The sequence below is a fragment of the Tympanuchus pallidicinctus genome, unplaced genomic scaffold, assembly GCF_026119805.1.
Source record: "Tympanuchus pallidicinctus isolate F22 unplaced genomic scaffold, pur_lepc_1.0 scaffold16, whole genome shotgun sequence".
NCBI classification, from domain to species: domain Eukaryota; kingdom Metazoa; phylum Chordata; class Aves; order Galliformes; family Phasianidae; genus Tympanuchus; species Tympanuchus pallidicinctus.
The window spans coordinates 11,101,253-11,389,610 of record NW_026294679.1 but is presented as its reverse complement, the minus strand read 5'-3'; the positions used below and the strand labels follow the sequence as shown (position 1 = coordinate 11,389,610).

At 40.2% G+C, this 288,358-nt stretch overlaps 8 protein-coding genes across 30 annotated transcripts in view; 4 read left to right on the top strand and 4 right to left on the bottom strand.

Moving 5' to 3' along the window:
• The window catches only part of STN1 (STN1 subunit of CST complex), a 45,541-nt gene extending 14,704 nt beyond the window's left edge, over nucleotides 1-30,837 (bottom strand). The window contains exons 1-7 of one of the 5 annotated variants that reach the window (XM_052677934.1): nucleotides 30,658-30,837; nucleotides 16,385-16,523; nucleotides 11,853-11,948; nucleotides 7,389-7,460; nucleotides 5,729-5,890; nucleotides 4,493-4,604; nucleotides 3,818-3,977 (exon numbers count right to left, since the gene is read on the bottom strand). In XM_052677934.1, the coding sequence (XP_052533894.1) occupies nucleotides 3,818-3,977; nucleotides 4,493-4,604; nucleotides 5,729-5,890; nucleotides 7,389-7,460; nucleotides 11,853-11,948; nucleotides 16,385-16,517 (735 nt within the window). In that variant the 5' untranslated portion in view covers nucleotides 16,518-16,523; nucleotides 30,658-30,837. Of the gene's footprint in view, nucleotides 1-3,817; nucleotides 3,978-4,492; nucleotides 4,605-5,728; nucleotides 5,891-7,388; nucleotides 7,461-11,852; nucleotides 11,949-13,924; nucleotides 14,208-16,384; nucleotides 16,524-27,917; nucleotides 28,025-30,291; nucleotides 30,473-30,567 lie in introns of those variants that run through there. The other 4 variants (XM_052677935.1, XM_052677933.1, XM_052677936.1 and 1 more) reach the window with 4 other exon arrangements.
• A 543-nt stretch (nucleotides 30,838-31,380) lies between these two features.
• On the top strand, nucleotides 31,381-77,549 carry SLK (STE20 like kinase). Of its 4 annotated transcripts, none has more exons than XM_052677930.1 (19): nucleotides 31,381-31,612; nucleotides 50,717-50,881; nucleotides 53,164-53,212; nucleotides 53,960-54,109; nucleotides 55,863-55,935; nucleotides 56,147-56,341; nucleotides 57,027-57,108; nucleotides 58,132-58,260; nucleotides 60,182-61,591; nucleotides 62,935-63,065; nucleotides 63,303-63,426; nucleotides 63,636-63,815; nucleotides 65,451-65,543; nucleotides 68,999-69,128; nucleotides 69,310-69,434; nucleotides 70,362-70,550; nucleotides 70,906-71,031; nucleotides 72,590-72,703; nucleotides 73,256-77,549. In XM_052677930.1, exons 1-19 carry the CDS (start codon nucleotides 31,463-31,465, stop codon nucleotides 73,400-73,402), a joined length of 3,762 nt encoding a protein of 1,253 aa, XP_052533890.1. In that variant the 5' UTR covers nucleotides 31,381-31,462; the 3' UTR covers nucleotides 73,403-77,549. The 4 variants fall into 4 exon arrangements, with proteins under 4 accessions (XP_052533890.1, XP_052533889.1, XP_052533891.1 ...); XM_052677929.1 differs by having other exon boundaries at nucleotides 31,382-31,612; nucleotides 60,179-61,591; XM_052677932.1 differs by lacking the exon at nucleotides 31,381-31,612 and adding an exon at nucleotides 31,847-31,866 and having other exon boundaries at nucleotides 60,179-61,591.
• Nucleotides 73,543-123,784, bottom strand: COL17A1 (collagen type XVII alpha 1 chain). The gene is given in 59 exon segments (XM_052677927.1): nucleotides 73,543-79,011; nucleotides 79,013-79,111; nucleotides 79,311-79,340; nucleotides 79,342-79,382; nucleotides 79,605-79,667; nucleotides 80,236-80,376; nucleotides 80,558-80,980; nucleotides 81,817-81,969; nucleotides 82,328-82,441; nucleotides 82,959-83,048; nucleotides 84,059-84,187; nucleotides 84,877-84,960; nucleotides 85,517-85,654; nucleotides 85,957-86,070; nucleotides 86,680-86,727; nucleotides 87,068-87,124; nucleotides 87,238-87,279; nucleotides 87,362-87,388; nucleotides 87,892-87,951; nucleotides 88,099-88,155; nucleotides 88,933-88,974; nucleotides 89,095-89,148; nucleotides 90,331-90,411; nucleotides 91,115-91,150; nucleotides 92,023-92,103; nucleotides 92,327-92,362; nucleotides 92,911-92,946; nucleotides 93,579-93,605; nucleotides 93,971-94,042; nucleotides 94,399-94,434; nucleotides 94,765-94,827; nucleotides 95,221-95,256; nucleotides 95,445-95,480; nucleotides 95,863-95,916; nucleotides 96,044-96,079; nucleotides 96,731-96,784; nucleotides 97,268-97,372; nucleotides 97,547-97,609; nucleotides 98,085-98,111; nucleotides 98,597-98,623; nucleotides 99,043-99,081; nucleotides 99,683-99,898; nucleotides 100,475-100,624; nucleotides 101,215-101,259; nucleotides 101,393-101,479; nucleotides 101,963-102,127; nucleotides 103,167-103,232; nucleotides 103,599-103,664; nucleotides 104,690-104,761; nucleotides 105,495-105,650; nucleotides 106,601-106,744; nucleotides 107,134-107,181; nucleotides 108,795-108,830; nucleotides 109,731-109,778; nucleotides 110,138-110,269; nucleotides 112,230-112,328; nucleotides 113,010-113,054; nucleotides 113,827-113,892; nucleotides 123,643-123,784. Coding segments are annotated over 59 exon segments (4,776 nt in total). The 5' UTR covers nucleotides 123,770-123,784; the 3' UTR covers nucleotides 73,543-78,954.
• A 13,951-nt stretch (nucleotides 123,785-137,735) lies between these two features.
• Nucleotides 137,736-142,038, top strand: SFR1 (SWI5 dependent homologous recombination repair protein 1). Of its 5 annotated transcripts, none has more exons than XM_052677944.1 (4): nucleotides 137,736-138,289; nucleotides 139,459-139,574; nucleotides 140,410-140,790; nucleotides 141,010-142,038. In XM_052677944.1, exons 2-4 carry the CDS (start codon nucleotides 139,479-139,481, stop codon nucleotides 141,199-141,201), a joined length of 669 nt encoding a protein of 222 aa, XP_052533904.1. In that variant the 5' UTR covers nucleotides 137,736-138,289; nucleotides 139,459-139,478; the 3' UTR covers nucleotides 141,202-142,038. The 5 variants fall into 5 exon arrangements, with proteins under 5 accessions (XP_052533904.1, XP_052533905.1, XP_052533906.1 ...); XM_052677945.1 differs by lacking the exon at nucleotides 137,736-138,289 and adding an exon at nucleotides 138,320-138,528; XM_052677946.1 differs by lacking the exon at nucleotides 137,736-138,289 and adding an exon at nucleotides 138,539-138,650.
• A 266-nt stretch (nucleotides 142,039-142,304) lies between these two features.
• On the bottom strand, nucleotides 142,305-188,113 carry CFAP43 (cilia and flagella associated protein 43). 5 transcript variants are annotated; one of them, XM_052677926.1, is made up of 39 exons: nucleotides 187,991-188,113; nucleotides 184,553-184,806; nucleotides 183,650-183,746; nucleotides 180,833-181,000; nucleotides 179,272-179,422; nucleotides 175,196-175,346; nucleotides 173,311-173,373; nucleotides 172,179-172,258; nucleotides 171,380-171,511; nucleotides 170,743-170,859; nucleotides 169,583-169,663; nucleotides 168,754-168,902; nucleotides 167,610-167,713; nucleotides 166,584-166,724; nucleotides 164,439-164,608; nucleotides 163,973-164,125; nucleotides 163,423-163,553; nucleotides 162,769-162,934; nucleotides 162,104-162,214; nucleotides 160,584-160,661; nucleotides 159,818-159,943; nucleotides 159,285-159,389; nucleotides 158,471-158,587; nucleotides 157,353-157,559; nucleotides 155,214-155,420; nucleotides 154,437-154,526; nucleotides 153,614-153,691; nucleotides 152,719-152,844; nucleotides 151,626-151,745; nucleotides 151,440-151,547; nucleotides 149,856-149,942; nucleotides 149,486-149,574; nucleotides 148,899-149,106; nucleotides 148,140-148,252; nucleotides 147,187-147,343; nucleotides 146,121-146,285; nucleotides 145,576-145,656; nucleotides 143,930-144,083; nucleotides 142,305-143,334 (listed from the first exon to the last, which is right to left on the bottom strand). In XM_052677926.1, the coding sequence occupies exons 4-39, from the start codon at nucleotides 180,922-180,924 to the stop codon at nucleotides 143,177-143,179; spliced, it is 4,566 nt and encodes a 1,521-aa protein (XP_052533886.1). In that variant the 5' UTR covers nucleotides 180,925-181,000; nucleotides 183,650-183,746; nucleotides 184,553-184,806; nucleotides 187,991-188,113; the 3' UTR covers nucleotides 142,305-143,176. The 5 variants fall into 5 exon arrangements, with proteins under 5 accessions (XP_052533886.1, XP_052533882.1, XP_052533883.1 ...); XM_052677922.1 differs by lacking the exon at nucleotides 187,991-188,113 and adding an exon at nucleotides 186,581-186,702; XM_052677923.1 differs by lacking the exon at nucleotides 187,991-188,113 and adding an exon at nucleotides 186,581-186,702 and having other exon boundaries at nucleotides 147,277-147,343.
• A 241-nt stretch (nucleotides 188,114-188,354) lies between these two features.
• On the top strand, nucleotides 188,355-195,648 carry GSTO1 (glutathione S-transferase omega 1). Of its 2 annotated transcripts, XM_052677941.1 has the most exons (6): nucleotides 188,355-188,462; nucleotides 188,540-188,648; nucleotides 189,594-189,816; nucleotides 191,052-191,144; nucleotides 193,152-193,258; nucleotides 195,154-195,648. In XM_052677941.1, the coding sequence occupies exons 1-6, from the start codon at nucleotides 188,429-188,431 to the stop codon at nucleotides 195,305-195,307; spliced, it is 720 nt and encodes a 239-aa protein (XP_052533901.1). In that variant the 5' UTR covers nucleotides 188,355-188,428; the 3' UTR covers nucleotides 195,308-195,648. The 2 variants fall into 2 exon arrangements, with proteins under 2 accessions (XP_052533901.1, XP_052533900.1); XM_052677940.1 differs by lacking the exons at nucleotides 188,355-188,462; nucleotides 188,540-188,648 and adding an exon at nucleotides 189,468-189,502.
• A 6,694-nt stretch (nucleotides 195,649-202,342) lies between these two features.
• Nucleotides 202,343-224,133, bottom strand: ITPRIP (inositol 1,4,5-trisphosphate receptor interacting protein). Of its 7 annotated transcripts, none has more exons than XM_052677919.1 (4): nucleotides 223,424-224,109; nucleotides 219,046-219,152; nucleotides 210,744-210,858; nucleotides 202,343-207,283 (listed from the first exon to the last, which is right to left on the bottom strand). In XM_052677919.1, the coding sequence occupies exon 4, from the start codon at nucleotides 207,268-207,270 to the stop codon at nucleotides 205,621-205,623; it is 1,650 nt and encodes a 549-aa protein (XP_052533879.1). In that variant the 5' UTR covers nucleotides 207,271-207,283; nucleotides 210,744-210,858; nucleotides 219,046-219,152; nucleotides 223,424-224,109; the 3' UTR covers nucleotides 202,343-205,620. The 7 variants fall into 7 exon arrangements, 6 of the variants coding, with proteins under 6 accessions (XP_052533879.1, XP_052533881.1, XP_052533876.1 ...); XM_052677921.1 differs by having other exon boundaries at nucleotides 210,744-210,855; nucleotides 219,131-219,152; nucleotides 223,424-223,586; XM_052677916.1 differs by lacking the exon at nucleotides 210,744-210,858 and having other exon boundaries at nucleotides 223,424-224,107.
• A 283-nt stretch (nucleotides 224,134-224,416) lies between these two features.
• CFAP58 (cilia and flagella associated protein 58) lies at nucleotides 224,417-287,275 on the top strand. Its single transcript, XM_052677403.1, has 20 exons — nucleotides 224,417-224,420; nucleotides 225,057-225,153; nucleotides 225,433-225,478; nucleotides 231,379-231,660; nucleotides 236,871-237,019; nucleotides 238,065-238,221; nucleotides 240,237-240,431; nucleotides 243,194-243,331; nucleotides 244,954-245,113; nucleotides 246,728-246,810; nucleotides 247,926-248,117; nucleotides 252,166-252,327; nucleotides 255,106-255,252; nucleotides 258,470-258,610; nucleotides 258,962-259,185; nucleotides 261,198-261,309; nucleotides 263,267-263,371; nucleotides 279,368-279,487; nucleotides 280,963-281,096; nucleotides 285,363-287,275. Exons 1-20 carry the CDS (start codon nucleotides 224,417-224,419, stop codon nucleotides 285,481-285,483), a joined length of 2,769 nt encoding a protein of 922 aa, XP_052533363.1. The 3' UTR covers nucleotides 285,484-287,275.
• The last annotated feature ends 1,083 nt before the right edge of the window (nucleotides 287,276-288,358 follow it).

Sequence of the window (288,358 nt, the reverse complement as noted above, 5' to 3'; positions counted from 1 at the left end):
TTCCTTCTGAGTCACAGCTTGTTAACTATCGCTTTACTTTTATGAAGCTTTTCATCCAAGAAATTCAAAGCATTTTCAGGTATTAAGTAGTTTAACTGCTGATCCAAAGCAATAGCAAGATTTGAATCTGGATTTTGAATTACCCCCTCGCAGTGTTCACACATCATCTTTCAAAACATCTCCCCTCTGGCAAACCTTAAGTTTCAGAGAGCACAGTTCCAGGTTCCCTGAAGTGCTGACAGCAGCTGTTCTCCCCTGCTCTCCCAAATCAGATTCTTTCTAAAAATGAAGCTGCACATCCAAAAGCAGGAGCACCCTAAAATCATTCATCACTTTTGTAAAGCTCACCTTCTTCCCTTTCTCCCCCAGCTATTGAATGATGGTTTTACCATCCAGAGCTTCCCTCTCAGGGCCAGCCAGGAAACATTCAGCAAAGCCAACAGAACACATCTCCAGAATTAAACTGGTATTTCAACTCACATATTCTAGCTGGTGGCCTTGCTTAGTTTAGTGGACTGGTGCTGTGCAACCAATTATTCTCTTTATAGCAAAGTAAACTTCCTGCACAATCAATAATTGGTCAAAGAATGACGTGGTACAGGAATTGGGTTGAATGCTGAAAGTATATAATTGGCTCTTTATGAATCACAACACACCCTGATTGTGTTAAAGTTTCCTGGTATAACCACACTACTGTGATACTACTAATAGAAACTGTGCTTTGCAATGTCTCTCTAAGCCTAAGTTTAGACAGGTGACAATTTTAGTGACAGTGATGATAGTGATTCTGGATGTGTCAGTACTGAAGTCCTATCATAAATAAGCTTTGCTGTGTTTAAAGTAGCAGTGAAGCTTCCTCCAGAAGAAGGAAGACAAGCGCTGACATCAAGAATGTATAAACCAAGGCACTGTGTTATACCTACAGTATAGTATGCATAGCCATAGTAAGCATAAATAAATGCAGTAAAACTCCTTGCTTCAACTACCTGTCATTGCTGACCTTGAGATAACGTTCAAACCAAAGGAAGTATAAAGAGCAAAGTTTGGAAAACACAACCAAGTTGAAGCTAGTGACATGCATGAAGTGGAATGAGAATACTAAAACAGCTCATAACATAGCTTATGCATGGAAGAAATAAGAAAGAAAGGTTAATCAAGACCGGCTGGCTGCAAATTGAATCTATTCTCATTCAGAAACTGCACATATCAAGCTCACGTGAACAGATTTACTTTTTTTTTCTGAAAAGAACAAAAAATTAGTTGCCTAAGTCCAGCAAGGGAAGGCTAACACTTAGAAATAGAAGGGTACTGGTTATGCGAAATAAAGCTTTACTATTTTCAAATTAGTAACAGATTTCTTAATTTGTAATAATTTTTAAAAACATCAAGCTACTAGTTCTTACTTATCCTCTGTAACTATAAAATTAAGTAACCTCGTATGTGTTTGAGCAGAGGACGTGATTAGAGTTCAGCTATATGCATCTGCTAGAGAGAAATTTATTCTGAAGCGCCAGCTGGGGAGCCATTAGGACTGAAACTCAGTATTGTGAGACACACAACTCTGTGGGACGTGGACAGTAATCCTGAAAAGGACAAGAGAGGTGTGAGAGGTGCTGCGTGCATCGTTATCCCAGCTACCTCCTCCCATCCTCATGCCCTGTTCCACTCTACTGCCAGTGATTCCATTGCAGCTCAACGCCTCCCTGAAAGAAATTTTCCATGAGAAAATTTATGTACTTGCACAATGTTTATCACAATGGGATGGTAAAAAAAAAAATAATGATGAAAGTGCACTAACATCTCCTAGGATCACACAGAAAGGATGAGAGAAGCAGAGTTTAAATCACAACTGTGCTATAACCTAGAAACAGGAGAAAATTACAAGGCTAATTATCAAAGTACCCCATCCTTTCAAAGCCAGTAGAAGTACAAGAAGCAAACAAGTGTGTACTTTGCTCTGTAGCTTGAGGCTTACAGTTTGGCCCACTCATCTACCTTGTGCCTTGACAAAATGGCATAACAACTTCATTCTACACTAGCAGTACCCTTTCTCCACTTGGTTTAAGAGAGATGCAAAACTGAAGATTATAGAGGGAAGGAAGGGAAGGAAGAAGGATAGAAATCAGATTTCCCTCTTATTTTTGTGAATCAAACTCGGTACTTGACCCTTTACCAATTGAGGGAAGTAACACTTTCAAGAGACTGAGCAAAGGAACAACAAAATACATTTCAAGAGCATTACTAGGAGCACCCTTCAGGCATTCAGGTCACTTGACAACTGAATGTTGTTTCTTATGCAAAGAGATATAAGCCTCTTTGCAAGGAATTAATACCAAAGGGCAATGGAGAGAACTGCAGTTTCTAAATAAGCATCTGTGTGCCCAAATTCCTGGGACATACACTCACGCTTTTGCATCAGGGTCAGGAGCAACAGCTATTAATTATTATGACAGTTCCTCATGACTATTAGCAATGCTGATGCTGGAGGAGGAGGGTTGTGCCTTTATGTTTGCTCTGCACCTTCCTACTTACAATGGCTCTGCAAGTTATTCATCTTAATCTCTCTATAAATTCTAGAACTTCAGAGATGGACATCTTCAGCATCAGTTACAATGAGCACTACTTCCTTTTCTGCAAAGGGTTTGGGAACTCTTTAATATTGTTCCAGCTGGTTTAGAAAAATACCCTGTCTCATTCTGGACATTTTAGTAACAAATTTTTCCTGTCACAAATCATACAAATTCCTGTCCTTGTTTATATATCCATAACTGCTTTAAAGCAAACAACAAAAAATGCCCTTAACAAAAATTAAAGAAGCAGTTATCAAGAAGCAGTTATCAGAAACAGTTCATTGAGGCAAACAAGAACAGAGATTGTTTTCATTATTGTTTAGCCTCATCTGCAATGGACTGGCCTTCGTTGTTTATTTTTAAGAATTAAACAAACATTATCTATTAACATAACATAGCACTTTTATCTTTAACATGTATGTCAAAATCAGGCTCTGAAAATGACTGCCGTGGATCCATTTCTCTACAGAAAACCAGAAAGTAAACAAGTGAGTCACAGTACTCTGGTTTAAATGTAGAAGTTGCCATTGGTAACAAGGTTAAATTCATGACTGTTACTTTTGCAGAAGTTCGTCACTCCAGTAGAGAGCCTGGCTTGCAATTTATCCAAATAGCAAAAACAATATTAAGCCATTTCACAAAATGTTTTCTTTTCCTATCATTTTATAGTTCATCACGACCATAGTATCTCACTGGAAAGCTTCTTAACAATTTGGTTACTTGCAATTGCATGTAAACAGATTTCATTTAAATCCCACCTTCTGATCCTTTCAGTCATGGCATTCCACAAGGCCATACGCATTTAACAGGGAGCATTTTTCATTCACTCATTATAATCCACTTTTGAAAGCAACATCTATATTAATACATTGCACTTCCAATGAGAAATAAAACAAAGAATTTGTCCTCCCTTTTCCTGGTGGGGACATCTGCTCCAAAGAGCCCAAGTGCCTTTTCCAATAGTGACATTATTCACCGATTGAGGTAAGTTAGACTGTAAGGTTACTCAGCTCATGTACCAGATCACCCTTAACAATAGAACTGTAGCTTTCTTCACTCCAGTTTTAAACATCCCAAGTGACAAGGCTTCTCAAACCCCAGAAATAACCCCAGAAAGCTAAATCAGGAATGGGCATTTGTAATTTTCAAATCCACTGAAGGCATTAGTTTCTTAGCTGGTTGCTTAGACTTTCAAAAATGAAACTGTTTTCCCCAACAAAGAACTAAAAACAGTTACTTTCACTCACCTGACAGCTGGGACTAGATTTAGGCCCATCAGCTAGGGATACCAGAGAATGAATTGTTTCCAACTCCTGCTGGTAAAAGGTCTGAATTTTGTTTTCCAGTAGGAAATCTCTTACTTTCTCATGCAGCGTTTGGATTAAGAAATCCAAACCTTCTGGTCCACTACAAAAATACAGAGAACAGATTTAAATAAATAAATAAATAAAAATCAAGAAATACATTACAGTTTTTAATAACAAATGTGTAAGTGTAGCCAGATAGACTGGTTTTAAAAGATCAGAAGGTATTTTAGTGTCCTTAGACAGTAAGAGAGTTTGAATCTAAACTCCTAAGTAAGGCAGACCATTTTAAAATGCACTGAACACCTCGGTTCAGATTCCCTTGCTCCAGATCCCCTTTCTGTCAGAGATACAAAAGGTCTGTCTATGCACAGTATTTTAACATCTCACTAATAATCAGTTGGGTGCTTTTTAATTCTTTTCTCAGCTCATGGACAAGTATCTTATCTGTAAGGATTGTTAACTGTTCAGGAGAAAAGAAGGCTGCCACTGTATGCTTGTGCAGAGTACAAATCACAGTGGGACCCTGTTCTATTTTCCTCCAGTTATCACATTAACAAATAAGCAACAACAGAATCTCACACTTTGCCTTTAAACCAGTCTGGTTACCACATTTACCTCTGTCCTGCCCCTGGGCTTTGGAAAGGTTTATCATAAACTTCTCTATACAGGCAGGGGAGCTCCAACATTCTTGAAATCTGAACATCACACACAGGATCATCCACCTTATCTGAAGCAGGAAAAAGAACAGCTGTATTGGCTTTGAACAAGCATACCTCAGGCAGCACAACAAGGTTTCACACGTTAGTATTAAATTGACAGATTTTGTTTGTTGCTGTTGTTATAAAAACAAAACCAAACCACAAAGGTCACTCCCACTTTTATAGTCTAAAAGGAGGTAAATGATCTGTCGTGGTGCAATGCAAACTGTTCTTTTGCCTGATAACTGAGAATTGGGGATCTTACCTGAAATACATGAAGTAAGCACATAGTAAGGAACTTTATTTGTGCTGCTGATGTTAAAGCAATTTAAAGGCTACGTGAATTTTGTGGATCTCCTTCAACAACACAATGGTTTTTATCACCAGCCCTTCAATAGTTTATTCATAAAACTTCTGTTTGGAAAGGAGGGCTTTCAGATTTTTGCAAGAGCTGAAAAAACTGATTTTTTTTTTTCTTCCTTCTTAATCTGCACTACACAAGCTCTTTAAAAGACAGGCTTCCTCAATTACACAATAGCACAGACACTAAGGAGAAAAGGTGTTATGCAACTGGAAGATCCTAGGATATAAATAATCGACTGTTGCCCAAAGAGCTTTGAGATACAGGTCAGCACCCACAGATCTCTGACTGAGTGACTCAAAAGGGGGAGTAATTTTCAGGCATTCTGTGGAGTCAGAAAGTTTAGGAAAATGGGCTTTAATATAAAAATGTGACAATAAACTGTTGTCTGTCCTTGGAATGGATGATGTGGACTGTAAACAACAACTGTTTCTTCAAAGCAGTTAACATTCTTGGTTAAGTGTGTCACAGAAGTTCATACTTTTCTTTCCAATGAGTTCTGGCTGTTCTATTTCAATATAAAGAAAACTGAAGAGCACTCACAGATATCCAGTATCTTGTATATTCTTGTATACATTCTATTCATCTTTCATAAACCTTTGAGGACTCCCTCTTGTATAGGTAGTCTTCTAGTCCCACACATTAAGCAGTGTGTATTTTAGTTTTAGCAATGTAAGGTTAGAAAAAAGGCACACAAATGCAAAAGTCATTTTTCTAAAGAGATGCTGGAAAACAAAGTGGAAATCATTCAATAAACTACACAGAGCTTGGGCACAGATCCCTGGCACTCACAAAAACACGAAGACTGAATTTCTCTTTGCTGCCTGAAGGTCCGGACGTAACCTCTGACCCTGATGACATCCCCAATCTGCAGCCTGGTTTTCTGGCTCACCATTTCCTGGAATTTCTTCATCTGTTCAAGCACTTTAAGACTGCTGGGGGTGCTTGGGCACTCTGTAAGGAGTGATGGAAAAGCAAATCAGGCATGGAGGCCAAATGTAACATTGCTGTAGTCATATTGCTAGAAAAGGGAAAGGTCCCAGGCTTCATTTGTGCTGGGTAGCAAAACTTAAGGATGATAAAGTTAGCTTATAATATTACATTTATTTTAGCAGTACACCTGGGGAAGGTATAAAAGGGAAGAGATGTCACAGGTTGAAAAACTGAAATATGAATTGGAAATCGCCAAAATTGATTTTGTCATACTAAGGAGGAGAGGACAAATAAAGGAAAGAAAAAGGTCAGCTGAACGTTTATATAAAAGAAGCATGAATCATCTGAGGTGAGGCCAAACCATTCATGTGATGTGATGCAATACAGTGAGATGAATGCAACTTGACAGAACTTTTTTATGTAACACACCTTTGCAGGACAGCAATTTCTTCATTATTTAAAACCTGAATAATGACCTAACAACCTCTGATCATCATTACCGACTTTGAAGAAAACTTCCTGTGCCTCTTGGGAGCTATTTTCTTCACCTAACACAAATTAATTTTCATTAATAAAATAATAGTCAGTCAGTGCTATTGTACATGTAAAATAATAGCATACAAGGCTGAAACAAGAATTCGGAGTCTTCACTGTGTGTCAACCACTACTTCATGCAATTTCTTCCTTATTTAGGAAGAAATTGAGGAATTCATGTTCCTCACAAAAAAAACTAATTTGTGAGTCCCCATTTCTTTTTTTGGAAAACATCAAGTGTTAGTATGAATTACCTGTGTGTATAAAAGTGCTTGTTCCACTGATATCAACACTTTCAAACTCCTACATCAAGCTTTCCCTGCCTTTTCTATGCACGTATGGTACTGGAAGATTACACTAATGGCATTTATTTCAGTTTCACTAGCTTCAATCTATTACTGGAGCTTTCAGGAATGTCCAATGTAGAAGTTACCCCATATTTTGATATACAAGAAGGTAAAGTCAGACATTACTGAGTTCTTCTGTCACTGAATACAAAACCAGATTCACTTAAAATGCACAATTTTTGCTCGTTTAGAACTGTTGAAATCACAAGATGTGTGCTCCCCCTGCATTTAAATCTACTTTTGAGTTCATCAAGCTAGCATACACATAAACAGAAGGAAAATATGAATGCAAACAAAAAAATAAGAGGAATTCTGAAACTACTGTGCCACAAGGGTGAGAAATGAAGATCAAGTTGGTGGTCAATTGACTGGTTTTATAAAGTGTAAGAAGAGGATTCTCTGAAAAATTTCAGAGCATGGAATTGAAATACATTATGCTAATAAGGAAAAGGCTTGATAAGTCATAATGCAGTGTTTTTATTGGCACCATGACTGGCAACAACACAAAAGGTAATACGAAGCTCCTAAGATGGCCTAGGCTGTGGGATATGGTTGTTCTGCAAGTGAGATCATTTACTAAATTATTTAAGTTGCAAACAAAAAGTACACTCACAAAGAGGAATTACTTAATAAGTTACCTGATAAAGATCTTTCTGCTACCATGGGATTTTTCCAGCAGATACAATTTATAACCCCAGTACTATCATCCACTGTAAAAAAAAAAAATTGCAAGAATTACAGGGAATATGAAAGTAGGTAGTGATGTTCCAAGAAATGAAAATATGTAGATACTCTCAGCAGTCATCTCCCTGCATATCTCATTCTAACCAGGCTGTAAAGGAAAGTGGGGGCTCATCTCCTGCTTTTGGCTTTGAAATAGTCTCCAAACTTACTTGCAGAATACTTCAGTGCTAGACAACATGCCTACATGCACGGCAAGCAAAACAACAGCTAGCTCCTCACGAAATAAAACTAAAAAAAAATATCAAATACTGACAAATGATGACGATTCACTACATATATTGGATACTAGAGGTTTCTAACTTAATTGATAAAGTCAGAAGGTAAATCGGTGCTGAAAGTTGAAGCTAAACAAATTACAATTAGAAATGAAACACAATGCACAGAAATATTAATACCGAAACAAGAGAAGAGCATGTCGGGGCTGGTGGGGAGTGAGGAGGGAGGTAGAATAACAAAATAGATTAAGAGAGTCCTATCTCCAGCTACACTGTTTTTTACACTAATATTGCAAACAAAGTCTGCTGGCCTTCCCCATTTAAGAGATTAGAACAGCAGCCGCCACATCCAGACAGGACAGAGGACTTGCCTATGGTTGTGCCCTAGGCCAAGGATTCCTAATTTAAGGTACCACTTAGTGGCATGCAAGCCACTTCCGTATTAAAAAGCTTAACACCTACCCTCTCCTGAGCATGTCAGCTATCTGGCTTTTCCTGTCTTACTAGTATCTAGGCAAAATAAGTCCTGTGATTCCTGCCCTAGGCACTGTATTATTCAAGACACCAAAAAAGGAAACAAACAAACAAAAAAACAAAATAAACTATAAAGATATCAGAAGAACCAATTGTTCTATAGATCAAGAGACTTCATATGGGCAGCTTGCCCAGCAAACATCCTCTAAGTAAGAAGGTACCAAGTGTCTGTCAAACCATGGCAAGGATCACATTTCCAGTCCAGCTAAAACTCCAAGCACATTGCTCCCTGAACATAACTGCCTCCAACACTGACCTTCATAAATACGACCTCTTCATAAATAAGAATCCACAATTTTCTGCTGCTCCTCAAACCAGCTCTACAAAACCAGACACTATATATAGATAAAAAGCAACAACAAAGAAACCCCCTCTAACCAGTTACTACAAAAGCATCAGTGGTGTTTACCAGGAAGGTACTGATTGGTACTTGCAGTCGCTTCCTCTGGGAATCGTAGCATCAAAGCAAAATGCCTTTGCATTGTCTCATATGTTTTGAAACAATCTCCCTATTTGAGGGTCTGATCTCAAATCATTGCCTTGTCTTCCTGTTTCCCAGTAGGTATGCTGAACTACTCTGGCACAGACACATTCTTAATAGCAAACGGCATTTATAAGATGCAGGCAATCCCAAATTCCATCACTAGACGTATGGTTGTTTCATTGCTATCCTCCTCCTGAGCTCCCGTGCCTGCAGCTATTTCAATAGATTTAGTTCAGCACTAGTGTAGACAATGATCTAATTAATAGGGTTTCCTCTCTTTGGTACAGATGAAATGCAACTATTTTAGTTGGAGGAAGAGCCATCATGCACCATATAAAGCTACTGATGCAAGCCAACACTGACAATAAGAAACAGGGAAGACAACATTTCACAATTATTTTGCTACACAATGTAGATGTTTCCTTACAGAGCAAAATACATGCTTCCTAAGAAGAGCTTGGAAGCCAAACAAACAAGGCTGAAGGATTAGGAAGCCAGATGATTCCTCATCAATGTGACTGTTAGAAATCATAGAGAGACCAACCTATAGCTGACCACAAAGCTGAACCTGGGTTGCAGAGCCAGGCCCTGAAATAAAGCTCCCAAATAAACCTTTGCGCGAAAACAACTCCTGAACCACAGGTGAGTGAAAACTATTGCAATTGTATTCTAATCAGACAGGAGAACGTTAATCTATTTTAAATGCACGCAGGGCATCTACAGGCTTGTGAAAACTTCCTGGGCTCCCCTGCCATCCTTTCTCATCTCCTTGCATTTAATTTTATTTATTTATTAACTCTAGCATTGACTGTCTCACCATCTTGACTCCTATGTTAACTGCTTGAGAAGCAGTCTACTCAAAGTCACCTGGTAAATTAGTAACTGTGTTGGTTTCTTTGTAAGAAGAGTTTGTTTTATGTAGGGCCTATGTGAGTCCACTGAGGCTCCAGTGAGATGTCTGTTTGTAAGGCAAGTGTTCAGCCTTTCAGTATAGTCCTGGAGAATAAGAAAAGCCACATCTGATGTTGTTTGGTTCTCTTAAAAAGGAAAGAAAAGATCAAAAAAGTGCATTGGCTAAAAATATGAGCTTGCTGAAAGCTAGGCTTTAATTAGATATCCTTTTCCTAATCATAATAAGAGCAATTAAACAAATCAATGTCAAAATGTATGTGCTGTTTTACATGGCATTTAGAATTATTATTAGCCAGGAAAGAGTTCATTCACTCTCTTCTAATAATTACTTTGCTATCAGTATGGATTTGGGCTGTATGGATTTGCAGCACAGAGAGAACCTAAGACTCTTAAAATAAAAGGTATGTATTCTGAAGTAGACAGATAGGAAATGAGTGGGAGAGATGGTGGCAGTGACACAAAGACATTTCAGTTCTATCACAGAAAAACTACAAAGGGGCAATTGCTTTGTAAGTCACTCTTAAGCAGATGGAAAGTGAGCAAATGCTGAACAGCGCTCCAATTGATGCAACACCTGCTCTGTGACTCACTAACCAGAGTCTGTTGAACTGAGAGATGCAAGAAGTTACAAGTAGGAAACTGTCTAAGAAGTTACAATTCTATGCTGCTGGAACCAGCCTGCCTGAAAGAGAGGGCCAGCTGGGTAGAGGCACCCTGGCAGGTAGCCTGAGAATTCAAACCAGGAACTGCTGGAACAAAGAGCAGAGTTAGATGTGAAAGAACAGCAGGAAGGCAGGCCGAGAGCTGTATACTTAAAGGTTGGCTGATCTAACACTAAGTTCTTTTTGTTTCTGGTTTCTTTTTATTTCTACTCCTCCATTTTCTGTTCCAATCAAACATTTCCAACAAGCGTTACGTAACACTGAGGCTAGCATGGGAAAGAATTGTCCATTAAATTGCTTTTACCTAGGTCATTGTGATTCTATTTTCCTCTGTTCTTATGAAATGCTGTCTCCATTTGTATTCTAGTGCAATAACAGAATAACTGCTGACGTTCAACTAGTTTCAACACTTCATTACATCATCAGTCTCATCATTTCTTAACTTAGGCGCTTGTTTAGTCTGTTCTACTTCAAGTGACTGAGCAACTTGTGCTTTAAAATACATAAACTTGTTATTTGGTGTAATGGCAGGGTAGTAACACAGAAATTAGATGGGAAGACAGGAGATACCCTATTTAATAAACTTGCAGGGACATTTACGTAGAGCAGACTCAACTCTAAGCAGCTACACTGTTTGGGGTATGCTTCATGCACTGGCAGCCAGTGCTACTCTGCAGTGCTGTGGTGCAGCTGCAGGTGTTATGGAAGCTGGGACCTGGCTCTAAGCTGTCAATTCTATCTTCTCAACACCACTGTCAGAGGGGGAATTACTGCTGCCTCCATCTTAAAAATGGAAGAACTGAGTACAAAGTGTCACTCCATAACTTAGTTCCATCAGTTGAAATTCCTTGACAGCAGACACTGGACACAGGTTCTTCAAATGCCTGCAGAGTAATGATCTATGCCTTTGGCTCCCCTTCCTACTGTGAGATGACCCTTTCCCTACCCCCAGTACTTCAGTTTGCTTTTTCAGCACACAACCAGATGGCTCCAAGTTAATGAAATAGGCTGAATGCAACAGGGAAAAGCAAGAGGGAGGAGTCGACTGTGCTGGTGGTGGCAAGGTCTGGTGGGTACTACGATGGTTGGGTTGGATTTGCTAAGACACTTTGGCAGCTAATTATAATCAAGCTCAACAGACACTAAAACCTGGCTCCAACACACAATAAAACATATAAAGTCAAGAAGGAGTTTCTGAAGCTCAAAAAAGGAAGAAGTAACTTCTTAGAGAAATCATTAAAACCATTTACATGTGACTAAAGAAAGAGCACATATGCAAAAGAAGAACAGTAGGGAAGAGTGGCAAGGTAATAACAAAAATTAAATTGTTCCAGATGACCCCAAATCAGTTACTCGGCTTCAGCCATTTATTTTCTCTATTTTAAAAGAGAAACAGTAGCTTGCTAAAGTATTCTGAGCTGGGCATATACTTCATGTAATAAAGTAGATTTGTTTCAAGAATAATCAAATAAGGCAACTTTTAATTTCAGTAACAGTAACTAAGACTAGAGGGCTGATAAATGCAAAAACAAAGATGGAAATTCTTCTTACCTCCATAACTGTGAAAGGCTTCTCGCTCTTTAGTCTGAACCACCATCCCAACAACATCCACCTGTCTCACTGGATGTCCATTATAGAAGAATATACCTAGACAAAGAACACCCCCGGTAAGTAAGTACTTTTTCTTCACCATCCTGCCCTATGTAGGTTTGACTGACAAATGTGACTTCCTTGCACGCTTAATGTGCCTTAAAGTTAATTAATGTCTGCTTATGTGAAAAACCCCCTCGATTAGCAAGTACTGGAACACAAGGAGGAAGCATCAGCTCTATATAGGATACAAAAACTGTGCTATTGTAATCTCAGAACTCTATCAGCCTTTTGCTTTCTTCTACATTTGGATCTGCAGAACTGCTTACTGTGGGCTTAAGGTTTTTTGTTCGTTTTTGTTGTGTTTTTTTGTTTGTTTGTTTTTACAACTTCAAGTCTTAAGGATAAATAAGTGAATACAATGGAAGCACTTTGAGCTTCTCACAGCGCAGCTGTTCCTGATTAAGGCATTGCCTCCAAAAGGAAAACTAACACAATTCTGTCTTTTATTTCCAGAAGAACAGGAGCCATGGCGTAGGGTAGGGCATGGAGGTGGGTGGGTGGTTAACAACCCTCTCACACTGCAGAGCACACACTGGGCAGTCATCATGGATGGTATCCTGAGTTTCAGTTTCTGAAATAACATGTTCTAAAAACATCCCTTCAGAGCTATTTTTGCACATCTATAAAGGTGACTTGGATAGGAATAATACAAAATGAAGTTCAGGAAATGGCGAGGAATCAGAGCCCAGGGGACTTCCACAGCACTGAGGTTGCCACGTGGTTTAATTTCTTTCAAGAGCATGACCAACCTTTTTAACAAACCTTGATGTGAACATACACTGAAGCTTCACGGTCCACTAGCAGGAGAATAACTGGGCAATAAGCTCTGGTTAAATCCTGGTCTAATTTTCAGTCCACGTGTTTTCTTCAGTTTTGGAATACTGTTGTTTTACTGAAGTATGAGGCTATTTGGGACATTCAATAACTGCCTTCTAAAAACTACGTAACTCAAGGGTCTCAAAAAGGAACATTTGTCTCAAAGCGCTGTGGCAAATCTTATAAAGGGAAAGAGAAACATTGCAACAAGGGAGTCACAAAAACATTCTGTATTAAAAAAAAAAATAATCAAACGTGAAATCCCAAAATAACTTGTCCTACATAGGCAGAAGCCTTAAGTGGGCCTGGAATTAGTTTTTCCTCACACACAAAACAGAAACAGCAGTTTCAGAAAAAGCCAAAGGTGATCAGCCAAGCAAGTCACGAACAGGAGTTTTGCTGACTCAAGTCCACTGCAATATTTCAGGGATGCATCCACTGCAGTCATCTTAAAACCACGCAGTCACCGGTCAGATGCGGTATAAAGAATGTTTAGCAGGTTTGTCCAGTTTTCTCATTCCATTTATCAGGACACAAATAAACACTGTTAGAGAAACTCTCAATGAAGGTGCACCCAGTGTACATAAACGTTCATTAAATCTTACAAAACATGCATGTGAGAAGGTCTGGGTCACTTTCAGGGCAAATCTATGAGGCAGAGACACCAATCTCTTCATGTGCAAACAAGCAACATGTTATTATATTCATTTCACAGTTAGTAAGCTGAGTTTTGGCAAATGACAGTGACCAGATAGAACTGGTTCTCTATATCCTCATAAGCTTACACAGAACTCCACCCTTACTCTCTGAGAAACTACCTGAATTCATACAAAAGATGACATTATAAGTACATTATCAATCAGAAGCTGCTGAAGTTGATGACTTGAAGGTGTAAAGAGGGCACTTTTCTTGCCCCAGATTATCTGTTTAAATTATGTTCACATCAGTAACAATAAAAGCACTCTACACATCTGAAGCCCTGTGTAGGTGCATTCAATCAAGTAACCCAGTAAATAACATGCACATTAACATGCTGTTATCACAACAGGAAACCACAGCTGCACTTTATGGGGACTATGGAGAAGGCAAGTTCTGGTCCTGTTGTTACCATCACCAAGTAATGAGGTGTTTGCCATTGCTTTAATTTTTATTACCTCCTTTTGTGTTATTTGCAGCTTCCCTTGCTTGTTGATAAGCTGTCACAATGCTGTACTGCATGATAGCTCTGCACACATTTCCGTGGTGTGATTATGTGTTACAACTGAGTTTGACACCCACTCTCCTTTCATGGCCTCTAAGTCAACACAACTGCTGTGTTTTTCTGGGTGGTTTTCCAGCCTCTTGTCACCATTTCTAGCAGGAGAGTAATTGGACAGGTTTACTGCTTTCCTCTGTGTTCTTTTAAGGGATTAGTCATTGTTGCATCAAATCCTAATGCTTAAAAATGGAAAGAAAAAACTTATTAGGTCATTCAGTTCATTTCCTCAGAGCAACTGCAAAATTGTTCCATACAGTAAATTCCTGGCAATTTGTACAGTCAGGATATAAACAATCCCAGTGAATGGGATCCCACCTTTTTCCTGGGAGGCTGCTCTATAATTTAGGAAAAGCACTCTTGGAATAAATGCTAACATTTAGCCTGCCTGTCTTTCTATTCTTCCTAGGTACAACTGTTTTGCACTCATCCATTCTTAATTATCCTTACTTAATGACTGATTCATTGCTAATCAGCTCCAGCTGGTCTTCAAACCCATTAAATTCAGGGAACATTGGCAGCAAACACCTACCTTCCTCCTTCCTCAAAAAATACTTTTTTTTTTTTAATTTAGAAGTTTCCATTGAGCCGATGGGTGAGATATACTACAAGATGTCTTTTGTGGTACATACACAGCAACAGGACACTGAACAAGATTAAAACTGTGAGATTTCATTTTATACTTTAAGGCTTGGTTAGAAAATGACACAGGATTGCAAACAAGCTTAGTTGTGCAGAATGCCAGATGCACAGGAAGTGAAGAAAGCTCACATGCACCAATTTTAAAGACTGATATCTTGATATGAGAGATACCACTTCCTTAGGGCAATCTTAAAAAAAACAAAACAAAAACACAAATAGTTATGAGGCAGAAGACAACTCACTCAACTAAAAGAAAGGGAAGGGAAGTGAGAAGGAAAAAGCCTGAACTATGTAGAGGTGAACAAAAGAGCACACAGAATAGTGCCTTCAAAGGCCAGTCACGTTCCTTTGAAGCATGTTTATTGATGTGCACAGATTTAATTCTTCTGAGTATGTTTGCATGTGTGCATGCATGAACTGTTTTGTATTTCATTCAATAACAATTAAAATGTCTCTGATTAAAGGAACAGCCTTTATCAGATGCACCTGCTATACCAGTACTACAATGAGACTGCAGAGTTTTTGGAAGCCTTGAGGTACTGCTTGTTTGAGTACAAATACCAACACTAGACTGAAGACCCAATCCTGAAAAGGCTTTAAGAAAAAAACAGTTTGTGAAGTCCCAGTGAACATAAGAGTGGTTGTAAAAAGAAGAAGAAAACCACCTGTCCTTCATTTCTACATGAGTAGTACTGTTGTTATCCTTGCTGGTAAAGAAAAATAAAAGAGAATCACAAAACCTACAGGATGGAACTTATTCAAAGAACCATACAAATGTACTTTTTCCCCAGTGGAGAAAAAATGAACAAAAAAAAACAGCCCCAGCAAACCAAATGAAAAACACACACTGCTTAGGGTTTCCTGCTTTTCATCATCAATTCTAAGTTTCTTGGGATTCCTCCCCAGCTTTTTCTGCACCTCGACACATTCCAGTTTGAAGTAACAAACACTTTCACAGAAGAGATCACACTGCAGTCTGTTTAGATTCTTTATAGTGAAAAGAGAAACTGAAGATAGGACCTACAGTGCTCCACAAAATGTACACACACAGGTGATATTGGCTGAAGATCAGCAGAACCAGACTGTACAGCACATAACTGCCAGTAATGGTTAGAAAACAAAAGGCATGGTACAAGACTCAGCCCAGGTGCCAGAACTTCCAAGCAAATCTTTCAAATACCTGAAGGATGTTGTAGCTTTCATAACTAGAAATTAAGCAAACAAAACCTATATTTATTTTTTACAGTATGTTAATATGCCATCAACTAATTGATATTATGTCATAATAAAGAGGCTTAAAATCCTCCTCAAGTATTGTGGACAGAGTGGCAAGGTAAAAAATGTATGGCCAGAAAGGACCAGCATTTTTAGAACTATCAGAACATAACAAGCACTACCACAGTGGAAGTACACTACCTTAATGTAAGCCAGCTTATGTATGTATACACACACACACACACAAATGCATGTATATATATACATACACACACAAGAAGAAAAGCTTACAGAACTAACTTTTTTTTTCCCCACTTGTATTTCTTCAAGGTAAACAATCTATTCTTAGAACTACTAAAGGTACAACTGTCATGTAGTTTTAGAGTACTGAAAAATAACTGTACTGATGTCCATGAAGCATTCTAAAATCCTTCGATGAAAAGCAAAACATAAATCAAATACAATTCTTTGTGTCTCATAATCTGCACAAATAAGTACGTACCTGGAACTTGCTTGGATTCTCTCATTTCTTTTATATCTTTAATATAGAGTCTTGCAAAAGCAGAAAATACAGGATCTAACCCCCAGAGCAGGGAAGGTATCTCTTCTTCATGCTTCTTGGACTCAGGCTGCATTAAAACCTGTGAATGCAAGAAAAAAAATGTAGTTATCGTCTACACAGGTGAAGAGAAGCTGTTCTACATTTTAAATGAATGACAAATTGGCTTGTGATCTTACAAACTGCAATACAACTGAGCTGATGAGGAGTCATAGCAACTTATTAATACAACATCACCTTTGCTTCACCACATAGAAGACATAAAATAGCACTTCTGACTGTTCACTGAAATATTAAGACTCAACTTCAACAGCATTCTACCTACTACTTCAAATGAAAGAGGATTTCCTTATCTATGGACAGAGAGAGATAAATATAATACTACTTTAAAAGTGAGACTGTGGGATATCAATTAGTTATTTCCTCTGTACTCCCATTTCCTCCCACCATTCCCTTCCCAGTCCATGACATTCTCCTCACTGTTCATCCTGCACTTTACTGGGGGAAGGAAGGAAGGCTTACTTTTCATACCCCCAACCCCCACAAAAAAGGCAACAAGCTCTTCTGTATTTTGAGCATGCAGTTTCCAATAACTCTGTAACGGTTACTTTCCTCTTACCTCTTCAGTTTCCCCTGTCTAATGCCTGCTATCTTTTGTCAGTACTGGACTCATTCTCAGCTTGCTGCAGTTGGTTTCAGGAAAACAAAAAAACAAACAAACAAACAAAAAACCACACACAGAAAACAAGCTCTCAACCTTGAAGGTTTGTCCAGAACATCCTGTAGAGGTTTTGAGGCTGAATATACTCTTCATTACTTTCTCCCATTTTAACTAAATTGTTCCTGTAAACCTTTACAAGTTACCACCAAATGGATATCAGTTGCTTACAGGTGTGGTCCAAAGGTGGCAAGCAAACTGATTTTGAGCAGCATGTCAGGCTGAAAGCCTTACTCTTCAAAGAGCGTAAAAAAGCTCCTTTCTGTGTGCTGTGCAGAGTACAGAGATCACTGACAAGATGCTTATACATAGAGAGACAACATGACGTGAATATCATGATAGCGTCTTGCATTATTGGGAGACAACAGCTTGGATTCCACTTTGTTTCTGTTTTCACACTTAAACCTTAATCTGGGCCTGAAAATCAGTGTAGCACAACATGCTAGAGCATTGCTGACATATACTCTATCTATTCTCACTCTCCTTTTCTTGCTTGAATCTCCCCAGGAAACACATTTTTCTTCCTGCTGAATTGCAGTCATTCATCAGAAGAAATTTCTAAACTAAGCTATTGACTGCATGATCTTATTAAAGCAAGGCTGTTGTGGCTCCATATGGAAGTTCTCCAGTTTCTTTCTAAATAATCTATAGAAAATTTAGACTATAAACTTTTCCAAGCAACCATATAGTTTGAACCTCTATTTTTCTTGGCACATGCATTTCTATAACACATTTAGTCTTTGCAGTCCATCTCTTTTTCCTTATGACCTCATGTACACTGATGCCTGCCACGTCCCTATAGCCAGCATATAGTATAGAAATAAAAAACCCAAAAGATTAGTCCAACAAACGTTCATGGCTTGCACAAAGACATCACACACTGAGCAATAAACACATACCAGAATTAACGTGTGATACATCGGAATAAAGAGAAGCACTGCTGTTCAGTGTCCCGCTCCCGAACAGGAAATATTGCAGTAAAGTTTTGTCCTTTTTGGTGCTACAGTTGTCCAGCTACTCACTTTGAGTGGCACTTCACTCAGACATGTATCCCATGGGTACAAACACAGTTCTCGTTGTCAATCATGATCTTTTATACAAAGCAGCATTCCTTTCTGCAGCAGAAGCTCTCTCTCCATTTCAGAAACCACTGGGAATTGAACCAGAAATCCTGCAGCTTCCCCGTAGCTCACACACCTCACGACAGCTCTTCCCCTGAGAAGCTCACACCCTTCGTGTACAGCACCACTCTGCCTGCTTCGAGATGCTTCATACATCTTAAGTTCTATCTACACACCTGTGGGTTCCTGGAAGAAAAGTAAGACCCTTCTCTAGCGCTACGAAAGCACAACTTCTTGTTTCTTCATTTGTTTTCAAGGCCATAAAACAAATCCACCAAAGTCCCACGGTAAGACATTCCATCCATTTGAGGCTGGGAGAGTGAAACTCACTCCAGCCACTCTGTGGCTGACAAGCACGTGAGCAGCACCCACAGAGCAGCCCTGCCTTGCCCTTCCTTGGTTCTGGCAGTCTCCCCAATCTCTGCCATACCCCAAAGCCAAGCCCACTCACTTCCTTCCCTCCCCAGCAGTCCACTTGTAACCATGTTTGAATCTGTTACAAACCAAAGCTTTGTGGCCTGGTGGGAGGCAAAGACCTTTGCTATTTCCTGTGCTCCTTGCCTCTATACACTCACCACAAATCCCTTCTCCTAGGGTAAAAGTCTTATAATTCTGTACAGGGCACTTAAACCCAGCCCACGGCATTAGCAGCAGTTCTTTTCTCCTGCAACAAAGACACATCAACCAACTCCATCCAATGCATCTATTTTTCTGTTTGGTTATAAACTTGCTACAAGCACATTTACAGCATTAGTAAATACAACAGTTGAAGAGCTGATAAAAATGCTTCAAACCAACTTCTACTTTGCCACAGAATGGTATATTCCCGTAACTTGTTCTTGAACTGGCACAGGAAGCCTCTCCATCCCAGGGGTTAATTAATTAGTGACTCATCCTGGCAAAAGTGAGACTTGCCATTATGTCAGGAGTGCTTGCAACTCCGCACCGTACTGTTGGTGATACGCTGTCACCAAGGGAGATAACAGTGACTTTGTACAACGGAGATCCAAGGGCTGAATGGCCGGCATTGTGGCTACGTGCAGCTCACAATAAACAATCCCAAACAGATAGAAGATGCACAAGTGTTTAAGGATGAAAATGACTTTTGCTAAAGCATTGTGACAATGTTTATGGATACAAACAATGCAGAGTCGTAGAAAGCATCATCTTATTCTATGTTTCATTTTAAATGCCATGTAAAATGGCTTTACAACTGTAGTGGTACAGGGAATTCAGTGCTGCCAGCAGTGCAAAAGGCAAGAGAGGCATCAAGTCCATAAACTTAGGAGAGCAAAATATCCCTTTTGCCACTGTAAAACATCTGTGAAGAACGGCAATAAAAGCACAGTAAAAGAAAAAAAGAAGTTGGAATTAAATTTTACTATCTGAAATACTCCTCTGGGAAAAAGTTCCGTTTCAAAGGCAAAAACAAAGTTGATACAGCACTTACCTAAGTACAAACAAACAAAAATGGTCTGAATTTGATACTACTTTAGGCAGTACTCTATCCAAATAAAGGCATTTCCTTGACTTCCTTCTATCAATGTTAGCTTTCCTGACCGTAGCAAGAACTTAAACAAGACCGTAATCCTCAGACTCCTGGTGCACTTAGCAAGGTATTATTTCAAAAGGAGGAGAGGAACCAAGGAAAGCTGGTGGTCTTCCATCAGCTGCCACCACCTAAAACCAAGCCATTTTCTACATTCCCTCCCACATGGTCCAACCAGGAGGATGGCCTGGGCTTGCTAGAATAGCTCCTAATCAAACTACCTAAACTATTTGTTCAACAGAACCAGTACAGGCCAATATGTCTTGGCTCCTAATCATGTGTTCACCATGTATCTTTTTCAGAAATGGATAACAGATTAAGAATTGGTCTTCTTCCAAGCCCAGTGAAACAGGAACCATGAGAGAAGTGTCTATTCTAATTCACCTTACAGAGTCTTTTCTCCAGATGCACTAAGAACCCAAGCTCTTGCAGGAAATTTCTTTAATCAGAAATGAGCTGTTTGGAGTCATCAAGCCATAGAAGCACCCTGCCAGTAGTTACCTGCAACCACGCTGCAACTACAACTGAGCTCAAAGACTTCCTCAAGCTGACTGAATCAGAAGCAGAGGATATCACCTATCCATGGAGGCAGTTTAAGCAGCCTAGCAGGCATCTGCTCTTCTCCAAAGCCTGCAGCCACAATACTGGCACCAATCATGGGAAGCAGCGCTTGAACTGCTCTAGTTAACAACCCAGTGCATTAAAGTAGCTTAAAGTCCCCCTTGGTCTACATGACTAGAGCAGGCCACAAACTGGCTGAGGGGGAATTGCTTCATGGTCAGCCATGCCTGCCACAGAGAAAGCAAATTGTGGAACGTGGGACAGCTGGGTTTTGTAACCACCCTCAGTCATCTGAATTGAACTCATCTGTGCTTGACTCAACACCCTATAGGACAAAAGAGTATTATTCAATTCTTCATGAGCAGCAGAGGCACTTCCAGTACAAGGCAGTTAAAAATGGTTTTCATTATCCAAAGCCACATACAACATTTTTAATTAAAAACAAGCAAAGAAAACCAACATTGTATTATACAACTAGATTCAAGTAAGCTTGAAAGTAAAATCTTTCATTACAGATTATATCAAATAAAAACTCCAAAACTGAAGCTCCCCCACAGACTTCTAAAACAAAACAAAACCATAATTAAAGAACATTTTCAATACCGTTAATAAAAACAACGCACTGCCACCAAAATAAATCACTCATAGAAAGCAGGCTGAGCACTTCCAGTCTCCCCTAACAAACTACCTTCTGCCGCTCACAGACAGCTGTAATCTCACCACAAACACAGTAGTAGTGGCCGCTACTGATAGTCTTCACTTGCTATTTGTATGTTAAAGCTATGAGATAATCATGCTGAAGTACCCTCTTCACCTAATTCTCTAACCTGTCTGGATGAGGACAAGAGGAAGTCTATGAAGGCGATTAATTCTCTCTGAAAGCTGTTAATCTCCCATGGTGCTGCTAGAATGAGCTGAGCTGCTGAAAAGACATTCTTTCACTGGGAAAGATGGTTCTCAGCTGTTGGTAAAGTAAAAACAAGCAAAAACAAAAACACCACACATTTTTTTTAGTATAAATACTAAGTTTGATGGCTGAAAATAAAGCAGTATAGAAGCTTTGATAGAAAAGGATTCCCAAAAGTCTCTCCGGCAAGTGAACATTTATTTTGACAGCCACATGTAATCTGACATAAAGGGATATTCAAGTCAGCTAACAAAGCCAAGCAAATAAGGCATCATTCACCCCATTTGAAGGCAACAGGTAGCTTTCCTACGCTGCAACAGCAGCAATAAAGCAGATTCAGTGCTGCTTCTTGAAGGACCATTTTTTAATTTCAGGAATTTGAGCAGAAATGGCAGGCATTGGTTGCCAGCTGCCTTCCTAAAGCAGTTCACTCCGTGCAAGGCTGCCTCAAGCTGGAGAGAAGTTTTCCTGACCATGTTTTACTCCTTCATATCAGTTTATGTATCCGGTGTAAATTAAAAGATCCTCTGCGTTAGGATCAGAATTGATGCGAATATTCTTCACGCAGAACATTCTGTTACAACCAATGACTTCAACATCATTACCCTGGGGTTTGGTTGAGTTGCACACGTGTTAAAATGTTTTCCAAACATTCTCAGTACCTAACAAAGCAGCAGGCTATGGCAGATCTATTTAAAGTTCTGAAAGCAGTTTTAATTCTTCTGTACTGTACAAACGAACATTTAACTATATCAGAACAACATGAGGCTGTGCTCGAATCCTGGTCTCCAAATAACACAGCTATTGGTACTCACAAAAGAAATTTAGCCAGAAGAATGCTGAAGTCTCAGATACAAACAGGGCCATCGTGCAACCTGTGACCATAACTACATGAGGAGATTCACTCCTTTGGAGCTCTTTTGGAAGACTGAGGTCTGCTACTCTGCTTACAAGGAATAATAAAACTAGTTGGAAGGTGTCTTCTATTTCTAAACTGGCTACAGTATTTTTGTTTGTATCTTTTTCTTATCTTGTATGGAATTTTTCTCTTCCCAATTACACCTTGTAATGCTTCCTGCGTTTTCTCTCGTACTGCGGGAAGTTCAGACTATTAACCCATGTAAGAACCAACTTTTTGTTACACTTATTTTAATGCTTATTTTAATGCAAGTTACTTGTTCTCTCAGCTATCATCTAGCAAAAGTAACAAAAAGGCGGTTTTCTACCTCAAAGATGCTGCAATTCCCAGCCCTATAGCCTCTGAATTTCTTTCAGAACTTCCACATCTGAAATCAAGGACAGGATTTCCTACTCAGGACTGGACTGCTCTGACCTACAAAACCAAAAGCTTTTCTAGTAAAGAAATCTATTTGATTTCCTCTTGTTCTTCGGATGCTCAAACTAGAAAGAGATATAGTTCGAAATGCCAAAGGTGAATAATTATTGATAACTTAAGAGCAAATTACTCTGCACGATCTCTTACACTGTGTTCAATGAACTCTGAATGATGTGAAGAGTGCTTTCTTCCCCGCTGAGAAAACCTGGCTCACCATCCTTTAGCTTCAGCTGCTGAATTCTATTAGGGCTATTAAAAATCCAGACATTTTGTCCTCTATCAAATTTTGGGTTATAAGTTTCTGTAATTCTCAGATGATGCTCCGAAATAACAAACATTGTATAAACGTTCCCACTGAGTGCTTTCTAAATGCCATCCCTGAGTTGACACAGAACATCAGCCCTGTGCAGAACAAACCCAGAACTGCACAGTTCTGCAAGAGGACTGCAACCTTAATAGCTTTCCTCTCTATAGAGCAAAGAAGTCTGAACAACTTTCTGGTAATAATTTTTGTCCACCTTTAATAAAATCTCTCTCTGAACCCAGTAGAAAAGTAACAAACAGAAAACCAACACAATTTGAAAGAAAACACCTCACTGCCACAGCTACCCAGCAATCGAGTTATTACTATTTCTGACCTCTTGGCATGTGGAAAAACACAACCAAAACATCCTCTTATAAACAGATTAAAGCATTTCCTTAATTGCATTTCAATAGATGCCACTCATGCTTCTGAAAGCCAGTCACTCCTGTACACAGCATCCAAAACATTATATTACAGCTCAGCCAGAGGCCACAGAAATTATTTTTCCTGTTGTTAATTTTATGGGTCTCCGCTACAAGAAATTCAGTTCAAACTCATGTAATGGGATTGTATGGTTTAATCCATAGATATGGTGTGGTGTATCCTAAAACACAGTTCTGTAGATGGGAGATTAAAGATCCATTCTGACATATTAAAAAAGAAAAAAGAAAAAAGGTTCTGGGGACTTGAAATAAAAAAATGCATCACATCACAACACAACACTGTTTTCTCCTCACCAGGTCCCAGTGTCCAAAGTTTGTGTATGCTACTGTGAAACATACAATAGCTGCTATTTGCCTTAACAATCCACACATTGCAGTAACAGCATATGCAGCTGTAGTATTGAGCAGAATTGCTACAAAAAGCCAATTTATATTCCGCAACTTACACCATTTTTTTTTTTTTTGCTTCAAAAAAGATCAGAATTGCACAAATGTCCGCAGAAATCCAGCTTAAGGTCCAGAACCTTGTACAAGCAGAAACTGCTTTAAACATGACTGCAACACAAAAATGACATCATTTATCAGTGAAAAGCTAGACTGTTTGCTCAGTAAACTCATTTCAAAGTCAAGCTTTGCATCAGTGAACAGCTGATCTCACTGCAGCACTGAGGCCTGAACAGCAGGCTTCACACCAAAGCTCACTCCTCGATGAGTCTCACAACCCAGCATTACCCACCATCAGCATCCAACCAGTAGCAAAATATGTACCTTGGACAAAACATCTCATTAGCAAGAGAAGTAGCTTAGATAAAGTGTCATGAGAGTGTATTAACCTTTCCCTGTGTAGAAGCACACTATCAAGGCCTATTAGTACACAAACTCCCTTGGTTCCTCCTCAAGCCTTGGCCAGGCTGGAGGCAGAATCCAAAGGGAGAATGAAAGCAGATTTTCCCACCTAATTATCACTTAAATTGGCTTATTCAACAATATGAAAGCTGCACCCTCTTGCAGTGAAGTTGGAGGCCTCACCGTTGAGCAGATGCACTGCACAGGACCTCCCAATGGCTCAGGAAGGTTCTCCAAACGCACGCTGCAAACAGGGCTGCCCAGTGACTGCGAAAGTGTGAGGGCAGAAGGTGATGCATCTTTCTTAATCACTATCACTGCCCTCCTTTAGCAATGGTTAGCTGCACTGCTTTGCTCTGTATTATTCTTGCTGTATTGTTTCACTTACTATTTCATCGCCTTAAACTTCAGTGAAGATAAACACACTTCAAGTTGATGTTTGTGACCTTTGTGCTGACCCTGTCCACTGGCAAAATGATCTGACATGCAAATACTTCTCTTTGTTGATAACAGACATGTTTGTGATATTACCACACGGCAAGGTCTCCCCAGGATACCACTAACCACTCAGTGCCTTCCAGTCCTTTATTTGTGTCAGACTGTCAGATTTTGCAAAACGCTCCCTCCTTTCAGTGAGGTGTATTTTTAATAATATATGAAGAAGGCATAATAAGCATCCTGCCTGTGCTACTGTGTAACCAGAACTGGATTTGCTGCCATAATATCAATTAAAAAATTACAATAACTCCTATTACAGAACAACTCGTTCCATGCTAAGATTCCAGAGGTGATCAGGATCATGAGAGAACACAATGTCCGCTCGGGAAAACGATTCCTGGGAAACAAGAGGACAAAATTCAGGATTTGCAGAAAGAAAAGCAGCAATACGTGTGGATTTTTTGTTCAGACATTTTCGTGCCAGTATTGACTGAGATGCAAAGCTATCTTTATCCCTTAATAAATTTCTAATCCTAGTCGCTATGTGAACCAATGCAAATTCGAAAGCCACAAGCAAAAAGAACAAATCAGCTCGTGACTGCCATGCAAGAGGCAAGGGGCTCATTAAGTCTGGAGGAAGGCAAACACGGAAGCATTTGTAATGCATGCTTTCATGTGACTTAACCAAAGCTTCTAACAGCCATCAGACCAACGGGGCTCTGCAAGTTTTAAATACTTTGCCTTGCATTCACATACAGTTTTGATCAAATAGTTCCTCCTTTAAAAAAAAAATTATCTCAAGTGATTAAAACGCTTGAAAGACACCAATATAGCCAAGAGTGTAGTATTTTAACTGCATATGTTTATCTCAAAATCAATACTTGAGATGGACTCATCTGTGTAGTTCTGTGAGGTCATTAAAGTCACCGACACATGGAGTGAACAAATTTACAATAAGAACTGTACTTTAAAAAAAGTATTTACCCGCAATGCAGAATATTTTAATACAGAATTACAACTAATTAGTTAATCAGAATACTATCCAGAGATTTACATTTTGGGAATTCTCAAGTTAAACGTAAAGTGGAAACCATCTGCCAGTCTCATCTTTATCATGAAAGAAGACCTGAAATTTTAACTGCAGCAGTCAATCAATCAATAGAGACTCAGCTACATATGTTGACATTTTCCATTAAAACTAAGGCGTAATTCTGCTAAGTGGAAAAGCCCAACTTACCCCTCACATTATGTGTGTGAGCTTGGCTGTCCTTCAGGGCATTCATCTCAAAGTTGTGTTTGTAGCAGAGCAGCTGGCAGCAAGAAGGCAAACTTCCTTTTTGTACCCTAAACTTCAGGTGGCATCTTAAAGAATGAATATATTTGACCCTCTGTTCTTCCCCATTGACCATCAATTTTTCTCAGATCAAAACTGAATTAAACGAATCTGAAACCTGACATTTGAACGCACAACTTCCTCACTGCAAGTAATACCAATATGTTGAAACTCTCAAATGCTGTATGTGTCTCTATGGCAATTCTCAGATTGCCCATGGAAGTGCCCTACTGCCTATCTTCTGTGGAAGTGCATCAAAAGCAGGAGCACTGTAGGGAATCATCTCCAGGTTACTGACAAGAGGCCTGAGGAGCCACTGCAGCTAATGAGGTATAAGCAAACGGCTAAAAAATTCTTCTCTACTTCTGGTAACAAGCATCTATTGTTCATATTTGTGCTACACATCACCAAATGACTGCTATTACTCATGTCAGAAAAGGCCATAAAGTGCTGAACACAGAACTGAATCTCAGGCTTTTCTGTTCAAGAGGACTTGTTTCCACATGTTCCATGCAGAACAGACACACATCTCCCTAAGCTACAGATCTACCAGCAGTACATTAAATAGAAGGGCTGAAGAACATTACGTATGACACAAAGTCTCCCCTCTCAATGCTTCCAACAAACAGGCAAGATGACTTAATGCTTCTTGAAAGAAAATGCATCAGCCTTTTGGCCACCTTCTTATTTCAAAAAGGAATAAAAGAGTCTTTAGTAAACTGCACGTAAACACGAGTTACTAACTAATGATACTCCTAATGACAGTTCCTCTGTACTTGACCATCACTAACTAGAATATTAAGACACAGGAATCAGGTGCAGTACGAAAGGTGAATGATTGATGAAATGGGAGAAAAGATCAGGTATGGACGAGTCACCAGAACACTTCCATAAGCTAAATGTTGTCATACAGTTAATAAAACTATTGTGGTACAAGATGAAGCATCAAAACTTCATTCCATGCAATCCCCAACTCCAAGGGACAGGCAGCAGATTCAGCAGGAAGCAAAGCAAACTTTGGGAACGACTTCAGAGACGCTGGACAGATGAGATCTTGGCAAAAAATCAAAAATACAAGAAAGGAAGTTAGAAAGAAATGTCAAGCATTAAATAGAAAGATCTAGAAGTTAACACCATAGAGCTTACAATTGAAATGAGTACCTTACACAAGAGACATCACTAATACCAAGAACAAAAGAGAGCAGAAGATACAGTCTACAGAAGAACGCCAGCATGCAATTGGAAAGTATCAACAAAAAGGGCACATACATCAAGTAAATAAAACAGAGGAGACAGCAGCGGGTGCCAAGGGTGGCAGACAGAGCAGAACATACAAAACAAGAAGCACGTCTGGGATTAAGCCACAAACAAATCACCTGTGACCTCTGAGCAGTTCAGTCAACTCAAACATCAGAAGGAAGGTCGGAGGAGATAAGTGAAAGTGTGGGTGGACAAAAACTCAAGGCAGTACAAAAATACACCACTAAATATTTTGAAAGAACTGAGAACAGGAGGCAGGACTGCAGTTAAAGGGCAACTTATACTGTGAAGAACACATTTCTAATTAGATTTCTGAAACAAGCACGTATTTCCAATGAAGAGAAAAGGAATAAAAGTAGTTCACACAAAATAGAGGCAGAACCTAAGGGGGGGTTTACAAACAGCAGCAAGCATAAGCAATTAAGTTAAGAGGAAAGGATGGTGACACTTAGCAGCAGAAAGTAGGTAGGAGACTTCTAAATCTTAAGAAGGATTGGAGTAAGGAGTTACAGCTATTTTTAAGCCCACTGGTTTGAAGCACAGCTAACACAGTTATTCAACATCAGCACACTCTGATTTTAAGGAAGCACTGAATTTCCAAAACGCACTGTTTTCAATTCCTGCAGGAGAAATTTTAATGTACTTATAATTCACTTTTACCTTTTTATCCCTGCCATCTGGAAACAGTTATGGCTGTTAAAACCTTCCGCTACCAGGAGAGAAGAGGAGGGAAAACAAAACAGAAAAAAACAAGCAGGTTTCATACAGCCTCCTCCATACCAGGAAGTCAATGCAAATTGGGAATGATTTGCTACCAGCTCTTAACCTTCACCTGAGAGCTTATTTTAGGATTGAGTGGCAAGCTGTAGCTGTAGAACACAAGAGTGAGGGGGAAACAGAAAACTGCAGCTCATTCCCGTTTGCAGTTACAATGTTTAAACCTCAAATTACTTAGCAAAAAAAAAAAAAAAAAAAAAAGTAAAAAGCAAAACTTTATCACCAGATTAATTGTTCATTTGTTGTGTCAGCCTCTCACCTTATATTTTCAATATTATACCAGCTAAAAGCTTGTGGTATGGAGCCCATCTTTAGGAAAGTCTAAAACATCACATCTAACATTAATTGTTAGGACAATCCTGCCCTTGTTCTGAACCCATTTGACACACGTGTTAAAAGCAAACTGATACATAATAGAGGTGCTGTATGTGAACTTCGTGCAGTACAAAAAAAGCACATTGCCAACAGAGCTGAGATAGAACACAGCCCTAACATCCCAGCAACCTCACTGCCAGGACTCTCAAAGAGCAAACTCAATTATGCTCATTCACATATAGCTCCAGAGCTTTTTTTAGTTTGGCATCCACGTCCTGTTACTGTTACAAACTCCGACATCATGCGCACATGCACCTTCTGCTGCCCCGAGACACTCCTGGAGCTAAAGAAAAGCTGATCCTGCCTCAATACCAGGATTTCATAATATGGCTGTCAGACTCCCTTTTTCACCTGTCCTCATCAATTACTTTAAGTAACTAGATGCACTAGATTCACCCCTAAGCATTTTTTATCCAAGAGCAATTTAAAATAAAAAAAGTGTGTGTTATTAAACTTATTATTTTAACATCCAAATCAAAGCTATCATCCCACCTGAATGAGTACCAAGAAAATAGTTATCAGAGGGAGGAAAAGGAAATTGCATTTTAAAAACAGAGATTCCACAAGCTAAATTGGCTCTGGCAACATTGAAAAAATCTTATCAGTTACTTCCTCCTCCCTTACTGTAGTCAAACTATTTGCATGAAACTTCTAAATGAAGTTCATATGGGCAGCAAGCCAGCCAAATCATTAAGGTGAGAAGAAAACAGCTCATCTGCGTGCAGTTGGTTCTTGGCATTAGCTTTACACGTGTGGACAGCTTGTTCTTGAGCACCATGGAATGACTTGGGTTGGAAGGGACCTCAAGAATCTTCAAGTTCCAACCCCTGCCACAAGCAGGGCTGCCAGCTGCTAGATCAAGTTGCTGGGGCCCCATCCAACCTGGCCTCACAACACGCATCCCAACTGCCAACATCAAGGAACCACAGAGCTCAATACCATGTTTTAATAACGCTGATAGCTACACCAAATCAGGACTGCTATCAAGTTAACAAGGGCATTTGACACAAAGCTGTCACTTCATGGCCATCTTGCTCCGTGGAGGGGACAGTGCACAGCACTGCACCTTCCCGTGCATCACAGATACTATCAGCACCAACCAACCACCAATTGTTCACAATGCAGCGCATTCTTAAAAAGCTTCTACTCCAGCATCATTCAGACACCAAAACCATTGCAAGACATGACCAAAAGTTCAATACTGGGCCTCTGTTATGCTCTTACTTCCTTCTGAGAAACCTTCCTTTCTTTCTTTGTTAGTTTAGCACAAGTACCTGTACAATTCCCTTTCTGAAATCCCATTCTCGGCCAGCCCAGCAGCTTCTAGTCCATAAAGTCATGCTTCTTTCAGTGAGGCTGCCTACGCTTCCACAGTCCTCATAACTGTATCTCAGTGCTCTATCATTGTTACCCGTAGACTACCTTCTTGAGATAGCAAACTATTATCATGCTAATAAAATGGTCTGAGGAATGAGAAGCACCGGAGGCCTGATCTTTAGAAGCTTTTAATGCGCTGTTTAAATTAACGGTAACCAGAGGCACTCAGGTTGAGGTGAGGTTAAGGTGTTCAGTGATTCTCACACACTGTATGTCTCATCGCTGGGTCTCTTAAGTCTCAAATCATTGCCTTGACTGCAAAATCAACTCGCTACATCTTGCCATAACCTAAGCCTTGCCTCCAAGATATCTGCTAAACCTCACAGAACAGCAAACGTACATAAAAACACGACACCCTACAATGACCGAATGCTGCAGCAAACGAGTAGCACGTGGAGAGTCAACACAAGCGTCTCCCAAGGTCGCCTTTCTCCATTCGGAATTAGACGAAGCTCAGGTGCCCGGCAGGCCTCTGCAGAGCACTAAGCGGGCGATGAGGGCTCACCGCGCCCCCTAAGAAGCTGCCCGCGCCGACAGGAAGGCTTGTGCCCTGCAAGCAGCCGTCCTTCATGCAGGAAACGCAACCCGTGGGACCGGGAACCTTCCGCGCAGGAGGGAGCCAACAAAAACTAACGGGGTGCTGGGAAAAAGACCCGGCCCCATCCCACCAGCCCCTCCCTTAAGGGCTCTTCGGCAAACAAACAGCTCTCGTTCGTTGCCCAGCTTTGAGTACAGGGCTGGTCACCGAGATACAAATAAGGAAGGAAAGAAGGAGAAGAACCTCCTTAAGCGCTCGACTCCTGGACCCTGGGAAGCGCGAGGAAAGCAGAGGGCGGGCCCTTCCTCCATCTTAGGCGCAGACACAACTTACCCGCCGGACGCCTCGGCGCGCTGCTATTGGCGCGCTGCTACTGGCGCGCTCCGCCACCGCCTCGTCACGTGGATGGACGAACCCGCCTCCTCACCCCGCTGTTGCCGGCGCGCAGCTGTTGGGGGTGGCGGCGGCGGCGGCGGCAGTGGAATGGCGTTTGCGCATGCGCTGGAGGAGTCGTGGCGGGGCGGGTGGGGCGAGGCGATTCTGGGAGCGCGGGAAGCGGGCGGGAGAATGGGGTGCGCACGCGCCGGCGGCGGGAGGAGGGGGAGGCGCCGGGACCCGCACTGCCCCGCCCCGCAGGAAACGGCGCCGCCCGGGCAGCGCTACGCGAGAGGGCGGGGAGGGGCGGCCGGGGCTGGAGGGATAGCGAGGTGAGCGGAGCGCCGGCCGCTTCCGCGCCGTCACTCCGGGACACCGCGGGCCTGTCGCTCCGGCCAGACAGTGGGCCGGCGGCGGGTCAGTCCTTCTCCTGTCCTTCTCGTCCTCTTCATCCCGCGGGGCGGCGGCGATCGCTCGGCCCGTCTTCTCACGCTCCGTGTCAAGCGCGCAGCCCGGCACTTGTTGCCGACGCGATGGGCGCCGGGAGCCCGGCCGTTGCCGCTCGGTAGGCGCTGAGCGAGGCCCTCCCCCGGCGCCCCGGCTCGGATCGGCTCATCCCATCCCTCGGAGCGGCCGCGAGGGCGGCGCCCAAGGCGCCGGGCGGCCCCGGCTGCGAGCGGCCCGGCCGGGAGAGGCGCGCAGAGGGACCCCGGCTGCCGCCCCCCATCGCCGCCTGCAGGCCGGCCCCGCGGCGGGAGGGAAGATGTCTTTCTTCAACTTTCGGAAGATCTTCAAGCTGGGCGGCGAGAAAAAAAAGAAGCAGTACGAGCACGTCAAGAGAGACCTGAACCCGGAGGAGTTCTGGGAGATCATAGGAGAGCTGGGCGACGGGGCTTTCGGCAAAGTGTTCAAGGTAAGGGCGCCTGGGAGCTGAGCGGCGGCTGGCGATGAGATGCGCTGAGCTCCCGCAGGTGCGCGCCGCGCCCGGCCCGGGTGCGAGTGACGGGACGGAGCTTCCGCAGCGTCCGGGGACTAAAGATAGAAAAGGCCCCGTGAGCTCATCGGCCGCTGCACCCCGCCCTCCTCGAGTCGAGCGCTTCGCCCGTGTTTTGGTCCCGCGTGCTGATGGCTTCCGTTCTGCTCGGCTGAAGGGCTCCCGAGTGTGAAGTTGGTGGTGGTTTTTTTTTTTGTTTCGTACGTTTCTGTACGAGAGGAAGGCTGTGGATGTAAAAGTGGCTTGTGCCCCCGTGCATTGCTTATAGGGCCGAGCTCATGTTGCTCTTAATGGGCCTTCTCCTATCTTGTTCCTTATGGAACAGAGTTAAAAGGTCGTGTTACCCCGGTGTCCTTATGTGGCTGAATTCCTGTATTTCCTTACAGCTTTTTTCCTTTGTTTCATCATTAAAGGGGTATTTCCAAGGTTTGTCATGTGGGATTTCTCAAACTAGGCAGTGTGAAATGAAAATAGATTCAATGCTGTAGGTCTGGTGAGACCAAAGCTTTCAGACCAAACCTTCAGCTTAATTATTTTTTCTGAATGAGATTGCTGCTCCACATTGGGTTTAGAGATAGCATGGAATGAGTGTCATGGAGGGCGAGCCTGAGAGAGCCAGGGAGCTGACAGAGATTGAGACCCCAGAGCAGGTTCTCGAGACTGGACAAGCTGGCATGACCATACAGTACTTGCAGTGTTTCTGAAGGCTAATTTGGTCAAGAAACGTTTATTTTTAGAGTACTGTGCTTGAGAGCCCATGAAGTCGGTACAGAGCTTGCACTCAGAAAACTTGTGCTATTTTTTGTATGTCTATTTTAAGTTTTATTGTATCCTGGTGCTACCTATTTGTGATTTTGAGCAGAAGTGTGTTGGCACTGAGAATTCTGAATGCTGGGTGTTTTTTTTTCCCCCCGCCAGGAGTTTCTGTCTGTATTGCATATTAAGAGTATCTAGTTTATTTTGATGGCTGTGTAAGGCATAGTCTGGGTGTCAGCGTGGAAGATCAAAGATTTCTTTACTAAAAGGACTGCGAAATAAGACTGAAGCTGCTACATCACAAAGCTCAGTGACTTTAAAAGAATAACGTTGTCTCTAAGAGCATTTGCAGAGTGCTCGAGTTTTTCTTGAAACTTCACATGGAGTTTTGATTCCCTTTCTGTCCCTATTATGTTCTGTGCCATAGAGACGACTGGGGGAGCTTTAGAGAAGCAGCACTGAGTGTGTTCTCCCCCACCTCCATGTGCGTTTCCTCTCCTCTCCCCACCCCTTGTCTCTGGGTGTTTGTAGGCCTGTCAGTCTGGGTACCCAGCTGTGGGTGAAGGTGTCTGAGCAAGAGAAAGTTTTTGCCTTCCAGTGTGCTTTGTGCACCACGGAACTTTCAAGTTGGGGACTTATATCTGGCTGTGAAATGGCACAGTGTGAAGTGGTCATCTTGTATTTTTTGAAATTAAACCCTCTTTTAAAAACTGTGATAGTAAGAATTAACTCATGCGATTACATAGCTAAACTTGGTGAATGCAGCACGTGTGAGTGCTGACATTGGTATTGAATGCTCCCACAAAATGTTCCCCTTCAGAAAAAGAGTCCTCCTGCATTCGTTTTGCTTCCATCCAGTTTGAGGACAAAGGATTGCAGGCAGGCACTAACTGTACTTGTTTTCCTGCATCTGAGCATGCTTGGCGAGGGACTGTTTCGAAAGCAAGGGTGTGTTACAGTGTTCTTTCTTGGATATACGCCTCTGTTGAGAAACTGCTCTCATAACCTGTTTGATACCTTTTCAAATTTTGGAGTCAAAACTGTTACCCAGAGCAGAGCTGTTCATTTGGAAAGACTTTGTGCTTAAATAAAGCAAAAAAGATAATACTAATGCCAGCTGCACCTGACAAAAGTAAATCCCTTCGTGTATTATAAAGACTGGAAGCATTCCCTGAAACGTGCTTCATGAACGTGCCTCAGTAGCTTAATCATCTCCATTTCCCATTCCTGTAAGTGGTTAATGGGGTACGAATGACTTCTGCCAAAAAAACAGTAGGTGCACTTTTAGCTGCAGCCTGGTTAGGGGAGGTGGTTCAGGAGGCTGCTCTGGAGTCACCAGCCAAACAGTGACTGGGTGTCGGAAGAGATTTCTGCACACTGCCACCTCTCTCTTTCCTTCAGGAGTAAAATCAGGTTTAGTTGTTTGGCAGTGTTCTTTTTCTGGTTATTCCCAAACTGGAAAATGAATGGGAACCAGTTGGTCTGTTTGTATGGAGAGGTGTGCTGTGTTCCTTGTTGTAACTCTGTAAATGGGACCCGCAAAGGTGAAAATATCTTTGTAATTAAGATCATAGGAGTCACTGTGTGATTATCCTTGCCCTCAGTGTTTTAGACACACACAATAAAATACACTGTCAGATAGATGAGGCTCTGTATGCGTAAGTTCTCAGTAAGCCATAGGTTGCATGGCTTGTTTTTTTTCCTGGAAAAGTATTTGGTTTAGTTGTGAAGCTGGCTGGGATGGAAGCATCAAATATTTAAATAAAAGCTCAATACCAACTTTTAAGCTGCCCTGACACACTCGTGAAGCTGCCTGATCGTTTTGTTGACATTAGACACGCTGTGCCTTGTGAGATGGGGTTGTATGCACAAGCCTTAAAGGGCACTGAAGGCTTGTGATTTGTTTCCTTCTTCCCAATCAAATAGGAGACTCATGCTGACTTTTGTAATAGCTAAATTACAAGAAGAGCTTATTTCTTCTCAAGCTGTTCTCATTTTCTGAGGCTTGCTTAGCTCTTGCAACTCATGCATTTGTGTTCACCAACTTCTGAACGATGTTTAGAAGTACTGTTACTTACTCCAAAGCCTTTCAACTCTTGTTGCATGCCCCTCTTGTGATTGGAGGGGCTGCCTCACTGCAGACTGCCAATAGCAGAGGCTCACTGCAGTGCAGCACGCAGCATCTGGCCCTTCTCAGCATCTTCAGAGGTTTTCAGACTGTTTTCTTTTTTGGTCTTGGCTAATGAATAATGGGGTATTTTTTTGTCCTTTGTTTTCTGCACTCTTCCAGTTTTTCATTATGAGGTGATGGCCCTTATAAGGAGAATGTTGAGGTTACTTATTATGGACTTTGTCCTTTTTTTTTAAGTGCAGGTTGTGAATTATTTAGAATTCTTGACTGGAGTTTTGGGGTTCTGAGAGCCACTGGATAAGCAGAGATTTCAGTTTGTATTGGGAGTTGCATATCTATCAAACAGCTCATTTTATTTTAAAGATTAGAAAATCTTATTTGATAAAGCTTGGGGAGGGAAGGGCAGTTTTAGGCTTCTAATGTTCAAATTAATGGTAACCACTTGCTGTGGAAATGAGTTACATTATTATACCATGTTACATTACTGTGCTTTATATTGATATATGTATCAAATGCCAGTTGGGTGTGCATAGCAAAGATTGCTTTAAGGTAAATCGGTGTAAGTAACTGTTGAACGGCAGTCGTTCCAAGGAGCCACATGAAGTCTCAGTGGTTTCAAGCTGCTCTCTCCCAGGACAGAAGTTCATGTTCTGATGGTGCAAGAGCAGCCCTTCAAAATGCCCAACGTGCTCTGCAGCTTGCTGAAGCTCCTGGCTGAGAATCTTTATTGTACAGTCGCACATAACTAATTGGAGATATCTTCCTGAGTTAACATTCCAAGAAAAATAAAATGCTTGGACTGTATTTCAGTGAAATCTGCCAGCAGGTTTATTTTGGTGCTACGAGTGCTGTGCACCCCAGTGTAAGAGCACTTGCGTTGCAGAGAGACATCGGTTGCGTTGAGTTGGTGTGAGCTCTGAGCCCTTCTCTGAAGATACTCCTCCAAGAAATCTGTGGTCTTTTGGCTGTCGTTGCGATAATTATGGGTACCATCTGTATAAATATACTGATTTCAGGTCTTCTGGGGGAACACAGTAGCAGAATATACAACGGTACACAGTATAAGATACAAAGTACCCTATGTGTTTATAGGGAAAATACATGGTATGCATACACACTTGCACAGGCATTCTTGGGTTTTTATGACAAGGCTCTTCTTAGTTGCCTGATCTTGAATTGCATTCACATTCATTGTTTTGAGTTGGAATATTCTGCCCATTTAGTCTCACGTTTATTATTATGAATGTTGGATGCTGGGAGCATCGTGTGTGCTGGATTCTTATAGGAATTTGGGAAGTCAGATATCTGTATTTCATCTGAAGTACCAAGGCAGATCCTCCAGCTCTCAGCTGTTACCAGCACTTGGTTAAGAGCCACCTCCGCTTCCTCTTTAGGCTGCAGCTGAAATGTTTGGAAGCTGGTAGCTGCAATCAGGATGAACAGCGTGACCAAATGAGTTACCTTCTGAAAATGACAGCTACCTTAAGTATTCCTATATACTGTACCTACAGAACCAGCCAATACAAACTCAGCTCTGGCTAATGAAAGAGAACTTTTGATAATTCTGTTTCCTTTAAATGAAATAAACTAACGATGTAGGATCATTTAAGTTAAGCTTTTGTTTCTGCATTTAAAACAGTCTTGCTTTAATTGAATCAAATGACTTCTGTGGGAGCTTGCTTTTGCCTGTCTTCTGCAGCACCCGGAAACATACAGTTTTTGAACACTGATTTAATAAATCTGGACCGATTTAACTGCCTCCTTTAAGCAGCCTTATCTCCTTTTAATGCTTAAAAAATGAGCTGATGAGTGCTGGCTGCTTACAAGTACTTTGTGTCTACATCATAACTTAATTTCTAATATTCAAAAATATCAAAATTACTCTGGCCTGCAAACAAAATGAGGGCAGAGCAAGGAGAAGTTGTATTTTCTAATCTCAATGACCTTACAGGCATGTTTATCTAAATCACTGCTGCAGTTGGATATTGCTGCTTGAAGTTATCTCTAGGATAGCAGTGTAGTGTGCTGTTTACTCGGGTGCATATTTCTAACACCTGTGACTTCATAAGAGCAGATTTTACTGCTTACCTGATATGTGAGATGAAGCACTGCGCTTTTCTTCGCCTGCTCTGACCTTTTGGTTTACCTGATGCCGTTAGCACCTCTGGAAGGCGATTGCTTAGAATGTTAGAGCTGTTGGAACTCAGGAGCATTCTCATGTTAAAGATGCAATTCCACATGGAAGGGCATTGCTTGAGTTTGTCTGAAATTCTGCGTGTTTGGAGTTAATACCGATTCTGAGGCTTTGTGTGTGACTGCAGTAGGGCTAAAAGTGGAAAGAGTAAGCAGGTGGAAATGTCCTACATTAAGTTCTTTTACACAAGAATGAATCAGTTGTGAACTTCCACCCATCTTGATTAAAGTTGTTTGCTGTACCTCTGTTCCAATCTATTTTCATTCATGGCAGGCACTGTGAGTTGAGCCCTGATTAAACTGGAGCAGTAAAATAGTTCAGTTGTCCTCCAGAGATCTGAATTAATAATGTTCCCTTAAATGCCAGGTTGCTTTGTTTCTCCATAGAGGCATCAGTAGATGGAGGAGAGAAAGGAAGAGAGCTGCTGTATCTCAAAAGAGTAATGCATGCAGTGATAGAGTTCGATTTTTAAATATGTAGTCCATGTAAAAAAGAGCTGAAGCTTTACTTAAAGTTAGCAGAGATCGGTCACAGCCATGAGAGCAACCTGGGCGGTTTGGGACTGCTGTGTGTGCTGTGGGTGGGAGGCAGAGCCGGGGCTGTCCGCAGCAGGTGAGTGGCTGCAGCGCTGCTCTGAGGTAACCTTCCTTGCCTGCTGCTCCGCTGCCTGTCTGCACTTTCACGCCATTGCACTTTGAGCCTGTTGGAGATAGCAGATAAGGAAAAGCTACCGGCTAAATGCTGGGCAGTGCACTGTGGAAAAGCTTTGCAGGTCTCTGTGAATGCACTGTCACTATCGCTGAGCTTTCTGAGGAAATGGGGAGTGTAAGAGTTATCTGTGGGCTGTAAGCCGGTGTTGTTGTTTGCAGTAGGTATTGGCATGTAAATATTCCGGAGAAGTAAGAAAGAAGCATCCCGCATGTGAAGCACCTCACTTTTTGGACGTCTTGCAGTAACTTGGCTTGGAACCTGCGTCCCAATACTTAACTTATGAGTAATGTGTCGTCTGCCCGTTGTAGTTAAAGCTGCAGGCAGGTTTGTGGAGGAGCAATGTAAATCACTCATGGTCACTGCTTAGTCATGCACTCATCTTTTCCGAGGTGTGAGCACAGCTCTATAAACTGTATAAAATTCCAACTAAATAGGAAATCCTTATTTTTTTTCTAATTTAAACTATGTTTATAGAAGTTGATATATTTTCCATGTCATCTGATGCTTTGTATTTCTTAGCTGGCTATCGGTATGCTTGTTTTATTGCCTGGCCATAAGACAGTCTTTGGATTTCAGGCTTAAGCTAAAGGTGATAGCCTCATGTTTTCAAATAGATTGCAGAAGGAAGCTGCATCTTTAAGCTTGGGGGAAGAATTTTTCATGTCTTCATGTCTAAGTTGTGTGAAAAACCTGTGATTCTGTTTGTTTATCAGTTCTTAGAACAAATTGGTTTAACCTTCTCAGTTCAGTCTTGGGCAGGGAAATGTCCTGCACTCATACAGCCCTGTGAGCACCCATGGGTGCCACTGCTGCAGAGCAGGAAGAGCTCATGACTTTCTTCTGGTGCTCACCCAGATTCTGAATTTGACCACCCCATAAAAAGTGCTTAAGGAATAATGCTCTATGTTGGTGTTTGGGATTCCCACATTTCCTAGTTTGGGTTTACTACTGCTGAGAGGCAAACAGACAAAAAAATCCCACAAATTTAAATGATTTGAAAAGCATCCTAGAAGTAATATTTGTACATGTCAGTCTGAAATCTTGAAATAGTGAGAATCACAGAATTGTAGGGGTTGGAAGGGGACCTCCAGAGATCATCGAGTCCAACCCCCCTGCCAAAGCAGGTTCCCTACAGCAGGTGACACAAGTAGGCATCCAGGCAGGTCTTGAACATCTCCAGAGAAGGAGACTCCACAACCTCCCTGGGCAGCCTGAGATTGAGAAATGCTCCTTGTATGCAGCCAAACTGTAGAAGATGAGAAGATCTGTGAGGTGTCAAAATTGGTTCTCTCAAAAGTTCTCTTGCAGTTCTGTTGATTTCTGACCTTGGCTGTGACAGTTCCCCCCCAGTACATGCAGGAAATGATAGGAAGCAGAAGGAACCTCTGTTTTTCTGCTCTTCTGCCCCCACAGTCTTCCAAAATTGTGAGTCTGGAGAATGGATGGTCCAGAAAGTTGTCTGAGTAGCAATGCAGAAATGCAGCAACTTCTAAACACACAAAGTCATCAATGGATTTATTTTTCTCCACATCTTTGGTATCTCTGGGTTGAAGTCTTTTTGTACTCTGTAACAGCATTTCTGTTTTAGGATAAACCAAAGGAACCAGAATAAACACAAGTCTTTGATGGGTTGTCTTTCTGCTCCATCTTTTAGTGTGGTCTGAAGCGGAAGCAGAAGAGCTTTTACAGTCCACATTAGTATTCAAGTTGCAGGATGGTGCCCACTGAGTGTGAATTATGAGCGTGCTTGCAGGCTGTATGTATGGCTTAACAACTCCCACATCTGGGTACAGACTCTTGCTTTGCTCTATAATGTAGATGCTCACCATACATCTGAGCCACATGCGTGGTACCAATACAACATTTGCTTTGCTCTTCTGCATGATGGGTAACAGCTTTGGAGCTGTTTACCAGTTTATGCTAATTACTACCAATATTGAATGCAGCTGTGAGTGGTCCTTGTGTATTTCATACACTGTGACCCACGTTTTGAGAATCCGGTAAGATTATAGACATCGCTCTCCTTTAATGACAGCTGTGTTGCTGTAGAAGAGGCAGCATGTAATTAAATCCTCTGGTTTGTGATCTTGAATGCATTGAGACCTCAGTGACTGAAATGTAATTTGTGAAATTTTTTTTTGGTCTTTGTTTCTTTGTGCTCCCCCAAAAACCTTTAATTATATTCAGATTATAAACTCAGTTGCCAAAGCCATAGTTTCACCTCTCCTGACTATAGTTTTACTTCACAGTAACTGCCAAATTACTCACTTTCAAGGCTTGTGCTGTCTTTGCATTGATACTGGTCAGATTGTTTTAGTTCTCAATGCTTAGCGATGGAAAAGCCAGGAAATCTGCAATTAGACCACAAACCTGGCTGGATTAACCAGGGAAGAAGAAAGGACGAAGAAGATTGCAGCATTTGTCTCCAAACCACTACAAAAGTAGGGATTTTTATCTGCCTCTGTCTAATTAACTTCTAATGGCTTTATAATGTGATTACAGCTTGGAATGCTTAAAATAAACTTTGAACTGCCAAATACATTTCAGATCTCTTATATGGAAACGCACTTTTTTTTCCCCCCACTCAGAAATGGAAAAGTGTCTCTTTGTAGATTTAGACGCAGCACTTGAAGATTACGTTTGAATGCTGACAGGCACAGAGTTGACTGTAGGTGATGCTGAACAAAATTTGGTGGGCTGCCCTCAGCTGCTCCTCAGTGGCATCGATACTTCAGCAGCAGCTCAGGGCTTTAGAGCAAAGGTGACTTTTTCAGTCACACTTGAAGTTTTCTGTTGAATATGCACTACACTTTTTAATTCTGTTTAATGCTTGGGTAAACTACTGTGTTTGGTTTTAGGAGGGCACTTTTTTTTTTTTTTTTACAGCACTTTTAGATGTCCGTAAATGCAAGCTGTAGTATGAGTCACAATACTGCTTCAATTTCACCCTTTTGGATGAAGACTGCATTGCAATATTCTGTGGGATTGCATACTTTTGTATGGAGAGGGTAATGTGAAACAGCTGAGCATGAATGGTCAGGAGACAGACACAGGCTTTTTTCCCTTTATATCCCTGTGTTTGTATTTCTGAGCCACTTTTTGTTTGCTGTAATTACCCACAGCCTAGAGAAATAAATTGCTCAAGAATAGCTCTGTGCTGGAGCCAAGCCAAAGAAGCATTAAAAGCTTTAAAGAAGCATTTCTACCTGAAGCATTCCATTACAACACTTAATTTTTACTGACTTTTTGTGGGCAAGAAAATGAAAAAGTAGAATTGTGCCATGATAGGTAAATCAATTTCTTGATTAGCATCTAGAATTTGCTAAATCTCTGCTTAGTGCAGATAACTCGAGTGACTTTTCCCTTCTGTAGGGCGTCCTGAATTACTCTTGTTGTTTCACAAAGTCTTTGTATGTGCAACTGATGGAGACCAGGCAAAATAAAGGGAAGGCTCTGTTCTTTATAAAGGTGGTGTTCTGGAGTTGTCTCAATGCAGTAATTTAAAATGAGGGGGTGAACTGAGGCTGGAATTGGAACGGCGCACTCTGCTATGGTTTGGGGGAACCATTACCCTGCAACTGAAGCTGTGCATCAGAATGGTTTTACTGGGGGTGGCAGCAGTAGTGACTTGCCTGTGCCAGAATCATTCCTGAATCCTTTTAGCTTAGTAATGCACTGCAGGAGAGTTGTCCCTTTACTTTTTTGATATTCCTATTGAACCACACCTTATACGTGGGATTTGCTTGTATAAGGAGGATTTTAAGAAGCTGAGCCTTGTCCCTAGCAATAGTTGGTCATAACCATGATTCAGAAGACTGTTTTGAGGGAAGCTGCGCTGGAATTTATCCTTTCTCTTGTAGGCAGTGGTCCTCTGAACACAGACCATTTCTGTTGCAAATCCAAGGCTTTCCTCCAGCAATTGTCTAGATTTCACTGTATAGAAGATGACTTTTCACTTGCATTTCAAAGCACTACTTTAGCAGAGAGTTAATACTTGGTGACCAAGAGGTAAGACCTCTTCAGTAAGAATTAACATATTGTACTAAGTTCTCATCTTCTGTTCATATGCTGCCTTTCTCATTTTGTAAAGCTTGGTCATGTTCCAATGCCACCTTTAGCTTTTTTGTGTGAGCTGAAGAGGCCCAACCTTTTTAGTGTGTATTCTGAGACCAACTACTTGATCCTTTAGGAGTTTCCATTGTCATTTTCTCTTCCTTCTCTCTTTATCTTAGTTGCTTGACTTCCTTGACACCAGAGTTGTTGCAGTTCAGCACTCAGGAGCAGTGTGCTGCTGCCAATGCTGGGCGCTCATGGGTCAGAGCCAGCGGGCTGCACTGCTGCAAATACTGGGCCTCAGATCATCTCTGGGAAGTGTGGCCAGATCCCTAAAGCAAATGCATTATTGCAGAAACACAGATGAATGGCTACTCTAGAGTTCAGCCTAAATTGGGTTTTGTTTGTGCAGCCCTTCCGAATAGTTTTTACCACTAGTGAAAATGCACAGAGCTTAGAAGTGACCCAAAAGAAGGAAGCGGTCTGCTATTTTTCACTTCTTTTGAGTGGGAAGTCTGGAGACTTAAACAAGAATGTTTTGTATGGATAAGGAGAGCTGGGTTACCTGAAAATGCCTCCTTTGGTGTAGCAAGAGCTTTAAGTCAGTCTTGAATAGCAAAGATAGATGTGCTGCTTAGCTTAATGACACTAAGAGTTGTGCACTTAGCACATCAGGCTTAAAATAAAAACCAAAAATACCCTGAAAATTAACAACAAAACCTGGTATTTAGAAGTATTAAAATGAGCTGGTGCACAGGTATGGCTGGTCCTCTGTTTCAGTGACATGAGTTTTTGATCTTTGACAGTGGTATTAATTCTTAAGTTTTGTTGCCCTGAGCAGGCCAGCACAATATAAAGAAAATTGAGTTTGTTCTTAATCTGCATTGTGCTGTGAATAGAGCTTATTTCTGTGAGTGTTAATACAGGTCAAACAATAGAGATGTTAAATAATTCAAGGTGCTGCAGTGGATCAAGAGAAAATTGGGGAGCATAACTTGAAGCACTTGAGGGATCCTGGCACTTAGGGAGTGGATGTTGAATAGCTGATGACATGAAAACTTCTTAAACTGTCATATTTAGCTCTCTTTAAGTTTCTTTTGAATCTCTGAAAGGCATTAAAACTGTATGGAACTGCAGTAACAAGTGTAACAGCCAAGAAAACACTTTATCAGAGATGCTTTCCAGTAGCTTTATCGTAAGTACAGAAGTGACTCCTGAAGTTTCTGGTTCTCCGCTGTGACTGCTTCCCATAGCAGTGTATGGTAGCACAACTCACCACAGGCAGTTCTGGCACTGCGTTCCTCTTCTCGCCTCCTGTTTGGGGCAGTTCAGTGCATGCTGACGCTGTGACGGTCTGGGTCAAGGGACTAAGTCCATCCCAAAGCTGATTTCACATGGAGGCCATTCCTGTCTTCTGGCTTGGCTCCCCAAACCTGCTCGGGGCAGCCAGACAAGGGACAGCATTAATGCAAGGGAAAGAGGACAGGACAGTGGAGGTGTTGGCTCAAAAGTTGGGACGTCAGAAGCAGTGTGCCTCGCTACTGCGCTGAGTATGGATCAAGTTAAGTGCAGAAGCCAATATGCTGCTTTTGTAGCACTCAAATAGCCAATTTGCAGGGAGTACCAAATGTTTGTTTGGATGGCTTGTCCTCATCTCTTGAGCTGTGACACTTGGAGCACAAAGAGCTACAGCTGGAACAGCACTAAATCTGAATGAGAGAGAATTCCTGCACTGACTGTCAGAATGCTTCCTGCTGCTTTCAAGAGGTGGAATGTAGTTTAAGGATCACTGACACAAAAAAGAACTACTGGCAGCTCACAGGCTGTGGAAGGTCTGAATAGCACACATCATCATGCTGCATTTTGTAGTTAAACAAAATCTGAAGATAACCTGTTCCTATTACAAAGCTACAGAAGAGCTGAATGATGCTATTTCAATAATTCTTCTGTTGTTTTGTCTTTGCAGTTGACTTCTCTTAATTTATTTTAAAGATATGAACATAAGTAGCAATGACTTGGCTAGAATTTTAAATTTCCTGTTCTTTATAACACACGTTAATATCCAAAGAGAATTGTGGATTTGTCTCTAACGATTTTACTTGAACAAGGCTGATGATTTACAGCTTTTTTTTAATGACAGCTATCAAAGGATGCTGTCACTTCCTTTTCCCTTCAGAAACAGGGGAAACTTCATTGTTACAAACCCCAAAGTGCAGGGAGCAGCTGAAAATATGGTTTGAGAGTTTTGCAACAGCTGTTGCCAGTATTAGTGTGGTATTGATGCAGGCTTGTTTCCTTTCTTGCTCTGGTCATCAAGTGACTTTTTGTACATGTGAGCTCTTCAACTGCTTCTATAGCCTGTATTTTTTTCTTCATATATGAAGTACACTTTCTGTATTGTTCACTTTAGGAAGACAGTGGGAGAGGAGGCGATGGTGCTTCATCTTGGTTGGTTCCATCTCACCTGTGGCAGTTGAGCTGTGCTCCCTGCACTCCGGAATGTGGCTGACACTGCAGTATCAAACTATAAAGTGCCCTTTCCCAAACTGTGCCCCTGTTCCTGAACTGTAAATATTAACTGCAGTTCAGTAATTCTGTTATATTCCATCATCTTATCCAACAAATACAATTTCAGCACAGATCCTCAAGTGTTTTCTTTCTGCAATCTGAAATATAGTGCATTCAATCGTATTCTTTACTTTGACAGCAAATGTTTTTGACTTAATGACAGTGTACCACATTTTGCTTCTGTGACTGTAGTTTCCCTAGTAACCTGTCAGAAGGCCTTTGTTGAAGTGTTCTTAAAGTCCAAAGAAATTGTCATTTGTTCTTTATTTGTGATTTTGTTGACTGGTTCCTTCCTAGCTAGAAAAGAACCCATTTTCTATGCTGGAGTCAGATACATTTTTCTGCTTCGGGACATAAACGGCTGCACTGGGTTGGAAGACATTTCTCATCATGCCACCTCCGGTCTGGGCAGAGGAGATCCCCATTTCCATCTGTAACCCAACCCAAAGCAACAGGGTAAGGAGGAGCTGAGGCCTGACCCAGCTGCTCTATTTAAATTAATGAATTCTGGGTTAATATGTGCACCTCAGCGGGTGTAGGAAGCACAGGCGAACAGAGCGACAGTGCCACATGAAGCCAGCGCGCAATTGTTGGCCGAGAGCTACAGCGTTACCTCTCACAGCTCCAGCTGTCTGCCTGGGAAAGTAACAACGTCTCTGGGAGCCGTAATTCTCACGGAAAGTAACCCAATCTCCAGCCACCTGCCGCTTGTGCTCGGCTGAGGCCAGAAGCGAGAATGTAAGGTGGGGACTCGCAGGTAAAAGGCGTCAGATTTCTGAAGGCTTGTGTTCACACAAACCATAAAATTGTCAGGAGTGAATGACGGATGTCACCCATCAGCCTGGTAGTGTGGGATTGGTCTGAGGAAAGGCCATCAAACCACAGCTGAAGACAGCTTCAACTCTGACTTGCTGGCTAATGTCTTAAGGCATTTCTAACGAACAGCTAACAATTGTGGTTTGATGAAAAATTGTTTAACGAGACTATTGGAACCTTTATTAATTTGTCATCTGTAATAAAGATACGCTTATTGCTAAAGATTTAATTTTAAGCTACAGTGACTCAAATGAACTTGTAAATGAATCACTTAAATGTGATGCTTTTCCCAATGCAAGGATGTCTGTAGCCCAAGGTGAGGATATGCGGGGCTGTGCTTTCTGGGAAGCTGCAGCTCAGTTTGGGGCTGCCACGGGCTGTTGCTGGCTAAGCTGCAGGAAAACCACTGCTGGCAACTGCTGGTGGGCTGTGCAGGAGGAAGGGCCTGGCAGAGCTCAGAGCTGCAGGGAGAGCTGTTGGTTTGTCACACCTCCCCCTCTCTATTACTGGAGTTGATTGTAATGCAGCATTGTGTATTTGAATGCTGCATTTGGAAATGGTTCCTACGGTTATTGTAACTGAGTTAACGGAAAACAGCAGTCCTTTGCATTTATGCCTCTGACACCACTTAATATTTTAGTTCCAAATGTTTTCTCAGTCTTACTGGCTGGATTCCTGCAAGGATGTGAGCTGTCATGCAGCAACAGAAGGAGTCAAAAAGAAAAGTATATTATAAAGTAGCATGCTGTCTTTTGACTTGTCTCAACAATGTTTAGGAATTTTTTTTCTGTTTCGTTTTCTTACATGGGTGTGATTAAATAAAAGGAGTGCTTCTATAATCAGATATCGCTGCCACTGTGAAGCTGTCTGTAAAGAACCATTTCTGCTATTTTGCACCTCTTTCTCAGTTCAGCCCTGGTTGTCTCACAGATACACTTAGAAACATCCATCTGCTTTCAGGGAAATGACACGTGGACCAGGATCAACTCTGCTTAGCTCGTATGTGAAATGCCACAGAGTTAATGAAAATACATAGGGGAAACCATGAGGTTAAACATAAAAATTATATCGCATACCACGCACAGAAATAACTTCTGGAATCCTCAGAAACCAACAGTGGGGGAAGCAGAAGAACCACAATAAATACGAAGTACAAGGATAATGTTAAAATAATAAGTTGTCATGGAAACAGCTCCAAAAACAGTGTAGCCACAAAGGCAGCACCACCCCACAGAGCCATGAGGACGCACTGAGTGCTGGGCACGGCGCTGTTAGCAGTACCTGCTGCAAGGAGGGACATCTATCTGTGCTGCTATTGCAGTACGTTTCCCCTGGCATTAAGCATTTAGGTAAGTAAATGGTGTAGTAGGTAGCAGGCAGTGTCATTTCTCTCACTGGCCACAGTTCAAGGGCACATCACCTTCCTTGGTGGATGCTGCCCTTCGTTAGCTGCTCAGCAGCTCTGGAAGCATCACCTCAGTGTGTTGGAGCAGGTACAGCTGTGCTTGGCTGCCCTTGAGTTCCTCGGTGCAAACGTGTCTGTTGAAACTACGGACCTTGGATTTTCATTTTATTTCTTTGTGTGAGATACTCAAATGTTGTTCAGTGAAACAGATGCAAAATAATGTCACTTCTTTGCATTGTCTCATCTTCCTTCATTTTCAGAAGCTGCCATCTCTTCCCTCGGTGTAACTTCTGATTTATTGTAAAAGCAGTGGTTTAATATTGTAGAGCTAGCTAGGTTTGCTATTAAATTTGAATTGATGCTTTTAATTGTGTATCTCAAAATTTGCTGTTAGAATTAAGCCTTCCTTTTATTTGATGAATGCATTTTAGAGAAAAATCAACTTTCGTTAACCAAGAATGCCTTTTCATGTTTAAAAGATATTGAACAATTAATGCTGATCAGTAACGCTGGTTTTTAATTTCAAAAAGCACAGAGCATTTTTAGCTAAGATGTAGGGAACTTACACAAAAGAGCCCAGAGTAGTTTCTCCAGTAGGCCCAGCTGCTGCATACACATTTCTTTGATCAGACTGTTATAATCTGCAATCATGGCAGCTGTTTCTCCTTGATTGGTGTGGTCAGGGAAGACTGAGATCCGCTGCCTTCTGCCAGCTGTAACGATCAGCTCCTGCTTTGTCTCACTGGGATGGTTTTCAGTTCTGATTGCTCAGATCAGACACCATCAGGACGCACGCAGGGAGCTGGGTGTTATGCAGAAGTGTAGCATTTTACACTGAAACCACTTTCTGCAGGATAGGGATGTGTGTTTTCCACTTCCTGGCAAGTCTGAGGTGCTGTGAGTGTGACCGTAGTTTTGTTGCAAAGAATGAGTCAGAGAGGAAGAACTTCTCATCTGGTTGGTCTCGCTGCTTGCAACACATTCCGTGTGCTTATGTAACATCTCAGAGGAGATCAGGCTTAGGGAAGAAAAGTGACCAATAATGTTTTATCTCTCATCTCAGCAGTGACTCCAGCTGACCGGGCAGCAGGTAAAGGACGTGCTTCTCTCAGCTGTAAACAGAGGTTTAATGTTGAGGTGCCTACGTGCTGCATCACAGGCAGGAGGCTGTGCTGTTGGGTAGGCAGCATTTGCTGGTGGTAGGAAACTGAAACCGGTCCTCACAACCAGGGCCAAAACTTCATGGGGGTCACACAAAGATGAAAGATGGTTATCTCTGAGCTGTAATCCTGTTAGTGTGCAACAGGGGCTCTGCTCTCCCTGTTGTCCGTGGCTGGGAATATGTAACTGCTTGGCCGGGTGCCCGGACAGTAAACCCATCTCTTAATGTTTTGCTATCAGTGTCTTCACAAAGCTTCTGGATCTGGAACTTGTTTGGATATGTGACACTGTACAAAAATCCAGGAGGAGGAAGGAGGGGTCACCAGCTTCGTGCACTCATGGATGCCAGTTCACGAGAAGTGGTTGTTCCTTTCTCTGGTACTGATAGGTTTCCAACTGCTTCCAGTGTTACTGTACAGTAGATGTCATTTCCATTTTAGAGCAAGGGATGTAGGTACAGAGAAGCGATTTGCAAGTTCTGATTTACAAAGTAGTATTTATTCTGTGCAACCCTGCTGTCTTTCTCAAAACAGAGTTTGGAGAAGAAAGAGATTTTTGTGTTCTCTGCCAGCAAGGCTGCCCCTTGCATTGTAATGGTGTCACATACAGTTTGCTATTCCCCTGTGCATACTGTCTCTCTGTAAGCTAACATTTGCTGCAATAGCATTAAATATTTAATCCAAATAGAGGCTTGGGTGGAAGGATTACAATATTTATATGTTGCCATACATAACAGTCAATATTGTCATGATGTGTCAGTCAGATTTTGAAGGACTGTTCTTTCAGTTCAGCTTTCAACCATGTCTATGTATCATTTGAGAGAAAATTTTCTTAGTGCAAAGACAGACAGTCTCTGTCTCCCTTCCTTCCCTGTTTCCACGAGGCAGGACCAAACCATAGTCATAAAAGACAGCAGTTCAGATGTCTCAGCATAGGACTGAGGCTTAAATCCACTGTTATGGAAGTGGAGTCAAAAGAACTTATTTTGAATGTGCACAACCTCTGGGAAGCGTTAATGATTCTTTGATTTAAAATGTGAATGTGCCCAAATGCAAATCAAGTAAATGCAAATCAAGGTTGCAGCTCCACTAACAGTTTCGCTCCTTCTCTGACCTTTGGGGACTGTTGTGTGACAGAAGAAAAGCTTCAGCCAAAGCCTAGAAGAAACCAACGTGCCCCACAAGGCTCTGAGTGCCCTTTGTTCCTCTTTGTCTCATGGGCTGTTACCCCAGGAAATGCAATGCTAAACGAGGCCGCTAGAATAGAGGCTTTCTCTTGTTTCCCTAATGAGTTTTAGAGGAAAATCTTTCATTGAGAGAACACCTTTCCATGTTTTTTAGAGATGTTTGAACAATTAATACTGCTCACTCACGCAGGTTTGGATTTATTTCTCAGTCCAAATGCACAATGTTTCTTTCAGACTTCTTACAGCCATTCACAAGAACTGATGCTTACTGTAGAGTGGTGTGTGCATTGTATGATGGAAACTGATAACATCCTACTCAAAATGAGCCTTTAAAATCACCAGACATTGAGATGTTCTTTCTTTTCAGGTGTAACTTGATGTACGCTTGAAATGTTTTGTCTGCCCTCAGAAATTCGGTAGAAATACGCTGATCTTAAAGCTCATTTCTTTTTAGGAGGAAAAAAAGGCCTGGATCTAGGCATACAATTACTTCTGTTACGACTGGAAGTCAGATTGAGAGCATACGTTGGTTTTGATTATAATCAAGATGCTCATAAAGATAATCCTCCAGTCTCTATCATCGCTTCTGTTTTTTAATGAGATGTTTTAATAGAGCTACAAGGAGGAAATAGAAATTTCATTCAAAGCAGATTTCTGTCGACTTCAAGCAAAAGGATCTGGGGGAAATCAAAGTAGTGCAGAAATCTGACCAGGGAAAAAAAGGCAGCATGTGCTACAAATGCAGGCAGCCCCGTAGAGTAGAAGTGTGTATCGTAATGTGTTGGTGCTTCTTCCTTTCCATCAGAGGTGAAATAGAATCTAGAAGCAGCACTATCTCTTAGTGTGGAAGTGGAAACGTTGTTCCATTTTAACAAACACCATTGTGGTACAGTTCATGTGCAACTTTGTGTGAAAATGAATGGTATGGTCTTCTCGTGTTTTTGTGACGTATCTTCCTAATAAATTACACAGTCCTGCAGAGTGCATTGCCATATTTAGTTCCAAAAAATAAGTCTATAATTGAGATTTTACTGTTTTAGAAGGCACTTTCATTACTTGTTTTCTGGGCACATGAACCCACCGGGTCTAACTGTTGTGATGTGAGACATCTGTAAAGCTTCTGGGTTTCATTTGTAATGGAGCTTTGAGATGGAAGGTTGGTCTTTCATTCCTGCTATAAAGCAGACTTGTTTTTCCCCTTCATATTAGTAGACTGCGTGTAGGAAAAGTTCTGAGTAGTGTAAGGGGAGTCCTAGCAGATTCATCTTGTCATTGTTTTTGCTGTTATGGCTGTTTTATGGAAAACTTTCATAAACATCTGGTTTAGATCTTCTGTTTTGTTCTGTTGGGAGAACTCTTCATGGTAGAAGTGTGCCAATCTTCTTTAAAGGAATTCCAAGTTATTCCTTCAAAGAACTTGCAAGAGGATCATTAAGTGTGTAACTGTGTGCCTGTGTGACACACATCTACGTGGTGCTCATTGTGAAGCAGTCAGTGAGGTGTCCCAGCAAACTGATAACTGCTCAGCATCATTTTAACACAGGAGCTTGAACACAGCCCCTGGCTTGAGAAGAGCATAACCTCCTTGTGTTCTGGTAGAAGATGGTTTTTGTGTGCCTTTACAGACAGCTGTGCTGCCATAATGTGGGCAGTGTCAGAAGGGGAGGTGGAGCTGCCTGATACTCCTTGCCAACCACTGGCAAATGGTTATTTGAGGAGTAATGCAGAACTTCATCCAAGGCATACAAACAGCAATGGCCCTCAGCTACTGACTGCTTTGTGGCTTCAAGAATGCAGCTGGAACTGAGTATTGCCATGTGTCTGTCTTACATTGAGTCTCAACCTTGACAGAAATTTTTCTGCTGGCGTTTATCTAGTCTGTACAGTAAAGCTATTCTCCTTTGTGGAAAAGGCAAACTAAAGGTAGAAACACAGCACAGACTTATCAAGAGGGATGAGTTTTGTTTTGGTTTGTTTTTTTGCCAGTGACAACTGTCTGCTGAAATCCATATCTGAATATTTGTTGTGACTTTTTTTAACAGGCTCAGAACAAAGAAACAAAAGTGCTGGCTGCTGCAAAGGTGATTGATACAAAATCGGAAGAAGAACTTGAAGATTACATGGTAGAGATTGATATTTTGGCATCCTGTGACCATCCTAACATTGTTAAGCTCCTAGATGCTTTCTACTATGAAAACAATCTGTGGGTAGGTATTTTTCTTCTCTAAATACTTGCATTTGTTTCAAAAGAACATTGACATTATGCATTCTCCTGATTTTCTTGAAATGCTACTTATCAATCACATTTCTTCTGGCTGTCCCTATTCAGATAACTGTACAGTTTCAAAACTAATTCATAAATTGTAAGTATGACTTTTAGGAAACTGTCACTGTAAAATGACCCACCCTGAGGTAGCAATTTGAATCCAGAACTCAGAAATGAGCAGCTCGTTTTGATGTATGGGGAGAGTTCTTGGTGCTCATTTGTTACAGCAGGATTCAAACGTTAATTACATTTGCACAGTTCAGATTGAGACTCAGAATTTGCAGCTGTGAAATAAATAATAGGCTGAAAAGGTCAGCTTGGGAAGTAAGTATTTTAGATACACATAAGTGGTTTTGTTGGTGCTTCCAGCAAGGAGAGTTCACCATGACTTCAGCAGTTATTATTTGACTGATATTTGCAGATGCAGTGCAGTGGGTGTACGTGTGACTGCACCTCAGTTTTGTGCTGTGTCCTCTGCACGGACTCACTTGAGCTATTAAAATAATTTTATTCTTCTGAGTGGTTCGATGCAATATTTTAAGTGCTTTGGGGATTATACTAAGAATACATGTCTCCTTAAAAGGAGTTTGTAATCCAGAAAGATACCCTGAAAGAAATGTGAGACTCCACGGAAATTTTCTTTTAATTATGCTTTTCTTTTACGCATGCAAACAACTGAATTGTAATACCACGTTTCCTGATAATTCTGATTAACTCTGTGAAGAGTTTGTGTAACCCAAATGTAGAGTAGAATGACACTGTATAATACATGGAATAGAATAATTGGAATTATGAACAAATTTCAGTGCAGACAGGTGAGCATGAATGCAACTGTGCTTAGAAGCAGAATGGGAAACTGAGTTAAAATAGGTTTGCTGGCAGATTAAAGTTAGAAGGGAAATGAACAGCTGTAAAATGCAATGATACATCTGTAATCACAAAGAAGATAGAGAGCTGTGAAAGTGAGAGAGAAGGCTCGGACTGGTTTGCTCACCGCTCTGATGTGGTTCATAAATGGAACTTAATGGAGGGGGAAAAGAGAAAATGAAAGAGATTCGAACATGAAGAGTGTGGTTTTGCATTCCAGCTTTAGAAATACCATTTCTGTACCAAAGGGACCTTTGTCAGATTGTCAGATGAAACTTAAAATTGTACAGAGAATTTTTCATGTAGCGTTTCCTACGCTTCAGTTACTTGGCAGTAGGTATTCAGAAGCATCAAGTGAGAGAATGGTTTGAAGAATTCAGAGAGTTACATTGCATAGTGCATATGTTAGTATCATATTAATTACAACAGTAATTTCAAGTAAGACGTCACATGAGTGGTAAAAGAGTGTTATTGTGCAAGCTGTAATCTGAAGTTTCTTACTCTCTGAGCAGTTATGCTCTGACTCTAAAAAAGACTTCCCAGTGGTTCGTTAGATTTCTGACCAAAATGCTCTTCAGCTGTCAGACTGAAAACTACAGTTCAATGTTCAGAGTTCAAATTAAGGAAGAAAAACGCAATGAAGATTGGAGTGGCACTCTTGGTTGACCTCTTCTCATGTCCCTGCTCTCCTCATTCACTCTGTCTGCCCTTTTTCTCCTTTGTTCTTTCATGTTCTACATGTTAGCAGAGTTTGTGCCCCCAAGCAGTGACAGTGCAGTTGATTTCTGTTTCACACATAAGCTTAGAACTGAAGATTGAGTTGCTGTGGTATTGTTAGATTCTGGGATAAAAGCACTGATGTGTTATAGAGAATAATGAAAATGGAGGAAAATTGAAATTATTCATTTTCCATCATTTTAAAGATTATTTGTCCAGGTTTTCATCTCACCTGAAGCAAATTAACACGGGGATAACATCTGCTGAAAAATCATGTAGCTCTTCTACTTGGACCATTCGATGGGAGATTATGGAAGTGCAGTACAATAACTGAGAAATGAGTTTGCAGAGATTATGTAAATCGCGTTACTACTAGGACCTTAATAGTTTTTATTGTGGAATTTTAACTTTGGATTAACATTCTGAGGATCTCCAAGCGTCTTTCAAATAATTTACTTCAGCTTCGCAGCCCTACTGTTAGCTTGTTAATAGTACCAATACCTTGTAGTGGTTAGTGCACAGATTTTCAAGGTCAAATAGTCTGAAGCTGTAGTCTCCCAGTAATGCTCCCTTAATCAACGCTTCAGCTCAGCAGAACGACTTAATTTGTAATTGATGTATTCTTTTGTTTATATACAGATCCTGATCGAATTTTGTGCAGGTGGAGCAGTAGATGCAGTAATGTTGGGTAAATAAGTTGTTTCAAATATTTAATTTCATAACATCTTTAAAATGATAATATTGAAATATGTTTAAGCACAGATTGTTGACAAATGTATATGTAATGGGTGTGGTACACGTGTTGAATGTTGGGGTCCTTACAAGTGTATTTACAACAGCATCTGTGGATGAATTCTGTGGTTAGATTAATTTTCTCTCATTTTTAAAGTGTTTGCTTATTTCTCAAAACCCACTTTAATGTCTCGATCCTTGAAGTGAATGTGATGAGCTGTTTGCATATCCTCATGGAGCTCTCCTTTTGTTTTAACATGATCTACACTGATCCTTTTTCAGGATCCCCTTCTCCAGCCATCCTCCAATTTACTTGGTGATAAGTTTTTATTGCGCATCAATCTTAGTTAAGTTCTGTGTGCTCACTCCTCCAATTAGTGCATGCTGATACCAGTGAGGGATCTGTTTAACGTTTACGTGTATTACAGAACAGGCACCCAATCTCTGTACTCTGGTTTTTTCACAGTTCAGATAGGTAGGTGTACAGATGTACAGAGTTCATCAGGAGGAGGGGCTGATGAAGAGATGAAATTTATCTTTCACTGGAATAATTGGGAATGTTGCTGTTACACCAAACGGAGCGATATGGTGTTCAGCATCTGTCAGACTGATTCATTTTTTTGGACATATACGGTGGTTGCTATAAACAAATAACATAAAAATGCAAAAATTGTGTGTTTATTTCTGCCTCCTTCTTTTTCAGAGCTTGAAAGGCCGTTAACAGAGCCGCAGATCAAAGTGGTGTGCAGGCAGACACTGGAAGCGTTGAACTACTTGCATGAAAATAAGATCATCCACAGAGATCTAAAAGCTGGCAATATTCTTTTCACATTGGATGGAGACATTAAACTAGGTAAGAATGTTACATATAAAGCTTTCCTAGAGCGTGGCATGCTTAATTATATGTTAATTTACCTTATTGTGGTAACTTCTTTTTTATAGTTTTTAGTTTTAAAAATGAACATTCTTTGCAATGACTGAAAAGGGGTACCTGGAACTCTTTTCTGTTCTTTTTATTTATACCAAGAGAATAAATTTAACTATCTCAGTTTTTCCAGTAGAAAAAAGATAGGAGTTGTCTGGATCTGTTAGGTTCAGGGCTCCTTACAGCCGATGGATATAAGCTTTTAAGATGACAGCTAATTAAGAACCTGCCTGGCTAGATTATTGGTTCATGTAGCTGTGTTTCTGCATGGATTTCCTTGCAAAGGTTATTTTTTGTATCTATAGTATTAAATGATTTCCTTGCATAAGGTTGTTATTTGTAGCTCTAATATTTAGCACATGCCTTTCTCTTCATCTACAAATGTTGCTGATCCTTTTGCTTTATCTCGGAAGCCTGAAGATTTTAGTCATGGACTCATTCTCATGGGGCAGGTTTTTAAATATAATAGAATCACCCCCTTAATTTCTATGTATTGCTGTATAAGACAAAAATCATAGTAAGCCTCGTGGTGAGGGAGATGTGAATTTCTGTTCGTTTTAATTATAAGCTGGCTCTCCCTCATATGGACTGTAACTATTTTAAGCTTTTGTCAAACTTGGCTGTAACACAGCGCTGTGCAGGCTGTCAAGATACTACTTCACAGTTCAGACCAGAGTTTTCCCCATGTATATATTTAGTGATGGATTCAGGCTTGCTGATTAAGATTTATATAAAACATTTTAACCGTTTTTCAAATCTAATTTACCTTCCTTTTCTGAAGCACAGCATCCCTTGAAAAAGCATTTTAGCCCCTGTAAGTTTTCTGTACTTCTTGTTTCAGGTACAGGCAGAAGTGGATAATTCCTTGCTTTATAAATACTGGAATGGGAAATGACTTTTTCTGTTGTATGTGTGCTTTATTATTTCAGCATCTGTAGTCCCCTCAGTAGTTCAGGTTTTGCATTTGAACAAATAGATCTCTTAATCCTTTTTTTTTTTCCCTCATAGAGCAAAATTAGGCTTCTCAAGTGTTGAGCCATCGAGTCAGTTGGTACCGATTAAAGACAGCAGCATATGGCTATTCTGTTCCTTTCCTATAATCTGTGTATTTTCATTAAGGAAAGTCACATCTATAATAAGCCTAATGTTTATATTTAAATGTCATCTCTTTGTTTTCTTTTTTTTTTTTTTAATAAAAGACACAGTGGTTTAAAGACATGGCAAAGAGGAAAAAGCAAAACATAAAACCTCACTTCTGGAGAATTTAAATAACAAAATCAAACATTGAATGATTATTGGAATTAATAAGAGAGTTAATAAGCTGTATCTGAGCAACACAGCCTTCCTACACTAAAGTCATTTTCTAATTAAAATAATTTAACCTGCTTATTCTTGTTGCAGATACCTGCCTCTGTCCTGCCACACACAGCTCAATGTTGGCAGTACTTTTTTTTAGCAACAGAGAGTAAGATTTACTCAGTATCTTTTACTGGAAATACTATGAAACCCGAATGCCTGGGTAGGCAGTTGTCAAAATGCAAATACTTCTATTTCACTTTGAATTTTCAGTGCAGCAGAACGCCTGCTTTGGAACACAAAGCATCTGAAAAACAGCTGTAAAATTTAAAACTATCATGTATCTCCACCTCCAAGTTAATAGTACTTTCTCATTCATTTTAAGCGGATTTCGGAGTATCAGCTAAAAACACCAGAACCATCCAAAGGAGAGATTCCTTCATCGGTACGCCGTATTGGTAAGCGTGCTGTTCTGCTGAATGTTAGCACCAATATCCTAACGTTGCCTTTGTTGTTAATGCTGTAATGCTGTAAGCTCGAGAGAGCGTAAATGTATTAAGAGCAGAATCTGCTTCTTAGAAATGCTGCAATGCATTCAGGTTGTTTAGAGCCTTTTCCATAAGATCAGAGTGCATTTTCTAATCTGGTGCTTCGTTCCTCTGTTTGCAGGATGGCTCCAGAAGTAGTCATGTGTGAGACATCTAAGGACAGGCCTTACGATTACAAGGCTGACATTTGGTCTCTTGGCATCACTTTAATTGAAATGGCTCAAATAGAGCCACCTCACCATGAATTGAATCCAATGCGAGTGCTCCTGAAAATAGCAAAATCTGATCCACCTACATTAGCACAGCCTTCTAAATGGTTTGTATTTCATTTCCCACCCTCATTTGTAGAATATGACTGTAAGGCAATGTGTGACTTCACTTCTGTTCAGAGGCACAGCACTGCTGAACTTTATGGTGCTGGTTTTATGCATAAAGCCATTTTCTATATATACTCTGTGTATTTCATTTGTTTATAATCTGATACAGCGGGGACTATGGTGACTTTGTTGTAGTTCTATACAGAAGATTTAATACTGAACTATTACAGAACTTGAGGACTTGCCAGTTTTGCATTAAAATATATGAAAAACAGCCTTTTACAAATGCAGTTCAGGACCATCTCAAATTGGGAAACAAGAGAGTTAAATATTTTTTTACCGAGAAGACATAAAAAAAAGCTGTTATCTACTTGATCACTGTGATATCCTTGTGAGATTCAGTTAATGGTATAGCAGATGGGTTGTATTGTAAATTCAGAGCCAAAAGTAAACTCTTCTATAAATAGAAGAACGTATTAAAGATGACATGAGCCACATTGGTCTTTCCATCCATATACTGTCTTTCTTTCTCTAAATCAATAGAAGGACCTGAAGTTGTAGTGTAGATGCACATGAAAGCCAAAAAAACATTTTGCTGTGCACTGATCTCATTATCTGATTCTGAATCACTGATTTCTTTAGTCAAGACTAAAGAAAAGACTCTGCTGGTTTGTTTTGTTGTAGGTCATCAGATTTTAAAGACTTTCTGAAGAAATGTTTGGAAAAGAATGTAGATTCGAGGTGGAGTGCAACCCAACTCCTACAGGTATGAGGAGTTGATTCTTCAGAACTGCTGTTTGAAGACAAACATTTCATATTCTTTTAAAAGCAGAGTAACTATTTCAATATATTCGGGTGTTTGAGATGTTTGTATACTATGATTTCAATGCTGTTGGAAGATCTTTTTCAGTAAAACCTGATGAAATAATACAAAGTGCAGATCAAATTCTCTGTTTACGTGTTTTGATGAGTTGTAATTAATTATTTTGCATAAGTATTTAATTAATTAATTATTTTGCATAAGTATTTAAATTGTACTCTGATGCTTGTAATGGGTGGAGCTGATACTTACGTAAGTAGTCATTTGCTGACAGGTGCTGTAAGAGCTTTAGTGCTCGGCTGCCTCCTGTAATGCTGTCACTGCAGAATAGCCAAACAGAAGTAGATGTGAGCAGGTGCATTTGATTCTGTTTAACGTCAGCACACATTTAGCTTATCTGGAACACATCTGACATGTTGAATAGGCTTAAGCAGAAGGGCCAATCAGAGAAAGAAGATTAAGGTGGAAGGAGTAGGAGAAGAGCGGGTATCTGCTTTCCCTTAAAGAAAAATGCAGAATTCTGTGTTCCTGTTAGGGAAAAACACTACAAAGAAAAAAGGCTTTTTTTTCTGAAAAGAATATTTCTGGATAAAACTTCCCAGGGAATAGTTTTACTGTGGAACTGAAAAGAAATGAAAACCATTTCCAGGAAAAATAACCTTTTAAAAAATCTGTCTACTTTTATTCTTTGGACTATGAAAAAGGTTAGTAGAAATGAATAATGTGTGTTTTGAGCATTTCTGTTAGACTTGTTACAGTCTATTTGATTACAAATGTTCTGAATATAAAACTTCAGCAGAAAGAAATAAAGCAGTTATGATTAATGTTAAAATTGTGAGTTTAAAGTTTGAGAGAATCAGTAATGTTTCTCTGAAGCTGCTGTTTCTTTTAAGATGTGTTTTTCAAATTGTGTGCAGTGAGGTTAGCACTTAATGATGGGCTTTCTTTTTTTATTATTATTTCCACAAGCATCCATTTGTTACCGTTACTTCCAATAAACCAATAAGAGAATTGATTGCAGAAGCTAAGGCAGAAGTTACGGAAGAAGTGGAAGATGGTAAAGATGAGGATGAAGAAGAGGAAACAGACAATTCTCTGGTCAGTTTGAAATTTAGTTGTTTAAATATGCAAATAGTTTCAACCACCAATTTTCTATGGAGTTCTCAATTTTCTGATGTTCTATCTAACTTTCACTTCAAGTCATCTAAGCATTACAGCATAAAAATAAGATAACCTTATTACAGAACAGTGCTTTCAAAATTACTGTGCTCTTAAGCTCTTTAAGAACTAATAATGAAGTCTGCTGCCTTCACGTATTTTTACATGTATATGCAGTGTAGAATGTTTATGTATAAAATGTTTAAGTGTGCATGACTAGATGAATAAAAAACATGTTTGTATATTTCATGTGATGCTTAAACCAAGAAGGAAAGTGTGCCAGTGTTACACAGCAAGTGTGACTGTCAAAAAAAAAAAGAATCCAAAGTCAAGGACACAGATTTTACCTGAAGGAGATTGTATCTGAGTGTATTTTTAAAGATGCTGAAGAGTCCTACAGCAGATTCAGTTTGTCGGAGCGCGAAGCCCCGCCGCTCGGTTCTGTGGTGGCAGGCTGCAGTGTCACGTGGTGCCTCTCTGGTATCACTGATGCAAGCCCTGTCAGACAGTGACCAGTACTGCTGGTGGCTGCCGTTACCAGCACAAGAAGTACACCTCCATTCTCTCCTCATACCTCACTGAACCCCTTGTGTTCCTGCCCTCCATACCACTTTCCACCCCAAGCAAACCTCCAGAAGTGTGTTCTCACCAGCTCTCTCCAGGACTTATTCTCAGTCCCCTGGAGCATCACCCACCACTTCCATCAGCTGATTAGCAGTTAAGCTATTCATCTCCATGGAGTTGGGGGTGAAGGTCACCCTGCAACTCAAATCAGTTGCACAGCAGCTTAAGCAATTGTGCCTCGGTGCTGTGAACTACTTGAGAGTGGTTCCTGTCCCAGCCTAGCGAGCTGTGAAATAGATACATTTACTGTACTGCATTTCTTTTAAAAACTGCTTGGAGAATACTAAGCTTCTAGAATGGCACAAACAGAAGGGTCTGTTACATGCACTTTTACATTAAAAAGTTGTTTTCTTCCTGCTTAGGGAAGCTGTCAGGTGTAGGACGTGTGTGATCATAGCCATGCTTGGTACAATAGCTAGCCTGCTGTATTCCTGCTGGCAAATCAAAAGCCTGATCTGCAAATTACAGGGTTGTAGCAGTCAGTACAGCCAGAGGTACCATAATCACTTTGAACAGTGGAAGAGCAATTATGGTTCAAATGATTCTTCATTGGTATATTCTTTTTTACATCTGCATGTAATCTGATAATCATTCAGATTTCAGCAACAGCAATTTCTACAGTTATGTAACTGTTTCTATTCCAGTGCAGTAACGCTACTTACTCAGCTGTGCTGGAAGTTTTCACCATTTTAATGGAGCTTTACTGTGATTTGAAAGACAAAAAGTGTTTTATCAAAGAACAAAAAGAGAGACGACGTATTTGGTGAAGAGGTCCTTAGTATTGAATTTTATCAGTTCTACACTAATTAAAACTGTGTTAGTCCTTCCTACCAAACTGACACAAAGACGTGTTTTTCAAATCTGGATGTAGGTGGGACTACCAGGGAAAATAAAGTAATAAAATAAGGAGCAATGGGATTGCATAAAGACTCCTGAGGATTCTGTGAAGTCTGCTGCCTGGCAGTAGACTGACTGTGATCCCTTTTCTTCAATCACAGCACATTTTATTAAATTCTGAGGCATGGGAGAGCATTTTTGGGAAATGTTCTGTTCAGAGCCCAGCTACAGTTCAGGCACTTGTCCTCTGGTAACACCTTATGAAGTGCTCTCAAACTGTAGCACTCATGTAATGTTTTCTGAGAACATAACGTATTCATCTCTTTGGATATTCTTCAGTAGAACTGTGCTGTAAATTTGAAGGTGATCAAATATTTTTCTTCCTTTAATTTTTCAGCAGTTACCTGCAGACAAGCGTGCATCTTCTGACCTTAGTATTGCCAGCTCTGAAGAGGATAAGCTCTCACAGAATGCCTCTGTTCTGGAATCACTTTCTGAGAAAACAGAAAGTAATGCAAGTGAGGAGAAAAGCAACGCTGTATTTCCAGATGGTAAAACAATTGAAGATGACTCTCAGGACATTAAAATTAGGAAAACAGGTGAAAGCATACCTGATGTTGGTGGTGGTGATATCAAAGTGCAGAATGGTTCTGTGCCAACTGGTGAAGTTGAGGAAGGCAAAACATTGCCAGCTGAAAAGAATACAGAAAGTCTGGAAGAAACAGCTGAAGATACAGAACCTCAGAAAGAAAGGAAAGAACTTAATGCAGTAACAATAGCAGAAGCAAAGGATGAACACGACTTAAAAACGGAGAAAGAAAATGACATAGGAAATGAACAAAGAGAGGAAAATGAACTGAAAGTAGTTCCTAGAGTTGATGACAGTGTAGAAACTGGAGAAACCGTTTCTGAGGAAACTGGTGAAAAAGAAGAGGAAATCAGAATAGAGAGCGAAAACGAAAAGGTCACTGCAGAAAATATCATAGAGGAAAAGGAAGATGAAGACGAAGCTCAGAAAGAGGCAATAACAGACATCACTACAGACTCTGTACCTAGTGCTGAGGATAAAGTGTCAGATGAAGAAAAGGAACTCATAAAGCATGGAATTGAAAACGTTAAGGAGATAGGTGGTATTGCTGAAACACAGATCAGCGGCGGGGATAAAATACCTGAGACGTCGGATAAGCCAGTGGAAAGTCAGGCTAAGCAGGTCCTTGAGATCATCAGCTCTGAGGAAACTCTATCAGAAAGCCAAGACAAAGAGATCGAAGTGGAGAAAAAGCTGGCAGAAAGTGAAAATGAGAATATCTGTAAAGTAAGTAGCATGGAGGACATGGAGAGCAAAGACTCTGGAGAAGATGAGGTAGGCCAGAAGGCAATACAGGACAAGCCTGAGGATATTTCTCATAAAATGGTGGATGAACAGACTGAGATGGACCAGAATCCAGAAGAGCACGGAGCTGAGAATATCCAGGAAAACAATATCCGAATGGACAAAGAGCAACCAGAAGTTCCTTCCGATAAAATAATGGAGAATAAGCTTCAAGACACTACCAGCAAACAGGCTGATGACTCTGAACTCACTCCAGTTCCCAGTATTAGTATCAGCACTGAAGAAAATAACGAGAAGGTCAAAATAGATAACCAGGACAGTACTGAAACGTTACAGCAGCTAGAGTCTGAGAACCTGAAGGAAAATGATGCAGATTCAGGCACGGGTTCTACTGCTGATAACAGCAGCATTGATTTGAACTTGTCAATTTCTAGTTTCCTCAGTAAAAACAAGGAGACAGGATCAATATCTTTACAGGTAAGTATAAGCAATAACATTTTTAATATAAAATCCTATGTGAATCCTATATGAATGCAATACTAAAACCATCTCCAAGTTTGACATTTGTAACTGAGAAAACAGACTGGAAAAACTTCCATTGCTGTGTAGAATATAGAAATGTGTGTGAATGGGGATGATCTGCATTATGCATTCAGTGCATGTCTGGGTTTTGTGCAGCCAAGCTTGTAGCTACAGAACTGCTAATTATCTTCTTAATTTGTTTCATGGTTGTATTCTAATAAATTAAAGTACAGGTAACAAAGTTTAACTATTAAACATGAAGATTTGTGCACAGTTGTAGTTTAGAGCTAATATTCAAGAATACTGTTTTGGTGCCTTACCCTCCTCAGAATCCCTGCTTTACCAGGACAAATCTCTTTCAGTGTCTGAATCTCATGCTGAATTCCTGTCACTTCCATCTTATGTTTCTGTTTAGATTTAAAAGATCTAAGGCAGGACCATCTCGAGTTTGTGAATGCCAGACACCACTCTTTTGTACTGTATTGCAGCAGTAATGCTGGGATGAATGAGTTTATTTGGATAAAGCACATGTCAGAATATGAACTTGACTTATATCTTTATACTGATCTGATTATAGCCATACTAAGATAGTAACTGTGTAATCAGAAGTTTGAAATAAAACAAGAACAAACAAAGGACAACTTGAAATAGCTGTGCTATCACGACTTGAATGCATTTGCCTTAACACAATGGAGGCAAAGTTTCAGCTGGGGTCTATTTTGTCTCATAATGAAACAACAGCAGCTCTGACAAGTGGGAATTACCCCCATCCTGTCAGCAAGGTCCTCATCACATAAGTACTGGCTGCTGTCATGTAAGAATTAAAATCAAAACCAACCAAAATAACAGCGTGTTGCCAGTTGCATTTATTTCCAAAGCACAGGTGAGCAGATGAGTTAAACATCACTGGGTTTCAGTGTTGTTTTTCCCAATTAGATTCCTTTACTGCTGACTGGGGAAAATTACAGGCAAAAGGAGGCAGTAATTGTGACTCTTCAGCTCTTGAAAATCAAACCGAGTCTGTTTCGGTCAGGGCTTATCAGTTGTTTTTTCCTCTGAATGGCAATTTGGATGACCAATAATCTGGTTTCCTTTGAGTAAAGAAAGTTTCATTTCATGACAATTTCTCAAGTTTCAGTAAGTAAATCAGGTACTTGATAAGCAAGATGCCCTGATTGCTCTGCAGTGTGCCTCCATACAAACACTGAAGTGATTTAATATTAAGAGAACTGAAAAAAAAAAAAAAAAGAGTGAACATGGCTTGAATACAGACCAGTTTCCCTATGTGCTTTATTCAGGAAACCAGGAGACAGAAGAAAACTTTAAAGAAAACTCGGAAGTTTGTCGTTGATGGAGTGGAAGTGAGCGTAACAACATCAAAAATAGTTACTGAAAACGACTCCAAAAGTGAAGAAATGAGATTTCTGCGGTAAGCTTTTCCAAAAGTAAATTTTGCAAGAGATTACAGTGTCTTGAACGTAACAGGTGGTTTTTTTCATATTTGGGGACTAAATTGTTTTTTTTTCCGCCCATAGAAATAAATGCAAACTGTTTCTCAATGAGAGGATTCCAAACTAGCTTTACTGGATCTAAGTTGTCAGTGCTTTTTCTTCTGTAATTTTCTTTTGTTTTCCCATCAATATGAACTAGTTCTTTTTATTTTTAGGCGTCAGGAGCTGAGAGAGCTGAGGCTTCTTCAGAAAGAGGAGCAGAGAGCCCAACAGCAGCTCAGCAACAAGCTCCTGCAACAGCGGGAACAGATGTACAGGCGTTTTGAACAGGAAATGACAGTGAGTATTTGAATTTTGGTGCCCTTACATCGCGTCATGTTGACAGTGGGCAGAGTGCTAGTAGTGACAATACAGGCGTTTCCTTCTATGATGGCTATAGTTCAGTTGTCATTCTTGCTAATAACAGACGTGGTTTTGCATTATGGGATGCTTAGCTTGTATGCTAGAACAGAGTGCCTGCCAGCTGTGCTTTTTTGTTGTCTTAACAGAATAAGAAGCGGCAGTACGACCAAGAAATAGAGAATCTGGAGAAGCAGCAGAAGCAGACAATCGAGCGCTTGGAGCAGGAGCACACAAATCGGCTACGGGATGAAGCGAAGCGCATCAAAGCAGAGCAGGAGAAAGAGCTGTCCAAATTCCAGAACATGCTGAAGAACAAGAAGAAGGAGGTAAGAGGCGAGGATGGTTGTACAGAAAACCAAGAGTACGGCCACAGCCAATGGTTGAGGTTAGGTCTCCCAAGACCCTGTGCGCTGTTATCTGAAGTGTCAGTTATGCTGGTTTTGTTCTTTAACTCCACAAAGAGAGCTAAGACGAAAAAACCTGATGGCCTAAAATCTTCTCCAGTTAATTTCGTGTGTGTTGTAGAGCTAAGGCAAAGTGAGTAACGTTTGACACTGACACCTTATGCTGTTAATTTATTTGCATTCGAATAAGAGGAGTGGTGTACCTCTGTGTATTTAGCATCGTAGAAGTTGCTTTATTTCATTCTCAGATCAGTTTTGTTGTTTGTTTGTATATAAATGTCTCCAGTGTTTGCTCTTAGACTTCCAGAGATTTCTTTAAAAAAAAAAAAAAAAAAAGAAAACCTGTACTGCCCATGCTTTTGCATAGCATGATCCTGTAGTACAAAAGTGTATAGAAAAAAAAATGTGTTCAGTGTGAACTGTATGCTTGTTAATAACCATTTTCTTCTTTTTGCGGAACCTCTTGCATTTTTGAGTCTCTTTCTGTTTACTGGTGATTGGGTCCTCCATGGGAAAGCGGGAAGAACGTTATATATTGCTCTGAGCTGAAAGCAATTCTTTCATGGAAACAGGAATAGCATGTGGTGATTTGGACTCTGTTTTCTGATGATGCTTCCAGTATTAAACAAACAGACATTTGTTTCTGGCTGGAGGGCTTTGTATTTACAGCTTAAGAGGGCGAACTAGAGTTTGAAGGAAAATGCAGCTGGTGCTCTAAGCTACCCATGCTATATTGAGGTGTGTGCAGTATTCGTTTCTTGAATTCTTACAATTAAAAAAAAAAAAAAAAGAGCAAAAACAAACAAAACCCAAAACTAAACGACCATCAGCAAAGATTCATGTGCATATTAGCCTGATTAACCAGGTTATATTTCTTCTATTCCTGTCTAATTTGCCTCAAACTGACACAAAACGCTTCATTCCAGCATGTGTACTGAAAACTTTCTTCAAAACAATTGTCATTGGTGTTTTTTGCTTTTAAATTCTTCTGAACATTTACAACCACTTAATACTTTTTCTGTGGTCATTATTCAGACTTGCCCTGCATAGATGTTGTTTATGGTTGTGACGCTGAACAAGAGCATCTTATAAATTCATGTTCTGGATAGTGTCAGAAATGGCTGTCTTTTCTGAGGACTTACTTCAGCTTCCAACAATTTTTCACAGTTTTACTGTGAAGTAAACGTACTCTGTAGTCCCTTTTACAGTAGTGCTTCAAGAAAATACCGCTTTTGCAAGTGGTGGTTTTCTCAACTACTGCCTATTCTAGCCGCTGCATGAAAAAGCAAGCAACTGCCATTTCTGAGAGCACTGGACAGCATGTGCATGCAAAAAGCAGCTGGTATACACCTCCTTCCTGCACTGGCATACCTAAAGCATGCATTGCTCCATCTCTTTTCGCTAAGCTCTTTTCACTAATCTGACATCCCTGCCACTGAAGTATTGCACGCTTTCCGGTATACCTGTAGTGCTTGACCTGCGCCTCCTATGTTCACAATAATGCTTGCTGTGGAGAAATGGTTCTTTTCGCCATCTGCATGCTTATATACACTGTAGGTTTTTTGTGAAGTGGAGAAAGCACCAAAAGAGCTGAGAAAAGAGCTCCTGAAACGCAAGAAAGAGGAGCTTGCACAAAGCCAGCATGCTCAGGTAACAGCGGCAGCTTCAAGCTACTAAAATACAAAAGGCAGCAGTATTTGCACCGCCCCATAATTTCACTTGTTGTTGTTGAGTGAATATGAAACTTAACTCAGACTAACTCTGTGTATGCTCTTTCTTCAAATACTTCTGTGTATGCTCTTTCTTCAAATACTTCCCTATCACTTCCCATATAGTGTGTAGAAATGCAGGAGCAGTGACTTCCAGGTTTGTGCTGTTAAGCGTAACATTATGTATGGTGTGCCAAAAAACTGTGTTTTACTATGACAGGGTCCATTGCAGTGCTTTTATGTGCTGTGAGAACCCCCACAGGTCCATCAAATTATAAAAGTTTGAGTCAGAAGTTATTTTTTGAGTAATATAATCACAGAGGTGGAAAATACCTAGGATCTGTAAGCATCATTCCTAGCAGCACAATAGATTATCACAGATCACAGAATGGTTGGGCTGGAGGGCATCCTAAGGGCTGTTCAGTTCCACCCCCTGCCATGAGCTGGGTGCCCCCTCCAGATCAGGGCCCAGGGCCCCATCCAACCCAGCTTTGGGCAGCTCCAGTGATGGGGCACCCAGAGCTCTGGGCAGCAGTGCCAGCACCTCACCTCCATGTGGGGAAGAGTATTTGATCTAAATCTCCCTTTCTTTTTTTTTGTCCTATCACTACATGCCCTTGTGTAAAGTCCCCTTCATCTAAAAGATTAGGTCAAATGAATTTATATAATGCCTAAACACAGGTGAGTGGGAACTAGAAGACATCATAGCTTCATGCCTTCAAACCTACTGCCTTTACGTGAGCTGTCTGGAAAGGGGCTTCAGAACATTTTTGTGGTGGCCACAGCCTGTACAAGGACAAATTTGCCCACAGCGGAGCAGTTTTGGATCAAGTAACTTAGATTAAATGTTCATGTGAGTGACTTGGCAGAAAATAACAGCAACGTTGTTTGATTGCATGTCCTGTTCAGGAGGGGATTTCCCGGCATAGAATTTGATTGAGTTGCAGCGCTCTCCATGCTGAGGATTTGTGTCCTGATGTTGTTAAGGAAACAATTCAGGAACTGAATGTTTGCAGCGTTTGTGATGACTTTGTTTCCTTTGCTGGCTTCAGTTTGTTGAAGAAAGTTTTAAAGGTGGAAGATCCTTACTTGGAATGGCGCAGTAGTAGAAAAAGTGCAAATGTTCCATTTAAATATCCAAAAATTCTCTGTGTTTACTTTGTTCCACTAGCCTTGAGGTTTAAATGCATATTATTGACACACAGCACAGACTCATTTCTTCTTTTTTTTTTTAAGACCAGCACCATATTTCATTGTATTCTGACATAGGAAGTACATTGTGTCCCACAGGGCGTTGCTCAGGTTATGATTCAGTCTTTTCAGTTGTCTTCATGTACGCTTTTCAACGCACAAATGCAGGACGTAAGTCCCAAAATACAAACCAAGAAGTTTTATTTCCCTAATGTTCCAGATGTTTTCTCTTCTCTTTCTGCTCATATGTGCTGATCAGTTTCACTGCTGCCTCCAAACAAGTTAGCACAAATGTGTATAACTGCACTATAAATAATAAAAGGACAGCATTGCTGACTCTGGGCAGAGCGCTGAAGTTTCTCACAAAGGTGATACAGCAATGTTCTCAGGTGTTTATTTGTTCAGCACATGTGAGAAACACTTGTGTGACTTGAATGCTGTGTGTGCAGTGAAATTTTGGATTGTAAAGATTCTGGTTTAAGATACTGGGCAAAACCAAGTGGTGATTTTAAAGAGGCAGACAGCCTTTTGCACCATCCAGCATGTTCCTGAGTAAGGTCTATGATCTTTGTTGCATGACTGCTTTCTGAGATTGCCAGGTTTACCTCAGTGCTAACAATTAGCAAGGATTTTTTTGTGTGTTTTGGGGTTTTTTTATGTGTTCTAAGTGGACATGGAAGCAATGATATTGAAATGATTGACAGTAAATCCCCAGCATAACTTTTTTGACTGTGACTACACTAGACCAGCTGTCCCTCTGCACTTTCCAGATAAAAAAAAAATTACTAGGAGATCAAACATAGTATTAATTCTGTGCCTGCTTGCTCAAAATCAACTTTTAGTTTTCTTCTTTTCCAACTAGAAAGGGAAACACAACAGTATTTTTCCATCAGTTCATACATTTGATTAGGAATGCCTGATGTCATTCACAAACCTGGCCTCCCAGTCTGTTTTGTACCCTCAGTTCTGCTCCTTTCTGAACTTGCAGCAGCTTATTCCACCTCTGGTTTTCAGTTGTCTGTGTAAGCTTAACTCTGCTGCCCACTGGGAGACACAAAGGACACAAAGGATTTGTCCATTTCTCGGTAACGTTGCGTGAAAATGAAGACCAAGATTCTCCTGGTCATAATATAAAGTATTTTTAATTAACATGTAGTTCTGCATGTTGCTGATGGCTCTTAGCAAGGCTCACTAAAAAGAGAACAGATCACTCACTCAGGAGGCCCTTGCAGTGATCACCAGCAATATTTTCAGCCTCACTCCATCTCCCATCCAGCTGGCCATTTCAGCTTAGTTGTGTGTAACAGCAAATGCCTCAGCTGCCTGTTTTGGCTTAGAAAGACACTGCCATCTTGGGTTTTTTTAACCTTTATGTCCTGGTAGAAACATCTGCATTAATTTTTTGAAGTGTGTGTTTTGTGCATGCCTGTGTGCTGGCAGATGTGGTCTGAGGTTGGGTTTTCTTGATAGTTGCAAAGAAGAAATTCAGTGGTATGTACTTGCAGTGTGGAGGGGGATGCTTACTATTCTCTGTTCTTCATGACGTGATGCAGTGCCCGAGGTACCTTGGAGAATGGGAAGGTGCAGGAGATACACAGACTGCATCACACAGATGGCAAATAATTTGTGAGCAGCCAGGCATGCTGAGCTCAGCAGTGCTGCAGAGTGCAATTCCCACAAAAGTCATTAGGTGTCTTCTTTGCAGTGTCACAGGACCCCAAACCTCAGTCAGTATCTTTGCATTCATGAAGTGATAAACCACTTGAGATGGAGACACAGTTCTGAAACTAACACAGAAATAACTTGGCTTTACCTAATAATCCAAAGCAAAAAAAATAATCATAAATGCTTCTGTTTTCTTACATCCACAAATCCATAACCGTTGATGCAACTGAGATCAACTATATATTCAGCATGCTTGTCTTTGCTACCTTTAAACTGCAGCTTTTTTAGAGAGACATGGAATGAATTGTAGGTTATTGGGTAGTCTGTTGTCCTTGGTCTTATTTCTGAAAGTATTATTAAATATTAAGCATTCTCTTGCCTACTCTGTGTGTAGAAAATTCAACAGACAATTCTGTAGCTGAGGCATGTTAGCTGAAATCTCTGTAGCTGAACTTGTTTTTGTGTATAGCTCTTTCTGGGAATTTCATTCAAATGCCATGTGGCTGGAAGTACAATATTTAATTCATTGCTCTTCACCAGGAGCAGGAGTTTGTACAGAAGCAGCAACAAGAACTGGATGCATCTCTGAAGAAAATTATTCAGCAGCAAAAGACAGAACTAGCCACTATTGAGCGAGATTGCCTCAACAGCAAACAGCAGCTGATGAGAGGTCAGTCTTTCCTTAAAGACAGTTATTTGTGCTGCATTTCAATAAAATGACGATATGGAATAATCTGCTTATAGAATAGCACTGCTCTTAAGGTGTGATTGTAGGCCACTTGTAAACATACACTTGCAGGTGGGAGAGAAAGGATTGTGTTGTACTTTCTAAACCTGCCTTCGCTCTGCAGCTCGCGAAGCTGCCATCTGGGAGCTGGAGGAGCGACATCTACAAGAGAAACACCAGCTCCTCAAACAGCAACTCAAGGATCAGTACTTCATGCAGAGGCATCAGCTGCTTAAGAGGCATGAAAAGGTCAGTATTGACTTTGACACTTTCTTTTGTGTATAATTATCTCCTTTTTTTTGTTTTTTTTAAATCATTCTCTGTGGTAGCTGCTTGCTCAGGCAGTACCCAGTGGGTATTTCCATGCTGCATAGATTCTGTACTTCTGTTGGAATAAGATAAACCTTGATCTTGCTTCACTAACTGCAGTATGTTGAAGTATGAGTCCTATTTTTTACCTTTTGATTCCTTTAAAAAAGAAATTCACAAAATAAGAACAAAACCACCACCATCCTTTTGCTATTCAAAATAACAAATAGTGCTTGTGCATAAAAATTAATAGGGTTTTGGCTTGTGGTTAAATAAATCTAGTCATTAGTAAATCATCTTGGAATTCACTGAGCAGACTGAGAAACTGAGCTTTGGGCCAAGAAATCTGTCTCAGCTAAATCCTGTAAAAGCTCAGAAGGCAACACATTTACTGCAAGGCATTTAACTTTTTTTTAATAGAATATACTAAATAAAGCAATGCAGTTCTTGTAAATCTAAACCCAGTATGGAGAAAGATGATAGGATTCCTTGGTCACTGGATCAGAATTGGCCTCCACTGCAAACTGACCTCTATATATTTGGGCATTTGTATTTTCATCCCCATAATGGCTGCTGCTTTCATTGCAGTAGTGGAAGTTCAGTTGTACTGAAGCTTCTTCTCTTGAATAGCACAGACACTTTAAAAATATAATTCAGGAGTTGAGCAACCATGTGTAAAGTGTATCTGCCTGTCTTCGAACATGAAAGAATTCAAATGGGATGAGCATGATCCAGAGCTCTCTGGAATTAAAGGAAGACCTCATCCTCCCCTTTGATATCATTTCTCAGACAACATGGGCATTGATGAGAAGAGGTGCTCTAATGTCAGAGGTATTCTGCATCATTTCCATGTGGTTAATGTTTCAGGAAACAGAACAAATGCAGAGATACAACCAGCGCCTTATTGAAGAGCTAAAGAACAAGCAAACTCAGGAAAGAGCCAGACTGCCTAAGATCCAGCGAAGTGAAGCAAAGACTCGAATGGCAATGTTTAAGAAAAGTTTAAGAATTAATTCATTAGCCTCTCCAGATCAAGATCGTGAAAAAATTAAGCAGGTAATTAACAAAGATGATCTTAATGGTGTAAATGCTTGATGTGAAACAAACACAAATGTGATCATGGGACAGAACGCACTCTGCAAGTCTGCAGGTGGTACAGGACCAGGTTGATGTATGGATGTCTGCTGCCACTCAGAAGGACCAGTCGAGCTGGAGAAGGGGGCAGACACGATCATCATGAAGTTCAACCAAGTCCTCCACCTCAGGGCCATTAAAAATATGTAAATATCTTAGAATCGTTCAGTTCAGTAATACTGTATGCCATACGTGTTCGTCCTGTCACGTACAGTTGTTCTGTTCAGATAAATTGTTGTTTCCAGGAGCATAATCTAAATTGTTTTTTCAATTGTAGTTTGCGATCCAAGAAGAAAAGAGACAGAAAAATGAGAGACTGGCGCAGCATCAGAAACACGAAAATCAAATGCGGGACCTTCAGTTGCAGTGTGAAGCAAACATCAGAGAACTGCATCAGCTACAGGTTAAAAATAGATGATAGTAGATAGACATCCAGTGGGAAGATTCTGCTTTGCCTGGGTCTGTTACTAACCTGAAACATTTTTTCCTGCATTTTTCCTCACGTGAATTCTTTCAGTTTTGCTTTCAAAGGCCTGCAGTGTACTGTCGAACCATACTCAGAAGCTTGCATTAGTAAGAAATCATTTTATGCCCAAGAAGATCATGAGCTGTAAGCAAATGATCACTCTCAGAGTATTTTCCAAGTTCCTAGTGCTGTTCTGTGTAGGCAGCATCTCCTTTTAACCTGCTCTTGCTCAAATGTCAATAATCACAACAGCAGTAGGCAGCACCAGGCACTGCCCACAAGACTTTCAAAGTAATACATGGAATTAGATGGTCTTTACAAAGTGCAGGCTGCCATTCATGCTTGAGCTTGTGGAAGGTATTTAGAAGGAATGCTGTCCTTACAGCAAGGAATTTGATGTCAGTTTTGGTATGTTTTTTGTAGAATACTGTATACTAAGGCTAAGGCCTTATTTTCCATGAAATCTGCTTTTTCCCTGCTTTAAGGACTCGAGGCAGTTTTGAAGTATTCATTGATCACCTGCTGATAACCTTTGCATAGAGAAATCTTTCAGTGGCCAAGGAAGCTAGATTTACTGATCGCTTTTCTTGCCTCCTGCGAATGTAGCCCCTGGCTGTGTTAGTAATACACCTCAGTAAAACCCCAAATACTGTGGGAACCCAGTATGAGAATCTGCTCAAGTAAAATTGAGAAGATTAGGGCTGCTCTGAGCCTCCAACCAAGAGAAGTTGGCCCTTAGCTGCACTCAGGAGTAGCCAAGTGCTTTTCATTTGTTTTTTTTTTTTGTTTGCTTGTTTATTTCGTACTCTGCTTCAGACCCAGTTGGGCCTGCAGCTACAGAAACAAGAAGGTTTTAGGGGCTGCAATTACCAGCTGCTCTTAATACAAAGATTTGATGCAGCCAAATACTTAACTATTAACTTGCCATGCTTCAAAGCTTTCTCTGTAAGTTAAGCAAATGCATGTACAACTTAAAGAATGTGAAGCTGGTGTGTGATTTAATTACCTTTCTTGTTACAGGGCTGTTTCAGTGCAAGCACATCTCTCTCTCTAGACCCTATCTGTTAGGCTCAGCTCTGTAGCACTGACAGTTGAAATTCTCAGCTCCTTTGCTGCAAATCCTGCTTCCTTTCTAATGTCATCAATTTTCATAAATTATAGACACTTTCTTTAGGAAGCAAAGCAGAAATGCTGTGTGACCTCAGATAGCTCTATTAGGCTGTAAACTCAGTGCTGACTAACGCTGTCAGCTGCTCCCTTAGTGGCAGTCAACAGTGTGGATTTACAGATATTTCTTATCTCAATTGGTTCTGATGGAAAGATCAGCTTTTGATAATGTAACCTCGTACCATACTTCTATCTTGTAATTATGTACGTCAGTGTTTACACAGAATAAGCTAATTAAAAAGAATTAGGACAACATATGTCACTGTACCAACACTGAGTTGTCTAATCTGAATTAGTTTTATAAGGATTATCTTTGTCTTGTTTTAAGAATGAAAAATGCCATCTACTGGTTGAACACGAGACTCAGAAGCTCAAAGAACTAGATGAAGAGCACAGCCAAGAACTGAAGGAATGGAGAGAGAAATTGAGACCGAGGAAAAAGGTAAATTGGAGCAGTCATGAGTCAGAAAAGAAGGAAGTGTGTTAAATCATGCAAATGCAGACCTTACAAGAAATAACGCAGAGGAAAACCAAGCTACTGTACAAAACTGCCACAGTTCACTGTGTAATGAAAGAAGTTGAAATACGTGCAGTAAAGAAGGCGTGCGTGTTATCAGGCTCTTACTGTGTTCCTTTTGCAGGGCATGAGTATATATTTCCATATAAAACAGCTGAAGCAAATCTGGTTTAGGAATTTCAGCAGCCATTAGGATATTACAGCACCTGACAGCTCAGTAACAAAGAGAGTGGTTGTGGTAGTTGATTTTTTTTTATTTCAAGCTGGAAAGCACCAGAGTTTCACACAACTTAAAGAATAACCAACAGGCAGATGGTGCTGGTTCTTGTGTTGCTGGGACTCGGTAGTTTTGCAGGCTGATAATTGTAGGTGACTTTTTGCAGTGGTGTGTGCAGTTACATCGCATCAGACTGGCAGCAGGGTAACAGCCTTGTTGTGTTTTCTTTTATTCCTCTGACAATCTGATTTTGTTCTTAGACGCTGGAAGAAGAATTTGCCAGAAAACTGCAGGAACAGGAAGTTTTCTTTAAAATGACTGGAGAATCTGAATGCCTTAACCCTTCCACACAAAGCCGCATTTCCAAATTCTACCCAATCCCCAGCCTTCACTCCACTGGGTCGTAACTCTGGGAACTGCTGCAGGTTTTTCATATTTGGAATTCTTCGTTTCTTCCTCCTTGTCAGCTATCGTGCTCTATCTGCAGTGTGCATTCGAGGACCTGGCACTTTTTGTTTTCAGTGGAGACAATCGGTGTCATGATCACTTTTATTTTTATTTTTTTTACTTCTTTGAATGGAGGAAAGGAGGAAAGGAGTTGCTGCGTAACGGTAATGTGACGTCCTTCACATGTTTCAAGAATACGTGTGGTTTTTTTTAATCTCGGTCTCAAAGTTTAAGTTATCTATGGTTTTGACTTTAAGAAAGTGAGTCTAGAACAAGAATTGTAATATTTCTTATCACAAAAAAACGTTCATGTGAATTTTTAAACGGTGTAATATTAGTTCTGCTACTGTGTTTTTAAGCCTCATTTCTACACAAGAGAATTCCATAACTGAAACTGCCCTGAGGGGCTTAAAATGTTACAGTCTTGAGCAGTGTTCTCAGAGCAAGGACTGAAGCAGATTACTCAGAGCATGCCAATAACCAAAAAAAATGAACCCTTGTGCTCACACGATTGGTAACAGTAAAAGCCTTTGCAACTTTTTTAGAAGAGAAACCTCTGGCATAAATTCAACTGAGCTGATCTCCATTGCGCGTTTTGTCCATTAGTTCCATACTGAAATGGGGTGCTAGTTTAATAAAGACAGTGCCTGAAACACTTTGGTATGCTGATCCTGGTGACAGGGTGGTGTTTTGTCATTTGAAAACAAAACAAACACTCCATTGCATTGCTGTTACTGTACAAAACAGAAGATTTCTTGCTGCTACTGCCATTTTTGTTGTAAATCCTCACCCTAAAATATTTTGCACTAAAATATGTAAAGGTGAAAGAAATGCTAACTTTAAAATACCTGGTTTATTAATTTCCTTATTTCCAACCTATTACAGGTGGTTATTTCTACAAATGGAAAACCTGTAGAATGTATTTTTTAGAAAGCAATGTGCAAAATGCACGTGGTCTCTCTAACTGTACCTGCAAAGGGTAGAGCCATCTTTCTGTTCTCACCAAAGCCTGTTTGTTTGAACTCCATCAGAGCATGGAGGTGGGTGGTCATTTTTACAGGTAACCATGGCAGAGTCTTGATTACAAGTGTTAGAGTTGGTTGTTTTGTTGTTGTTGCTTTAGTCATTTTATTTTATAGAAAGATTTAAGTTAAATATATAGACAAAATTCTTAATGAAGCTGTTTTTTTTTTTTCTTTTGCATTGCCACGTATTAACATAGATGGTTTTTATTTTTCAAGTTTATAGAAGTACAATAAGTTATTTACCTGACTGATCTGCAGTGAAAAAAGTCTGAAATGTTTCTGACATAGCTGGTGGGGAAATAAAAGCGCGTTAGGTCACTTTTCCTGCAGTCCTTTTGGTGGCAGTCATATCGACAGTACTGTAAGCTGTACTTTGGTATGCCGTGTGAAATTGTAAAATAGTATTTCCTTTGTTATTTGAGGCCTAACTTCCTATTCTCTTTGGGCATCAACTGTAACATTTGTTTTGCTAGCTCGCATTAAATGTGAGGCTGGTGAACGTGATATGGTGTTCATTTCATGGGAACAGCACTGATGCATGTGAATGAACTCTTAAGTTAACATAGGATTTGAATCAGATGCAGTAGAAAACTTGGATGCTGAAATCTTTGGATGCTGAAGCTATACTTTCTCAATGAAGACACTTAACAGTTACAGCACAGTATCAACAGTTGGAAAATGCATGTTTTAATTTAAAATCTGTAACTTTTTGATAGCGTAATTACTTTACTAGCTAGCCCTAATTTCTGGCATTATATAAAAGTGTATTGTGTACTGTTGTAAATTCACATACCATATCTCTAGAGCGTTATCTATTGCAAAATACACTGTTCTTTAAGTTGTTTCTTCTGTAGGGTGAAATACGTCTCTGGCCTTCACTTTCTAAGCTCCGCTGTCATAAATTGACTTACTAAAATCAGCAGGTAATCTTCATCTCTGTATTTCAGAATTAGTTTGCAGTTTTGTATGCAGTAGGCTCAGTGACTTATCTGGGGAGTAGACGTGGCAAGTACATCTCCCATTCTGGGTTCTCTCTGCCTTTATCATCATTAAATTCTCAGAGAAAAGTTAATCTTCTTCCATTGGTGGCAGTCTCAGTGATAACTTGTTAACGGTGTAGCCAGTTACCTCTGTCTAAATCTTTAATTCGAAGATCCTTTTCACACAAGCTCCTGCAATCTGATCTCAAGTGTAAATTGTCCAAACAAATAACAGTTCTGTGTTGGAGGGAGGGACTGACTGTAGTGATTGCTAGGATTTGATGTCTGGTGTGAAAATACGTTTGTTCTGGGATAACAGGAGCTAACGTAGGTACTTGCACGCTTAGATTGATAAAGTTGTTGTTGCCAGTATTGTGCAGTGTAAAAGGGGAGGTGTATGCTATTATGTCGATGTCAGAAGATCCAGTTCAAGTGAGTTTTGTCTCACATAGGCCTGGCAGAGCTCTTCTGACATATAAAATCCAATCTCTCTACTATCATGTCACATAATCCCTTTAATGACACACTTTTGCTTCACCCACACTTCCACGTCAGACCCGTTCTCTCAGACTGCCCCTCTGCTGCCATCTGTCACATGGCAATAAACTGTAAAGGAATAATGGTGGGAAGATTTAACTTCTACTGCCATCCCACCAACGTCCACCTCTGACATCATGAAGCAACATAACATAATAAAATAGGAGGCATTACTCTGAGAGCAGCTCTTGTACATCACAGCTGGGAAAATGAAGAATGGCAATAAATAAAGTGACGCAGTACAGTGGAGTGCAGTGATTGCCCTCTTGCATTTACAATTGATTAAAAAAAAAATTGGCCATCTTCTTGGCAAGCTCGTGGCCTCTGATAGATCCAGACTTCCCAATTTTTCTTCTTCATCGTTACATTAGCTTTCTTGGGATGAGACCTTGTAAATACAGGAGTCGGTGGCTATGCCCCAAAATCAAGTCATGTTTCTGAGAGTACTGGCCAAACTCTGACAGCTTTGGGCCCTAGGAGCCTGTTCCAGTGCCTGATGACCCTCTGGTGAGGAAGCATTCCCTGGGACTCTTCCCAACACAGAGTTGTGCAGTTTCCTCATTTACTGGAGTTCAGCTGTTTGTGGCATCCTCTAATTCTCTGCCAATGCAGTCCTTAGCATTTGCAATCCTGTCATTTTACTTCATCATCTGTATTTCTGGATCTCAGAAAAACTTCCTTGTGTTGATGTGCCCACACATGTTCCTGTTCCCTGACTTCTAATAGCAGCTTCATATCAGATTCAGAATGATGCCTGGGGAGAATTAACCTTGATTCCCAGACAAGCTGAGGATGCCCTGGCATATTTCTAGTCTTACAAAAGATGAGAACAGGTAAAAGGAAGGAAAAAGAAACTTCATAGCATTTGTCCAGCTAGGAAGGGGACATTGTTTGCAGACCTTTTAGTTCTCTGTCCCCTTCCTCTCACCTCAGTCCTTATCCTTTCTGCAACTTTCTGTAACTACTGCAGTACGGAAAGGGCAGCTGGGCCTCTGGAGAAAGGAGAAGAGCTCTTAAGTAAAATGTGCTTGAAACCACCCATTTCCACTGTGCTGAAAGCAGAAGGGAGGGACTGAGTCCTAAGATGCTCTCATTTCGCAAAATCTCTTCCAGTTTCCATGCTGGGTAGAGCCTCGTTCTTATGGATTATCAGCTTGGCTGAGAATGGTGGAAAGAATAGAAAGAAACCAGAACAAGAGAGCTGCTGCTCTGTCACACCCTCAGTCTCTAAGAAAAACAAGCAGAGTGCTGTTGAGTAATAAAACCTCAAAAGCCAGGGCATCTCCAAGCTCGTGTTGTCCCAGAAGTTTGTTGAATGTTTTGTGTTAACAAACCAAGTCATTTTGCCTTACAGGAAGCAACCAAAAATCATGAGCCAGATGAAAAATTGGCAACGGATCTCTGTATGTTTAGCTCATGGAAATGAACTTGCAGTAGCAGCCATACAACAGTTTTGGTTGGTTTTTTTTGTTGTTCTTGTTTTTAAAATTAACTTGATTTCATGGCTTTCTGTAGAATATTGTAATAATTCTGCTGTAAATACAATAAAAATCACAGTTTGCTGAGAGGGTCTCTGTTTTCTTTTCAGAAAACTCATATGAACTTAAGTGATCTGTGAGTGAGCAGAACAATTTGTAATTTTTATCAAGTGAGGATAAAAAAAATACTTTAACCTTGCGTGGTTGCATGGGCCCTGGCTCTCCCTCTGCCCACTGTGGGAGCAGAGATTGAACACAAACCTCATTTTGCCTGACAGCCTGGCTTGCACCTCACAGCATGTTGAGTAGCTCTGGCATTGCTTGAGGAGCACAACTGCTGCACTTCAACATGACTTTGAGGTTTTTTTTGTGGTTGTTTTTAAGATAGATTTGAAAGGAAATGTCTCAGCAGAGTCAGGTGAAGAGAATGATTCACCCAGAAGGATACAAGTTTAATGAGCCAACACTGCAAGCTGCTGTATACTCTGAAAACCAACCAGGTTTGTATAGAACCTTGTTCCAAACTCTCCTGAAGACTGGAAACCAGAGATCCCGAGACACAATGCACTGGCTGCTTGGTCACGTACTGGTGATGAGAACGAAGGAAAACTGCCACCATTGGCCACTCAAACCCCACAGCATGTCTGCCCACAATCACAGTGACTCTGGTACAGGCTATGCTGTAATACCGACAGGCAAACTTGGAGTACAAAACACACTTTAATTGGGATGTTTACATTAACAAGTTTTTCCTAATGTTCCAAAAATAGAATGCAAAAATGTTTTTTAAAAGTCAACAAATGACATTGAAGAAAAGTGCTTCAGATCTGTCCCTGTGCATGTCACAGCAGGCCGTGCTGCACAGCACAAGAGGCCCATGCTCCCTGCAGAGCATTTGCATGTGCTGTGCCCTGCGTGCTGCCACAACCTGCTCTGTAACAGGATTTGGACAAAGGATTCAGGCTGGGGAGCGAGGTTAATATATCCTGAGTGCCAGAGCACTGAAACATTGAGGTGGAAGGGAACCACATTCCAAAATGGGTCGCAGGTGGGATGACAATAAGTGCTGACCCCAGAGATCTGAAAGCACTCCCAGTCCCAGCCAGGACCCTGCTCAGTGCCATCACCACCTGATGCAGCAGCCCCTGCCCCACAACAGCCCGCACAGTGCTGTGCTCATGAGGCTCAGTCCTGGCACTTCCTGCAGGGCTTTTGGTCTGACTTTTACCACTTGTTTGGTATGGGGAGGCCTTTTTTTTTTTCCTGGATATGTGGCTTGTTGTTTAAGACAAGTTTTTATGTAGCTCAAAATAATACAAGACTGGACTGAGAGGGGTAGGAAGCCCTTGTCAGCACAAAACCACAAACCTGGATAGGCTCAGGGGCCATACATTTGCAACAGGAGGAAACATCCACACTAGAGCAACACTGGACATATGTAAAAGAGCCATTCAGATCTCAGCAGAAACACTGAACTATCAAGTCTAAGTACTTAGCTGACTGGCAAGGACATTTTAGCAGTAAGACAGCGAAGATCCACACGAAATCTCTTGAGCTGCTAGGGGTGGAGCCCAGTGCAGAACTGACTTTGCTCTTCCCTTAAACCCCAACACTTCTTCTTTTCCTTCTGCCACCATACACTTGTTCACCTGGGGACAAGGAGAAAGTCAGAAGGAGGACTATTTGAAGAATTCATGTAGAGAAAAAACAAGACAAAAAACACTACTCCATAAAACAACCAAGAAAACCAATCCAAGCTGTGTCAGCATTTCCCACCAGATGGGCTGGTGTCCAGAGAACACTCCAAGCCCTGACCCAGCTCTCCCCAGGGATGGCAGATGTCCGTACCTTTCTCGCCTTTCTCTCCTTTTGGTCCCCTGTGCCCATGGCGTCCTGGTGGGCCCATCGGCCCCGGGTCACCTGAAGGAATGACAAAAACAAGTTGTCCACAAGTGTGATTGGGATGGGTCAGAGTAAGGAAGAACAAATTAGGCTGCTCGTAAAGACCGCCTTCACTACATGGAGGCTCTGACCTTAAGAGCAGCCTGGTTCCAACCACCCCTTTGGTCCCAGTGCTGCTTCCTGGGCAGCAAGAAGTTACTGGCATCATAGGCTTGAGAGGGAAAGGATGGCAAGCCTTACCTTTGGGGCCGGGATAACCCCGCTCTCCTTTCTCACCAGGTGGTCCCCGGACAGTACCGTGTGCTGGAGAGGAAAACAGAGCATGAGTGAGTAGGATAAACCACCTGAAAGACTGTGTGTTCACTTAGAGAAGCAGTGAGTCACACTGGAAGGACATTGCTCTGGGTTAAATGGGATTAGACAGGAGCAATTTTTTCAAATATTTTCATTCCCAGTAGACCTGGTGCAGGTTGGGATCTCCATCTCACCAGTGCTGCTCTGCCACCCAGCCCAAGCATCCTGCCTGTCACCTGTGCTGGAGCAGGTCCCTGCTTAGAGGAAACTTTGAGAGCCATGAGAAAGCTCTCTTTTTCTGCTGTACGTGCACCAGTCCAACCAGCCTAAAATGAGCCCAGGGGTTGCAAGCTCAGGCCATAAGGGTGAATTTTCTACATGTAGTGGGAAAACTTGATGTCCTTCCTAATGATGAGACGACACATCCCCAGCAAAGGAGGAAGAGGGATCTGCCTCTAACTTTGAATCTTGACTGAACTTCTGCAGCATGCAGAAGTGAAAGGATCATTGGCTCCACAAGAGGCTGGAGAGACCTCACATGCATGAGCTAGAAACATCAGGTCAACATGTCACTTACTTCTGAAGAAGTCCATGAGGTCCTCAGTGACATTGCCATAGGCTGCAAAGACTCTGCTTATTCCAGGAGGTCCAGGAGGTCCTGGCGGGCCTGGGGGCCCCTGTCCAGTGTAAGACATGAAGTCCTGGAGGATACCTTGGCCTGAAGAAATAAAGACATCATTTGAAAGGAGCTGTTTCTGGATGGTAGGGCAAGAGAGTGTAAGGGAAAACTACAGGGAGCAGGAAGAGTAAGGAAAATGAACAGGTAACAGCATGCGTAAGGAGCTGGGAGTTGTGTGCCAAAACAGGAAGGCTCAGGAAAAAAAAAGCATCACACTCACTTTGTAGGTTCTCTGACACACGTCGAGCCAGCTCACTGTAATCCAAGGATCCAGTAAAGGAGTTGCTATAAGATCTGCCTGGACCCGCTGATCTCCTGTGTGACTCCTCAGCTGTCAGCAGCCCATCAAACGACCCATCGCTGCCCAGGGACGCACCATAGGAGCCATCGTTGCCCATGGAGGCACTGTATGATGACCTGCTGCTGCTCATGGAGCTGCTGTAAGAGCTGCCTGTGCCAAGTGATCCTCCATGGGATCCCTCGGCGCCCATGGATCCTCCATGCGACCGTTCAGAAGCCAGTGAATCATGATACAGTGAAGACATAGACCCAGCCACCAAACCACTATCTCCTTTGGGTCCTGGTGGTCCCCGTGGCCCAGGGGGCCCAGGAGGCCCTGAGATGTAGCTTCGAACTTCATCACCTGCAAAAACACAAGAGACAATGAGAGGACATCAGGGACACTGGGGTACCAGAGCCCCCAGGCTCCACAGATGTCACGTGGCCACAATCTGAATGAAGACGAGGGTGAAATTCTCCTGACAATCACTGCAATAACCCTCATCCACTGCCATGCATCAGGCAACAGGCACATATATCAACCTGAATCTCTGCAGATGGGAAAATTAAAGCCTGACATCCTCCTCTGCCCCCATCTCTCCCACATTATTGGGTGCCTCACCGCAGAAACCTGTGCAATGATTGCAGAGGGGTGCACTCCTCTCAGGCCAAGCACAGCACCCCTGCTGAACAGCATTCTGTGACCAGTCTCCCAAAAATAGCCCACTCTCTTGCTGTTCAGAGGCTCCCCTGGATGACTTGCCAACACGAGAGCCCAGACCAATGCTGCTCACAACTGGCTTACCGTTGCCCTCCAAATTTCACATCATCCTTTGCTCTGTAGGAAGATGTTCACCAAAGAGAACACTTTTCCAATAGCAAAGGTCTGCAGATGACCTCACTAACGACTCATTGCTCAGTACAGGTCACTTTTAACTGCACAGTGCTTGTTCCTTTAGGCTCACAACATGCACTTTGGTCTTGCAGTTGGACTGAAAGGAAATCTGCCTACAGAGTGAACTGCGGTCTCTCTACAGCCTGTAAGGTGAGTACTGGGATAAGCAATAAGCCTGTAGGAATGAAGTGTTGCTCCATCACTTCTTCAGGAGAGGCTGTCTCAGCTGCAGTAGAGCCAGCAGCCCACACAAGACAAAGCATGGCTGTGGACATGTGCAGAGGGGGTGGACAGCATTTCCTTACTCTTCAGGTACTGGATCAGCTCACTCCTGAATTCATCACTGTGGGTGATGTCAGCGTAGGACAGGAGGCCAGTTCCTGAGAAGCCTGGTGGTCCCGGAGGGCCAGGAGGGCCAGGTGGGCCCTGCATGCCAGAGATAGAAGAGTATCCAACACCTTGAGAGATAAAGAGAAAAGAATGATTTTGACATTGAGAGAACAAGGACATTGCATGGTGTAGTGGTTTCAAGCACAACCAGAAAGGGATGGGGGGGAAAGGCCTCTTTCACCAGGGAGAAGGACAATGTCATGATATGGAATACAGATAAAACCAGGACACGTGGCTAGGAATCTTAAAAACGTAAAGGCTCCAACCCCAACTTCCAGCCCTTTCCAGCTGATGTTGATGAGATTTTTAGTGACCTTGTTCCCAGTGAGCAGTCACAGGCCCTAGTAAGCTAAATCTCAGGCCCAGTCCCTCCAGCACCTCCAATCAAAATCTCCCTGCCAGCTGTGAGAAAAGCAGGTGCTTTACTTTGTAGGTAAGCAGAGATGTCCTCCAGAGAGGTGCCAGATGATCCAGGGATCCCTGGGGGTCCTGGGGGCCCTGCAGGCCCAGGGGGTCCGACAAGACCACTGAATTCAGAGTCTGCAAGACACAAGGAAAGAGAAGATGTTATCAAAACCACTGCAATCCTGATGAACTTTCCTGACAATATAGATAATGCCAACTAAAACCAAGCACGAGATGCTTTTTTCTCCCCAGTTCCTGGCACACCTCACTTCCTTGAATTGAGATGTCATACATGGAAGTCAGAAGACCCCAAAGAGTGTCAAAATCCAAATTTAAGCCCACTTTCAAATACGGAACTGCTTTTAAAAAGTGACATAAAAAGCTGTTGTATGCTACCACTCTCCACAAGATCTCAGGATCTGTCTGCAGCCACTCACTGTTTCTACAGGTCCTAGCAGAGCACAGTGCTGCTCCTAAGGCAGAGGTGATCACTGGGGACACATAGAGGGTTATCTGTGGTGACAGCCCAAGGGGGAAGTTCTGCACTTAGCAATGAGTCATTTGCAGATAAGGGATGGTGGCAGTAAAAAGCCCGTAAAAAGATCCTGTAGGTGTGTAGGAACCTGTATCAGGGATCAAGAAGTTGGCTTACTTCTCAGGTATGCTGTCAGTTCACTGTAAGATATGCCTGGTGAACCTGGAGGCCCAGGCGGTCCAGGGAGTCCAATGCTCATACCAGAACCTGCAAAATCAAACATATCCAACAGCATCACGTTATCACAACAGGCTGTGTTGTAGTGTGGACAGACAGGCTGAGGGCCCGCTTGCAGGAGAGCCTTCTGCACCAGCCATCTGTGCTAAGAAGCAGAGCTTAAGCCATTTTCTTGTTGGGAGTTAAGGTTTGCCCTTAATCCAAATACAAAGGTATGTACAGACTGGCAGGTATCAGGCTTCTTCCTCTATTCTTAGCAAGAGCTCAGCATGCTTCGTGAACCTCCAACATTAAGCCTGCCAGGACATGCAGCTCATCTGTGGAGCCAGACATATGTGCTGCTTTCCCTGTGCCTGCCTATCTGCAAGTGGCTTTGTTGCAAAATTCTGCATCTTTGGGATTTGATTTAATGAAATGTCACTGGTGATAAAATGCAGTTTTTCTGCTTGAGCTGTTGGGGTGCTGCTGTTAAACAGCCTTTTCCTTCTTTCAGAGTCAAAAAGCCAATGCCTATCATCTTTGGAGCAGCTCACTGATGGAATCTGGTCTCCTAGGGTGGTTCAGAGAGACTGAGCGTGGTCCAGGCTGCTTCTTCAAGCAGGCAGTTGCCCTATCAGAATTTGACATTTTAGCACTCTTATAAAGGATGCTCCAGATTCCTTTCTGCCCAGTGGTTCTTAAATGCCATATTCATCCCTTTACAGTCGAGAAAATGAAGCACAGAGGTGGAATCTGTTTCACTTTGAAGTTAACTTCTCAGAGTTAAAAAGGGATTGACAGGACTTCTAAGTTGGCTAAGGTGAGGTGACATCTCTATGATCAGTTTTTAGCAAAGCAAAACTCACTTCTTGTGTCTGTGCATAATATCTTAGATGCAGGACATCTTCATTCTTTTAGAAGTCTATCACAGCCCCTGTGAGGAGGTCTCTGTACTTAGAGATTCGCTCAACCAACATGAGAAGATCTTTCACTAACTGTACGATTTTTTTTGTCAGCTTCCAAAGGAACAGAGAGAAAAACACACTAATAAAGACAATTACTTGTCAAGTAGCTAATAAACCGTCTGGTCAACTCATCATAATCCAGTGACAGAGACATTCCATCTACTCCTGGTCCAGGAGGTCCTGGTGGGCCCCGAGGTCCAACTAGATACTGACGAATTTCCTCTCCTGCAAATAAAAGAGATACTTTAAGAATATCCAGCTGCTTAAAAAAAAAAAGTCAAGTGTGAGGAGTTCCCAGCCTGTGAGCTGAGACCCAGCACACTAGAGAAATCACCAGATTCTATACATGCAAAGCTCCCTTAACCTTGCACCTCCCTTTCTGAGTGTCATTTGCCCTCCGTATGGTATAAGCCCACAACTGCAACGCGTGTAGGAAAGAAGATAGAGCTGGGTATGCTGCCCATCTTAAAAACAAAGACATAGTAAGGCTTTGGGGTGGGCAAAAAGAGATGGGGAACCTTAAGGGACTGGGTGAGTGGGAAAATGAAACCCCAGGCTTTAGTGGGAGACTGGGGAAAACCACTGGGAATTCCTTTAGAGGAGGGATGTAGACAGATGCCACCTAGAGAGTCAAGGAGAGTAGGAAACTGCGGTCATAGCAGTGGGTACAAAAAGCAAACCAAGTGAACAAGTATAACTTTTGGAAAGCATGCAAACTCAACAGTATAAGACACGTAAATTTGTCTCCAGAGGACTTGGAAGGAGACATTGCAGTTCACTGTGCAGCACCTATGGCAGGCCTTTGCCCTCCAAGGCAGCTGCTGGTAATCACAATGGGAGCCGGGAGACAAGAAGGAAAGGCAACTTTGGGATGCTTTACCCACATCTCCACATTTCTCTTCACAGTCACTTACTCTGCAGCAGGTTCAAAAGTTCTTGGTACAAAACAGATGTAGTTGATACTGAACTGGCAAATGACTGATAATGATCTGAAGAGCCTGGGAGAATGAAAAGGTTTTATGTTAGGCAAGATCAAGAGAAGACAGAGGGTGAAGAGGGGTAGAGGAGGAACAGAGGAAAGCTGAATTAATCCAGTTTAGCTAGTAAAATGGGTTTCCCATGCAGGACAACACAAATCAGTTGCAGTTTCACATAGCATGGTCATTTCCACAGCAGTGTGGTTTCTGCTCCAAGATTCTAAGCTGCTTCCAAAAGCACTGGGAATTTCATCTACTTTAGGAGGGCTCTGGGAAGATAAGATAGCCCTAAAAATCTGACACAACATATAAAATCAAATACAGACACTTGTGCTTGGGACATGGGGGCATTAAAGATTCTAACAGCTAACATTTAATATGAGACTACTTAAACAGCAACTATTAGTTAATCTAAAGGTTCAGAGGTCGCTTCAGCTGTGTGAAGTCCTAGGCCAAGATGTGCAAAAGACAGGCCCGAGGAGCTGCACCTTAAAGAGTGTTGTCTGCCCTCATGTCCTTAGCAGAGAGTGTGACCTGATACTCACAGAGCTTACCAGCACAGGAAAATGATCCTTACTTGTCATATAGCTCATAACACGGGTAGCCAGCTCTGCAAAATCAAAACTCTTCCCATCTGCAGTGGTGAGGATTCCAGGTGGGCCTGGAGGGCCTGGAGGACCTTGGGCACCAGTCAAATAATGCCTTATGTTATCACCTAGGAAGGAAGCCCAAGATACACCCATGTCACTAGGTGAAAATAATGGCCAGATACACAACCACTAAATTCCCTTTTTTGTTTTATTTTGGGGAGGGGAAGGGGTTGGGGGTGAAAATCAGGGCCAATGAAAGAAAGTTCTGCAGAGGCTACAGTAGGCAACGGCACTCAGTGTTATTCAACAAAAATAAAGCCAGAGCAGTAGGGCTGCTGCTTCTAACAGGAGAGTGACAAGGGGCTCAGGGAACAAAAGGAAGACAGGCGTGCATCAGCTGACCTGTGCAAATCCTGGTTATACTCACTTTTCAGGTAATCAGCGACATAATGCTGAATCTCTTGAGAGGAACTTCCACCTGGGCCAGGAGGACCTGGTGGCCCAGGAGGCCCCGGGGGTCCCTGGATTTGTCTGGATCCACCTACAGAAAATATTGCAAGGAAAGTTTTTGGCATGTCTGCATTAGACCAAGAAACGCTAATGGATGCTTGCAGCGAACCCTTCCCTCTTCTGGGAAGAGTTTTGGGAATGAACTATAGAGTCCTTCTATCTCCAAACATAGTTTAAACATGGACTATTAAGCAGTCTAACATTTTCATTTCATTTGGTATGTTATCATTCAGCCTACCCAACTTTGCAGGGTTGAGCCCAGAAACCTCCCTGGCTTCAGACAGATAGATAATGCACTCATTTTGTGCACTAAATGCAATGCTCTGCAGAAACATGCATAGAGATCCAAAAAGCACTCAAACTCTTTAGGTTAACCCCACTACTCCTAATCCCATCTGGCTCGTGGAAAACCAGCTTAAGGACCTCTTATTGGTCTCCACAGCAAGGTGTAAAGTGGGCCCTGCATGACTCCTGTCACCACAGCGTAGAGACACCTCACGTTCTTTAAGGTTTTGTACATAAATCCAATCAGCATTAAACTGACATCCACATTTTCATAAAACTCAAAGGAATTTTTTGTAAATCTCCACCAGCAATGCCAGCATTTCCTGATAGTATCAGAGCAATAATAGCCTCTCACCTCGAGATGTTCCTGGGATGCCAGGAGCGCCTGGGACACCTGCATCACCTGGATACCAGAGTGAGAGAGACAGACAATTATTTGTGCATCCTCTAGACCTGGTTTGTAAAACAGCTAAGCTATGGTGTCACCAGACAGGCAACCACCTAGTCCTTGCAATGACTAAATTGGATGAACAGCTTGTTTGGGAAAAGCAGAAGAGGCCACAGCAGCCACCCAGGGCCATGTTCTTGAAGAAACTCATTTGCCATGCTTCTGTTGTGCCTGAAAAGGCAAGGGTGGGAATAGCTCTAATTCTCTAGAGACTAGGTTGCTCCATCCTTCAGTTTTAACCAGACACGGCTGTGTGAAGCCACTAACACAGAAAGAAGGTAGATTTTAACTTCACCTTTAGGTCCTGGTGGGCCTGGTGGGCCTGGAGGTCCCTGCATGGTGACTGTACCACCTGTCAATTGCAAAGGAGAGTCAGAAATTCAAAGGTATAAACCTTGTGGATTTTGCCCCTGGCTTCAGCTTACGGACAATACATTCAAATGAGGAAAAAGGGTACAGACTGACCATGGGAAGAGAATCCTGGAAGGCCAGGTTCACCTGGTTCACCTGCATGGGACACAGAAAAAGAAGAGGTGTCATATACAAAATTACACTGCACCTCAATAACAAGCCCTGGAAGCCTCCTTACCTGTGAATCCTCGTGGACCTCGTTCACCTGTGAACATGGAAGCAGAGGCGCATTGTTAGCTTTTTTTTGGCTTTGATTTCCTACAATATCTCAGCCCACACTGCAGAATACTCTCATGGCCTTCAATTTACAAGGCAGAGTGGGTAAAGGGAGTAAATCCCACCTCTTCCTGCCAGGCGAGAGCTGAGCTAAGTTCAACAGGGACACCTCCTTACACTGACTTACCAACCCCATGTTGTATTTAAAAAAAGATTGTTCCCCACTGATTCCCTCTTTAATGGCAAATCTGACATGACACAAAGTTGGGATCTGAAGAGAACAATTGCCTTGAAACCAGCAATATAGGCTAACAAATTTCTTTGAAAATGACTTTTTTTTTTTTTAATGGAAGCAGACAGGAGTCCTACTTAGTGATCATTCTTATAGCCACAGAAAGGCAGGAGAGTTTCTGCCTCCAAGAGCTTCCTTCCTTCTTTTCAGTCTGTGTTGCTGTCACCCACCCAGTATCTTGGAAAGGCAGTGGGACTCACCTTGGTCTCCCTTCGGGCCTGGTGGACCTGGTGGACCGGGTGGGCCAGAGACAAATGTTTCTGTAAGTAAAACAAACATTTCTTTATGACAGCCAACAAGACATGATACAAGTTTCCTTTGGCTCCATCTTTATATAACCAAGGACAGACCAAAACAAACAGGACATTCTCAGGGCACAAGGGAGTGAATGAATCTGAAGGGCCTACCTGAGGTGGACACTGAAGATCCTGGTCTCCCTGGTGGGCCTGAAGGTCCTGGCAATCCTATGCAAGAGAGACACAAATAGATTTCAGGAAGAAAAAACTTCAGTAACATGAGTAAATATATCAGAACTGCTCCACCTCCAGCCATGGACATAACTCAAATATTTCCAGGTACAGGATAGTATCATTGTTTTTTCCATGCATACCTATCCATCCTTGCTATTTTTTTTTCCATTATCATCTGCTATCACCAAATGTAGGACAGAGAAATGTGTTTCTTTGTGGTGCAGTATGTCTATCCCAGATGGCTTCTGTTTCACTGATAGGGAAAGTTCATAGCCTCGCCCTTTGCTACTGACTAGAGAGCAATGAATGGGGTTATGCTCCTATCTCATGCCTTCCTGCAGTATTCTCTTCTGGCTTTGTAAGGTAAAATTACCATTTTGCTACAGGAAGTGGTGTAAGGATGTGTTCCTCGTGATCAGTGCTGCTACATCTGTCTGCAGATGGAAGTTAAGGCCATACAAGAATTAAATACAAAATTATTTTGTTGTATTCTATGGGGATACGAGCACACTGAGCATCTTCCCTTTATGATTCACAAGTGTGTCTAGCAAATCGTGTCCAAAGCAAATCTCATCCCTTGGGCAGCATCTTACTGCTGTGAAACTGCATTATAAGAACCCATCACTGTGGGAGATTCCACTTCCAGTATAGTCAGTCCTAACAATTTCCAACGTGTCCAAGATCATTACATGACATTCTGCAAAGCACAGGACAGAGGCACTGAAAAAACCACCCACTTTCCAGGGTTGTTTCAGAGAAACAAGCTCTTACCAGGGGGACCACGAGGCCCAGGAAGTCCCTGCACAGATTCACCTGACAATGAAATAAACATGATTGTTATAGGGTATTTACAGAGCCAAATGCACAGCCCAGAAGTGTGCTGAGGTGGTGGTGTGTCCCTGCTTACGTACTGATCTCCACTATATTACATACCTGGTGGTCCAGGGGGACCTGGTGGTCCTGCTCGCCCTTGTATATCTCCCAACACTGTGCAAGTGAAACACAAAAAAAGGAAAAATTGTTGCTGTGAAGCTAATGCTGTTAAGGAGACAGTTGTTGTGTTGCTGATAGAAGTTCTTACAGTCAACAGTGGACTCAGGTAGGACCTGGATGACCTAAGCCAAAGTTGAGGCAGAGATGGGAAAGGAGGGATGTCTGGTTACCAACTTGGGGTTTGGGACAGAAAGCAAAATACAGCACTGAGCAGTCTGGAAGCATATTGAAAAAAACGGGAGGTAATCTCTCTAAAGAGCAACAGGTGCTGGGGGAGTGAGCAAAAAACTCAGACTCAGAGGGTAGAGAAAGAAAGAAAGACCTTTCAAGGAGAGGAGAAAGGAGACTATGGCACAGCTATAATTTAACAAGTATCTGCACCATGTTGTCTTTATTGGAAATGGATCTTTGCCTTTTAGTGGAGGCACAAACTTAAAGCTCAGTGATGCAGAGGTCCAAAACTGCATGAGGGATGGGGTGGTATGGAAGCACAGTCTGGGATTTATATGACCTCATTCAGGTGCACAAAGATGTCATTTGGCAAGTACCATCTATGGCTTTATGCCCTTCTTTGCCCTGCCTCTTTTGCACACTTACAGAGGTCCTAGACCCTAGGAATACTGATGTGCATCACATATCTAGAACTGCACAGAGCAAGCTGGCACTTTGCTCATGACACTGCTAAATCATTCTATTCTGCTCTACTAATTACCATACTGATACAGCATTTGTTCTCCTGTGAATTCACCCTCTAACTTGCTGAGATATTCTTATTTCCTTCCTTCCCTGTTCTTCAGATTAACACGCTCTTTTAAACTGGTTCTCCACTTGCAGATGGCTCCACGTTCATCCAACACAGGGAACTGCCCTATGCAAACACGGTGACCAAAAGGCTAAACTGAGGCCCCACTGATTTTCTATTTGTGTCCTGGGCCTGGAACCACCTAGTTAGTTTTGAAAGTACTTTAGGATGCACAGATGAGAAGCAGGGCAGAAGAAGAGGTATCTGTCCCACCATGGTAGCATTCCACCACCAAACACATGCACACACACTTGTCCTACAGCATGCTGAGGGGAATGAGGCAGATGCACCTCCTGTTAGCTGTAAGCAGGCCCCAAGGTCTCCAGCACCTGTCCAAAAAAAGGAGTAGAAAGTAGAATGCCAGGCTTACTTACTCTGAGATGCCAGTGACGAGACTTCTGTCCTGATAGTTTCTATCACAGCTTCACCTGCGGATCCCTTCTCACCCCGTGGACCTTTTACAGGAGAAGAGGAGAAAGCAAATTAGTTAACAGAGGCTGACACTTTGTATCCACTCCTCCTCCCCCTGACAGTGGGTTCAAACTTTGCTTGTGTGAACTGGGAGCCTGAATTCAGTCCCCGAATATGAGGGACACTGGACTCAAATGCGGAAATGACAATTTGCTCTAACAGGATCATAGAAAAATAGCTAAGAGCTCTTAGGAAAGTCAGCTCTGCCCAGGCCTTTCCAAACAGATGTCTACCTAATTGACAGTGATTTCAATGACATTATTATTTGCAATTTCGCTCTAGTTTGTTCTCGCACTTCTCAAAACAACAGGAAGCATCCAGCCAAGCTATATCCCCTACTACAGGAACGTAGCTGCAGCTGAGAAGTACAATAGAAATGCCAGCTTCCAGAAAAAAATAACAAGAGGAAAAAATAAACCAAACATTTTCAGCTTTCACATCACATTGGTTTTCTTACTATTCCTCCCTTCCTCTAGAAATGGAGAAAGAGAAAAAAAAAAAAAGGAAGAATGGAAATTCTTCAAAAGATTAATTAAGCCCAATAATGCAGGAAAATGAACTGAAAGGAAGAAATCCGCAAACAAAAGGGAGTGAGATTTTGCCAAGGGCTTAGAGACTAGAAACAAAAGAAAACTGGTGAATTCCATTTCCAAAAGGAGCAGAATCAGGGCTGACAGAGAACAGTACCTTGTTGTCCAGGGAGACCAGCTGGCCCAATAGGACCTGGTTTAAAAAAAAAAAAAAAAAGATTGTATGAGGTTTTCCTGGCTGTATCTTCTAGTAGCAGAAGAGAATCAATAGGTCTTTTATAAGAACAGAAAATATAATGAATTTGTTTGCTCAATTAATAGAATTGCTATGGGGATATGAATTCATCAGTGTCTCATCTTGTATGACTTGAAGCTCTGGTAAAGAGGCTGATTACCCATCCTCTGGCCATTGATGTGCTCAGTGCCCCTTGGACTGGGGAAATTACCAGAATAGCACTGACCACAAAAGAAATGCAGCAGATTGACCCCTCCTCTTGCACTGTCTGCTGCAAAGTCTTGATCTACCAAACCAGCTCCAGGATTAGCTCCAACTATACAGCTGGGAGAGGCACGCAATGCTATGAAAATCAAAGCCCAGTGGGATTTCTGTTGTCTTGAGATCAAAGGTAAGACTGGAAAACACATACTGACTTCAATTCTAATGCAAGGAAAGAAATCAGACGTAAGTTTGTTTTCCTGAGAAGCAATAAAGTTTGCATTGAGTTGCTGAATTTGACCTCTCTCTAGCTGGTACTCATCAGATCAAGAAAAAACAACAGGGTTGCCAGTTTTTTCATCTTTCAGCCCTCCCTTCGTCCTACTGCCTTGTAACTGTAACTCATTTCTCCCCTGGGGCCACTGCCTCCCTAACTCTGCCTGAGATATTGGGCTTTCTGCAGGGAAGGGTGAGAACCATGAATATCTAGACTGCTTGAGCAATCTTGCCTCCCACACAGGGTAGCACGAAAGAGACAACCAACATTACTTACTAAATTAAAAACTGGATACACAGCAATGCAAGGTGCCTGCAAGAAAAAAAACTCTGCAGAGGAGCAGCTTCCTTACCTGGAACACCAGGAGGTCCAGTGGGGCCCATGGGTCCTGGAGGACCTGGTGGGCCTGGCAGAGCAATAGTTGATGAACCCTCTGAAACACAAACACAGACACTTGTACACATACAAATACACATGCTGCAAACAAATCTGTTCTCAAGGAATGATTTGACAATCTGTTGCATACGTATTCTCCCAACACTGAGAGCTGCCAGTACAGGTCTGGCGCACAGTCAAGATTAATTTGGAGGGGATAATAAAAAAAACAGAAAATTGTCCACAAGTGGAAGAGTTTGAACTCTCACAGCGATACTTACCAGCACTTATGACTTTGCCTGGAGATCCAGGTTCTCCTAAGAAAAGAAAGTGATAAATATGAACTCAATTTCTGGGAAAGATCTATCACTAGCTCAATTATATTGCCTTATCTCTCTTATTAAACATGTGATTTCTATTCTCTTTGCCCTTGATCTCTCATCTAAGAAATCGTATTATTAGAAGGTCATGGAGGAAGCAAAAGAGCCTGCTTAATCTAGAGATCATTCAGATTCTCTCTGATCTTTCCAAGCACCATATCTGCCAGAATTGACAACAGGCCTAGAGTTATCAGAGGCAGGTGCACAACTTCCGTTGCAGTTACCAGACATCATACCCATACATCCAGGGTAGAATGGATTTTGCTAAGGTTTTCTCTTCCAGAGCTATGCTGAGTGCTTCAGCAGACATCCTGCATGTCATGTTTGGTCAGGGAGGTTCTGCTATTGCTTGTTCCACAAACCTTCCTTTCCTAAAGCCACTAGATGCCACTGTTGATTCAGAGACTGGTCAACAGAATAGATAATCCTCTTTAAAATTAAGAGCATAGAAAGAAAACAAATATTAAGGAAGAAACAAAACTCACCTTTAGCCCCTGGTCTGCCTGGGTTGCCTGGAAGTCCTAAAATTAGGAAGAAGAACAATTTAAAATAATTAGTAGAAACGTTGTTTGGTTGGTTTTATTCATATACAAAAGTGAGCTTCACTAATAGATTTATAGAAGGCATTTCCTACTGCAAAACCTGGCTTTCAGCATTTATAAGCAGGTTGTGCCTACTTCACAAGGTGGAGGAATTCATGGTGGACTGAGCCAAGAGTGTCCTTGGGCAGAAGTAGGGGCTTCCCATCTTTCACTGCTCCCTAGGTTTGCCTGTAACTTCTCACAGATACTGCTCCCTTTTCAGAGGCTCCTGGATAAATTCCCTGGTGATTTGGCCTTCTCCACACTATTCTGTCTGTGGAACATCACATCCTTTTTTCCATCTCTACTACAACCCTCCCTCTCCCCTCTGTTTCTGCTGCTAATTACAAAGACTTTTCAGTGATACACAAGAAACTAAACATGTGCTCCAAGGCTCTGCATTCCTCAGAACTTATGCAAAATCTATCTCAAAATCAAGGGAGATGCAGAAACATGGGATATTACTTTGGAAGCCCCGAGCTGTAGAGAGGGAAAATTAGAACTTTTTTGTTTTGAGTCCATACCAAAAGTGCATCACTGACAAAAAACTGGGACATGATGAGAAAACCTACCTGGTGGTCCCTGGGGTCCTGTGAGACCTAGGTGGGAAAAAAGGCAAAAAAAATCAAAGATTTTAAAACAATTTTTCAAACAAACTTTGGGCAGGAGGAAGAAAAGGCAAGATTACATTTGCTTAAAATCACAGCACACTAGTGCTGCAAGTCAGCTTAGCACCTGGTATATAAACTGAATGTTGGCTTCTAGCAGCTGAAACTCTTGTTTGCAGTGTGCACAATCCTGAGATCACAAATGGTCTGGGATTCCCTTTGTATTTTATTTTCATTGCTTTCTTACACTACAGAGGTCCTCTGCCAGCATTAACTTCAAAATAAGACCAGAAATCTTTGACAGAGGTGGATTCCTGACCAAGAAAACATTGTTTTTGTTCTCTGTGTGCTTTTACCTGGCTCTCCTGCATCTCCAGAAGGACCTGGAGGGCCTCGGGCTCCTGGCATTCCCATGAGACCTGGTTCACCTAGGAATATAATCATGTTAGTGAGCTGTAATTTGCTGATTTATAATCATCCAATTCATTCACCCTGCCACATTCTATCTATTGTATCCTCATGGCCAAGTGGATGGTTTCAGCATCATGTACTTGGAGATGAACAGAAAAGAGTCGTGGAGTGAGAATAATTCTATCAGATTTACAGCCAGCTCCATTATATGTTATATTTCCATGCTTACAAGGTTGACTTCATACAGTTTTTCCGAGATGTCGAGACATATCCCACAGCATAAATCTACTGCCATCTTCTTCCACTCCTTTTACAAACTAGCCACCAGCCACATCAGAAGTATTTGCTCTTCTACCGCAGAGGAATCTCTTACCTTTTTCACCTGGCTGTCCATCACGGCCAGCTTGTCCTGTACAAAGAAAACAGATTGTTAGGGACTGGTGTAATAGTACCACAGTTGCCTGTCCTCCTACTATGCAGAGTACAGCCTTAAACACAATAAATCTCCTTGCATTTGAATGAAACCTTAGCTGTAGTTACTGAAGATCCTGAAAAAGTTCACTTGAAAGTGTAAGGACAACTTTTTGAGCACACCAATGAATTTTAGCTATTTAGAGAGAAGATTGGTGATCACTATCAAGGATTCCACTCCCAAGCTCTTCCCTCGTTTGGACTCATAAAAACAGATGCTTAGTAGAAATTACAGTGGCCAAAAACCCAACTGTTTTCTGTTACGCACCTGCAGGTCCTTTAGCTCCTGGCTCTCCTGGAGGACCAGGTATGCCTCTTGAGCCTTGTTCACCTGTAATTAGATGACATAAAAATGAATCAAATCTTGGTGAAGATATAATCTATGACTGTCAGTAATACTTGGTGTTTTGCAATTGAAAAAAGCACTGATAGGATGTTCAAAGTTTATGACTCATGACTTTCTCTGGGCATTAGAAATGCTCAAGGGAAGTGAATGCACAGCACATGAGGGATTTCCACCCACCAAAAATAAGATTGCTATCAAGGATACGATCTATTTGATGAGAACTTGGGTACAAAAATAAAACTCCTATAACCAGTAACATCTTTATAATTTTTCAGAAAGCTAACTAGCATTTTCTGGACTATATATATATTTTTTAAAATTAAAACAAAGCACACATGTATTTTACAAGCTGATACTTCAAGAATACAATCTACTGACCTGTCATTCCACGAGCTCCTTTCTCACCCTGATCACCTGCAGTACAAAAAGGAAGAATTCTGTGAGATTGCTTCATTGTGAAATGTTTCCATCAGAGAACAAGTCTGCTCTCTGACCAGAGCACAAAATAAGTCGACAAAGAAGAATACAGCTAACTTCTATGAACAATATCCATATCTGAAGGAACCTAAGTAAGAGTCAAAAGATTTAATTGATTGATATACCTTTGGGTCCTGGGGATCCAGTAGCTCCTTTCTCACCTGCAAGATACATGGATAGGTAGCAACAAGTCAGAAGGGAAAGGAATTTCAAGTACCAAGGAAATTCACAGGGAAATACAGGAACTCCGTATCCGAGAAACTCAAACTGCAACTTCCTTTCCTTCATTATAGCTCCATCCATCATTACAGCACCCAGACCTCATTCAATTCTCATTCAGATTTTTCTATTACCTGTCTCTTCTGTTTCTCAATATTTGCTTGTAATCATGAAGTCTGATACTCTTCCCCTTTCCCTCCCCTTACATTTTTCTCTTCCTCTTACATCTCAGTGTTCCATGCTCATGTCAAGTCTGTTGCTCAGAGTACCGGAGAAGAACATCAGCTAGTACCACTGTCACAGCACAGAGGAAGGGAAGTTTACCTTTAGCACCTGGGAGACCTGCTTCTCCTCTAAATCCTTGAAGGCCAGGAGGACCTGAAGAAAAATGAGGTGAGGGAGTTAATTCATCCCACTCAACACTATGGAACACAAACTGTGAGAAGCTATTGCTCCTTTTCACTCTACTCTGCAAGATGCCATAGCAAATAAAGGCAGCACTCACCTGGAGGTCCTTGAGGGCCTGGAGAACCCATTGGACCTATGAATAAGGAACATGAATTTTCTTTCAGTAACACCACAATCAGAAAATGAACAAACCTCTTCAGGTTTGCTCAACAGCATTCACAATCAAGTAGGTGTTTAGAAGATCAGAATGTCCCTAGACCCTAGAATTGGCATTCTGGCCTCTTGAAAATCAGGATATTGAATCTATAAGCTTAATTCTTATAACACATACGAAGTGTTTTTCCTTAAAGTAAGGAAAAGAGATTAAAACCTTCTATCTTTGCTGGGATGTTGGGGTCTATGCTTCAGGTACGATTAATTCTTTTGATCCCAGTGACATGGACTGTAAAGCTGTAATGTCATTAACAGCCCATTAGGGATATGGAATTTATTATTTCTAAAAACAGAATAAAACCTGCTGGAAACATAACACATCTTAGAGATGGATGTTTCGGGAAACCTCTCTGCTGACCCCCCACCCTCCCTAAAAATCTCCAGGAGTTTACTGCTCTAAACATTGTGTGCATTTACAAAAGTAAATTTTAGTTAAAATGAGGACTATTGAGCCACTTTTCTGATTACTGCAGTGCAACACAAATGAAGTAAGAATTTTAGAGTGTCCATTTTTTCCTCACAGAACACCTGGTCAATCTGTTAGGCTCTCTCTGTCTATCTTGATATTTACCTTTAAGGCCAGCAGACCCTGGGGGACCAGGTGGCCCAGGAGGACCTGCAGCACCTGCAGAATAAGAACATAAATAGATCCCATAGAACACAACTGTGATATCACTTTTCCATCCCCCTATCTTCCACTATTCTCTGTTCTGGTAAGAGTCACGAATAATCTTCAGGATAATCTGCTGGTCAGTCAAAAACACACCGTATGTAAACATGCACTGTACAAGAAAAAAATTCCATCTCACTGGACTTCAGGATGAGCAAGATACATTTCCAAGCTTTGGGAAGATGATGACTTTGATACTAAGTGGTTCTCAGACTTGACTGTGAAATGCAATAAAACAAAGAAGAGCCTTATTTGTCTTTTGCAAGCTTGACACAAAAACCCTTTAGGATAGATTTGTCCATTCTGGGAAACATCTAAAAATGAACATTAGATTTGAATAATCAAAATCAAATTCATGAAGTAACTGAAAACTCAAGACTCAACTCCACCTTTTGTCTATCTCTGTTTTATCAAAAAAATTGGAAACCTAGTTCCTACCTCTATCTCCTTTTTCTCCAAATCCAGGTGGTCCAGGCTCTCCTCGAGGCCCTGGTAGCCCTTCTCGACCTCTTTGTCCCATGGGACCTTCCATGCCAGGATCACCTATAGAAAACAAAAGCCTTGTTAGAATAGTTGTCTTTACAGTTGGCAGTGGGCAAGCAAGATCCATGCTTACTTCCATGGTGAAAGGCAATGATCACAGCAAGCTGATGTCTGTAATTCCCAAGTCAACTATAAATCTGCTGTGAGAGACTCAGTATTGATAGATATGCTTACCCATGCTGCCCTTCTGTCCTTTTGGTCCTTCTGGTCCTTGGTGCCCCGCTGGACCAGGAATGCCTGGAAAGAAAAACACAAAAAAATGTTCACAATCTTTATCTGTGTATTGTGAATTAATAACCTGCAAATCAGTGTAACAACCTGAACCCCTAAGGGACTCAGCAGCTAGTGAAGGATATACTACTTGCAATGTGGGCACTCGAACAGGGATCTCTTTAGAAGAACACAATACATATTAGAGCACAAGAACACTGTGCCAAGTATTCACATAGATGTGGAACTCTTTCAAAGGTAGCCTGGGATCTTCACACTCACAAATTAGACATGTTCAACCATACGGAAGTCAGGCTGAGGCTTTGCTTATAACCAAATATCTGTAGTTCAGCATCAACGTATTAATCAAGGGACTAAATATACTAAGTACTGACTCTTCAGAAAATCATGCTGAGCTAGATTTCTAGTGCAAAACTTGTTATTGTCAATGGTAATGTCACTAAGAGCTCATCCCTCAAAGGGGACTTGTACTATTGCTCACCTGGGACACCGGGAAGCCCTCGATCCCCTACAGGAAGAAAGAAATAGAAAGCCAGTTAGGAAAAGGTTTTCACTGTTTCTCACATTGATTAATCCTCACCCCCACGTAAAAAGGAATTTATGTTCTTGTTGTGTTTAGAGGTTCTGCCTTCCCAGCAATGCCAGACTTCATCTTTCATATTTATGCAATAGATTAAATTATTCACATTGCATGAAATCCTCTCAAGCACTCTGTGATTAAGCCAGGTATGGTTTCATTTCAGGGATGACTGTCAACCAGGTAAAGGAAGTTCCAAGATTCAAAGTGACAATTGATCTCTCTCCTGCTGTGACCTCTAAAACTGCCTTTGCCAGGAAAAATGAAGATAATCACAAGAATATCTGAAACATCAGATGCATCAGTTTCCCTGTCTAACTTCAGAAGTAACAAACATTCATATAGGCTATACACATATTCCAGGCCCTACGGCAGGCTGCCACAGAACCTGAGACAGCAAGAAACTCCAGACTCACCTTTGGGACCTTGCAATCCCATGTCACCTGAGAAAAAGGGAAAATAAAATAAAATCAGGAGAAATCCTGGAATTATTTCTCATTCTGTTGTTGTTTTTCTAGTTGTTCTCTAGCCTTCAATAAAACACGAACAAGTTTTGGATGAACAAGGGCACTTCACAACGGCACAATGCAGGACCAGGCCCATCACGGTAGTGACATATAGGATCCAGCCTTTCAACATTCTATAATGCATTGTGGGATTGGATTTTCTCTATTAATTCTCCATGAAACAGGTCCCCCCACAGTTTAAATGGCAAACCAGCTTCATGTTCTGTAAGTATAAACTAGCATCAATTTTCTCACTGCCAACTTTCCCTAGCCCTAGTGGCAACATCCATTCCAAACTTGAACATTGCCATAACCAAGGAATAGGACAAAGGAAGAGAAAGACTGTAAGGCTGTACCTTTCATACCAGGTTCTCCTCTCTCCCCTCGGAAGTAGCCTGCAACAGGAAGCGAAGGTGTTGTTAGACTGCATTACACAAGAAAATAGCTAATTGCTTTGCATACAAAGATCCCTCTAACTGGATTTTGAGGCTGCAGACAGCACAGGCTGGAAAACACAATGGGAGTTTCCTTGAGAAGTTTGCTCTTTGCCAGCCCTTGAACTGCTTGGAGTTACATAAAACTTCTGAAGCTGGAAAAGCGTAGACTCCTCACTTCTTAGCCTGCTTCTATCAAAACAAAAGTAAATAATATTTCCCTTACAACTAAAAGTAGCACAATAAGATTTGGATTCAATTTTATGTGCAGTTCTTTCAAAATGGAAAACTCACTTGCTTCAGCAAACAACACATTCTGGTGCAGGATGGCATGCCCACAGTTTCCTTTTTCCTCATCCTGCTAGCTTTGATGGATGCAGCACTAGTGTCACTGGCAGCATCCTGTGTCCCAGCAAAACTGTGAGGACAGGTGAGGGCTCTGCTTTTGAGAGATTGCATTGCACTCCAGAGGTCATTGTCTTTAGGCCCTCAGAAAATAAAACCCCTTTGTTTCCCTTTCAATAATCTGGTCTACAGCATCACAGGTATTTACTCTGCTCACCTCGTTCTATTTCCTTATTCAGTCTGCTCTTCACCATCAACCAAACTGATTCTTCATTTTCAAAAGGGAAGGTTGAAGACGGTGCCGCACCATGAAGAAAATCCACTTTAGAAACGTCTTTTTCTAAATACGGATTCCCTTGGTTAACTGTCAGGAAGCTGTGATTTATTTTTTCCAGGTTGTCCACACGAGATCTCAGCTTTCTCACTTCTTCCGCTGGAAGGTTAAAGTAAAACAGTGAAAATGTTGATGCAGGCATGTGACTGGAATACTAATTTCTAACAGCGGTGACAAGGCATCGCTGTGACAGCTATGGACAATGAATTTAGCAGGATTATTTTTGCAGCTCTTATTTTAGCAGGGAAATCTGGAGTTTCAGTGACAGCTTTGGAATATGTTAGTCTCCGAAGAGAAGACATCTCAGGAGTTTCCCTACCCTCCTCTCCCCAGAACTATATAATCTCTTATAGAAGGTTTATATTCCTTATTCATTCTTTCTGTCCATTTGTAATATTTTGGTGGTGGTCACAATTCTGAGTACTGAATGTGCTCCTCTGGTAGCGAGTTACAATTCACTTGGCTTCTTTCTGCCCCATAGAAAGTTTTGTTCCTCCATGTAAAACTCGATCCTGCCAGCAGAAGGAAGACCCTATGTCTGTATCTTACCCTTCTCTCACCTTAGCAGCAATCGTTCTCATAGACAGGGATACATAGAGGTGGGATTCTGTTCAGTCTCAAATTTAAATACACAGACGCCAGTGATCCAGGCCAGTTTTAGTAGTCATTTCTTACCCAGAGCAATGAGTCCAAAGAGCAATCCAAGGAGAAGCAACCATGCCAGAAGCAAACCCAGAAGCCATTTCCACCAGCTACAGCAGGAACCACAGGGACACCAGGAAGGTGCTGATCCAATTGCACCGCCTGCATCACCATTTCGTATTTCTGGAAGAGGCAATTAAATGGTAAATAGCTCCTTAATTTCAGAGTCAAGAATATCTTGAGAATAAGGACTACAAGGTCAGATCCATCATACAAATGGAGAAAAAGCTTTACATTTCACTCTGTGAACACTGAGTGTTACTCTAATCCCTGTGGAAGCTGTAGACAGCTTCCCAATGGGAATCCCAACAGGGTACAACAGTCAGCACTTTTTAAAATAACTGCTGCACAAACACAACTGCTCTGGGGTCATTCTGTTGTACAGTTCTAAGCTGTAAGTAACAGCAAAAGCCAGAATGGTTTGATCCTTCTCCTCCCCACAAATCTATCCTGATAGTAGGATGCACTCTGCTGTCAGCTAGCTGATTTCCTCCAGCAGCTAAGAAGTGCCACAACTACCCAATCATCCACAATAAAATCACAGGTAACACTTTCTGTGGCATGTGCTTTGCTCATTACAGATGGAGTAGCCTTTTAAACATGACCTTCCTTTGACGTTGTCATGCAGAGATCATTCAACACGCTCGATAACAGCTTTTTGTACGCTGTGCTTTGATGCTCCCTCCAGTGACAGTATGAATAGCACCACTTACCTGCATATGTTGCTTTGTCCCTTGTTGGCGCTGATTTCAATCCTCCTGTAATAATAAAAGAAGATTTAACAGTCTTTCCATACAACACCGAACTTGGAGCATGGGTTTGTAGATAGAAGGTGTCAACGGAGGCAGAAAGAGGTAGTTCTCATGTATTGCCACAAGCAAAGACCCGTACCATTTGTATCTGATTTCAGGCCAGTATCTGCCACGTAAGAAGAAAGCCCCTGCTTTTCCTTCTTCAAGGTGTCTTCTGCAAAGGATCCTGAATTGGAATGAAATGTAACTGAAAACATTACAATTGGAGTACAACCAGGCCAACTCTTTTCTCAGAGTCTAAAAGCATGGTAGCGTGGTTCTTATTAGGTAGCAAGAACAGCTCTCTGTCAGTTTAAGCCAGCTGCTGATCTATCAGTTGCTTTTGAAGTTCTTGAACTCCCAAGCTTTAAGAAATGTCCCAAGGCACACCCTGGAGCTTCAAAGGCAAAATATGTTAGACATAGATGCTGCTGATGTGGTTAAAGGCAAAATGCCTGCCATAGATTCATGGGTGGCATACAGGCATAGTGTCCTGAACTCTCAACTCCACAGACAGAGAAGACCCCTACACTAGCACAGTTCATCCGGCTGCATCAAAGTTTGTCTCCAAAATGTCCCTTGCAGAGATGTGATTCATATTCCCCCTCTCCATTTTTCTGCTCTCAGCAGACCTGTATGTGTGTCACACATCCCAAGGAAGAGAAATTACCTCCATTAAGCCCAGTGGAAGATGCACTAAAGACTTTGCCACTATCCTTGGTCATGACTAAGAGCTCCATCTCCTTCTTTGCTGGGGCATTCTCTTTCTCCAGCAGCAGGAACTTGCAGTCTTTGCGCAGAAAGTCGTCTCCCTGGGAGCTCAAAACAGTTCCACCTGAAATATTGGTGAAATATTGGAAATACTGGAACAGAGGAGGAGATGGGTGCATATAAACATGTAACTACAAGCCACAACACTTTTGTTCATCAAAACAGGGAGTCCCATTATGACTGGGTTTGCCACTTCTATAAGGAGCCAGCAAGATACACATCAGTCACTTGAAGATAAGAAGAGCTGTGTGTCTCATTAAACTTTAGAGACGTGTATTTCAATAGCATGGGAACAACTTCTACAGGATATGAAGAGCATTCAACGTTCGTAATGAAAGAACTCGCTCAGTGACCTCCTCTCTTTTGAAACACATCTATTAGAGAATCATAGAAATTCAGTCTTGAGAGATATCCAAAGGTCACAAGAGCCATCACATCTCAAGCTAAAGAGTGCCTTAAAAGAGACACTGTGAAGCACAAAGCACTTCATATACTTGAGAGCCAGGCACGGTTATGAAGCTTTGAACTGCAGCTTGCAGAAGTTGAGCTCAATATAAATAAAGCTAAAAATATTAATGTGGCCACGTTTCTGCCATTACGCAGAAAAGATGAATCCCAGCCATTCAGAGACCACAGGCCAGTAGAAAGACCTCAGTTTATCTCATAAAATAGAACAATCAAACAACAAAAAGCCAACAATCTGATCATGCATAAGTCAGTTACTTAATTTTCAAGTGGTTAAGGCTGATGTACCTGAAAAATAACATTTAGGTGTAACCTTGGAAATATTTTGGTTTCAAATGAAACACAGTATCACATGTCATCTTCTATCCAGTTACTTATCTGTTGAACGGAAATAGCTACAATAAAATTCTCCAAGTTACCATAAAGTGGGAGAGATCTGAATCAGGCCAGCTGATTTCTCATCCTGGCTCATTTACCTTCTTTTCTGAAAGGCTCTAGTAAGGGAGCTTGATATCGACAAGTCATGCTCCTGAAGAGCCACATGTTAGTACCACTCAGATGGATGAATCTCTAATTCACTTTTATCATGAAATGCTTGTACAAAGCTATGTCTAAGCAACTGTGAATGATACACTCACCTGCTGAGGCAGACACACCAGTACTATTCATGGTGTTTGTCTGAGAAGTGTTCTTCATCCCATATGCTGCAATGAAGAAGTTCCAGAATGAAAAAGATGAAGGATAGCAAAGTACCTATGCATACCAGTCTTGGGCTATACACCATTCATGAATCTTTTCTCAAACAGGACACTTAGTAAAATTCAAATGAGCAAGGGCTTTCCCAGCAAGCAAGTTTATAGTGCTTACACAGGCACTGGAAGCCACTCCTGTTATGTGCAAAACAGAAGAAATGTTCCTCAAAATCTCCTCACACCACATTGCTCCACACCAGAAGATGGCAATAAAGGAACCTCTGTCAATACGAACATTATAGTCACCACAGAAAAGGTGGGAGAATGTAGTACACATCAGGGACTCCCTTATTTGCTTATGCTTAAAAGGTTTCTGACCTGCAGAGGCTGCAGTGGCATTCAGGGCTGAAGAGCTTGGTGACAGATTGTTTTGAACTCCGAACACTGCAAAGAAAAAAATCAATGCAATGGGAGTTAGAGAAGTCCTGCAGTGCAAGTGGTGTTCTGACTGAAAACAAAATAAAACCAGTGATAATAATGATGACCTCAGAGAATCCTGTTGGTTAGAAATCACCCTTAGGGTTTCTAAGGAATTTTGTCAGCTAGTAGATGCATCACAATTCTAAGCATTCCTGTTCAAAACCTTACAAAGCATTTTTCCTTAGATCACCTTGCTATATAAGTTATTATTGGCCCAGGACTATTAACAGTGACAATTTTAAAACATCAACTCAGGTTAGATTGGAAACCCACTTTCATGGCTGCATGGACGTTTCTGGAAGTATGGGACTTGGGAAAACAAGTACATTTGGGAAACCAGTTTGATGTGACTGGAGGAAGTTTAACGAGACAACTGCACACACTGCGCGTCAAAGTATCATCCAGAGAGAAGTAAACACTTGAAGGTGGTACCTTCAGTGTCAGAATCACTGTGGCAATATCTGATGTAGTTTACAGACTGCTTTCATACACCCTGGTCTCTAGAGGCTCAATCAGAGAACCTGCATGATGGCACAACACTGAGTAGGAAAAATGTGTGACTGTGTAAGGAAGAGAGGTGCTCTTGTGGTATGGAACAGCATCAACCAAAAGTCATTAGTGAAACAAAGGGTAATTATAGGGAAAACTGACAGCAGTAGACCTTTATGGATTAGGACACATGAGTTTAACTCTCAGAGGGTTATCCTGAGTTGTCCTGGGAAGAAACAGGCTGCTTCAATAGACAAATTACTAATCTTGGAAAATACCCGATTTTCCTCGCTACCTAAATAAAAGTAGTTAGGACCTAATGTCAGCTACACAAGCTATACAGCATACACCCAGAATAAATCCTCTGTAACCAGAGAATAACTGTGGTGTAAAGACAAGCTGTTGACATTCAGAGGAAAGAGGAGAAACAGAGTAATATGGGCAATATTTCAATGCATGTGTCTGGCAGGACTGTGAAGTGAAGAAGAGAAAAATCTGACCTGTTGAGGATGTGCTCAGGCCTGTGTTCAGAGTATGACTGCTGGGAGCCAGGTTATTTGGAACACCAAAAACTGTAAAAAGAGGAAGTGAAATGTTATCACTTCTACAACCCACAGAAATTAGTCAGCAAGATTGTAAAATAATTATAAATATATATATTAATATATATAATAAATATAAATATTAATTGCACAGAGGAAAAATACTGAAAACTGTGACCTGAAGCCACTCTCTTTACTGAACTCACAAAGTTGAGAAGAACCTATATCAGAAAATTGCAATCATGAGATAATATGAGAAAGCAAAGCTTTTGCTAGTATGGCATTATTAACTTTCTTGTGCTTTTTTTTTTTAATACTCTAACAGCATTCCTGGCATTTGGAAGTTGGTTTTGCAAGTTATAATCATTGCCAACACTGATTGATTAGATCTTTAACGTTAGAGGATGGCATGGTTAGGACTAGTTTTTCTTTCAATTAACCAAGACAATTCAAAATTCACTAGTCTAAAACTAGTCTTGACAGACAGTCTGGTCTCATTTAAGTAAATAATAAAGTTACAACAATTGAAACAAATCAGGCAGCCAGGACAGCCTATCCTCACAACAAAGGACTCCTAAGTACAAACATCTTAGAAGCAAAATCAAAGAATTACAGAAAAGCAGAGAAAACCCAAGCATATCTTCTGCCACTTCAGTTCTTCCCTCATTTTAATTCTTCTAACTGTGCAGATAAGAGCACTGCTATTGACCCAATTTCAGTGTGGAGTTTTGTGCTTACAGACTTGGCAGTCCAGGGAACATACCTGATCCTGTAGAGTGAGACATAGCATTGACCAAAGAAGAGCTCTGGCCCATGCTGTTGTGGTATCCTCCAAGGGAAGATCCAGCAGGCAGAGTTGAGGACCATGTGTATGGTGGGAGGGCTGTATTTAGTATAGTTGTATCATATGTCCCTGACACTGTAAAAAAATAAAACAAAATAAACAATAAACAAACAGTAGGGACTAGGCTTATGACTTAGTATACAGGTAAACTATAGGTTTACATGGCAGAGAACTTAATTTGCCTTCAATTTCAATTACTTTTGTTGAGTCCATGCAACAACTCCAGGTTAATGTAGTATAACCAATCTCAAATGCCAGCTGATTACAGCCCACTTGAATTAAAAAGAATGGAATAAAGACTGACATGATAGCCTGACTATTCACAAAATACTTTGAGAAGACTTCACTGTTTACGGATGCTATGATACTACAATAAAACATTTAATGTGCTTCGGTCCATAATTCTGTTAACCCTGGACCAGGACACCTAGAAATTTTGCTTCCCACACATGTGGCTCTGGTTCAAAATCCCCAGTTTTAGACAAAATTTTAGCCATCAGAAGGTAAAAAGGCATTGCTCGTTCCTAGATTCTGGTGGAGAATAGCAGAGTGAATACGAACATCGCTGCCTCAAGCGCCACAGGGAGGCTTATAATTAATGAAAGCCAGTTACAGTATTCTAAATAGTATTTATAATACCATCAAGTTTTACTGATCTCTGAACCTGCCGTATGGCCAATAAATTGAACACTGATCCAAATTTTGTCTTCACTGCTATCTTCATTTTGCTCAGCAATAAGAAATCATACTGCTCTAAGACATTTATGCAGAGCTCTTGTCTCTGCCAGCAGCGCTTCTGAATTAAACCTGGCGTCAGCAGGATGTCTTAATTTTATAGAAGTACACAGTTCACCACCCAAAGATGGCCCTGGACAATCCTCCGACACTTTACTCCTTTTTCTGTATCTGGGACAGAGACCATGCATTCTTACTCTGGTGTTCTTAACAGCTGAGAATTTTTACGGTAAAACGAATTTTAATGGATAGTTAGCAATGCTGGAGTCTTCCAGACCTCTGCCACGTACCTGACTGAGAGCTCTCAGTAACCATTTTTGTCTCCACCACAGCTTTTTTTGGTATTGGGAGGGTACTTGACGATGACCGAGTCGGGCTGCAGCTGGCTGATCGACTTCCTTTCAGTAAACGTTTGACATCATCCAACTCCGTCCCTGGCATGAAAAACAAGCACCCAGATTTATCCAAAAGCCCTTGTTTCACTGAACTGTAATCCTGCCCTGGGGATAAACCATTCAGTGGAATTTACTCAGGAACATCTCAGAAGCTGTATTTTTCAGGAGTGCCATTGACATAACAAAACTTCACAAGCTGCATTTCAGGAATTGAGCACAACTCTATCCTTGCAACCACCTAACCCACAGCATGCTTCTTTGTTCGATACAGGGAGATAAATGGAAGTTCTTACAGTGGGAATAAAGAATGACATGCTGCTATCTGTCATCATGAAGACTGGATTCACAAGACACCGTAGACATATCTAGAGCACCAACACACTCTACATTATACCTGATTCCCCCAGAGTATAAGCTGTGGCACTTACATCTGCCAGAGGGAGATGCGCTCTGCAGCCGGACTCGTATTTCACTCTCTGTGAAGAGAAAAAAGCAGATCATGAATATGGAGTGCAACATATTTATGCCCTGAGCTGAGAATGAATCTTTATGCTGAAGTGAATTCCTCCCTTCCTGCTGTCTGTGTTGCCTTGCTGCTCGATCTAAGCAGCGCTCATGGCATATACTAATTTCTTGCAAATTGGCCTGGGTGATTTTTGTTCTAGATTTTAATGTTTTTCATCCAGAGAGCTGCATTTTATTCCTTGCATGCTTCTGTTGAAGTCAATAGCACTGTCAGTGCCAATCAAATGAAAGACCTAATTCCTCAGTCCTCAATCAAGTCCTAAATAATCAGTCCTCATTCCCACTCATCACAATTACTATTACTGGTCTATTGGATAAAAACCTAAAAAGTCAAAAGAAACTTCAAGATTTCAAGGCTAACAAAAGTTCCCTAACACTTATTGGGTAAAATTCATACCACATCTCTATAACGGGCTGCAGGATTTAGGCTCTTGCAACCTGCTGCCTTCTGTTTCGGCTCCTTGAACGTAACCCCCTACTTTACCAGTTACACTGAAATAAAACTGTCAGGTCGCACTCAGACATTTATTAATCCAACAATCTTTCCAGGTACTCCAGTTTATTACTTACTGGCTTTTACTGTTCAGCACAAGAGACTACAGAGTTAATCCGATTTGTTGGGAAAAGCCTTTAAGCTTACTACCTATGAGCAAGGACATGTGACTCATGCTCCTTGAGATGAAATCTGACAGTTCATACACTCTAAAGGAAACACTGGCTTCGGCATTCAGGTAGAGAAGCTGATTGATAGATTGAGACAATTTCCTGAAGTAACATGAGAAGCTGAAGCTGATTCTCTGGTATCTGTTTTATTACATAAGGCTAGCTCTGCTGGGAGGTATGTACTGTGCCAGAGGAGACTGTGAAGACCTGAGGTAGAATAATTGGTAACTGTGACATTCTCCAGGAGGAGAGTGCAAGAGCTGACTTTGATTTATATCCACTGCCAAAATTAACTTGGATAAAATGACATAGTTTTCTCCTCAAGCAACGGGAAACAGATATTAAACTCTTAGTAATGTAATCCTGCTTTCCCCAATGCTGTTAATAAATTACTAGAAGAGCTAAATGGTTTAAACAACACAGTTTCACAGTGAGCTCATAAGCAGACTGCAGCAAGTCCATAATTTCTTCAGCCTCTCGTTACCACCAGCATAAGATCATTTCAGGGAACGTCCGTATGGTTTCTAATATAAATCTTGGGGAAAAATGTGCATGTGATTGTTGTAAAAACACCAGAGCGGGGGTCACAGAGAATGGCTGGACTGAGTTTGTGGTAGCAAACAGTTAAGATGGAAAACTACTTTCTACACCCCCAGAGTTCCAGGTCCCCAAACAGATCCTCCTTTCTGGCACAGTACTACCATTACGACTTTCACTGGAGTCCTTGCACTGAGCTTGTTTAATCAACTGTTCACACCTGCAGTGGTGTAAATCCAGGCACCTCATCAGAGTCTAGACTCAAAGCACTTTGATTCCAGATAAGGAGTAGGTCCGTCTGACACACCTTGAGTCACATTGGGAAAAAACAAAGACAACTTCTAAAAGAAGAAAAACCACTTACCTCGACTTTGGCTTCGCCCTCGTGTGGAGGCAGATGCTGTGAATATAAGAGGAATAAAAGCAATATTAGGTTTTACTGCCTTTGACACATGGATATTTGGATCTTCGAATCTTCCTCTGAATGCAGAAACTCAGGCAGCAAACTTCTTTACTAGAGGCACAGCTGGGGGGCATTGAAATCCCAGTTTTTGCCAGGACTTCTTTAGACCATGAGGTATCTCAAAGAGTGTGTAGCACCTTAGTATTTCTGGACCAACTGCTGTTTCTGTTTGCACACATAAATGTTATTCAGAGATAATGATCTTTTATTTCAGTAATCCAGTATGAAGATAATAGGCCTGTTTATACCATCAACCAAGGTCAGACACTATGAAACCCTGCCTATTCCCTAAGCCAGAAAGACAGCGACATCATATTGTTCTCCACCTGCACTGGATATAAGAAGCATCCCAGAGTATGGACAGAGCAAAAACTCCTACCTGCTGACAATATACAGTATAAATACAACACTTGATAGCCAGTTCATCTTTTCATTTACACCATATGAACATGTTGAAGTCTAGAAAAGAATAAGTGGTTGAGTATATCCAGCAATGGTTCAAAATCTTAAGGGACTGCACTTTCTTGCTGGGGTCTATTCCCCCAAGTATGAGACAGCAGATGTTGTCAAGTGTCTTATGCTCTCCTGCTCATGCTCTGTACCATTTTGAGATCATTTAAAGAGTAGCTGAAGGTAGTAGATGTATTATATTATGTGGCCCGTTGGAATCTGTACTAGCTTGAGACTCTGCTGTCAGCTGCATTAACAGTAACTTCTCTGAAGTCACAGAGTTGCACTGGCTGTCCAACATAGAGGTAACATGTAGAAAGCCTCTGTAGTCACCAATTCACATGACCTTGCCATAAAGTTCAGAGAGACAGTTCTGTAAGAACATACCAAACTCTTTTCTGGGGAACTCTGGAGAAGAGTTAGCACTGGAGCTCCCTGCAAGTAATAGAAATGGGTCATTAATACTTTATAGAAGATCATCAAGAGTTTCCAAGTATGCTTCTGGTACCTGTTTAATTCCACTGAGTAACAAACATTTCCATTCAAAAAGAGCTATTCAGGATTACATGAATTAGTTGCAAATGTCAACAAATAAACTCCTCTTAGAAATGAGTGTTAATAAAAATAAGACTCAATCATTAAAATGCCTCCCTGCTGGCTTATTGCCCAGCAAAACCACTACAGATGGGATTCTTGTGCTATTTAAGACAATTCTGAATTAATGTGCTGGAAGTCCCAAGCGACGTCGGGCTGCACAACATTGTGCCTCTTTTCTATGGCATATTCTGCAATACCTTCATATGTTGCATGGCGGTTGACATGGGTTTTTCTTTCAAATGTTGAGCCAGGTGATTTGGTGAGAGTTGAGCTAGGAGACTGTGTTTGCCTGTAGCCAGACGACGATGAGTTCAATCTACCACTTCCACCTATCGGCAAAACAAAACACCCTCAGCAAATTGAAGATATGACCTGGATGTACACCCTGTATATCCCAAGTACTTCATGTTTGTGTCTTCTGAGCTGGACAGATCTGCATTAGTATCTCAGAACTAGAGATGGGAAAAAAAATAAAAGACAACCACATTTGGATGTAACGCTGACTGTCCTCAGCATTCCCTGCAAAGAGGAATTTATCTTTGTGGTTTAAAAATGACTTGTCAGTAATTTCAATAACAGCGGGTTTTGGCTATTATTAAATGGATAAATGAGACATTTGTGCTGAGCAGGAAGACACCTGGCTTTAAATTGGCCTGGATTTTGACATTTGGATACAGATCCACCCGTAAACTCCAGTGTTATATGACAGTTTAAACAAGATGTAGTACTGCAGGATGTCATTCACGAGGCAAAGGAAAGAGATGAGCAAGCTTCCTTCCAAAGCAACTAGCCACAGTCTCACTTAGTCATGCCTTAGTCAATCAATTTCCAGGAGATGTGATTGAGCCATGAGTCAAGCTCAAGGTTGTTTGGAGATTATTAGTAGCTGTTCTGTTTAGACAGGGGAAAGTTTCCTTTCCTAGCTGATATCACTGCTGTGTGAAAAGAACTGGGCAGCCATAAAGAATGCGTGGTTTGTGGAAGGATGAGACTCTTGATTGGACTCTTCTATGAAATCTAACATGGGAGTATGATCAGAGTGGCAGTACAAGGGTAGCTCTGTGATGAGGGCAATATATGCACGCTGATCAGTGGGATCGGACCGATCAGACTGGTTATTGTTTAACTATCACTGTAAAAAGAGAACACCCTTGTGTTCTCAAAGTGTTTTCTAACTCATTTTCTCTTCTAGAGGGATCTATTTTGATTTGCAACTTGTCCACTTAATTGAGCAAAAAAACTGTGGTGACAAGCGGACCTCTGTTGGAGACATTCTGCCAGCAGAATGGGAAAAACAGCCAAGTGCTCTGCAAAACTTAAAGAAGTTCAGATTCTTTTCTCTTCCTCCACGCACTGAAAATAACTAACAAGGAGGATGCAATCCCAGAGTCATTTAAGTTAGAGCTCTGAGGGATAGGCACAGTTCTCAGTTAAACTGGTGCCAGTCTAGACAATTAGGTTGATATCTGCACCAGAGTTACATCATATTTGTCCAGAGGGGAAGTGACTCCACACTCTGGCCTCTAATTGAAGGAGATGAGCATATGTCAGGTCTAGAGGGTAGGCCTACTTCTTCCTTTGAGCTTCCATTCTGCACTTTCCTCTCTTTGACTTGCCAGCTCTTCTGGAGAACGGAGAATGTTCCCTGTAAGAATTGTTATCCAGTCTGTCCCGCTGTGAGAGAGGTGCACCAGAAAGCTGGGTAGAAAGTTTATTCTTCAAAAACCTTCACTATGACAATCTAACAGCTCAGCAGAGAATGTTGCTAGAGAGGAATTGTCTTTGTGGAATAGATAGGAAGTACTGATTCAGCACATCCAGAAAACACGTAGACCATTCAAAGTGCTAAAGTCACGGATACCCTGACAAGAAGATAGATTCTATGAAATTGTTTTATTCTACTCTACTATCATATTGTATTCTAACATCAGCAAAATCAACAAACATTAAATGAAGCCATCTTCTGAACAAAAATGCTCAGAAAGACTGTGATTTGGAAAACTTGAATAAAGAAAATTTTGATTTCCAAATGACTCAAGGGCAGTGGAAAAGAGTTTTTCAAAGGTTACTGAAAACTACCCTGAAATCCAGCTTTCCTTGCAAAAAAAGAGACCTTTGCCATTCACTCACCCATGCTCACTCACCCAGCTTTAAGGAAGGAATACTTTTGCTTTGAGTATTTGCCTTCTCTACTTTAAGAAACCCCATTTTTCTCAATCCTGCCCAGACTCTCTCCTCAGTCCATTAATGATGCCTTTGCTTTTTGTTACTGATATTTTCATTCCTTACTTGAAGTCACATAGCCACTGCTATGGGTGTAAGACCTCTTTTCAACTCCACTTCCTCCAGTGTGGGATGATGTCTTGAGTCCACTACTGCTCCCTCCTTCTGGAATAGATGAGCACAAAATGAGATTCTGTCACAATTAAAGATGAGAAGAACAAAAATACTACAAGACGAGGCAGAAGGTACCCAAAACCATTGTTACACTCAGTTCCAAGGACAGCTTAATGTCTGAAAAGGCATCAGAACTGCAGAGAAGTATCTCAGCAGAGCAGATACAGACTCAGCAGGTTTGTAGTCAAGTTTTGATTTGAGCATGGGCTGGAAGATGCTCCTGTTAACTCTCATCATAAATGAGATAGTGCAATGCCTTTTCAACCCTACTGCAGAATAGACAAATGTTCCCTGTTTGTTACACAGACATAGAAATAACCTGTGACATCTGATACTAAGCAAAGGGATTATTTGCGTTTGTAAGCTGGATAAGATGGAGGCCAGAGACTCATCACTTTTGATCTCAAGACAGAGTCTGTGGTAGTGACTGTATCTGGGTGCCACTCTTGAAGAGCCAGGTCTACCAGTCTTAGTGCACTCTGCGCTTTGTTACTGCTCCTTCTCTCTACCAAAAAGTATTTTGGGAGAAGTATTTCTCAAAATAGCTTAAGTGTTAGTATTTCTGCACTGACACCTGCCAGACCCAGGGACTTACAAAAGTAATGAAGCCGAATAACACAGAGGGACAGCAGTCACAAAGCAAAAGTAATGCAGTAGATCACAGTTACTTACTGGGTGGTAAAGATGTCAGTCTTGTAGTTACTGTCTCTGTAATAACTGAGGAAAGAAAAGTTACAATTCAGAAGTTATTGCATGTTCATCCAGTCAGACAAGATCAGTGTTCCACTTCATTCCATGGAAGAACATGAATTATTCAAATAAGATTAACTCATTTAAGGAGAAGTCCCTTGAGACTATATTGCCTGGGCACTGAAAGCTGTGTGTTTTCAGACTACTGTCATGCTACAGTAACTAAATGTATCACTGCCATGAAAGACATGAAAGTGATATTATTTCAGGGCACTACTTAACCACAGCGATTGCTGGAAAAGTAAAGCCCAGGTCAGACTCCTTACTAGCTTTCTACAGAACCTGCTTTAGCAGGGCGTAGCACTAGCCAGTCTCCCTTCCAGAGGTCCCTTCCAACCACTACAATTCTGTGATTCCTACTAGCTAATTCCCACAATGTCAGCAGAATCCTGTTTTACCCTATTATTACACAAAGACAAGAAAGATATATAATAAACAGTTTGAAGACTGTGCATGGCATTTGTTTCAGAAGCAGAATTAAAATGTCTGCACTACTGGCTAAAGATGTTATCACAGGCCAATAAATTCTGGTTAAACAATCAGGTCATCGTATAAGTCTAAATGCCTGTTTTTGCCCTGTTCTATTCCTTCTTTTGATTTGGGTTAAAATATCAAGGACAGATGCAGAATTTAGTCCTGGACCCCTAGTCAGTCCCTCACAGAAGTGCCAACATGGTTGCTGTATTTTTGGAGTGTGATCCAGTCTTGTAACATGAAAATAAAAAAATGTTCTCCTTACGTCTCTCTGTAACTTCTGATCCATCTTGCCTCGTTTTCTTTGTTAAAGAATCCATATCATTTCCACCTGCATGGAAGCCATAAAGACAGTGCTCAGAGCTTTGCGAAGAAAAAAAGATGACAACAAATTCCTGTAAGTCCCATCATTTTTCTCTCTTAGCAGAGGAACTGCCTGAAATTCAGTTACAGCAGAGTTTGAAATATCTTTCTAGAACCACCTGAGTACTACTAACAGAACAGCAACAAGTCCCTGCAAAACTGGAAGCTAGACAATGCATAAAGGCTGAAATAGCAGGAAGGGTTGTGAAGCCAGCAGGGGAGCTAAGGGCAATCAAATTCAACCAGAACTGGACAAGTTTAGACCTGGATTTACATGCAGACTTTGCGGCACTACACCACGGTCTTTAGCTGGATCTCTATAAAATTTTAACAAAACCATAGGATTCAAACATTAGTCCTACACACCTGTTCTGTACAGAAATCAACAACATTGGATTAGAAATGCAGACAAGTTCACGAGTTCTGCCTCTGTTACCTACACACGCTGTGCCAGTGCTACAAGAAAAGCAGAAATATCACAGCACTTTGACAGTGCTACAGGCCATTCTCAAGATACGTTGATGCTAAAACCACAGAACTGACTTGAGTGAAGCAAAAAACAAAACAAAACAAAGCCACCCACCACAAAAGATACCTTTAAACCACCTGTTTTCAGCAGCAAGGGACTTAAGGTAGGAAGTGCTTTATCTTGCTTTACGAACCCATGTATGCAGCTGTAGAACCTGAGCTAATTCAGCCAGCTCAGGTCAGTCTACACAGTATTGAAATCACTGCTGTAAATGCCATCTATACTCATCATGGCTTGGATGCCTCTCAAGTCATAATTATGTCTCTAGCAGAGGTATGACTGGCTGCCAAAGCAGAAACATCACAATGACTGTGGAAAAGAAACAACAGAAGCTCAAGAGAAAATACTCCTATCAGAAGGAAATATACAGTTGCTCACCCCTATTCTAAGACAACATTTCATTTTGCATAGTTGCAAACGCTTCAGAGATTTTAATTTGTGCAGAAGGTGATAACAAGTAAAAGTTCTCCACTGCATTTGATGACTCCTTCAAACTGAAAACTCCACTGTACAGAAAATGACACTAAGTGTAGTTTTCACAGGCTGAGTCCAAAACATTTTGGGCAAAAGTCCTTTCAAGTTTCCAAAGTCCAGCTTGAGGAAGAACATAAAACTGTGCCCTCCAATTCAGCTACCACTCAGGTTTGGTCCTCATGACTCCACTTACCCTTCTGCACCTCTGTGTGTTTGTATAGCTCACACATAGGTAATGACACAAGGCAGGAAGCAACAGAGAATCTGGAGGAATATCTAAGTTCAGATTCAGATCTGCCTTTGAACAGCACCCAATGTTCCCAGAGTTGGAGAGGAAGAAGCTGAATGTAGAAGGTATGCCATGAGGCAAGCCACTGTAGTTCATGCCTCCCACCATAGACTCAGCTGAACTTTACACAGAACTCAACAGGGCTCACAGCCCTCAACCTCAACACCTCAGCCCCGCAGCGCAGCTAAGCAGCCTGGCACACGGTGGCCACATGCAAGTCCTTACACAACACTGGCAGCAGGACACTACCCAACCCTTACAGCATTTGCCTACACTGGGGATTTCCAAGGGATTCTCCAGAGAGCTGATTCCAAGTCATATACAAGGCTAGAGTTACACGTGTCATGGGAGCTCCTCCTTAAGCAGGATTCCAGTCTCCTGCACTGGAACGCCTCCTGGTCACACACTCCAAGAAAAGGCAGTATCCGCTACTTTTCCTTGTTACATCAACAGTGGAAGCATATCTGAAGCTCATTCTCTAAAAGCACATGCTGAAAGTTGCTGTCTAGATCTCAGCAATTCTGGCTTTGCCAACATCTAGAGAAGGAACACAGCTTTACATTCAGAAACTGCTTCTCTACCACTCTGTAGCCCCAGAATTTCCCTTTTGCTATTGGGAAGCTGTGCTGGTTATGGATGCTGTACCATAGGCCAGTACCAGCACTGAGTGAACACATCTGCATCTTCCTCCCCTTGAGAGAGAGGAATATCTTGCTCTGATACCAATCAGAAAAAAAAAAATAAGGAGAAGAGATTAAACAACATCTTTGAATCCACACATCCCACAGCTCAGCCCAGCCCTGGCACACAGCGCATTTTGATCTTGCATGTGTTTTTGCCACGTGAATGCAAAAGCCAGCCCAGGTTCTAGAGGGCTGACTAAGCTTCATTTCCATTATCTGCCAGGACTGACTCACTTCACCAGCTCCTCCTACCTGGATTCACAAAGGTGTAGCTGTAGGCTATGTCTGAGGTAAAGGAATAGCACTGTTGAATCAGAGAAGTCACCAGCAGTTATTTCAGAGCGATAAACAGGAGCTCATGAACTGGGATCACCCACAAATAGTGGAGGTGTCTAAGGCAGGGTGACCCTAAAGCTGATTTAATGTAAACTGGGGCTGAGGTGTGTTAGTGGCCCTCATAAAAACAGAGAACTTGCACAAGGAACCAGGAGAGCTCTTGCAAGACCAGAGCTGTGCAGGCTGCTTCCTCTCTGCAGCACCGACAAGCAGGATGATGAGAGCAGCCCAGCTTTACAAAGCATGTTTAATCTCTGCTTTCATATTAGACCAGCGCTGCAGTCTGAGATGAAGCACTCCAACTTCTTTTATTGTTTTATAAGCTACGTATTACTTGTGTGCAATGGCAATAAAATGTATCACAAGCATTTTTCAAAGGGGAAGGGGAAAAGCTATTTTATAGCCATGAAGACTATCATATAAAAACAGGAGTAGGTGCATTTCAGATCCTTTTATTCCTCCGCAATGTCCCTCCAGTTCTCACGTCCGAATGCTGTTACGTTCTCACAACACAAACTTTCAGCTCTCTCCTCCCTCCACTAACATGGCTTATGCTGTGAGATACTCCTTCAGGATAAAGAGGCACCTGCAGCTGCTAGGATGCATTATACTTAATGTCAGAAGAACCCTTTGAACATAAATAATGTGAAACAGTAGAAGACTCCAATCAACGTCATTGATAGCGTTAAAAACAAATGCTGAAATTTGTTGCTGAAAAACTGTGCTGAAATTTATAGGATTGGTTAAAAAATGCCCCCTTATCTTTCTTTCACATCACCATCTAGGAACTTGACCTTCTCATTCTGCTTCAAAAGCTATTCCTTTCACTTCCAGTTACTCAACCAAAAGCAACAGTCAGGAAGGATTTTTCTTTTTTAAAGAAGCTTCCAAAATGGCTCATTCAGCAGGTTCCCTCAAACGATGCTAATACCAAGAAAGCAGGCTATGTGCAAAGCTTGGATATGCTGTAGGACAACTCACAGCCTCAAAGCCATGCACCAAATCATCCAGTCGGTCAGTCCAAAGGCTGGAAAAGAAGACAGATCTTTTACCTTTTTTCATTGTGTTCAAATTGCAAAACCAGCTACAAAGTGGGGAAAAAAAAAAAAAACAGGTCTCTTCTAACTTACTGCGACAAAGCTTCAAAAACACTTTACAAGGCCTCCTAACCTTCTGTGACAAAAGGTGGCCCAAAGTCCATAATAAATGGCTCATAAATAAATACAGCTGTATGACACAAAGCAAAGCCTGTCCACAGCAAAACTGACAGACTCAGAAGCACCTCCTGGCTCTTTCAGGACTTATTCCTTCATCTTACATTCTGAAGCCACCATTTGAAGCTTCAGTTTGCAAACATTACTTCTCCATCACATTTCAGATCCTCTCAGTTTCAAAAATAGCCAATAGATGTTTCACACTTCACCATGCTGCTGCCCTTACAGAATGGAGAACATTCAGTTAACTTTATTTGCATGGTAGTTTCACAGAATGTATTAAAAATGCACACTGAACTCAACTTCACATTTTTTTTATCTACCAGCAGATAAATCCCTTTAGCTCGATAATCAGATTTAAGAGCTACGTTCACGGATAAATACAAAATGCAAACAGACCCAGCTCTACCACGATCTTAATTTTACATTGTATTCCCCCTTAGCAGTAACATAACACCTCCGCTATTTCGCCTTTTATTCTGTTTTGTTTCATTTTTCAGTAATGTAACTTACCTTGTATGCTTTGGTTACTGAACTGAAAATCTGATTTTCTCCTCAACCGTTTCCCGTTTCCTATACAATCTGCCACCTATACTATCATGTCCCTCCAAAGGTGTGTGAAATCTGAACGATCGTCCAAAAATGTTCAGCTCTTCTTAATTTAACCTGTTTTACTCTCACCCTTCTTGCGCTTTTCTATTCCCCTGCTCTTAAACAAGTCCTGACAAAGGCGTGTCGTGGTTTCCTGCCTCACCCTACCCTTCCAATTATCTGACACTCACTGGAAAAAAAAAGTCTGCCTCCAGGAGTCAAACTTCACCGAAAGCATGAACGCTCCTACTTATTTGCTCAGGTAGATTAACTATGTAGATCCCAGAAGGGCAAAGCTAGGAAGGCTTAAGTCAGGGAAAATGAACTATTATCACCGTGCTTTCTGAGACAGATCTGAGTATTTAACACATGAATTACACCTGTTTTGGCATTTTCTCACAGAAGGTTATGCAGCACCTGCTGATATTGCTGCAAAGCTGATGGTGAGATAATCACATTTTGCCGCTTGCATACAATGGATTAAATTCCCAGCTAGCAAAAATAGGCTGAAAACCATTGGAATCAGTACCCTGAACTGGCTTGCAGACCCCACAGATATTTACTCTCTGCTCAAGAGGCAGCATTATCATTAAATATCATAACCACACACACAAAACTGAGTAAGCAATGTCGTATCTTCTGTATCTACCACTTGCAAGAGGGCAAGCAGAGGGGTCGTTAAAGAAACGCGTGCTGATATGAGCCTAGCGTTCTCTGGAGACTTCTTGAGTCAAAGGCAGAAGTTTTGCAACCATTCCTTGATGGAACTTTTTCCATTAATTTGTCCAATTAGTTTTGGAATCTGTACAACAATTTAGCATACCCAGTGTCTTGCAGCAAGCATTTTCACAGTTTAGCTATGCCTTGCAGGAAGAATTTTCCTCCTCCTCCTGAACAAAATAGTGTCGTTTGGTATTTTGTTATAAAAATCAGAATCTGCCATAGCTTCACTTCCTCTACAGACTTTGTAGGACTTGTACCATGAGTGGAAGAGAACTTAGGCTCACAGAATTACTAAGACTGGAAAGGACCTCCAAAGATCACCTAGTCCAACCGTCAACATGTCACCACCATGCCCACTAAGCTACGAAAATCTCCAGAAGAGGTGACTATCACTTTCCTATTCCAAAACCTCACCACTCTTTCTGAGAAGACATTCTTCCTCATAGGCAACCTGAACCTCCCCTGGTTAACTTAAGGCAATTGCCTCTCATCATAGAACTTTTGGCACAGTTGGTATACAGCATTACACAAAGGGTTGGCCCTTCTTTGTTGATGGAGACCAAAATTTCATCAGAATTCATCAATGCATCTCTTAAATTCCATAACTTGTTTTCATATTTATCTTTAGTCAGATGTATGCTTATAAAGCAAAATTTCCTCTTTGCATGGAAGAAATATCCATGACTCTGCCTTCTAAACACTAATCAAAGGATATTTAGATGTCTAAACAAGATGCATGTGGTAATTAAGTCATTAAGAGGAGTAGAGCTCAGTCTAAGACCTTACCAAACTGCTCATGGCTCATGACTTGACATGAAATATAAAAATAGCTTTAGCTTTATGACCTTCATTGCTTCTTAAAATGGTGCATTACTGTCCCTCTTATTACCAACTTCACTTTTAACCCTTTGGTTGTCATCTCATTTAGATCTGCTCCCAGCACAACACACAGCTGTGTGCCTCAAACATACCTTGGCTGCTCACAGTGACAGCTCAAGGAAAGGACTGAATACACTGGGCTATGCTATGTTTTTAACACCCACCAGTATGAGATGGACTCACTGGAACAGCAAATAGACCTTAGTGGAGGAAAAGACGGGACCTCAAATTTTCCACGTAATGCCCTCAGGACTGGAGGAATTCTCTTTTTCCTTTACCTTTGTCCTAAAGTTCACTACTTCTGTTCATACATGTATAAAGAGAATGTAGCAATTTTGGGTAAATAAGCAACTCACAGTATTTTAATTCCTGAAACGTGATTGGTGACTAAGATACTGGTATAAGGCTTCTTGGCGACAAAGCATTAATGGTGCTGCTCTTTATGAGTTATTTTGCCAACTTCCTTGTAGAAAGAAGAAGGAGGAGGAGGAGGAGGAGGCATGACATACAGGTGTCTTAAAAGGAAAGTAGAAATAAACCATACCTTGAGAATACTGACACTGCATTTAGAAGTGAAAGTGCAACAAAATATGAAGTTGAGGAGGATGCTGGTAAAATCTGCCTGAAGAAACACAGTGATTTGTACTCTCACATTCTTAATGGGCAAGTATCAACATCAAGGACATAATTCAGAGAGGTAACGAGCTGCCTCAGCTTATGCTGGGTCAGTGATTGTCTCAGGTATTTGGAACCACTGAAAGCCAAGTGCTTATCTACCTGGCTCACTGCAATGAACTGCAGCTGAGCTCTCTTCAGGCCAAGCAGTCAACTGTCACTTCTGCAGTAGCAGTGGCAGTTTGTGGAGTGGTGGTCAGAGCTGTGGAGGCAAGGTGAGATTCTCCTGGAAGTGGCAATCACCATTCTGCTGTTTCCACATCCATCCTGCTTTAGATTGTAGATGGTGGATTCTGCAGATGTGGAGTCACACTGCTGGGTGCACCTGGGAATGTTCTCCCACAGACAGAATTTGCTGCTGTCCCTGTTCCCAGCACTACAAGTCCCACAGACTTAAGTTGTTCTATCAGTGCTTTGAGCCTGCAACTAGAAAGATCAAATCACAGACAGCACCACATTCTCTGGTGCTTTTTTTTTACCCTTTAGGAGCTTGCATGCTCCTGGGAGGTGCTGGAAAAGTCTGACCTGAAATCCAACGTGAAGTTCTCACACTTACAGAGATTCCCTTGGACAGTGAGTAGCAGAAACATTTAGTTTTCCAGATACTTCCGGTGCAAGGACAGTGCAGAGATGACATCCAAGGATCCACCCTTTGGGCAAAATTGCTTCTATAGCAAAATGAAGCTAATTGTTAAGGACATCAGCAGTAAAAAGCCTTGTGAGCTAATTCGGAGAGGACTGCTTAATTATAAAGCCCTTGCTTAGAACTGGTTTAAGAACCTATGAAGATGCCCTCAAAGCCTGCAGCAGCTGATGCTGGCATGAAAAAGGCTGAGGATCATAGAACCATAGAGTGACCTGGGTTGGTAGGGACCTGAAAGATCCTTAAGTTCTATGGGTAGCCATGGGCAGGGTAGGAAGGTAAGGGAGATCACACCGTGCATTTGCTGCACTTGGAAGTACGCTGTGCTATGGCAAAATCTGAATCACTTTTCCCTCTGCAAGTCAAGTCCAAAGATAAAGAACCTAGAAATTAAACCTTGTCACAGCCATACTCTAGCACCTTAAAGTATGTTTATGGTTTAGAAACAACCAATTGATAACTATTCGGTATCTAACTTCAGAGAGATCTGCTTAGCACAGGATAAATTGCTGACAATTAACACATAAATTACACTGCTAGTGAATCAGCCATTTATCTGGTTAGAATACTGCAGGCCAACAGAAAGATGGCAAACACAGGGAAGAAGATACAACACCTATTTACAGGTAGCAACTGCAGTTCCCCATGTGCCCTGGTTTTTGCATGCTAGGGCCAAGCAGCAACAGAACCAATGAGAGCACCCTGAGTCACTCCTTTACTCAACATCCCAAGCCCACAGTTTGCACATCACTTGAAAAACTCATCATGAGCAACCTCAGGCATGAATAACAGCCTTGTGGGGATCTGATCATTTCTTCTGAGGTGCTGAGAGATGAGTAATGTCAAGATGCAAAGAACACATCACTAACACAATCTCACAGGTCTCAAGAGAGTTCAGTGATAGAGAGAAGTCTTGGTTGTTTGTACTTATTAATATAAAAGCTATAGATCTAAGGACTGTCTTTCCTTTCTCCTTCTGATTTATACAGCACTCCACACAACAGGAAGCTTGTTACAGCTTCTAAGGTCTATTACAAAGCACCTAATAAATAATAATAATTATAATAAAACTACGTATGCATATGGATCATTAAAAAACACTGATCTTAACAGTATAGGATAAACTGAACTGTACTGATCCAGAGGAAGGACCAGGCTATTCTGGTGGGGGGCAGAGAACAGGAGGAGATAGTTGAAGACTTGGTCTTGTTGCTCTCACTATCACTATGCAGATGGGAGCAGTGCTTGGCAGCTGTAGGCAGCTGTCTGCCTCTGCCCAGAGACAGGCCTGTACACACAGACAGCGGGGCTGTGGTTCTGTCTTGGTGCTCTGAATACAACTGCCTAATAGTTACCTGCAAGCAGCACAGACTTACCGCTGGGAACGGACATGGGCATTGGCTTGTGCATCTGGGACTGCTCCTTACAATAGAAGTTCTGGTGAGAGACAGATCCAAACAAAATACACCCGTGATCTCATAAAGTCTGCCTGTCCTCTCGGCAGCCTTTTAAGTGCATTGATGCTTGGGCACATTTTACATCTTGGTACAGGTCAGGCTGCACAGCAGGAGCAGGCTGTCAGGACCAGCCACATCAGATCACCTCAGATGCCATCAAAGCTGGGATGTTAACCAACATGTCTGCAACATGATAAGCTGTTATCTCTGCCTCTCATTCTGTGTTCTCCCTCACCTGAGGCCACTAGGGAGCTCCCACAGCTGACCAGCAAACCACAGCATCTGCCAGGGAACACAGCCCTGAAGCAGATGGACCTGATCACACTGCTCTTCTGAGAGTTTTAACTACAGAACTTTCATTCACAAGACTCCTCTCCTTGGTGATGGAGTAATGAATAATCTCTTCCACTTTGTCTTCTGGATAAGAGTTGCCTCCAACACATTCTGTACAACAGCACAGCTATGAGCTTAACAGAGTCTCTTTCTTGATGCTGCTAGTTACTTGCAATCAGGCCACTGCCCAAAGTGCTCGGTCAATGAGAAAGGAAGCCAGTCACCAAGTATTTTATTTAAGAGAGCGCACAGTCTGATCATTCCCTCTCCTTTAACTTTTAAAAAGCTACCTACTTGCAAGTTCATCTGTGAACTCTTTCTCAATTTTAGGACTAGTCCAAAAATATGCACCAGAAAATGCATAATTTGCTGTCTTTGTATACCAAATGTTTCAGGCAGCCAAGCAGCAAAGGGCAAAACCAATTCCAAATGACCCAGCTGTGTTTTATGCCAATGTGGCATAAAATGGACAAAAGACAAAGCAAACTATTTACAAATAACTGGCAGCATGCAAAAAAACTTTCTGGCAGCCCCAAAAAAACAAGGTTGATTTGTGAATTGCACCCCAGCTGTACCTATGATCAAAATTCTAAGCAATTAGTATTTCAAACAAACAACTCAAATAGTCCTACCAGCTGCCACTTGGAAGCCTGCAATTTTTCAGCATTATTGCGAAAAGCAACACAGGAAGAACATTCAATGCAAAGTACATACAGGACAAAAGCAAAGCTTCGGACAGTTATCTTACAGATCTGACTCAGAAAATACTCAATGCTATTGAGAAAGAATGATTTCTGTCTGCCATCTTGACAGAAGATTTAAAATCCCCTTTGGCTAAAAAATCCTGGCAGAAAATGTCTGCCAGGCTCAACAACAGCTTGCAGCAACTCACCTCCTACCTCAGGAGCAAGATTCTCATTAGCAGGGTTGGAAACACATGGGAAGGTGATTGGAAGGCTTGCTGGAAGCAATTTCTTTTTTTCTTCTTTTCTCCAGCCCTTCACACTTCTGCTCTTCATGTCTTTTTCCCCCAGCAAGTTTCAAAAGGTCGCTTTTGATCAGTGATTATTTCACAGACCAGAAAGGATTTTTAGAAGGCCCTGGGAAAAGAATACTCATGTTCTAACATTCAGATGAGTTTGTACACAATCCAATTTGAATATATTTAGTCACAGGCAACAAAATTAAACGCTAGGACATACACAAGGTTGTGCACATAGCTCATATCCAGACCAAGAGGACTGGACACGCACTGCGGATAACTGCAGACTCAGTAGGGAAGTAAGCACCGGCACTGATTGTTGCTAGATTAAGTTGCTTCTTGTACTTACATAACTGAGATTTAAAAGAAATAAGTCATATTTCTGAGTTTCTGTTTGTCCTGTTTGAACTCTGGAAACCAAATCACACAGTAGATAATGTCTAGCACTATTTAAACTGCATAAGGTGACTGTGTTGAGCACTACTACAGTGTCACTTCCTAAGTGCATTTTTCCTACTATCAGAAACAAGGGAAGTTAATTGTTATCATAAGCACAAAGGTTGGCGAAGTCTGGGGAGGATGATGAAAAATAACAACCTGCAAAAATCACATGAATTCTAACTGTATTGCATGCTGAGTTTGTAGATGTGCTCCTGCTTGTGCATTCATGGCAGTAGGTTTGCTAATTAATACTAACATCTAATATTGAAAGGCTAAGAGTGTCCCCTTAGTTTAAATCTATCAAATTGCAATCATGGCATTATATATATATTTTTATGAAGAAACTAGAAAATCCCAGTGGTGAATACATAGACTTGGAATATGCAAGAACTGGCACAAGTCCTCTCTCTGATACACCTGTAATGGTGATTTAAAACTGTGATTTTCACATTGTTCTCTCTGATCCTCTGAGCAGATAGTCTGCCCTGGGCTGAAAAGGCTTTCAGAAAATGTTTCCTTCAAAACAGCAAGATTTCTAGATGTGTCAAGCTTATGAAGCCATGTTTCTGATTGAAATAAAAAAGCGTTTTTGTAAAAACGTTATAAAATATGTGCTTTGTGTACCCTGAGAACTTCTGATCGTTCCTCTGAGGCCCACGCATGATGAGGACTGAGGCTACTCAGCAAATTTACTGACTCACATTTGAATGAAAGATCAGAACTACAAGATTTCTGTCCCAGAAGTCATCTCTGTTATACAGCAACACGCTCCTTCCTCTTCCTTACTAGCAAGGTGCTACCTGTGATTAGGCTCTCAAGCATTTCAGGGTGGTGCTCACTTTTCACTGCCAAACTAAACAGAATGAAAAGTCCTTGATGGGCCACTGAGGTGCTCCCTGTAAGGGAACATATTGTATTGTGAGCCCCATTTATTGCTAGTAATTAGAAAAGATTTTCTGGACTGCTTCAAAACCATAAAATCAATTAGCTTCCAAACACATGGTTATCTGAGTACTGGGAAAGAGTTTTGAATCAGGAAGAGACCACTTTCCGTTAACATAAAGCTGAAATATGCTTGTTTCTGTTGCATTTGTTTTGATCTGGTTTAGCACCACACACTGTGGAGCAACTCTACACCTTTATTTGGTACAAAAGATAATATCATAGCACATGCAATAACTGCCTGGGGCAAGCAGTCACGTGAAACTGATTTAATTCCAATTTCTGCTTCTATTTATTTGTTGCACTGGTCCCCAGTAAAGGTTTGAATCCTTCATCCTGGCTTCTATCTTTCTGCACCTGCTTTTCCTGGGGCACAAAGCCTCACCTGCCATGTACAGGCTTGCAAAGCCTTAATTTAAATGGCACTCCTTTATTAGAAAATACATTCCAGAGGCATAAAATATTATTATCCAATACACATGGATAGAAGACTGCTGATCTGCAGGACTGGAAGCACAAGACAGGACATGAGACTTCTGGTAGTATCAGTCTCCAGAATACACCACACATGGCAGCTGGAAGCACATGTTTTCTGTACTGAAGTTGGAGACCCTTCTCTTTCACACCATAAAAAACTATGAACTAAAGAGAAATGCATTACTCTCATGCAGAGCCAGTAGTACTTCTTCAGAGTCACCTTCTCCTTGGAAACACTGTTACAGAAATTATGCCTCTGCAACTCTTTTCTTTTATCCCAAGAACTGCTAAGTAACCTCTAGGACGCCTCAAAAGAGAGGTGGTCAAAAGGAAAGGGAGGTGGCTGCTGCCTTCTGCTCTGCCCTTGTGAGGCTCCAACTGGAGCACTGCATCCAAATCTGAGGCCTCCAGTACAGGAAGGATGCAGAGCTGTTGGAGTGAAACCAGAGGAGGCCACGAAGGTGATTAAAGGGCTGGAGCACTTCTCCTATGAAGAAAGATTGAGAGTTGGGCTTATTTAGCTTGGAGAAGAGAAGGTTCCAAGGAGCCCTCACTGTGGCCTTCCAGTACTTGAAGGGAGCTTACAAGCAGAAGGGGAACTGACTTTTTACACAGTCTAACAGCAGTAGGACAAGGGGAAATGGCTTTAAACTAAAAGAAGGGAGAGATTTAGGTTAGACACTAGGAAGAAAATTTTTATTCAAATGAGTGGTGAGGCACAGGCTGCCCAGAGAAGTTGTAGGTGCCCAACTCCAGAGGCACAAGTCCAGACTGGCCAGCTTGATTTGACTGACTGGCAGCCCTGCCCATGCCAGGGAGGCTGGATATAGATGGTCTTTAAGGTCCCCTCCATCCTACATCATAGAATGGCTTAGTCTGCAGTGCATTGTTTCTACTCCTTGATTTAACACCTAAAATTTTTAACTTTTTACAAGTTTAAATTACAAGTGCAATGATTTTTAGTTTTCTGCCTATTTTTTTTAAGCTCTTCTGAAAAGACAGTAACCTTCATAAGGCAATGCACCAACAGATCTATGAAGTTGTGCACAACACCTTTGATACAATTTTATTCCTGTTAGAAGTAACATGTCAGACATTACACAGAAAGACTATAGTAAAAGCAACATTTTCAAAATGTTTTTTGTAGGCTACTATGCACACTTTTTTTCTTACTCAAATAAAAAAGCAAGCTCATGGTGGAGTTTGTAACAGTTTCTACATCACTTGTGCACCAGTACAGTATCTCTCTTCTCCTTATTAAGGCTTCAATTCATACAACAACCTCCAGTATTAAGGTATTTCAAAATCATCTGCTATTTTCTTCAGAAATGGAACAGGGTGGATGGACTGAATGACTGCATAAAATATATGACTCTTTCAATAAAACCATACAGAGCAAACAAAGTCAACAAGTCCTAAGCTTTCGTCAACATCAAGAGCTAAAAACACCATCACAGGACTTTATAAGCAGTCCTTGACTCCCTAAGAACACCTCAGGAACAGGCACTAAAGGCGTCACACCGTTGAGCTTCCGTTTGCGGCTGAGTCAGTCTGCTAGCAGACTCTGAACAGAGGATGATACACGTTACAGGTGACTCTGCACAGAACATACTTTTCTTCTGACGTTTAATATGAATTGATTGCTTATAAGAAGTCTCACTTCTATCAGCTTTGCAGAAAGCACATTAGTCTTTCTTCAGCCTTGTAATTGCAAGCATCTAGACAGAGGAAACTGTCTGGATGTGCTGTTTGTTCTGTCGTTGGTTGTCCCTGTCACAGTACTGGCCTTTGCTCTGATCGTGAGAAAGCTGGCACAGCTGAAACTGTGATCCAGCTTCCTGCCACACAGGGCATTTTCTCTAAGATCTATAATACAAGGTCTATCTTTCTCAATTTCTATTGTTATTTAAGGATTTTTACAGTTTTAGCATAAGCATTATATATTTTACCTTTTATATTTTCACGTATGTTTGATTTTTATGCTTAAATTAAAATATACAGAAATTATTTTTATTTTTTATCATTATGTCTCTTTCACAGTGCTTTTCGTTTGCATCTTGCTATGTAGCCACAGCGTTTGTGGATTTCCTGTCATTTTTGTATGCCAGCACTTCAACATTTTTGATTTCACATCTGTATCTTACAGCTGGCACAGAGCTCCTGACCATACAAACAGTCCTGTAGAGATGGAACTACAGAGCAGACCCACAGTATTCAGCAGTCGCAACAGAGACTCATCATTACTCTTAAGAAGCCACGTGGGAAAAAAACAGAGATTAGGGTTTAAATGAGCCAGTCTCCACTTTTTTTATTGTTGTTGTTTTTCGTCTTGCCTCTGAGTTAATTAGGAACAGAAGTAAAAGCTGGAAACCATGGCTGAGGCTGCAGAATAGTTGGAGTCACACCATTTATCAATAGCAAGGAGAACAAATATTTGAACAGCACTGCTGAAGTTGAAATTCACAGCTAGCAGTTCAACAACAAGAGTTTTTCAATCAGTTTTAGGATTCTCACTGCTCTTTAATATAGAGCATCTTTCAGTTTGTAACTTTCTTCTTACGTGGGTTCAAAACAGGATTTGGCATCAATCATAGCAATTTTCTTTCTGCTTCCATTCCCCCATGTCTCCAAGCCTCCCACCTTACCTTAGAGATCATGCTACTGCAAGCAAATCTCTAGCCAGACACACCTTCCCCATACAATACAAAGCGATACACTAATTCCAACCAAGGTCTGTTCAGTGAAGGATAAACAGAAAGAAAGAAAATCTGTGACCCAGCAGAGAGCAGAGCAGATGCTAGTCTGTGGTATTTCCACCTGAACTAGTCCTGCTTCAAAGGAGCACAACGGGACATCCATCCACGCTTATTGGTGCAGCAGTACCAACAAGTGATACCATCTGCAGAAATCAGGCAGCTCTGTCACAAATGCTGGTCTCGCAGTTCATGCAGAGTTAGAATTCAGATATCTGAACTGCTGCATTGCCCACAACTCATCTAACTAATCTGTAACTCGTTTCTACAATCAAAATGACAATGTCAAGATGGCAACTGTATGGCAGCTCTCCAATACACCAGATTTAATTGGGATACTTTTATTTTCTGCAGGACTTCTATGTCTTCTGGAGGCAAGAACACACCTTTATTTTTAGCTGCTGACTTCATGCAGTTCTCATGATGGTTACATAGAAAAGAAGATTCTACGTTTTCTGAGCTCATACTGCCTTGCACAGTGGGGCTTTGCCTGGAATAGCTCAGTGTTATTGTAAAAGATGCTACAATTTCAGTTACAACAAATAAATCAGTGAGGATATAAACAAAGAATATACAGAGAAGATAACAAGCAGTAGCTCACTTTACCACAAGAGCTTCTTAATGTAATCTGGCTGCTAGGCTCAGCACAGCTAATCTTTTGCTTCTTGACCTCCCCAGTTATGGCCATACAGGGATTCTATCACTCACACAACGTTGCCTTCAAGAGGATCTCATTTTACAAACCAGATTTCCTCCAGTGCTAAGAATCCTTAAAATCATAAGGAAAAGGAGAAATGGCAGCATGATGATCAGTATACTGCACTGTTCAGCTGGCATGGGAAAACCTTGGAGTAAAAGAAAGCTTTTATTTTCTGTTGTTTTATTTTCTGTGTTGCTTGTCCCAGGACTTGAACTTCAGGCTACCAGACAATTTTGGAAATAGTTCTAAAACATCTGCAAGTGAACACCCAAAATTTAGAGCCAAGATACTTAAGTAGCCTTTACTTCCAGTTGGTGGCAGATTTTCTGACTTAGCTCTGAGTTTTCTGGCTATGCCCATCTCTATTTCCGCATCTCTGATCAAAAAGTCCCTTTTCTTACCCAAAGTACAGAACTACTGCCTTTTCCAAAAGCTGAGGCTTTTGTGCATAAGCAAGATGACTAGCTGGAAACTTAGCTATCATTCAGACTCTTTCTTTCAAAATGATTCATGAGACCTGTGATAGCATGCAGTCTTTCCTCAGCAAAATCAAGGCACCTTGGGCTCATCTTTACTCTGTACTTTATGAATTTCAGATATACCTGCTGGGGTGGATCTTTGCGGGTATATTTAGTGTTCCAACAGGGCTGCCAGATATGTGTTATGGTAGATACCTTGCTTACCCTGCATCTGCAAAGGAAATGCTCTTTGACTCCTACTTTATTAACTTCCATGATTCAAGTTGTCAGCTCAAGGCTTTGTAATCTCTAAAAACGTTTTCGGTTTCCAGCACAAAGAGTTCAGAACAAAATAACAATCTTTGTTAGGTCATCATGGGTCAAATGCAGTGGTGACAAGACACGAAGAATCCTCACAAACAATTAAGTGTGTGTATGTCAGGAGTTTCCTCCACTGGGTTCATCAAATCGAGGTTCTCTTGCAAAAACAACCTACTGACAAGAAGCTCAGCGAGAACTCCATTCCACTGCTCCCCCTTCTGACAGAATAGCATTTACCTAAGCCAGTCTGCATACATTTGGTCTGAGGTATATGTGTATACAACATTGTACAACCATAGAAAAATAAGAGTAAAAAAGCCTTCAAGCAGGTATTTAGTCCATCTTCCTGCCCCATGACAGATTTTTCATTAAAAGATTTCAAAAACATACAGAGGTTTCAGAGCCTCCAAGGCAACCCAGTCTGCATCTCACTATGGTGACTGATACAGAACGTCTGGGGAGTTTCAAATCAAGTATCTCTTGCTTCAGCTGAGGATCACTTTCCCTCTTCCATTCACAGTGTAACTTAGCAACTTTTTTTTTTTTTTTTTGCATCTACCTTTTATGTATTGGAATAACACAGTCATAGAGGCCAGCAGGGGTCTGAACAGCTGACTGTGCTTTTCCTGCCCCAGCAACTTTCCCCACATCACTGTGAATGAACTAATCACTAGCCTTCACGGGGACTGCCCACATGCTTAAAGTAAAATGCATATTTAAATATCTTGCTGAACTGGGGACTTCATTCCCAGCATGCCCAAGGCTGTTTAACACACGCTGGTCTAGTTTAATTGCACGACGCTTCAGTTAATTGCTGTTTTGACAATAACAATCTGGCAGTTTGGCAGATGTCTTTAAACTTGTAACTGCAGGTAAAAACTACCACATCTTGCTGGTAAATGACAACCAGTGCCAAACTGGTGAAGCTCATATACCTGACCAACAGATAGTGCTTAACTTTTAGTTTCATTAGCTAATTACTTAAGCAGCGCAGGCATGAAAACTGCATTGGAAACTGATTTTCTTAATATTTCCAGAGCAAATGATTTTGTCAACCAACAGATGTATCCAATACCTAATGCTTACTGAGATACTGATACATACGCATATCCCCAGACTCGTGAATAGGTTTTGATACCCCTCAATCTCAGAAGAAAAAATGTGGGAGACAGAACATCTGCAACAGCCGATGCACGCCAGAAATATGCAAACAAAACAAAGAAATCAACAAGCCAATACATGCACATAAAATATTAAAATGAAGCATAGAAAAACAGAGATCAAGTGAGAATAAATGCAATGGAAACAGAGACTGAGCAAATGCCAGAGTCAAGAGCAGTCAGCTCACATGGGGAGGTCAGTGAACTACAGGTGGGATTGGAGTTTAAAGGGACTGCCAGGATGACACACTCCTACTCTTCTTTTCTTTACAGTAGCTATTTTCAGCACCAGTGGAATCCCTCTGCTTTCCCTAAAACAAATGCACTGTGCCCAGACAGCTGAACAAACTAGTGAAAAAAGACAACAAGACTTAGGAGCAAAGAATTGTACAGTGTAATATGAGGATGTACGGCTCCCAACTTACAAACAGCTTAATCATAAACAAGCAGATGATCAAATACAAGAAATTGTTGGTTGTGCATTTGTCTGTGTGCAAACTAATTCCTGAATATTTCTGTACCAAGCATTCAAGGAACTTCCAGGAAATAAAGAGTACTTTTAAAGACTTAGAAATAATACCCTATGAATGTCCCTTGAATGCACTATTTAATGTTTTACCCAGGACCTGCAGTTTTAAAACATAGGTGGAAAAAAAAAAACCAGCAATAAACATTGAATCAATTTCAGTGAAATCAGCAATACCAAAATGAAATGGGTTCATGTGTTTTTGGTGTTTCAAAAAAGTGCAGCAATAAGAGCAGCAAAAGAGCTTATCACAGTGACTTCAGAGTGTGCGTATGGCGCTCAGCATCATAGCTGTGATACAGTTTCTGCACATACTTTTACCTAAGTAAACCTGAATATTCTTCTGTAAGATACAGAAAACCAACAATTAGAGCCAGGCACACAAGCTGGTAACACAAAGCAAAAAAGAATTTCTCCTTCCAGTTTTTAGAGAAAAGCTTAAGACAGGGAAGTGCTGGACCAGAGCTACCTCCACAGCTTTCACACTTCATTTTAGAAAGGGAGAATCTTGCTTACAGGTAAAAAAATAAATAAATAAATCTGAAATAAAGTTTATTGTTGACACTGTCACAAAACAAAACAAACTACATGGCACAGACAACAATACTCTTGATTACGCTTCATACCCACGTTTCACACATGACCAAGTGGGTGCACCTACACATGCATTGCTGATCTTAGAAAAATGAAGGATCCCACAGAGGAGTCTTCTACCCAGACATCAGTGGGGACAGGTGAAGGTTAGTCATGCCCAGTCCCACATGCTCAAGAGGCAGGGCACACGTTAGGTAACGCTCCACGATGATCTATCTGTGATCTATCTGTTGATCTCACAGCTGCAGAGTCTTTCAAGAGAAAACCTGTCAATGCATTCCCATGTGATGAGCTACCACCGAGTATTTAGCAGTGATGAAATACCATATTCAGGCATATGTTATCCAACACAATGTTTGTCATTAACTCAGTGAAAAATGCACTAAGCTTGAAAGCATTAAAACCAAAGTAACTCTCCTTTCAGCTGTAAATGGAGATTTCCAGTTGCAGGAGTGGCATGACTGCCATCAGAGAGGCTGACAAAGAGAGCTTCTTCCATGACTGCTGACACATGTGACAGATGTTACTGATGCCAGGACTTCAAAGCTGTGTGGTCCACTGACAGGAAAATGCCCCAGATAAAGTGTGGATAGCAATTTCTAATCTGGCTCACCAAATAATTTTCTTTCTTAGTATCATTTCAGTTCTCCTGGACAAATGATCTCCACACAGACATGCAGAGGGGACTGGTTGCACTCTTCCACATTACACTGATACAATCAGCAGCACTTGAAGTATCTCAACACCACATGAAACAGTGCTGTTAGCTGACCCCACCTGACACACTTCTGCTAACTTCCACGAGGACAACAAACAGCCTTGCAAAAACCCACTTCTGCAGACATTCAACATGAGGCCAGTTCTGCTCCACTTCACAGAATCACGGGTCGGATGGGACCTTTAAAGGTCAGCTAGCCCAACTCCCCTGCAATGAACAGGGACACCTACAGCTACATTTCAGGTCAGGAGGAGGTTTCACCATGGCCTCAAGTGTCACAAAGACTAAATCCAACCCGTTCATATAGTATGAAATTAGTACAATGTCTATAAATCTCTAGTAAAGCTCCTTCCATATACCTACATGGAGAAAGGAGTTCAACATAGAGTTATTTCAGACATAAACACAAAAAGGAAATTGGCACTGAAATTACTTTGTAAATAACCAGAACAAAATCATTACAGTTAGCTCACAAACACTGAAATAAACAGTTTGAGAAGAACCAATAGCTGACACAGACCATGTATTTTACTCAAGAAACTTAGGACAGCCAAAAAGTCTCAGCACACGTATTTCATGCTGAACAGAATGGGACAGAAACATTCTTGTTGCTTCCTCACAGCTGAGCATTTTGAAGGAATGACTGACAAACAAGTATTTATTTAGTTCTCGCTGTCTGTAAGTACCTTAAAGCTTTTGACTTTTAAGAATTTGCTTCAATCTTTATATTAAAAAGTGTGTTTCCTACGTTTTCACAATTGCTGATGCTTTTCCTAATCTGGCTGTGCTCAGAAAGGATTTTGTTTGCACAAATAATAAACAGCCATACCCCATCAATTACATCAATAATAATACTTCAATTATTAAGTAAGTTATTAACAGGAAAACAAAACAAAACAAAAACCCTTTCAACCAGTTCTCCCACAAGTATTTTGGATTCTGAGCCTGTCTGCAGTATAAGCATAGTTATGTATTTGACAGCACTGCCACTCTGAAACCTCAGCTAATTAAATGGCACTTTACTGTCACCAGTATCCAAAGATGCAAAATTCTCTGTATGCCTCATTCATATTTCATCCTTAAGAAAACACCTCTAAGTTTTTACTTCATAAGGGTTTCTGTAGCCTCAGGTAAGTGAGTTATTTTGTTTCTTAGTAACATGGAGGAAGTGTATTTTCAGATCCTGCATGCTGACACAGCAGTCTGGGAGGGAATGAGGTGTGGCTCAGTATTATGGATATTTTTCTAAAACAAACCACAGCGAGGTTTGGTGAAGTGGTAACAGACAAGAATCACTGATGTCTACCTTCAGAGCCACAGTGAGACCCCAGGAGTTCAGGAAGAATGTAAGGTGTGCATCTCCATGTGTTCTTACCTGCTTGCTGCAGCATTTGATTGGCATACCAGCACAGCACCCACTGGGTAGTGCATGTTACCTGTAGTCCTGCAGTCTATGGGTAACAGCCCTCAAATTATCTCCATCTACACTTGCAATCAAGCCACGTCCGAACTTTTAGTTTCACCAGTCAGTAGCACAGGTAAATGTTATCAGGTTACAGCGTGAAATGAACTTATGTACAAGGATGTCAGAAAAAGAAGCAACTCTTCAATCTCCACTACAACCCACGTCATGCAAATACACTCAGTGTAACACTGCACGCAACGCAGTAGGTAAAGAGAAAGACATTACCAGTTTCTGAACTTTGGCTTTACTATGCCTCAGCCAAGCTCCTAATGACCCTGCTCAACTGAGCGATGCCCGTCTCTCTCAGAGAAGATTGTGTTCTGCCAAACACCAAGGAGTCTACTTTTCCACAGTAACAGCTTCTGTTACTTGAAGACATGGAACATTAAGACACCAAGACCAAGCCAGATTTCACCCACAATTTCTCCAAGAACTTCTCTCCAATCTCATTCTAAAAGTTGAAACAGACTTTCTACACCAGGATGTAAGCAAGCCCAATTTAACAACTACCTTGAGCAAGCATTACAGGGCAGAGAGCTGCATGTTCCTTTAGAAAAACAACCTCTAATACCTTTAACACAAAAATATGATTAGAGCACCGCACACAACAAAAAGCTGTACCAGGTACTAGTCTGGGCATAGGTTTAGATTCAAAAGGCTTAAATTTTCTTAAAATAATGACCATTCAGTTCTCCACCAAAGACAAGTAGACTGAAGGTCTGTTTATTGTTTCCTTTCACTGCCTGCTAGTCTCATAAAGACTTCAAACACTATAATTTTTGGCAGGACTGCGTCAGAGAAAATCCCACATACGAAATGAAAATAAAAGACGTTCTTATGTTGTTCCCTTTTATTAGCTCTGTGCCTCACCCACTTGGTTATTCTCGCATGCAGCAGCAAGAACTGGAAGACCAACTCAATTGGCACTTATATTATTATCATTTGTACTGGCAAATTGCAGTACCTCTCAGCTACAATAAATTAATTCAGTTTTTCCTTTCAAGACAGGTACCTTGAAAATTGAAGGAAAAAATAAGGGGTTGTCCAAGCAAGCCCCAAATTGCACAGCAGAAAAGGCAGCACGATTCTGCTCTTGCTTTAGCTTTATGCTGATAACATAGTGATAGATAACTAGTGACTTCAGTGTAACTACTGGACATTTACAGCATTACAAGTGCAGAATCTATATCTCAAGGTCAAATTCTATTGCAGTCTGAACTGGTTTTACTCCGGGAATCTAGCAGCCATTCCTTTAAAATATTTAAACAGCTATAAACAAGTCAGAACATTTTTGAGGAGTGAATTGCAGCCAGTAAAAACACAGCCCAAGGCCTATGCTGAAGTGGGTGGGAACTGAAAAATTTCTGCAGCAGTTAGTGGTTGGATGCACAAAAACACTCCACCCTGCTGCCTTAGGCAAGAGAAAACATGTAGACAGTGCAGAATACTTCATGCGTCAGGATATATCATTTGGCTTTAAGCAAGATCAATAGATTTCAAAAAAATAAGAAAAGGGAACAATGTATAAGTGCCTCAAGACTTAGTATGTTGGCTAACATCTCCGTTACTCATTGGCAATGCTTAGAGAGAAGCAGCACAACTGTTGCGCCCAACAAGCTGTTCAATGGAAGTTCTGGCACTCTAAAAACATTTCTGGTGCTCTGGAAGAGAAGAATCTGTAAAGGTCAACCCAGAGCCAGTATCCTTCACTGTTTCTCTCCACTTGGATGTGCTACAATAGATAATGCCACAGGAGCCCATAACATGTTCTTGTCATGTTAGCACTGATGTTTAAGCACTACTGCTCCTCTAGAAATGTAACGTTAATGAAAGAGACCTTAAAAAGAGAGCACTTGTATAGCTGAGTTGTCTGCCATTCAACTGGTGTAAACTGAAAAAATCCAATCAATAAAGCCTCATCACTGGAAAAACAAATAAAACCAAGTAGTAAGCTTTCAGGGATGTCTTTCATGGAAACAAGTTTCTCTGCTTTCCTCTGAAGGTATGCTCAGCAAACACATCTCAATAACTATATTACCCAGTGCTCAATTTCCTATAATTTTTTTCTTTAATTTTGCATAACTCAAACTATTTTGACCACATAATGAATAAAAAGTAATCAAACAACAGCTATTATAATGCTTAACTGTATGCACATATTGGTGAGCTTAACTGAACTGTTGCAAAATGCTCTACAGCGTGCCATAGACGTGCTGGTATGGTAACACATAGATAATTTCTTTTTCCTTTTTGAGAGGAAGATGTTGGTCTGACTTCTGTTTGCCGTTGTTAAGATGTGGATAACACAGTATCAAATACTACTGCATTTCTGCAATAAAAGTTCTGGACAGAGACTGAGATGATTCCAGCTCCCAGCGCAGTCCCAGGCCTCCTGCCCAATGCCTCAACCAGTCACGTGCTTTTGCAAGACTGCTCACGCATGTAAGCACAAAGTAAATCCATATAAAAACTTGGTGCACACAGCTGAACACTTAACACTAATCTCAAGCAGAACCTCCTCCTAGAGCCATTACCTATCAGTAAACACTGATAATAGTTTCCTTTACTCTCCTCTCTGCATTACGTTAAATACATGAACCTTACATGTGGAGCCATCCTTCAATATTTACAGTTTCAAGCTCACTGGAATCCTTACCTGGGGTGGGGCACATGGGCGTTGCTCTAATAAGGCAGCAATGATAATACACGAGATGACTTTTTCATGCGTTATGTTCTTGTAAAATCTTACTGGAATCTCAGCTGGCAAACGATCTAAAATCTTAAGCTTTCTGTTGTTCTTGTGCAACTCAACTGCTAGCGTGTCTGTGCAACAGAGCATGAGTAATTTAAAACGGGACCATCCCTGAGACAGAAGGAAACATGTTGTGAAGTTGGAGACATGTTGTCTCAAAGCTCCAGTGCATTTGAAATTCAACTGAGTTGATCCATTTGTAGGAGTTCCATGAGCAATTTCACCACTTCACTTGAAAAGTCCACTTTTTTTTTTTTTTAACACACTTTAAAATATATGACATGCGTTTAGCTGTAATAAACTATCAAAAGCACCAGGCCACACCAAGGTTTAAAAACACCTCACAACTGCCTCAAGCAACAGGGGAGATACTATGTTGTGTTTTTGCTGCACAGTTACAACTGATCATATGGTTTAATCACATAACCTAACTTCAAACATTTGGTAAATACATATTTACTAATATTCCACATGGCTAAACATTTGTTTCACACAGTCCAATAATCTAATGGTATTCCGATCTCCCAGACCAACTCACAAAAGGGTTGTGAATGCTTTGATACCTTTACTGTTAATGTTCTGAGAGAAAAAGGCTCTACTGTCGCTATAAAATTCTATTTGAAATAAGCAAGCATGCCTAGGGTCAAACTAATGTTTCCTATACTGAGCTTACTCACCTCAGTGCTATCTTGTCTCCACATAGATGGAAGCCCAGCATCCTCCTCTATGGCTGTACAGAGCAATCAGGCAACAAATTGCTGCCATTCTGCTACAGAAATAAAGAGCACGACCTACAAGCTCTGTGCAGGTATGCCTGCTCCATGTGCTCAGCTGTGACCAATGCAGCAAGAGGGCCTGATACAAGTGGGAGCAATCACCACTATGGTCATTTTTGATCGTTTCCTCAGTCCTGGCACAGCTGTGCTGAATAAATAAATCCTATACAGATCAGTATTGTGAAACGTGAAAGTCTGCTGGGAAGCGTGCAGCTTTTCCCCTTCTATGAGGAGACAGCATCTGATGCAGAAGGTGCTTTGTGGAAAGCAGAGCCGCGGCTCCCTTGGCAGTGCTGAAATCCCAGTCAGACTTCAGCCTACCACTGCGCCGTGGAGTGCGCCATGTTGAGACCCCTCTCCCTGAGGCAGGAGTACGTGTAGCAAGATGGCGGCCAGCCTCGATCAAGGCCTCGGCCAGAAGGCAGCGTGTCCATGCTGGCCTAGCAGACGCAGCAAGCTAGCCCAGCTGCAGCGGTAAGCGCGTATAGGATCTACGTAGATATCCTGCACTGGGTATTCCACAACTCCGGCCCCGCCCAGCACCTCCACGGCGGATGCGGGCCTCCATCCGCCCGCCCGATCACAACCTTAACGCGCCCTCCCGCACCACGCACACCAGCCTCACTCCGCCTTTCCCCGCTCGCAGCCCCGCGCGCCCCGCCCACTGCCCGGAAGCGGGAAATTGAAGCGCAGCCGGCGGGTCGCTCGGCTCGGTGAGGAGCTGCGTGCATTGTTTTGCTTGGCGTGGGGCGCAGCGACGGGTGGTTCCTGCGGGTTCCTCTTCTCTTCGGGCTGCTGAACCCCGGCCTTCCTCCTCCCTCGGTTTCTCTAGAGGGTGGAGGGCCCCTCGGGGGGAGCTGCCGAACGCGGTTCCGCCGCGTAAGCGGGCGGGCAGGCAGCGCCAGGGGCCGGCCCGGCGTGCCAAGCGTAGCTCTGAGGAGTGCGGTTGCTTGCAGGATTTTAAAGGGAATTCCGTTTTGAGGTTCCTAGTTACAGTTTTTAGGTGAGCTGAGGCTGCGGCTGCAGCTCGGTCGTTAGCAGGTGGCTCACGAGCGCTGTGCGAAGTCACGCTGAAATCAATGTACTGTTGGCTCGTGCTGAGAGGTGTGCCGCTTCCATTCAGGAGCATACGGGGAATGTGGACTTGGACTCTACACTTCCAGCTGTGTGGCAGCATCCCCAGAAGGATCAAACGAGGCAGTGGGTTATTTCATGAGTACCCTGTTACTATTTTTAATGGAAAAGGTTGATCACACAGATGGACTACAAAAATCTTGTGGCTCCCAGCAATCCTTTATCGCTGCTCGGGCTGCCCTTCAATGAATGGACTGGTTCTGAACAACCTGGCTTTGTAAAGGTTGTGCCTTTGAGTCAGACACGCAGCAGGGATTGCTGAGGTTAAGAAAATACAGTTTATTTGGAGTAAGGGTTTTTGATGAGTTTGATGTTGTAGGATCTGACCTTTGATTTACAGGCAAACTAAGTCCAAGTGGTTCATAAGTTCTCTTGCTCCTCTGTAACAGTTCGTAACCATTAGAAAATAAACCCTAGTATTTCTTACCAGAGCTTTTTACTCATTTCTGCAGCCATATGGCTCGCTATAATCAGGTGAGAACAGCAGCACCCAATTTGTTTTTCAACAGGAACTGCTATCTGCCTTGAGATGGAGGAAGCAGCGTGTGATAAATTGACGTCTTTGTGCCATACACCAAAGGATTCTGGGACAGCAGCTCCACAGAGGACTACTTCAGGAAAACAGGTATAGAAACTTAAAGGTCCTACTTTTCTTGGTTCCCATATATGTAAAGTGACCTCCTGTGACTTCTACTTGCATTTGAAAATAGTACTCTCTGCTTTGGTGTTTCTCCTCCCACGCACTATAGTGAAGCACTCAGACTTGCCATAGTGCATATCAGTGTAAACTGGAACTATGCCTAAACTGAGCCTAAATTGCAAATGTCCCTTAACTAATCCTTTCCTGTGCTTTAGGATTTTTCCATGGATAAAAACGTTAGAAATTATAAATACATTTGTTAAGTTGTTTTTAAGGGACTTAAAGGCATGAACAAGTCAAAATTATGTATATAGTTTTGACTTGTTCATGCCTTTAAGTCCCTTAAAAACAAACACTTAAAAACAAGTTAACAGATACTCTTAAGTAGTATATAGATGTTTTATACTAGTGCTAATAGAGGAAGTGTGTGTGTGGTAGGATGCAATGTTAAGAAAAAAATAAAATCCTTATCTCCATTAAACAAGAGGAGAAGTGGAACTAGCTGGAAATAGCCAAGTTGAAATATGCCATGTGTCTTTGCACAAAGACTAAGTGCATTAATGAGGGTTTACTTTAAGGATTATACACACGCACGTATATAAATAAACAAGGCAATACAGATATATATTTTTAGTAAATTGCTGCTGTGTGCAAACACACCTGAAAGGAAGAGGTTAACTTTTACGTTTGCAAAAGACGGTGACAATTCAGAAGTCTGTCTTATGGTTGTCTTTACTAATCACATGTTCTGTATGGATAAAAAGTTCTTTGAAATTTGATTGGAGATGAGTGTTTTTTTCTTGTTCTTCATTTTCTTTAGCCAATGAGTGCAACTCTAAGGGAACGATTAAGGAAAACGAGACGTTCATTTAATGCTAATTTTACAGTGGCAAAGCGGCTCAAGGTAGATACTGAAGAAAAAGACTGTGCAGATGTTGACAGTGGGTGTCTGCCAAAGACAGGCATGGATTGTTCCACATTACAAGATGGTTCTGAATGCCTGGAAAGAAACTGCACTGTAAATACTTATTTCAAAAGTCCGTTAAAGGAAAACAATCTCTGCAAATCAGCAGAGAATGTGGTAAGGGTTGATGTTAGTCAGCAGCAGTCCCTAGAAGAAAAAGTAAGGCTGATGAAACAAGTGAAAGATAAGGAAGAGCTACTTCGAAGGCTCAAACTGGTCAAGATGTACCGATCTAAGGTAAGGATGACCTCTAGAAAGCCCTTCTAAATCACTCTTTGAAGTGAAATTGAATGGTGTTGTTTCTTATTGATTTAAGCCACATTTAATTGTAATTGTGTAGTGTTTGTATATTAGGTCAGTTTAAGCCATTTAATAAAAATAGATTTGCAGGGTACTAAAATCATTTTTCATTTGCAGAAATGTTGCTGATTATTTTTTTCTTAATCCCAATTCTAGAACAACCTGTCTGAACTGCAGGCTTTGATAGTAAAATGGAGAAGCAGTACCCAGCTGATGCTGTATGAGCTGCAGTCTGCCTTTTCTGCAGATGGCAAGAAAGTGAGTCTCAGTCAGCTGATAGATACTTTTGGATTGGAAGACCACTTACTGCACTACAGCAGAACAGAAGAAGATTTTGTGGACACGTAACCTACTGGTGCAAAGCTTTCAATTACATGCATCAGCAAAAAAGACTGAATGGACTGATAAAATCCATTGTCTGATCAACACTTCTTAGTTTGTTTTGGTGAGAGTTTCTCATGAGAGCTTGTGAAACTGCATACTGAAACATGGTAGGCTGTAAAAACCATTACTTTATAGTGAAAACTGAATTTATGCAGACTTTTGGAAAACTGGCTAGAGAGCTTGGTTAGTGATTATTTTAAATAAAATGAAATCAAGTAATACTTTAATCAAACAGCTGTCTGCCTTGTACCTGTTACTCTTCATGGTTTTAAGACAGAATGCAAGTTCAAATCAACTGTCACTTCTGTTGGTGTTTAGATGGGGAGAAGGGTTCAGTTCTTTGCTCATAGATACATCCTCATCTTCCAAACTTATTCCTGCTGCCAGTTAATGACATCATTTTGCAAGTCAGGTAAAGATAATTTTTGTGTTAATATTCTGGAACTGCAATTAGCAATAATTAAAGCTATTAAGAACATCTAAGGGAAGTATCTCATAATGGCACTGACCCTCATCCAGACAGTTGTTTTTAGAGGAACTCTGACAGCTTTTGGTAACAGAAAAAAAAACATGTAACTGCCATCTGTCTACTGTACTGGCTCATTTGAGAGCTGAGGCATTCTCTCTCCAAGATTCTTCAATTACAGCATCATTTACCTTTCTGCAGTAACACTAAAGAAAACTCCAGCATTTCATTCCTTCTCCAATAAACACTGTCTTCTCAAAATGTTTTACTCTTATTATTTCAACTTGAAATTCCTTATTTTCTCACTTCTATGTATGTATTGTGGTGACTTGTCTGCTTTTCACAGAATCACAGAATTGTAGGGGTTGGAAGGGACCTCCAGAGATCAAGTCCAACCCCCTTTTGTTTTCCTTCTTTTATCCACTGTAACAGTATATAGATCTGTACTTGATCTACCATGCTTCCTGCTGTAAATATTTTTAACTACACCCCCATTCCTTATTTGCTGTAGTTTAACTGCTTTCTTTATATGTGGCAATTACTCATTAATAAGGAAGTAATTTTGTCCATACCCCAAGGGAAGTGGAAAGAAAAACACAGATGAAATAGTCTGTTTTAATGTTGTTAGGGCTCATTAAATTGAAGTTTGTAGCCACAGTTTACTTTGAGGAATACCGAGTGGCATTGCCCACTGGGAATTAATGAAGAACAACATTTATTACTGATCACATTTTAGGTACTAATAATTCATTTCTTCTGCCTCTTTAACTTACTGAAACAAGATGATGGGACTTCCTTTTGGGGGCAGTTCTTTTTCCTAAGACCTTTAGCGAGTTTGGAATTCTGTTGTTTCTAAGGAAGTTTCAGCAAGAAGCAAAAAAGCACGCAGGAAGAATGGAGACGTATTTAGAATCCTTTAAAATCCTCTGAGGCGATTAAGCAGAAGTGTTTGTAATGCAGTCACAACAGAAGTACATTTCATTACAGGTATAGGATTTTGCTGAATCAAGATATCAAAGCTATTAATACTGTCACAGAGGAATAATTTTAGATTTTATGGGAATTTATTAAAGGTAGAGAAAAACTGACACGAAGCATGGAAAAGGGAAGCAAGTGGCAGATGCAGATTTACTGCTTTCTTGCAGTACTTCACACTATCCTACAACTGCATTCTAAGGAAATAGGTGTATTCCTATCATTCCTACAAGATAATCTTTCAGTTATTTTCTGTAATAAGCTATATGGTTTATATAATCAAAAGAGCAGAAATGCATCACAAAAGAAAAAAAATGTAGGTAAGACAAGGTACAAAATGTATGAAACAAACATGTATCCTTCAAAGTGCTGTTATTTGAGAAGAAACAGAAGAACAGGAGATGGTACCAGAAAAAAATATTTGCTGAAAGACAAGTGCAGAGACAAAAGGTAGATTTCCAAATTCATATTCTTGTATATCTACCAGGATTGGGATTTTTAAAGAATAGGGAACGTTTTCGATCTTAATCTTTCAGCTTCTGCTTGAAGAATTCCAAGGTGTTTTTCCTGTTCCTCTATGAGACCTCGCAGATGTTTCTGCTTCAAAATCTCCTGGTAACGCCGCTTTGCATTCCTTTCAGAAATATGCTGCATGTCTGCATAAAACAATATATGAGTCAGCCTAGACTTAAAGTGGATGCATAGTCTACAAATGTACTGGACTTGCTCAAGGGTCATTCCAATTTCTGTATAAAAGCAGCACACATTTTTCAAAAAGGCTCGCAGTTGGGTTTAATGGTCTTTATAGTAGTGAATAAAGCAAAAAAAGTTTAAAAGGCACTGGCTGCACTTCCTTTATTTTTTAACAAATACCCAATGCTGTGAAATTAATCATTTGACATTTGGAAGAACTATATAGCTTTCCTAATAAGGGATATCCTTCTTAGTTCCTCTGTTCATTTAAGTATGTGAAAAGAAGTGTGTTGGACAGTCTTACAAATAAAGGTCTGTTGTATAATGAAGATATTAATGGCTGTAATATTTTGACTTTACAACAGTATCCATCTGCAGGAATGTTCTTACGTAAACAATGTTAAGATTGTCGTGGTAGAAGTAGTACTGCTAATTATGCATGTGAAATAGTAAATAAACATTTCTTGCCCTTTAGGATGCTGACGGAGAACAGGACTGTAATGTTGGAGATACTTTCTGAATGTTCTTTGTGACTTAAAGTGCATTACTGCAACTCACCAGCTGCATGATAGATATGCCTCCTTTCTGAAACAGACACGAGCATTTCCTTCAGCTCAAGGCTCAGCTCATAGTTTGCTTGCTCTTTTAAACTGATGCACTTCTCCAACTCTTTAATTCTCTTCTGATGTTTTTTCATATTCTTCTTGTGCAGCTGTGCATTTCCAAATGAATAAAACAAATACATGAGATTATATGAAAGCTGTTCAAACTTTGGATGAAAGCCTATAGTCTTCAACACTGCATATTAGCTCTGTTTATTTCCATGTATTTGGATCTGACCAGTAGCACATTCTAGCTTTACTTTCACACTATTTCAGTATGCTTTAGAGTGTTTAAATAGAAGTAGCAGACAAGAAAAATGCATGGGTCAAGAAGAAAGATTAACTACAGAACAGGCAAAGCAGGAAAAGGAAGTCAATGAAACCAGTGCATTGAAAGTTCTCTTTGGCTGCCAGATGCTACAGGAGGTAGGGCTGCTGTGCTGAAGACATCTGAAGGGCTGCAAAGAGATAAAGTCAATACTGAAGATTGAAGAGGAACTTAGAGAAAATGGCAGCTGATGTCATTTACAGTAAGCTGCAGAAAATCCAGTGGAATCCCTTAAAAACAAGAATAGCCATAAAATGTTAAAATAGGTAAGGAACTAATTGTGTCTCTGTTATTTTGAATATAGGAAGGCAGTGATACTACGAACAGACTTGCTGCTAGAGAGAAACATTAAGCAGTGAAGATTTGAAACAAGACTTCATTAGAGAATAGAATAGTGACTTTTATGGACAGTGATTTGTAAGAAGTGTTAAGAAGGTCTGCATTCAAATTTTCAAGAAGGAAGACATTTAATTCTAGGAACAAAGTAGATTCATGCCCAACTGCTTCCAAAGACTTCAGAGTTTTTTAGCTGGCTACTGGCTACAGTGCTGCTATGATGGCTCGGGGCAAGTTGAAACTATTGAAAGACAGATAAATAAACAACATAGCTATTGCACACTGGTTGCTCCAAAAGTAATGGAAATTCAACAGATGCAGAGAGCATAACAGCACTATTTGATAAATTCTCAGCTACAATGCACTTTAACAAATTCACCTCCATTAGCTGTGCGTTTTTACCAGTGATGAACAAGAGTCTGCATGCCATGCTCATATGAGGTGACCCACTGTTGTTGCTGCCACCACTGAAACACACCACCCACCACTTCACTGTGCTCACATCCACTATTTGGACTCCATCAACATTCAGCAAGCATCAATGACTGTCAGTGGGTGCCATTCTTCTGCACATGAAAGAATTCAATGACATACCTTTGCTTCCCTGTCAGATGCCAATCTGTCAGACTGCCCCTCTGCTGCCATCTGTCCCATGGCAACAACACATAGCAAAATATTGGTAGGAAGGTTCAGCCTCTACAGCCATTCCACCAACATCCACCTCTGACATCATGGACTAACAATAACATAGGAAGCACTGTTTTCATGTCTTCATCAGCCCTCATATATTCATCTGTGTGTACTGTTGTGGTTACACTTCAACAGTCCTTGAGCTAGCTGAAGAGTTTAGTATGGCTACATCAGTTACCATTATTCTTTAAAAGCATTTTTCCTAGCGCCGAACAGTTAGGATATATCTGTGAAAGGAGGTGGTTCACCTTATCCATGACACAAAGAGTCTGCTCCATCACTGCGATGCGGTGGGCAATGTGGCTATCATAGTCCAGCATGGTTAGGAACTGAGAATTAAAAACAAGTAAATCAGCTTGTCAAGCCTGTTTGTTAAATTGTGAAATTAAAAAAAAAAAAAAAAAAAAAAACCTCAGTGTACTTTTCTGCAGTAAAATACCTTACTTGTCATCATAAATGGACATTTTAAAGACAGGTTTTGATGCTGCAGGAATACTATACCATACAGCTGTTAAAAAGCATGATTTCTATGATTTAATGCAAACAAAGACTGAACAAATTGTGTTTTTTTGTTGTTTGTTTGTTTGTTTTTAAAGCAACAGCAAAACACCAAACTATACTTTTATTTATAAGGTTATCTAAGCACAGAGGGCAGTCAAAAATAGGCAGTAGACAGATTTCTGTAGATTCAACATTCATCCTTTCAGGGTACCAACCCACCAAATTAATAGATAAAAGCTTTGTGCAACAAAATTCACTGTGGTCAAAATGTAACTTAGAGAAAATAACTCACTAGCTGGCGATCTTTGGTAATAGGTAATGTTGCAATATCCCGAGCTTTCTGATTCAGATCTTCTATTTGCATTCTCATTTTCTTGTGCTCCCATTCCAGCTGAAATATCCCCTTAGAGAATTCTTTGCATTCCACCATGCTAGCAATTTTTTTTTCTACTTGATCCTGAAAATAGAGATTATTTTTAGTTAACACATTTCATGGGTTATGAAATAATTAGTTGCAACAAGGGCAAGGTGCCAAAGTTACTAGATTAAGTAAGGAAAATACGCCATAGAATACACTAATTCCAGATGCTCTAGATGGCTATCTTTGGAATTTTATTCCCTTTTGTGTCCCACATCACAGCCTTGGATCACAGAAGGAAAATTACAACAAAAATTACAAATAACATCACACTCCATCTTATATTTTACAAGAACATTATAGCTTTTCACCTCTGCAAAATACACACTTAATGTACTCTGTAGTTATTACTGAATTATTTGTGCAGGAGCATGAAAAATAAAAACTTATAGTAGAATGCCTAATAAAAACATAAGCAAGTATGAAAAACTGTGAAAGTGATACTTACACTTGAAACCTTATATTAAAAGTTGTATTATTATTTTTTTAAATCTTACTGTAACCTAAGGTTCAACATGACTGTATGTTTGCCTTGAGGGAATTTTAGGGCTTGTGCCTGTAATATTAATATTTTCTATTTACAGCATGTAAGTGATGGTAGGTCTAAAAACTGTTTCATTTATCTAAATTCTATTGATCAAACATAAAGAAAGCAGTCCATGTTGCAATCTATATATAATAATAAAAGACATTACAAAATTCTCACTATCTTGTAGTTTACAGTTGACCTTATTGCTTTGAAACTAGATATTACTGATCTGAATGTGTACGTTTGGTGGCCCTGCTAGGCAGGGGGGTTGGAACTACATGATCCTTGAGGTCCCTTCCAACCCAGGTGATTCTGTGATTCTGTGTGATTCTGTGATTACAGAAAAAAAACCCAATCTCTGAAAGACAATATTTTATTTAAGAAACTTAAGCTTCCTCTCTCATAAATTACCATGATGTTGCAATTCAGTTCTTCAATAACACTCTTTTTAATGAAAATGGCATCAGCGTAATCTGGGATCTCAGTACTTTCAAATTCTACCTGTCCTTGTTTTAGCAAAAACTGGAAAGTCAAATTCAGTTGAAATTTTATCTTCTCCTCCTGCAGCCTAAAATAGCAGAAAACAAAAGCAATGCTTAGTGATTGCAACTTGAATATCTAAATCCTCCCATGATTTTCAAAATGTTTGGGTGATAAATGCTGTGCTCAAGTGGGGCTTACTCTTCTTCCACACCTTGTCTTTTATTCACTCCCCAAATTACTTCAGAGTTGGCAACTTATTTCCATATATAAAGTTGTCCACATCTAGATTCAGGTTAACACACTCTAGCAGATGTTCTGAGAGAAAATGCCCTACCTGACCAATAATCTTAATAATGATTGCCAAGGAAATGAAGGAGACTTCCTGATAGCACCTCTTTTTTTTTTTTTTCAGTGCAATTTTCCTGAGGTTTGCTCCTGAATGACAACAAATATGAAAAATGTTGTATATACAAAAAATGAAAATCATTTCAGTGAAACCAGGTGTCATGTGACTGAGCAGCAAACTGCAAACAGGAGTGATCACTGTGGTTTCTCTGGGCCTACACGAGGAAAAATTAACTAGACCAACTAGCTCAACTATGGCCTTAAAAGCCTCTTGGTAATCACTATTATGATGTATGATACAGCTTTTGGGGTAGTGAGTTTGCACTGAAGACCACACTGCCATCATTACTGACATCATTATTTAAAATGCTAAGGTAAGATCGGCTTCAGCCTCCTCACACATGCTGCAATCCTACCATACCTCTCAAATATCTTAGCTGACTTCTAGATAAAAGAACACAGCTGTGTAATTCTGCATGTGACTGTGATGCTGGAATATCAAAATGTAGCTGAATATAGAAAAGAAACAAAATTACCAAGTGAGTTCTTGGAAAATTTTTTCTATTTTTGAGCTCATCTTCTCATTGTCATCTATTCTTCTTTGGAGAAAGACCTCAATTTCTGCCAGAATTAGGGCCATCCATTTCACCTGAACAAGCGACATGTAACATTCTAAAATTTCTCCACTTCATACATTTGTCAGGATAAGCAAGAAGAGAAAAGATCTGAAGAAGACACACGCATGTATAAATATGCTGGCTCAGAGTCCTACGTTCTGATCAGAAAATAATTTATTCTGTCTCATCAGATCTGTCTCTGGAGATAAGAGATTGCCACTTCTATGCTTTTAAGCTAAACAAATAGTCCACTAGAGCTTTGCAGAAAGTCTCCAATAAGAATTGCTCCTGATGCTTTAGCAGTGGTTATGCATTGGTGCAGATATGGCGTGCTAACAGAAGAGAAAGGCTCTAAAAGATTATGAAAATGAAATCCCTTAATAGTTTTTTTTAATATGAAGATAGAAATGTTTTAAAATGAAATCATACCAAGGTCACAAATATCCCTATCAAATGCTCTCATGTTAATATGGTAATGTTTGCTCTGAAGAACTAGAGCTGGTTTATTTTGTTGACACTTCTGTTATTCTGAATAGAAAGTGGCCAGACATAACCAACCCAATTAGATGTAGTTTATTTATGCGGCCTATTCATTTCACCACCAGCCTAGCATTATTTTTGAACTATTTTCAGTATGTACTTTGAAAAATATAGTGGCAAAATAAAGCATTTACATACCAGCTGCTCACTCTTGAATTTATTTCGTCTAGCTAGACAAAAACTTTCCCATATAGATGGGTCTAAGCCATTAGGCATGTGCTCAGGATTATCCAGTTCATCCATGGCTTTCATTAAACGGGTGAGTTCATCTTTGTAATCTTCAGCTGACATTGAAGAACTTCTAGAACAGGTTGCAGTGTCCAGAGAGATTTCTGTTGTTACAGTCCTAGTGTACATACACAGTACATACAGTATTTACTTTTATTCTTACGTGAAAGAATACAACATACAACTATGAATATTTCATACTCTTAATTTCTTGCAAAGAAAAAAAAGGTAAAACTACATCTTACACAAAATAAGAATGTATATGAGAACTGATGATTACTTAGATTGCATTTTATATGTATTTTGTGGTGTAAACCAGGAAATATACGTACTCAAAATAACAATTGTTAGTATGATAGGAAATCAACTATTGCTAACCATCTAATAAAAAGAAGGCAATCTACTGATTACCACAATAATTGCTTATTATTTCAGTAATCCAAATCTTATTTTTGAAATATTAGTATTTGAACTATTTTAATCAGGGTTATTCCTACCTTGGGCGACATTTGTAAAGTTCCAAAAGTTCATCAAGAAGATTAGCAGGAACATCAGCAAAATTCTTCCTAAAACCATATTCCAGATTCTAGGAGGAAAACAGAAAGCTTCCTGGTCATCACAATGTGATTTTTTAAAAAGCAGCAACTTGTTCCTATCTTAGTTTACTTCGTAAATGACTGAAATTAAGTACTGATGGAAAATATATGCATATAAAACTTTCATAAGTGGTCCAGATTTCCTCTGGAAAAGCATGCTTAGAAAACTGGACTCATACCACACTTAAAATACAGTATGTTCTTCTCATTACCAAGATACAGCAATAACTATTTTACTCCTGAATCTGCCTGTGCTTATCTGGAGCCTTACCTTATCTTCAGCTACTGCATTATCATATTGCCCTGTGTAAAAATCAATTTTCTTTCTTGTAGTCTCCACTGTTCTTGCCATCTTGACCTGTAGGAAAACCAGAGAATTTCAAGAATGAAACTCAGCCAGCAGAAGTACTGATAAAACTGACACCTTCTCAATTCTAGAGAAAGCTTTATGAGCCATTTTTAAGAGCCATATAATGCCTCCTTCAGAAAGTTATTTGTGGATACAGGTTGAAGGTGAACAGATACGAAATTCAAATATTCCACAAATAAGAAAATTGTGTATTTCAAGTCTTCTTTTTATATTTTGAATATAAAGACTACTGATGATATTCCTTATTTCTTAGATATACAGATATTTCCTTTAGATCCTTAGATGTATAGATATTTCCTTTTCCTTTCATGTAATCCCAGCTAAGATTGGTCAAAAATTCTTAAACACTGTTCAGTGGAAGATTTTGATTCTGGAATGCAATTGCCCTGTATGAATGCCCTGTTTGAAAGCTCAATTGTTTAATCAAGGCTGTTTAAGTGTTTGTACTTTGCTTTGTTGCATTTGACAGTTCGCAGAAATGAAAAGACATGGCAATGGCAATATTTAGAAAGACTTTAAAGGTAAGATGTATTTCGAAAAATGTAACTTGGTATACCCTTTGCTTCACATAATTTTAAAACTAGTTCATCCTATTCAGTGGCAGGGGGCTGGATGTCTACTTTGGAGCCAGTCCCTGTAGCTGACATAAAAACAGCTGCCTGCAGCTGCAATCAAAGAGATCTGTACAGAATGAGTTAGAGGTTTGACACGGGGAGGCAGTGTGGTCTCAGGAACACCTCCACAAAGTGGGCAAATGGGATAACATTGTCTCATGGGACAGAAGCAAACTGCAGACTACTGCTTAGATCCCATGAGTCAGATGGGTTTGGCAAGAAATAGAAATCACAAGTGTCAGACAAAAGCAGTACTGTGGGCAGCAAACGCTTGTAGTATTGAAATCCAAATCTACTACTTGTGCTCCCCAGTCTTTTTGTTGACTGGTATATGGTTTGGCAAGGACTGGCAAACTCTTCAGGAGATGAAATTCACTGACAAGTCTAAAACCACTTTATACACTGCCTGTGTTCTGCTTCAACAGTCAGATACCCATGCTACCTCTGCTTATGCTTTGAACTGGCAAATACGAGTCACATGGCCCTGGACTACATTAGCCAAGCCAGCAAGAAGTGTGACTCCTCTAAGCATTCTTTGTGTGCATTTTTCTAATGTAAATGGCATCGTTACTGGTCCTGTCAGCTTGATACTGGATACTAAAAACTACTGTGTATAACAAACAAATAGCAGCATGCCATTTTCAATGTATGCAGCTTTACTAAAGAACGCCAGATGAACAAAGATAGCTATCTACTCAAAACCATACATGTTCATAATCCATGTCTTATGCCCATCTTAAGAAAGTGTCAACTGCTCTGAAAATTGTCAGAAAATCATTCATAGCAAAATTGTGATTTGGAAAGAACAGTTTTCAGAAGAAATTGTACAGCAATTACATGTATTTCCTAAGCATTCCAAATGATAACTTACTTTCTCTTTCTGCTTCTTTACCAGGAAATGACAAAGTCCAGCTTTTCTACTGTCCAACTCCTCATCCAACATTAAAGAATAAATGAGATTGACAATTTTGAGTTCTTCCTGTGAAAAGATGGTAATAAAAATTAACGTTTCTGCTGCACAGAGATATAGATGAAAAACTAATGTTCTCCGCCATACCTGATAGATGACCTTCTCTAAGTTCACTTTCTTTTCAAAAAGTTTGCACACATTCTTATCAAAGTTTTGTGTTGTTTCCTGGATGGAAGCTTCAAGTTCCTCCCATTCATTTTTCAGTGCCTGGGGAAGAGAAGGACAGAAGAACAACAAATGTTTCATCTGTAAGAACAAACTCTGATACAGTATGCTGAGGGACGCTGGAGAATGCATAGTATAGAACAGCACCTCTCCAATATAAAGGTTTTCTTTTCTTCTCATAAGATTTTAAAGCCCTGAAGTGCTCCAGAGCCATCCAATATCACTAATGCATAAACAGTAAACAGAATAGCCCTGAAATTAACCGAATCAGAGTATTGAAATATGTATTTTTTTAATTTACCTTCAAAGTATGGCCATTTTTAAAAACTGTTTTCATTTTTTTAAAGAGTTAAAAAGATATTTTCCCTCCCTTTCACTGCAGCTGAGGTGTGTAAGTTAATTATTTTTTTAAAATCAAAATACAAATTTGTATTTCTCTTAATGACTCTAAACAGCTATTTTTTAGCTAAAAATGCTAGATTCTGTATTTTATCTTATTTAAACAACAGCTACATTCTGGAAAGTAGTATTTTGATGACTGTGGTAAAATTTATTTAAATCTGTCCTAACAATAATGAGAGCTGTCCAAGGGAATGAAGCTATTAATTTCCATCTTGAAAGGAAAGTACTGCCAGGCTACATAGGGTGTTCTTGTTTTTTGTTTTTGTTTGTTTGCTTTGTGAAATACCACTTCAAAGGTGAAATGACATTATTTGTGTATGGCATCACCAACTCCAGGAATGCAACATGAAAAAAAAGCATTTTAGGAATACTGGTATATTTGGAAATGAAAAGTATCTTTTGTCAACTATCATTAGTCCTGGTACATACAAGTTGTTATGAGTACAGACTGCCTTTTTACTGTTTAAGTTATAACTTCATACATCACATGATCTTTGTTATTCACTTGTTCTTCATTTGTTCTATTTATTAGTACCATTTTAGAAATAGATCCTGACAAAAATCAGAAATGTTGCTCATTAACAAAACCACTCCTTCTCTCATTTTAATTTACCCTTCTATACTTTTCTTTTTCTTCATTCAGCTCTTTAACTTTTTCCTCGTATTTTCTGAATATTTTCTTTTCTTGATCATTCCATTCATCTTCAGGCTTGGATATAAAATAAGGTGGAGGAATATCCTGAAAGCATTAAAGAAAAATATGCTTCAGAAGCAGTATTAAGTCTCCATCAGCACACTAGGAAAGAATACACATCAATTTTAACCAAAGGTAGTATTGGTAGCTATGCTTCAAACCGTAAGTAACATGAATGTTCCATTTCTCTGGTCTGTTGCTTTTTGTGCATATATATGATTGAGTTCTTTACCAGTTACTTACAGGGATTTTCTAGTGGATCTTGTACAGTACAAGTATGGCATGCTCAAATATACTATTTGTCAGTACAAGATGTATGTTTTCTGTACACATTCCCAATTCCAACTGCACCTCTAAGAACAGTCCTAATTTTGTGAAAGAGATCAATCCTAGGAACACAGCACGAGTTCACCCTTTATGTTTTCTGTGACACTCTTTCACAATCTTTCCTTCCTTTACAGATCTAATAACTTTCCTTGCTGAGTTAAATGGAATGTGGTAAGACTGCAGTCATGGATAATAGCCCATGGATAATAGTCCCCCTCAAAAAACAGTTGTTACAGTGACAATACTAGATTACATTTTTACAATGTTCCACTGTGATAGAACAGGTGTTTTTGACCAAATGCATGCAGCAGTCATGCATACTTGAGGCTACTATACGACCTCTTCTGGAATTTATCTAGGCATAACACAATTCTACAATTCTCTGAACTTCTTTTATTACTCAGAGTGGAAATACTTGCTGGTTGAAATTCACATTTACTCAGAAATTGACAAGCTGTCCAAATGATGTGGCAGAAACACAGCTCACAATTTTCAAGATATCTTCCTGCGTGACTTCTAGAACTCCACCCATCATGTCATTGAGAGCACGCTGTCTTTCACTGTCCTGGGAAAAATGAAAAATATGTATATTTAAAGAATGCACAGTAAGTGTATTAGCTACAAGTTCTGGGAATTATAATAGTGCAGTTCACCTCTAGAACATAAATAGGATTTGAATCTGTCACTATTAATGCTCTTTGCAGGTGTGTATGAAATACACTAAAAGTGTCAGAATTTCTCCTGGTGATAATATCCCAAATAACTAAAACTGCAATTTTGGCAGCTTTAGAAATAGTACATATGCATAGACTACTCCTGCCCAGTTGGCAGGCAAGGATGAAGGAAGCTGTAGTGCCACCATCTTACTGTCCATCCTTTAGGGGGCTGAAACCATCTTAGGCTTTTCACAGATGTATTTTAAAGCCAGAGGAAAGCATTATGATCATATAGCAAACTCTGAAGAAAAGTCAGAATCTCAACCATGCCATACTAAGCCCAGAGCTCTTGACTAAACAGCAGCATACGTTTAGAGATGTTTCTAGTCCCACGTCTCCCAATATGGTGCTTTGCATTGCTACTAAGCAAATTTTTAATAACTGAAAGCATAACACCAAATCTTTTCTTCACCCAGCCGGTCTGTGTAACCTGAGAGTAAATGAAAATAAGCAGAAAAGGCCTATTTCATTATTACTTAGCATTTTTACATTTGTACATCCTGTACTACATTGGTGGTGTATTCCAGTACAGTATTAAATAAGACAAATGAGTAACAGTGGCCTGCTCAGTACAACGGATGCTACTTTAAGTACCAGAGAAGCAAGGTGTCTTTCCATTTCAAGTCTGGTCAGCATTTCTGCTTTCTCTCTCTCTTGTGGAGTCAAGTATTTTTCAGCTTTAATCTGAAAGTAGGAAATCATGTCTTTGTCAGAGTTCCAAACATTTTCTTTGAACATTATCATACGTGGACAAAAACATTTGGAAAAACAGTGTAATAATTTTTAATATTCACATTTTTAAGTCCTGCTCTATGATAATATACATCAAGAACAAAACTGTTCTCTAGAACAGCTCCAAAAGCTATGAAATAGCTATGAAAAGCATATTTTAGCTCCAAAAATGCTAAAATACGAACTACATCATTTTAGCTAATGTTAGTCATGTTTTGAGCAATTATATATTCACATATAATCAGTTTTATGTAGAAGTACAACACTAACTGTGCTGAAGTGCCCAGAAGCTGAGCTCAGAGACTGAAGAAAAATCAGGGAAACTCTCACCTATACTTATATATTGCTGCCAGACTGGTTCAAATCTTTTAACCAAGAACGAGGATAAATTCTACCATCACTTATGACTGATTAAAAGCTTAATTCCGTATTTTGTTCACTTCATAGTGACTTATTAGGGGCTTTCTACTTTAAAATTTAGGAAAGGGAAGGCAGGGGAACGAAAGAAGAAGAGCCAGATGGGTGATTTTAAGTACACAGACACAATCTGTTTTAATGCTTTTCAGTACAAACAATGGCTAGAAACAAAAAGAATCAGATAACGTGTAGGTGAATGTGAAAGTTTTATTTTTCAGATACCTCTGAATCCTGAACAGTAAACACCTGGTCTGGTTTCTCATCACATGTAAGACTTGGCTCCCACACTTCCACTTGGAGGTCAAGTTGTCTCAAGATTTCTCGGATCCTTATGTTTCTTTCTTTAATTCGTGCTATCTCCTGCTCCTTTTGTTGAGCAACTATGTCAAATTCCTTATTAAAAGCAGTTTTCACTTTGTATATGATGTCCTGGAGAAAAAAAAAAAAAAAAAAAAAAAAAGAACAGCAATGCTGCACAGGTCCTATTCTTCCATAAATACTACTTTGGAATCATAGGTGTCTGTATTTGCATGTGTGACAGGGAAGCTTGTTAATTCTTCCTTGTTATAAGGGCAGAGTTGCAGAGTTCAAGCTTTGTTAAGTGGGCAAATTACTATTTCTTTTTTTTTTTTCCTAGAAATTTTTATTCCTTCTCTACTATGTATTTGCCATTTAACAAAGATTCTGAAAGAAACAGTGTTGCCAAAACAAAATAAAAAAAAAATTAGGCTGCCTTCTTGCCATTTTTTGCAGTCTTTGTCTGAAGGAAGGTGCTTCAAAGTAAAAAATTACACAATTCTAAAGACTGTAAAACACAGGTGAAGGAGCAGAATTAAGTATACACTTTTCTGATTTTTAAGGATTGTAGCTTGTAATTTTGATATGTGTTAATGTGATTTTCTGCATGACATCTTTAAGTAAGTGATTTTTTAAGCATACATCCTTAATAGACAAATCCTTCCTTTACCCTAAGCAATTGAACTCAGCAAAGAAAAGTACAATATAAAGAAGGAAAATTGCGTGTCTCTCCTGCTGCATCAATTTACTAAACTGAAACAAAAAGAATTTCAGTCCTATCATCAAGCTTTATATTTTGAGTTGCTTAGATGTCTACAATTTCTATTACAATAAATGTGTGTTCAGGATTATTTAATTGACTGCTAATACAGTAATGAGTTAGGATGTAATAAGGAAGGATGGCAGATAAGGTACAATGTTGAGAGGAGAAAAAAGGTTCTGCTCAATACCTAGCCAGCCATCTGTCATTCACAAAGCTCACTGAAGTGCTTCTACAATTAGAGATAAAATATGCATCCTGAAAGCCACACAGTAAAATCACCTTGTTAAATCCCAGCTTATATTCAAAAGATAAGTGTTCCACGTGTTTCTCCCTCAACTACTTCAAACATCAGTATATCTACCAGATTTCATATATTATAATGCATAATCACTAACGTCTGCTCGCATTAGCAGCCTCAAAGAACTCTAAGGAGGCAGGGCTTAATGCTAGTTTAACCATTTCTACCTTTGTAAATTATCATCACTAGAAAACAATTTTTTATCATGTTTATCACTAAAGGCACTGGGGCTAGGGTACAAGTAGTAGGAGAATCTCATGTTATGAATAATAAATAACAAACATTAAATTCTCCTAATGAAGGCATGGTAAGTTTGAAAAGAAATGTTTTAAGTATTCACCCCATCATCTTTAGATCAGCAGCACGTAATAAGTGAAGAGGACAAGTTTTAAGAGAGCACGCTGAGATGTGCAAGCTAGCTTCATCTATACAAACTCTTAACCTAGTGAACAACTACAAAGACCCTCAAATTGGATTACCAGTTTTGTACAAACATTTTTCTTCCAGACTTAAGCTGGCAAGTCCACACTAAGCTAAGTTGACACAATAGACGGAATGGATGTCAGAGGCTTGAAAGTGGGCCCATGGAAGCCAAGTGCAAGATGTTGCACTTGGGTTGAGACAATCCCAGATTTTACTCAGAGGATGGTAAAGCACAGAAAGAAGTTGCCCAGATAAGCTGGATGCCACATCCCTACAAGCATTCAAGGCAGATCATACAGAGCCCTGAGCACTGTGATATAGCAGGTGGCAACTCTGCCTATGTCAAAGGTATTGGAAATACATGGGTCTTAGTTTCCATTCCATCCTAAGCCATTCTATGGAATCTATGAAATGATGAGCTTCTACTACATTATGAGCAATTACCAGCTTTCATGATCAGAGTTCTATGCAACACTCCATTGTGCAGTATAATTACGCCCAGAATCTAACAGTGGCTGTGACCTCTATGTGGACCAACAGATATTACAGTGTCACTGCAGTAACACAAATTTATAGTCACCTTCAGTAATACTATCTGATTGACTTTCTGCTCCCTGGAGTGCAAGTCCAATTGGTGGTAAAGTATAGATGTGTCTGCACCATACTGAGAACTCAGACTTCCATCCAGGCAGCAAGATGCAGTATCACCAGCCATGACTTCTCCTGTATTCTCTTCTTCTTCAAAAAATACAGCCTCAGATTTAGTCTCAAGAACTTTTTTCTGAACCTGAATATTACAAAAATAAAACTGTTTTATTTTGCACACAATTCTGTGGTAGTTGCATAAAAATGTTCTAGAGGTCATATTCAGCAATTAAACTTTGCCCAGAAATCAAAATAAGTCATAATGATCATATCTAGAATACTTGGTCCCAGTTGTGGGGTTCTGCAGCACAAAGGCGTATTGGAGCAAATTCAGTGAAGAGCCACATACCCAGTTAAGAATTTGAAGTACCAAGCATATGAGGAGAAACAGAGAGAGCTGGGATTATTAAGCCTCAAGAAGAAGATTCAGGGGAAACCTTACTGATGAGCATAAAAACCTGACAGTGGGGACCTAAGACAACAGAGCTGGACTTCTCTCAGTTTCCACTGACAGGTTAAGGGAAAACGGTTGCACATCAAAAATATAGTAAACCTAATTTAAATACAAGAAAACATTTCTAAAGTAAGTGTTGTCAAACATGGAAACAAGTTGCTCATGAAGGTTACGAAAAACCATGTTTGGAGATACTCCAAACTTGAATGGACATGACCCAGAGCAAGTTGCTTGAAGCAGATGACTGCCAGAGGGCTCTTCCAAATTCAACTACTCCACAATTCTGTAATATTGATACATTTGTTCTGAGTAAAATCCACATTTCATCTTTCCATATCTTTTTATTTTTACTTGGACAATTTTTACAGCAAGAAACGTGTCCCTGTAAAGAACAATTAAAACGCCTGTTCAGAACATCCCGATTTGAAATGCTGCCCAGAGAGGTTGCGTAGTCTTCAAAGGAGACATTCAAAACACACCTGGACACTTCCCTGTGTAATCTACTCTAGGGATCCTGCTTGAGCAGAGAGGTTGGTCTAGATCTCCAGAGGTCCCCTTCCAACCCCTGCAATTCTGTGATTATATGAAGAGACTGTAACCTTAAGATTAGCTGCTTCTATCTTCCTTAAGTGCAGAACTTTCTCCAAAGTTCTCAGCTCTTCTTCATTGCGTTTCTTCAGGGGATAATTCTTCACTTCACAAGCCATATGGAAACACTGCTCAAATGAAAACAAAACAAAAAAAACAAAGTAGAAAGGTCTTCATAAAGTACCCATTAATTAATTTGTTTAATACATGCATGCTAAACAGTTGCAATGACTTCTTAAAAATCTGGAATAAAATAACAGACATAGCAAAAAAAGACAAAAACCACTTGCCTTTTTGGTACTGACAATGTTTGACTTAAATTTAAAATTTTATTTTTTTCTTACCTTCCTTCAATAATTTATGGACACAGCCTCTTTATCCAAGGAATTCTACCAAAATTTGATTTTTGTAAAATGACTTGGTCTTCCACCACTGTTTTGATAATTCAGTATAATTAATGTCCCTCTGCTCAAAAGTGACAAAAATAGTGCTAAATTCTGCTGTTATGTTCTGCGTAGTAGAAGCCATACCAACTACACAGAGAAAAATAATATTTACTAAACCTTTAGCAAAACCATACAAGAATATTCTTTGAGATCAAGGAATTAAGGAGTAATTTGCTTATCAGCGCTCTTATCAACCCTGGAAGATAAAATTAGCTAGGCTCAGAGAAAGAGATAATGAAAAATTTGCACAAGCCCCAGGAAGAAGTTCTTTCCCACACTACATGTAAACCAGACAGGTGTCATACAGCTATTTAGTTTGTCTCTCACCTAAAGGAATGAATAAACTAGTGCAGAAAATTAGGTAGAAACCAGAGGTTACCTTAACTGCCCGTCCTTTTACACACATGGAATCCCAGCACTCATGTTTGATGACATCCTGCAAGTAGCAATTAGCTAAAATCTCCATTTCAATCTTCTCCCTTATCTTTCAAGATGAAGAACAGAATAACAAGATGTGGTGCAAAACAGGTGATTTGTATCAAGTTAGTGAAATAAACACCTCAAAAGAATTACTAATACTTCATTACATTGGACCATCACAGCTACCTTTTCCAAAAAACTTGTATCACATGATACTGACAGGAATAATTTTAAAAACTTAAGCAATGTTCCCAAGGACAGAGTGTTAGAACTACAATTACTGGCATAGATCATATTCCAGTTAGCAGTGTCTGGATAAACATTTTTATCTACTTCAGTAAGTGATTTAAATACTCCTTTTTTTTCCTTCTACTCAGCAGTGAACAGCAATTTTAAGACTACTCTCTTTGCTCTTCAATTATTCCTTTTAATTTTCATTACTGGTTTTAAAACATCCCCCCACTGCACCCTGTCCCCACTCTTCTATCATACCCTGGCCACTTCTCTTTCAGCCTCTGCTTGTGCTTTTTCCTGCTCTTCCACATCCAGGTTGAACTCCTGCTGTCCCAGTTTCTCAATATCTGGCACCTGTTCATTTTCATGCATCATTTTCTGGATCTTATGTATAAAATAAGCATAAGAAAAAAATTAATTGAACGTGAATAGATGAGATGCTATTTTTAACTACAAAACTTACTATCAGAGAAAATGATTTTAGTTAAGTAATGCCTCCTATTTATTTCTGTGGAAACTAGAACAGATGCAAAGAGTTCTATCAGATAGTTGTTGAGCAAATGCTCACAAAACACTCTTTTTCAACACAGTCATCAATCACTACTAGAAAGAAGTAGATTTGGGAAACAGGTGGGAGGAATTGATCTTATCAGTATATATAAATACATTATAAACATAAATATAGACTTGTCAGTGGTATTCAGTGACAGGACAAGAGACAATGGGCACAAATCGAAACACGAGAGGTTCTGAGCATTTTTTTTTTTTTTCCTATGAGGGTGATGGAATACTGCAATGGATTGCTGAGAGAGCTCATAGAGTCTCCATCCTTAGAGATAATTAAAATGTCTGGACCGTAACAGAGCACTGGAGCTGGTAGCCACAAAATAAGTGGTCTTAAAAAATAAAAATAAAAGAACAACAACAAATTGGTGGAAAACAGGTGATTTGTGTCAAGTTACTAAAATAAACACAACAAATCAAAAGACTTGGTAAGGAAGTCATCATCCTTTTAAAAACTCACAGTTTCATGCAGCTTCTTAATTCCCATTTGAATCTCTTTCTTCTGGTTGGCAAACCTTTCAGACTCTTCCTTAATGACCTAACATACAAATATATTGTTGAAAGACAAAAAAGAGAAGAAAAAAAAACCATTGAAACAATCTAAAGGAACATTATCTGTACAGAAAAGAAAAAGCCAGAGGGAAATAAGTGAAAGAGACATAATACTAATTCAGAGGATGTCTCTTGGAATTGCTCAAGAGAAAAACTGTACAACCAGGTTACATTGCAAACAACAGAGCTTAAAATACATAAGAAGAAAGTAAGCACAAGTGAAATGATTACAGGCACATTGAACTGGGTAAAGCATACTCCCAGAACTTGTTAGCTGTGGTACATTCCTTAGATTTTTCATTATCACTAAGCACTTTCAGTGGGATATATAAAAACTAAAATAAATTAACACCTGCTACTTGTTCCCAAAGCAGAGAAATTTTGTTTGCTGCTACATTGTTCTTTGATTCATCTCTTAGAGAAAATTACACAATTGCTCTCCAACTCTAGAATTTGCTTTCTAGAATAGTTTTACAGCTTTATGTAAGATGGTGGCTACTGATTGCATGAAACCGGAGTATGATTCTTACACTGGATGGAGCCCATCCTCTAAGTCAGATGCAAATTTCCTAAATCATTAACAAGCATCTTACACCAATCTAGGACCATTAAACTTTGCTTCTTATCACCTATACCTGGAAAATAATTATACATGGAAGTTTTGTGGATGCAGTCACATAGATCTGTCATGAAAAATTATAATGCAGGAACCAAAACATGAGTGGCAACATCTAAGAAGAAACAAGAATGCAAACCTGGGAGTGGGATGGAGAAGATTCTACTTTCAGTGGCAGGTGCATTGATATCAGCCACTTGTGAAACTGTATCACAATCTGGGAGGTCATTTCTGAGATACAATCAGGCCCAAAAGCTGGACAAAACTCACTGCTCTGGTTCATGTCATAAACAACCTTCTAGAATCCATAAATTCATATTTCTGAATAAACAAAAAATCTATACTTAATACAGGCTCTCAAAGCATTTAATCCCCTCTCTACAAACTGATACTTCATCCATTTTTACTTTGGCTCCATAACATCCTTACTTCACCTTTAACCTGAAATAAATCCCAGTGGTTTTTTTAGCAATTGATGTCATATTGTTGACTATTAGTTTAATAGTGTTGTAGAATTTGTTATTATGGCCCCTGAGAAGAAGAGAACACCTTCCTGGTTTCTAGTACCCATCTTCTATGCAACATTTTGACACTTTTGGAAGTAAATGTCTTCACAGGTTTCTAAAGGGAGAAAGTTTTCTAGTTATCAAGTCTGCTCCATGGGTAGAAACGCTCCTTTGGTCTTTAAAGCTCCTGTTTTTCAGGTGTCTGCCTTAAAACACCTTAAAAATACCCTTACATTTTTAGAAACTACATTCATCTACAGCACCTAAAATGGCTACTGGCTTTTGAAATCTTTGGTATGAAAATACCTTCTCTGTTTTCTGACATAACCAGGTCATTTCACTAGTACTGTCTGAATGCAAATTTCCAAGGTTTCCATCTTCTGTCAGAGCTGCACTGGAAGGTTCAAGTGGTGACTTCTGGAAACAAAGATATAAAAATTCATCCCAAGTACTTAGATGGAAGGAAAGAGAACAAGAAATGAAAACGAAAATGAATAAATAAATCACTTACACTGGAAGGAACCACCACCAAATTCCAGAGGATATTAATATATTTATTTCCTAGATTTGATCTTGCAAATCTATGCTATTATGCAAAGACTTTTGACTATAATGGAATGACTTTACTAAACTCTGTAATCACTGCCCTACTTTATTTCAACAGAAGAACATACAACAAACAAGCCACAGTGTATAGCAGTAATATTACACTGTGAATGACAAATTCATATGAGAAAAACAACAAATAAAAGCGAAGAAATGAAAGTTGTCTTTCAATGAACTTTCATTCATGGAACAGTATTACCAAGAAAATTAATTATTAACCACAGCCAACCTGCCAGGGGTATTCTTCTACTAACATAAAACGATTACAGTTTATTTTTATTTCTTTTTTTTTTTAAAGACAGTACTTAAATAAAACTTTAGGATAATGACCATATGTTTTCTTCTCACCAAAATTGAGAAAATACCTCAGATTTCTCTTCTGAAATCGATTCTGATGTGGATTCTGACTCAGTCTGCCATCCTGCCATACATCTTAAAACAGCATTTTCATCCAAAATAGACTTGTTCAGTATAGTAAGAAGAGATTGCCAGTGCAAATCAGCTTCCTTAACTTCCATTTCCTTTCCCTTCCTATTAAATAATAAAGGAATTGATATATTTTTTGTGAAATTTTATTATGAAAACTGAGAAATTTTAAAATGTTCTCTGTAACACATCTATTAAGTTTTCTTTAACACAGCTATACAGTGTTTTTACTTACGATTCAATGCTGTTGGTGTTCAAGAATTAAATGAAGTTTCTACAGAAATTAGAAATTTTCAGATGGCTTATTTGAAAGTGACAAGAAGCCCACCATCCGTAATATGTGTATTTATCAGAAAATACTCATATCTTGTACTGCAACCACACTCAAATTGCAAGATGTTCTCCACAATGTCATGAGTTGCAGAGACCTCTACAGTTGAAAGGAGTGACTTTTGTACCAAACAACTCAATCCAGTTCTCCTTATTTTGAAACTAACCAAAACAAAGATCAGAATCACAAGCAGATGCAAAAACTAGTCTGCCCAGATCCCAGAATTTATACCATCAATCTTATTCTGCCACTTTATACATACTTCCATTTCAGACACACCAGGGCACCGTCACTTTCACCACTGACCAGGATGAATTTGCCATCTGGTGAAAATACCACAGATCTGATTCCCCCTCCTTCATATGAGTGACAATAGTTTTGAACAAGTAGCTCCTAGAAAAGTCAGAAACAGTTCATCAAATATAACTTCTTAATGGATAATGGCTCTAAATTATACTGCTTTATTTTTAGATAAAGGTCTATCTGAAGTGTCAATATGAAGTATATAAAATACTAGAGTTCACAGGTTTATAATTTTTGACTAGAGATAAGAACAATTTTTGTATATGGATTTTGTTGGAGATGAAGATCAGTAAACTCATGTTTAAACCGAAAAACTTACTGGAGAAGAAAATTAATAGATGTGATCATATTCACATTCATTATAAAAACAATTGCTGAGTCAATTCATGTTCAACAGAAGTTTTTTCTGAAACACCTTTATATATAAAGAGAAAAAGAGTTTACTATGAAATAAAGTAGCTCTCACAGGTCTTTCAGGTGAAAAGCAAACGAAGCCTGTGCCCACCTACCATGGTAGAAGTATCATAGATGAACAAAACACCATCCTTGGCAGCTGAAGCCAGCCATCGGCTGTTGGGTGACAAACAGATGAATCCTGATCCAAACTGATTGGTAGGAATTACTTTTTCTGATAAAAATACTGGTGGATCTTCCAAAATGCTCTGTCAACCAAACAATATCAGCAGCAGTTAGAATAATTGACATATCCATGCCATTTTGAGGAGACTAACAATAGCTGTGGGTTATCTACCACATGCCTGCAAGCTGCATGAGTTTTAAGTACAAGAATTTGGCTTTGTCTTTCATAAAACAAAGATCTTTTTTATGCCAGGCTTCTGATATTTAAGGATGGAGTAGATGCTTTAAGTGTGGAGAAGTTTTTCAGCTAATGCCCTGTCATATATTCACTTCATATATGAGCTTTCTTAGCTGGTACATCACCATGACAAAGTAAAACAACTTTTGGGAATTTACCTGTTTAGAGAGATTGTATTTACAGATGAAAGATGCACAGGTACAATAGCTATAAACAGTGTTATCCTTCAGTTTGACTGCTGAACTCAGAGGGTACTCCAAAACATATTGCTCCTTTTTAATGGCACTAGCATTTAGCATTCCTTGATCGTTAGCATACTTATCAATTCCTAAAAGATTGATAAAATAAAGAGGAAGAGACATCACCACCACTACCGTAAATCAATCAGTCTCAGCAAAGAGTAAGCATGAATTGTTTTCAAGGAGACTGAGTTAAAATTTGTAGCTTCAAACACTAACTGTGCAAATACAGCACACTGCAGTGATGTACCAAGAGAGCTGTATTAGTTGTGAATAAGTACTATCAACAGTTCAGCCACAGTGAGTAAAAATTTGTCTGATTTAATCAGTTTCTTAGGTATTACATGAGCAGTGCAAATTAGTTTGCACGGAGGCTCAAATCACTGTTTTCAAAAGGACATTTTATTCTTCTTGATTGTTTAATTTGAGCTTTCAAGAGACATTTGACATTAAGACTGATGAAAAAAATGTAGATTCTCAGCAACTTTAAAAATCATATTCCAATTTAACTGACTATGGTTAGGTTAAAAACTAATGTTGTATATTTAGAGAAAACACTATCATTGAGGATTACTTCTAAGAAAGATTGTGAGTTGTAAGTCCTTTTCAAAATTACTTGTAAATAACTAAACAGAATAATAAATAATATATAGTATATATTATAATGTACACTATAGTAAAAATATAGTAAATATCTAACAGAATAATTGGTATCAGGCTTACTTAGAGCTCATTTTTCTCCACAAAAGGCTTTGCTAGTCACCAGTAGCATCTAATGTAAATGACACAAGAGTAGAATGATGTAAATAATGGGTTTGCACTACTCTTTCTCTGTAACATGACGGGGACTTGAATGAAACCTCGAGCAGTATTGCTCACTTGGAAATTCAAGGATGGAAGAGACATAGAAGTGGAACTTCACACTGTCACTGACAACCCCTGTTAGTGCACTATCCTGCACTGGCTGTGTGATGAGGACACCATGTGCAACACTGACCTACTCTGTGCCTTATTTAAGTTAAAGCATTTAAGTCCTTCCACAGCTATTAATTTAGTTTTACATCTGATTCCAGGAAGCACCCCAAATCGATGCATTCCTAGAATATTACAAGTTCTATGATCACTTACAGCAGTTGAGTCCATTTTGTGTCTATTTGCTTTTAAAAAAAAAGACTCATTTAAAAGTGTTATAACACCACAGATGTGCACAGAAAAATTACTGACATTGTACAGTTGAGAATTGCACATATAAAACGAAGCACAACCATTTGAAAATTTAGTGAAACACAAACAGGTTCCCTTCACTTCATTCCCCATATAATATTTGTGATCTATCTAAAGTTAGAATATCTAACTTTAATATCTCAGTATGCACATTGCACACTGCAGATACACAGCCCAGATTTTTAGCAGATGAATTGAAGTGCACCATTCTTAATTCTCTTTATTTCTTCCCTTTTCATCACTGTGCAGAGCTTCTCATGGAATGTTTCTCTGTAACATTCCTTACTGGGTTTACAAGTTAATATTTTATAAATACAGTGGAATTTCTGCCTGGTGCTTCTATATAGAAAAATTATAAGAACAGAATAATTATTTTTTGAGAAGTATTGACCTTTAACATGTTCTTAACAAACTAATATATATCTGTTACAATTCTATGAAGAGGCTGGTGGGATAGATTCCACTTTAATATACTTAGTGTGCATGTAGGTAATGACAAGCACAAGGTCTCTTAGTGGTTGACTTTGGGAATTTCCACATGGTAGTAATAATAACAACAATAACAATAGTGGTAGTAGTAAAGTGGTTGCTCTGTGATTCTACATGTAAGATACTTTCCTCCTTCTTTCCCTGCATTTTGCTCAAAATATCACAGTATTTTTACTGAAACAATTCAGCTGACTTTAAGTCTCCAGGCAGCCATAAGAGAAATGGTGGTGCAGAAGAATGTACAGATGAGATGAAGGAAGAGATTAAGACTGCTAGTATTTTGGGTAATGAAAGGCAATAATCTATTCTAGTCTTATAAAAGCATCACAAAGTATATATTTCAATTCATACCTTCCATGAGTGTTGATGACAGGCAAAAAATTTCCAGCCTTGTTTGTTGGATCTCTGCTACATTCAGAAGCACCATCACTTCAACTACATTGTTCTTGAAGTCAGAAACTACTGAAAGACTCACCACCTCACCTGCCAACACTGAAATACCAGCAAATTACTACTTCATGGTAACATTATTTTTACTGAGATATTACATGAAACAAAATGGAGACCCCTTTTCAGAATACAGCTCTGCACAACAAGACTGTTTCAAATTTGCATTAAGATGTCAGAGAAGCCACAACTTGATATCAGAAGTACTGATGAGCACTTAAGTGCTTTGGTTACGCAGAACATTTAAATCTCAGTTTACATCTAGCTTGAGTTTCAGCAAGTTTGAGGCAATTTGCTGATAAACCACCAAATAAAGCAAAGAAATGTCTGGTTCTAAGAAATCACCCAGAAAATGAGAACATTATCAGGCATATTTAGATTATCTAAGGAGATGTAATTCTAAACACAGTTTAACATATGAACTTTCCAAGTATTATCCTGGAAGTCAAACCTATTCAGATCATAAAATAATGTCTGTTGGACTTAATTTAAGATGACAATCTATATACGCAGATATGAGCGTAAGTATGTTGCTGGAATTGAGAGACTACCTATAGATTTACAGAACAATTTTTGTTGCAAGTTAAAATTTCATCATTTTTAACTATTCAGTTTCAACCACCAAACTGAACAATTCCAGCAGTCCCCACGAGAAAGAGGTCGGTAGTGGGCATTTCTAACAAGAAATTGCACTCAGACATCATGACCTATCAATAATTAGTGTAATCCCTCACACTGTCAGCCAAAGAGATCTTAAGAGATTTACCAGCACATGATTAGTTTTGAAAACTGATAGGAAAAATATTTTTATAATTAGTCCTCCTTACATTTAAGTAGTCGAAGAAGGGTGGCTTAATCTGACATGCAAGTATATTTAAAACACAACAAATAGTGAAAACACGACGTAATTAATGTTGTTTCATGTATTACCTACATATCCAAGAACTTGGAATAATTTTGAAGGCCGAGCATCTAGAATAAAGATATATCCTTCCACAGCTCTAATGATGAGGAACTGGCCACTCTGATCATAACTAAGGAAAACAAAAAACCAAGTACAAATCCAGTTTTGAATGTTATGCTCCAAAAACAGTTCAATACAGTCAATAAAAGGGTAACATTTTGTTCGCAATTCCATCCTCATAGCTGCTGACTTCCTTGAGGGCATAAACACAACTGAAATTTCAGTTTCTAGTTTCACAGAGTCAGAGCCAGTGCTACAAGTGCACTAATTGAGCAGGTGTTTGATCTAAAGCTAAGAGTACCCAAGGTAGTCTATTTTATCAACTTCCTCTGAAGTTCAATTATTTCAAATAAAACCACTGGACACATTTTCATATTATTTTGATTATATTTGCATTGATTTCCCTTTAGTAAGTTGCTTTCTGTATCTATTTCTGGTGTTTTACATTAGGTAAATGTGAAAAGAGATTCCGTCTGACTCCCTAAACAACAAGCAGATTTATATTAATGTTTAGTAGTTCAAATCCATTTTGTTGTGTTTTTTTGTTTGTTTGTTTGTTTTTTTAAGACAGAATGAAAATACTCTCACATATATTGATTACTGAAAAACAACAGCAATAAAGAGTAAGACTATTAGGTCACAAAAGGTACTTATAGGAGGATTGATAAATTCAAGAACTGTGAGCAAATGAATTATTAATAATTGTAACAAAAGGAACGACCATGTAAGAAGGGATGACTCAAAGGCTTAAAGTTAACTTCAAAAAACCTTGAATTTTTATTCATTGAGAAATCACCCTCTAAGTCCAGATAGATGACATTGCACATAATTACTCCATACAGTGATCTGTCAGAAAGGATCTCATGCATCAATGTATTTAGTGCTCCCTTAACTTTCCTTAAAAATACAATATTGTATTTTTATCATCTAAATCCTGGTACTAGTACTCTTGTAAGTAATTCAGAAAAAAAAGTATTGCTGAAACAAATATTTAAACTGTTAAAATACTTTGACATTTTTAGAACAAAAACTTCAAAAAAAACTTGTGTTCAACTGCATTATTCAAGCAATAATTTGACACCATTACTGCCCCTGTTACTGCATACTTACTGCAAAGATAGTACTGGAAATCTGGAAAGAAAAATTCTGTGAACAACCCGTGGAGCTTCAACTTTGGTAATGTCAATAAAATAGATTTGACCCCCTTTTGTTCCTACAGCAACACTGTTTGAAGAGGGACAGCAAGCCATAGCCGTTGCCTAATTGAGAAATAAAAGATACTTAAAAGCTCCATATCATGTTGTAGAACATCATGCTATAAGTTAGAATGCAACTTCTTTTAGTATTTACAACTCTCTAAAATTCAGAGAATAAAATCAATGTGATTTACCTCTAACTCTACATTATTAGAAAGCAGGATTTTAATAGACATCATAAGCACTTCTCCTCATGCTCTATATCTACTTATCTAAATATAATTATCTATTCCACAAAAAAAATCCACAGGATTTTTCAGTACTTGAATACATCTTAAGTTGGGACAAAATATTATCAGTTTGAAATCAACCCATTTCTTAAAGTTTCTTACTTAGATCAGTCAAGACAGTTTTCATGCACTTGAAAAATTTCCTGTCAATTTTGACATACATTAAAAGTACAAATTTAGTAAAGTAATACCACACAGATTATTTACAAATGAATTCTTTAAAACAGAACACCAGGACATCAGGCTGCCTTTTCTGCTCTCTGAGTTAAATTCATGTCTAGTTCAAGGAAACCTTCTGAAATATAAAATCCCTCATTTGTTATTGAAAGATTCTATTTAGCTTTTCTCAAAATCGGCTGATCTGATTTTGAGCAATATTTTAGTATAAAACAAAAATATTGAAATGAAAATTTTAAGTATTTCTTACAACATAAGCTTCTAGTTAGTGTGTACCTCAATATCAAGGTTTAGCACGCTGAGGCAAGTCCCATTTTCCAGAAGCCAAACTTTTACTTCACCTGAAATTGTTACAGACTTGAAGAGACAAAAAACATAATCAGAGGAGGGTGGAATAACCACATTATCTGGAAGTAGCTATTGATTTTCTATAGGATATAAATTTAGCTACTGTCTCAGTGTAGCAGATCAGGAGTTCCTAGTTTCAGTTGGGATTATTTGGCTTCTACTTTAAGTACAGCTGCCGCGAGAGCAAAGAAAATATTTAATATTTTTTGTGAATTGCTGCAAGTGTAGGAATGGCCTTTAAGCAGCAAGAGACAATGCAGGGCAAAATGGATCAATATCAGCACTGTCAACATTCTGTCAGCAGTAAAAAAAAAAAAAAAACAAAACACTTGGAATTTTCTTCACACAGGAAAGTCCCAAAGAAGAGGTCGCCACTTTCTCACATGAAAAAAAAAAAAAACCAAAACCAATTATGGTTGATCTGCTTGTATACAGACAATTTCATAATTTCACAGAAAAGTATTGCCAGAGGCCAATCAATCCTCACTGTACTTATTCTGAAGCAAATAAAATGCATCATTGCTGTGCTAGCAAAGAAACAGATTCAATAAACGAAGACTCCAATGTTCTTACACCACCCACACAAAGAATTCATGGCCAGGGGACGAATCAGACTTACTAAAATATATGTCTTACAGGAATCAAAGACAGCATGAAAGCAAGGAGTTTTTCGGAATTGACAGACCAATTAGTAAGGTCGTCTTTGTCTCTGGACCCAGGGTAGGGGCAACTCTTTCTGTTCCAATTTATGCTGAGGGCTGAAAAGATCAGTAGGAAACTCCTTGTTTTAAAATCTATTCTCTAAATTGAATTTAAGACAAACTGTGATTGACAGAAATCAACAGCAGAGACAGTATGACATTTTAGCAATCTGCATCCACTCTACACTCAAAGGAAATTTCTTTTATACTTTTTTATAGGCCATACCTGACTGGACCCCATTTACTTCTTTTAACCGGTATTTATACCACTGAAGCAAAAATCAATACAGACCCAGCCTCCATAAGGCTGTTGGTTTTGCACCTTAGCAATATATTGGTTCCCTAAAAAACCTCACCATCAGATACACAAAAAAAGCCTTTTCTTACCACACAGTACTTGTCCCCCGGAGTAAGGAAATCAGCAGCCAGCAAATAACTGCTGAATGCATTCAGGAGTTTGACAGCTTCTCCACTGTGGGCAGGTTCATAAGAATAGATTGTTCCCTGACAAATAAAAAGTACTGATCCATCACAGCGCTATGAAACATCTCATTAAAAGCTTTCAAACACTTTCCTTATCTTAATTCTTTAGAGGTTTTTATTTCTTTCTAAACTTAGTTTAAAAGTGCCCAATAGAATTCACATGAGTTTTACAGATTTTATTAACCTATATTTGCTGAGGATCATTTGATAGTTATTCAGCTAGTCAGATTTTCTAAATATTTCTCTTTTCAAAATTTCTTTAATGAAATGATTTTAAACACCCCATTCTGTCTTACTACAAGAATCAACTGTACTTTATAATCAACCATCTGTAGAAGACAGTTCTATGCTTCATTAAAATCCTTCCAATCTTTTGTTAGAAACACTGCACCGACTGAGTTTACTGTTGGTATAAATTGCTTTACTTGTGGGGATAGCATTATGGAAGTTTCACAGATTCACACAATCACATTAGCAGTACCAACACACATAGCATCACAGGAACATCTCATACGTTCTGCTATTATCTCAAATACTATACCTGATCAGTAATAATCAGAAGTATTGTGTAATCAGGAGAGAATATGAGGGTGGATATGGGCTCTGAGATGTCAGCACAGATTTCCATCTCATACTGGAGATCTCTGATACGATACATGTATAAAATGCCCTCCTGTGCAGAAAAGTATAAATCCACATTAGTTCTAAGTGGCAAACTTAACAGCAAGAACTACTAAAAACCTCTAAAGTTTTTAACAGTATATCATCTCTAACAATCTGGTTTGCCTTTATTACGTCTCTACTCAGAGGATTCTTACTTTGAATAACAAATCCACTGAGGAGATCCTTAATACAAGTCTTAGTAACAGTTCGTGTCTGATAAAGAAGGACTAATCAGTTAATGCTTAAGATTTCATTTTGTTGGGTTTTTTTTTTGAGATAATATAAGAATGTTTTACTTCTAAGCAGTAATGAACAATGGCATCATGAGTTTGGGTTAAAAGGTGAAGTACATTTTGCACAAAATAGACAGACAAATCTCCTGGCCATTTTCTCTACTTTTCTGTTCCTCTAGAGTACTGTTCTTTGTTAAAAATAGGTTATCCTCTTTTGTCACTTTAACTACAAGAGTGGAATCTCTTCCTACCCTGCCCCCTCCTGATTTCTTGTCTCAAGCCTTAAAAAGGAACACACTATGCCAGAGAGAATTGTTACAGCTCTGCAACCCTCCACTTTTTTTTCTAGCTTGTCTTTGAAGAGAACTCTGTAAATGTATTCAATATGAATATTCTTCGATTTTGACATCATATTAGTAAGTAAAATCATGAAGGATGTCTTACAATTCCAGCTGTGTACAGTCCCTCATTACAAAATGCCATGGTAAACACAACTGTTCTTTGCAGGGCCTTTGGTTTGCCACCTACAAGCAGAAGACCAACACAAAATATACTTTAATTTATTGCAGCAATGCATCTCAGCATTAAATCTGGAAGTTGATTACTTGAGAGCAAAAATATTCTACTGTCCATGTAATTCTTGACCTTTGCGCCATGATAATAAAGGATAAGGTGGGTATACATAATTTGAAATGACAATACTACTGTGGCCTGATGAACTAGAAACTGATTGGAGAAATCATTTAATTCTGTAAATGCTGCAGAACAGCTACAAAGATAAATACTAAGTTTGTCAGTAAGAGAATCATATAATGATTTAGGCTGGAACAGACCCTAGGAGTCCTCTGATACACCCACCTTCCCATTCAGCACAGGGCCAACTCAAACTGAGACACAACTTCAAAGCTAGAGCATGTTGTTCAGAGTAATATCCAGCTGACGCCTGAATATTACTAAGAAATCCTATGATTTATTTGGGCAACCTGTCCAAATATCTGACCACCTTCAGTTTGATTATTCTTTTCCTATTATCTACCCAGAAACGTTGCTGGTGTCAACTATATCCTTTACCTGTCTGGTTCCATATTTTCTACTACTTTTCAATGGGTAGCTGAAACAGTAGCAAAATCCCCCTTTTCCTTCAAGATGAACACAGTTCTTTCAGCCCATCTTTCTATGTCATGCATTCCAACTCTGTGCTAATCTTTGTGGCCTTGTGCTGAACTTCCTCTAAAATATAAATTTTTTTTGTACTATGGAACTCAAAGTGCTTGAAACAACCCCCTAAAATCCTAACTCAACTAAATTACAACTTCTTACAGTTATAAAAATTAACCAGTAGGGAACAGAAATGATTTCACTGCCACTGTTTTTCCTGAGGCAATTCATTGGGTATTAACTGAAAGCCCATTAGTTATTCATCAGACACACAATAATGATTGCCATCAATCTGTAGAGGCAGGGGTGATCTGAGCTCATCTAAGCAGCAACTTCCAACTACACTCACATACTATAACTCTCAGCCATTACTGGTGCTGACTAAAAATCGACTAGCTTAACTGGAATATAGAAATACCTTTCTTTTTCTGTACTTCTCTACGAATGTAGTCCAACATGTCCGATACTTTACGTACCTGTTCTGCACAAGAAAAAACAATTTATCTCATTAACCTTGTTTATATGTCAATATTCCACTAAATATCAGTTGCATTCCAGTCTACTGAACAGAAAGTGGGGTTTAGTATATTGAAATAAAAATGTGTGTTCTTTCCCAATATTAATCCTTTCTGTCATTTGTACAACTGAGCAGGCACAATCTTTCATACACTGATAGAATCATTACGTTTGGAGAAGACCACTAAAATCATACAGCTCAACTGTTGACCCATCTTTCTCTGGTTCAGTTGACAGTTGTAAAAAGAAGTGCTTAAAGTTGGACACACACTTAAGTATTCTGCTAAACAGAAACATTGAATGCTTTAAATGATGTAGAACCTTCAATACAATATGCTTACAGACATTTGTTAGAGTCTTAGGACACAACACAAAGAAGAACATATAGGCCAAATTAAAGTCCAGATGGCAAATATTTTTGTTGCTTTCTACAAAAAAAATCTAGTCACACCTCATCTTTTCTTGTTGATGACTTGCAGCTCTTGAGCTTTACAAGTGACAATTTCAAAAGTGGAAAAATAATGCTGGATTTATTTATTTATTTATGAGCAGCATTGCTTTACTGAAAAGAGATACAGTACTCTGGAAAAGTCAGGAATGCTTGCTTCACTTTAAAAGCATTTATGTAATTGGCAAAAGAAAAAAATCGAAGTTATTGTCAGCCTGTCTATTAACTCCCAGTCAGCATTCATTAGAGAAAAAGTTCTATGTTGGTGTGCAACATCATATTGCTCACTTTTAGTCTGAGAAGCAGCACATTCTACTGCTCCTTTTACCATCTGACCAAACCATTGAACTACATGTGCACAGTAGGACTGACATCTCCCATCCCTGCAAAGGACGACAGAGTATAGGTTGCCATTGCCAGAACTGCTTATGCTGGCCACATCTAACTGTTATCCATTTTGGAAGCCCTCTGTATGAGCAGCACATGGCAGAGAGTTGGGGTGAGTCTTCAAGGTTCCTAGAAAAAAAAAGTATGCAATGGGCTGCTGTTGCCAGGAAAGTTCACTCACCAGCATGCCAAATGTCCCCATGAAAAAAAAAAAAGAGAATACACATTAGGGAGACAAATTACCTTAGCAAGCTGCAATCAATCCAAGACGTGCCAAGCTTTCTAGAATAATTTAAAAGTAAATTGCTTTGTTTTAAGCCAGAGGCATCTTCTGCCTGCTCTCTGTGGTTCATACCTTCTACATTAGCCTAACTGTATTTACAGTCTTCTTTTCATTAGGAAATTGTTTATGTAACTGCTGATCTCAAAGAATTATATTAAGAAACTTTATATTACATTCAGTTGTGTTGTTAATCAACATCATGCTAAACATGAGTCTTCAAAGATATGTTCTAACATTAGCTAACATACCAAGGGAGAACCCAAAATATACCCTGCAAGAGCAAATAAATTACTGTACTTAACTAGCTGTAAAAGGACCGTGTACAGTTGCTATATTAGTAGTATGAAGCTAATCTAATAAAGCTGTTAATAAGATATAGGTTATTGGAATTATCGTTCATTTTATCAAATGGTTTTAATGTATTTAGAGCTCTTTAAATTTTTTTGGCTGAGAAAAATGACTGCCAATTAAAGGGTGCTAAAGACTTAGAAATCAACAGAAATTCTGACATGTTTACTTTATTAATAAAGGAAAACGGTTCTCTTATAGCTCTCCAGTACAGCATTACAATTTCTGCAGGTTACACAACAGAATAAAGCCAAAAAACTCTTCACAGTCCTTTCTGTCTTCCTCCATACACGAATAAAACACACAACAGCTATTTCTTACCAGATAGAGGTTTTCGTTGAATAATTGAAGCACTGCATTTCATAGTATCAATTGCCAAAATATAACCTTCTTGACAGCCCAGGTAAATGTCAGAGGTCGCAGTCCAACAATGGGCAGTAGGACGCAATGAAGGCTTAATATCACTTCTAGGCTTCAGCACAAAAATAAACAAGTTCAATTAACAACTGGCAAATATCTGTATAGTTAGGAACATTTCAAGGCCAAGAAATTATTTCAGAGCCTGACTTCTTTTTTATTCAGTCATCCTTCTACTGAGAAGGGAAACACGAGAAACATGAACATCTTCCAGAAAAACCAATGTCTGGTGGCAGAATTCTAGAACATACATTCCTCCCTAGAAGCTTGTGTAAATGACAAATCATATTTTCATCATATTAAAAGTGTAAAATTTGTTTTGATTTATTATCCAGCACTTTTGCCTTCTGGCTTAGAAATCCCCTCTGGTATATCCTCCACTCTAACAAAGATACTGTCCCACTACAACTAAGTAATCTCCCAGTTTCTTAATAATGAAGTTATGAAAAAAAGAAAATCAACAGTCAGCTCCTAGATTGTTTTTCCCCCCCATCAGAATAGCACTAGGAGTCCAAATTTAAATGATTACCTAATATGACCTCATCCTGACAAACGTATTTCAAACTACTTTACAGAAGAGCCTGATTTTGCAGACACATCCTGTTGGCTTTTTTCTTCTTCATTTTATGACACTGCATTCTTGGTAGAATTAGAACACGCTTTGTTTAAATAGCTTATCTTATAACCAAATTAGTCTGAAAAACAGCTCAGTTAATCTTTGCATCGTGCATAAATTAGATCTAGAAATATCCTTGGCACAGACTACTATACACCTGAAATTTCATTTCTCCAAAACAAAACTGAAATCTGTCATCCATAAAATGGGAACAACAGTATCTCTCCACCAAATATTATTAAAGGCTGCGAGCTGTTCAGATACAATAGCAATAGGAGCTAGGAGCTACATAAATACCATAATAGAAATAACCAGATTGAAGCAGAGTCACTAAAAAAAAAAACAACAAAAAAACACCACCTTGTAAGAACATTAAGAAGATTCAAAGAGCAGAAGTGGAGAAGAGGAACAATACTGAATCTGATGGATAAAATAAAAGAAGAATCCATAATTCTATAAATTCTCCTGCTGTCTCACTGAAGGTTCTATCAAAAGAGAAAATATGGATGCACTTGTGATGAAAGCATAGGACAGAGATTCATAGGCATCTAGAATTCATTAGTAAAATATGCCAATGACTTCCTATATAATTCTGGATAGGCAACTCACTCTTTATTTATGCCTACAAAGCATTCTGAATAATAAAAAAGGACAAACTAATAAATCTATAGCAAGATGGAACTATGCATCACCCAGAGAAACATTTAATATAGGCATTTTCCCTCATTTTACATAGCTTGAACAGCACAAATCTTTTGGCAAGATGTAACTGAACTACTGTGAATCAGAAGCTTCCTCTGCAAAGACAACTTCTGTCTTTGCACGTCCCCTTATGCCTGCTGTCATGACTGCCTTTACATAAGGTAGGTAAAATATGTTAATCCTAGGGTGAGATTATGTAAATTCAAAACAAGATCAATTCTTCAATTGTGCAATGGTACAGTGGTGCATAACAATAATGCAGACTTTTGTTGAACTTCTGTAAGTTCAACAACTTCTTTTAAAATTAACACCTCTTCAAAGAAAAAAAATCCATTGTCACAAAGGAAATTATAATAAAACAAAGGAATAACATCATTACTGGGGATACAATGGATTCAAGTGAGCTGTGATTTGCAAGTAAAGTGATTGCAAAGTAAATTCATAAAACTCAGATCATGACAGTAAGAAATATCAAAACACAACTAAAACAGTATAATGGAAGAAAAAATTGATTGAAATATTTTGAATATTTCAATTCCTTTCACTCTGCTGCCCCACTGTGGTTACACTGTGGTACACAGTTAGTCTCAATGGCTCCGGAGCATGGACCCCTAACAGAGATGCAAACAAGTGCACATGCAGCAGACTTGCTTTTCTTACACGACTGCCACGCACTCCTTAGGAGTGTGCTACTGCCTCCGAGCAACCATGGACTATGAGTTGAGAGTAATCTCTCTACTTATTAATGTAAATAAATGGCTTTCCACTTTTGATGCTTATATCAACACGAAAAACATTGACCTCAGTTCATATTCCTGAAAAATCATTCCAAAATATCTTATGTTCACAACTTTGCTAGTATTTCATAACCAAAAAATATCCATCTGCCTAGGGTGTTTGGACAGTAAATAAATACCAAAATATATATCTCCTAATTTGAAAGGAGAGGAAATCTTGGTCAAGAACTAGTAGAATTAAATCAACCTACTCTTACTTCACAAATATTTCTATACTTAAGGAGAAGATGATTATATTGAAGCCCATAAAAAGAAATCTAGATTTTCCTGGAGGCAGTTGGGAATGCAAAGACCCCATAAAGGTACCTTATATGGCTGAAAGCACATTTTCTTCCATGTGAGAAAGCTAACAATGTAGATCTGCAAGTTCAAGCACAAGAACTTGCAAGAAATAGATCATAAATATGGCACAAGTCTGCTACATTTGAAATGCTAGGCAGAAAATTTTCACAGAAAGCTGAAATTATGACTATACAGAGAATGTTCAGTTCCAGGGAAATAAAAGTTCAGTGACTGTGATACATTCACAAGCAGAGCTGGAAATAACAGGGATGCAAACGGTGATGGAAACCACAAGAAGGTCTTAATTCTTCACTGAAATCTTAGAACTCTGTCTGCAGCATTCCACAGAGGAGTATTTGATCTTGATGAATGGAATAGTTTGCTACAAGGACAAATTCTTTTAATACTCACAGGCCTAATATATTGTTTCTTTCTCCCTCTCATAGCTCACACTGCAGGCTAAAGAATCAAGCATTTTTTGCAGTTGAGGTGCTGTACATATTATCAGAAGCAGTAAGATAGAATAAAAAGGCAACGATGCTTATGAACATATTCCATCTTTATTTTCCATGTTCTAAGTGTTTTGAAATATAAGTAGCTCAGGTGTAATCAAAGTCAGTAAAGGACATGTAGTCTGCCTGGAAGCCAAGGACATCTGTAGTCACAGTTAAAAAGCCCTGCAAATGCCACGTAAAAGAGGATGAGGTAAGGAAAAATAATTTCCCATTTGCAATTTTTTTCCGCATTCTGCTTTGTAATAAAGGCTTACTGCATAAACGTGTGGTATATTGATCTGATAATATAGAACTCACGTTTACCCAGCAAAAAGACAATGTAATGCTGCATCATCTAGTGTACAGTAGTTCCAGTATCATATGTATAACACAAGCCATAAAACAGATGTTCTTAATCCTAAAAGGGAATCTCAGATTTGCAAATTAAGTGTTTCCACAGTGTCAGTTGTTTCTAGTTAACAGTCAAGTGAAAGTAAATTTCAAACAAAATGACAACTCCTGAAGCTTTCATTTCATACCTCTAAGGAGGCTAGCAAGTAAATGATCAAACAAACACAGCAAATGGTCAAGATCCAGCACCACCAGTGGACTGGGAATGTGTTTCAAAAGCAGAGGCTGCTGTTTGGAATAAAGCTTTCAGTATTTTCACAGCTTGAGACACTCTCAGAGTCAAGAAGAGAACAAACCCCAAAGGGAAGTAAAGATACCTGACAGTTTTTATCAGTTTAACATGGGAATAAGTTTTCAAGGTCTCAACAGCTCTCATTAGCTCAGGAATGGTTAAATGCTGACATGCTGTTAATGCTCCTGGGATAGAGAGCAGTACCTCCACTGTACAGACATACTGCTACACCAGGACATGTCAGAAATGTCTGTATTTTACTGTACTGCACAATAGTAGCATGCCTTGCGAATCTGTCAAAACATATTTCAAATACATTTCTGAAACAACAAATCTATATCCTGGATTGTACCTGTTTAAACAGACATTACAATTAATTTCTTAACATCTAAATGGATAAAAAATATAATGACTTGGAATAATAAATGGACAAAATGAGTAGCTACCACAAATGTTTCTGCTTCATCTCCTACCAGTCCAGCAATGGCTGAAACTGGCATAACAGGGCCATGGTAGGGATCTTCAACACAAGGATATGGGAAAAACAAATCCTTATGATGATTCAGAGAACCTTGCACATCAGGGAGTTTCACAGGGCTGTAAAAAAAAAAAAAAAAAAAAAAAAAAACCAACAATATAAACTATCTGAGGAGAAATATTACAAATAGTATATGTTGATACAACACTGGGAAGCACATTTTTTGAGAAGAGACACCAAGGTTTACTTCAGCAACAGTAATGGAAAACCACTGTACAGAATTACTCTACGTGAAATATTGTTTCACTAACAGCTAATGGCAATTCTGCTTCAAGAGAGGCCCCTATCTGGCAGAACTGGATTGCCACACTAATTCATTGTCTTTTCCTACTGCCTTAGACAAATAACTATCCATTCTTGTTGCTGTTTTCAGTTGGATTAACAATGTTACACACTTACCTTGCATAAGCTATGACGATTCAAGCTTAATGTTTATTTGGAAAAAAATTTAGATACAATGAAAAAAGTAATAGCAGTATTTCCCTGTTACATTCTGATAATCAGCACATGAGCAGGAAGTAAGGATTCTGTAGCTTACAAATTATGTTCATTTATGATTTGGTAAAAGTATTATGTGAAATAACTAATTCACAGAGAAGGCCTAACCTCTACTCAATGGAATAAGAAGTAGAAAAATGAGCATATAGGTTTATGTGTACTCTAAGTGACAGAAGGCATTAAAAATTGTTTTGATATCTCAAATCAAAGCCTTGTCTATACTTTTAGTATTTATATACTTATTGTATAACCACATCAGTGGTAACATACTGGTTAGTCATAGTCAATGAGATAAAATATGCTGCTGTGAATTGTGGAATAGCTGCCACTGCAACAGTATTTGTGTCATCCTCTGAGGCTTCCATCTTGAATACGTATTAGTCCATCTGTTCTCATATCAGCCTCAAAGAAAATTTTAGAGCACATTTATATTTGCTGTTCTCAGTGATCTGCATTGACAGAGCCACCCTCTCTGTAAGTTGGCCACATAAGCTGGAAATCATACAAAAACAGATGCTGCTTTTGGTAAAATCTGTGATTGCAGCTACAAACTGCTTAATTGTGCTTACTAGAAAGCAACTTGACCCACATGTGGCAGTTCCATAGCCACAAAAGCAATACACATTCCCACTCACTATTCAACATTACCACTTACAGGAATGGGAGAGCAATCTAGGCACTATATTGATGCAATAGGGCAGCTCTTAATAGAGACAGCTACCAAAAGTGCTGACTAATATAATTTTCAGTTGTGTGCAAAGCTGGGTCAAGTGAGTACTACAAAATCATATACTCAATTCATCTGATTGATTAGACAGATTCACACTGGTTGTGCTTTAACAATTAGTGATTGTAATTGCTAGGCAGACTAAACTGAATTAAGTTCTTTGCAAACAGATACAGGTTGCTAGTCTTAGTCATTATAATACACTCCCAAATCTTTCTTTGAACTTAAAAGGTGTTTCACTTACTTTTGTATAAGACAATGCTCATCATGATTTCTTTCAATATGCCAGATGGTAACAGAGCTCTCAGTAACAAAACAGAGCTGCTGCCAGTTCATAGGATTAAAACTTATGGAGGTTGCAGCTACTCCTGGCTGAGACTCACTGCACAGGAGGATATTCTCTTGCCAGTTCCTTCATTAAGGAGAGTAAAAGAAAAAATTCACTCAAGTTAAATCACTCAAGATAAATATATGGATGTGATTGACTGACATTCAAGATCAAGGTATACAAACAGATACGTCACTGACAAAAAACACCAAACATGCTGTCAAATAAGCCAAGTTCTCCTGAGAATTAAAAGGATGTGGATAATTAGCCACATATAAAAATCAGTACTGCTACAAAGAGATTGAAAAGTAAACTAATTATGAAAACAGGCATTTTAGAAACATTACCAAGCCTTTCCTTTTGTGAAAAGAGCAGGAGACATGCATTTTCCTCCTACTTGTGTCACTGACTGAATAGACAATAAACACTTCAGCACCAAAGACCTCAGTCTTGCTTTTCTAATCCGTAATTATTATAATGCTGCAGTTGGAAGGTATTACAATTCTTACAATTAGAAAACTCAGTCAGCCCTTGATTATCTAACTGAATTATTTAGGTTGCATCCTATTTGTACTGTGAGTGCCACACAGCAGCGTTAACTAACCAGAGAAGAAAACAGTGCAGAATTGTGGGATGTTACGTGTTAGCTGGTGCTACCCTGGGAATATTCTTTCCATTGCCTTTTCTTTTGTCTACTGTAGCCTACTTTATAGTCTCATGTTCTAATTTGCATATTTCTCCATTATCCAGATTAGTTCTCAACTTCATTTGCATTTTTAGGTGCTGTCCAAGAATTGATTAGAATAATTTGAAGAAAATCATTAAAATTGTTTCTTATTATCTCAGGCAACATATCTGACTGTTAATCTAAGTGACATTTATAGCTTTTGTATTTGTCATTACTGCTGAGATGAAGAAAACCATAATGCATAACGCTGTAAATGGATTTAGTATAACCCTCTTGTTTTGGTTTGTAAGAAATTTACTCTTAGATACTGATTAGCATGCAAAGACAATGATTAAAATTAGTAGTTTCCACACATAAGCACTAACTCATTATCTCTACAAAAAGAGAAAAGTTGCAACTCTGACTGTAACAGAAACAGAAGGGCATACTGACATCTTCAGAGAGCTTTCATCTCATATCTAGCAGATAGTGCCAATGTTCTTAGAGCAGATAATTTATTAAGATCCAAAAAAAGCGTAGCACATGAAAAAGAATCTGGCATGGAGCCTCTTCTTCAAACAGAAAAGAAAAAAGATCTAGAGATAAAAATCACACACAAAAGGCTGCAGCTGCTTTTGTTATCCATAAGCTTTCCCTGTTTTGAGACTGTTAACTGTCAAAGCACATCTTATACTTCTTATTCTGAACTATATGCTTAAAATACGAGTTGCATGATCATGATATTGCAATCACACTAATGATGCTAAACAGTGATTTCTTTCATCTGTACAAATACCCGTGACGAATGCACAACACAACCTAACTGCAAAAGTGTCCTGATCACATAGTAAATTCATACAGCTCTGTTCAAGTTATTATAAGCTCTAAGTTTATGACTGCAAAGCCATTCTATTTTCCACTAAATTCTTTCTGACTGGCATTGAGGATGGTTCTCTTATAACAATTAGGTGCAGAGAGTCAAATTTGCACTCGCTCAAAAATGTTGACATTGGTCTTGGAAAATGCCCTATTTTAAACCATTTAAAAGCTTCAAGATGTTTCCATTTTGGGGGCAATCGCAAGTAGTCTTTCAAGATAGTGAATTTTTGTTTAAGTGCATACAGTGAATGCACTGATCCATATATGCTATTTCTGTGGGTGACCAGCATGCATGCTCTTCAGGGCAGAATCTCTCTTGGTTTCTACTGTGATATAAACAGACAACTTTCCAGATGTACACTGTATGAACAGAGCTCACAGCAAACATTACTGCTTGTAAGGGATGATGAGGTATCAGTAATAGCAGCTACAGCTGTTAATTAACATTCTGAAATTATAGGAATTTCTGCTTTTTCTCTAGTTGTTGTACAAGAAATGAAAAGGTCATCATTGCATTGATATTACACAGAGTATTTCTTATTTGTGTTTAATTGACTTCTTCCTACTCTACTCTCCCCATTTGTTTTGAAGAAGTGCCCAAACTATATGGTAGGTGGAAGCTTGCTGGCCATGGAGGCAACAGTTTACAGAACAATTAAAAAAAAACAAACAAATACTTTCTGTTTCTCAACCACACCATATTTCTCTACATGGCAACAATAAGAATAATGACCTAACCCAGTGATGCAAGATGGTGTAATCACTGAGCACAGTGATAAGACAGAACTAGGTAATTAAAAGTAATCAAGAGCACTGAATGGGACAAAAAGCAGAAATCAGCTTTAGAATTCTTTTTCAATTTTTAACTGGCTACTTTCTTTCCACAGTTAGCAAGGAAGAACAGATAATTAGCTGGTGCTACAGACTTCATAAGGACTCAAAAATACAACATTTTTAAGAAGCTAGAGGACAGCTATGGCAAAGTAACAGTCATTCTGGCCATGAACTACTAGCACTAGAAAAAAAACAGCAAACATGGCAGAATTTTGCAAACAGTGATCATCAGGAAAAAAAAAAAGAGATGAAAGTTTATCTTTCAAATTTGTTACTTTAATTTATGCTAAGAGAACACACATACAAAAGCATTATTAAATGCAAGTGATATTAGATGGTTATTTTATTCTTACCATACTGAAAGAACAAAGTCTGGAAATGAAGAGTAACTGGCTAGATATGGACCCAAGAAACTAAATGCAAGTAAGGTGTAGTCCAACTGAATGTGACCTAAAACAAAAATAAAGACATAATTTCTAATTACTGCAGACTTCACTGTATAGTGTAAGAGTTGAAGTTCTCCTGTCAGTTTTTTTTTATATCCACTTCACCTCTCCAAAGATATTCTTTATCACTGTGATTCCTTTGCTTTCACAAGATTGTTTTGATTAGACCGTATAAGTACTCAGAAAATGTCACTGTTGTGGATTTTTTTTTTTTCCATTTCTTTCACTAATATATTGAATTGCAAAGTGCTTTTTTTCCCCAATTAACAGGCAATCCTTTGCAACTAATTTCATTCATCTACATGAGGCAAGGAAGCATTATGATCCTCACTTAAGTGGCAGGGAAACTGAACCATGGAGACGGTAAGCAAATTAACTAAGGAGGGCAATGACACGGAACAGGAAGAAACATACATTAGATCACAGACTCCTGACTTGAACCACAAGAACCATAATTCACAGCTCAGATGCCTCCATGTCAGACCACCTCAGCAGTCTGCCTGGAAGCCTAGCACAATATGATTTCTCTTTGTTATTCAGACAACTCCTTCCTGTAATTAATTCAAATTCATTCAATTTGCTTTCTCCTCATAACAGCTCAATTTTGTATTGTCATATGCCTGCCTAGCTTGAGTCTCACAAAAAACAGCGCAGCAGAAAATGTCCTACATTACTTCCTGCACTTCTTATCGTTAGAAAGCTTCCTGTCACAGTTTCTCAAGCCTTACAGAAACAAAATACCCTCAGAAACAGGTTGCTTAAAGTTTTGTTTTAATGAAATGGTGACAAGGACAGTTACCACACCACTACCTTTTAACTCTGTCAGTTTATTCAGCTCTGGAAAACTGTAGATATATATGACAGGATTCAGCTTCCGATCTGAAAAGGCCAGCACTCCATAGTTGGGGTTCACTGCAAAGGCTCCCACCTGGCCAGTCCGACACTGCAGTGCTGTTGTCTTCTTTGTTTTAATGTCCAAGAAGAGGATGTAATTGCCACAGGAGTAGCAGACAGTTTGATTGTTGATAAAGCCAAAGTTCTTGTTTGAGAATCCCTGAACCCAACTTAAGAAAAAGTAAGTGTTAGAACAGCTACATACATACATTTCTCAAAAAAAAAAAAAAACCCACCTGAAAAGGGAATGTAAAACAGGCTTGTGCTACACAGGGACTGAAGCAAATCACTGAAGAGCAGTCACCTTATGAAACTACACTGTCAGCAAATTCTTAACTACCTGCAGAAGTTTCTACCTTTGAGAAAGTACATAGATAATCAACATCAGCATCCCCTTATCACAGGAACTTGCATTTAGCTCTCAGTTAAGACATCTGAGTCACATATTAGTTTGATAGGAACATAGCAACAATTACTCAGCATACTACTATCCTCTGCGTACAACACCACTGTAGTACCATCCCTTCTAATTTCTTCCTACCTTTTATCATCTTCCAGATAACAGCGTTAGGCTGAAAGAGGTCTTTGCCTCTTCTGCTACATACAGGAAGAATAAATGTAGGCAGAGAGGATTGACACATTGACTTTTTATCCTTACTAATGAACTGAATACCATGGCAACAAAACACAGACATATCAGCTGATGAGCATTTTTCCAGCCCCTTTTACACAAACACTAACTTCGCACAAGATTTTTTCTTGAAATAGGAACAGCATGTTTCAGCTGATATTATTTTACTCTGTAAATATCAGAACACTTAAGCATAACAATCAGAAAGAGCAGTATGGTGGAACAGCAATACAGGAAATGTAATGACAAAGGGACAAGCAGGATAAAAAGGTGCTCCAGAGAAAAAGGGAAAGCACTCACCTGTCTCTGAAGACCTAAACTCACAGGAAAAACCCCACAAATGAGGGATCTCCTACCAGAGAACCTACACCACTGACAGTCAGCCCTTAAACGAGGTCTAAGAGAGTTGGAGCCAGGCTCCACCCCTTCTGGTCACACAGCCGAGTTGCCTTCACCTCTGCTTCTCCCAGGGCTGACCAGGTCCTTTCCCCAGGTGCTCAATCAGTGGTTCAGGCTGAGACTCGACAGTTACCATATATTAAAGCTGAAGTTCTACTAATTATGGTAGTCTCATCCTAGCTATAGAATATGATCAAACAGCTAAAATACTTTACCAGATAAGGAAGCTTAAGTATCTCTTCCATTATGTGGAAGAAAAAAAAAAAAAAATCACACAGACAAAAAAAAACTGCCTAAGATTATTATGAAAAATTCATTCAAGTTTACACTGCTGAGAGGACTGAGGACTGAAAATAAAAGAAACATTAAAAGCTATGGCAGGAAACAATGGTGTGATATAGGAGGTACAGAGCAACCTCTGGAAAGTTCAGAGGTTGATGTGATTTGGGTAAAACAGGAAAAGGAAGCAGCCACAAACAGGACCAAAGCATATGGGCTCACAGTACCAGATGCCAGAACAGGAACACAGGAATAAACAAGTTATGCCTCACTTATTATCTCATCGGGCTCTAACATAAACCTAGTCAGAGCTGCTTACTCCTATACTCCTTTCAGAATCTCTTTGCTATAGGAGGTAAGCAAAACCCAAGGTTAATGCAAATCCACCAAGAGCTCAGTTCCAATTATTCAACGCTTCTTTCCCTCTCTCTTCCTTCTACCCGCCACACTAACACAGACCTAGAACACAGCAGCACCCCTCCTTTATCTGCACTCCTGTCCGACAACCACACAGGGCTAATTTAGAGCACGAGGGACCGGGGCCAGGCGAGAAGACATGACGCGCCCTGCCGAGGCCGACGGGTTCGGCTGTGAGACGCAAGAGGCATTGACTGTGCCGGCCGGCCGGCCCCCACCTCACTTCCAGTGTGGTCTCCTCAGGCGAGGAGCAGCGGCGGCCCCCCAGGGCCTCGGCGCCGCGCTGCGGACTACCCTGGCGCCTCTCCTCACCGGCGGCCGCCATCTTGTTACATTGTCTCCTAGAAACAAGAACGGCTGCTGCTATTAGCTGAAACGGCTCCTGAAACGCACCAAGATGAAAGCAGACAGCTGATTGGCTCGTGCACCTGCAGCAACCAACCAACCAACCAACGAGCGCGCGCGAGAGTATGAGTGGGGAGGATTTAAAAGGCCAGCGCACTTACAGCAATGTAGCTTGTATACAAGGGTGTGCAGTTCTGCTCTTTGTAATCTTAATTATCATGTAATTAAAAGACCTCTCTGGACCACGACCAGCTCTTCTTCCTGACCCAAGGGTAATTCTACTTTGACCTGGGCAATTATCTATTATCTCTATTGCTGACCTGTGAGAATTCTGTCTGCCCTGAGTTTCTTAACTCGGTAATCGTGGCTGCAGATCTATCCGAGTCAGCCTTGGGGAAAAGGCTGCAGGTTCATTGCCCTGGCCACCCTGCCCCAGGTATGCCATTGCTACCCTTGTTCCAATGGCATGCTGCCTTTCTCATGGTGAGGTGTACCTGTTTCCCTATGACTTCACTTCTCCTGCATAGTGGTACACCTCCTGCATAGCATACACCCTCACACACACCACACCTCAGCTCTTCTTGGGTTGCTGAGATAGTGATGCTGGAGCTTTGAAGGCTGAGGAGCGAATGTCAGCTGGAAAGAGGAGGAAGGACAGTTACGACATTTATCTGCACGTTTACAGTTTATAGTGCTGCAGCACAGTAGGAATCTCCAAGTACTTTTTAAGCAGTTAGCACTAGAAGCTCATGTTTCCCTTTCCTAAGCAGATGTTACAGCTTCTTACTTTTGCTATTGCTCCTCTGTGCTATGGCAGCATGCACTCACACTCTGGCTCCATGGCATCTGCCTATTGCAGCAGGCAGCCCTTGCAACATTTGGGTTTCAACCTTCCTTTCTCTGGGTCACAGTTTATCAGACTGATGGAGTCTTAAATGGCTATAAGAAATTCCAACCTCTTTTTAATGACCCAAAATATTGCTGAAACCATACTAACAGTAGGTTGTGATCCCTCACACAGTTCTCTCAGGGGTGGGAGAAATTATTTTGTTGATAAAGGGCGTCTGCTGTGCAGGAAATTACCACACCCTTCCACTGTTGCATTGCTTATTAGTTGCATAACCAAACAGCAATGACTCAACAAAAAATCACTTTCTTCTTTCCCAGCAGGTAGTGCTGGCAGGTGTGCGGCTGCTTTCCTCGCGGCCATGGCAGTGTTTGCCTGCAGGAAGGATTGCATCAGAAATGCTGCTCTTGTGTGACAAGACCAAAGTAAAAGTCACCTGCTTCCCCGCTGTGGGAACGTGAATCCTCTAATGAGTCTCAGGAAATTCCACGTTCTCTGCCAGCCCAGACGGATTTGTGACAGATCTGCCCACCAGCAGGATGGCGGGGGCTGTCCCTCCCCTCAGCTGGAGCTGCTGCCTATGAAATGCCATTTCCACGTAAGGCACCGCTCTGGGGAGCCTTTGGAATGGAAGCGTTTTACTTCGGGGCTTGTCGGTCAGCTTAGGTAGCTTATGAAAGACGTTCAGAGGAATGCGAATCCTCGCACCTCGGCCAAGCTCCTCGGCTCTGTTGGAAGGAAGCACGGGCTGCGCGGCCGCGGTTCCCTCCCATCCAAAGGCCGCCCCGGGGCGGGGCCGGCGCCGGCGGCGTCGTTAAGTGCCGCGCGTTGCGGGGTGGTGCACAGTTAGTGCGTTGCGGTGCGGTGTGGCGGCATGGCAGGCGATCATTCTCGCAGCTTGGGCAAGGGTAAGCACCAGCTGGGCGGGCGGCTCGTGCCGAGGCGCGGATCGCAGCTGTAACGGTCGGCTCCGTTCTTTCTTCAGGCAGCGCGGCGCCGGGGCCGGTGCCCGAGGGGGTGATCCGGCTGTACAGCATGCGCTTCTGCCCCTTCGCCCAGAGGACGCGCCTCGTTCTCCGTGCAAAGGGCATCAGGTAAGGCTTTTTTCCCCAGCTGGCAGTCACAGCGTTTTACCCTGTTCTGAATAAGCGTGACTTTCGCATGACAGTGTGCTGTTTGCTTTCTGTGTAAGCTGTGGCAGAGATGCTAAGGGGTAGCAATAGTCAGTGTGTAGTTATGCTGCCGCTTATAACATGTAGCAGTAAGTGACCTTTTTAAACAGGAAAAGTGGCCATGTTTCTATGGAATCTTACCTCTCTAAGAAACTTGTTCTAGTGTAATGATCTGGGAATCTCTTTTATTGCTAACTGGAGGTGGTAAGTACCTTTTGGTGGACATCTGTTTACTTTGAATGTTTAGCTGTGTTTAGTGAATCTTTGGGTTTACTGGGAATTTTCTGGGGGTCCTGCTGGAAAGTAACTTACACTTTGCTAATAGACAAATTTCAGTATATGTTTTTTTAATTCGGTGTCTATTTGGCTTTTATTCTGCGTGTCTTTCCTATGTAAAGCCATAGAGATTGAAGGTGAGTAGTTTGAATGTTGTTGTGATTTGACCTTTGATGTAAAGTTAGATTAAAGTGGATCTGAATTCAGCTATGGCTTACTTGCAATCAAGTTCCTCTTTGAATGTCCCTGAGTTATCATATGATAAGCATGTGCTGCGTGCTAAGGTTGACCTTTGTTATTAGCATGACTGGTAGGGCTGATTATCAGAGGCTGTTTTTGTGTTGTATTAGCTTAATAGCCAAGTCACTGTTAGTCAGCACAGTTTTTCTCTGTGAAAAGAAGTGCTTTCTGGCAGTATTTGTAAGTGTTAAGTGGTTAATCCCAGAAAGAATTTCAGGGAAGACAAGGGGGAGCAAGAGAATGAGGATTCAGCTTTTTAAGTACTGTAACTATTGAAGTGTTATGACTGCATGTGGTGTAGACTGCAATGGAGATGAACCTCTTTGGGTCTTGTTTCCTTCATTCTTTTAGTCATGAAGTAATTAACATCAATTTGAAGAACAAACCGGACTGGATTTTTGAGAAGAACCCTTCTGGGCTAGTTCCTATTCTGGAGACCAGCAAGGGCCAGATAATCTATGAGTCCCCAATCACTTGTGAGTATTTGGATGAAGCATTTCCAGGGAGGAAGCTGATGCCTTCAGACCCATATGAGCGAGCCTTTCAGAAGATGCTTCTGGAAGACTTCTCAAAGGTACTGTGTGATCATGGTGGGATTGTGCTTTTTAATTTATTAGAGCTTCAAAATCTGTAGCTGTATTGCCAATGCTGCTTTCATCACTTCAGAGGAGAAGTCATGTGTGTAGGGGAGCCATTTAAATAACCAGAGAAATCTGGAGTTTCTTACTATTAGCTCATAAGTCACTGTGCATCTGAATTGTATCCAGAATTAACGTAAGGGCATGGATTCAGGAAGATAGCTAAGCTGGTTAAGATGTGTATGTCTGAGGCAGGATTTTGAGCATCCTATAATAGAGGAAACATTAATAGGCCAAACTAGTTGAATGCTTGGAATCTAGGCAGTAACAGTTGCTGTATGTTAATGAGTTTCCCTGTAGGAGGTACTAGAGCTGTATAAATGTGGAATGTGAAGAGTGCCTGACTGAAGGAGCCTGCAACCAAGGCCGGGAGATAGCTGGACTAGCATAAGGAGGATGGCTTTGGCTTTCAGTATGAGGTGGAGGCTGGCTTTGTGGCAGACTGGAAGTAAGCTTCCTATGCTCTGTATGTAGACAGTACAAGCATGTATATTTGAAGGGTCTATAAAACAAAATAAGACAGCTTGGGTATGAAGCAGAAGAGGAAGAGCCATGGAAGATGCAAAGAGAAATGTGAATGAAGGAGAAATATAAAAGGCCATAGGGAGGGGGAATTTGTTTACGTCAGGCCTTTCTGAAAAAGTGTAATGGGAACTGCTCTACAGGTAGAGCATCTGCAAGAAATCAGCTGTGAATGTTAGTTGTGAACAAGATCTTAAAAATATATGAACTTTGAAGAATATAAGTAAAGGGCAGCATTCTGTACTGTGTACTAATTTCTCTAGCAATTACAAAATTAGAAAATGTGTAGGCCTGTAGAAGCCTGCATATCTTGGGCTACGTATTTTTCTCTTAAAAGTACCCTTAATGTTGATAACTAAAGTGCATTTGGTTTTCAAGAGCGTGTACCCAGGAAAAGAATATCGCTTTGCACTGTACCACTTTACTGGATGTGGGCCAACTGGAAACATGCTCCTCTTTTCGTTGTTCTCTTACTGCAAGACTAGAATCCATTACTTGCATTTGATCTTTCTTTAGCTCCCTTTTCTGAAGTATAAAATAATTTTATTCATGGATTTTAGCTTTTTCAAACTATCTCAGCATCTTAAGCTCCAAGTGATTTGCTTGCATTATTGCAAGAGGTATTGTGAAAACTTTCTCCTTTTTACAGATAACAGCTGTAATTTCCAAGGCACTCAAAGAAGGAGGTGATCTCACAGCGCTGATGGCAGAATTAGCTGGGAAGTTTGGCAAATTTGATGAGGTAAGAGCATTTCATGATAGCAAGCAGCCTGGCAGTTATGCTATTCTTACCTACAACCCTGATTTTTGTTATGCTTTTTTTGTTTATTTGTTTTCCCCTCTCATGCTTTGGCATTTGGAGCTAAATATCTTCTCATTCATGTGATAGCTATAGCAGTGGACAATCTTTCAATTTATTCCCCTCGGCCTGGGTTGAGCCACATCCCACTGAGTGTAATCTGTCCTTTGCAGAAATCCAGCCCTGGGCTATGTTCTGCTACAGTGGTGTAATGTGACTTCAGCTGAGCTCCAGGAAGTATCAGGTGGCTTTTTTGTGTTAGGAACTTCACAATCCTTATTTAGTGTCAGTAGTGGTTCTTGGATAGCCTAAAGAGCTGCTCGACTTGTCCTTATCACAAATCCATTACTTATACATTTTTAACAGTCACAGCTAATGCTTGTTTGGCTTGAGCAAGAACTGATGCTTCAGCATGTCTCTTCTGGTGCAAAGCTTGCAAAAGCTTTCCAGTACTTTCTTATGCATTGTTTCCCTGCTCCCTTAAGCAGCCAAAGTAAAATTGCTTTCATTCAGTTTTCTCATCTGTCTATCAGGCTGATGTTTGAATAGTGCAGCTGATACTTCAGTTCTTGGGAGAAACAAAGTGCATTTCTCTGTCCTGAAATACAAACCCATAGAACAATAATAAGAAATGAAGCTTCCTCCCACTTTGTTATTTCTGTGAAGTACTTGTTACTCCTTTTGTGTCTCTAATTTAATGTACTCTGATGAATTCTATAGCTGTAGGTTGACTGAGGGTGGCAGGGGCAGAGCTGAGCTAACATTGCTCAGTCCACTGTAATATATATTGTCTTAGTTTCAGCTGGAATTGTTTTGTTTTTTTTTTTCTTCAGAGTGCCTGCTATGATACTATGTTTTGGTTTTAGGAGAAAAACAGTGTTGATAACATGCCAGTGTTTATAGGTACTGCTAAGCAGTTCTGTGTAGAGCAATAATCAAGAAGGCACGTTTTTAAACATTATTGCATTGTGTTACTGCTACCCGATAGAGGGAGCTATGTTTCTATCTCTGGAACTGTGCTACTGTCAGGTAACATTCTGTTAGACACCTGGTGATTTAAACAGCATTAGGAGTTTTTTGGAGGGACAGCTTTAAAGTTTCTGTTAAATTATGGGGACTGAGGGGCAAGCTGTATGATGCCCTAAATGCCATAGGAATTCCATCTTAAAAATGCCAAAGCCCCTAAAAACAGGGACTATTCTAAAAAGCAAGCTTGGGTCTGGAAAGTCCTGAAAGTGTTAAGCTTGAATCACTATGGCACTTAAAACATAACAGAAGCATTGAGTATAATAAGGAGAATGTGCTGCAAATATCCCTTTTTTGGTGGTCCTGCTGCTGTGTGTGCTGAACTGTGGAGATCTCTTTCTGTTTCATGTGGATGTTATATTTCCTGTTCCTCCTGTGTCTGAAATCAAATCCAGTTCTAGATACGATGTTAGGAATATTTTCCTGACACTATCTGGACTCAAGTGCCATGGGTAAAGGAGTCCCTGCTAAAACTGTCTTCTACTTTAGCTGGATGTTGTGTTTACCTGACTTTGTTGTTCTAGAAATGTATGTGCATATTTAATTCATCTCAGCCATTGCAGCTTATTTACAGGTCAGAAATCACTAAATAACAAATTCTGGGAGATAGCTTCTGCAGGAAAAAAAAAGGAATGTATAGATCCCTAATGATTGATATTTTGTGGCAGGTTTTGAACCAGCTCTGGAGAAGAAGTGGACTGACAGTGTATGAAGTAGTTAAATTTGCTATCACAGTTGCATTGCTTGCCAGTTCTGACTCCCCATACATTGCATGCATAAGGGAAATATGCTGTACATGCATTATTTCCTGTCAGATTGCTTCAGGATGCCTGCATTCCACCTCATGGTGGCTTTTAGTTACTGTAGTCTCCTGATGTGGAAGTCTTCTTTCTGAGGATAATTGTTATCTCTTGTCCCTCACAGATTCTCTCTCAGCGCAACACTGTGTTTTATGGTGGGGACTCCAGCTCCCTGATTGACTACATGATCTGGCCCTGGTTTGAACGCCTGGAAGCATTCCAGCTGAAGGAGTGAGTACCTTGTCTGGCTTCTAGCATGTTACTAAAGTGCTGCTGTATATTTTTTGTGTATTTGAATATATGCTGCAGCAAAGGGCTGCTTTTAAGTTTGGCTGAAGAAACAGTGAGCTTCCTTACAGTTTTGGGGCAGGGTGAATGTCCTAAACCAGGGTAGGGATCTTATGAATAAATGCTTCCTTTCACCAGATCTGTTTTCCTGAAAATTGTCGGATCTGGAAGTAGTGGTTAAAATACAGGACTTTATTTCCATTTGTACAAGATAGAAGAAACTGACCTTTATTGGAAGACATTACAGGCATACAAGCTGAGGTTTCAATTTGCTAATTGAAAACTTTAGGCTTGAAATGGAATATCTCCTCTTCAGAAATCCTGGGCTGAGACAGGAGACTTGTTCTGTGAAGAATAAAATGTGTCCTCTCTTACTATAGGTAGAAGATCAGTCCCTTTTGTAATAGATTTCTTTTTAATACATAATGTAGGAAACTGGCGTCAGAGGAGAACTGCTTTATAGCTGGTTTAACACTGGGCCAAAGAGTCAGCTTGTATGAGGACATGGGTGATAAAATGGAAAAATGAGTGTTGTTTTAATGTGGTGGAGAGCTAAACACCATGCAGACACTTGCTCAGAGAGGTGGGGAAGAAAATTGTGAAGTGCAAGAATTCATGTGTTGACACAAAGACAGTTTAATAAGAAATTAAAAAGGGAAAGAAAAACAACAGCGAAAGAATAAACAGCAAGTGGTGCACAAAACAATTGCTTGCCTCTCACCAACCAATGCCCAGCCAGTCCTTGAGCAGCAGTGGCCCTCCTGGCCAATTCTCCTGTTTTATTGCTCAGCATACTGTCATATGGTGAGGAACGTCCCTTTGGCCACTTTGGTCTGGGTCAGCTCTCCTGCTTCTGTCCCGCTCCCAGTCTCTTTGCTGTCAGGACAGTATGAGAAGCTGAAAGGTCCTTAGTGTAAGCACTGCTACGCAACAACTGAAACATCAAAATCTGAACCTGAAGTACAGCACCATACCAGCTAGGAAGAAAACTAATTCTATCCCATCTGGAACTAGGAGAATGAGTATAGAACTGTTTGATGCATCTTGGTGACTAAATTGTTCTAGAAGATTGAGGAAGATGCAAGGAATCCTGCAAATGAATTAAAACTATTGTAAGATGAGGACTTTGATGGGCTGCTGCTCTGCTTTGTTTTCTGTGTGATCCTTGATTGGGAGGGGAAATGGTACAAGCTATGCAGGACCAGAGGCCTAGAATTACCAAGGTGCTTGAACGTCAAGTATCTGGACCACTGTGTGTTAAGATGCTTTCTGAATAAGAATTAAGAGCCACCTAGGAAAACTGTACATTAACTAAACTTGGGATTTGGAGATTGGAATGCAGAATACCTCAAGTCAGCGTACCAGGAGAGAACAAAAAAAGTTTGCACTATTAAGCTTTCAGTTTCTCATGTACTACTTAAGTGTGTTCAAGTGGATTTGTGGATTTTGTTGGCTGTATCTTGTTTCCTCAATAGACTGTCTGCATTTTGAGCTGCTGGGTTGCAGACTAATGGAAGCTGCTACACAGCTTATCTCAGTCTTCTAGAGAGAGGAGAGAAGCTTGTGAGTTGTGAAGGGGTGTTTGTTAAAGAATCGCCACTGAGTGCTCTTTGTCAGCTTTGCAGAGTGAACAAACTCTGAAAGAACTGTCTTGCTTTCCAAATGCCAATCTATCTTCTATGACCTGTTACATACTTGTCACTTGCTCTGAGCTGAATGTTACACTGTGAGAGAAAGCAAAACCAGCAGTAAAACAGAACTTCTAAAGCTGCTTTCCTTCCTCGAAGCCTTCCTGATTTCCTGCTTGTGTTATTCAGACTCTTTCTTTTTTCCCATAGTGCTTTGACTCATACTCCAAAACTCCAACGCTGGATGGAGGCCATGAAGAAGGACCCAGCTGTCAAAGATACGATCACTGACCCACAAACACTCAGAGTTTTCCTCCAGCTCTATTTCAAGAACAGTCCAGAAGCGTGCGATTATGGGCTTTGAGATGTCAGTGAACACATGTTTGCTGAAGTATCAGTGCCTCTCTTCAGTGTGAGCTTTGAGGATCTAGTGTTATTTGATGTGGGGTCTTGTCTGGTTGCGTTACTTAATGCTTGGGTGCATCTATGCTGGAAAGAGCAAAACCTCTTTCCTGTTAGGAGGAGGAGGCAGAAAGCCATTGCTGACTGTGTATTCTATGGGAAAGAAAACAGTGGCTTTACTCAGAGGTGACCTGTCATCTGTAGCCTATTTGCGGGTATTTCTTTTGGGTGGTCCTTGAGCTGACTCTCTTACTTGGGTAAAAGTTGTAATGCTTGAAAATAAAAGCAAATGTTTTAAGTGCAGTTATTTCTTCCCCTTTATAAGCATTTCTCTGTCACTTGTTTGGTTGTGCAGAGGGAAGTGAGGTACTGTCAAAAAAAGCAAACAGGAGGAGTTAAACTGTGGTGCAACTGGAAAAGTATGACCTACGTGCTATCATGGAAACATGGTGGAATGAATCTTATGACTGGAGTGCTGTGATTGATGGCTACAGGCTCTTCAGAAGGGACAGGCAGGGAAGGAGGGGAAGGGGAGTTACCATCTAAGTTAGTGAATGAATGGATTGTGAAGAGCTGTTTGAGGAAACAGCTATAATCTGGTTGAGAGTTTATGGGTTAAAATTAAGGATTGGTCTAGTGAAGGACATTTGGTGATTGGGGTCTCCTGATCAAGCCACCTGATCAGGGTTAGCCTGTTGATGAGGCCTTCTTGCTTCAACTGCAAGAAGTGTTGTACTCACAGACTCTTGTCCTGATGGGGGATTTCAACCAGCTGGATATCTGCTGGGATAGTGGCATGGTGGGTGGCAAACAATCCAGGAGATTTTTGGAGTCTGAGGATAACTTCCTGGTCCAAGTATTAATGGACCAACCTGATGTGAAGCCTTACTAGGCCTGGAGCTCACCAATGCTGCAGAGGAGAGCATTAGAGAGCTTAAAATTAGAGACAGCCTGGGCTGTAGTGACCATACCTTGGTGGAGTTTGTGACCTTGAGGAATGCTGACCTGACAGTAAGCAGAGTCAGGACTCTGAACTTCAGGAGACCAAACTTATAGCTGCTCAAGGAATTGCTGGATGGGATTCCCTGTGAAACTGTTGTTAAGGGTATAGGAACAGAGCTGGCAGCTCTTTAAGGACACCTTTCTGTGGGCACAAGAGCTCTCCATCCCCAACCAGAAGAAATGGAGCAGATGAGGCGGGTGACCCATATGGCTGAGCAAGAACCTGCAGTTTAAACTGAGGGGAAATAGAAATGTACAGGAAGTGGAAGCAGGGTTGTGTAGCCTGGGAAGAATACAGGGACGTTGCTTACTTGTGTAGAGATAAGGTCAGGAAAGGCAAGGCACAGATGGAGCCGAATTTGGCTATGAAAGATAGCAAGAAGGGGATCTACTGGTGCGTAGGTAGGAGGAGATAGATCAAGGAAAGTGTTCTCCCTCTGATAAATGAGAATAGAGAACTAGCTTTCTCAGAAATGGAAAAAGCTGAATTTCTCAGTAAGTGCTTTGTCTTTATCTTCACTGGTGGTCAGACTCCTCATGTCTGCCAGGACCCTGCACCTCTACGTGAGTGGGGGGAGGAGCGAATTCTGTCCCGCTATGATGGTCGAACATGTCTGAGACCTCCTAATGAAACTGAATTTATATAAGTCTATGGAGCCAGTTCTGAGAGAGATGGCTGATGTGGTTGCAGAGCTGCTTTCGATCATGTTTGAAAAATCCTGGCTGTCAGGTGAAATTCCCAGTGGCTGGAAAAAGGGAAACATTACTCCCATTTTTAAGAAAGGGAGAAAGGATGACCTGGGGAAATACAGGCCTCACCTCTGGAAGATCATGGAGCAGATCCTCACTGTTAACATGTTAAAGCATGTATGAGATGAAGAAGAGATCTGAGACAGCCAGCATGGCTTCACCCAGGGCAGATCTTGCCTGACCAATCTGGTGGCTTTCTATGATGGGGTGATGGCATCGATGGACCAGGGAAGGACAACAGATGTCATCTTCCTGGACTTTGCAAAGCCTTTGACATAGTCCCTTACCGCATCCTTCTCTCTTAATTGGAGAGGGTGGACTGTTTTATGGATTAAGAACTGGCTGGTTGCAGCCAAAGGGTTGTGGTGGATGGTTCTGTGTCTAGGTGGAGGCCGGTCACAATTGGTGTCCCCCAAGTGTTGGTCTTGGGACTCGTGCTCTTCAGCATCTTCATTGGTGTCATAGATGATGACATCAAGTGCACCCTCAGCAAGTTTGCAGATGACACCAAGCTGAGCAGCATGGTCAATGCACTGGAGGGAATGGAAACAAGAACACTTGTAGCCAGGAAGGCCAAATATATCCCGGGCTGCATTAAAGCAGGGTTGGCCAGCAGGGAGAGGGAGGTGACTCTGTCCTCTTCCTAGCTCTTGTGAGGCCCCATCTGGAGTACTGCATCCAGGCCCGAAGCCCCAAGTGTAAGAAAGATGCAGAGCTCTTTGAATGAGTCCAGATGATGACCACTAAGATGATGAGAGGGCTGGAGCACCTCTCCTATGAAAAAAGGTTGAGGGAACTGGGTTTGTTTAGCTTGGAGAGGAGAGGCTCTGGGGAGACCTCATTGCTCCCTTCCAGTACTTGAAGAAGGGAGCATATAAACAGGAGGGGGGAACAGCTGTTTATGAGGCTTGATAGTGATAGGACAAGGGGGAATGGTCTTAAACTGAGATGAGAGGTTTAGGTTAGATATTAGAAGGAAGTTTTTCACTCAGAGGGTGATGATGCAATTGGAACAGGTTGTCCAGAAAGGTTGTGGATGCCCCATCCTCGGAGGCATTCAAGGCAAGGCTGGATGTGGCTCAGGGCATCCTGGTCTAGTGATTGCCCTGCCCACAGCAGGGGGGTTGAAACTTGATCTTTAAGGTTCTTTTCAACCCAGTCCACTGTGTGATTTATTATTTTTCTTTAATATCACATCTTACACCCACATAGAAACGAGGTGCATGCTTGTGTAACTTAAGTGGGAAAGCAGAAATGAAAGATGAAGTTGAAGAAGAATTAGTAGGAACTCCTCTAATAAAGATGCTTCCTACCAGCTTACAGAGCATGTGAGTTTGCATCTATTGGAGTTTATGCTCTTACTACTTTTAATTCACTATGCAGGTTTTGCTCTTGGTTTTATCAGTGTCATTTAAATACAGCTGGCATTACTTGGAGAAAAATAAGTTAGTCTGCTGTTTCCTACCAGAATACTGATATACTTTACAAGTTTCCTAGTCCTGATCTGATGCTGTGTTGCAGTAGATTGTCATTAGAGAACCCGGAGGAATCGTGATGCTGTGAGGTGTCGAAACGTGGGTCTATAGGTGTTTTATCAGATGATAGCAGGGTTTGTGCTTGAAGCTATTTTCCCTGAAATGATATGGTGGGATTTCAGCAGCAAACTTTGACAAATTGCTAACTATAGAGCATCCTGGTATTGTTAGTTGCTCTGCTTCTATTTAAAACTTGTCAAAGCTTTAGTTTGGAAGTTAGTAAAGTGTGCTGAAAATTGGCTTCCATAAACATGCTGGGAATATATTGCAGTTTGTTCCTCTGTTTTACTGGGAGATGGTGGGAGATGTGACTTAAGTGAGATCCACCAATGGGTTAAGAACAGAGCTGGCATCCATAAATATAAGTGGCTAAGGGCAGGCCACAGTAATTAGGAGACTATGTTGTGCAAACAGAAATGATGTGTTCTCATCTTTGTTTAGTGGCTCTAGAGTATACCATTATAAATATGCTACTTCAGCAAGAAAATGTAACATGAATTATTCTACCTTATAATTTACTATTAAATATCAGTGCTCTAAATCTCCTGGTAGACAGCTGGGGTCCTGAACCCATTACAGCACATCAGGAAATATAGACCTCAGGCAAAGTGTTTTTGATGTGGTAATGAATATGCAACACTTGGGCATAGTCTGCAAAAGAAAGAAAAAGGTTAGGTGAAATGGACTGGCTCTCTCCTTTCACTGTGTATGAGTGTAAAAAATACATTATTATTTTAAACAGCCCGAGAAGAAAATGCTGTTGCCTGTTTTGGTCAACAGAAGAAGATGAAGCCAATAAACAAAGATCAAGCAGATTGATAGCTCTGTCCCTGATTAGTTGTCCCCTTCAAATCTTCTTTGGATCAGATTGTATAGCCAGTGATGTATTTACTCATCTTGTACTTCATAGTTTGCTCTTGAAGGTTGCTGGTGATACTTTTGTTTTTTCAAAACAATGATGAATTTTTTTTAATCATTCCTTGTTGTGCCACCAAATGTAATTGCTCTCAGCACAATGTAAAAAAAAGAAGAAAAAAAAATAAGTTCATGAATAGGCAAAAAAAGAAGAAAAAGAAAAATTAAGAGAAAAGGAAATCACAGTTTCTTGTCATGCTTCATTTAATAGCTGTTATGCTTATAGCTGTGTGTGAGAGCAAGTGCTAGGCATGTGTTGGCACATTAGTACATCTTCTGGACCTGTTCTCTCTGATTTTCCACTGTCATGGCATTTCTAATGTTCCTGTGTTGTTAAGATCTGAGAACTGCCTGTTTCTCATCTTCTTTCTTTATTATTAGTCTTTTTATGGTTTTCTTTTTAATTTCTTCTCTATTTTTTTTTTCATTACTCTGTTCCCTGGACAGTGGTTTCACTTGGGAAGGGCTGATGAAAATTCAGTCTCTTTACAGTCATGAGAACAGATGCCACTTTATTAAATCATTCCCAGTTCCTATCATATATATTAGAAGCAACATGTTCTACAGCAGGTCTAAAGTCAGCAGAGGTGGCATTAGTTGTTTTGTTTTTTTTTTTTAGCTAAGTAAATAATTAGTGCCATGTGATGTTATTTGGATTTTTTTTCTCCTAACGCAAATTATGCTCATTTGCTAAGAAAGGGATTATAAAATTTGTCAGTAAGATTTAGCTGTGCCTCTGGTGCAATGTGAATGCTACTTAGCAGTGAGCAGTGCTGTTGTATCTGAGTTGAGGAGAATGTTAAAAAGCAGCTTTTATTAAGGGACTGATGTACAGAATGTTTACTGCACTGTTCACAGCCATCTCATGATGTGTAGACCGCAGTCTGAGACACAATGCTACAGGTTTGTTTCTTAGAACCAACAGTTTCTTGGCAACACTGATGGAAAAAGCCATCTCTCCAGGGAAAATGGAGCCCAGAAAAGCAGTGCTGAACAGAGAGGATACAGTGCTTCCTGAAAACTGCAAACCATTTACATGACCCTCTCAGGTGTTCCCACCAGCAAAGACATGAGACAGCTGAGGAAAAAGGATTACAAAGTTATCTGCTTGAGACGACCTGAGGAACTGATGAAAACCAAGTGTGATATTATAGCTCAATATTGTCCTTTGTGTGTATGGTCCTATTTTCTCAAATGATGCTTTTGTACCTTTCCTGCTGTCACTTCTTCATCATCAGAAGGAAGATCTCAACAAGAGTAGAGGGCATATTCACAAACTGTGACTGTTGTTTCCTGTACATGCATCACAGACCTTGAGTTTCAAAAGTATGGTCTGTCCTCTACTCATAATTGCTAAGCAGGTATAATCAGGTAGTTCTCCTTATAAAGTTCTCCTTATAAGAAAATGCTCTGGTTGTATCAAACTCACAGACTTGACGCCTCTCAGTTCCTCTCTGTATGCTTTATGTATCTTGGTTGTGTTATGCCAGTGTGTTCATGCTCTGGATCAAAACTTTCCCTTCAAAGCTATTCCAGGTGTGGTTCTGGCAGGAGAAAGTCAGTGTGGGGTGTGCATGTGGACACACCTTAGTTTTAATTATCTTTGTATACAGAAGCTTTGCCTTACTGGAGCTTTGTATTACTGATACGCTGTATTAACACACCCATGGCTCCAAAGGAGAACTGAATCACCAGGAATATTACAGTGACAGTGCAAAATACCTCTGCCCAATGGGAACGTGTGTGCAACAGAAGCTGCATAAGGCTGTTATAGATTACTCATGCTTACAGGTACAAGAACTGTCCCAAGGCTATTCTGCCCTGCCTGGTGCAAGCTGACAGGAAGGAGATCTGGAAGATGTTAGCAAGTTAAGTACTGTCACTCTGTGGATTTGTGTGCAGCTTGGTTCCCAGCACAGGCCTAGACAGCAAGACTGAGAGGTAGGAGCAATACAAGGAATTGTATCTCCCTTGGTGCACCTCAGAGATGAAGTGACAGATGAGGCAGGCTGTTAACAATGTGGTTTACTGAGATCAGCTCAGCCCAGCTGTACCTGCTGGGCCTATATTGCACTTTATTCTGAATGTTAGGTTGGAAATCCAATGACATTTTAAGTTTTATGGTACTTCTGCAAAGGAGCAGAATACAGACAAATTTTAATTTTGACTCCTTACATCTGGTTGGCCCAAGACTGTAAGTAGGAGCCTATTGGTGGATTTGGGAATAAAGGGTGCTGCTTTCAAATCTAAGTCAAAAAAGCATCCTTTGTTGGTGATGCTTCTCTTGGGAATTTTAGTTTCAAAAGAAAATGAAAGTTCAAGGAGAGAGAGACAGCGATGGATCAACTTAAGCTTGGCTTTTGAGCACGCCTACTTGAATTAAGATCAAACCTCTTGGTTCACTCAGTCTCATCAGTATGCACTGAAAAACCTGAGTGGTGGCCCTGGAAACTGTATGTCAGAGATCCCCTCCCACTGCCGCATGCTTAATTGCTCTGTGCCATTTTCTCTATCCCTTTTGATGAAGAAGTGAAGGACTTCCTGGGACAGTGACTTCATGTTAATGCTCAGTTGGTACATGTAGTTGGGTTTGAGTGCACTAGATAAATCTCCAGCCATAAATGTCTCCAAATGTTTAAGGCTTGATCTCCAACATTATTAGAATATCACAGGGAGTCTTGCTACTGGGCTTACTATGCTAGGATTCCACCAGGTGTCTCCCAGCTCCATCCTTCTGCTATCTCAGAAACATGTTTTGGGAAACTAGAAATAAAACAGGCCACACTTACTTAGGCTTTGTACAAGAATTCCTTTATTATAAATAAAGCTGCAAGAGAAGATCTATACAAATTTAACAGTGTCCTGCTATAAAAGCAGCGGTTTGAATACAGCATCACGAATCAAGGAAGAATTCAGGTGGAAAGTTATGATATTATTACCCACCTCATCTGCATTGCCAAGATGGCTATTCATACTACAATTGTACTTCTGAACTACACCCAGGAAGAAAAATCCTACAAAAAAGACAGTTAATAAATAAAGCCATTTATCATATAGGATCCTATGAGAAGAACTCAGTGACCAGCAGCTAAGCTGTTAGAAGTGAGTAAATTCTCATTTCTTCACCACTGAGAAAACATTGCAAAGGCTTTGCATTAAAAACATATGGTGAACAAACACCAAATCCTTTTACTTGAATAATGAATAAGTTTTGGTTTCCTTTGCTGAAATCCATCTTTATAGGCCTGTAAGACCTGTATGCAGAGCAAACTAGAGAGGGATGAAGTCATATTCTGTGGTTGGCACGTAATAAAGAGTGAACTAACAGCTCCCCTTAGAGGACACTGGCCTCCTGAACAGCAACAATAACTAAGACCAAGACATTTCCTAAAGGTGAACGGCTCCTGAGGCTATGTTGTACATCAGTGGTTGTTATCAAGGCACTACTAATTCCATTGCTTTGACAAAACCTATAATAAAGTATTAAAACCACAAGTTGAGGGTGGAGGGAGTGGCTGGAAACCAGAAGAGGCAGTAGGAATTCACTTGCGTAATTTTTCTGGTCAGCAAATAGCAAGAACAGCACTGAGATGCAAGAAAGAGGTCTGTTTATTCTTTCTTAGGATCTCTCATGGAGATCAGGCTATTACTAGTGATGTGCATTCGTTACTTGTGCTTTACACTGTTTTAAAAGAACATTACTCACTTAAAATCACAAAACCTCACCTCCACCCTCTCCCTTTAAAGCTGCTTCCTATGGATGCCCAGCAAGATGTCAGTCAAGGCAGCACTAAATGGTGGGTGGCACTAAAAGATCTTAGGATGCTTTACTGGCTGACAGCTGATGGACCCGAACTGTCTCATAATAAATCTCTTTAATGAAATCTGAGTTTGGCCTTTTACTGAGAAGCCTTGTACCTGGTGTGCAAAAGATTTAATACAGAGAAACGAGGCAGTCCAGGAAATTATGTTTTTCACAGTGTAGCACTACAAAGGTCTGCTCAAGAGAAATACTGTTTGCCCACATCTCTCCAGATGGAACAAGTATCTAACTTTAGTATATATATTAATATATAGCTGGCAAAGACCTCTGCCCTGAGACTTATTGTAGCACAGCTCATTTCCTTGTAGCCTGAATGTGCAGACCAAGTCTCGTAAAAGATGCTCGGGGCAAAATGAGTATATTGCATACGCGTAGGCAAATTGTGCCCAGGAATTTGCTTCCAAGGGAGTCAAATCCATAAATACCTTGGCTCAGCTCCAGCCTGGGTTCAAGCAACCCCATGGGAACACTTCAGGGTGAGTCTGAGTTTAAAAGCAAACATGCACACACATGCAGAAAATGAAGGACAAAAGATTCAGTGCACCTATCAGTTTAGGTTCCTTTTGAGTCTAAGCAGCAGTGCTCTGAGGTGTGCAAAGGCAAGATTTGGCCTGTTTACATGCTTGTAGGGCTGGTGTTACACAGCCTTGTTCCTCCATTTCAAGAGAGAAGTTTGATTATCCCGTTAAATAGACTTTTCTACTCAACCTTCCCTTGCTCAACCTTACATAAAAGTTGTTTTCCAACCCTGTGTGTCATTTCCTCAGAGACCTGGGTCACAAATTTGTTTCTGTTCTTTGGATAGGCTAAATTTAGATGTCTGACAGGAAACGGCATAGAAATACTCATTTCTCTCTCACTTGGCTAAGGACAATTTTAGAAGTAACTCAGACCACAACTACTTGAGCACGACCTCCCTGCAGGCCTCTGGAAACGAGTGTTGCAGTTTGCTTTGCTTTGGTGTAGAAAATGTCCCTCAGTGGTGGGGGTACAGACATAAGCAGACATGAAGGAAGTGGAGAAATGGTTTGTACAAGGAAAAAAGGAGAGAGGATACAAAAATTTATAGTTTGCTACTTGTGGTTCCCAAGAGTAAACATCATCAAAGTAGCAGCCTTGAGATGGACTGAGGAGACCTGATAATGAGTCAAAAAACAGGCAGCTTTTACTTGGGTACCTGGCAGCAGAAAGGAATGACACACCACAAGAGAGCTGCAGAGAGCAGTGCCACACTGCCTCATGTACACCTCCTGCAACTCTCCTCCTAATTCAGAGCCATCTTGCTGTCCTGGCCTCACTAAAACCACGCTGAGAGCTCTCTCATTTGGATAGTGAGTTTCCTCCTGGTATCAGACTCCTGAGATCGGGCTTATTACAGAATAATTTTGAGGAGTTTCCTCTTTAGTAAAAGCAAACCCTGCAGCAATCATTTCTCTTTGTTAGTTTTCAGACTTGCTGCTTGGAGATAAGGAAAGCAAACAAATAAACCAAAAGCCAGAACCCAGTAACAACATTTCTCTCTTAAATGACGTAAATAAGGCTCCTGGCCATTCATCCATGGAAAACAGCCAAGAATAAAATCCACTCATTGTGCTACTTTGAAGAAAATGGAAAATGAAATGGTCTCAAGACACTGATCCTGCAGACTGTTCCGTTATATTCCTCCAAGGGAAAAAATATCTGGAGCACAGGAGTGTTTTTGATGGACAGGACTGTTTAAATTAGTGCTGCAAGTCCTATCAAAATGCACTTTTTAAACCCACTGTTCCCTTTCAATTAAAGAGCTGTGCTGGGCTTACGATCTCCATCCAGTCTAGAACTGTGCGTGACCTGAGTACTGACTCTCCTTCCCAGCCGAGGCTCATGTTGCACCTCCCATAGGTCTCACAGCTCCCACTGTCCTGTCTGCAAGCAGACCGCCACCGCTTTGAAGGCACCAGAATAAATTAGCCATGTTCATTGCTCATCACCACTGTAGCATGACTGAGGCACAGTAGAAAAATATATTCTTAGCTGCATAAAACCCTGCCAGCCCAACTGTGGAGCAGAAACTTACTTTTATAGCATCTCTTCCAGTTTCTCTCTGTTCTGCCCCCATCCCTTCTTCCTTATTGCAGAAACCATGACATAGGCATGGTTCAGCTGCAGACAACAAACTGCAATGGCAAAGTCAGTTGTTTCCATAAGGCTTTGGAAAGCTGCACTCTGGATTTGTGCTTAGAGGAACAAATGTATTCCTGCTGGCTTTGGTTAAACAGATTCCTTTTGGATCCCATTGGTATGGACATGGGGAATGTGCACCATGTACTCACTTATCAGTGCAGATGTGTTCCTGAGCATCTCATGGAATGTGTCAACTGTCTTTCTGTAAACATCCCTGTGTAGAACAAAGGGACGGAAAAGGTTGAGGGGCTCAGCCCTCTGGAATATGATGGGGAAGCCCAGCTCAGCTGGTACCTTCCCATTGCCAATGAAGAAGTGGTAGAGCTTCTTCTCCTGCAGACATTTCTCCAGGAATTTCAGCATGTCCTGTAGACGGGCCTCCAACTTCTCTGGGGCCCAGTCTTGATTTGGACGTGTCTGCAGCAGATGCAGCAACACTGTCTTCAGGTGGTAGTTGGTGAGCCCACTTGGACCTGTGAGGCTGCACTGCTTCCCATGGAGGAAGGAGAGGATCTGAAGGCAGCTGACATGGCAGGCATTGGCAGGCAGCATTTTGGAGATCATATGGATGAACCTCCTCTCATACACTGCAAAGGTGAGAAACCAGTGAGTGCTGGAGGGGAGGTCTGCTGCCAGGCAGTTCCGAGGGAAATGAGAGATGAAGTAAACATCAGAGTTCTCGTACTGCACCACAGGGGTGAGGTTGAAGGCAACTGATTTCCCCGATTTAAATTTTATCTTCAGGGCTCCTGGGAAGTCCAAGAGGCTAAAAGACAGGTCAAATTCATACTTGTGTGAAATTTTGTTCCAGGCCTTGGTGACTGCAATCTGGAACCACTTCATGACTTGGTCAGCATCAAGATATTGCGTATTTTTGAAGCACAGGAGGTCTTCCATTTCACTGCTGAGTCTAGTAGCATTACCTTGGCTATGGAGGAGGCACAGCATATCTTCTCCCAGTTTAGTCTTGTCACAGATGCAACCTATCTCATCCTCATCTGCCCTGCATACCTTGATAGTGCCATATCCTTGTTCATCTGGGGGAAAAGAATCCCCAGAGCACCATATCTGAGATCGGAAACAATATGGCTCTGGGGGTGCAAAAGGCACTATCAGATCGCAGACAAAAGGTTTACGCACTCTCCAATTCTCATACATGCTCCCCACACCCATGCAGTCCTCCACTTCCATGTCAGCATCCCGGTTACAAACACTCCTCAAGGCCTCCAGCAGGTCATCTGCGAAGCCTTCCACCATCTCCCGCATCCTGGCCATGTCTCCAGTGGTACCCAGGATACGCTTCTCATAGAAGCTGGCTAAGATGGCCTTGTCAGGGAAGGCCACCCCTTTAAATGCTTTCCCCAGGACAGCCATGTCATCCTCGTCTGCTCCCGTGTCCTGCCAATTCCCCTCCTGGAAATCCTGCCTCCAGAGCTCGATCAATAGGAAAATGACCATGGAAAGAGCAGTCCACATATCCCATTGGACCTTTTCCTCTTTGACATCCTCCACTACTTTTGCCGCTTTTTCCAGAACCTTCTGTGCAGCTTCCTGACCTTCAATTTCCCGTTCCAAGCGCAACTTCTCTAGCCGAAGGATCTCTTCCCGCTCCTTCATCTTCTGGATGATTTCCTCTGTATTTTCGAGGATAGTGCCATTCTCTTTAGGGAAGAGGAGTGGGTGGTTGACAATAGCTGTAATTACCACTAGGCACACTCGGAAGATTCCCACAGGCATGGCAGTTCCTTCACTGAAAGAGAAAAAAGGTGGAATGACCCATGATTCAGGGTATATTCTCTCAGGAAGAAAAAGTTTAAAATCCCCTCGTGAATAAGAGATACAGCATCCTTTCTAACCCTATACAAAGTGCTTGGGTTCCTAAGCCCTTTCCTGTTTCTACAGGTTAGAAACTAAGCTTCTTAAAGAGACTTTATCAAACTTTATTTGTGGATGGTAAGGATGAAAGGATCCTTCTCATTATATCAGCTTTGAAAAACACAACGATGAAGCCATTCACCCACTGCAAAGCTGCTGGGGCACTGTGGCAGTACCTCCCCAGATATAAAAAAAAAAACAGGGCTGGAGATGATTATTACTTTCCTCATCATAAGGCTAGAGTTGAAGAAAGGCAGATGTGGCAGTGGCATAGGCAAGCTATTCTGGCTACCTTCCATATGAATCACATCTGGGGATCCACACAGCCAGTTGAGTCAGAGCAATCTTCACTACCAGTGCTGGTTGTGTGCACCTGGGTGGGAACAAGCCAGCATGGTTTTGTTTTCCCAAGCAGGATCTACAGACAGAGTTAGGATCAGCCTGTGGCAAATCCCCTGAGTCCCCAAAATGCCTCATGACTGTGGTACGTGGAAAAACATTTTTAAACTGGAAAGGATTTCCTTTAACCCAGTGGTTTTAAAAGTATCAGGTTGTTTACTTTTGGTGTTTGTTATTAATCACTATTAATCCTGCTGTCCCAGACCCTAGGCAAGGAGGAGAACATCTCTGACAGTCTCATTCATGTCTTCACAGAGCATGCAACAAACTCAGATCTATTCCAGTGGGCTTTGTTATTGTTAGTGCATAACAAACTTCAGGGCTTAGTGGCAGAAACCTAAGTGCCCTTACTGTGAGCACTCACTATGCATCAGGACTGCATCCTCTGGCATGCGATTATCTTTGCTTCTAAGAGGGCTGGGACTCAAATAACAAGGCAAAGGAGGGTTGAGTAGCATTGTCCAAGCAGAAGGAAAATTCACACGGTGCACAGGATAACGTGAAGTGCCCCTCCCAGTGTAACATTTACTAACAATCCTTTTTTTAGATCCTCTGTACGTACACAGATGCACACCCTTACACAGACTTTGCATTGAAGATAGCTTGCTGGCCTTTCTTGTCCCTTTTACATTTATATTAACTCTTCAAATCATCAGACAATGAATTAAAGCTGAATTAATGCCCAAAGCTGGATGTTCCAGTTATTCTGTGAGCTCCATGTCTGGCCACATTTTAAAAATAAACTGGACTCACCCTGCATTGCAAAAGGCTTTATCGGGTTGCTGGGGCAGGGCAGGAAGCCCTGGTGAGATCCTTTCCTTAGTGCTGTGCATTTGCAGGCTATATGAGCTTTCCAAGCTTAAAAATAACACAGCCAGAAGCAAGGAGCCATTGCAGCAGTCTTGACCAGTACAACATCGCTCCTTTGCCTTGCTCCAATCCTGTTTAGATGTTTTATGTTACTATAATACTTCTCGAGTGTGTACGGCTGAAAGAAGCTGGCTTTGTTTTCATGTTCTTGCACCCTTCAAAACTCTCTCATGCCCAGCTGGACATGGCCACACTACTTCCAGAGGCTACCTGGAAAGCAGATGGAACCAGCCCAGCAATTCTTCAGCCCAGTGCTGGCCATCTCGATTGAATTCATTTTATATTGCACTGAAAAGTCTAGGATATCTCTGCTGATTTTGCAGGACTAGAATAGGAAGCATGTACACTGCATCATTCCCGAGTAAGCTGCACAGGCATCAACATCTGGAGGTAAATCAGGATGAAAACTGGAAATGAGAGCATCTTCAGGATAGCATGAATTTGCAAGAGACATCTGTTTTCAGCCCCAAAACTGAGGAAGTTCTGATCAAAACTGCTATTGCAGTTTACATTGGAAAATGAAGGCTAACATGAAGTCCAGTTCGGGCTGAAGGTTAATGAGGCTCAGTGACCAAGGCCAGTGGAACCTGCCCTTGTCAGCTCTAAGAGTGGCACAGGCAGAGCATTCCCACATCTCATCAGAGACAGCTTTCCTGGCTAACATGGGAAGACTAATTCATACAGGTGAAACCAGTAGCACTGCCTGCTGGGGCGGTCCAGTCCTCCACATATAACAAAAGCTGCTCTCTTCACTTGCTTTCAACTTCAGGCCAAGCAATTTAAGCTTGATAAAAATATTTATGCCTGCTCTGGATGAGACAGTTTTGTGCAAGGAAGAGAGAGGGAGTCCAAATGTTTCCAAGCTGGAGACTAACAAAAAGAAACACCATTGTTTCATCTGCACATCAAATTTAGCATGAAAAACAAAATAAAAGTATTCATGAGATTTTAAGAAGGCAAGTTCCCAAAGCACCTTTTCCAATTTTCTGGGCACACCATTCTTTTTCCATTCAAATCACAGTCGTTGTCCATACTCTGCAACAGGCTAACATCTTGTAACCTTCTGCACTGTCTCTTGCCATAGTCCCAGGGCTCCAAAGGTCCCTCCAAACCCACTTCCAACCCCACAGTGATTGGTTTCCTCCTGGGCATTTTTTTGGCACTTATTGCTTTAGTGACTGGCACTTGGTGGATGCTAAGGTTAATGATATCTCCAAACAGACCTGAGAAGTGAGGGGGCAGGTACCATCCCTGCTCCAGATGGGCATGAGGACTCAGGGAGATAAAAGCAGCTGATAGTTCTGTTGCCATTAAAAACAACCATCAGCAACATCCAACAGCAGATTGTATGTTCAAAGTCTTCCCCAGGAGCACCTGTGGCTCGCCCTGCTCAGCTCCTGTGGAAGTCACATCTCATCCTTACAAGCCTGAAGGAGCCTCTTTGCTAGAGCATCACAGTCAGCCCCACAGCAGATCCTGAATGATGCAGGAAGCCTGAGAGGGAAGGGAATGGCAACACTGCCATCTTCTCTGAAGACATGGAGAATATTTCTCCTTCATTAATGGCTCCTTTCTTTCCCCAAAGGCTTCTTATACTGCTATATTTTCTCAGAATTATTTTCCCCTTAAATTTTGAATCATGGGAAGCAAAACATGCTCTGTCTGGTGCTCAGCAATAAGGCAGATAGGAGCAAGCTGAAGCTTTGGTTCTTGAATTAGAAAAACCCAAGTCACGCTACTGAATGTGGTTCAGTAATGCACTGAAGTACTCTGAGACATCATTTATGACATACTCAGTTACCTCCTGCAATTTGGCTGACACAAAAGGCGGTTTATAGGTGGCTCCACATTGTGTTTCACTTTGATAGGTAGCAAGAAAAGCAGCTATTTGAAAAAGTGATAGTAACTACACCTGGATAGAAGCTGTTTTTTTTAAAAGGTGACAAGTTTTTGAAACCAGGGTTTTCAGGGAAACAAATATAATTTTTCACAAGGTCCTTGAGGTCTACAAAGGACTCTGCTGCATGTTTTGACCACAGAGAGACACAGGCAGAACAGACACCAACCTACTCTTGGACTTTCTTGCTGGGAAGAAACAAATTCCACACTCAAAGGTTTCAGGCCTGCCCAGCCATACTCCCTCATTGCTGAGTGTTTGGGTGCCCCACGATTCCCTTCCTGCTGCAATAGAAAACAAATTGCCTTTTGGCCTGAAGATGCTTGTGCTCTATTTATGAACACCTAGTCAAGATAAAAATGAACACTTTCAGTATAAAAAATATTCCAGAATTAAGATTGCTGAAAGCCCTTTGGTATGTACTATGCTCTTCTCCAGTTTGCTGCCTCTGCAGGTATATATTTGAGAGAGAAATTAAGTTTCCTCTTAGTTCAAGGACTTGTTACTTGAGGACTTCAAGCTCTGAACTGTAAGAAGCATATAAATTAAAAGAGAAATGGAAACTGTAGAGATGCACAGCAGTTCCTGACAAAAACTTGGGAAGATGCACTTTAATTAGTCAACCTCACACCACTGACACTGCTGTTTTCCTACCATCTCCCTATCAATATTTACAGAGCAATCAAAAGACCTTTTCTGACTCAGGACAGATAGTGAAGGCAGTTTTTCTTCCAGCTCACAGATCAAGCTTCAGGGATAGACTTGCTGAATCGATATTCATGGAAAAAGGCAAATGTACTTCTAGAGAGGGCAAAGTAAAGGTATTAGAGTGGTCTTTGCCATTAGCTGCTGAGAATTTGTTGCTCAAATTTTGCTTGTTTTGTGCTGAGAAGAACAACAACAAAATAATTCAGGGCGTGATTTTATTTGCACACACTTAATAACAGAGCACACATCAGTACCCTTACAGTCTGATGACAAACTTCCCCTAAAAGCCTTCTTCCAAATTCAGGAGGGGCAGAAGTAATTTAAGTTTTAGTTTCTTTCCCAGCCCTGGAGGCTGCCACACTCATCATTTGGCTGCTTTCATGTCAACATGGTGCTCTTCAGCTTTGACCTGAGCTTTCTCGGGAACTGAGGAATTGGTCTTGACAGGACTTCAGTCAAACCTGCCTAGTTCTTGAGACCATTTTTACTGAAGAATCGTTTCTGGGGTGGGCAGAAGACGAGTGCCATTATGGTGAAGAATTTCAGACCAGAACCAAGTGAGGCCTCCTATACCAGCACTGCATTTGTTGGGGCCTGAGGGTTACCTGATGGAATGGACTCTGCAAGCAGAGTTGCTCATGGGAGGCATCACACCCAAGCATTTTATCTTGAAACAAGAGTTTCCAGGTCCGCCAAGTGTGCCAAGTTTCCAGTCAGCCAAGTGTGGTTGGCAAGGCGGTGGACCCTGGGGGAGGTTGGAGCAGCCCTGCAGCTGAGGTAAACACACAGAAGCTGACACATTGAAACAAAGCCTTAAGGTGGCCAATGACAAATTGCACCAGTCTACATTTCCTACCTGGCTGCATAGGTATTAAACACATGAAATCATGTCTAGTTTTCAAGTGGGGATAGCTCCTGCATAGACAGCAAGAGCCTAGGGGCTCAGACAGGAATCCTCGAGATGGCTGCCGCCTGCCCAGACCCCACTGCTGCAATGAGAAAATGTCCCCAGACCTGTATACAGCAATGGAGATACTCTACTTTCTGCTCCTTGTGAGCTTCTACACATCGCTTTGACAGTAGCCAGCACAGCCTGACTCTAGATGGAGCACTGGCAAAGGCTCCTGCCTTTCCTTCTCTTGCATGCACCTGCAGCACATGCAGCCCAGCCAGAAAAAGACAAAGACACAAAAAGCAACACAGAGTTTGAATAGCACAAACTTGTGCTGTTGTTTCACCCTCTGTAGATAAAGCTTATGAGCAGCGCATGGAACATTCATGAAATGAGTTACTGTCACAGCTGGTTGAGTGTGGACTGGTAGAGACAGGTTTTGTCTTTGCCACTCTACCAAAGCAATCAGCGGAAAGGACTGAATGCACCAATGCATGAGGTGTAGAGGTCTCGATGGTGAGACCATGTCTGAAAGTAGACCTAGCCATCTGGCCTGCTCACGACTGCACAAGATACATACAACAACGTGACTGTCTTCCCAAAAATGTTTAGGAAGCCCCATTCCAGGTTAGCTGCAAGGCCACAGGACAGCAGTTGGATAAGGCTGCTTGTCCAAAAACCATTGTTTTGCAGCTTGATTGAGAACATCAGCCTTCTCAACATCCGTGAACATCCTGTCCCAGGCCTGTTGTGGTGCCAGTGGGGTCAGTTGCACAGCTCCAGTCGGACATCCTGCCCAACAGGTCTGCTGTGGACATTCGGAAGCAATATTTTCCTGTGAGGTCACCAGATCAATTATTTCCAAGGAAATGCTGATGCTCATCCTGTGTACGGGACAAGGGAGCCCTCCCTTCCCAAAGATGGTGAGATTTGAAGTGGATAACACGTGAGTTGCACTGACATTGCTCTGGAGGCAGACACTACTGTGTAGCTTGTATTGGCCTCAGGACCAGTAGATACATTACATTACGGGCTGCACAGAAAGGACCCACAAAGCCCCCAGCAAGCAGTGACTTTGCTAGCACCATTCCAAGCAGAGGAGTACCCAACTTGTTCTGGGGCAGATGAGGAGCCTCTTGCATGTCTTCCAGTCATTCATTATCTTTGCCATCAGGAAGCTTTTCCTCATGAACTCATAAACTCCTCCTTACTGCAGTTTGAATCTCTAACTTTCCAGAGAAAACTGTGAGTAAAAGTAGAATAAACTATTTCTTTTCTCCTTGCAGAAGCACTTAAGATCAGAGGCTCTTCCCTCCTACTTAGCTTTCTCTGCACACATATGCATTTGTAAGATGTTGTCATAATATCCCACAACCTCTCTTCTCCTGCCCCTAAAACATGGATAGTACAAAGAGTTCCCTTTCTGGCATACACAGTTATTTGCCTTCTAATACTCTTTTCCAAAACCTAAAGAGATATGGTACTTGATTTTCAGTTTCATCTATCTCAGCATTTCAGCGGCACATCATTCCCATATTCACAGAAAGAACATGACTCTGACCTCTCTTCCATCACCAGCAGCTAGCAGCCACTGTCAAGGACAGCTAAATTAGCACAGAGCCACATCATGCCCTCAAAGCACTCACTCCTTCTATGTAAGGCTGGACACAAGAGGGAATGCCCATGGAGATCAGGAGATAAAACTGATAGCATGAGGAGTATGTTTTTGAACACCCTGCCTCAACATCCTTTTGCTATTTGACTCTGCAGGCCAGCTCAGCTCTCACCAGCAAACAGTGTGAGCAAGGTCTGCCTGTGCACTGCCTCAACTCCTCCTGCTATGGCCAGGAAGGGTTTTCACAAACTGCAATGCACTGCTCGCTGTGAGATGCGTGAGGGGAAAGGTAGGAAGCGTGTATGTGGCTCCCACCCACACAGTTAGCTGTTATGGTAGGATCCTGGCCAGGAACAGCTTGGCTTTTTAAACTGAATAAATTTTGTCTTGTTAACTGAGAGGAAAACAATGGGAGTAGACTAAACTTTTGTGTTTTTCGGAGGAGAAAAGACACACAGTAACACATTAAAAAAAAAAACAACCTTGGCTTACCAGCCTCACCAGCTTCCACCTCCTCAAACCAACTGTGATGGGAGCCAGGTTGTTCCCTTGCACAATCTTTCACCAGCACAGATGGACACAAATGACAATGACACCCCACTGCTCTACCAAAAGCCCAGTAACATCAACCACAACGTAAGGAGCAATGTCACTGTGTCTGTCACACACACATGCTGTATGGCCTCCACTGTGCTCACAATGGGACCTGCTCTGGCTGTCGCACCCTTGGTCACCCTTGCATGTGTGGGCAGCCAAGGCTCACTGATTCATAGGGGACAGTCACCTCATGGAAAGCTGGTGTAAACACAAAAAGGGATCAGTTACCAAGATACTTGTTTAAACCTGCCTTTTCTTCCTCCCAGTTAATTCCCAAGAAGGTGAAAAAAACTTAGGCAGTGTCATTAAGTCAAGCAGCAGTTACTTTGACTCTCCTTATCCTATGGCAAACATATTGCCTCCATCCCTATATATCTGATTGAACTGCATATTAAACATTCAATTATATGAATGCTTCAGTATACAGAGAATTGGAGGAAACATTACTAGAAAGCTGGTTTCCCAGCAGGGATACACCACTCCAGCACATCTCAGAAGTGTGCATGTGTATGTAGTCACAGCTCAGACGCAACTTGCAGAATGCTTGTTTTACATGTGACACTATGAAGCCCCATTTCAGTCATGTAACACTGAGCATTCATATATTACAGTTAGTAGAAAGCACATGCTTTGAATTACTTCCATGTTGAGAGGCTGAACCAAAATCAGTCAAAATAAATTGCCATTGTAGGCTGGGTATTCACTTGATCTGAGATCTCCATCATAGTCTTGACTCAGTGACAAAGTAACAGTCACATCAGGAGATCAACAGGCCCAAGAATAAATAGGGCTTAAATAGGGCTCAGAAATGCTGAGATTGATGGTCTTTGTAATACTGGACTATTGTTTTGATAACTAGTTACAGCTGTTTGTATTCAAACAGTTGGGTAGGGACAATATTTTAAAGCTGACTATTGTAGCAAGTATATCACCACAGAAATGAAAAACAATGCTTTTTTTGATTGCCTAAAATACCAGCTTTTTAATAAAATACAATATAGTTCTTTAAATGAAGCAGAAACACCAGACCATGAAAGCCTCTGCAGGAATGGGTGGAGCGTGGAAGAAGAAGAGAGCAGTAAAGAGCACTTTTACTGCAAGGCTTCCTCTGTTCTCACTAGGAAATTTGCTACTCTCACAACTGCTTTCCCTAGGATAACTTCCCAGTCTAAGCAGAGGCAGTCTGCATTTCATGCCAGCATCTGCAGGAAGAATCAGGCTCTCTAACTTCATTACACAGTGGCTCTAGAAATGAACAGCAGAAACAACACAAACACTCTGGGAATTAATAAGCCCGTTCTTGGCTTGCGAGTCATAAATCTAAAAACTGCCAAGAGATACGTACACACACAAATATGTTGGCTGCAAAGTACTGCTGGCTATTCCTGCTTTTCAAAAACAGTTTGAATTAAAACAAACAAACAAAAAAACAAGAGAAAAATAACCCTTACAAGAAAACAAATCATCCCACCTTTGTACTATGCTTCCACTAGCTCAGAGTCATTTCCACCCAAGGGAGTGACTCAGAACCAAACTATTGCTACATGCAACTGTATGTAGTAATTTTTATGCGCTCTTTGCTCAGTCCTCTCTGCTTACCAACAAAAGACCTTTCAGCTTTTTCCTTCCCTGAACAGTTTGTAAAGTGATTGCTGGGAAGAAAAACTCTGGAAAGATTTAATGGGATAGGAGTGATGCAACATGCAGTGCTGTTAGCAAAAGTACCAAACATGTGAGCGCTGTGAAGCCACGTGGTTTTCATTTGGGACATGTGGGGTGAACACAGATGTTTGCTTCCTTTATAACATAAGCACAACAAAGGATAACTTTGTTTGAAAGCCAAGGGGCAGGCTCTCTGCACACTTAAAGACTGACTTATAACGTAATGGGAACTGTGAGTCATAGCTGTGGGGCCTCTTATCATGGGCACAAAATATCCCCTCTGCTGCAGCAGAGCTTAGCTTTGGAGCAAAGAGCTTCCAGCCCTGCATGTGAGACTGAAAGCATCTAGGACTAACAGCAAACACAGGGCTGAGCCAAGAACACAGAACACATGCTGGGGATGACTTACAACACAGATACATCCTTTTCAGTTGACATTTCCTCTCGTAACTCCTTCAGAACCTGAGATCATAATCTGTGCTCATTCCAACAGCATCAAGCAGCTTTGGCTCAATGAGATGAGATGGACATCAGTGAGATGCTATCCTAGCACCTTCATACTGGCTTTTGTATTTGGCTGCAAAGGTGTGTGGCCTTGATGCTTAATTTGAGCAGAGCTGGCTGTCCAGGTAGGACTGTAGCAGAGCTCTATGTCCTTAAGTTATCGGAATTACCAAGTAACTTACGTTGTGGTGTGTCACAGTAAGGGAGGATTGGCTGATTGATTACAGCTACCTGAAATACAGAGACCTCTCTCAATCCTTGCCCCTCCTAGCCTGGGAGAAGACAAAAGTCTTCTCTGATTATCACGAGTGGCTTGTCATCTGCAGCTCAGGAGTACAGAAAATCCAAGTGCTCTTTCCCACATTTAACAGTCCTGAAGTATTTTGTTGCTAAATCTCCAGAGACAGTTAGAAATTTAACTCCCGTCTGAAACCGGTGGCAGTCAGGTACCTGAACATTTGGGGACAAATGATTTAGGAGCTAAGCATTTTGAATCCAGATATAAACACAAACATATGCCTGTATCATGCAGATTAAGTGTCTCAGTTTATGCTTGAGAGCATCTCCCTAGCTCCACTTCTAGTATTTATCAACATTCTCCAAGAGCTTAGGAATAGAAAAATAGAGATAAAAGAGTTCTGAAAAAGCAATACAGTCTCTCCTGCCTACACTCACCGCCTACACTGCTTGGATGGTTTTTGGCAAGTCTGTTTTGCTCTGAAAAGCTTCCAGCAAATCTTCATCTCTGCATCACAAGACAGTCTAGACTAGGGCTTAACTACCTCTATCTGTAGGAATTTCTGCTTATCACTGTGTGCATTCTCCAAAGAAAGGTGTAAGCCCCGCATGGGGTTCTGGCACATATAGATCCTATCTTGTCTTAAGGAGTTACTTCTCTTCCTGAAGACAGTGTGGGAATCTTTTGCTCTTGCTCATAATCACGTTCTCTCTGAGCACCACCAGTTCCTCTGCAATTCAGAAGAACTGAAAGCAAGGCACTCTGAAGTTGAGTTTCATTGTTTTCATTTGTTTTTGGCAGCAGACTGCGTCTTTTCAGTTGATGGCACCCACCATCCCTTAGGTGAACCCAGAGAAAGATGCAGCAAATAGTCACACAGGTGGCTCAACTGACTCCTTAGAACTAATATATCACTTTCCTACTCTGACTCCAACACCTTCTCTGCTCTTCCCTCTGGTTTTGAAAATGAAGGAACAGTACATTTTCTTTTGCCAGGCAACTGAAGTAACCATATGAATCAGAAACTGTGCCTAAAAGGGCTTAAAGTCTGCAACAGTTGGCCTCGGTAGGTTTCATCCTTGCCAACACCATGGTTGGTTTTCCTAAGCCACATGCATGGCAGTGGGGTGCATCAGATATTTGCCATGTAAATGCTGAAAAAGCATCTCTGCCCTGAAGCACATATCGCTGATATAAATAACATGCTGGATCAGCCAGAAAAACCTGCCTTAGGAAGAGGAATAATAATGAAACGTGGTGGAGGGAAAAGAAAAAGAGAAAAAAACTCATTTACACACAGGCAGTGGCAATGAGCCAGTTCTCACAGCTTTGATCCAGGCTGGTTCAAGAAGCTAGCCAGGGAATGCTGTGAACTGAGCTTTGCTAGAGCAGAGCAGCTGTCTGAACTGAGATGGGAAAAAGGGAACAAACACCACCCAACACAGACACAGCTCCAGTACAAATAAGAAAAGGAATTAAATCACATGGACTACGTGAAGTAGCAGGTACTCAGAGCTGCAGCAGGACATTGTGGCAGCCAGGACTGCTGCTCTGGTGGCTGCTGCTGTCACCAGCTCTGTTCGCTCCCTTCCCACTACTGTATCGCAAGTCACACTTGCAACGTTGTACCACCAGACTTCTGGGTTTCACTGGGCAGTTCTGCTCTCTGCGGGTGTCTCAGAGATTTTCATACAAGCATAATCTGGACCAGTAAAACTGTGCATTGCTGCCTTGTAGAAGCTGCTGTTTCACTTCAATCCAGCTGCCTCTGACGTCTGTCCTCTCTCTGACCATCAGGAGGCATTCCAGGCCTTTCCCCCCAGCTTTGACACTTTAAGGGGGGGTCCACAGTTCACCCTGTATGGTAAAGTATCTTTGTCAGGTTGTCCTGCATAGCAGTAGCAGCTATCAGCAAAGCATGTACCTCTTAATTCCTGCCTGCTTTCCCCTCTGACTAGACACCTACAATACCAAACAACCAGATAAGAGGAATTTTACACTGAATGCCAGAAGCAAGAGCTTCTTAACACTGAACTTCCAAACTGAAGCCATTTATCAATGGAACCTTCTCAGTACTGCTACATCAGGTAGTCTTTGTCTGACCCTTACTGCTGGAAACAACACTTAGCTTACTAAATGATGAACCACACCACTTCCTTTACAGCATTTCTTCTGCAAGATCTCCTAGCAAGAGCTAGGAGACTCTCCCAAATTATGTGAATGCTGGAAAGAAGAATGACCTCTGGAACACTTACCTGCTACACGATTTTGCAGGTACTCATTAAACTTCACATTACTGCGATCACCACAGTGCAGAGAAGACTCTGTTCAGTCACTCACTGCTAAAGCACAGCCAGGAAGTCTGCAAAACACAAAGAGAATGAATGAGGAAGTTCAGACAGAAGAGGGGTACATAATGCAGTTAACTAAATTAGGAATTGATTAAAATAGTTAACTCCCCCCTCCTTACCCAGTAAAATGATTACAGAAGCTGAAGACCTGAAATAATCAACTTTAAAGCGATCAGGAAAGAGTTAAAACTCCTCCCACAAGAAAAGGTGAGAATGGCACCGTGGGTCTGTCAGAGTTGCAGATATATGGGCAGACAAGAACCTCCCTCCTCTGACTCCATCCTCACCGACCAGCTCTCTCCTTTAAAATGGATTAGGATCGAATTAGCAGCTGCATAAGGGTAAGGGCTGGGACGGCTCTGTCTGGGATTGGTCTGCTTCAGAAAAGTCATCCAGCTGCTTTAAGCAGCTTGCGAGGTAGAAATACTTGCTAGGGGAGCTGGGTTCAGAGAGCTAATGTGAGAAACAGAAAATGAAGGAGAAGATGCAGGAAACACTCTGAGTGTGCAGGAAGATACAAAGCGCAGAACCACAAGTTAAACTACTGCATTCTGGGAGGAGAATCTATGAACTTTTAGATGCAACAGGAAACAGAGTGTCCTCCAGCAGAAGTGGTCCATTGGCACAACAAGCAGAGGTCACCCTGCTGTGTGCAGGCAGCCCGGGGATAGGCAACATCTCCCTCCTATCCAGCTGCCATCACAGCCACTTCAAATCTCTGATCCAAAGCCTGATGAAAGCAGCAGCATGTCCGTGTGCTGAGCTTTGGAGCTGGGTCCTTGGAGGGCTTAGGGTTGAGCTGATGCACCCTTGCTGTCCTGAACTGCTTCACATTGGCAGCTCTTGGTCAGGGTTGATCAACTCTCCCTCTTCCATGTACCTGCTCTGAGCAGATCATCTGCATTCTCACTTCTCCATTTCCATCTTGAACTCTGAGACCAAATTGGACAAACAGGCTCAGCCTTGACTTCCTGTACCGCTGCACCACAACATTACAGAGGCTGCTGAGCCAGGAAATCCAACCCCAGAAGGGCTGAATCCATGCTGTAATATTGCAGTGGTTGTTAGCCCTCAAGGCCTGCAAAGCCAGGTCCTGTAGTGGCTCAAAGCCAGTTGGGTACAGCAAGAAATTCTGCTAGGAAGGAAAAAGCTGAGGAGAGCAGTGCTGCTGGACAGGAAGAAGAGCAGGAAAATGATGCTAAGGGGCCAGAAGAGCCCAGCTCCAAGGCTCACATTCAAGACTAGCTCAGCCAGCCTTGTATGACCCACACGTGTGGAAACCAAAACAAGCTAAAAAAAGAACCCTGTCATAACTGCACTCCTGGGCTGGCTCTCCATCCCTCAGCCTGCTCAGATCTTGGCTACCTGCCTCTTTTCTTCTTCCTCCTGCTGAGGAGTGAATGGGCAGAAGGTTTTGCTTACACAGCTGAGCACCCCTGCTAAACCTGGATTTCATGGCTGGTACATGGCACTCCTGACCAAGCTCCCTTCCTGCCTACAGCTGCGCAGCCAGCCTCTACCTCTCTCCTCCACCCAGCAATTATGTGTCAGGATGGAAAGTACATGCTCTGGCAGCAAAACTGCTTTTTCTCAGCATGAGTGGATTATAATCGCCAATGGGAGAGAAGGAGCTGGCCCACCCAACAGCCTACTTTAAAGGGGATCTAAGCTTCCCCCCCCAGCTCTTTTCTCCATTGCACTATTGCTATGGATTGTAATTGCAATTCTGTGGAGCAAGAAGTGCAGCATAGGACAGCATGGGGCAGCAGAGAGACTTGAGCAGGCTCCTCGTGGAGTTCATAGAATTTCTCAATGCTTCCCAGAACGATACTTTTCTGAGTTTTCACCTTGTTGACAGGGGCTGAATTTAGCTTGAAAGCTACATGAGAAATCTTGTTTAAGAAAGGATGCAGTTGTGTAAAGAGGGAGTAATAAAGCTCGAGAACTAAACTATCCTTTTTGCTAATATACTCAGTGCACTCAGGGAGCTGACTTTTATATTGTGGTGTACTTTTTTCCCCCAGTAGCTCTCAGTAAGCATGCTTCCTTATATCACTCTATTTGAATGAACTTTTTTTGCAGGCAAGCCCCAAGATACTGAACCAACATTCAACAAGTAGCCTATTGCAGAAGCCTGACTAAAATTGTCCTTATGAAAACCGCAGTTTTTGCATAAAATACAAACTCAGAAATGAGCTAGATCAGCATGCTGAACATCAGTTTCCATGGGTCAGATTTCCTCTCTCTGTTACTCATCGCCACATAAGGAGGGTTGCAAGCACAGACGGTACCTCAGAGGCTGCAGAGGCACACAGGAGCCCTTACTGTCATGGAGACAACCAACACAGCATGAAATGGGAGTGTGACACAGAGTTACTGGCTGTCATTTGGCCTGAAGCAATCGCTCAGGAAGAGCAAAACTCCTCTGCTTCTGACCGGACTGCTTCAGTCTGACTTGTATGGAAGGGGAAAAAAGTTTTTTCTTCGTATATTGTAATGCTCTGAGCAACAAAAAGAGGAAGACAGTTAGGCAGGGAGGGGTTGCTGTTGAACTCTATGTAAACAAGGATGGCTCCCTGGGCAGGCACAGGTACCCAGCTTCCCCTGTGCACGCTGCTCATACAAACACCAAATGCTTAGATGTGCGTACCCCCATCATGCAGCAAACACAGAATCATCCACCAGCAGGGAGTTGAGTCCTCAGAGCTTCATTACTACCGACATTGGCTCTCTGATCTCTTGCTACTTCTGTGGCAATCACACTTAACATATTTTTCTCACATGGGAGCAGTATGAAGCATCCATTGTGCTAAAAACAAGGCTTTCCAGTTTCCATGCCTAATTTTCATTCTCTGCTTTTCCCCAAGGACAGAAAGAAAACCCTTACAAATGTATTAAGGAGAACTGGGAGCACTAGGTTTTAAAACTAGATGAAGGTAAACTCTGTTTTAATCTATGAAGGTAAACTGAGTAACTTCAGTCAGAGCTGTACAAGAACATTATTATTTCCACCAAAGCAAACTCAGAGCCTCACAAAAGCAGCTGTGTTTTTGTAATCCTGTCCCAGCACTCCCTGCTCAGTCCTCACTTGGCAGCTCACACCAAATAGCTGTGCCCAAAGGAGATGCACTGGCTATGGTTTAGGCCTATAGCACTCATTAAAACCACTTTAATAGAAATGTTCTCTTAAAGACAACAGTAGTGCTCATCTTGCTTGGCCATGTAACAGACTCCAACAGCAACACGCCCTACTTTTCTGAAGAATTTAACGTGGCAGCTCTAAAGACAACTCCTCCGTAGCATTACAGAATCATCAAGGTTGGAAAAAAATCTCAAAGACCATTTAATTCAACTACTGACCCACCTCCCTGCACCCACTAACCATGTCCCTCAGTGCTACATCTCTGTTTTTCTTCAGATCTTCCAGGGATGGTGACTCTCTGTGTCAGACTGTGCCAGTACCTCACCACTCTCTGAGAAGAACATTTTCATAACATCCAACCTGATCCACCTCGTGCAACTTAAAGTCATTACCCCTCATCCTGTGGCAGGTTGCTCCCTTCACTGCAAGCTGAAGATGTAGAGGCTGCGAAAGCTCTTTGAGCCAGTTTTATGGCCCAGGACCTCCAGTATCCTGATCTGACCAGCTCCCATCAGAGCTACAAATACCAACCGAACATCTTCAAAAGAAATACCTGTGCACAGGAACAGCAGCTTAGACAAAACACTGCTCCATCTCTCTGTGCCCATCAGAGAGCAATATGGTACCTCAGATGAAAGGCAGAAAAGTTTTATAACACAATGAATTACTCTCAAGCCATGTCACACCGATCACAAAGTGCAGTGCTGCATCTTGCACCTACTGATCGCACCAGAGACCACCACAACATGAGGTCCCACTTCTGCTGGTTCCACCAAGCAGAGGTGGCCGTGAGGTCTCTGTTTCACAGCCCTGCCCCGCTGCAGGCAGCCCCAGAGCCGTCGGCCGCCGCTCCAGCCCGGAAAGCCGGGCTGTCCCATTGCGTCCCGGAGAAAACCTGCCCCGGGGGCCTGATCCTTCCTGATGCCTGCAGGGCGAGCACCGAGAGCACTTTCAACAAGCGACTTACCCCACGAAGAGACACAGGAGAAACCCCACCAAAACGCCACTCCTCTTTCAGCAGCTTTTCTCCCCAAACCAACACAGGCAAAACGCCCTTCCTGTGCAGAGCAACCCCGTTTCCTTCATTTCCCCCTCCGGCTCCCAGCGCCGGGCCCGCTGCCCCCAGCCCCGCACACTCACCGCAGCGCACCGCACCGTGCCGGGCAGCCCCCGCCGTGTCTCGCAGCCGTTCCCCGCTCGCTGAGGTGCGTTGCGGTGCAGGGGGACCCGCCCAGCCTGTCCGGAGCGGGTTTTCTTTCTCTCTCTCTTTTTTTTCCCTCCTTCCCCTCGTTCAAGGCAGCCCTGCCAGCCCTAGGAGCCTTGCCGTCCTCCCGCAAGCCACAGTTTGCTCCCTGAGCTCCCCGCCGGTTCCCAGATGGTTTTGTGCAGAGGGCACCGCGGACGGAAAGGAAATGCGCTCATTTTGCTTCTCGGATGTATCGTGACCTCCTGGTGGTCGCGCCGAATGTGCAGAGCAGCGACCTCGCCTCCTCCCGGCTCTGACGGAGCGGAACGAGAGGATCCTGGGACCGCTGTGTTGTCGGCACAGCTCAAAGCTGGCACGAGTAGGACATCGTGCATCTGTCTGCCCCAGGTGCTACCTTGGCAGGGTGGGGAGATGGGGCACAGCCCCCTTCACTTAGCCAATAACAGAGAAAGGCCAGCGTCACGGATTTTAAAAAGGTGCTTTCCAGCACTACTTCCAGGTAAAGCACTGCTGTGCTTAAATGGCTCCTTACAGACCTAGCAAGTTTGCTCAACTCCTATCACAGCCCAAGGGAAGCAGGTTTGAGCAACAGCGCTTAGTAATGCCTAGCTGAGTTGTGGGAACTTTACCATACCCTTCCTCTTCCTACAGCGTTGCAGTGACCCTTACACTGGGATGGATGTTGCGTGTGCTCCTGCACTGCTGCCTTGGTTGTCCAAGCTCAGTTGGCAGAAGGGCTACGTGTAGTGGGAGTCACTGTTGCCTCTACAGTATCAAATGCAAGGCACAGCTTTGCACGGAAGGCAGCTGCTTTCCAAGTTGTAATAGGATGTTAAGTTGGCTTCTTTGGGTTTCCTGAAGTCCTTGCAGAACTAATGAACAGTTCTGATGCTATTCAAAGGGCTTGCATTTGTGAATTTGTGTGGATGGGTATGGTTTCCTCAGTGCCTGAATCAAATTTATTCAAGTCTATTTGCAACCTGGGTGTTGTTAGCACATTCCTTTCCCATTATGCTATAGTGTAAGAAAATCATCTCTCACAGGAGCAGTGTGGCATCTTCCCACTTTTGCTGCAGGACCTGGCCTGTCTCAGAGCAGCTTTGTTTCCCCTGGGAACTATGCAGCAGCAGGAGACAAAGTAGATCCTGCTCCAGGATTGCAAATATCCATCACCTAAGCCAAGGGAAAACGTCTATTAAATACCACCTGCAGAAAGCTTGATAAGGTAGTAATTGCCAATTCTGACCACATGTGTGTATATATGTGTATATATATAACATACATTGAACATACAAATCACTACAGGTTAGAGGGCTGTGATTTGTATTCATCTAAATTTTCCTGGGATACAACAGAAGAGCAATGCACTAGAGATTTAAACGCTTTTTGCACCAGATTGAATGCACCCGATTTAAACACTTTTTAAAAAGAAAGGCTCACATCTTACAGCAGAAATGCTGTCACAGCTTGAAGCAATGATTGAGTGCCTGGTGGGAGGGCAGGGCCAACCCAGGGGAGCACAGGTGCAAGCAACAGGTGTAAGCAATGCCCCTGAATGACTGGAAGGGTGGAATCAGGATCCAACCTTTCACAGACCTCATTTAAGGGTTGACAGGGGAGAGGCTCTTGCTGGAGATTCCTGCCTACTGGTTGCCTTCCTAGGGTAAGTAGCTTTTTTTTAAAATTTGTTTCTGTGGCTGGTGTGTTGAGTGTATCCTTGCTTACGGCAGTCTAGGACTTTGCTTTTCTGCTATTGTTGCTGTGTTTTCTGTCACGTTATAGTCCTGTGTATCTTAACAGATGCTATTACATATTCATTATCCTATTTAGGATCTCCTTTCTGTTTCTGAGATGGTGGGAGATTATGGTAATGTTAGACATGTAAATAGAAAAGTCAAACCAAAACATACTAATTTTTTTTTTTTTTAATACAATTCAGCAGTTCAGAAGAGGCTGGAAAGGTGGAATCACATCTCCTGACAACTCCAGTACGTGATTCATTGTTTGACTATTGTTGCACCATAGAAGGCTGAAGATCATTATCTTGCTGAAGGTAGTAATTTATTTGATAATGAGCCAAGCTCTACTAGCCTTACTCAGATGTTGGGTAGGACCTGAAGCCATGAGCTATGGAGTAACAGTGCTGCAGCACGCTGGGAGGTAGTCTGTGATTCTGTTGCATGAATTCTACTGCAGCAGAAATTAGATGTAATAATGCTATTTCTGCAGTAGGCTCTAAGAGCCTATTAGCAGGAGTAGAACAAGAAGAAGGTTTGGGTTGAGTGTTAAACTCTAGGTAATTTTCCCCTTGCTTTTGGACGTATCAGAACAATATAATTCCTCTATCTTCTTTCCATTAGTGTTTCTAATCTGTTAAAACAAACGCTATTTCTTCAAACTGTTACAAGAAGTAAATAAAAAATGAAGTTCTGTAAAGAGAGAATAGGGATATGACAGAGAGCTGTGTGTAGGCAGCAGTGAAACAGGCTTTAGTACAGCTTCCAGCTGTCACCTTCACAAGGAGCAGAGGACATTGAGCTGCTCACAGGGAACGCACACAGGGATTCATGTTCTTGCAGGTCAAGCTGGAGGGAGATTCATGCTCAAGTGATGCCTGCTATGGCTATATCTTTTATACTGCACGTGACTGTGCAAGCTTGCAGGAGACTGCATCAGGATGGGATTCTAGCAGGCATAGTGTTTTTTGAAGGCCCAGTTTGGTGTGCCCCAGCAGAGCATTAGCAGCCCAAGGGGAGAAAGGACTGGGGAATTCCCTTCTACCTGTGAATGTTTCACAGCTCCCAGCTACCACGCAAGGAAATGTACAGGGAGGTGGGTGTCCCTCTCTCGCAGTTTGCCAGATGGTGTCCTCATCTTACATATGACCTTACAAACAACTTTAATCTCTGCAACTCTTGTAGTCTTTCTTAGGTATTATGCGAGGAGGGTTTTTAATAGCCTCTTCTTCCCAGAGGACTCAGTTGTTGAGTGGTGAGAGATGCCAGATAAGTTTTTAGTTAGGGGAAGACTTGGTGATTGAAAAATGAAATATGAGCGAGGGGTACAGGAGTCAAAGATAAAGGTGTGAATTCTGCTGTTGTAACAGAAAGGCTGTTGGAAAGCATAGTGGGAGGAGCTGATTCTGCTAATGAGCACACTGTGAATCGAGACATATTTCAAACTCTTTCTTTAAATGACCACAAATATTCATGATCACGAACCAAGGCAGCAGAGTGCTGCTTTCCTTCAAGGCTCTGGGAGGTCTGCTGGGTTTGGCTGTGAGAAGGGCAGAGGATAAGGAATTTCTAATAGGTGTGACAAACCATCACAATCCTTGTTGCGGAACTGGGAGGAAAACCTAGGGAAGGAAATAGTTCTGCCATTTCAGATGGTGCTGGGGAAGGGTGAGCTCAGCATGGATCCAACATTATTGTCCTAACTTCTGTTGCTTTCCAACATTTTAATCCATTTTATTTTTTAATGTAGTGCATGTAATTGCACACTATACACAGCACTCTTGTCAGCTTCAGCTTGTCTCAGAGCTAACCAAACTCTTTATTAGGCTTATTTCTATTAATCAAAAACATTTTCATGGTTTAACTTTTTTAGGAAAATGGTAATGAGATATAGTATGTTTCTGCCTCTTGAGATTGTTGGCTCAACTCCAGTGCCAAACATGATCAAGGTTGCTGCTATTTGTGATTTGCTGCATGATCTTTATGAGCAAGTAGAGAGCTTCAATCCAGTTTATCAGAGCAAGTGTTCACATTATAGAGCTATCATTTAATTTAAAAATAATAAGAGAGGATTTCAGAAAGAGTAAAGTAAAAAGTCAGCTGGATAATTAAGTAATCAAGAACTTCTTAGCATCTCTCTGTGACTGGAGAAATCACAGCACATTTTTGTACATTCTTATTCCTTTTAATACTGCCAAACTGATATAACTCAGAAGAGGCAAACTGGATTTTTGGGTGCATCCCAGACAGACTGTCAGCCCACTGACAGCATCTGCAGTGTCACTGCTGCTGAGACCATGAGATTGCAATTGATTTCTCTGGCAATATGAAAACCACAATACTTGCATGCAAAGAACTTAGGTAAATAACGTTTTTAATATATGTAAAAAAACTAACATAATATTTTACTATAAGCAAATGGTTAGACAAATTCTGCTTTCTTTACTGTAGAATCCCTATTGATTGTATTATCTGGGTAAAATGAACAAAAGTTTATTCATGGATGAGGTCCAAACTTTTTATATACGTTTACACCATTATGTCTCCTTGTGATAGTTATTATTCGGAACACGTTTCTGAAACAACACTGGGTTGAAAATAGCTGTTGTTAGGGGGCAGTTCCACAGAGCACTGTGGTGGTGCAGTGCCACCCAGTGACTGTCTGTCTTACTACAGGTTGGTGTAAAAGAAAATGCGTTTCCGACCCCACTGTCGGATTTTCCGTTGTTACTACTTTGCATCCGAAGTTATAATCATGTGTCCAAAAGGTCCATCTTGCACCGTCCAGAAGACATGCTCTGTCCTGGCCCCTGCTTATACCCTCCTGAATGTTCTGATGAGATTTTACTCCACTTATTTGCATCTCTGCAGCAGACCATAAATCCTTACATTCAGCAAGTGATGGCTTATCGTTTTCTTGCCGCTATGGTTTAAAACACGCATTAAATTAACTGCCTGAGGGTTGTGGCCTCAAATAAATCAGTATGCAAGTATTTAAACTGCTAGTAATCCTTTCTGTTTCCACAGAAACACATACATGCTCTAACACAGACTCTTCCAGGAGGCTGGTGAAACAGGTGAATCTGCTTTTTATCAGAAGATCCTGATGTCTTCTGAATGAAATCAGATATTCAAGGAACTACATAACTAGCCTTTCACCTGAAGTTTCCTGGGTTCAACTTGTCCCTGCTGCTAATAAAACTACAATTTATTACAGTATAGTAGTACTATACCATATTAAATAAAATAATATAGTAGGGGATTGTTTCTCCTGTGGTAGAGGAGTTTTTTAGGTCTTGCTAGCAGAAAGGTTTTCATAGAGCTTAGAACACTGGCTTATTCTACAAGGAAGAGTTAAAAAGTCATCCGTCTTGAAGAGTTTCATCCTAAGGGCTTTACTGCATTACACGAGTACGTCATTCATAGCCATGACAGTCACAGCACTCTTGCAGGATGGCAACTGTGGCTATTTACATTTTACCAAGAAATATAAAGCACAGGGGATGCTGATCAGCTGGTCCTAAGCTATAGGAAGCTATGGTCACAAATCCAGATATCCTCAAATGTCTGTCTAGTTCCTTGATCATGAACCTGTTAATGTGTTTTGTAGGGTTTTTTTGTTTTGTTTTTCAGAATTAATTCTTAGTGAATAATGAGATTTTGTCCCAGATTTGTCTTCTGTTTGCATGTAAATCTGTTGAGTGTTTTAACTCATGGTAGTTTCTAATTAAGTACAGACTGCAGTGCAAACTCACATAGACTCCTGTGATCACATTATTACATCTGCAGAGCTGCTAGAGGTGCAGCAATTGTAGGGATGAACTTGTCAAATTGAATTAATTTAGCTCAAGGGGCACTTGTTATGAAGATCAGCCTATAAAGTTACCGTCAGCAAGTCTTACAGTGCACCATGGCTTTGCAAAACAGAAGGCCAGAAGGATGCCTCAATATATGGCTGTAATTTTTGGTTTCTGTTATCCACAATTGCAAACATAACCTAAAATGGGAAGATGTGTTAGTTCATAAGTTTCCATTCTTGTTTTTGTCCCACAGTAAGAAGAGGTATCATAAATATCCAGCTCGTACACTTTTATGTTGTATGAACTGTTTGTTTTAATTCATCCTTCAGCAGCATTTTGCTAACAAAGTTTGTTTTTTTTTTTTATTAAAAAAAAGTCTTCTGGTATTTCCTCACATGTGCAGCTGTTTTGTTGATTAAAGGTCTAAGCACTTGATTTTTGACAATCCAAAATCCTGGAATCAAGGAATTATCATTATCACCTCCCCACTGTTTTTGTTACGTGGGAAGCATCACCACAAAGGGAAACGAAGAAAGAGTGCAAAACCTGGAAGAGGTACTTTTATTTATTAATTTATTATGAGAAGTTTGCTTTGATATGACTGAAACTCTTTCAGCAAATGCAACGTTTTGTAATTAAGTCATAGTATACAGAATACATTATAAAACGTGCATTATTCTCCAGCCCAAATGGTAACATCAGACCATTTCAAAGCTTCCCTTTGAAATTACGCATTTTGCCATGCAATCAGTGAGATGAAGTGCTGCAATTCAGGCTTCATTAAACCAGGCAGAATTTTCTGTTGTTGCTATTAGGTCGATGTGGAAATTAAAGGTCGTATGCGGCGTCTGTTCTGCTGGGGACGGCACACGGAACATTACGTTCCTGCCCTAAAAGCTATCAGATGGAAGAATTTGTGACCCCACTGAGGGGAAAATGACGAGTTCAAGGGCTCGCTGGCAGGCTGTTGCTGTTTGCTCTACTGTACTTTCCTGCAGCTCTTAAGGCACAGAGCTGCTGTCTGGGTTCTCTTGTCATGCACTCTGCTTTTGTAGCAAATCACTAACGAGTCCACAAGGGTACGGCGCTTGGGTAGTGTTGAGCGGCTGAGGAGCACGGCCTGCATCCCCACAGACCCAGTGCGACTTCCCTCTGCCGGACCTTTGCGAGGAGATGGCGGGGCAGGATGCCACCCCCCGCCGCAACGCCTCCCCCGGCGGCCATGACGGCCCGCCTGCCGCCGTTGCTAGGAGACGCCCCGGCAGCGGCACCGGCCCCGGGCAGGGCGCTCGCAGCCCGGCCCCGCCGGCACCATGGAGGAGGTGAGCCCCCAGCCTGGCTTTGGGCTGAGCAAGCGCTCTACAGCACAGCAGCCCCAGCTGCGTTATCTCCTTTCAATTTTAGTTTTTCCAGGCGGTATGGGCTAGTGTATTCCCGAGCCAAATGAAATAAATATTTGCTCTCGGATTTATTTACTTTCTGTTTTTTTGAAAGTGCTCAGCTTTCTGTTCTGGAAGGACAGCCTGGCAGGACAGCCCCGAGCTGCCTCCGAGGTGCAATCTCAAAGATGCACCTAGCCCGCAGATCCGGGCGTGCAGATGCTCGCGCTGGCCGTGTCCAAGCTTGAACAACGGCAGCAATGCTCCTGCGACAGGGCAGCGTCCTGAGGGCTGATTCACCTCGCTTAGCAAATCCAGCTAATTTCCAAGAAGTGGCTGTTCCACCTCTGCTTGGTGTGGTTGTTTTCTGTTGAAGGCTGTAATGGAGGTTATTTTAATCTGTTTGTAAAAATATTGGTGGGATTTGGTGCGCGTAAATCGAGCTAGCAATGTTTGGCTTCATAATAGAGCTGCATCTGAAATTTCCCCTTCGAAAAGTTTAACAGAAGCACTTCCAGCAGGGGGTGGCTTTGTGTGCATCGCTGTTACCGGCGCTTTCTGACATGCTTATAGCCGGCACTGTTTGCTTAAGAAGAATAAACTAATCGTTCTTAACAGTGTAGGGAACTGGGAGGAATCGAGGCTAAAATGCTGGCTTACCTAAAAAGCCAGTGGATTATTTAAACGTGGTCACAATAGTATTTTCTATACCGTCTTTAGAGTAGCTGTGGTATTCAATTACAGGATCTCAGTGTTAAAGCACAAGTTACTTCAGTAAAATGAGCGGAGATCTATTTGAAGAACAGACTGAAATGTGCCCGTTACATGGCAACAAGAGAACTGTAATTACAGAAATTTGTGACTGGATTTCTAAGATGTCGCACACTCCATATATTGCTACTTTATATTTTGAGGTCAAGACCAAAATGTTTAGTTCCTCCCATTAATTGATTATCTGTCTCATTTCATTCAGGAAAAGTCTGCAAAACTGTACCTGGAAGAAAGTGCTTTTGAAGCACTGGAGAAAGACTTCCAAGAAGTCATCAATCTGCTTAAGGGAGATAACACTCTGGAAAAATTTCGAACAGAATATGAAAAGCTCTATGCTGTTTTGAAGAAGTCTCACGAAAATGAGAAGCGACTCATGGAAAAATGCAGGCAGCTGAATGCTGAACTTGTGGTGAATTCCTCTAAAGTAGCTGCTCTCACAAAGCTCTCTAGGGACGATCGGGGAACTATAGCATCGCTGAAGACGGTAAAGTTTTCAATAGAATTAAGTATGACATGAAATTGTTAATGAAAAACTTGGTAATAAAACTGCCTACAGGAATGCTTTATTTTATATAGAGATCTGAATGGGGGACCAAGTGTAGAGCTAGCACCTCCAGTTCCTCAACCTCTACTTTGCTACTGATTGCTTTGTTTCCTTAGCCTGGTATTTTTACTCATCTCAAATTCCGTATTTATTTGCATAGGTCTAGAACTAAGTTGACCTCGTTGGCTTTCTATTACTCAGTAGTACAAGTACTTCCATATCTGTAAAGCAGCATATCTATGTTTCCAACTTGCACAGCTTTTGAAACTGGGATCGTTATTATTTTCAAAGTGCTGCTTGGATGTTAATTATTGCCAGAATATGAAAAATCTACTTACATGCTGAAATATGGATTGTAGATGTTTCATGGTGTTTCTGAAAAGGAATCCTATATAGCATTTCAATGTCACTTCACCAATTTACTCTAATGTGTTCTTTGTTATTATTGATTCGAATGCAGTCAAAGTGCTTGACTTGCTAAAGAGTAATCAATGTTTTTAGCCTTCTACTGAGGTTTGACTACCGTGGATCTGAAACTGCCAAATGATCAGTTAATAGTTTTTTTTTTTCCTCCTGATTGTTTAAAAGCTTAGGTTGTGGTATCTAGATTAGCATTAATTTCTCACTTAGTTGAGACGCCTACATGCCTTGCAATAAAGCGTTATTTCCTAAGAACAGGAGAGGCTGCAGTTGCCATTAAATGCTTCAAAATAGCGATTAAAATTCTTTATGGACTTATCTTGTTCCAGTAAAATAAATTCAGCGTAACAATAGGACATCTATTAGCATTGTAGAAATAGAAGTTATTTAACGTGAATTTTCCTATCCATAGTATTACAAAGAAAATAAACACTCAGCATAAATAGAACTAGCAGTGCTGTCATCCTGTGTCTGCAACTTGCTAGCCTGTGGCACTGCTCTGAACACCCTCAGGAAGGGGAAAAACCTCATAAAATCTTACTGCTTTTCATTGCTGCTAATCAAAATCTGGAAGGTGGCAGTCAGGAATTGTAATGGTCCTTACCACTATCTATTATGTGGCTATCTATGAGTGTGAACAGTAGCAAAGACAGTCCTTCAAGATGTTCCCAACCTGAGGCAACACTGTCTTGGTAATGTCATAAAACTGAAGAGTGGAAGAGTAGGGAAGAAATGAGAGCCTTTCCAATGTTAGCAGCTGATATGAAGCTAAGGCAAGCTATGTTTTAACAATATCACATACTATTGGAGCAGCTAAGTGATTTTGTAGCGAGAAAGCAGCTTGACAATATGGTCATATTAGAAGCAATGTGCAAAACACAGCATGTAACATGTAAATTCCAGTTGCATGCTATGGATCATGTAAACAGCACCAGTACTTTTCAGTTTGGATGTGAGAACTAGTCTTTCTCTTAAATGCTCAAGAATTATTTGGATGCTATTTAAGATATTCACATTATTTTATGGGATTTGACTGGCATTATTCTTCAAAACAAAGAATAACATGAAATGTGCAGAGAAGTTCAGCTGTATTATCTTATCATAGCTTTATTGACACTCGAAATCTTTCACTGGTGCTTAATGTGGGTGTCAAGAAAGGTTCAAGTACTCAAATAGCAAATATGATGTTCTGCAGCACTGAGTTAGACAAATAATCTGTTCCAGTGTTTCATTATTTACAAGTGATAAGAGAATCCCAGTGGGGTTGTTCCTGTAAGAATGGTATAGCTGCTTCAAATTAAGGTCCTCAATCTTGGTGACTTGATGGGTCATCAGGGTAACAGGTTTATAGGTTTGCTTTTGTGGGTTGTTGGTTCATATACAAATAAAGGTTTCAACCAAGCTGCAGAGGCAGAATTTTTCTCCATGTGGAGCCCAGTTGTAATCTGTAGGATTTGTTTAGGGTCAGGTGTTAACTGCACAAATCAATTGCCAGTAGGGCCCAGGTCAATAATAATCAATAGCTGTTACTGTCCGTTGGTTGTTCAGTGCTTTGTTTTGTAGTTTTAATAAACTGGACATAATAGTCTGCTGTTTATTGTCGTGTCAGAGAAGATAAGGGCCAAGCTGAACCATGGGGAAGTACAGTTCTCTCTTTCACTGTTGGGGAAACTGATCTATAGGAGTGCACCAGAATGGGAATTTATAGGAGCTCCTACTGCCTTGCTTTGAGTTACCAAGTGTTCAGATTTCAAGGGAATCAATCCAGTGTACTAAGGAAACATTTCATAAATTCTCAGATCACTGATGTGATCTTTGAGTCTGTTTAAGGAAAATAAAATAAGGCAGTCACACTTCATGATTTCTTCTTCACATTTTTCAGGGTACTTATTATAAATGCAAACATCCAGCTTCCATCTTTAATTATACAACAAACTGCGTGTACCTACATTTGTACTGCATTATTCAGTGATTCTGATACACTCTACCTTCTTTCAGTTCCCCTCTCCACTGAGTAATAAATGTGATCATTTTTTTCACTTAAAGCGTCCGCCTTCAGAAATTTCTTCCTCTCTACTATTGAGTTTAAAGGAAGAGATACTATTTGTTCTTTATTCAAAGTAAAATAAATCATGAAGGAAACCATCATAATGGAGACCGGTTTTGCTGATGCTGAAGTCTGTAGCAATCTTTTTTTTTTTTTAATTTAGATTTTGCCTTTTCATGATGCCATTCTCTGTATGTGCTAGCCCTACTGATAAAAGTTGTTTCAACATACGTGAAGGGCAAGATGTAGTTCAAGAAGTTCAGCACAGGGTTTCCTGCAGTCACAGCCTGTCTGAATGGCCTCACTGACTTCAGGTGATTCCTTCTGTGGACTCTCACTGAAACAAAATGCAGTTTTGAGCCTAAGGACTTGCTCAAACCAGTAAGACCTCTCAAAGGGCTTATTGATATTTTTCACTAGTTCTGTCCCCCCAAAACTCCAATCATAATGATTTAATTACCCAATTTTAATCACAGTTTAATCAGCCAGCAGGAAGCTTTGATTTAAGTAATCAGCTTTAATCTTATTTTCCATTTGCATTTTTCTAGAGAAAGATTGGTTGTCTCTTGCTGGCTGCCACATCTGAAAAGTGTATTTGCAGCTATATTTTGTTGTGGCTGTTTTGTTGTTTGTTTGTTTGTTTGTTTTTTGAAAGGCAAGATGATATGCTATGTCTTTGTACGATTATTTCTGCCTAGCATGCATTTATTGAAATCTCATAATTTAATATTTTTATGTAAGAGAATAATGAGTGAAAAATTTATTACCTATTGGATTATATCTAATAGTTTATGTGAGATCATTGCTGCATGGAAATTAGAACTCTAAATGCGTAAAACAAAAATTAACTTCAGTATTTGAAACTGTTCTAAATATGCTTGATATGTAACTAGAAAGCATTTTTCAAACTAGATTTTGAACTAAGTAATTCACAAAGTAATAAAAATACGGTTTGTTGATTATAATCTTCTTCAGAGTTTCAGAACAAGTAAAACCCACCATTTAACTCTTTATTATTAGTTTGGAAAGAAAAAAAAGCCATAGGACAAACGTTCCTGATCTTTAAGCTCCATCTGGTTTCTCCACTTTCAATATGCTGAACTAATTGAATAGCTAACATGAAAGCATATTCTCCCTCTAGCTTGAAGAGGCTGCAGATGTTATATTCTGTGTTAGGTTTTCAGCAGATTCTGGTAGTCTGCTATTTCTGCTGCATCAATGACTTGACATTTTTAATTGAGGCTGTAAACAGCTTAGCACTACATCTATTCAGTTTGAAAGAGCTCAATACATAAATTGACCATACACCATAACATAGCTTGTCATTATTTCTAACTTCGTGTTAAATAGGTTTATTTTTAGAACCAGGGATATTAATTCAAATAAGGAATGGCTGTAAAAAAAAAAAAAAAATCATCATCATCATATAAATTATTAATCTTCAAGTTGACATAGAATGACTTGGGTTGGAAGGGGCCTCAAAGATCATCTAGTTCCAGTTGCCATGGGCAGGGTTGCCAACTATTAAATCAGACTGAGCAGGAGCTCATCAAGTCTGGCCCTGGATACCTCCACAGGTGGAACAACCACAATTTATCTGGGCAGTCATCTAATATTAGTTGTGGAGGTATTCCGAATTTTTTTCACTGTTACATTTTTGTATGATACAAGTAGAAATTGAAAGAGATGTTATTTCCTGATGGACTTGTGCTTGTATCTGACCCTGCTCAGGGAGGTCCTAAAGGTAATATAGAGTTGCAGAGCCACACTTGAAATCTACATCCATTAAAGTCCATGAAGTTAAACACCCTGTCAGCAGCCAGGAGAGAAAAGAACATGAGAGACCAGACAGCATGCTGTGATTTGCACTTCAGAAACTTCTAGGGTTAAAAGTACTATCTTTGTTGGGAATATTTCTCCCACTGATATGTCCATACGCTTTCTGATTCAGTACAATTTTTAGGATAGAATTTCAGAACTACTCAGAGCATGGTTTAAACCTAGCAAGGATTTGCTATGTGATTCTTAAGGATCTTTTTCAAGGGGGGGAAATGCAGAGGAAGTTAGCAAATGAGATTTTGCTTAATTTTCTATACCTGCTTGAAGATATCAAACCATGGGGTTGTGAGCTTGGCTTTCAAATAATTCTATGTGTTGAAATTTGGCATGAGAATTGTGGCTCATCTAAATGTGTAGTTTAAGTCAAAATGCAGTAGGTCATCACAGATGCAAAGGAACAAAGAGGTAGCAAGGCCAAGAGTAACATCTCTTTTTACCCCTCTGAGAAATAGTAATCTGGTTGTTCCTTGTTGTAACAGCTCATAAGATTTTTAGAGAATTAAGTGAGCTATTAGAGTGCAAGGGAATTTTGTAGGCACTGAGTTTTCAGTAAATGTTTAGACATTTACTGAGTTACAGAACCAAAACCTCGAAGAATTATATTTGATAATATCCCAATCTTTGTGTTAAGAGCGTCTGTGGTGTGAACTGACATTGTCTGAATGGCTGAAAATGCCCCCATTCTAGTGAAAAGACAACTGGTGAAGGAAACTTGTGAATCTGAGCATGAAAAGGCATGAAAATCTGGTTTCTTAATTCACCAGAATGCAAGGCAGTTTTTAATTTGTTGTTCCCTTTCAACCCAATTTAATTTCCGTCTATGTTTTCTGTTTGTTTTTTCAAGGAGATTGAAAAAGCCTGGAAAATGGTGGATGCAGCCTATGAAAAGGAACAGAAAGCAAAGGAAACAATTCATTCACTACAGGAGGAAATAGCACGCCTAACTAATTCAGTGGAGCAGGGATCTGGACTGTCCTCCAGTCAGGAATACAAGTAAATTTTCCACCAAAAAACAAGTGCCTGATCTAATTTTCTATTATTCTACACCTTGTTTAGCCGCTACTGTATACTAGAAGGTCACTGGAAATCGGAGACAGAGATTTTTTCTCCATTTCAGTTTTCTCATGAGTGCACATGTATTCGTCCACGTATTTGTGCAGTGAACGACTACAGAATCAGACTGTTAGTGAGTTCATTGAGCATTGAATTAAGCTGAGAAAACGAAAAACAGTACTGTGCACTTTCTCGGTAATGGTCCCAGTGTTTTATCTGACGAGCATTTCGATATACCGTGTCTTTCAGAGTGGGAATCAGTCAAGTATTTAACTTACAATGGCAGTAGGGCCCAATAGGTAAGAAAAGGAAGCAGGAGACTTCTGTTCCTAGCTTTGTTATAAAGCATTATCATTGGCTGTATATATTCACACATTTAATTTTTTTTTCTGTTGAACAATGCAGCCACTAGCATCGAGTGACCTAATCTCAGGTGGAGCCTCTGGCTGCTACAGCATACAAATAATTGTGATCCTGAGGATCCGTCGATTTTAAATGCCCTGCAAAAGCTCTCTTTATTGTCAGGTCCTCAGGTTGTTCTTATGCTTTAACATTAACTATAAACTCAAAGATGCAATAGAGTAAGTATATTGACCCTTAGGATCTGTGTACCTTCTGTTGAGATTGCTGATGGCTGAATCAGCTAATTCTGAATTGCTATATTCACACTGTGTAAAGGTTTTTATTTTATGTGTTCTGGATATGTATGGGGCATGCTCATTTTTTGATGTTTCCAACTCTTCTGTATGTGAGGAAGGGATAAAACAAGAGAAGGATTTATTGGACTTGTGTTGATGGTGACTCTTAAATGATCACAGTAGGTAAAGCCTAAAATTTGATAGACCAGAGGAGTATTAATCGAAGAAGAGTTTAAAATGAAACAAACTTTTAAGCTATTCTTTTTCGCTGAAGATCTTGTTCTGGTGTAGGAGGAAGAACAGAAAGGGCCTCTGCCACTGCTTACCTATTGTTTCCTTACTTCCAGTATCAGTGAATTGATAAAATACAAAGAAGAGATAACAAAGGAGCGAGACCAGCTCTTGTCAGAGGTTGTGGAGTTACGTCAAAGTCTAACTCAAGCCACAGAGCAGCAGCAGGATGCAGAGAGGGCAAAGAATGAGGCAGATGAAGCTATTTTGCAGGTCTGTAAAGCTCACCAGGTGATGATTTTAGGCTCTGTCCTAAACGATTCTCCACTGCTGCAATTGATCTCAGTTGACTAATATACTACTGCTTATTCTTCCACATCTAGACCCTTTTCAGGAATGCTCAGAAAAGAATCTGTTGTGAATTTTTTTACTTTTCTCTATTTCTTGGCTATGTCCTTGGAAAAATGTATTGTCATGTACCAGCTACTTCCACAGCTCCCCAGTAGCCTGATTTGAACCAGAGTTCCTCTGCCAATGTCGTAGTTATCCTTCATACTGGCAATTCTTCTTTGGTCTGTTTGTTTCTTTTCTGCACTGTAAAATCCCTGTGGTTCTGAAGAGCAATTTAGAACACTGACCTGGAATTTTGATCCTTGTTCACTTTCTATTGATTGTGATTGTTGTATGATGCCATGCAATTATTTCTAAGAGTGTACCAAATTCTGACTTAATAGCCGATTAGGCTCTTTCCTCCTGCACTGCTTCTGGAAAGCTTTTTCAAAACCTCACTTTTTCTAATGGTTAAAGGCTTTATGACACTGACTTCTACCTGCTGATTTTGAGCTTAAATAATTGTTCGCTTCACTGGTCTGTACAGAGCACTCACGTTCTATCTCTGCTTTTCTTTGTCTGCTCTGTAAGTGAGGCTTTCTATTTTTCTGAACATCTGAATAGACAGGCCTCTTTATTGAGCTATATGTATAGCTTTCTTTAAATGCATATAGCAGCTAGTGATACAGGAAACAGAGGATCAGTAGGATACCCACTGGATGGAGAGAAAGTAGATCAGAAAAGCTGCTTCAACATACAAAAATACAACAGTGAAGAATAAAGGAATGTAAAGAAAAACATAAATAAGGACTGGAGCAAGATAGAAGAACACTCAAAGAATAAAGAAGAGAAGGAAGCAGCGTTTAGCTTGCAGTATTTATTAATCACAAACAGGAAAGGGTTGATGTGCCTGTGTTCCTTGCACAGTATTATTTTCTGTTTCTAAAGCACTTAATTGGGAATGTAATACAAGAGAATGTAAGTATTTGTTTTTCTGTCAGCACTGAGAGAAAAGAAAGAAGTGAAACTCCCGTCAAATCTTACTGAATCTTGCCACCTTTAATCTTTTGGTTCCTACTTCATCGGCCCTTTAATTTTTGGGATTGTTACAGTGCATAGAACTACCTTCCATTCTTCCGAAACAAAATCATTTTCCTCTTCAGACTGCTTAAATAACAATGGTTTGGTTTTTTGTTTTTTTGTTTTTGGAAGAACCTATTGAAGGCTCTGGCAGTTCTGCCAACTTTTCATTTGTGCCCTGATAGGGAGAAGAATCAGTAAGTGAAGAGCATCTTCCAACTGCTGGTCTCTGTCTGAACTGGACTTTTCCACATGGATCAACCTCCTATAGATATTCTCTGGTGCTTCTGCTCCATCACTTTTTTGTGGACAGAGAGAGCAGAAGTCACAAGGACATTATCAAATGTGAGAGAGAATTTCTTTCAAAGTTTCTGCTGAGGAGTATTGAGAGCAGAAATATTGAGAGTAATTGTGAATAGCTGCTTGAATACCTTTGTCTTTTCTGTAACAGTATAAGTGTTTCTGCTGGTGCGGTAGGAAAACAAAAACAAAAACAAAAATCCTTGCAATATAGCATTAAATCCAAGTTTGTTTTAACCCTGCATTCAAAAAATACCACTTTACTAATAACTTGTAACAGAAAATACATTTGTGCCGCTACATCTCCAGAGGAATGCTCTGTGTATCTGAGCTCTACTGGACCCTCCTCCAGGGATGATCTGGACAGTGCTTAACAACTTCTCACGATCAGTAAATAGGTTACCTACTACAGGATTTCTAGTCTGTATTAGATAACAGTTACTTCTCAGATCTGTGCAGTAGTGGATGCAGTAGAATAGAAGCCATTGTTCTTAACATTAAGCATGAGAGGTGAGAGGCCTTTTATGCCTAATTAAAAGGCAGTGGAACTTGAATTTTTGTTTTCTTTATTATTACAGCTTCAGCAAGAAATCCAATTGCGTAACAATGAGGTATCACGAGAAGCTCGGAAGAAAGAAAAAATGGAAAAGGATTTGAAAAATCTTCAAGCTGAAATAGTTAATAAGCAGGCTGAGATCAAGAATTTACAGCAACGTGTACAAAAGAACAAAGAGGAACAACTGAAAATGGAACAAAATCTGAAAGAGCAGAAGGTATGGCATTGGCGTGCTTTTCATCTGGTCTAAAGTTAGAGTCAAATTTCGAAATAAGAAGAAATTTGATCTTCCTGAAAGGAAATGGAGGGAGATTATTTGAAGTCAATAAATTCTATTTATTATTTATTTTAATATAATTTTAAAAACTAACAAATATTTTAAGGCAGATGACAGTTTTCAGATAAAGTTTCTCCCAGAAATCAGTAATGAAGCACAGTGGTGTAATTAGAGATCATCTCATCCTGAAAAGATGATAGTGAATGAGACAGAGTCTGTGAAGCACAGATGAACTAATGATAGTAACGGAGATTGCTGAGTTGCACTTCTGGCACATATTGCCCCTTTTGCCACTGATTGAATGCAGTGGCATGGGTAAAGCCATTTTAAGTCTGATCCCTTTTTTTCTTCTCTGTCACAATAATTTTCACCTACCTCTCAAGCTTGTGGAAGTGTTTCTGTCAAAGGGCAGAGAATTGTCTTCGTAAACCTTTTTGATTGATATTCCCCTTTCTGTTTCCAAAAACTTTATCTGGAAATGTACTAACATAGTGTTCTGGAAGTGTTTGAATTTTCAGGTTTTCAGTCCATTTCCCCTGACTTTGAGAAACTCTCAGAGAAGCAATTTCAGTAAATGGCAGGAGAGATCTCATCACTGTATAACAGTCCACCTCAAGGGAAACTTTCTTGGGAGTTGTTGTGTATGTAGTAAATTTATGGGTTTTATAGCTTTTTCTTCCCTTTGGGTCTCTGAATTGGTGAGGGTAGAAGTTTGTGAATTTTTTTTTTTTTTCCAATGTATACTCTTAGTAAAATACTTAGCAAAAAGAGATAAGGAAAACATGATTGTTTCTCTGAATATACACTTGTTTGTTTATCTGAATTTCTCCTCCTTACAAGAAGGATAGTGAGTTGCTCAAGAGGTATGTGCAGAGACGAGCAACAAAGCTGATGAAATAATGAGAAAAGAAATGCTATGAGAAGCAGCTAAGGAAAATAGAGTAGTTTAGTCCAGAGATAAGGAGCTGAAGGGAGACCTCATCACTCTCTACAATTGTTATAGAGGAGATTGCACTAAGAAGGTTGTCACCTTTTCTCAGGTGACAGGTGGTAGGATGCAAAGAAACAGACTCAAGTTTTGCTAGGAAAGGTTTAGACTGGATTTTAGGAATAATTTATCTGTGGAGAATATAGTCAGGTGAACAGGCTGTCCAGGGAAGTGGTGGAGTCCCCTTCACTAGTGGTATTTGATTTATATTTATTTATATTACTATATATCACATACCACATATATACTAGTGGTACTTAGTTATATTTATCTATATGGAAACAGCAATAAGAGATGTAGTTTAGAGGTGAACTTGGTATGTCAAGTTGGTGGTTGAACTTGATGATCTCTTAAGATCTTTTCCAATCTAAATTACTTTATGACTGTCCAAATATCACCAAGTAGTTCTTGAGGGCATCTTCACAATCTGCCAAGATATGCTGTTTTTAATCAGGATGTCTATGAATCAAGGTTTTGCAGTATTCTTTGTCTTCCTTTCTATAGCTTCTTTTGGGCTTTCTAAATGCTTACTTTAGGAGCATTCAATTGTCCAAACTGTCCTAGAAACTGAAAGTTCCCATAAAGTGCCATGCCTAGGCTAATTAACCAGGCTGCACTGTTTTGATTGCCTGTCATAGCTTGAAGTTGTCTCTGGAATCACTGCATTGTACTTCACAAAAAAATTCTGTTCAAACATAGGGTAATCTAGAGTTCAGTTAGAGATCTGTAAGAGGAAGTGACTCAAATATTGCCACACAATAAGGTTATTTTTCGTCAACTGAACTGTAGTTGGCTATGATGCCTGCTCTTGCTCCTCTCTAATTTATAATCTGTTATTGCTTGAATGACAGTGAAGTTAGTTTGGTACAGCAGCTGTAGGCTTCACTCCACCCATGACCAAGTCTGAACAAAGAATACTCAGAAACAGTGTAATCCTGACATTCATAACATAAGCTGTTTTCATGTTGTCTTCTTTTCACATGTATTTGGAAGAGTGATATCCTGCTCCTCTTATTTTTTTTTAATAGGATAGTATGTATTGACTTCATTGGTTTACTGCACGTAAATACTTGAAGTGTGAAATATGATGGTCATTATTTCCTCACTTAAGGAGTAATGATTGTTACAGGAAGTCTCATCAAGCAGAAAAAAACACTGGTGGATCCAATATTGATGTATGTGTACACCATACAAACCATGAAACTGCTGTTCTGAGCTTTTGACTGAAGACAAATTGGAGAAGAAAATGGCTGGGTCCTGGTCTCAGCAAATCATGTACCCAGATAAATGCTATTGGCATATTAATGTAGAATTTGCTCACTAAGAGACAGAGCTCCCTTACCCTCTACTGATTGAAGTCATTTGAATCGCATACTGATTTTCAGTAATTATATGTACTAAGTGATTGTGTTGCATGATGCTTGCCAAATGCCTAATGTGAATTAAAATATTTTTCCACCACCTGTGAGAGACCTGCTAAGCTTCCAGAAAAAATGACACTGGCTGTGTTATTCATTAGAAATTATCATTTCATATGAACATTTCTCATATTTCATATTAGTAGTTTCATCAGCAATGAAGAGTGGATTGTAAGCAGACAACAATCTGCAGCAGCTTTTATCTCCTGGGAAGACGGAATGTTCTGTCTTCATATATATGTATATATTGTAATCAGATTAAGAAGAACTAATAGGATTGTTCCTTAATCTATCAGATGCTGAATGAAAGAACTGGTAAGGAACTTGAGCAACTTCAGATGAGAAATAAGAAGCTTGTGCAAGAGAGTGAGCAGCACAGTGTGATGTTTCAAGGAGTAGTGCAGGATCTTCACAAAAAGTCAATGGAACTGAAAGTAAGTACCAGAAGGTGTGTGCATCCTGTCAGATATGCAGTTTGCTCAGAAAGTAATGCCTCCTATTTATTTCCATGGAAACTGCAGCAGATACAAAGAGCACAGTAACACTATTTGATGGAGCAAATTCTCAGCTACAAAACACTATTTTTCAGCATAGTCAGCATCATTAGCTGTGCATTTTTGCCAGTGATGAACAAAAGCTTATGTGCCTCTCTTGTAAATATCTGCACCAATGGAGATGACTGACTGTCACCACTACTGAAATGCATCACCCACTACATCAATGTGCTCACATCCACTGCTTGATTTCCATAAACCTCCATAAACAAAAGCAAGCTTTGAACATCACTAGATCCCATTTTTTCTACATGGTGGAATTCAGTAACACACCCTTTGCTTCATCTGCGCTTCCATGTCAGACCCATTTTTTTCAGTCTGCCCTTCTGCTGCCATCTGTCACATGACAACAAAATGTAATGGAATATTGGTGGGAAAGGTTCAGCCTCTATTGCCATATAGCCAGCATCTGCCTCTAATGTCATGGGCCAACATAATAAAATAGGAAGCATTACTTTGAGAGCTGTGCTTGTATTTCTCTCTGACTGTGGTCATGCTACTTGAAACTTTACATTGTTAAAAAGTTATTTTATACTACACAGAAGCAGATGAGTTTCAATAGAGGAAAGATTAGATGATTCGTGCGTATGATTTTTGAGCTATGTTGAGAGAATTTGCAGGATAGAGTAATTTCTAAGCATTAGGTATTGTCACTTTGTCTACCATACCTTGCATTTTGTATCATCACTGGGGTTAAAATACTGAACATAAGAACACTGAGTGCATCTAATATGGTGTTGGGAATCTGAACTGTGAAAGAATTCATAGTTCTCCTGATTGCCTGGAAGAACTGAGAAGGTTCATATCCTGTCAGGAGATACACCATGCCTACCAGGATTTATCATCTTACATAACAAATACCTGAGGTTCTGTATGGAACACAGTCTATGATGGCTGTAAAAACCAGCAGTGAAATTATATTGAGGAAGTCATATTTAATTCTTAAAAGAAAACAGACAAATTTCTGTTGTGGTAAGTGGTTTTCATTCTTGGTAACTCATTCCTTAATTTTCATTTAGCAGTGTTTTAATTATTTTCTCTTCTGACTGTAGAGCAAATGAGATAAACTTTTCTCTCTAAAAGCAATGGATTATAGAAAGAATGGGGATACCAAATACCTGCCATACCATTGAACCGCACTAGAGATCTTTCTCTTCACAATCACTGCCTCTTTCCTTCAAGGAAAATCAGAGCTGCCCATATTTAATCTCTAAGACTGTGTAGTACTGCTTGAGGTTTGTGTATGGGTGTTTTCTTGTGGATTATCTTCAGCTTTAAAGCATGAGACTTGATTATCATTTTCCTTCCCTTAACTTTAAATTGGTTGTTTTTGTTTTTTTTTTTATATTGTTCAATTATTTACTGATCATCTTCTAGGTGACCCACAACACTTAAACCTTTGCTCGCTGGTGCACTGAATTTCTTAGAACAAGTATGTACCAAGTACAGAGAGATTTCTTTCTGTGGTTGCTTTCATTTTCCCTCCTTGTTGGTTTCTATAGGCCAGAGATGATGAACTGACTCAAATGCATCTTGAAATTTCAAAGATGAATAAAGTAAGAGATGTTCTCCAGGGTAAGTTACGTGCTGCAGAGGAAAAGAAAGTTGCTGCAGGACATGAGAAAGAGACCCTAAAAAGTCAAATATCCGGTCTAGAGAGAGGTAGGTGCTTTAATCTGATGAATGGATCTGTCCTCTGATTCACCACTTGTTCATTCAAGGTGCATCTTTGCAGAATCATGCTCTTGGTATGATACTGTACAAATGACAGTTGGAATGATTTTTATAAAACTTCCAGATTTTTCACATTGCAGCATGTATGGGTTGCAGATACAGAAGATTTTACTGAACTTTGTGATGTGCAAATCTGTGCTACGTCATAAGGATTGTTGCCCCCAGTGTATGTTTATTGCTCCTGCTCTGGCCAGTGGAAGAGGGTTGGAAATTACTGAAAACAGACACTGATAAGACACTATTTTTCTTAACTTCTCTGATTCTGCTAGATTCTGCTGAATAGTTACAGCATGGAAAAAAAGATACTTGCAGGCAAGCTGGTAAATTTAGTTATGGTATATTTGAGGCTTCAGTTGGTCAGCAGATGTACTAAAGCTATACAGGTAATGGCTTTTACTTGCTAGCAGGTCTGCAGTATTTTGAGAAAGATCTTTCAAATGTACATTTTGGAAGAAAATTCCTTGGGTATAGTAAAAGATGTTTTTAAAGTGCAACTAAATTTCAAAGTAAAATGTTTTGAAATAAACACTTTTCAAAGTGATTTTCAGAAGAAATATTGAAAATGTTTTTGGTAAAGTAATATTATGAAGTTGTCAAACATTTGGGACAACATACATGCCTTCCCCCCCCCCCCCCCCCCCCCTAAAATAAAGTCCTTTGATAGAAACCTGACCTAGTTCAAGTTGATACAATCATGGATTAGTCTTCCTGCTCTCTCTTGCTTCCAGCTTGTGTCCTGAAGAGATTGCATATATGAAATGTTAATGCCTTTATGTATCTGTGTTTATGCAAAATCATGTCTGTTTTCCATGCATCTCTGCAAGGGTGGAAAAGTTTTCTCACAAGCGTTTTGCTTATACAGCCCAAAGCCATACTTGGTACTAGAGAGAGAAACTTAAAGGATCAGATCCATACCAGAATGCCTGAGAATGGCTACTGGTGATGTGTCCTCTTGCAATATTGAACATCTCTTAGCAATCCAGTGTGTTGCATTTCCTGAGCCGTTGTGTTAATGTAACACTTTATAATTAATTTTAAAATGAAGTGAAAACATGTGCACAATAGTTTATATATATGGACTTTTAATAGTATGTGTGCCATGTTAATCTTAACCCATGGCAAGTAGTTTTAACTCCACTGAAGCCAATAGAATTTCACTGCTTCAAAGGAGAACTGGATTTTACTTAAATGGATTAGAATGACTCTGAAAGTTCCTGCTTTTCAAAGTGCTTCAATTTTTTTGGGTGCTCACTTTGAAATTTGTTAAAAGCATCTGATTTTCAGTGCGCTCCATAATTTCTTAAAATTTTGGTTTTGTGGTATCTTGAACAACCAAATATACCACGTTAATTATTGTGCCTGAGTTCTTCTAAATACTGAAATAAGTATTAACCTCCTGATACCTGAGGGTTGTAAAATAGGCTCAATGGTTATTGAACTTGTCATATCATGCTAAGAGTTTGTACTAAGTCCACTAAGTTCTGCATGTTGACAGCTGTTCTGTTTGAATTCATTCTTACACTCTTTCCTCTCTTTCTCTAGAGTTGGAGGTTGCCAAAAAGCAAGCAGAGATTGACAAGAAAGCTATAGATGATCTTGTAAGGGAGAAGGATACGCTGAGCAAGGTGACCTCGCATTTGTAATACTGATAAACAAATTCGATGACTTGAGAGTGAAATGTCTATAGTTTAAACTCTGACAGAGAGACATAAATAATGAGTCAAACAATCAGATCCTTAAGCAGGTGCTTGTACTATTTCTATAGTGTGCACTGAAGTAGTTCTAATACTCATAAAATATTTCTAAGTTTTACTACATCATGGAGTTAAACAAAAATGACGTTTTCATCTTGAAAACCCATTGTTTAACGTCTGAGAAGTTGATTATAACTGTACTTTACACTCTGAAGCATATCAAAGTTAATATTAATCTAGGCAAATTAAGTCTGTGGTAGCCAAAGAACAAACCCAAATGTTAGTGCACCATGTAACAGTTTAGCAGACTATGCTAATACTAATCTTTGCTTTTTCAGTCCATTTCTCTTACTGATCATTTTCCAACAGCCCAAAGTTTTTTGTACTGCAAGATAGCATCTCATGGTATTGTCATTCCTGAAGTGTAATCTAGTAAAATTAATGCTAAAAGATTACTTTGTTTGAGATGCTTTTCTTGGTATGGAGTCTTGTGCCTTGACACAGATGAAGACTTCACAGATAGTAAATACTTGCTTTGAATTTGGGAAATTCCAAAGGAGGACTAGAAAGCTAGTTGTTTGGTTTTTTTTTTAATGATATCTTGGGTTTTTGTGTGTAATCTCTGTGTATAAGTTCAAACCACGCTTGGTGAATTTGAAATTGCTGTTTAGTAAATGAGAAGGAAGATATTTTATTGGTTACTGGCACGCTTTACAGTCTAAATGCCTTGATGTTGGCAAGGCTTTTTCAGTCATTAATTATACTGCTTGTAAACAATCCCATCCAGTTTTTTTTCTGTAATGCAGATATTAGTGTTTTAACTTCAAATCAGAATAAGTACTACTTGGCAGCTCTGTGAGAGATTGCCTTTTCTTTTTAAAATCAGATTTGAGGCTCAAGTATTTCAATTGAGCAAATTAGATAGGAGATAACAGCATTAAGAAGTTCACAATCCACTTAGATAATGGCATATTTTTGCCACAGTGGTGGCAGTGTTGCTTTTCTCAGCTCAAGAGTGAGTGTGAATTTTGTGGTTTCTCCTGCAGAACTTGAACAAGGCCACCAATGCCATTCAGAAGCAGATAGATTTGGTCAAGCTTCATGAAAAGTCCAAGAAAAACTTAGAAGAAGAAATTCAAAATTATAAGAACGAAGCTCAGAAACAAAGGAAGATTATTTACCAGTTGGAGAAAGATAGAGATTGTTTCATCAGTGAAGCCAGTGATCTCAAACAGAAGGTAGAACACCTTATGCAAGTTGTTTTTTGCTCTTTTAACTTGTGAAGCTGTGAAGATCAGACATTTATTTGCCTATGTTCCGATGGGAGAAATCTTTGCTAAATGGTTTTCAGGCAGTTTACAAAGATTTCTTCTTTAAAGTGTGTTGTCCACTACTGTGTTTCAAGTCTCTCTGGGGAAACCTTAGCAATGACTACTTATTCTACAAGAAGCTTGGGGTATAGCTGTGTAGTTCTCCTATTCTTCAATCATCTGGGAAGTGAAAGTAGGGTGGGAGTTTGAACCAGAGCCTCTGGCTTCTCATAGCTCAGTTCTGCAACTGCAACTCTTGCATGCAGTTGGAAATTAATCTTTGATTGTTCTGTTTTGTCTGCAAAGGACCTTACTTTAATACTACTGACATCCTCAAGTTCTGTTGAAGCTAGTGAGAGACTACAGTGATTAACATCTTTGTAAGAGATCAGCATTTTGTATGATTAATGCCAGTATGTGTAAAGCATCTGATCGTGTTCAATCTCTTCTACAAAATGGATTTTCCAGTACCAACTACAGACAAACACTGCATAAAACTTGTGCTGTATTGTGCCCATTATTCTTTATGGCTTTATTCCTGAACTGTACACAGGAACATGGTTGTGACATATTCCATTAGCTGCTGAAGATCACGCTGAAGAGCCCTCCAAGAAGATCACTGATTTACTGGGATTGGCTTTCAAGGTGTTTCAACTCAGAAGTTATTTTTTCACTTTAGAATTATCCTTTACAGCTAAATGTGACCAGGGGCTTTAAAATTGTTATTTGAATGATGCATGCTCCCATCTCTGGATTACCTTTTGTCATTACCTAGGAATAATATTCTGTGGAAGTGAAATACGTCTTCATTGCAAAGTTACATTTTGCATCTTTTCCTCGTAGTGCATTTCTGACAGAATACATATGAATTAAGAATGTTGTAAACTAGGGCCAGGGAGTAATTCATAACATTCAGAACTACAAGGCTTTTGCTTTCACTTTTGATTAAGATTACTCACTATATTTTGAGGGCTAAAGTGAAAAATGTTTGGTTTTCTTTTCTTTTTTTCCTGTCACTTTGCATGTAAATTTTCCATCACCTACAAGGCAGAGTAAATGGGTTGTGACACTTGAGCTGTTTGTATAATGATGCCTGTATTGTGACTTCAATTTTACAAAGGATTTCCGTGCTTCTCTGGTTCAGTAAAGGGGCAATTCTTGATTCAACTTGCAGGTGAGGAGAGGCAGAAGTAGTTTTGACCATGGGATTTTGTGAGATGATGGTCATGTCCCTGCAGAGGTTCCCTATGTGAGAAGGATAACACAGGATAAAATACAGGGGTAGAAAGAGGAGGGAGTATCGTGGTTACTATTTTTCATAGGTAATATTTAGGTTCAGTGTTTGATGTATTCAGATGTGTAAATGGAGAAAATGTGGTAAAACTTACATAATACAGGAACCATTTCACCATAGGTCAACACTCTTGTATTTTACTACCAATCAATCTCTAAAAGATCCTGCTGTACTCCTTCTGAATTATGGAAGAGCTTGTAAAGAGCCAAGCCCATCTAAGTCCAAAGATTTCTTGGAAATCCTACAAAGGCTGACAGAGCCATGCTCTCTCTAAAAGTTGCCTTGTTATTTACAGCAGGACTGAATTTGTAGTTGCAGAGCTGCTCTTTCAAAATCATAATTTACTGGGGAATAACTGATGAACAGAGTTACATCCACAGGAATAAAATATTTTAATAGTGAGAATTTAGCTTAGTCTTGCTCTTCTAATTTTTGGCTGGCTGACTGGTCACTTGTACCATTTCAAGTCAGCATTACTTGCTGCATTACTTCTCAGTTAACCTGTACAAATATGAACAAATCTGTTTGCTCTTTGTTGTGTAGCTTGGGTTCCTTAGCTACAAACATCAGTAGAATATTTCTGTTTTGGCTTGAAATACTTAGATTATGAAATCTTGGTTTTCCAGTGACAGATTTAGGCTTTTAGAAAGCAAGTAGTGAAGTAACTCTTTGAGTCCATCTGAAGCATAGGTATATCATTAAGACACAAGAAGGACTTCTCAGAGTTGTTGAACAAAGATAAGCAAATAAGGATAGAACCAGAGCTGAGTTGTTGAGTAGGTTCACTAAGCTGAACAGGTAACCAGCACCAAATGAATGAAGTAAGCAGGTGAAAATTCTGTGTACAGAAGGAGACTGTCAATTTTGAATTCTTTCTGCTTAGCTTTGGTTTCTTATTACCAAATCTGAAAGGTGTGTACAATCAGCACAGTCATAATTGAAGATATTCTGTTGAGAAACATTGCATATATCTTTTCTGGATTTATGAGAGGGAATCATTTGAGTTTAGCTACTCTTGAAAAAGCAGAGTCAGCATCCTGACTACAAGCACCACATTGAGAAACTTAGTCCATGAGCTTATTGCACTTAGATTGCATCAAAACCAAGCAAAAGATTTACAGATAGAGTGACCTACTTTCAAATCTTGCTCCAGCCTGTGATTGCTGTGGTGCTAACTGAAAGCATGCCTTATTGATTTCTATTCCCTACTATTACTATTGACAAGTTGTTTTTAACAGAAAGGGAAAAGGCAAGAGTGGGTTATAAACTGAGGCTATGTTTTTGTATTGCACTGTAAGCAGTTCCTAGAATCCTCTGCAGTCAGCTTCAAATGTAGTAGAATTGTATTCCTGTGCTGTAATAACATTTTCTATATTTAGCAATCCCCTATCTTCAGAGTGGATTGTGATAGAATAATCAATTAATTAAGCTCCTGCCCCATAGTTAGACCTAACAAGGCTTTACTGCTAAGCAAGGGACAACTTTGCTGACTGCAAACTTAGTAGTTATTGACTATCTGATGTAAACATTTTTATATGCTTCTGCATCAAATGTAAATCAGAGCTCAAATGGCTGCTTTCAAAACCAGTCTGGAGATCTGGCTATGCAGTGCTGTTGTAAGTGAACTTCTTTCCTGGATTTTGTCCATAAGATTCCTCAGCTTTTTGCTTAAGGCTTTGATCTTTTTCCTGGCTGTTAAGTATGGCATTCCTTTCTCCCTCAGGCAGGGAACCCCTCAAAAAAATGATGTTCCTGACATGTACTCCTTAGTTTATTTTTATTTTTATCATCTCTTTCTATCAATGAAAGCATTGGATTCTATTTGACTAATACCTGTGCTCCTTGGTTTTCGTATTTGTATGGTAAGAGGAAGATTCTTATTCTGGAAAAAAAAAATTAAGAAGTGTACATTAGGAAGCCCACCATAATAATTAGCAATTATGTGAATTTTTGCTCTTTCAGTGTAGTAATTCTTATGTATTGTTATGTTGGTAACTATTTAATGAAGGTGTCTGTCACATTCTATATTTTCATTCATTGATGCTTCATATGATCAGTTGTCAACAATCTGCTATGTTACTCTGTTCTCTTTAGTGAATCATTATTTATCCTCTTTAATGGGAAAAAGTAATTGTGATTACTTGAGATTTAAGTTTGGAATCTACAGTTTATGATCAGATATGTATTTTTATTTTTTTTTAAAGCTGAGGCTTTGGAAGTCAACTGGATTTCACAGTAGAGCTGTAAATGCAGGGCTTTTTTGAAAATGTTGTCTTTCTATCCATCTTATCATGCCAATGACCTCCAAAATCATGTTCCAAATTTAGCTTTGCTTTGTAATAACCTAAGGTCATTCTTAATGAAAGCTGCTTATGTTGATTTTGTTGAGCCAGTTCAGTGGTGATACTTCCAGTAGATTGTTTTTAAGTTAAATATGTGTATATTTGTAAGTTTTAGTCTCGAAGGAAACAACCATGGTATCAGATTGAAATAAAATGTTCCTCTCTGTTAAGCAATCCAAAAAGGTTAAACTTTTACTTGGACGGAAGTGATTTTAGCTGTAGATTCAACTTCTTATCATGGAGATCTGGAGTTGTTGCTGTTGATTAAAATCTTAAACTCAACCCATTTCAATAATCTTATGATGATTTAATCACATTCTTTTCCTTCTTTCTGCTTCAGGTCCTCCAGCACCTGAAAGATGTTGAAATACGAGAAGTGAAGATCTGTGATTATGAGAAGAAAATAGAAGAATCTGAGATTAAATTAAAACAGCAACAAAACCACTGTGAAACTGTGAGAACAGAGAGGAACCTGTACAGTAAAAATCTGATTGAAGCAAAGGTAGAATAGTTTTCTCTTGTGTTTCCATCTTTGCTTATATTGTGTTTTGTTTTATTTTGTTTTAATTTTCTGATCTACTTTTATTTTGTTAAAAGGAAAACTCACTGGCTTTAATTGCAGAAATGATTTCTGAATTCCTCTAGGAAAATGAATGTTTTAGATCCCTGCATGTTTATCTGGACAGTATGGATTTGGGCTGGAAATAGGAATTCACAGTCATTGTATGGTAACACTCCTACTTCAAACTGCGCACAAAATCACAATGTAATGGAAATACGGATTTATACAACACTATCAGAAAATAAATTTCTTTCTTTCCTCCTTGAATCCACTCAATCCAATCCCATTAGAAGTTGCAAGGTCTGCTTGAGAGAAAGAGTTTAATGGGAATAAGATTGCCTCCTTATCTTTGTATGCACGTAAGCAGTAGTGTGAATTGTACTTTAGAAAGCGGAGGGAACACTTTCTCAGCTGAAGGAGAATTTCCTGGCAGAAGTAAATGCTTCTACCTTGTCCCTTTCAGTGAGTGTCATCTTCCTCTGATAATGATTCCTTCCATTCATAACTTTGCCTTCAGGATCTCACTAACGATACTTGAGGAGGAGAACAGATCACTTAAGAATGCACTTTGTTATTCTGATGTAAAGATCTACAATACTATACTAGTCCTGCTGTGGTTTACAGAGCCTGGGACCTTGGATAGCTGTAGTTTACAGTACTGGTCATTTTGGAGTAATGCTTTTATAACATAATCATAATAGATTACAATTTATGCTCTGATATGAATAGTTAGGTGTTTTGCTTGAGAAGCAGATGGGAACAAGATGTCCAAATACCTATCCTACTTGCTGATTGATTTGATTAGGAATGAACTGTTGTATTAAGTGAGTGAAATGCTTTGCTTGTCCACTACCTGCCTCTCGTCATTAGAATACGTTATAGAAGCGATGCTGCGGTTCTTGCTACTCCCAAACAATCCCTTAGGAAAAATGGTTATTAAAAAAAAAAAAAAGTTGCAATTCAATGCTGATTTTTTTTTTTAATATATATCCAATATAAATCCTCTTACTTAGGAAGAACTGTTCAATCATATAAAGAAGCAATGAACTCGTCAGTCTCTTCAGTGTTTGAGTGTTACATGGCGGCATAAATAATGCTGTTCAAGTTTCAAGTTATTAGAGGCTGTTATTTATACTTCAACTTAGTAAAGTAAAACTTTTCAGAAAGTACTTTTGTAAAGTAAAACAAATTTGCAGAAACATGTTGGTAAAGCTCGATAAAGGTGTTTGTGGATTGCTTAACACAGAAGGGTCCCCACCTTACTAATGATCTCCATGCTGGCAGGCGTTCAGTATGATACAAATATATTTTGCATTTATCTCTGAGGTTTCTTCTGTTGTTAGGAGCTCATTTGTTTACAGCAGTTGATTGGAAACCTAATATTGCAAAATTGCAAAATAATTGTGTTGTCTTAGTGTTCATCAACTAGAGAAGTAGGAATGTATTTGGGTATATATCTATTTGGGCAATAGATTTAAAATCTATCAATCCTTAGTTAAGAGACTTATGGGCTATTTAGTAAAACCTGCTTTTAACGTGACATGTGCAGGTAGATGAGCCTACTGGCGTATTGCATCTACTTCCAATTAACTGAATTGTTTGTCTGGACCACCAAATAAGTATGGAGTCCATGTTTGCCTTTTTTTTTTTTTTTTTTGTAAGACCTGTCAGACTGGTAATCAGTACTTTCTCACTACTGTTTGCAGTGTCATGACTCAGGATCTTCCTTGACTATGTCAAACGTCATGAAAGAAAATGTTGTTCACTCGTCAATCCATGCATATGTGGACAGTGCTGAAAGAACTCTAAACTTGATATGGTTCTGTATTGAAACAGAATGTATTAGTGTGGAAAATGCTACTCTGTCTTCTCTGTGAGGTGTTAACGCCCAGCAGAGGTCTAACAGCTCATAAAGCTACTTCTGCTAGTGTTAACGCCCAGCAGAGGTCTAATAGCTCATAAAGCTACTTCTGCTAGATTCAGAAGAGCATGTCTGTCTATGCATTGAATTTACTAGCTTTGACTTCGTCTCACAACATGTACCATCAGTGCAGTCAGTCAATGAAACAGTTCCCTAGTGTTGCGTGGGCAGGCACCCTTGTGTTGAGTGGTCAGGGTGGCCTCATCTCTGCAGTGCTAGCAGGCGTGTGTTTTGAATCTAAAATTTAAGCCAAATATCCTCATATCAGGGAATTTTTCATCTCTGAGCACACTTTTTCTACTTGTGTTTGTGTAAACTAACAAAAAAGCAGAATGGAGATAAGTTATACTCACAGAGATGTTTTTATCTTGCTCATAGCTATATTCATTTTCCTAAAAATCTTGGTTCCAACTGTTTACAACATTATTGAAAAACACAGTGCTTAGAAGCATGGAAACAAATGGATAGAATCAAAATCTTATTAATTTCAATTGACTGCTAGTTCTTATTTTGTGTCTAGAACTTCAAATGAGATGGCTTATTATACTCATTATTAATGAGCATTGTTGTTATCCATGGAGACCTTTTTCCAGCAACATCATGCTAGCGTAAACTAAAAAACATCATTTAATGAAACTGTTTTGTTCTGTTGTATTAAAAAAGTAATGTCTTGTTGTATGTACAACACATCTCTCAAGTACTGTAGTTTCGTTTTCCAGTATCAAAACGGCCTGAACTCCTTCACAAAAAACTTACCATTTTTTGGTTCTTTCTGTGATCACTTCCTGTCCTATTAGGATGAGATAACAGAAATGAAGAAGAGACTGAAAACTGTGACCCATCAGGGGGATCAACTGAAAGAGGAGATCACAAAGAAAGAAGAAGCTCTTGCGAAGGCACAGCTAGAACATCAGCAACTAGAGAGGGAAAAAGAATCATTGAAAGTAAGAGTCCTTACACAGACACACCTTATTACAAAGGGCAGCTCCCATGATTGTTGAGACTTCATTGTTTTCCTGGTCTGTGGGAGTTGTTTTGCTGTATTTTATAAAAATTGAAGCCAGTTTAAGTGTTTATTAGATCTGTTGGTTATACAAGTCTTCCACACATCTGACAAATTTAATCTCTGTGGTTATAGTTGGAAAGGTCCTAGACTGCCTTGAAACTTAAAATCTCTTGGTCACTCAGTGTTTTTAATACTAAGTTGCATAAGTGTGGATTTGGGTTAACCTGCTTGTTCTAAACTTTTATAATGGAGACCTTTTTAATTCAAGATTTCCTTTCTTTAAACTCTCTCTCTGTTTTTTTTTTTGAAGTGCAAACCCAATTAAGTTATTCTTCACAATCCTGATCTTGAAGTCTGAGCTTGAAGTGCTGTTCCTCCTTCTCAGCCCTGACAGCATCCCTTTTTTTAGATATACTATTAGATTTGTGATGAAACCTCAATACAATTTCTTGCTCTCTCAAAAGATGGAAGGTGTTTGTGTTCAAAACAACTTATTTTTCTCTTTACTAGGCACTAGAAAAAAACAAACAAAACCACATCAAACAAACAACACCTGCAAAACCTCTACAATTTCCACAGTGTTTTCTTTTGATAGCTTATTGTTGTGCTGCAATGACTTCTTAGGTTTTCAGCCCCACTCAGCAACGCTGCAGCTGTGACAAGATGCCAATAAAGTTTCATAAAAAGGTGATGAATTGTTTTTTTTTTTTTTTTTTTTTGTATCTGATCTGCCTCAGAGTTGCTCTATCAGTGATGGAGTCAAGTAGTGCCTCGTTTTCCATGTGCAGCTTTCTGCCTTAACTAGTTGCCAATTCTGTCTCATCACCTCAGAATTGTCTGCCATTCGTTTGACAAACATATGATTGCTACATGGCTTACCCCCTCAATTATTCACCAGCAAGTGTGTCCATGGACTGACATTATATCAGTGGATAGCTTTAGGGCTTTGTGGTCTACTACCTGAACATCTCTGCTGAATACTAAAGCAGAGGAGGATTCAAAGAGGAAGATGACTGACACTGGCACAAAAAAAACCAATTATTTGTGTAGCAAGCCAACTTCAATTTGTCCTGCTTGCACTGATGTGAAGGAAGCAAGCTGTTCCCAGGAAATCAGTTTAAAGAATGTGCTAAAGCACGGAGGAGTGAGATTCATAGGAATGAGATTATAGAGACATTGGACTTATGCTTAGCTTTGCAGTCAGAAAGGTCTTAAAGATGTGTGATCATGGCAAATGAATCATGGGATGCCTGATCCAAGCTCCATTAAAACCAGTACAATGCCATCTTTTGGTTTCAGTTGACCGTTTGAAAATATATATTTAAAAGCTATAAGAAGTATGGCTGTCCAGGTTTGAGATGCTGTCAAGATCTTCTGTCCTTTTATTTTTTTAGCATTTTCTAGAAATCTGAATGTGAAACTTTTTACTATTAGTGTTATTTCAGCATTCTCTGTCCAGTCCATTTTGCATTTTCTATAAATCTGTATTTTTCTCCCATCTTTAAAGCAAATACAAAAAACCCCATCACTTCCTGCAGTACTTCAGAACCTAAGCAGGAGTTTGGTTTGAGTTCAGTTTGAGAAGTTGGCATATGAATGTCCCATATGAATTCTTCCTTCTTGCTGACTGTCCTTCAATTTTTTGTAGACTCTCTGAACCAACCTTAAATGAGAAACGCTCATTTAGAACAGTTTCAATCCTGACACTTATTCTGTCATTTCTTTTTCTCTGTACATAGATCCTGATATTGTGATCTTTAATATATTTAATCTCAGTGAAAGTCCTGTTACTTTGTGGGTCACGTGTGTGGCTTAAAGTATTTATGTTCTTCGCTGTATAAGGTTGTTGAGATCTACTTTAGCTTTGTACGTTTCAGGGAGATTTGTTTACATAATGTTTGCTGCCAACATCTGCTGCCACTCCTTATTTACAGTTCGTAATTTTTGTGACATAAGGAGAACACAGAATTTTGATATATTAAAAAAATATTATCCAGCAATCTGTAATGCGTGTGTAGTTTGACATCTGTAGACAGCTTTTGCACACTCTTGATCACATTTCAATATGAAGTGGCTTGCGTTTTTCTTCAGCTGATGGATTCTAATAAACATCCAACACTGAGTAAGAGAGATATGAAAGTTGCATTTGTAGGAATATGAAAATTTTATTAAAGTAAGAATTGAACATGTTATTTTATTATGATGATGGAACTGTATTTTTCTGTCTTAAATCAATAGTTTTAGGTGCAGCCTTCGTCACAGCCTCATTCTTTCAGCACTCAACGATGCTGTTTCTGAAAAGGCTTCGTGAACGTTATCCTTTATAAGGGTTGGAGTTGTGAAAGTGTCTTCTAGTCAAGGCTTGCAAGTTTTCACATCTGTGAAAACAAACTAGTCACCTAGTTTTACTTTGTCCATAGCTAATTGCCTACTGCTAAAAATGTCTAATAATCCAAGATGACTTCAGTGGTTTTTTTTCTATTTATGTCTTGAATTACATTCATCACAGCAGCATAGAATTACTGGGTAGTTTCCAAGATTTGTGTTAGTGGCATGCGATCACTGTAACAATGCACTGCTTAAATTTTGCTCAAGGGCAGTCCTTCCTTTTCCAGTCTCCTACACTTCCACTAAAAATGCTCACTCTTTAATTTTGCTCTTTTGTGCCTAGTTGCCCTGCTCTCCATATATTCTGTTATTCCAGTCTGAAGTGTATGTTGACTAAATAATGATTTGTACAGTGTAGATAACTGTCCTTTCTAGCAAGATGAGTTATCTTTTCTCACAACCCACCCTTGCTTTGAACTTGTCTGCTAGATTTTTTCAACAAAGTAGCTACTCAATTGAAAAAACCCTCCAAATATCACCTTTAAAAAAAATACTAAATGAGACTCCTGAATTATGACTTGAACCATTATTATAGATAATTCTTCTAAATTTCTATTGTGTGTAACATTATTAAAATACTGTTTGCAATATTTATTTATGGGTCTTCATCTTGTTTGTCTTAGAGATTTATTCTTAAAACTAACAAAATATGCCCTTGTTAGGAAATGAAATGAATGTATGAAATAGTATTCCTAATTTATAATCCCAGATATATAATCAGAAGTTGTTACTAAGCACGCTTGGCCTACATTATTTGACTCCACTAGGCTGAATTACTTAAGATGAAAAAACAAGCTCTGGAGACCAAGAACTTTATAGAAAATCAGGAGGCAGAAGAGAGAAAACTCCTGAAAATTATTGCTGAGGCTGATGCTGAGAGGCTGAAGCAGAAGAAGGAATATGACCAGGTAGGAATCTCAGATTTGGCTTTTCCAACACACTGCATTCTGTTCCTTCAGTTCAATGCATTTTTAAGTTCAAGATCCTCAGCAACTGCAAAAATGGTATTTCTAAACCTTCGTAGCGCTATTGAAATAAACATTCTAAGGTTCTGAAGTGAGTGGAATGATGTCGTTTACATATTATTCAGGAGACTGAACTCTAATAGGAGAAGCTGCTAAGCCATTGCTATTGTTTTTTTCATTAATAACAGTGAAACTTAATGCATGTGGTTTTCACTGATGGAAATGTAATAATGATGCTTTGAAGCTGTGCTGAGGAACTGTAGCCGAGATTATTGCTTTGACCTGCATCCTTAGGTTATTAATGAGAGAGATGTCCTTGGGTCCCAGCTTGTTCGGCGCAATGATGAGGTGGCTCTTCTCTACGAAAAGATCAAAATCCAGCAATCCATCTTAAACAAGGGTGAGACTCAGTACAGGCAGAGAATGGAAGACCTTCGGCTTCTCAAGCTGGAGATCAGAAAGCTTCGTCGTGAGAAGGGAATACTTGGTAAAACTGTGGCTAATGTAGAGGAACTCAGGTAGAAAATCTGATTAATACGTTTTTGTAGCAACTGCATGCAGGATTCTGTATTTGAGATAGAATTATTTTCGTATGTGATAAAGATTTGTATCAACAAACATTATACCTTGGAGAAGAGGATTATTTGCATTGACCTTACACACACTGGATTAAGTTCACAAAGGAGCTAATCAGTGAAATTTGAAATATAAAGTGAATAAAAGAGAGGAAAAAAACATCTTGTCCTAAGCTGAAGTAATTTCCAAATTTCACCTTGTAATGTGAGTTACTGCCTGCAGAGTAAACTTGACAGAGAGCAACAAAGATGATGTTCGTAGTTCAGTGAGCTACTTAGTGGTACCTAGGGCCCAAATTAGTGGAACTGCTTTTTATTAGGCAATCTGCAGAGGATGGGGAGCAATTGACATATTTATAACAAACTCCTACTCATTTTCAGAGCTTTTTATTTCCAGATTTATATGTAGACTTGCTCTGAGAGAAAGATTTAGTTAAATTTTCATTGAAGGTTGTGTTTCTTTAAAACGAAATTTTAATGGCCCTGGTCTGATTTATTTCCTCCTACTCTGGCTTAATACTTCCCTTCTTTTTTTTAACCCTCCCAAGCTTAAGGTATATTCTTTGCTGACATGAAGCTATTGTGATTTTTCTGTAGAATCAGACTTGGTTTGTAAGAAGCAGCAGGCATGTTGTCAGCAGAGAACCACTGTGCTGCTCTTTATAGATATTACACTTTTGAGTGAGACATTTCGGTTAACTATATAAGTATAATTCCTTGGCCTTCACTGGAACAAATTTACTTTGGTCTGTGGTCAGTTCATTGACTCCCGTGAAATTATGCTAGTTTGATTTGGTGTGAGATAAAAAAAGAACTGGGCACAAAACGCTAGCAACTGCAGTTTTCATTGACTGACTGCAGACAGGAATAGGATTTGAATTCTTTGCCCAAATGCATTCAGCTGAAAGCCTGTTACTGCATTGAAACTCAGTAAAGGCATTGAGGTATAGTGCTATACATGCCATGATGGGTGGATCAATTCTTGCTAACTACAGCAGCAATCGCATACTTTAATGAAGTCCAAAACTATCATGAAAGCTGTCTGTTGAAAGAGTCCATTTATCAGCTGTGCTGCTAATTAGCTTTCTTGATTTGCCAATTGGAGATGTTCTTTTTTTCCTTTTCCATTACCTTGTCCAACCTCGCAATTGTTGTTTTTTTTTTTCTTTAAAAAAAAAAAGGCCCTTTTTTGTCTAGCGAGCTAAATTCAATGCTGAGGTTGGCAGGGAAAGGTTCAGTGGAGCAGGCATATGGTGATTCTCCACTTCCTTTCCTCTTCAAGTACTTATAGGATCTGCCCACCAAAACAATAAGGGTTGGATCCTTGCAGAGTGTACCTTTTTGTTTCCTGCTTCTTCACTCCTTGACCCCAGCATATGAATCTTAGTTGTCAAAGCATCTTTGGACCATTCAATTAATTTTAAATTCAGCCACAAATAGTGTCTGGAGTCCCTTGAGGAGAGGAAGTAAAAGAAATCAATGTTGGTTTCTCCGCAGAACGGTGTTCTTCATAATTAGGTCCTGCAATGTGTTTTGTTTACAGGATTGTGTGAGCCATGTTGTTTTAAAACCTTCTTCCAAACACAAACCCTCAGATTCAATGCAGAGGCAATTCCATAACTCTGATTTGTAGGTTACTGCAGGTGAATTAACAGGGCTTAATGTACACAGAAAAAATTGAGTTGTGAACAAGGTTTCCTGAGAACTGATGAAAAGTCCCATTTTTGAATCATTCTTATTGAAGTGAATGAAGAGGTCTACCTGTGTTATCCTATAGGAACTTCTATACAGTGTTCTTAGTCAACTATTAATTTCAAGAGTCACTTTGCAAGTGTTGTAATGTGTGGAAGAATGGTTTCTTCGTGTTCATATTAATGCCTTGGATAGATTGGTTTGGTTTCATTGTGGAGTTTTTTGTTTCTTTTTTTTCTTTTTTGTTTTATTCTGGTCTTAAGACAGGAGGTTCATCACATGCGGAAGGAGCTATTAAGAGAACAGACTCGGTGCAAAGTTTTGGAAGAAGAACTGGAGAATCCCTTGAATGTTCACAGATGGAGAAAACTCGAGGTAGTGTCTCAGTATTGAGTTCCTAAAGCCCGTATTTCCAAATCAGTGACACAGCACAAAGCCTATTTACTTTACTGTTATGCAAATTATATGGAAGGGCAGTCAGACTGAAATTTCCATGGTACCAAAGGAATAGTTAACTGCTGAATGGCTTCCTTGCACAATGCAATCAGTGTTATTTTTGTGTCATTTTCTCAATGAAAAATTGCAGAGGGAATTGTAAAGAGCCAGTAGAATGCTAAAGTGAGTATGAATGCATAAGGTGAATTTAGAAGGAGGTGGTTCCCTCACATAGGTGAAGCGAAAAAGTTGATGGGGAAAGGTATAATCCTGCTCTTACCAATTAGATTTAAATGCAAAGAAAGAATTAGTAAGGCTAATAGGACCTGTGGACTGGGAAACAGTCAGACCTGAAGTCACATGTCACATTTTTCACCAAATCTGTGAAAAAAGAAAAAGTACACATAAGCATTGGTGGGCTTCCAAAGGTAGTCATTCTGGGTAGTGTGAGGTCAGCTGTTACGTACACAGCAAATCTAGCTTTTTGCACTACTTGAACCTACCAGATGAAGTGGAAAAATAATAAATCTGTCAAGCATAGACCAAATACATGAGCATCACTTGGCATCACTGCATATTTTCAAAGTAAGCGAGAGCTAGCTGAGATTTTTTTGGTTGCGTGGATCTCCTGTCTGATGCCAGCCTGAGTAGCTTAGCTGCTCTAGTAATGAGTGTTAACAGGTTAGTCCTTCCAGAAGTAGAGTTGAATGTGTTTACTAAAGTAGTAGTTAATTTCTGTCCTTTTCATGCTGAGCTTAAAGTTTGAGTGGTGTGACTAGCCCTTCTCACAGAAGGGAGATAAAGCAAAGGATGCTGTCCTCAAGGACATTTAGGCACAGTCTCTAGTAATGCCTTATAACAAAGGCAAGTCAGGCTGATGGAAACATCCTGTGTTGAGAGAATGAATTTATGAAGAATGATAATGGGTAATGATTTCTTTCCATTCTAGGTCAGTGGTTTGTATTTGAAACACAGAAAAACTGCCAGATGGCTGAATTCATATGAAATAATCCTGATGGGGTTTTGGTTCAATTCCTAAAGAACAAACACCCTCACATCACTACTGTTGTCACAAATTGGCACCATGTTTGGGCAGTGCTATGGAACAATCACAGTCTGAGTAGTTCATGGGGCCTAAATTACTTTTTAGCCTGGTTTCTCAGTAAATGATGCATTGTGAGTACTGTATGTGTATCTGTGTTAGTGTGTCTCAGTTACACTTGAATTGATTAGTTGATTTAGGTAAAATCTGATAAAGGGTAAAGAGCCATGAGATATCAAGGTTCTCATAGATTCAAGCAAATAAGCAGAGAATGTCTTCACTGAGGTATTTGCTGTGTTCAGTCCTTATGATCCACCACAGAAAACACATGGGAGAGGAAAAACCAAGTGAGAAAGAAGTGTTGTGCATAACCAGATTTCTTTTGTTCAAGCAAAAAAATTTCCCTCTCCTAAAATATCACTTGTTGCTGTTTGAGGTTTTTAAAACAGTGGGAAGTGCATGCACTGCTCTCTATATATTAGGAGACAATTTCAGTTTCTGCTAAAACGCTGACACTAACTGCCTTTTTCTTCTTTGTCACGTGGTTCTGCCAGTCTGTTGGTTTGGGGGTTCCTTTCCGAAGGACTCCTACTTATAGTAGATGTTTTGATAGGTATTCAGATGTGTAGTAGTGCTAAACATGAGCATATTCTGACTGTTCTTCAAGAAGCAGAAATTTCAGACTCAGAACTGCTTGAGTACTTGCCCTGGGAAACAACTAATACAGTTTCTCCTTCCTCTCTGCATTTAACTTCATGTTTGTTACTTTTTGACGCTTAGATGTTGTGTTTTTAATTTGCAAGCAAGAAACACAAGTTATAATAGAATTTTTGAGACTACTTTGCTTTTGTCTAGGCCAGTGACCCGAGTACCTATGAACTGATCCAGAAAATACAGAGGCTACAGAAGCAGCTTATCAGCAAGACAGGTGAAGTGATAGAAAAAGAACTGCTCCTACAGGTACTGCAGCATTGGTAGATTGCTGTATTTTGTTATTATATTTGACTTAGTCTACATTCTCTGTCTTCTCAGACGTGTTTTCAGAATGTTTCCTAGATGCATCTTTGAATTACTTTTTCATGCTCCTTAGATAGCTTTAGATGGCAGCACTGACACACTAGAAGAGAACAAATAGCATCTGATCAGTTAATTTTTATGTTCTGGTTTCTGATACCTGGATAACTCTGGAACATAAAATTAAAGGTTTGCCTTAGTGTATTCATGTTTTAAATTAACCTTCAAGTCAGTATTATATTTTTGGCATGGCATTTTTTTCATTTCAACCACATCTACTTCGACCAGGACATGAAGGAAAATCTGTTTGATTCCATTTGTGCTTGGGTTGGCTTTTGACAGAAAGAGTTCAACGGAGTTTGTGTGAATTAGAATCATGAAATCACAGAATCAGAAAAGACTCTTTAGATCATCAAACCCATCTAACCCCCTACATTACTAAATGTACCATGTTCTCAAGAGCCACATCCAGATGTCCTTTAACTCCAGTAAGATTTATGTTGTCAAAGCAAGCCTAAATTCCCATAGTGCAAACGTTACTATCAAATGTGTTGTTTTCTTTTTTTTTTTTAAAAAAAAAAGGGGAATGTTTTGTGCTTCAACCATAGATGTCAAACTGAGAAAAGATTCTCCCTCCCTCAGGTGTAGATAGCTGTAGATGTGGTTTGAACAGCTTGGTCTTAAATCCGCAATTTTGTGTTAAGGTAACAAATGGTGTATTGCTATGCCTTTGCCTGAAAAATATGATCTTTATTACATAGTACTGAAGTGCTGTCTGTAAAACAGTTTGTTAGCATAAGCAAATAAAGCAAATACAGCTTCAAACTTGCTGAGCTGTATCCATACACAAACCCAATTCTACCTGTGTGATTTTTATACAGACTGTTGCTTATCTTGCCTTATCCTTAGTGTGCTTCCATTTAACTGTAATCTATAATCCTTAGTTAAAAGTGAAGAGCTGAGATATAGAAATACTGAGTTATCTGACCAAGAAAATCTTTGAAATAGGTGTTTGAGCCTAAGTTACTATAGTAGCCATTGGCACAATCTTTTTCTATAGCAGTCCCTTCTGCAACAGTTTGTTATTATTTTCCTAGATTTAAGTCAGAGTTGGAATTGAATACTTAATAACACTTCCAGATATGATACTTGAGATCCCTTGGGTCTTAATTCATGCATCATTTTCCTGTGCAAGAATGCTGAAATGAATGTCTCCTTTACTGAGAATGATGGTAAAGAAAAGGCCAAAAATACCATGCTTAGCATACGATTAGGGCTTTACCATCAACATTTTTGGGTATTTTTTCCGGTTTGCCATAGAGCTTTTTAGTCAAACATTAAGACTGAAACAGAGTTATTTCATAGCAGGGTGTGGGTGAGGAGAGGTAATGAGAGATGGAGGACATTGTGACATTGCTTGGAGGGCAGCTGATTTCCTGTAAGGGCAGTGTGTCCAACTGGATAGGTCACTGGTGGTGTAGGGCTCTTAAATTGAGTGTACTATTTGAACTTCTTCTGCTAAGTGGCTGGATAACACTGGACAAGTCATTTTATTGTTCTTTGAACTACTTAACTTGTATACAGATAACCTTGTCTAACAGCCACAGACAACCCTTTGCACTGGAGCTGTAATGGTTGTTGGCCAAATCTGTGCTTTGAAGTGAAGTAGATTTTCTTTCCAGTTAGACAGCATGGTTCAGTCTCTGCCCACATTCAGGGGTGAGGGAACTACTGAAGACCTGTGCTCTTCCTAGTTAGCCCATTCACAGCTGTATTCAGTCAGAGACTGTAGGAGCTTAGAGAAACAAACTTATGAGGTTGCCTTTGCTTGCATAAATCATACTTCCTCTCTCAAAGTTGTCCTTATCCACATTTTGTCCTGTACAAGGGCATAGCCATTACATATATCTGCTTTAAAATATTCTCAATCTCTTGCTATATGTAATAGTTTTTAGGTATGTGGCAAATAGGATATTTTTTTTTAGATAAAAAACTTTTTCGTGTCTCCGTCTTTGATTTCTGTGTGTGCATATGACATAGCTTATATTCAATTACATCAAAGTGTAGTAATAAAATGGTGTGGAAAAAGCTATGTGGATTGGATATTGAATGTTAAAAACACCTTTGGAATCTAGAAATAACATAGGTCTGAGAGTGATTGAGCTCAGTGTCAGCAACCTGCAGTTTGATTTGTAGGCTATTCACCTTGCTGCATCCTCATGCAGAGCCATAATGCTTGTATAGGAAAAAATAATTCCATTTGTGTTGTATGCAATATACTTCTGTCTTCTGATTGTTCCTTTGTAAATAAAAGCAGGCTTATGTAGGGAACATGGACATAAGAATGGAAATTTTGCTAAGGAAGAATCACATATGGAATCATATAGAAAAGTGTCTGCTTACCTAACCTTTCCCACTGTGTATTTGATCATGTCCTTTTTAGTTAGATTTTTCAATCTTTCTCACCTGCTACATCTTTAAAAACGATGCAGCTCTAAAGTAAGGCCTTACTATCCGTGCTATGTGATTAAAAGAATGATTTACTACATTACAGTCAGAAAATTTGGGTAGCTGACAGTTCTCTTGTCCAGGTAGAATGCAGCTTGACTTGAAAATCTCATTAAAAATATCTTTCATAACCTATCATCAGACTTTTCCTGGGAAATACTGAATATGCAACATGATGAATGGTTTTGTACAATGACTTGTTAGAGTTGAATACTCTAATAATGAGATAGAAATTTAGAATTTTAAAAATATTTCTAAATTAATTAGTTTATAACCTATTTGCTATCAGCAAATAGAAGTGGGTATCCTGAGACTTTGAAAAGTAGATGCAAAGCAGTCAGTGGCCATACTTTCTTTTTTCATCTCAGGGTATTATCACACCTGTGAGCTGCTATGCTGATGAAAAATGCTGTCTTAAAAATCAGATCCAAAACCAAGGTCTTAAATACTTACGATCAATAAAAATCCTATGACTTTCTTTCCAAACATAGGAAATGTTACTTCAGGGTTAGCTGGCTTCTTTTTTTGAGTCATTACCTTCCACCTGAATTTTACAGTTAAAAGATACAGCTTTTGTTTTATTATTATTATTCCTTTCTAAACTTTTGAAAAATACTGCAGTGCTTTGTGGAGAAATGTGGGTTAAACGTGGAATTCCAGCAATGGTTGAAGGTCTTTGTGAACATGTGGTATGAAGAAAATGCATTGTATAGCCTTAAGGTGTAATTATTATTAAACAGAAGGGCTCTGTTGACAATGTCTGAATGGGGAAAAAAAATACAAACTTGCCCACTTTCCATGTGGGGTTGTTCCCAGATCCCCCATGTGACTGAAGTACTACTGCACAATGAACAGTGATGTGTGGTAAGCACACCGTATATCCGTGTTACCTGGTTATGATTAGGATTAACTTGGTTATAGGAACTTATCCCACTGCAAGTGAATTATGCACTGTTTTGTTTCAAATTTAGTTCTTTCTATTGAGTGAGCTATTCTAATTTGATTTCATGTCTGACTGAGTGGAATTTTATTCAGCTGCATGTCTCAGAATGGGTAACAGTGGAAAGATTCACAGTGTATGTCAGCTACCTCGGTTGTCAATCACCTCAGAAGATTGGTCATAAATGTAAAAGAGAAATGGGCAACCAGTATTATTTGTGGAGGGAGGAGGCAAGGGGGGAAGCACGTATACAGCTATATATATAGCTGTACATCTTATAGTGACAAATACAACATCTTACTACCTAAGCCTGTAGTACTGAGAGTATTGTTGTTCTGTATGTGTGCATTGTTCACCTAGATGTGTGTGCATGCATTATATAATCAATATTATTTTAAATTCCTAACTTCTGAATATCTTTATTTTTCAACAATCAAGGACTGAATAGGTAGGATGTGATGCTTCCAGGCCATTGGCATCTTGAGATCATAGTCTCAAAGAGCATGAGGGCAAAAGACGTGATTAGCTCATATATCTGACTCATATTAGAGTTAGAAAACACCCACATGCCCTTGTACTGAGCCAAGATTTTAGCCAAACCCTCCAAAGAACTGATGGTACCACTGACAGAGAGTAGGAGGTGCAGAGGGGGCATTGCTGTCTTAGGTATAAATTAGCAGTTTCATTTCAGGTATTGAAAGATCCAGGGAAGGGAGAGCAAAGGAGATTTTCTCTGTGACCTTGGGCAGGTTACTGAGCTTTTGCACACCTCACCTCAACTAAAAATGGAATAAAATCATTTCTATGCTAATAGTGGTGTGTGAATGAATATATTAGAGACATGACTCAATTTAGTAGTAACAGTAGCTAGCTAAACACTCAAAATAGGTAGATACATTATTTCTTCTGTGCTAACTTGATAGTAAACCTGTTGTATCCAATTTGAGGTGCTTGTTGCTATACTGTCTGAACAGATACATAACCATCTTTTCTCAAAGCTGCGACTGTAGTCTCATAAAGCTGCCGAGGGTTTATGCAGGCTGGCACCTGCTGAAGTCAGAGTTTTATTCCAGCTAAAGGAGGAGCTCTAGGATTTGCTTTCTTATCTTCATTATACAAAACTTCTGCCCATTTATTATATAAAATATTGTTTTTGCCATCCTGTGTCATTTCTTTTCAGCGTACTTCACAAAAGCCCCATCCTCTTGAAAACCGTTTCTTTCCTTAGGCTGGCAGTTTCATGAAGCAAGTTTGGTCCTTTGCTGATCTCCTGGTTTTTCATATAGCTCCCATTATGCAGCGCGTCATGCAAAAAAGGTGTGCTCAAATGTTGAGTAAGAGATTTTCTCCTTGAAGAGTCTGCTTGGGAAAGTGGGAATCGCCCCTATTTTGCCTGCCTTTATTTTGGTATTCTGAATGCTCAGTTGAGTTTTATTTTAGCTATTATCTGTACATCTTCAAAATGGTTGAGATATACTTCACCCTCTCAAAACTGGCATTTATATATTTTCAGTTGCTGAGTAGAGATTCTGCTTAGGTTTAGAGTGTAGCCTACTTGTATGTTACATCTGGTGTTTGAGTATTTTTTGGCAGAATTGTCTATTTTCTTAAAAATAACTGTAGTCCCCTTCAGAAAACTAATGACTATAGAATGCCAAAGTCTCTTTTGACCTACTCATTATTATTGTTTCTTTGTCATCTTACCTTTAGAGAGATTTTAGTGAAGGTAGTTTGAGAGAGTGCTTTGTATGCACTGAAACTTACAGGTGAACTGCAAAATCCGCTAGCAAAATACAATCCTTTTTTTACTTCTCTTTTATCATTTTATATATAAAGTCAGTTTTTTGAAGGGATTTTTCCACCCAAAAATGAAAAGGAAAAAAATTTTTTGACTTTTTGTACTTCACTGGGACTTGGCTCTTTTCTCTCCCTCTCTTTTCTGGGGGATTTGAATTTGTCTGGAAGCACTGGATTAATGCCCTGTCTTAAGGCTGAAACTAGCAGTTCCCTCATCCCTCAATTAAAGCAGTGAGTATATTGAATTTTAGAGCCTTTCTTTGCTTCAAGGTACCATTCCCACTGGCAGAAAAAAAAAAAAAAGAAGACATTTTTTCTTATTCAGCTTGTACTGACTCTCGAATGGCAGAAGATTGTCTTGCCAGTGTAATTGCATCTAATTGCTTAGCCACACAGTGGCTGTGGCCACATCAGCACAAAGAAATCACACTGCTAATGGAGAAAGCTAAGCTGGCAAAACGTTTAGCCATTGATCAGATAGTTCCTGACATTTAAAAAAAAATGCCCTTTCCTTATGGAAGGGTTGTTATGTATCTTGAGGAGAATGAGTATAGTGGTACCCCGTTGAGTGTAGCTTTTGAGTTTGACTCCAGTTTCAGTTAGTGGCTGAAATTTCCAGGGATTTATAAAGATATGTAGAAATGAGAAACACTGCATGGACTCTGGCCTGAGATATACTCTTGAGTTTTCAGATGAGTATGAATTGAAGAAAAAATTATTTCCACAGTGTTGTGTACTGACAAGTTGGAATTAGTCACTGCTGCATCAAAGGGCTTTGTTTGGAAACTGGACTCTGAAGAGAATCATCTTTTTTTTTTTTTAATTAAAAAAAATGTTTTCCCATGAACTCTGGCTGTAGCCTAGTTCTAACTAGTAAGAATTACATATATCTAATTATTAGTGCAGTATTTCGGTGCACAGTAGTCTACTGAGTTAGTGCCTTCAAATTAATTTCATCCCAGTGCCTTGAATTTGCTTTGAACTGGAGTCTCAAAGGCAGTATGAGACACATGAAGGTACTTCATATGCTGTCATTCTTCAGGACTAATTTTTAAGTTATTTCCTCCTTTTGCCATCCTTTCATTTTCCTTTTGTTGAGCTAGAAATGATCATTGTTCAAGTAGGTCTTTGATTGTGGATTTTTACTCTGCCTGTAAGGGCAAATGTTGATGTTAACTAGAACAATTAGGCTATCTTTCAATGATTCTGTGCCTCCATACAATTAGAATTTCTCTGGTGCCTTTTACTTTGCCACTGATATTCTTTTTCTACTTAATTATTAATTTTTTTATTAACATTCTCATTTGCCATAGATGCTGGCTGTGTATCCAGCAGGGTTCTGTGAGCAGTATGGAACCATTCACACTGAGCAAATTGTAGGACCATTGTGTTATTTCTCTGTGCAGTGTACTTGAGTTCAGATGCAATTCTATAATGATGTAGTAAGTAATGGCATTTCATAAATGAGACAGTTAACAGGCTCACTTGTGTGAAGATATATTGAGGGTCTGAATATCTTGAAAACTTTGAGCTTTAAGAATTAAGTAGGTTTTCAGCTCTTATGCTAGCTCTCCTCAGAAGGGAGTCCATTTCTATTTCTACATATTTTGAATATAGTCCTTGGTAAATTAGGGTTTATTTTAGTCCTTCTAATCTCAGTCCATCCAGAATTAGAAGGTGTTCTACGCTATAGAAACTTACAGCATGATAAACTGCTCTAAAAACATACTGACATTTATATTCTTTTCCTCCTCCCACATACATTCCAGTTCAAATGGGAAAGAAAAAAGTCCTCCCATTAAAATAGCCTGTTTTGTTTAGGGTCTGTTGTTTAAAGAGGACTTTCAAACATGGCAGAAAAGGTGATAATCGGTTTAATGGCATCAGGTAAAGATCATCAGCTGTTCTTTACAATAAGAATACTGTTTTCCAATGAAAAGAATAGGGCATATATATCTGGCATTGGCAAATGGGAAGCAAAGCAGATTATTTAGTGCTTCCCCCCCCCCCCAAAAAAAAAAAAAAACAGTTTTGATGAAGAATTATCTTAGTGGAAGGGTTTAATTCATTCTGAATCTTTGTGGAGCTTCATTGCTCTCATAAACGAAACAGATTTCGCACAATATAAGGTTTTGGACAAAAATTAGGTGCAAATTTATTTAAGAAATAAGAAGGAAGCAGGTCAAAATACTAAATTCTGGGAATCTGTGCCATTTTGAGCTGCTCTACTGGTGTTTTGCCCAGAAATATTTCAGATTCTATTTACAAACACGAGTACGTTACAGGTGAAGTCAAGGTCTTGGAATTTATGGGTGGAGTATGTACATGAACATGTAATGTTTCTAAAGGTTTTTAGGAAAAATACTTTATTTCCTTGTTTGAACTTGGATGAGAACTGTAGTGGGTCACAAAATGCCATCCCTCCACACCACGCAAGATTGATTTAATTACAGAAATACCATCCTTGATAGATGAATGTCAAGTATAGACTTGTTTCCTGCATTTTAATATTTGTACATTTAGTCCTTGAATTTTAGCATGCATGGGAGAAATTAGTGTTTTGAAGTGTACTGTGGTTTATGGTTGTGCTTTTCCTCTGTCTTTTAACCTGTTTCTCTAGTCCAGATTTGATGTTTCCAACAAACAAGGAGCAGATGAATTGGCTTACCTGGCATGACGCTCGTGGGAATCTGGATTCATTTCTGTGTGTCTTCCAGGAGTTTTAGTAAATTTTGGCAATTTGTGTCAGCGCTGTGTCCAGGCCCTTTTGTAGGATAAGAGGATTGCTGCCTATCTGGAAGTAGTACTGCAGCTTAAGTGCATTAAAGATTGACCAGCATTCAGAGACTAAAAAGAGAGGGTTATGTAAACACTCCAAGTAAAAAACAAACAAACATCTCTTACCTGTAATCTGCATCAGGAAAGTAAAAACAGTAATCAACAAAGTGTTTTCTTCAAGTGCTTTTATTTAGTCTGGACCTAGAAATCCTGACCATGGCCATGCTGTGCCATTAAACTAAAAATATTTTGTAAAATGACAAATTCCTAAAGTTCTGACTCAGACGAAATTACCATTGGCTTCAGTAATAGTTCTCCAAAATAACTCTTGAATAAAAAGCTCAGGAATTGTTCCAGCAAATGACAAACAGCTGAAACTGAACTTGTTTACTCCTCATTCCTGTATTCAGCATGTATCTGGAAGGAAATAAATCTGCTGTGCACCTCAGGGTAAAGTGTATTAATCAACTAGTTATCTTGTTAAGGGAAAGCAAATGACTTGCTGTGCTGACTGAATACACTGCTATGCACGAAGCTAGCAGTGCTGTTAGCAATCCAGTACTGACTGTTAGCCATCCAGAAGCTGCCAAAGAAGTTAAAATACTGGAGAAGTTCAACAGCAGTGCAGCAATACATCCACAAGCTCAAATTATAAATTGTGACCTAGAGCCAGTTGTGAATCTTTATTTTTCAGAAGTACAGTTTTGTGGACATTATTCTATTAAGGCAAGTGTATCCTGCTCCTGCCTAAGCAGCAGGATATGGGCGTCCTGTTCCATTAAGGATTACTATTTTGTATGACATTAAAAAAGGAAGACATTCCACAAGGACAGACTGTTATTAATTTATTTCAGTTCACTTATTTTCATTCATATGGGAGTGTAAATGTTGACTGGAAAATGTGCAGAAAGGTGCAGCAGCACTAAGGCTGTTTTGGAACAGTTAAGGGGCAGGCAGTTAGAGTCACAGAATCATAGAATGGCCTGGGTTGAAAAGGACCACAGCGATCATCTAGCTTCAACCATCTGCTATATGTGCAGGGTTGCCTGGAGCCACATCCAGCCTGGTCTTGAATGCCTCCAGGGATGGGACATCCACAACCTCCCTGGGCAGCCTGTTCCAGAGTGTCCCCATCCTCTGAGTGGAAAAACTTCCTAATATCTAACCTAAACCTCCCCTTAGTTTAAAGCCATTCCCTGTTGTCTTATCACTATCCACCCTTGTAAACAGCCATTTCCCCCCCCCTGTTTGTTTATATGCTCCCTTCAAGTATGCCACTGTGAGGTCTCCTTGGAGCCTTCTCCAAGCTAAACAAGCCTGGTCTCTCAACCTTCTTTTGTAGGAGAGGTGCTCCAGCCCTCCGATTCTCTTAGTGGTCCTTCTCTGAACTTGTTCCAAGTCTTTCTGGTACTGGGGGCTCCACGCCTGGTTGCAATACTTCAGATGGGGCCTCACAAGAACTGAGTAGAGGGGGACAAGAGACATGTTTTTAAGAAGCTAGCTTAACATTAGAGAGATGAGGACATGGGTATAGAAAAAACTCCTCTCTCCCCATCCTTCAGATTAGACAGCCAGACATGACCTGCCAAGTGTTTTGAAGGTGTGAACCTTGCACAGGGAGAGTCTGCCAGGTAGGGTGCTTTGCTCAGCCAACTACTCCACTTCCTTTGGTCTCTGAGCCTTCCTGTGTCTGTGTTAGTATGAATAGTTGTGATCCTTAACAGAGGATGGCATACTTGGGCACAGCATGCACACTCTTTTTCCTTTAGTCCTGTTTTTCTGAATTTTATGAAGATGACCAGGAGGAGCTGAAAAAAACTTCTTCAGAGTATTCCAGTGGTCAGCTCTAATTACAGTGAGACTGAAAGGAGCTGTATATTAAAGCATTCATATTTCAGAATTGCCATGTCCATTTCTTAGATGCACTGTTATCTCTTAATAGATTCCAAAGTGTAACAGGAGACCAATTTTTCTTCCCTGAGGTACTTGGCATATGCAGGAAAGCGCTGCTGTACTGTCAGAAAGATGTATGCAGGCTTTGCTGCCTTGTTAGACAGGTATTTGTAGGTTTAAGTGGTGGCTTGTCTTTGAGACAGCTGTTTGGAGGCAATGATTCTAGAACACCAAAGGATTCGAAACTAAGTACTCTCATCTTTCAGAGAAGTATAAGGATCTAAGTCAGGCAGGTGATTAATGGCATGTAGGTGCCTAAATTAAAGAGAGGTATTTGTAGAAGCAGTTCAGTAGTTTCCTTGATCACCACTTAGGGTCAATTTTTAAGATCAGTCAGAAGTGTGAGCAGAAGCTGGATCTGCTGGGAATCCCCATCCCAAGTCTCTACCTGTAGGAACAACAGATCATTAGCAGCATGGCCTTTGTCAAGGCTATTTGAGAAGTCATTTGAGATGTGTTATTTTAAAAATCAAAATGGCTATTGAGTTGTTAAAATATATGTTGTCACAGTGATGTGAAAATACAGAAGTTATAAATTAGATGGCTATATTTGAAGAACATATTTTGACTCTGTATATAATAATTATTAGCCAGCACAGTATTTCCTACTGTTTGCCTTTAGTCATGTTCACTTACATTACTTAGGTTTCTTTTTAATAGGATCTATATCAACCTTTGAATCTCCCCCAGGACGCTTTAAGACAAGCCGCTGCTAGACTGTGGAACAAAGGTTTGTTTAAAGCTCTCTTCTGCCTAACTCACAGGCTGCAGGCACTGTGGAAATAGCTGGAAAATTAGCATCAATCCATGCAGTGTCATCAGTAATCCTCAGCTTCAAGGAAATCTCACCACATCACTCTCCTTTCATGTGTATATACGTGTATGTTTGATACTGTGCACGCATACAGAAGAAGAGCAGATAATTATTTGATCATCTTCTGCAGCGTTAAGGATAGACACTGAGTTTAAACACTGAGTTTAAATGAGCTACTCTGATTAATGATTTTGTAAACTCTAGTGTAGGGTCAATAGAAGAAAGAGAATTGCTGCTATTATTTCTGCAAGAGGCATCCATGCCATTTTCTCCTTCTTGTAGCTTATTATTCTTGTGTGTCTGAGTTCAGAAGTCTTGAAAGGAGAGGAGTATATATAACATATTTGTTTGTCCTTTGGAAAAAAAAATAAATCTGTTTCCCATACGCTTCCTAAGAGGGATGCGATAGTAGCACTACAATAAAAATAATAATAAGTTGCAATTGCGCTTTAGCTGGAAATGTTTGTACTGTGTTGTTCCTGGAAGATGGTAATAATGTAGCATCCAGCTTTTATTGTTACAAAAAAAAAAAAGTCAAGGGTGAAAACCTTAGAAGATGCTCCAAGGTATTTTTTTCTCTCTCATTAAATTGTTTTGAAAATGCCAGTCACTTTGGTGCAGTCTGTGCCAAAGGAAACAGATTTGCTCTTGAGAAGCATCGTTATCAACAGGAGGGCTAAGTCATCTCGGACAGGTTTAATTTAACTCCATCTAGAGTGGTGCAGATTTCACCAGAGACAAGGAAATGATCTTGGCCTTTCCTTCAAGTTGATGGCAGCATTTTAATGAGAGCCCCCTAAGCACCTCATACAGTATTAGCATTGCCACATTGTGAAAGGACTTCAGCGTCCTGTTCCAAACCTGAATTAATTTACTCAATAAAACCTCATGTTGGACAGTTTTAAAGGACAGCCTAGATGGTGAAAATACAAGCTGTTCTACAGAACTGCACACTTGCAAAGGTGTTTGCTGATGGATGTGGGAGAGACAAGAAAGAAAAGGAGCTTTTGAAAAGTCTTTATTGAGAAAGTTTATACTGTGCATTTCTCACATTGCTGCAGGCAACTTTCTTCTGTTGTTACAAAATTTGTGAAGGTTACTATATGCTAATTTTTCTATGCCTCATAAAACTCTTAATTGTAGATGTCCTGAGCCAACAGCTACTTTAGTAGCTAAATCCATATACACAAATAAGCCCGCAGCTTATAAAGATAACTATAACCAGGTGTGTGTACTTATGTGTGTATTTAATCCAGATTCTGGTGTTCTGTTTAACTCTTATGAATAGGGATCACAACCCCTTAAGGGCCCTCTTCTGCTTCATGTCATCATAAACAAAATGGCTCCGGAGCTCAGCATAGATAGCTCTGGTATTTTGGATATAATGCCAGTAAACAAGAAACCCCCCATGGCATGCTGACTGACTTGTTTTCCTCAGCAAAGCAGTGAAGAACTGCAGTGTGCTTGCGGAGTTACTGTGTTGCTTTTTCCACCTTATTAATAGCAATAAGGATTTTTGGGGAGATAAATATTTGAGGCTTTGCCACCACACACAACATTGCATATTTTTGTTCTGCATCTTGATCTTTATCTTGCTTCTTTTTTTTTTCTTTGGCTGAAGATTGCTGAGCATCAGTTAATTAAGATGGGAGCTAACACAAATGAGGCTCACTGTGAAACAAAGGGTTTGAGACTTTGAGTTTGTGTGTGATAGAAAGCTCTAGATGAACAGTGGAGAAGGCCGTTAGTATATGGCATACCTGGTGAATTTGTTGAATTATCTGCTTGGGAAGACAAGCTGATTAAAATGAGAAAGCTGTGGCTTTGTGGCCTATTTCTGTTGTGAATACATCTTCATTAAATGTATGGTCATCCATCGTCCTTTGCTCAGAATGATATCCTGGGCAAATGAACACGAAGGCTGGTATTGTAAGTTTCCTAGTGTCTTGGAGAGGGAGAAGATGACATAAAATGAGTCTTGTTGGTTGGTTTATTTGTTTATTTATTTAGAGCTAATGTCTGGTGTATTGGTCTAAGCCAGTGTTGATGACTGCTTCCCACTGCTTGTCAGGGCAGCAAAAGCCTTAGTGTCATGTTGGGAATATGCCTGATGGTACTAACAGTCCCTCTGGCAGGGAACAGCAAGTACACTGGGCTGTGCAGGTCAGCAGAAATTGCTTCTTTTGAAGTAGGATTGCAGTTGCAAAGGTGATTCTTCTTGCTGCAGCCTGAGCTAATTTGTGATCATGGAGTCCTGAAGAATCAACTGAAATCTCCCAAGCACCAGTCAGTCCTCTGTAGAAGAAAACTTTTTTTCTCAAGTCTCCATGGAGAAATCAGGCCAAGAGTACTCTGGATTCTGGCTGACTTAGCAACTAGTTAAATTTAGGGGATAGCAACTTGTCTGCCTCCCCCAAAGACTTGCTGTGCTAGAGACTGAGAAATGCAGAAATGTATTGTTGTGGCCTAGCCTGAAGGCAGATCTGTGGGCTGCTCTGAGCTCCCCTGGAAAACAAATCTAAGATAGGAATGGCTGTTCTAAAAATAATGTGGAGTTTTATTTGCACAACTTATTCAGCAGGTATTCACTGAGGTGCTGAAATTCTCTTTAGAATGCCTGAAATTTGACTGTAATACTTAATCTGAGTCTCTCAGCATGTCTTACATACATGCAAAGAGCGTACTTTCATCTCACACCATAGACTTGGTGCAATTTGTTGTAAACCAGTGGAGCTGGTTGAAATTAAGGGCTCAGTCATACGTCCTATGTCGTATGTCACCTGTGAGATCAGTGGGAATACTGGTAGCTATGGTACTGGCCTAGGCTTGGTTTGAAGAAACATGCATTATTCTTTCTAGCGAAGGAGTCACAGCATCTGGAATCTGGAGTTATGGAAAGGTTTGGTGGATCTTCCTTCACCACCTCATGACCTTAAATCATGACTTTGAGAACATGTAACTGCTGCAGTCTGAAGACAGAAGGGAGCAAGAGGGGAAGCTGTTTAGAACAATATAATGAAAGGCATCCTACACATGCTGTAGCTCCAACATCATTTGAGTTGCCACCATCAGAAGTAAATGGAGTCGTCTTCAGGCAAAATAGTGTGAACTGACTTCTAGTTGGTATCAAAGATATCTTCCTACCTTCTTGTTTTTGAGTTCCTTCCACCCCAATGATCTTCACTACTGACTTGAAAGTTTCTTTGAGTACACCACTCTTACGTATTAGACAATTTTGCAGCTATCTGCATGTGACACGCATTGCACAGATTGTGTCTTTCCAATATAGCAACAGTGTTATAGAAACAAAAATTTTCAATTCTTCTGTGCTTTTTTTTTCTTCTTTTTTTTTTTTTTCCTTTGAGCATTCCTGAATATTAATGTGTGGGGACAGAAGTATCCACTTTAAGGAGTGCATTTTTGGTGTCAGTATTGCACATACCTTGTGTTAAGTGAGATTTACTCTGGTGGTCGCTGTTTGAAAATTAATTAAAATTAATTGGTTTGGGTTTTCATCCTAAAATGAAAATGTCAGAAAGTATAGGGATTCCAACCTGTGAATGCAAAACTTGCTAATGAATGAAGAACCACTCAGGATTTTCTCCCTGTGTTTTGCTGACTTATGGTGCTTTTAACACAGTGACAAATTAATTGACTAGATGTAAAAGAGATGGACAGTGCTTAGCAAGAAAGGACGTACATTATAAGACAGCTGGTTCTGCCTCTGTTGGCTTATGGAGACAATATACATTGGAAAGCTAACGAGTCTCTGTTGCATAAGATAGATTCTCCTTATAATAGAATTGCACGCTTTGTCTCTAAATGGGGTTATTATACACACCATTGCACAATGTTTGAAGAACTTGGTTGGCCCTTGTAGAGGGTTAGGAGAGAAATAAATTGGAAAACAATTGCACATAAGACCTTCAATCCATCAATTGCTTCATATTTATCCAAATTACCGTTGTACTGTTCCAAAATACAAATCTGTGATACATTCAGGGGTGGAATGTTAATACTGACCAGCCACGTTTTGAAAGGAAGATTTTTCTTTTGCTGCTGTTTTTAACTTGCAGTAAAATCTTGCATTCACAAGAAGAAAAGGCAGTAGTGACAGCCACTTGTAGCGACAAAATAACTCTCTACTGAGAGTGAATTCTCAATTTAATTTTTGCCACTATGCAAACTCCATTCTGAGTCTCTGGAGCTTTTGATTTTTCTAGAGATGAACTGTGAACAACCCCATTTATAAGGAGCTCTTCCTCAGTTGTATTCAAAATTCTAGGGCGATGTTTGTAAAAGTAATTTATGATTTAAGATGCTTCCATTTCTGGGTCCATTACAATGCATAGTTTTCAGAAAGTGCGAAGATCTGAAAACTCTGAACACCTCGTGCTTTCAAGTGCTGAACGCACAGAACTTGAAATGTTCAGCACAGAAAGGTGTAACTATGTCAATGGTGTTTGCTTCCGTTCAGGCATGATTACGTCTCGTTCCAGCAAGTATTCTTTTCCAATGAGAAAGCAGAGAAGACACATGATAAAGAAAAAATACTTAGCAGTAGTTGTGCGAGTCATAGTTGTTCCTATTCATCCTTTCCTTTCCTGTTCCATGGCCCACTCAGTTAAGCTGGAATGTTTTATGTATTTCTGTATGTGTGTCTGTACATGTGTATGTATATGTGCATTTGAAGGATTTTGTCTGGAATAAGCTGCTATGTTTTTGTACAGTCCTTGCCTGACATTTCTGTAGCTTTATCACTTCCTGTTGGGTGAAACTATGATCCATAATGTAAAGCAATGTGGCTCATAAGAAGAAATTGGAATAAGCACAATTACTTGAAATTAATATCCCACCTCTGAATGCTTCTCCAGAGATGGTTATACGTTCTCTGTGGTAAAGTGTGTTCACTGATGACAGTGTATAAGAGTATTTCACTCATTGTTTGAACTAACTAGATTAATGAGCTCTCCTACTGCTATCACAACAACTTTAAATACCTCATGGCTAGTGAGGAAAGACTGACACACTGGCAAATTTGTTTTTGCAAATATCTTCCCCATATAGTTGCATTTTCTGGTGATCTCTCATTGCAGGTTGTGCTGCAGCTATAGTAGTTTTATAACAGCTCTTTCTTCTATCTTTTTCTTAGGAGAAGGAGAAACTATACGTGGAATTGAAGCATGTCCTTGCCCGGCAGCCGGGACCTGAAGCTGCAGAACAGTTGCAGCTCTACCGGCACACCCTCCGAGAGAAGACCAAACAGCTGAAAGTAAGGGATGCTCTCTGTCTCTGGGTAAAAGGCTGCCAGGTTTGGTGAACAGCTTCGCTGCTGTTCCTGGAGACTTAGACTCCAGGAAGATTTTCAGTGTTCAATGTGCACGCAGTAGTATATTAGGTTAGGAAAATAAAGTCCATTCTGCGCCTCCCCAGTAGCAGTAGGATGTATTTTTGTTCCATTACATTTGTTTATTTTGTTACAATTAGAATATGTGTGCACAGCATAATGCTGTAAATGCTTTTTGTGCACATTGTGGGATACCACCAGTTTTCCATTAAGATTATTCTTTCTCTTTTCTTAAAATCTTGAGATCTTTAATAAGCAAATCGAAACCATTTAATTTACTTTTAACAAACTAGTGGGAATATATTGAAAACTATGTCTGAAACTGTTCTAATTTATCTTAAAATGCATAGACGTATGTTAGACTTGCAAATTTTATAGTGATGACTAGAGTAACCTTAACCCTTTGTCTCTAGAAGGGAAGATTTTTTTATTTGAGAAAGAATTTTGAGGAAAACTTTGAAAGTATGGTATTAAGAAGTGATTCTTTGAAAGAATGAGCTGATCTTCCCTTGTTCTTGCCTGCATGAAAGATCAGTCTCCCCAGGAGTTCATCTGCTCCTATAGCTCCTTTCTCTGTTGAAGTCATCATCTCCTCTTCACTGCATCATAATCATGTCTGTACTAACCATGAGAAAAAAAAATGTACAGGAGCAGATGGGCCCTTAGGAAACAAAGAGGCTGTTATGCAAATCTTAGCTTTCCATGGAGAAGAAAAACAATGTAGAAAATGTAAAACAGAAGCCAAAGTTTAGCTAAACTGAATGTGATTTGAAGTCTTCCATACGGTTTGCATTTGTCCTTAATGCAGTGAATTGCTACTGTGCATTGCAGGCACAGTATGCTGCAATGTACTGGTGTGCATATCATTTTGTGGTGCCAGGTCAAGCAATTCTCCTCCTTAAAAAAGGAAAACACACTATGCATGCTCTTATTTTCTTTAAAGTTTATAGATTCATTTAATCCATATTTACACTGTCTGGTGCTACTTTGATTGTGTGGATTTAATTACTTCATGCAACAAAGTAGGTCCCTCTCAATAAAAAACGTTATAATTAAATAAAGCCCTGCACTGTGATTTGTAAGCCCTTCATTTTGAGTTTTCAACCAGATTTGTGTCCCAGCACATTAAAAGCTGATGTATGTATTAATACAATTCCTGTAATGCCTGGGGGCATATTTTACATGTTTTATTGTAGTTAAATTGCATATCCTTAATCTCCTAAACTGTCCTTAGGTGGGCAGAGGTGACTCAATGAAAATTGAAGGAAAGTGAAATGTGGTGGGAAAATGGTGATTTCTTACATGGTCAAATATGAAAAGCAAAAGTGCTTGTAAAACTAACATACGTGTAAGTAAAACTAACTTCTCCCATTTCTGCATTTTGCTTTTTGTTTTTTTAGATTTTGTCCTCAGAGCTGAATATGTATGAATCACAGAGCCAAGAATACAAATATGAAATTGAGAGGCTTGCCAACGAGCTTCTGAATGTGAAAAAGAAATATCTGGCTCAGAAACGCAAGGAACAACAGGCCAAGTATGGGAAAATAACAGTTTTATCTATACACTGTTTTGCATAAACCTCCATTTTTTTAAGACCCTGCTTTATCCTTTTGATCAGAATGTGTCCAAATTTGACTGAAGTGATAGAGTTTTGTTGCCCAACTTTCCTGATGTTTTGCTTTATGCTACTTCATATTACTTTGTATTACTAGTCTGGTCTAGATTTACTATGATTTATGATCACATCAAGAACATCCAGCAGTGATACTGCTGATGCATTCTGCAGTATGGTTAAATTATCCATGCCAATTAGATAATGTACAGAAGCTGCGTATTGGTTTCTGTACCTCTCATCTAACGAGAGATCCTCAAATGTTATGGAGACCTCAGTGCATTTCATGAGTTGTAATTAAGTGAAACAGCATTGCATATGGGGGACAATCTTTCTTCAGGTGACAACTCCATAATCCTGGTATAACAGCAATGTCGTTATTGCTACTAAAATGTGGCAGCTGTGACTATCCCCTTTTGGCAGCAAATATCATTGCCAGTGGTTGCAGAGAAGAGCACTTCCCATCCATTTCTTGTTTTCTTCCTACATGAGATAGAAGGAAAGGTGGAGAGAAATGATGGGCATGGAGGAAAGTGAGAAATGCTTGGAGCCTGGCTTTGTCATATGTCTTACCCTTTTGAGGGGAGAGCTTAAGAACTTTCTTGTAGGTAGTTGTTGTCTCTCCATAACCAGCAGCAGCTTGGGGTTACCTTTCTGCCAGTCTCAGTCCATAATTGAGCATTTGTCTGCTCCTTCCAGTAAAGATAAAACAACTAGGATCTCAGTTGCCCATATTCAGGCCTATTAAAGTGACCTAATTTGCAGAGGCTGAGAGATGAGGCATTCTGATCATGAATCTCTAGGCTGGAGCCTGGAGTGTGACTATTAGTCACTTCTGAAAATTGAGTTATGGGACTTCTCCTGTTAAAAATAAGTTACTTAGAAAGAAGTTTCTTAGATTTCTGCAGTCAGATGACGTTACCTATGACCAATTTTTTCTACGTATGTCTTTTGTCTTTCCATCCATTTCTTCAACTTGTCCCTTCCTCACATATCATAGCCAACCATACTTTATATTGCTGAATGTAATTCAAAGCTGGCAGTATCTATTTCTTCCTTAATCATATTTGAGGCAGCAAACAGTTTTGATGACTGAATTAGCAGTGATAAACAGTGGCTTTAGTCTATCTGCAAATTGCATAATGTTACCTTCGTGTTTGGAATTAACAACAATTGTGCAGTGCTAATGGCTTTCCTGGAGCTTTAGGATCAATATGTGAGCCTACCATCATGCTTGATAATCCATTTCCAGCAGCTAAGTGTCCTCTTCACAATAGTTTCAATGTTTCCATTTTGGACCCTGGCATCCTGTTTCTTTCTGATCCTTAGATGAGAAGAAATTCACCAATGTTTTGTTGTTATGTTGTACCTAGAATTAATTTCTGTTATGACCACTGAGAAAACAATTTGTTGCAGGCATAACTACACTAAAGAAAACAAAAACACTATGTGAGGCGATGTTGACTGAACTTGTTAATTGTACACAGCAAATGGAATTTTGTGGTGTAGGTCCATTAATGACAGACTCATTACACTGCTTATAGGTTCAGGACAAAGATATCTGCTATTAGTGCAGTTTGTCAGGTTGTTTTCCTTGTGGATGAGTACGGTTCTCGTCCTGTGAGCATGGTGTCTTTGTGACATCTGTGTTTTGGAAGTACAGTCATTTGCTGTTGGTGGTGCTTCTGCTGGACAACTGTGTCTCACTCTTCCCACCTCCAGCTCACCAGCACTGTGTTGTCAGCCTTGACTCACTTCCCTTGCGTCGTGGCTGCTGTAGGTAGCTGGGCTCTGCTAGGCCTGGGCTCTTCTCTGCCCCTCGTTGTTCTGTTCCCTGGAAGAAAAGTGCTGGGCCACAAGCTGCATTCAAGGTTATGTACACCCAAAGGCATAAATGGGTGTATCAGCCATGGATAATTGCAGGTTCTATATCTCTAGATTCCTTTTTGTGTTGCCCAACAGCAAAGGAAACAACCTTGTTATGCTGCCTTCCTTCTTCAAACTGCTAATTGTGCATGACGTGTCTTTTGCTTTCTGCAATAGAGAAAGTCTGTTCTGCAGCCAGATGCTTCCCCAGGGAGTCCTTCATCCCTGACGTACAGCCATTCCATGTCGTTGCTGCCTCAGACTGCTCTTACAGGCACATCCTGGTGTGTAGATGCTAACCAGAGAATCAGAGCCAGTTGATTCTTAGAATCTCAGGTTGCTTTAAATCCCAGCTGACACAAAACCACTGACTTGATCTCTATCACACTGGCTAATGTTAACACCATGTCCGAAATAAATGTGTCTGCTTTTGCTAATAAAAAAAGGATCCTGTCAGGACAATAGCATTAGCAGCATTATTGATTACCCTGGTATGAAGGAGAATTAATACTCTCAGATAAACTCACTCAAAGGTATCATCTAAAGCTTTTATTGATTTCCACAAGACACTTCTGTTTTGTGATTTAAACTCTTGATATCGAACTAATGCAGCTTTCCATGGGATGCTGAAGGAATATAGTGAGTGACAATAGGAATTTATCTTCACTTTATGTTCAAGCTGAAAATATCAGTTTCAGATTTTCTGGATCTGAAATCCTCTTTTTCTTTTCTCTGATTCTCAATGTTATCTTTCTTAGATGTTTTAGGCTTTCTTTTCCTAACTCCATTTTAACCTCCTTCTTGTATGCTTTCTGCTTCATTACTTTTTCTAGTTGCTTTTAGCACCAGGATTCTAGTTTGATCTTTGTAAAGATTGGTGAGAAAATGCAAAGCTTAAATTCACACCAAAGACCTGATCCTTCAGTCTTACCTATGTAAATAACCATGCTGAGGAATGTCAGTAGTAGCTGGGAGCTTTTGTACGTGGCTGCTTGCACATTAATTCTGCATTAATATATTACAGTATTCTGCTGCACAGAATGTTCCATATTGATGAGCACATCTGTTGGCTGTCTCCATGGGAGCGTGAAGCCAGGGCAAGCACGGACTCTGGATCATTTTCCCTCCTCAGATTTGGAAGCCCAATAATGAGATAGGATGAGCCATCTAAATGTAGCATGTTAGCTCTTCGTGCTGTCAGCTGGAATGTCCATTAGAGCTATACTGGTATAACTAAAAATATGTACATGTAGTTTTTTGTGGCAAAGTTCATCTGAGCTATCTTTTGCCTATTCTCCCACCTCCATATGAGTTAAATTTGGAAAGAGAGGCAGAACTAGTCCTCCTACAAGGTTTCTCTGAACTTCCTCCTCTCCCCACACAGAGTGTAATATTTAAGGATAGAGAAAAGTATCAATCCCAGGAAGTGTTTTCTTTTCCTTTACTGGGGACTGAATATAGGTGCTTCTGGGTTCTAATGTAGAAGCCTGGTTTCACTCATGATTTTGTCTCTGTAAAATAGATGTAATGGTACTGACCTTCTTTGTAAAGCCTAGAGATCACTGCTGTTGTGACAAACTAGTTCATCATAAAGCTCTACCTTGTTAATTTAAAATATCTCAGGACCTACTTCTGAAACATCCAGTGTATCACCGTGAGTCTGAAATACTGCCCTTTGTATTTGTTCTGCTGTGCTTCCCTCACAAACCTCTTTAGAAGGGAACCAGCTAACCCTTGTTCCCTCATCCTAAGGCCATCAAACTGAAGCCTACCTGGATCCTCAGACAGAGCAGCTTCGTGGGGCTGCCAGTGTACCCACAGTGCTATTTTTTCTGCAAATGTCGCAGGCAGAGTAATTATCACTAGAACTCTCTCAAGACGTGAAGAGAGATAACACTATTTATTCATTAAAATTCAACAAAGTAAAAGCATCTCCACATTGTGCCTTTGATGAATGTAGCTGTTTTAAAACAAATGTCTACTTGCTAGAATGGGTTGATTATTAGAAATCTGAAGTCACGGAGCTCATGCACAAACTTGCTCTAATGAGGTGCTTTGACCATTTTGGGGAGTGGCACTAAGCTCATTTGTTTCTGGTTTTAAATAGTTCCAAAAAGCATCACTAGCCTTGTAATTAAATCCAAACAGACACCCAGTCATGGCGGTGTAGCCAAACAGACTTTAATCAACAAATTTTTAATGATCTCTTGATACATGGTTGCATCAAAGAAACTTCGGAGGATGACAGATTCTTTAGTTTGTAAACATCATTGGGCAGCAGTACGAAAAATGCATTTTTCTTTTCTTTGTTTCTATTTCAAGGGAGAAGGAGCGATCCTTGGCTGAAAGGGAATCTGAGTTCCCACACCTCAGATCTGATGTTCCTCGCTTCACTGGAGGGGGCTTTGCTCTCAGCAGACCCATTCCCAAAGTCACGGCTTAGGAGTGGACTCATCACTTTCCCAGTCTCTTACTAAACTCTGTCTAGGCTGGATTGTTTGACAAATGAGAATTCAGAAGGAAATTCCATATCAACTTTTGCTCTGAAATCACTGTATTGCCTTCAGGATAATAAAGGCATTGTTAGAACTAACCTACTTGTGGTTTAGAAACAGTGGTCTAAATCTGCACGTATGAAGCCAGCAGAAACCTGAACTGTAGAACTGAGTGGAAAGAGGGATGTGCATGAAGACCATGCAGATATCTCTTCAATACTGTATCTCTTTATTTAGCACAGTAACACCACAAAATGTCTGAAAACGTGGAGAGATTTCCCCTTTATCTACCTCTGTTGTAAGCACTCGCTCCATTTGTCATCTGAGTCAAAACACCTGAAAGAAAAGTGAAAACAGAAAAGAAAAATTAATAAGCTGATGTTCCAAGCCCTACTGTGCAAATGCAAAATTAACAACTCTGCTCTTAGATGTACACATGTAGCAGCTCTTTGTGCAGGTGGTATATAATTTGGTTTATTCAGTGTTTGCTGCTGTTGTTAGTAAGATCAAGGAGGCTTGCGGCTGCAAAGTGCATTATTAAGAATGTGATTCTGTTTACTCTGATAGACACAAAGTGACATAATTATGCCTATTCAACTGGGGAGACTGCACACTGGCTGGGACGTGCTGTTCTCCCACATAAATCCTTCCCAGTAAGTCAAACTTGGATTCAAAACATGGGAAACTTTACTCTTTAATTTCTAGGCTTGGGCATTTTTGTAACTTTCAGAAATTGTTTTTGTAATGCAGCAGGAGCCCTCCAACCTTTTCAGCCAAAAGAGATTTAATTACCATTCATTAACAAGTGAAATAACAAAGTCACGGCATGAGGTGCTGAAGTATAGAAAACTTTCAAGCTGTAAAATAAAATGTTTTCAAACTGATTTGTACGTGGAAGCTCTTTCTCAGCCTGGGGGATAAAAATACTTGTCCAAAGAGATATGCTGATAAATATTTCACAGACACAAAAAAAAAAAAAAACCAAAAAACCCTTTGCAAAGATTTTGTTCTTTCCTTTGGTGGAATACATAATTAAATATTAAAGCTACTGTGGGAAACTTTTAATGGAAGTGTTTAATTCAAAAGAATCAAGTTAAATACGACAGGGATCTACTTTGCTTTTACACTGGGGACCAGAACACTTAGTCATCAGATCCATTGTATTTTTCTTTTGTTCCCAAAATAGATATTATTGCTTTATCTCCGCTGAGTGCATTATGCTAAAGTTATCATTTTAGGGCAGTCATGCTCTCTGAATCGTGTCTTTTGTGTACCTGACATATCCTTATAGTTAGAATAACTGAGAATAACTGACATGGGGTGCCTCAGTTTGATGGGATCCCAAGAAGGTTTTAAGAGCAGTGTTTGTTAGGAGCCCGAGTATCCAACCTGCAGCTGGACTCCACTCTGCTTACTGATACTGGGAAGATGTTTGTACTGAAGTAAAGCAGTAAAGTCACATTTACTAATTCACACAAATAAGAGGCACTGTTACCCTCACAGCATAACATCACACTACAGAGAAGCAATTTATTTATCATGCTCTGAGCTGTACAGCATACTGCCTAACTTAAGCCAGCAGTGATTGGAGTCTGTGCTCATTTCTTCCTTCTGTTTGATATCAGGGTTTATAATACGAGGTGCTATTGTGCTTAACAAAATGCTACATAGTTCAGAGCAAAAGAAGAGGAGCCAAGCGGATGAAATATGCTCGCTAATTGAACTTTTATGAGTACTTCAATAAAAGAGGCTCTTTTCCATCCTCTGATGTATTTCACAGGAGTTTGCATTGCATACATTTGTACTGTTTCTACGGTAAGACGCTCCATCCCTCAATGATTCTTGACCTCAGTTTTCCAGTATATAAAATGGGTGGGATAGTATTTGCCTAATGATTTGTAGAGGTGAATTTGCTTTTGTCTAAAAAGTGCTTAGTCTTCTAAATTAAAAAATAAATAAAAACAAAACAAAAACCCACAGAGTGCAAAAGAACTGCAAATTTTCTTATGCAACACGTTCCTCCAGTCAGAAAGGCTGGGAGCTGAGTGCAGGAAATTCCACGTGCAAAGTACAGCAGATTTTACTGCAGACATCCACAACACCGGGCATCCAGATTTGAACCCATTGGCTCCCAACCTGCAGCTTCATTACATTATTTGCTTATTATCAGAGAAACTAAGTTAACACCTTAGTTTGTGGAAGAGAATCAGAAAAGAAAAATAAAGATATCAAATTATTGCTAGTAACTTTCAGCACAATCAGGAATAGAACAAGCACAGCTTCATTTCTACTGCCAGAGAGTCAAAGCTATTTCTGAGTTCACGTAAGAGAATGGATTAAAGAACACCAAATCCTCCCAGCCTACAAAAGTCAAGGAGCTTGAAAAATAAAAATCTCCCCATGTCAGTGAACCCAGCTGATGCTGAGGTGCTTTTAGCGTTGGAGGATTTGGCTTGCACAGCAGGGAAAGGCAGAGCATTAACAAGAGCATCATTTATTTGGTCACTTTTGCATTGTGAGCAGCAGCTCTGAAGCATTTCTCAAAGTTTCATTGCAGAATAATACCAATAGACTTTTAGTCTACACAAGATATAAGTCTGGAAGCAGCAAGGATATCTTTATCTTTGCAGGAGCAAGAAGTTATGTGAAAAGATGGAGACAAAGGGCTGTAATCCACAACCCTTAAAGTAGAAATCTTTCTCCATTGGCTTGGATTGGAGCTGTATAGTAGCTCACACAGTGGATCTATCCTGACTTTCTTTTAGCGAGCAGAGTTTGCACTGTGGTGGGAAAGCAGAAGAAAAGTTGCGAGGAGATGGCACC

Bases quoted from the DNA above. Each gene is read 5' to 3' on its own strand.
- SLK (XM_052677929.1), top strand. From the start codon at position 31,463: ATGTCTTTCTTCAACTTTCGGAAGATCTTCAAGCTGGGCGGCGAGAAA. The intron at 53,213-53,959 runs GTAAATAAGTTG...CTTCTTTTTCAG, and splicing joins AGTAGATGCAGTAATGTTGG to AGCTTGAAAGGCCGTTAACA. The intron at 54,110-55,862 runs GTAAGAATGTTA...ATTCATTTTAAG, and splicing joins GGATGGAGACATTAAACTAG to CGGATTTCGGAGTATCAGCT.
- SFR1 (XM_052677944.1), top strand. From the start codon at position 139,479: ATGGAGGAAGCAGCGTGTGATAAATTGACGTCTTTGTGCCATACACCA. The intron at 139,575-140,409 runs GTATAGAAACTT...CATTTTCTTTAG, and splicing joins GGACTACTTCAGGAAAACAG to CCAATGAGTGCAACTCTAAG. The intron at 140,791-141,009 runs GTAAGGATGACC...TCCCAATTCTAG, and splicing joins TCAAGATGTACCGATCTAAG to AACAACCTGTCTGAACTGCA.
- CFAP43 (XM_052677922.1), bottom strand. From the start codon at position 186,687: ATGGCGGCCGCCGGTGAGGAGAGGCGCCAGGGTAGTCCGCAGCGCGGC. The intron at 169,664-170,742 runs GTAAGAAAAGGC...TGTCTCTTCAAG, and splicing joins CGGGGGACAAGTACTGTGTG to TCTGTAACAATTTCAGGTGA. The intron at 143,335-143,929 runs GTGAGTTGCAGT...TGTTTTATGCAG, and splicing joins GCATATCTATCATGCAGCTG to ACATGCAGCATATTTCTGAA.
- GSTO1 (XM_052677941.1), top strand. From the start codon at position 188,429: ATGGCAGGCGATCATTCTCGCAGCTTGGGCAAGG. The intron at 188,463-188,539 runs GTAAGCACCAGC...TTCTTTCTTCAG, and splicing joins TTCTCGCAGCTTGGGCAAGG to GCAGCGCGGCGCCGGGGCCG. The intron at 188,649-189,593 runs GTAAGGCTTTTT...TCATTCTTTTAG, and splicing joins CTCCGTGCAAAGGGCATCAG to TCATGAAGTAATTAACATCA.
- ITPRIP (XM_052677919.1), bottom strand. From the start codon at position 207,270: ATGCCTGTGGGAATCTTCCGAGTGTGCCTAGTGGTAATTACAGCTATT.
- CFAP58 (XM_052677403.1), top strand. The intron at 225,479-231,378 runs GTACGTGATTCA...CATTTCATTCAG, and splicing joins CACATCTCCTGACAACTCCA to GAAAAGTCTGCAAAACTGTA. The intron at 237,020-238,064 runs GTAAATTTTCCA...CCTTACTTCCAG, and splicing joins TCCTCCAGTCAGGAATACAA to TATCAGTGAATTGATAAAAT.